Source organism: Macaca nemestrina, chromosome 1 (genome assembly GCF_043159975.1).
Source record: "Macaca nemestrina isolate mMacNem1 chromosome 1, mMacNem.hap1, whole genome shotgun sequence".
NCBI classification, from domain to species: domain Eukaryota; kingdom Metazoa; phylum Chordata; class Mammalia; order Primates; family Cercopithecidae; genus Macaca; species Macaca nemestrina.
In genome coordinates this window covers 111,620,650-111,909,007 of record NC_092125.1, presented here as the reverse complement: position 1 = coordinate 111,909,007, position 288,358 = coordinate 111,620,650, and the positions used below count along the sequence as shown (strand labels likewise).

General features: G+C 41.4%; 5 protein-coding genes, 4 long non-coding RNA genes, 1 other non-coding gene and 1 pseudogene across 22 annotated transcripts; 4 read left to right on the top strand and 7 right to left on the bottom strand.

Moving 5' to 3' along the window:
• Positions 1-8,349: 8,349 nt before the first annotated feature.
• Positions 8,350-43,613, bottom strand: LOC139356313 (myomegalin-like). The gene is made up of 9 exons (XM_071070052.1): positions 43,422-43,613; positions 36,734-36,911; positions 32,715-32,806; positions 29,290-29,406; positions 28,929-29,066; positions 27,484-27,596; positions 25,932-26,059; positions 15,288-15,376; positions 8,350-8,611 (listed from the first exon to the last, which is right to left on the bottom strand). Exons 1-9 carry the CDS (start codon positions 43,596-43,598, stop codon positions 8,375-8,377), a joined length of 1,269 nt encoding a protein of 422 aa, XP_070926153.1. The 5' UTR covers positions 43,599-43,613; the 3' UTR covers positions 8,350-8,374.
• A 3,013-nt stretch (positions 43,614-46,626) lies between these two features.
• On the top strand, positions 46,627-62,159 carry LOC139356376 (uncharacterized). Its single transcript, XR_011608146.1, has 3 exons — positions 46,627-46,819; positions 47,100-47,211; positions 61,966-62,159. It is a non-coding gene; the product is annotated as an uncharacterized lncRNA (long non-coding RNA).
• Positions 46,688-46,759, top strand: TRNAH-GUG (transfer RNA histidin (anticodon GUG)). Its single transcript has one exon. It is a non-coding gene; the product is annotated as a tRNA-His (tRNA).
• Positions 46,856-55,011, bottom strand: LOC139356371 (uncharacterized). Of its 2 annotated transcripts, XR_011608139.1 has the most exons (4): positions 51,418-55,011; positions 50,125-51,061; positions 49,063-49,797; positions 46,856-47,118 (listed from the first exon to the last, which is right to left on the bottom strand). It is a non-coding gene; the product is annotated as an uncharacterized lncRNA (long non-coding RNA). The 2 variants fall into 2 exon arrangements; XR_011608138.1 differs by having other exon boundaries at positions 49,063-51,061.
• LOC112426161 (lupus La protein pseudogene) lies at positions 55,476-57,120 on the bottom strand (annotated as a pseudogene).
• A 4,790-nt stretch (positions 62,160-66,949) lies between the features above and the next one.
• On the bottom strand, positions 66,950-81,046 carry LOC105479057 (NBPF family member NBPF15). Its single transcript, XM_071070001.1, is given in 15 exon segments — positions 66,950-67,193; positions 67,824-67,875; positions 68,596-68,768; positions 69,369-69,420; positions 70,127-70,299; positions 70,906-70,957; positions 72,001-72,135; positions 72,138-72,163; positions 72,952-73,000; positions 74,266-74,477; positions 75,650-75,722; positions 76,783-76,820; positions 76,822-76,980; positions 77,718-77,847; positions 80,733-81,046. Coding segments are annotated over 15 exon segments (1,746 nt in total). The 5' UTR covers positions 80,911-81,046.
• Positions 81,047-115,254: 34,208 nt separating this feature from the next.
• Positions 115,255-134,612, bottom strand: LOC105479021 (protein kinase AMP-activated non-catalytic subunit beta 2). Its single transcript, XM_011736772.3, has 8 exons — positions 134,425-134,612; positions 133,986-134,164; positions 129,112-129,278; positions 128,204-128,297; positions 127,858-127,978; positions 122,882-123,015; positions 122,165-122,233; positions 115,255-120,089 (listed from the first exon to the last, which is right to left on the bottom strand). Exons 2-8 carry the CDS (start codon positions 134,139-134,141, stop codon positions 120,012-120,014), a joined length of 819 nt encoding a protein of 272 aa, XP_011735074.1. The 5' UTR covers positions 134,142-134,164; positions 134,425-134,612; the 3' UTR covers positions 115,255-120,011.
• Positions 134,613-134,702: 90 nt separating this feature from the next.
• LOC139360270 (uncharacterized) lies at positions 134,703-165,221 on the top strand. Its single transcript, XR_011617559.1, has 2 exons — positions 134,703-135,556; positions 164,902-165,221. It is a non-coding gene; the product is annotated as an uncharacterized lncRNA (long non-coding RNA).
• Positions 146,493-207,770, bottom strand: LOC105479018 (flavin containing dimethylaniline monoxygenase 5). 6 transcript variants are annotated; one of them, XM_011736764.3, is made up of 9 exons: positions 207,638-207,770; positions 181,488-181,663; positions 171,610-171,798; positions 168,881-169,043; positions 167,977-168,119; positions 164,456-164,655; positions 160,005-160,357; positions 152,853-152,925; positions 147,858-149,685 (listed from the first exon to the last, which is right to left on the bottom strand). In XM_011736764.3, the coding sequence occupies exons 2-9, from the start codon at positions 181,620-181,622 to the stop codon at positions 149,340-149,342; spliced, it is 1,602 nt and encodes a 533-aa protein (XP_011735066.2). In that variant the 5' UTR covers positions 181,623-181,663; positions 207,638-207,770; the 3' UTR covers positions 147,858-149,339. The 6 variants fall into 6 exon arrangements, with proteins under 6 accessions (XP_024647833.2, XP_011735066.2, XP_011735065.2 ...); XM_011736763.3 differs by lacking the exon at positions 207,638-207,770 and adding an exon at positions 181,910-181,989; XM_011736761.2 differs by lacking the exon at positions 207,638-207,770 and adding an exon at positions 181,884-181,977.
• Positions 207,409-264,018, top strand: LOC105479020 (chromodomain helicase DNA binding protein 1 like). 7 transcript variants are annotated; one of them, XM_011736769.3, is made up of 23 exons: positions 207,409-207,427; positions 219,520-219,632; positions 221,763-221,869; positions 222,701-222,815; positions 223,424-223,455; positions 227,691-227,772; positions 232,019-232,181; positions 233,536-233,691; positions 235,047-235,139; positions 236,415-236,511; positions 238,567-238,640; positions 239,822-239,932; positions 243,249-243,363; positions 243,986-244,139; positions 248,226-248,391; positions 252,618-252,766; positions 253,601-253,764; positions 254,582-254,787; positions 255,929-256,027; positions 259,751-259,821; positions 261,880-261,994; positions 262,654-262,762; positions 263,688-264,018. In XM_011736769.3, exons 2-23 carry the CDS (start codon positions 219,609-219,611, stop codon positions 263,764-263,766), a joined length of 2,481 nt encoding a protein of 826 aa, XP_011735071.1. In that variant the 5' UTR covers positions 207,409-207,427; positions 219,520-219,608; the 3' UTR covers positions 263,767-264,018. The 7 variants fall into 7 exon arrangements, with proteins under 7 accessions (XP_011735071.1, XP_011735069.1, XP_011735072.1 ...); XM_011736767.3 differs by lacking the exon at positions 207,409-207,427 and adding an exon at positions 207,502-207,655; XM_011736770.3 differs by lacking the exons at positions 207,409-207,427; positions 219,520-219,632 and adding an exon at positions 207,503-207,655.
• LOC139360272 (uncharacterized) lies at positions 228,660-244,380 on the bottom strand. Its single transcript, XR_011617560.1, has 3 exons — positions 244,226-244,380; positions 230,050-230,206; positions 228,660-228,828 (listed from the first exon to the last, which is right to left on the bottom strand). It is a non-coding gene; the product is annotated as an uncharacterized lncRNA (long non-coding RNA).
• Positions 264,019-288,358: the final 24,340 nt, after the last annotated feature.

Sequence of the window (288,358 nt, the reverse complement as noted above, 5' to 3'; positions counted from 1 at the left end):
CATACACAAGCTTCAATAGCTGATTTGATCGAATGGAATAAAGGATATCAGTGATAGAAGATCAAATTAATGAAATAAAGCAAGAAGACGAGATTAGAGAAAAAAGAGTAAAATGAAATGAACAAAGCCTTCAAGAAATATGGGACTACATGAAAGGACCAAGTCTACGTCTGATTGGTGTACATGAAAATGATGGGGAGAATGAAACCAAGCTGGAAAACACTCTTCAGGATATTGTCCAGGAGAACCTCCCCAACCTAGCAAGGCAGGCCAACACTCAAATTTAGGAGATACAGAGAACACCACAAACATACTCATTGAGAAGAGCAACCCCAAGATACACAATTGTCAGTTTCACCAGGGTTGAAATGAAGGAAAAAATGTTAAGCGCAGCCAGAGAGAAAGGTCAGGTTACCCACAAAGGGAAGTCCATCAGACTAACAGCAGATTTCTTGGCAGAAACCCTATAAACCAGAAGAGAGTGGGGCCAATATTCAATATTCTTAAAGAAAAGAATTTTCAACCCAGAATTCCATATCCAGCCAAACGATGCTTCATAAGTGAAGAAGAAATAAAATCCTTTACAGACAAGCAAATGCTTAGAGATTTTGGCACCACCAGGCCTGCCTTATGAAGAAAGTACTAAAAATGGAAAGGAACAACCGGTACCAGCCACTGCAAAAATATGTCAAATTGTAACGACCATCTATGTTATTAAGAAACTGCATCAATTAATGGGTGAAATAACCAGCTAGTATCATAATGACAGGATCAAATTCACACATAACAATATTAACCTTAAATGTAAATGGGCTAAATGCCCCAATTAAAAGACACAGACTGGCAAATTGGATAAAGAGTCAAGACCCATTGGTGTGCTGTATTCAGGAGACCCATCTCACATGCAAAGACACGCAGAGGCTCAAAATAAAGGGATGGAGGAAGATCTACCAAGCAAATGGAAAGCAAAAAAAAAAAAGCGGGGGTTGCAATCCTAGTCTCTGATAAAACAGACTTTAAACCAACAAAGATCAAAAGAGACAAAGAAGGCCATTACATAATGGTAAAGGGATCAATTCAACAGGAAGAGCTAACTATCCTAAATATATATACACCCAATACAGGAGTACCCAGATTCATAAAGCAAGTCCTGAGAGACCTAAAAAGAGATGTAGACTCCCCCACAATAATAATGGGAGACTTTAACACCCCACTGTCAACATTAGACAGACCAACGGGACAGAATGTTAAAAAGGATATCCAGGAATTGAACTCGGCTCTGTACCAAGCAGACCTAACAGACATCTACAGAACTCTCCACCCCAAAGCACCAGAATATACATTCTTCTCAGCACCACATTGCACTTATTCCAAAATTGACCACATAGTTGGAAGTAAAGCACTCCTCAGAAAATATAGAAGAACAGACATCACAACAAACTGTCTCTTAGACCACAGTACAATCAAATTAGAACTCAGGATTAAGAAATTCACTCAAAACCGCACAACTACATGGAAACTGAACAACCTGCTCCTGAATTACTACTGGGTAAATAGCGAAATGAAGGCAGAAATAAAGATGTTCTTTGGAACCAATGAGAACAAAGACACAACATACCAGAATCTCTGGGACACATTTAGAGCAGTGTGTAGAGGGAAATTTATAGCACTAAATGCCCACAAGAGAAAGCAGGAAAGATCTAAAATAGCCACCCTAACATCACAATCAGAAGAACTAGAGAAGCAAGAACAAACAAATTCAAATGCTAGCAGAAGACAAGAAATAACTAAGATCCGAGCAGAACTGAAGGCGATAGAGACACAAAAAACCCTTCAAAAAATCAATGAATCCAGGAGCTGGTTTTTTGAAAAGATCAACAAAATAGACCACTAGCAAGACTCATAAAGAAGAAAACAGAGAAGAATCAAATAGACGCATAAAAAATGATAAAGGGGATATCTCCTCCAATCCCACAGAAATACTACCATCAGAGAATACTATAAACACCGCTATGCAAATAAACTAAAAAATCTAGAAGAAATGGATAAATTCCTGGATACACACACCCTCCCAAGACTAAATAAGGAACAATTCAAATCCCAGAATAGACCAAAAACAGGTTCTGAAGTTGAGGCAATAATTAATAGCCTACCAAGCAAAAAAATTCCAGGACCAGATAGATTCACAGCCGAATTCTACCAGAGGTACAAAGAGGAGCTGGTACCATTCCTTCTGAAACTATTCCAATTGACAGGAAAAGACGGAATCCTCCCTAACTCATTTTATGAGGCCAGCATCATCCTGACACCAAAGCCTGGCAGAGACAAAATGAAAAAAGATAAATTTAGGCCAATATCCCTAATGAACATAGATGTGAAAATCCTCAATAAAATACTGGCAAACTGAATCCAGCAGCACATCAAAAAGCTTACCCACCATGATGAAGTCAGCTTCATCCCTGGGATACAAGGCTGGTTCAACATAATCAAATCAATGAATGTAATCCATCACATAAACAGAACCAATGACAAAAACCACATGATTCTCTCAATAGATGCAGAAAACGCCTTTGACAAAATTCAACAGCCTTTCACGCTAAAAGCTGTCAATAAACTAGGTATTGATTGAACATATCTGAAAATAATAAGAGCTATTTATGACAAACTTACAGCCGATATCATACTGAATGGGCCAAAACTGGAAGCATTCCCTTTGAAAACTGGCACAAGACAGGGATGCCCTCTCTCACCACTCCTATTCAACATAGTATTGGAAGTTCTGGCTAGGGCAATCAGGCAGGAGAAAGAAATAAAGGGTATTCAATTAAGAAAAGAGGAAGTCAAATTGTCTCTGTTTGCAGATGATATGATTGTATATTTAGAAAACCCCATCGTCTCAGCTCAAAATCTCCTTAAGCTGATAAGCAACTTCAGCAAAATCTCAGGATACAAAATCCATGTGCAAAAATTACATGCGTTCCTATACACCAATAACAGATAAACAAAGAGCCAATCATGAGTGAACTCCCATTCACAATTACTAAAAGAGAATAAAATACCTAGGAATCCAACTTACAAGGGATGTGAAGGACCTCTTCAAGGAGAACTACAAACCACTGCTCAACAAAATAAAAGAGGACATAAACAAATATAAGAACATTCCATGCTCATGGATAAGAAAAATCAATATCATGAAAATGGCCATACTGCCCAAGGTAATTTATAGATTTAATGCTATCCCCGTCAAGCTACCAGTGACTTTTTTCACAGAATTGGAAAAAAACTACTTTAAAGTTCATATGGAACCAAAAGAGAGCCCACATTGCCAAGACAATCCTAAGCCAAAAGAACAAAGCTGGAGGCATCATGCTACCTGACTTCAAACTATACTACAAGGTTACAGTAACCAAAACAGCATGGTATTGGTACCAAAACAGAGATATAGACCAATGGAACAGAACAGAATCCTCAGAAATAACACCACACATCTGCAACCATCTGATATTTGACAAGCCTGACAAAAACAAGCAATGGGGAAAGGATTCCCTATTTAATAAATGGTGCTGGAAAACTAGCTAGCCATATGTAGAAAGCTGAAACTGGATCCATTCCTTACACCTCACACAAAAATTAACTCAAGATGGATTAAAGACTTAAATGTAAGAAGTAACACCATAAAAACCCTAGAAGAAAACCCAGGCAATGCCATTCAGGACATAGGCATGGGCAAAGACTTCATGACTGAAACACCAAAAGCAATGGCAACAAAAGCCAAAATTGACAAATGGGATCTAATAAACTCAAGAGCTTCTGCACAGCAAAAGAAACTATCATCAGCATGAACAAGGAACCTATGGAATGGAAGAAAATTTTTGCAATCTATCCATCTGACAAAGGGCTAATATCCAGAATCTACAAATAACTCAAACAAATTTACAAGAAAAAAACAAACAACCCCATCAAAAATTGGGCAAAAGATATAAATAGACACTTCTCAAAAGAAGACGTTTACTCATCCAAGAGACATATGAAAAAATGCTCATCATCACTGGTCATCAGAGAAATGCAAATCAAAACCATTCACATGGTAATTTATAGATTCAATGCTATCCCTATCAAGCTACCAGTGACTTTCTTCACAGAATTGGAAAAAACTATTTTAAAGTTCATATGGAACCAAAAAAGAGCCCGCATTGCCAAGACAATCCTAAGCAAAAAGAACAAAGCTGGAGGCATCATGCTACCTGACTTCACAGAAACGCAAATCAAAACCATATCAAAACAATGAGATACCATTCACGCCAGTTAGAATGACGATCACTAAAAAGTCAGGAAACAACAGATGCTGGAGAGGATGTGGAGAAATAGGAACGCTTTTACACCATTGGTAGGAGTATAAATTAGTTCAACCATTGTGGAAGCCAGCGTGGCAATTCCTCAAGGATCTAGAACTAGAAATACCATTTGACCCAGAAATCCCATTACTGGGTATATACCCAAAGGATTATAAATCATTCTGCTATAAAGACACACACACATCTATGTTTATTGCGGCACTATTCACAATAGCAAAGACTTGAAACCAACCCAAATGTCCATCAATAATAGACTAGATAAAGAAAATGTGGCACATATACACCAAGGACTACTATGCAGCCATAAAAAAGGATGAGTTCATGTCTTTTCAGGGTCATGGATGAAGCTGGAAACCATAATTCTCAGAAAAATATCACAAGGACAGAAAACCAAACTCTACACATTCTCACTCTTAAGTGGGAGTTGACACAGGGACACAGGGAGGGGAACATCACACACCAGGGCCTGTTGTGGGGTGGGGGGCTGGGGGAGGGATAGTGTTAAGAGAAATACCTAATGTAAATGACGAGTTGATGGGTGCAGCAAGCCAACATGGCACATGTATACATATGCAACAAACCTGCATGTTGTGCACATATACCGTAGAGCTTAAAGTATTTAAAAAAAAAAAAAGATTATTTCTTTGAATAAGCTTTCTACTCTTTGCACCTTCTCAATCCCCTCTTTAAGGCCAATGAATCTTTGAGTTTCCCTTTTGAGGCCCTCCTCTAGATCTCTTAAATATTCTGTGTTCCTTCTCATTCTTTTTTCTCCTCTGACTGTCTTTTCAAATAGCTTGTTTTCATGCTCACTAATTCTTTCTTCTGCTTGATCAGTTCTGCTGAGACCCACTAATGCATTTTCCAGCTCCAGGATCTGTTTGATTATTTTTTTATTACTTCAGTATCCTTGTTAAATTTCTGATATATTTCTGAATTGTTTCTCTGTGTTTTCTTGAAGTTCACTTAGCTTTCTCAAAAATAGCTATTCTAAATTCCGTGAGAGGTTACACACCTCCATCTCTCCAGGGTTGGTCACTGGGTGCCTTACTTGGTCCATTTGTTGAGGTCATATTGACTTCCATGTTATTGATACTGTCAATGTTTGTCAATATCCGGGCATTGAAGGATAAGGTATTTATTCCAGCCTTTGCAGTCAGGTCTTGTTTGTACCTGCCCTTCAGAGGACCTTCTGGGAATTCAAAGCGGGCTGATGAGTTCCCTAAGCCAGTGATCACTGCAGCCATGTTTGTACTACAGGGCACCCCAGGCCCAGGTACACTGCAATTCTTACAGATTCCTAGGTCCCCAGCCCTGTAGACTTGGGGGAGATCGTGGATTATTCTCTGCATTCCCAGGTAAAGCCCCTAGCTTACTTCCCTTTCTTTACCCCAAACAAAAGGAATCTGTCTTCAGGCTGCACTGCCTGGAGTGTGGAGAGGGGTGATACAGGCATTCCCATAGCTGCTGCAGCTGCTGTCGTCATACTGGCTCACACCTCAAGTCCAGGGTCTTCCAGATCTATGCAGCATCAGGGCTTGCCCAAGGACTGCTGTCACTACAGCCTGCCTGCCACTGAAATTTATTTGAAGCCTAAGAAATTTCCAGTGATAAAGCCGGCCAGAATTTTGGTGGGTTCTTCCTGAGGGGGCAGCTGATTCCCTTGTGGCCCAAGGTGGGTCTAACTGCTTCTTTTGTGGGCGCCAGCCTGGAATCAAGTGCTGTGGGGTTCTGTCCAGTGCCGTGTGTCACTATGGCAAGACTGGTACTAAGTTTCAATATGAAGTTCTACACTTTCCTCCTTGTCCCCAACCCATTAGATTCTCTCTCGGAGATGCATTTCCTGTGGCTGGGGCAGAGGTGTCATAGGCAATGCAAGACTGTCCTTCCTCCCTTCTTCAATCATCTTTCCTTGTTTTCATGTTAAAAGCAGGTGCTGTGATCTCTCACCTGGTTAGCCCTTGTGAAAGTGTTTTCTTGCATAGACAGTTGTTCAATTTGATGCTCCTTCGGGGAGACCATTTCTGGAGAATTCTATTCTATCATCTTACTCCACCTTCTACCTATTTATTTTTTAAATGTGTCTAGTAAATAATTGTGAAGTGATAGCTTTATTTTAATCTTGGGGATCAAAAGCATCTTTTCCCAAGGAATTCCTAAGATCTTTTCCCAAGGAATATTTTAAAAATTTTATATCAGTGTTAATGGAATGACATATTTTTGATTCAAGGTTCTTTTTTTTTTTTTTTTTTTTTTTTTTTTATTGAGACGGAGTCTTGCTCTGTCACCCAGGCTGGTGTGCAGTGGCCGGATCTCAGCTCACTGCAAGCTCCGCCTCCCGGGTTCACGCCATTCTCCTGCTTCAGCCTCCCGAGTAGCTGGGACTACAGGCGCCCGCCACCGCGCCCGGCTAGTTTTTTTTTTTGTATTTTTAGTAGAGACGGGGTTTCACCGTGTTAGCCAGGATGGTCTTGATCTCCTGACCTCGTGATCCGCCCGCCTCGGCCTGATTCAAGGTTCTTAAATGTAGTTTTAGTTTTGATTCTGCTGTATTTCTCAGGTCTGCAGCTAGTACTGCAGGGATTGAATGACTTCCCTGTTAGACCCGGAGCTAGCCATACCGTATATGCAATTTCATTTAAGCATTTAAGCATCTGCTAACTCCACTAGGTAAGTGTTATCATCCTTATTTTATATAAAAGGAAACTGAGGCTCAAAGAAGTTAAGTGAATAGACTTGTTACAGCCATGTTTGCTTCCACTCAACCCTAGTGTGAGTTTGTTGTTGTGGAAAGAATTTATCTGGAATGTCTTGGTGAAAATTAGGCCTCAGTGAGGACAGCTAGGTGTGCATGTGCTTCACAAGCAGGGTGTTCCAGGGCTCCTGAAAACTGGTTGCCTTTACCCCCTAGATTCAGCTGTGTCCCCTGCAGTCCAGGATGTTGGTATGAATACCCCAGCTCTGGTCCTCCCCAGCTCTGCTTCCTCTACTCCTGGCTCAGAAACGGCCATAATCTACAGAACAAATGGTAAATATGGCAACTAAAGGGCCCAGGGACTGATGATGGAAAGTGATTAATGCAAGCAACCTTTTATTGTCTCTAAACATGTTATCTGTATTTACAGAGTTTTCTCTGCGTGCCCCGAGGCCTTTAGCCCTACTCACTGCACCTTCTGTGGCTGCCTTTCTTGCCATTGTTCATCCTCCTGTAGTTTTCCTACAGCTGTTTTTGCTTCATTGCACCATAATCTCTCCATTCTTAAAAATGCTCTCTGTATCCAGCTTGAAACCCTCCGGCAGGGAGCGGTGGCTCACACCTGTAATCCCAGCACTTTGGGAGGCCAAGGCAGGGGGATCACGAGGTCAGGAGATTGAGACCATTCTGGCTAACATGGTGAAGCCCCGTCTCTAGTAAAAATACAAAAAAAAAAAAAAAAAAGAAAAATTAGCCTGGCGTAGCGATGGGCGCCTGTAGTCCCAGCTACTCAGGAGGCTGAGGCAAGAGAATGGTATGAACCCGAGAGGCGGAGCTTGCAGTGAGCCAAGATCTCGCCACTGCACTCCAGCCTGGGCGACAGAGCAAGACTCCATCTCAAAAACAAAAACAACAAAAAAAAATCCTCCTCCTTCATGGACTGTTCTGGTTCTCTATACAGCAGTGAAACATAGTAGATAGGAGGGATTACTTGTATGTTTCAGTCAATTAAAAAGAGCAATACTGGTCATGTAACAAGGAGGTTTCCACCATGACTGTCATATGTATGACTGGCAGATGCACAATAATAGTGGGCATTGTTATACTGAATTAAGACCAGGATTATTTGAATAACAGAAAGTGATTACCATTAGCCAATATTACTTACTTTTATCTAAAGAATTTGTAGAACTGTTAATGCATTTCTGCCTGGGATATGGACCAAATAGCCCCTTGTCACACGGATGCCTTGGCTGCAGCAAGGCGAGGCCCTCGGCTGTGGTGCTTCACGACCCACAAGGTCCCCTTCTCTGGGAAGAACGTCCTACCTGATGTGGGACACTGAGGAGAATCCTGCTTCCTCAATTTGAGCCTTTAGCTCCTTCAGTTCCTCCTCAGCTTTCCTCTTCTCTTCTAAGTGCTGGTGGATCTCAGCCCTCAGGTGGAGTATTTCTTCCTGAAGACACTTGTTACTGTCTCCTCCCATCGGGGAAGGAGGGGAAAAAGATGGGTTCTGGGTCTCCACAGTTGCCAGACTTTTCTCCAAAGCCACCTTGACAAGCTAAAAGAAAATCATGGTTTGAAGAAGTTAGGCCATTAAAGAGGACCCAAGAGAAACATGAGATTGCAAAGGCAGTTCTCAATGAGAACAAAAACAAACAAAAAAAGCAGATCTAAAATGAACTCCCTACCCAGAACCTCCTTAGTCAGGCATAAGGGCACTGGGGACTGGTTTGGGTGGGAAGGACACACCAAATGAGCAGGAGGAATTTCCCCATGGAGAAGAGGAGAATCCAGAGATGGTGAGGGAGAAAAGCACATAAGAAATTAAAACAAATGCAAACAAACAAGGTTGAAACAGGACTGGAGGGTGTGAATGCAGTGATTCTTCTCTTCCCGAGGAGACAGAGTCCTGCGAGTTTTCTCACAAGTCAGGAAGCTTCATCAGCTCTGCAACACTTGAGTGCTGGATGGCGGGAGATGACGGCTTAAGGTGTCAGGGCGCAAAGCCTAAGGCCCTGCCTGTAACTCTGACTCCCTCAAGGACAGCTGAGAGGGAGGACTCGGGGCACTGGGGAAACAGTCAGCAGACGTAGTCACAGAACTAGAATAAGGTGGAGCTACAGGGAAGACAACACCAACCATTTCATTGGCAGCAGAAGAATCACACTCTGCAGCTACTGGGAGGTACAGGTGGAGCCGCCCTGCCAAGCAGCCGACCTCACTTTTTGGTTATTATCCTTATGCCGATGCTGCCAGACAAACTCTCTCTACGAATCTCAGCATGTGGAAGAAACAGAGGGAGGAACAATTGCCCAGCACCTTTCTATTTCTCGAGGACACTCTTGAAGTTATTCATCAATGTTTTAATTAAAGCAGATCTTATGGCTTTTCCTCAAATGGGAATTTGTTAACTTTTAGACTTCGTTATTGTTCATTTTGGGCTTATCTTTGGTCTTTTCCCATGCTCTTAAAAGTGTAGAAATCAAAATCTGAGTATGATAAGTTACTTAGCATATGACTAATTCCTTTAATACAAGGAGTTCCTGCCTGTCTGTCCAATATTATCTAAATACGTCCCAATGTCACATTGACTTCTTTTTCTTCTCAGTGGCAGCATCTGGAGCTTTTACTTAACTTCGGGTCAATTTTGACCTCAATTTTCCACCCCTCCCCCACAGCTGTTGCTGGGTCATGTTGTTTTCTTTTATCTCTATACATATTGTGACTTGTAATTGTCACTTATAAATTTATTCTAGCTATACTGAATCATTCCCCAATTACCCAAGTCATCCAAATATTTGACGTGCATTTCCACAAATCATGTAGTGGCCCCATGATTGGGGCTAATTTGTAGAATTAATTATATGTTTTTTTTTTTTTTTTTTTTTTTTTTTGAGACAGAGTCTTGCTCTGTGCCCCAGGCTGGAGTGCAGTGGCGCGATCTCGGCTCACTGCAAGCTCCGCCCCCCCGGGTTCACGCCATTCTCCTGCCTCAGCCTCCCGAGTAGCTGGGACTACAGGCGCCGGCCACCTCGCCCGGCTAATTTTCTTGTATTTTTAGTAGAGACGGGGTTTCACCGTGTTAGCCAGGATGGTCTCGATCTCCTGACCTCGTGATCCGCCCGTCTCGGCCTCCCAAAGTGCTAGGATTACAGGCTTGAGCCACCGCGCCCGGCCTAATTATATGTTTTTTTTTTGTTTGTTTGAGACGGAGTCTTGCTCTGTTGCCCAGGCTGGAGTGCAGTGACGTGACCTCGGCTCACTGCAAGCTCCGCCTCCTGGGTTCACGCCATTCTCCTGCCTCAGCCTCCCGAGTAGCTGGGACTACAGGTGCCCGTCACCACGCCCGGCTAATTTTTTGTATTTTTAGTGGAGACGAGGTTTCACCACGTTAGCCAGGATGGTCTTGATCTCCTGACCTTGTGATCTGCCCGCCTCGGCCTCCCGAAGTGCTGGGATTACAGGCGTGAGCCACTGCGCCCGGCCAATTATATGCTTTATATTTCCATTCAGGTCACCAATACATTGAACAGAGCAGGGCTGAGAACAGCTTATATGGATCAACGATTGACAGAGCTGCCGGGGTTGGCACAAAGCCACTGACTTTTGCTATTCCCCATAACAAAGTATGTTCAAATCTAGGTCACAGGTTTGTGGCAGGGTTGATTCACAGTATGCATGTGCAATGGTGTTCAGTAGCATAGCAGTTGAGGTTGTGAAGACCTGTGCACCCAGGTCAAAGAAGAAACATCCTTAGACAAAGCCGCTCAATTCCCAGGCACCCAATCTTACTTGGGCTTTATGAGCCTGAGATTTGGCAGGCTCCCAGGAATGTCTGTCTCTAAGACTCTGCTGGCAGGCTTAATCATGCTGGTGGCCATCTCCATATGTGCCCCCCAGCATTTGTGACAAAATAAGGGAAGGGGGACCACATAAAACCACTTCTGAAAGCTTATGATCCCATCCCTCATTTAAACTATGTGATGTTGCCATTCTATATAAACTCTTTCCAAGTAACTTAACTAAAATGCACTTTGCCATTAGTCTTGAGTGCGGGCACAGCATTAGTCTTTTCTAGGCCTTAAGGGTTCCTTCTGCTTAAAAATAATGTCTAACTTTAATGAAGTTTACCGATTATTAAAGTGCCTTCTGGATATATGTTACCTTGTTCTATTGGTTTCAATATACCTATTTTCTTTAAAAAGAAAAAATTATGAACCATGAACGTTAACACCAGAAAAACCTTAAGGTACATCTGATCTAATTTCCCAGTTTAAAGTGAGAAAATCAAACATTTCCTAAGGATCTGATTTTTCCCCAGGCTAATTTGGGTTTTCATATTTCCATCTCAAAGTGGACTTTCTTTGGCTAACTTTAAGTTTTAAATGTAAATGCCTGAAAAGTAACTCACGATCTAGCCTTTTCATTAGTTTTGATCATGTATGAAAGCAAATATTTCTTTCTCCCAAATGAAACCCCAGGGCTTCCAGTATTTGTAATGATAGTGTGAATCCATTAGGTCTATTTTGAATTATATCTCTCTTATTGTTTTTTTTTTTTTTTTCACATTTCCTAATTCACTCGTGACATTGCTTCCATATAATTCAACTTTTTGTGCGCTGGGTTCCCATTTGCCCCACAAAGGCTTCTGTGCAAATCTGATATCCTGTTTGAATGACACTGTTTTGTTTTTACCTTATTGCTTCATATCTGTCACAATGTTAAGTCAGTGCTCAACATTAAGGCATTAAAAATGAGCTTTTCTCAAATGCTCAGCATCACTAATCATTAGGGAAATGCAAATTAAAACCATAATGAATATCATCTCACACCTGTTAGAGTGGCATTATCAGAAAGGTGAATGATATGTTAGAGATAATGCAGAGAAAAGGGAACACACACATCGTGAATAGGTATGTAAATTAGCACAGCTGGTGTGGAAAACAGTATAGAGTTTCCTCAAAAACCTAAAAATAGAATCTACCCTATGATCCAGTAATCCCATTTCTGGGTATATATCCAAAGGAACTGAAATGAATGTGTTAAAGGTATATCTGCACTCTCATGTTCATTACAGCATTATTCAAAATAGTCAAGATGTAGAACCAACCTAGGTCCATCAGTAGATAAATGGGTAAAGAAAATGTGGCAGATAATACACAATGGAATGCTATTTAACCTTAAAATGTTGGGGGACAGGTCCTGTCATTTGTGACAACAAGAATGAATCTGAAGGTTATTATGCTTAGTGAAATAAGCCAGGCACACAGAGACACATACCACATAAGCTCACCTATATGTGGGATCTAATAAAGTTGAACTCATAGAAGCCGAGAGTAGAATGGTGGTTACTAGAGGCTGGTGGAGTGGGGAGGGAGAGTAGGGGAAATTGTTGATCAAAGGTATTGACAAAAAGAATAAGTCTTAAGATATATTACATAGCAGGGTGACTATAGCCAATAATAATGTATATTTCAAAATAAGAGTAAATTTCCAATGTCTCACCATCAAAAATGATAGGTAGGCAAGTTGATGAATATGTAATTAGCTTGGTTTAATCATTCCATATTGTTTGTATGTATATATATGTGTGCGTGTATATATATAAAATAATCATATCGTACTCCACAAATGTATACAATTATGATTTGTCAATCAAAAATAACTAATTTTTTAAATAGCTTTTTTGAAGTTTATCACACTTTGACTACTAATGTCTGTTCTTTGTATTTGAATCTTGATTTTTTTTCTTTAAGAGGTGGGGGTCTCATTATGTTGCCCAGGCTGGCCCTGAACTCCTGGGCTCAAGAGATTCTCTTGCTTCAGCCTCCTGAGTAGCTGCAACTATAGATGCACACAACCTGGGCTTGAATCTTTATTCTTGATTAATTTTTTTCTCCATTACAAAAGTTCACATAAAAAATGCAATGGTTGATTACTCTAGTTTCTTTCACAGCAATTTCATAGGTATTTATTATAGATCTTACATCTGCGTGAGAATAGAATTTCGTGGGAGATAATCTAGGGAAAATTACTATCATGGCCAGACTTGAGGCTTCCTGAGGTGGCTGAGTCCAAAAAATAAGGAGCAAGCAACTTGCATTGGCCAAAAGGTGATTCTCACCTTGGAAGAAAGACAAGGTTGGATGTGTCTGTTAGGGAAAGTGTATGAATGCTTGGAGTAGGAAGGGAGCTTGGTGTCAAGCAAAAGTTTACCTTCCAAGGACATAACAAAGAGAAGCTCAAAATCTACCTTAAGGGACCACTTCCCTGGAAACAAGCAAACAAATTTTGAGAATCTGGACACAAAACAGTTACGGCAAAGTAAGCTTTATTTAATTGGTAGCAGGAGAGTCACAACCTCAAACTCCAGAAAGATGAAGTAAATTTGCAATGATTTCACACCCCAAGATTCCTCCTACCCAAAGCTGAAGATGTATTTTCAAGGAAAGGTGATAGAAAGAAAAATGGTGCTTACCCAAGAGATTCTTCCATCCAGCAGGTACATACTTTGTCTATCATGAGTCAAGCCCTGATCCAAAGGCTTGTTAACTCATAATTACACTAAGCATCTCTCCTATGCCAAGTAATGTGGCAAGTATTGTGAGGGAAATACAAATGCCCTAATGTAAAATGTTCATTCCAGGGTGGGCTGACCTTCTCAAAATGGGGTCTGGTCAGATTCTCCATTCTAGGCTACAGGAAAGAAGGCTGAAGAAGAAGCAACTTTACAACTCAGTTTGTCTGCAGTTGAGAATTAGAGCAAATGACTTGCAATACCAGGAGCACTTCAGACCATATCAATCAGAATCTGACTGTCTTCATATCTGTTTCTCCTGTTCATTTATTCTGAAATTAATCCTGTCCCACAGTCATTATAACCATCAGTGACCAGACAACCTCCCAATCTAGCTGTCTTAGAGTAGACATTTGTTCATTCCGCAGGTCCCTCTCTCTCACCCAAGATCCTCAATGAAATCAGAGAGTGAGGACAGAGGGATCTGTCTGGAGGGACAGAGATGTATATAATTAAAGACACAACCATCAGTAAGGAGGACTCAGGAGAAGCTGTTCAAGTAAAAGAAAAAGTGGAGCTCATGCAAGCACTCAAGGGAGCAGGGAAGGTTGGGTACAGCTATAGCAACAAGAAGGTTGATCCTATTACAAGAAGGTGATCCAACTACTATAAAGAAACTGTTGAGAACATGACATATCCCAGACAACTACTCATGTCCGCAAGTGCCAAATCCCAAAAGATTTGAGGACGCTCACTTGGGCTCTTCTTATTGGTTGATTCGATGTCTCCTCTTTCTCTTATGCAGAAGACATACAGGCAGACCCAGAAAGCCTCATTTCTTGTATAGTTTTCCTAAAAGCCCCAAGAAAGCTGTCACTGGAAAGTCCAGCTGCTTGCGTGGGACACCTACCAATGATTCACTTTCTCCTTAAGAATCATAGGCACAGTCCATCTAGGAGATGAGATTGCTAAATGGCACGGACAAAGTGGAGACATTATAGGAGTTCCAGTGAGTGCTTGTGGGATCACTATTGGTGACTTAATCTCTGAAGTCCAGATTATTCACTCTTGTAACATGCTAGTTACATCTGCACTGATGGTGGATGGAAACAATGTTTCAGCCTCAAGTTCTGAGGCTTGACAGGGGATTGCTGTTGAAGAACCATCTGCTGATCATTGAGTCACCATGACCTCAGTGGTTTGTCAGGTTGCATAAGGTTCTCTCTGTATAATGAGATTTCACTGAGAAAGATCCTTGCTTTGGAAGCATTCCAGTCTTCTTGGAGTTCCTTCCCAAGCAGGTCCTCCACCCCGCCACCTCCCCGAGCAGCCCTTTGATGACTCCCTGTCTTCTGTGGTGCTTTTCAGTTACAAAAAGCCCAAGGAGAATGTGTCCATTGTTTTGCAAGTAAAAATTCTTCTGAAGCTATAGCTACAGAGAATAAATAGAGGCAAAGGTGGGTAGGAAGGGGCAGGAAGCAGAAGAAAGAGATACAATACAAACCAAAGGGTGGATTGGAGAGGAAAATGGAGTGAAGACATGGGTTGGAAAGGCAGCCGGGAAGCTCAAGGAGAACAGGAAGATGACTGAGAAGTGGTTTATATAAAAAAAAAAATCTTCTCACTCTAAGTCCACAAGGGCTGCAGGAGACCATCAGACCTCAGAAGGGCTGTGTGCCATCCACCCTGGAAGCTCCAGACCCTGACACTGACTTACTTGCTGGTGACTATGGTGTGTGGCCTCCTCCTCAATACTGTCAGTGAACTCAGTGCTTGCATCTTCCGTGTCATCCCCTGCAGCTGCACCTGGAAATAAGTCCAGAAAAGAAAAGTGATTCCCTTCACAGATGGCTTCCAGACAGCAGGTTAAAGTGTACTCTTTTTGCCAGCTGCCTCTGATTTCTTCCTTTCTCCATATACATGGGGAAGAAATTCTCCCTAGCCAGCAGGGCTGGCAAGAAAAATAGAACTTTTTGTATCACAGACACTTTCTTACTCATACTCAAGTCTGAGCCTCACAACATAAGCTGACTTTGCCTGCACAGACCCATTTCTAAGGAGCCGACTGTCAGATACACTGGTTAACCCACTCAAATGTCAAAAAAGCCTGAATTATTCCCCATTGCCTGGCAACATAAAAACTTTCTCTTCCATAACATGAATCCAACATGACTAACCCTTTCCCACCACTGAGTGCCTGGAGATTAGAGCTGCCCTGATTCTCTCAGAGGTATCTATTGTTGGGATCATTTGTGCGTAGGGTGACAGTCTCTCCGAGGAACTTCCCTCTGGGGGTCCCGTGTCCTCGTAAGGTTCAGGTCTAGTCAAGATTCAAGACACCCAATGATTCAGTTGTTCCGTAATTTCTTCCTCTAACCTCCCTTCCTCCTCACCTCTCTCAAACTCTTATTCTATGCAGACACCCTTTGCCTGAAGGGTTTCTTGCACTGCTTTATCCACATGCGATTTAACCCATCCTTTCATTCTCCAAAGATGGACACAGCAACTCTAGGGCCCAAACATCTACACCTTGCTCTAAGGTACAAGTAGCTACAGTTTGCGGTATGGGCAAAGGTCTAAGGCAGCACTGACCAAGAGGACTTTCCGCAATGACAGCAGTGTTCCGTGCCAGTGTTGCCCAGTACAGTGGACACAGTCATATATGGCTATTGAGCATTTGAAATGTGGGTAGTAGAGCCCACATTTCAAATCACTGAATTTTAAATTTTATTTAAATTAACTTAAATTTAAATGACTACATGTGGCTAGTGGCTACCCTCCTGGACAGCACAAATCTAGGGTGTTTCTTCCTCCTTATATTGATTAAAATTAAGACTATTCCTACATTTTAAGACCAAGAGTTATGTTTTACATTACTGATTTTTCGGGAAGTGTAGAAATTTATTATGGTTAATTTATCAAAGAAAATCTACTGTGACACTCACTATGTCTTATAGAACCTCCCCAACTTAAAGAATCTTGAAATCTTGTTCTTATCCTAGCCTCAGCAACCAACCTCTTGTACACTGTCTCCACTTCTGACCACTGATTAACCTGGATCTCAAAGAGATTAGGTGGTGAATCCAAGGTTACACAACTAGCCCTCACAAGAGCTGTGTCAGTAAGTCAAGACTCTAGATTCTTAGATAGAAGGCACTCACTTTTTCTTCTGGTGACAAATCAGATCTTTATCTTTGCTTCTTCCTCCAAGACCAAAGAACCTTCCATTGAATTCAGACATCCAGGCATGAAAGGCTCTGCTTGAATCATGAGCATTCACTACCCAATGCAGGTAAGGTAAGCGGGGCAGTTCACATCTACATGTTTGCAATGGCCCAGGCTGATCTCATGGAAGTGCTAAGAGGTAGTAAGTTAGTAAGTATGCTGTGATAACAGCTTAGGTTTCCTCATCTACACCATGAACTTTGTGTTAACTTTGGATCAAAGAAGGGTCTTGTTCAGTGAAGCCCCTACCACCTCTACCACTCACCATCTTTAGAGGTCTGTGGCAGACAGTGTACAAGAGGAATTTCCAATACTTACTCATTCAAACCAACCCAGAAACCATCTCACTCAGGATGCTAGCTGAGTTGAGGGGTATGGACACATTCCCTAATCTTTTGCTGCTTTAAAAACTTACTGAACCCAGGATACTAATTTATCTAGGACACCCATATCATGTTATGCTTACTTTGGAAAATCTTTCCCTGTACAACAGTAGCAATCACAATCTTTTATGTTTTTCCAGCAAAGGAAATGAATTGTCTCACTCAGTGACAGAAAACAGACTGTTCACATTGTTTCTCTTTTGAACATGGGGCTGGAGAAGGATCCTGTAGTTGAAGAAAGCTCAGCTCTATGAGGTCAGGATCCTCATCCCCTACCATTGTTGCTGGGTTGTGTAGTCAAGCTGGGCCCACATCCCAGAACCATTCCTCCCAGGTTCCAGAAGCGAGAATTGAAAAGGGTGACTGTCACTGGTCTTGACGGTTTTTATCTGACACTTTCTGCCCTCCATTTATCTTGGCAGCCTTTCTGGTGCCACGTCTGCATTCTAGGATAATGCTCCATCTCATTTCACTTAACAGCAGGATGCTATGGTTCTGGCTTCATAAGGAATTAGATGGAGACAAACAAATGCTCGTCTCATCTCAACTCTCTACTACACAGGGGTTTTGTTTCTTCCCTTCTTTCTCTTCTTTAAGCTAGCTCGCAGTCTTCTTCCATTACGGCAACTTTAAGGGTTGCTCAGCCTTTTAACAATTTGAATTAAAATGCTGAAATTTTTCTCCCATGTTTGAGGGGTAAAGCTAAAAAATTTATAGAAAATATTGGAATAAAAGAGTAAGTTATCTCATACAAGGTCCGATGTATAAGTTTACATTAGACATCTTTTATCATTTTCCATTTTTTAAATTAATGATAGAACTTCTCTTTTGTGAGTGATACCCTTTTCTAAACATTTACAGCACAACGAAACATTGTCTTCAGAACTAACTTGGAATACTTTGAATTTCTAATTTAAAGGTACCTATGCTTTTGTATTGATGACTCTTCTGCTTATTTTTTGATAAAATATAAAATAGTCTGCCACCTTTAGATTCTCTGGAAGCTTAAGAATCTGTTCATTTAACTTGCTTCTTCGAGATTAAGTTTTACCTGTTAGACTGGCAATTTTATCAAAAACTTTTATTTGAGGCTTCAATAAAAGTTCTCAACTTGTGGTTCTTGGAAGTTTCTAGGCTTTGAACAATACAAAATGGAGGTGATACCAAGATGTCCCTTATTTAGATTTAGAAAATTATTTTCTATCAGCTATCTATTTCTACAAAGTATACAAAAATAAGCCTCTAAAACATAAGACCATAAAATCCTTGGGTGAAATGTAAGCATTATGCAAATATAAAGTATTCTTATCACTGAGGCAAAAATTCATACTATTGTAGAATTTTTAAAATTGAGTATGGCATAATAATTAAGAACACGAACTATGGAGATAGACCGTCTAGTTTTGAATTGTGCTTTTTTTCGTTAGTTATGTCACTTTAGGCAAGTCATAACCTTTCCATAACTAAGTTTCTTCATTTAATAATTAGGGTTAAGAGCATTATCCGCTCCAAACTGTTGTGAACTTTAAAGGGTTTGCTGATTTTGAGGGGCTTAGAACAGTGGTTGGTACACAGTGTGTACTCAATAAATATCATCCTTAAACAATATTATTATTATTGTTATTGTAAGTAAACTGAAGTGGTCCATGGGCTTATAAATTGAAGGCTGAGAAAGTTGAAGGCCATAGAACCCGAATATCATCAGCAGAAGGAAGTTTTATACTTGATGTTATTATCTGAAAGATCTTGATGGATTCCACCTGCACTTCTTCATTTTTGAATACTTGTTTCCCCAGCAGGAGGCTTGAAATGACACTCTTTGCTCTCTGCCTCACAGGACATTGAAAAAGTAAGGAGTTGTCAGTAAAGTAGGTTGAACTCTTTGGAACAGGCGCTTTACAAAAAGGATTAATTATCATTAAACGATAACTGTCTTAAAACTCCAACATGCATAAATAAGCCTTAGGGGAAACTTCATGACCTCTTTTTTTGTTTTGTTTTATTTTGCTTTAGAGATGAGGTCTCATTATGTTGCCCAGGCTGGTCTTGAACTGCGGAGCTCAAAGGATCCTCCCACCTCAGCCTCCAAGTAACTGTCACTACAGGTGCATGCCACCACACCTGGTTCATGACATGTTAATTCTTTAGTAACGAGTCCAAACTGAGTGGAGTCAAGACCATTTCCCCCAAATTCTACTCTGTTGTCATTATCTTCCTTTAAGCCATTAATATGGGATCAACAGAAAAAGAGTGATGTTTTTCCATATAGTTACTTAGAACATGGCAAGAGATCACATTTTATTAATTTTAAAAGGTGATCTGAAGAACTAAAACTTTAAGCATGAATAAGTTGGCAGTGCCAAGTGTTCTTTCCTTCAGTACTGGGCCCTTTTGTCCGATACTCTCAGCTCCATCTCACTTTCACTCCCAGGTACTCTGCCATGCGTTCATTACAAGAACGCTCACATTTTCATGTCATGAACCAACTATTGCTGACTTTAATATTATGGTGCTGTATGAGAGAATCAAGGAAAAGAGGCCTCCTATCAAACTACAATTGCACACTGCCCAAGGTAATAATTGCATACTGCCCAAGGTAATTTATAGATTTAATGCCATCCCCATCAAGCTACTAATGACTTTCTTCACAGAATTGGAAAAAACTACTTTAAAGTTCATATGGAACCAAAAAAGAGCCCACATTTCCAAGACAATCTTAAGCCAAAAGAACAAAGCTGGAGGCATCATGCTACCTGACTTCAAACTATACTACAAGGTTACAGTAACCAAAACAGCATGGCACTGGTACTAAAACAGAGATATAGACCAATGGAACAGAACAGAGTCCTCAGAAATAATACCACATCTATAACCATCTGATCTTTGACAAACCAAACCTGACAAAAACAAGAAATGGGGAAAGGATTGCCTATATAATGAATGGTGCTGGGAAAACTGGCTCACCATATGTAGAAAGCTGAAACTGGATCTCTTCCTTACACCTTATACAAAAATTAATTCAAGATGGATGAAAGACTTCGATGTTAGACCTAAAACCATAAAAACCCTAGAAGAAAACCTAGGCAATACCATTCAGGACATAGGCATGGGCAAAGACTTCATACCTAAAACACCAAAAGCAATGGCAACAAAAGCCAAAATTGACAAATGGGATCTAATTAAACTCAAGAGCTTCTGCACAGCAAAAGAAACTACCATCAGAGTGAACAGGCAACCTGCAGAATAGGAGAAAATTTTTGCAATCTACTCATCTGACAAAGGGCTAATATCCAGAATCTACAAAGAACTCAAACAAATTTACAAGAAAAAAAAAAACCCATCAAAAATTGGGTGAAGGATATGAACAGACACTTCTCAAAAGAAGACATTTATGCAGCCAACAGACACATGAAAAAATGCTCATCATCATTGGCCATCAGAGAAATGCAAATCAAAACCACAATGAGATACTATCTCACACCAGTTAGAATGGCAATCATTAAAAAGTCAGGAATCAACAGGTGCTGGAGAGGATGTAGAGAAATAGGAACACTTTTACACTGTTGGTGAGACTGTAAACTGGTTCAACCATTGTGGAAGGCAGTGGCGATTCCTCAGGAATCTAGAACTAGAAATACCACTTGACCCAGCCATCCCATTACTCGGTATATACCCAAAGGATTATAAATCATGCTGCTATAAAGACACATGCACACCTATGTTTATTGCGGCACTATTCACAATAGCAAAGACTTGGAACCAACCCAAATGTCCATCAATGATAGACTGGATTAAGAAAATGTGGCACATATACACCAAGGAATACTGCGTAGCCATAAAAAAGGATGAGTTCATGTCCTTTGTAGGGACATGGATGAAGCTGGAAAGCATCATTCTCAGCAAATTATCACAAGGACAAAAAACCAAACACCGCATGTTCTCACTCATAGGTAGGAGTTGAACAATGGAAACACTTGGACACAGGAAGGGGAACATCACACACTGGGGCCTATTGTGGAGTGGTGGGAGGGGGGAGGGATAGCATTAGGAGATACACCTAATGTAAATGATGAGTTAATGAGTGCAGCACACCAACATGGCACATGTATACATATGTAACAAACCTGCACGCTGTGCACATGTACCCTAGAACTTAAAGTATAATTAAAAAAAAGAAGCACTACGTATTCATGTTATATACTAAAATTAAACCTATATAAGGAAGCCAACTTGGTTTATGTACTTAAAACCCCTATTCTTCATATTATTTTAAATACAACATTTTCTGATGTTGCTGAACTTTCTATTTTACTCTTCCAGGTTTAGTAAGAGGAAAACAGTATGATAAAGATTTTTACTTCTGGAATTTGACTTTAAAAAACAAAAAGGGAGAGTAACACAAAAAGAATCAGTATGTCCCTTTATAAGTTTAATTATTTTTATTTGAAACCTGGTAGAATTAGTACTGTCAGGACCACAGTTTTGTGTTTCCTTCCATTTCCCATTCTTTGTTGGAGGCAAATTATGATGCTATTTTTTATTTAGAGAGTTCATCTTGGCCCAGGTGAGAACAGGGAGAAGTTGAAGACTTACCTTGTGTTAACACTTAGATTACTTAAAAGCAACAGGCTTGTTATTTGATCATAATAAAATGTTTTAACAAAGCTACTGGTACAGAGGGTGAGAAGGTGGCTTAAATCCACATTCTAAAACACATTATAACTGAAATCATTACCCTACAGAAATCACTCCAATATATTATCCTACTGACTCACTCCTTCTGTTTATTACTGTATTGCCATATTTGAGTTCCAAATTTCCAGCTATTCTTTCCATGGTGCAAATCTTTCCATACTACCAAAGAGAAAAGAAAATCTCACTGAGCTTTAACCCTGAGAGAACTGAGAGAAAATACTCTGTATTTTCTCAGGTATCTCACAGGATATACCTGGAAAAGAAAACTAATTTCATTTGTTCTATCTCTAGTACAAACTTCTACAAGGTAAAATGGAAAATGGACTGTAAGTGTGTGGGTTACTAATATTTCTTCCTAACTTCACAGGAAGTTTGTCACCTTTCTTTGCAGGATACTGACTGTAAAGTCAGTAATACTCCATGAAGCCATGAAGCCCTATTTGAAAAGGCCACTTGAGCTTTTCAGGGATGCCAAATGCCAAGATTTTGTAACTGTTTTATATAAAAAGACCCTGAAATGGGAAAACAAGTTTATCCTATCAATGGTAACTGGAGTTTTCTAATACTACCTCAAGAAAAGCAAAGGTATTATTGTTCTCTCTAAGGCTTACAGTCCAAAGGAAAGTGACTTTAGGTAGCTCAGTCAACCTTTATTTCTCAGTGAAAAGGACAATTTTCAGTATAATGTGATCTGCTCCTCCTTTCCACAATCAGAAGGCTTCAGATCCGACTGGAAGATCAACATAGAGAGAACTGAAATCAGTTTTCTTGGACAGTTTTTGAAGCTTTGAGCCAAACATCTCATGACCCAGACACTGAATTAGGGGATGAATGAGCATAAAAGTGATAGGGTTTTTATGTATATCTGCCACAGAGTTTACTTATGTATAAACTGTGTAAACAGAATATACTTAAGAACCCTCAAGGAAACTAATTCTTGTGGTTAGGAACTCATATCCTATACAGGTTAAGATTTTCTGGATCCTTAATAGATCTCTTGCTATATATAATGTAATAGAAACATCTTTTAAAAATATAAATAAGGAAAAATGTATTTCCTCTAAGAAGCAAAGGTACTAAAACTGTTACTGCTGTCCACAAGTGAATGAAGAGAAGAGGGTGTGGAGAAGGTTGGGTGACAGGTAAGAGTGCACTATCAAAGGAGAAGGCGGACCTACTAACATAGTCCAATAATATCTTTTCGAAAAAGTTATAACTTGGCTATCTAAAAAGAGAACAGCAGATGAATGTTGATTTATACTAGGTGCTAATAGTCATCAAATTTTCAATACTATAAACTTTCAATAGAAAAGAGTTTAGGGACAATATCTGTCTAAGGACATTTAGTTCGCTCATTAAGTAAGTCCTCTTGGAGGTTCTTTTCAACTCTATACTTCTAAAACCTACAGACTTCATCTACCCTGAACTCTTACAGCCATTACTCTGCATTATTTGCTATTATTCAAAAAGGAAATGTGAGAAAAACAAAATCTATCGTATGGATTTTTTTTCTCAATTTAAGTTCTATGCTTCCAATTAAACATGGCCTAAGGAAAAATTTACTTCATTATTTTTATTTGAAGATTATTTTTAGTCAAGCACAAGGTTCTATATTCTAAATTACTGCCATGTTGGAAAATGACTGTCAAAGGTAGAATAATCTCAAGCACAAGGTTCTATAAGCACACGATGCTTTATCTAAAATTACTGTCATGTTGGAAAATGACTGTCAAAGGTAGAATAATCTCAAGCACAAGGTTCTATAAGCACACGATGCTTTATCTAAAATTACTGTCATGTTGAAAAATGACTGTCAAAGGTAGAATAATCCAGTATGAGAAAGAGTCTGTGCTCCTGAAGAGAAAATGGAATATTATATCATGCTAAATATTATTAAGTGATATGTCCAACACCCAAAGTTGTTAGACCAGCAAGCTCTCTCCAGATAACATTGTTTGTAAGCCTCATTCCAGCTATCTAGACCAGAAAAAGTTAGTGCCATATTTTAGTCATATTTATGAGATTAAGATCAGACTTTTATCCTTCTATCAATCTACTCTTGCTGGAGGTTGAGAAGTAGGAGTGATTATTAACATAAACTGTAATCACTATGAGCCATGAGAAACAAAGAATCACCCAGAGCTGAATGTTAATAGCAGACTCAGAGGGCTTCCTTGTTCTATTAGTAAAATTAAGCAAAGACATTCCCTAAATGCCTTGTTGTAATGACACGACAAACTAGTCTTTGATGGGTTGGCATTTCTACAGCTCCATTACCTTCCTCTTCTGGAAAGTTACAAAAAATTTTGTGCAAGAAACGGTCTCTTAAAATTAGGAGACTACGAAAAGTGGATGGATCTGCCTACACTTCCTATCTCCTTCCTCCACTGACTCCTTTATCCTCAAAAGCCATTGAAACTGAAATGGCAGATCCATTAAGAGTAAGGCTTACGGCTATCAATCTTTTGCAAATTACTTAGTCAGAAGATTCCAGAGTGCTTCCCCAGTAGAACATTTTCTCCCTGTCCACTCTAGTTTTACTGACGCTCTGCCTGTTATAGACACAGCTAAAGTTACAGAAACAGATGAAATTTAGAATGTAATACAAGTCATGTCAACATGTGAAAGAAATAAAGTGTCATGTAAAAAATAATGGAAGGAAAAAAATCTTTGTGCCCCACTTAGTTTAGAAAGGGTATCCAGTCACATTTATTATGCTACAAAGCCTCAATCACTGTTCCCAAATTCCAAGTTTAAAGTAACTGAAACCTCAGTTTCTCAACTAGGAAACTTAAAACCAGAGGAAATAAAAACAAATTAATGATGTTGAACCCACAAAGCTGCAAAGCGATCTTGGTTACTTTTCACACTCATGATTGTTAAGATATTAGAAATACAATCTCCAGTGCCCCTCTCCTTATACCTGTCATGTTGCCACAAGAAAGCATTGAGACAATGATTAAAACTATAAACATACATCTGTAACATTTCTTTCTAAACTATTCAAGCACTTCAAAACCTGAAGTCTGTCACTTCTTTTTATATGGAGAAATGTATACATACTAAATAGTGAAAAATTTAGGACCCCATCTAGTGCCACAAATGGAAGATGCAATACCCTCCTTTGGCTATAATGAGTTATTTGGTGAAACACTGAATGCAAAAAGGGATACTACATTTGAAATTATCTTTGTAGACAGAGAATTCTGACACTGGAAGACCATTCTAGAAGTCATGTTCTGACTAAATAGCATGACTTTGGTTTAAAGAAACCTAAAGGAATCAATAAAGAACAAATTTTAAATAGAATTTAATTTGTACCTAATCTAATTTCACTCATGTACAACAGTCAACTCTGAGACAGTATTGGAGATAAAAGTTTACTATGATCACTTTCATAGTTTTTGCCTCTGTTCTTTAACTTGGCCTTCCCAATACTTGCAGTCTCCTATTACAAGACGACTCTCCTGGTTTTGATTACCTTCTGATAAGGATTATATCACTTTTACGAAGTCATTCTTATAGACTCTCAATCTCTTTCCCACTCTGTCATCTTAAAACTTGTATTTGTTTGATTTTAAAATGCTGTCACTCAAAGAGGAGTTGACTGAATGGCAAAAATAATACACATACCTGCATTTATGATATGATATGGAGCATATGAAATGGATTGTGAAAGTGGGGGAAGAATAAACTTTATTGGCCTACAGAAGGGACGAGGGAATGAGAAGGGGCTAGAGATAAGAATGAATAAAAGTGGAAAAACTAAAGCAGAATGATTTAAAATGTGCAAATACACTTTGCAACCTCCACCATTCAATTTGGGGATTGATATGTATGTACAGTGAGATCCATGTAGGCTAAAGTGAATTTCACTTTGTAGTTGATGCTACTTGTACCATTTCTATCATTAGTAAGTCACCGTTTAATTCTGCCAAAGTCAGATAAGGATCTTTCTGGTTCGTGCAAACAAGGTTTTCCATCCTGGGCTGCAGTCTGACCCGCCAGTGCTCAGTAGGCATGCTTGTGATGAATTCGCACACTTTCCAGTTCCCCACCTCCAATGGCGGCCAGGGTCTCCAGCCTGTTTAAGCGCTCCAAGCTTCTTCCAAGAACTTCTTCTAGCCGACTGCGTAACACCTGAGCCCCTTCCAGTTCCACCTGCAGAGTTCGGTCTCTCTCAGAGCTGATTAAACATGCCACATGGAAGGAAAATGGATTAGCCATCAACTGCAGTGAGTCCACATTTGCTTCCAAAGAACTATCAATGCCACTTTGAGCTACACGACTTTGTAAAGTAATTGTTCTCCAGGACACAATAAATGAATGTAGTCTGTGTGGCATTTGTGTTCACCGCTGATAGATTAGTAAAGACTGCTCCCTTTTTTAAAAACTTGCCCCTTATGCTAGATTCTGGGCCAATTTCACATAAAATTATAGCCCCTAAGACTTATCTCACACCCTTATAGCCCAAAAAAGAGAAATTTCATTATTTGACTAAAAGCTTTTGTTTCTGAAAAACTAAAACCCAGGGCAAACTAAATGTAAACTGGAGCAAGACTGAGCCAAGTAGAACCACTACTGAAGATACTTGTTTTCTCATTTGTTACCAAACTTGAGGTGGGATGGTGTGCTGAAAAGAAATCTGGTTCATAAACACTAAAGCTCCAGAGGTTCTTTAAAAAGTAACACAATCAACTGGTCCTATCAGACCTTTCCTCTGCCTTCATTTTCCTGGTAGAAAGAAAACATTTTTAAAGCCCAACAATAAATTATAGGAAACTGAATAGCAATAATAATAATAATAATAACATAATAATAATTGAAAAAGAGTAAAAGGGGCTAGTAGGGAAGGCAAAATGAGAAAAAAAAATGAAGAGAATACAAAATGATCCAGAGAGGTATCATATATGTGACCAAAAATCAAGAGGTAGAAGAAAATATATTCATCATGATAGTTATCGGTGGTCCCAGGATGATTTAGCCATCCCAATTAATATATTTTAATTGATGATATTAAATGAATATCAGTGCCCATTATAACCTTACTTTTTGTTTTTTTCGAGATGGAGTCTCACTCTCTCACCCAGGATGGAGTGCAGTGGTGCGATCTCTGCTCACTGCAACCTCTGCCTCCCGGGTTCAAGTCATTCTCCTGCCTCAGCCTCCCGAGTAGCTGGGACTACAGCATGCGCTACCTCACCCAGCTCATATTTGTATTTTTAGTAGAGACAGGGAATAGCCTTATGTTTATAATAGAACAGCCTTTAACAGGACATGGATCACAGAAAAGAAATGAACATACACTGAGTGCTTACTCTATGCAAGGCATTGTTTCAGACACCAAAGCTGTCTTCTTATTTAATCTCTGCAATAGCTGTGTGAAACAGACACTATTCCCAACTTAAGATTTTGACACTGAGGCTCAGAGCAATCCATAAAACAAATGACAAAGTGGGTAGCGCCAGTAATTGTCCCTGTTTTTTTCTCCCCTCTTCAGTATCATAAGCATCGGCACTTAATGAAGAATAAAAGGCATTAAAAGAATACAATAGTAAAAGAAATAAAGATTTCAATAAAGAATAAAAGGAAAAACAGCCAGTCTCTTACCTCTCTGGATGGGCATGGAACTTCACCAGACTGCTATACAGCTGTCTCTCTGCTTGTAAGGCCTCATTGAGCCGACTCCGTTCATCTACTAGTCCTTCTAGCATCAGCAGCAACTGGGGAAAGAAGAGAGAAGAAGCAACATGCAAATGGCACAGTGAGACATGAAGCCACAGTTAATCCTGAGAAACAAGAAAATGCATTAGCATGTACTAGGACTTAAAAAGCCCACTATCTTAGTATTTAAACTTTTGATACCATTTTATAGTTTTCAAATCAATGTCATATTACCTTTTTTTTTTTTTTATCTTTAAAACCCTGTAAGGTGGAATTCAAACATGGGAGCAAAAAGAAGAAAAAGGAGAGAAAAGCTAGAAGCACAGGAAAGCAGCTAAGAGAAAGGAGTAAGAGGGAAACAGGACAGGCAAGAGGGAAATGTATATAATAGGACTCACTAATATTCTTCATTCATTCAATAAATATTTACTGAGCACCTTCTACGGGACAGACTCTGTTCTAGGTCCTAGGGGAAAGCTTACTATCTAGTGGAGGAAAAAGGCATTCATTAATCATAGATGTGTGTCACTGTGCATGTAATAAGTGCTATAAAGATAATGAGCTATGATAATGTATAATCAACAGAGTTGTTTAAGGTAGAGTTAAAAGCCAGAATGGAGTGGGGTGAGTAGTTAGTGCGAGGGATGATAATGGAGACAGGGAGTACAGGCAAGTAAGTCTTTTGGAAAAGTTTGGCATTGAAGAATGGTTAAACGAGGCTGCAGCTACAAAGAAATTTGGGGAAAAGGCATGGATTTCTTTCTCTCTCTCTCTTTTTTTTAACTGGGAGAGACTTGAACATGGTTAAACGCAGATAAAAGAGAACGATTCAGTTGATAGGGAGGCGACTTATGTATGAGTGTGAGGGATAACTATTGGTATGTGTCCAAAAGAACTGCTGCTCTTTTCAGAACTACAAATGTCAGAAAGGGGCATCTATAGCTGCTACTGACCAAAGTAGGAAACTTTAGAGCGCAGTTTGCCTATGAAATACCATCAACTAACCCTCCACAAATAGCTGAGATTGACAGCTTTACCATGGTTTATTTCACAGTAGAAAAATAAAGTTTGAGCTGGGCGTGGTGGTGTGCACCTGCAGCTCCAGCTACTCAGGAGGCAGAGGTAGGAAGATTCCTTGAGGCCCAGAGTTTGAGGGTGCAGTGAGCAGTGATCATACCACTACACTCGAGCCTGGGTGACACAGTGAGACCCTGTCTCAATGTGGTGACTCATGCCTGTAAGTAATTCCAGCACTTTGAGGAGCTGAGGAGGACGGATCACTTGTGGTCAGGAGTTTAAGACCAGCCTGACCAACATGGTGAAACTCTGTCTCTACTGAAAAAAAAAAAAAAAAGTAAATAAATAAATAAGTTTACATTCCAATAACTTACCTGTTGTCTTCGGTTTCCTGAAATTTCTTGACCCTGGGATTCTACTGAAGCAACTTTTTCCCGAAGAAGTAAGACTTCCTGGGTCAGGCGTTCCATAGCTGGTATGTCTTCAGGATCAACCAGTTGCATCTGCAGGTCCTACAAGTCAAAAAATAAGTGTGGATGTGAAAACAGCAATAAGGGTTATTCAGCAGAGGAGCAGGGGAACAAACATTCTTAAAATAGTCTGCCTATACTTTCAAGTGGGATATTGATAATCACTGGCCAAGGGATCCAATGTGTGCAAATATTGTCTGAAGATGCCCTACAGCTATTCTGAGCTGTGAACATTTCCAATGGTCTTTGAAAAGTTTTGAAAGACCTTTATGAGATCTTCTTTAATCTGTATGTTCCTGGTCAGAGACTCCATATCAGCAGCCTGCACCTGCAGCTCTTCTTCTTGCACAGCCATCATGGACTGTAGAGCAGAAAGTTCCATCTGTGAAAAGAGGAAACAGTATCTGCCATGTTTACATTTTAACACCGAGGCAAATGCTTTTGCATATCATATCACTATCAGCCAGTAATGCAAAAGAAAACGAGAACATGAATAGGGCTCTACAGCCTCAAATCAATAATCCATGCAGTATGGTACCAAAGGATGTTTTATGGGAAGATGTCATAGTTGTTCTTAATGACGTCTTCCACTTTAGCTGGCACTATAAAACACATCAAATTTGTTTAACAAGCTTATTATGATACTGAAAAAGAATGGTCACCATTAGCAGAAGCAAGAAGAGATGAAGTTTTTATGTATTTCACCCAACAGATGAAAAAATGACAGCATAAGGATATCTCCATTTTGCAACCTTTAATGAATGAATGGATAAGGCATCAAACAGCAACAGCTGCTACCATCACGAGAGATCACCAAACATTACATGCCTCCTGATGGAAGAACATGCCACCACCTAGGAAGAAATATTGCCAAAAGCTGGCACTACATGCCCTAAACTTTCAGTGTTCTCACCAGAAAATGACAAATACTTGGTTATGACAAAGTTCATTAAAAATCATGATTTAATAGGCCAGGCACGGTGGCTCATGCCTGTAATCCCAGCACTTTGGGAGGCTGAGGTGGGCGGATCACAAGGTCAGGAGTTCGAGACCAGCCTGACCAACATGGTGAAACCCATGTCTACTAAAAATGCAAAAATTAGCCAGGCATGGTGGTGTGTGCCTGTAACCCCAACTACTCAGGAGGCTGAGGCAGGAGAATCACTTGAACCTGGGAGGCGGAGCTTGCAGTGAGCTGAGATTACACCACTGTACTCTAGCCTGGCAACAGAGCGAGACTCTGCATAAAAAAAAAAAAAAAAAATCATGATAACAACCATAGCTGCTAACACTATGCCCCGGGCTCTCTAATAAATGCTTTGTAGATATTTAATCCTTTTAACAAACCTAGTGATCTGGCTCCTGCCTACTTTTCCTACTTTAATATCTGCCATTTTACTCCTCACTCATGACTCCGTAGGCACACTAGACTTTTTCTCTTCTAGGAACACCAGACTTTCTCTTGACTCGGCCTTTACAACTACTACTCCCTTTGCCTGAAATATCTTTCCCAGGGCTGACTCCTGTTCATCCTCAGGTCCCAGCTTATGTGTCATCTGCTCAGAGAAGCCTTCTTTGGCCACCCTATTTAAGATGGTCTCCATCCATGTTGCTTTCTATCATTTCCCTCATATCACTTACTATACTCTATAATTATAATGTTTGTTTATTTATTGTCTGTATCTCTCCAGTAGAAATTAACTATATAGAGCCAGAGACCTTACAGATTTCATTCACTACCTCATCCCAAGCACTAGCCCAAGCTTAGAGAAGGTCCCCATATAGCTAATGAATGAATGAGTGAACCCTCACAACAATCCTATGAGATAATTACTCTTTGATGTATACACAAGGTGACTTCTTCTACTCTTCAATTTACAGACAAGGTGATTGAGTCTGAGAGAAATTAAGGAACTTGTTCAGAAATCACAGGGCTGGCTAGTAAGTGGTAAATCCAGAATGTGAACTCAGGGAAGCTGACTCAGAGCCACTAGGTAATAATGTCTTTCCTGTAGATACCACATATCCATACAGTCTTTATGGTAAGGACAAGTTATTTTAAAGAAACCCTTTAAAGGAATTTAGCAATAGTTAAATATCACCCACTCAAAATACCCATTCATAGGCATTTCAATTTCATGATCCTGAAAACAGGACAGAACCAAAAAGTAACATTACTTTGGATTTGATAAATGTGAGAAAAACAGGAAGAGGATGTGGAAACTAAAATATCTGACATGAATAATCAGAAAACAGCTAAGGTAGAACCACAAAAAGGGAGACTAGGGGATTTTAAAAACTGGTATTTCTTAAACGCCACACCTTCTCATATCCTGAAAACTAACTGAGTCATAAAACATGAGTCTATTTGTAAGCAGAAATATGGTAATGAAATCAAAAGATGAAATATGATAATTCCATCACAAATACAAACACAGGTTTTATATTAGAGATCTAGCTATGGCAAAAGGTAGAAAAAAACTAAGGAGCTATTTGGACTAGCTAGCTCAACTGAATTCAGGAAGCCATGACACTGACTGATCTTCTAAAAGAGATGCCAACACAGTAACAAACAAGCTTTCAGTTTCAGTCTGTAACTCTGTGCTGTGGTCCTAGCATTTCTTCAACATCATAGTTGAGTATGCAGCTAGCTGTGGAGGAAATGCAGGGGGATGGGAATCTCTAAGGCTGAAAGGCCTCTTCTAAAAAAATTGATGAGAACTCTATGCTAGAGAGAGTTGAAGCACAAGGTGGGAAAAATGTGCTCTAGGAAATGAATCTTCTTAGGAAGAAAGGGAAGTCACAAAAGGCTTGAGTTTGAATCATAACTCTGGCATTTATTAGTTACATGACTATTCTCCACTCCCATTTTAAAAGAGAAATCAGGGTTTCAGCTTCTTCGTCTATAATAATTGAGCCAACACCACTTACTTTGTGTTGAGCTGTGAGCATTAGTGCTAATTTAAGTACCTAGCATAGTATATAGCTCATGAATACTTGATAAACATTGATTATACTCAAATTTCTCGTTTCATGTTTCTAAAACTAATTTCATGGGTCTAATGTCATAACTCTAAGCAGCAATCACACACTTCCTTTTTTCACTAGTGCTTTACAATTATTATTATTATCTTGGGGGTAGAGTTTTACTCTTGTTGCCCAGGCTGGAGTGTGATGGCACAATCTCAGTTCACTGCAACCTCCACCTCCCGGGTTCAAGTGATTCTCCTGCCTGAGGCTCCCAAGTAGCTGGGATTACAGGCGCCCGCCACTACACCTGGCTAATTTTTGTATTTTTAGTAGAGACGAGGTTTCATCATATTGGCCAGGCTGGTCTTGAACTCCTGACCTCAAGTGATCAGCCTACCTAGGCCTCCCAAAGTGCTGGGATTACAGGCATGAGCCACTGCACCCGGCCTTTACAATTATTTTATTCCAGTTAGCAATTGGGAGAGAGGGTTACGTTTTTCCAACACTTAATAAGTTTTAATGGTCCCAATCTAAAAACAGGAGCATCTTTTTGAGATAATGTATATATAAAATAACTTATATTTTTCTCCAAAAAGAAAAAAGTCATGCCCGGCATTTGGACTCAGATATTATACTTGGAAAATTATATGCTTTTAAATATAAACTATTTTGAAAGAAAAAACAGGGATTTTGAAATTAAGACTTGACTAGAAAACTCACTTGACTTTCTCTTTCTTTTTTAGCCATGAGTTCAAGTTCTGCTTTGGCATTACTCAGTTCTTTTTCCAGCCCTGCAACTGTGTCCAAGTCTCCTGAAATAAAAATATAGCGCTAGTTTTGTTTTTAACATAATGTGATATCTGCTGCCTCCTTTGAGTAATTTACAGAGGACACATTCCAATAATAAGAAAAAAGAAAACATACACACAGGTTGTTCATTGTAGCGTTATTTATCATAGCAAAATACTGCAATCATCCTAGAGGCTATAAAGATTGAATAAACTATAGTATATTCACAGATGGCACTATATACTGCTGTAAAAAAAGAATAAAGATGATCTTTGTGAACTTACATGGAGTGATTTTGAGATTCTAAGAATATGTTAACTAAAACAAGCTATGTGCTTAAGAATATATCTAAAGTAAGTAGATTTCCTATTAGGAAAAAGGGGAAATGAGAATGTACATATATACATCACATATACACAGATGATTCATTTGCTTATTTTTGCAAAAAGATATACAGGAAGAATAACCCAGAAATGAAACTGATTACCTTCAGGAGACGAGCGGAAACAGGAGAGAAGGGATAGGGAAATATGGGACATTTGAGAATATCATTTTATATGCTGGAGTTTTGAAATGTGTAAATGTTTAATTTTTAATGTGTAAGTCAGCTTGACAATGAATGGGAGAGAAAACGTCTAAAACTGAATACTAATATAAATAAATAAATCTATACAGCAAATAGATAATAAAACCGCCCAGAAGACAGTAAAAAAAATTAATCCAAAAAATTTTTGAACTCACTACTCTAACTGAACACAGATCAGTGCAAAATATCCTAAGGATAAAAAGAATTACAAAAAAATCTTAAACATTACATAATACATTTATTGTTGATGGTGGGATTTATGTAGCAATTATGAAACTACTTTTGCATATTACAGTATTCTGCAAATGTGTAAACATTTTGAAACATTTGATACTCTAAGTAACCAGGGCTCTCAAGGAGATACAAATATGAACTGAGGGAAAAAAGAACCTATATTGTTAAATTGGAATTACAGAAAGTATCAAATCTTCATATGTATACAAATATACACATATATACTTAAAAATATTCACTGCTAGCTCTGGTCACTTAAAAGGGCCTAGAAGCAAAAGGCATTCATGTAGCAATGAACACATCTTGTGCCCAGATCACAGTTTCTGAATGCCATTACCCACCAAAAGGAACCAGGGAGCTCTTTAGGATAATGGCTGATTCTGGGACTGAGGCAAATAAAGCAAAAGGTAATCATAGAACATCTTACTGTGCCAGAAACTATGAAACTATGCTAAAAAAAAAAAAAAAATGATGGGGATATGGCAAAGAGTCAGAGAAACAGCTTGATGGGCCTCCCACTGACCAAATATGGGTTAATTTGAGCATTAAAGGAAATAATGACCAAAATCAATAATATAATGATTTTTAAAACTCCACATTGATAAAAACAAATGGGGTACAGAGATAGGGGAAAGATAGCTCTTCTTTATAAATAATACCCACAAATAAACAAGAAATTTTACAAACAGAAAATCATAATTTTTTTTTTGTTTTTTGAGACTAAGTCTTGCTCTGTTGTTCACGCTGGAGTGCAGTGGGGCAATCTCTCAGCTTTCCAGGTTCAAGCGACTCTCCTGCCTCAGCCTCCTGTGTAGCTAGGATTATAGGCATGCACCACCAAACCCAACTAATTTTTGTATTTTTAGTAGAGACAGGGTTTCACCATGTTGACCCGGCTGGTCTCAAACTCCTGCACTCAAGTGATCTGCCTGCCTCGGCCTCCCAAAGTGCTGGGATTAAAGGCATGAGCCACCGTGCCCAACCCTGAAAATCACTATTTTTAAACTACTAATGTAGTTTAAAACCAATGTAGGTGGTTCAGGCAAGGCTCAAATCATACTAAAACCACTGAGTGAATGATTGCTGGAAAACAGAACTGTCAACATCTCAAATTCAGCCAGCAGATCACTATATACTAAGGGGGAAATAAAGCTTTGACAACGGAGAGATTTGGCAGCTACAACCTTAACCAAATGACTAAATTTAATATCACCAAGGATGATGCAAACTGATCATCACGCACTGATGTGATGCACTAAAAAAGATGTTATCTGGGCCAGGCGCCGCGGCTCAGGCTTATAATCCCAGCACTATAGGAGACTGAGGTAGGTGGATCACTTGAGGCTAGGAGTTCCAGACAAGCCTGGCCAACATGGCAAAACTCTGTCTCTAAGAAAAAGTACAAAAAAAACTATCTAGGCGTAGTGGCGCAAGCATGTAGTCCCAGCTACTTGAGAGGCTGAGGCGTGAAGATTGCTTGAACCCGGGAGGCAGGCAGGCAGCCAGGCAGCCAGGCAGGATGGAAGGAAGGAAGAAGGAAGGAAGGAAGGAAGGACGGAAGGAAGGAAGGAAGGAAGGAAGGAAGGAAGGAAGGAAGGAAGGAAGGAAGGAAGGAAGGAAGGAAGGAAGGAAAGGAGGGAGGGAGGGAGGGAGGAAGGTTGGGAGGGAGGGAGGGAAAGATGTCATCCATATGGTATTCCTGCCAAAAATGTTTAATCTAACCATGAGGAAACAGTCACAGCTAAATTGAAGAATATTAGCTGGCCTGGATTCTTCAAAAATGCCAATCTCGGCCTCTGCCCCCGGGCAGGCTGGGCCTGCAGTGGTGGGGGGAGCCGGGCTGAGGGTGGGGGTGGGTGGCGGGCAGGCGGAGGGCGGGGAAGGGGCGCAGAGGAGGAGGAGGAGGAGAGACGAGGGCAGCCGAGGAGGCAAGGCAACGGGGACGAGATGGATGATGAACAAGCTTTACATCGGGAACCTGAGCCCAGCCGTCACCGCCGACGACCTCCGGCAGCTCTTTGGGGACAGCAAGCTGCCCCTGGCGGGACAGGTCCTGCTCAAGTCCGGCCACGCCTGTGTGGACTACCCCGACCAGAACTGGGCCATCTGCGCCATCGAGACCGTCTCGGGTAAAGTGGAATTGCATGGGAAAATCGTGGAAGTTGATTCAGTCTCTAAAAAGCTAAGGAGCAGGAAAATTCAGATTTGAAACATCCCTCCTCGCCTGCAGTGGGAGGTGTTGGATGGACTTTTGGCTCAATATGGAACAGTGGAGAGTGTGGAACAAGTCAACACAGACACAGAAACCGCTATTGTCAACGTCACATATGCAACAAGAGAAGAAGCAAAAATAGTGATGGAGAAGCTAAGTGGGCATCAGTGTGAGAACTACTCCTTCAAGATTTCCCACATCCCGGATGAAGAGGTGAGCTCCCCTTCACCCCCTCAGCGAGCCCAGTGTGGGGACCACTCTTCCCGGGGAGCAAGGCCAGCCCCTGGGGGCGGGGCGCTTCTCAGGCCAGACAGATTGATTTCCCACTGCGGATCCTGGTCCCCACCCAGTTTGTTGGTGCCATCATCGGAAAGGAGGGCTTGACCATAAAGAACATCACTAAGCAGACCCAGTCCCAGGTAGACATCCATAGAAAAGAGAACTCTGGAGCTGCAGAGAAGCCTGTCACCATCCATGTCACCCCAGGGGGGACTTCTGAAGCATGCCGCATGATTCCCGAAATCATGCAGAAAGAGGCAGATGAGACCAAACTAGCCGAAGAGATTCCTCTGAAAATCTTGGCCCGTAATAGCTTGGTTGGAAGACTGACTGGAAAAGAAGGCAGGAATTTGAAGAAAATTCAACATGAAACAGGGACCGAGATAGCAATCTCATCTTTGCAAGATTTGAGTATATACAATCCGGAAAGAACCACCACTGTGAAGGGCACAGTTGAGGCCTGTGCCAGTGCTGAGATAGAGATTATGAAGAAGCTGCGTGAGGCCTTTGAAAAGGATATGTTGGCTGTTAATACCCACTCCAGATACTTCTCCAGCCTGCACCCCCATCACCAGTTTGGCCCGTTCTCGCATCATCACTGTTATCCAGAAGAGGAGACTGTGAATCTCTTCATCCTACCCAAGCTGTGGGCGCCATCATCGGGAAGAAGGGGGCACACATCAAACAGCTGGTGAGATTCGCTGGAGCCTGCATCAAGATCGCCCCTGCAGAAGGCCCAGACGTCAGCGAAAGGATGGTCATCATCACTCGGCCACCGGAAGCCCAGCTCTAGGCCCAGGGACGGATCTTTGGGAAACTGAAAGAGGAAAACTACTTTAACCCCAAAGAAGAAGTGAAGCTGGAAGCCCATGTCAGAGTACCCTCTTCTAACAAGTTTCCAGGTGATAGTGATGCTGCAGGTTCATGGACTGCACTGGAGGAGCACTGCTAAAAACTCTTAAATCCTACCAGAAAAAGAGCGCCAAGGCAGATAGAGCACAGTATATGTCCTGTATGTTATTTATTAGGTTTTTTTTTTTTTTTTTTTTTTTTTTTTTTTGAGACGGAGTCTCGCTCTGTCGCCCAGGCTGGAGTGCAGTGGCCGGATCTCAGCTCACTGCAAGCTCCGCCTCCCGGGTTCGGGCCATTCTCCTGTCTCAGCCTCCTGAGTAGCTGGGACTACAGGCGCCCGCCACCTCGCCCGGCTAGTTTTTTGTATTTTTTAGTAGAGACGGGGTTTCACTGTGTTAGCCAGGATGGTATAGATCTCCTGACCTAGTGATCCGCCCGTCTCGGCCTCCCAAAGTGCTGGGATTACAGGCTTGAGCCACCGCGCCCGGCCTATTAGGTTTTTTTCCCACAGTTTTCACAGATATTTTTATTAAATGATAATACCTCTAAAATGGTTATATTCAAATCTCCAAAGAGCCCACATTTTACTTACTGAAAAAATGGAAGTGTTTTTCGTATTTCCCTTAGAAATTGTGACAAGAGGTCAGCTTCTCCCTTAAAACAGTAGTACTTTTCCTCAGAGACAGTTGGTGTTACGATTCATCATCTTACACCCTCAGTAATTTTAATATCAACTTAGTATTTCCAGATTTTCTGCTTAAATGCAGACTTTCTGTGCATTAATAGTTAAACATGTTCTAGATCTTTCCCTTATTGTGTCATCATCTGTCAGAAAACTGGGGTTTGAAATGAAACAAGGTAACTCCAGCTTGTTGGTTAGAGATGGGTGCTTGGGACATCAGGGAGTCTCTCCCTCCTAAGTATTGAGAGGGGGCCTGTGATTCTGAATTTCTTTCCATTAAGGTTTGCACCATCTTCTCCGCAGCAGCCTAGTAAGAGGAAATCACAAATAACATCAGAAAGATACCCTAGTAAAACAAAATTTTTGTTCTGGTATTATTTCTTCAAAGTCAACCATTTGTAAAAAAAAAACAAACAAACAACAACAGAAAACAGTGGGTCCTTAGGAAATAGTTCCCTTGCTTTCAGTTTACAGGGAAAAACATAGTTAAGTGAATGGAAAGAAAGTCTCATAGGCAGAATATTGGGAAAAAAACTGAATTTAAGACATCTGTAACAGATAAGAGAATCTGAAATAGGTTCTGCTAGAACTATCAGGCTAAGGTGTTAAGATTCTGGTTTGAATTAGTGTAACAAATGTCTTTATTCCTGGATCAGCTGCTTTTTAGGGCTTGATTGCTCTTCACTCAAACATTTGTGTGGTTTGCTCCCTTCAGGTCTTGGCCAAATGTCACCTTATCAGGTTGGTCTTCTCTGCATATCCTATCCAAACAGCAGTCTTGCTGGCCAAGGGGTACAAGCTTTCAGGTATAAGATGAATATGTTTTGGGGATCCAATGTATAGCATGGTGACTTTAGTTAATAATACTGTATTATTTACTTGAAATTTGCTAAGAGAGTAGATCTTAAGTGTCTTCACCATACATAAAACGTGTAGTGACGGATGCGTTAATTTGATTGTGGCAATCATTTCACAATGTATATGTATATCAACACATCATGTTGTACACCTTGAATATATACAATATTTGTCAATTATACCTCAATAAAGCTGGGAAATTTTTTTTTAAACCCAGCAATCTCTTCTCTATCTCCAACACTCCTTACTGTGCTTAATTTTTTTCAATGCACTTACCATTATCTAATCTCTCTCTCTCTCTCTCTGCTTCCCCTACATGGAATGTAACTTTCCTAAAGACAACTTGGTGCTGAATCTCAAGCACCCAGTACAGTGGCTGGCACATAATAGACACTCACTATATATTTACTGAATGAATCAATTACACACATAAACATTTTTATCAGACCACATGATTAGGAGAATCTCAACCTCAAAATCACCAAACTCAGCTTGTTTCATTTCAAATCCCAGTTTTCTAAGACAGATGATGACACAATAAGGGAAAGAGCTAGAACTTTTTTTTTTTTTTTTTTTGAGACGGAGTCTCCCTCTGTCGCCCAGGCTGCAGTGCAGTGGCGGGATCTCGGCTCACTGCAAGCTCCGCCCCCCAGGTTCACGCCATTCTCCTGCCTCAGCCTCCCGAGTAGCTGGGACTACAGGCGCCCACCACCGCGCCTGGCTAATTTTTTGTATTTTTAGTAGAGACGGGGTTTCACTGTGTTAGCCAGGATGATCTCGATCTCCTGACCTTGTGATCCACCCGCCTCAGCCTCCCAAAGTGCTGTTTTTTTTTTTTTTTTGAGACGGAGTCTCGCTCTGTCGCCCAGGCTGGGGTGCAGTGGCCGGATCTCAGCTCACTGCAAGCTCCGCCTCCCGGGTTTACGCCATTCTCCTGCCTCAGCCTCCTGAGTAGCTGTGACTACAGGCGCCCGCCACCTCGTCCGGCTAATTTTTTGTATTTTTAGTAGAGACGGGGTTTCACCGTGTTAGCCAGGATGGTCTGGATCTCCTGACCTCGTGATCCCCTCCCCCCGCGTCCCCCCCCCCCCCCCCCCCCCGTCTTGGCCTCCCAAAGTGCTGGGATTACAGGCTTGAGCCACCGCTCCGGGCAAGCTAGAACATTTTTAACTATTAATGCACAGAAAGTCTACATTTAAACAGAAAATCTGGAAATCATAAATTGATATTAAAATTACTGAGGGTATAAGATGATGAATCGTAACACCAACTGTCTCTGAGGAAAAGTACTACTGTTTTAAGGGAGAAGCTGACCTCTTGTCACAATTTCTAAGGGAAATATGAAAAAAAAAACTTCAATTTTTCAGTAAGTAAAATGTGGGCTCTTTGGAGATTTGAATATAACCATTTTAGAAGTATCAGTATGTTATTAAAGTACCTTAATAAAAATATCTGTGAAAACTGTGGGAAAAAAACGTAATAAATAACATACAAGACATATACTGTGCTCTATCTGCCTTGGCGCTCTTTTTCTGGTAGGATTTAAGAGTTTTTAGCAGTGCTCCTCCAGTGCAGTCCATGAACCTGCAGCATCACTATCACCTGGAAAATTGTTAGAAGTCTTCCTCTGTTGTCCAGGTTGGAGCGCAGTAGCAGGATCTTGGTTCACTGCAACCTCCACCTCCACCTACCAGGTTCAAGTGATTCTCATGCTTCAGCCTCCCAAGTAGCTGGGATTACAGGTGTGCACCACCACCCCCAGCTAATTTTTGTATTTTTTGTAGAGACGGTGTTCGGCGGTGTTAGCCAGGCTGGTCTCAAACTCCTGGTCTCAGGTGATCTGCCCGCCTTGGCCTCCCAAAATGCTGGGATTACAGGCATGAGCCACCACACCAGGCCCTCTTTTCAGCTGTTTTAAAACAGCATAATCACATATTTCCAAAATTGGTTTCTACTGATTACTGATTAGGTCACTTTCACCACTAAAATCTTCCAACCAGTGCAATATTTGTACATATTTTGTTTTCAAGCACACACATGAAGGCCTAACAGTGATACAAGGCTTGGGTTCAAAATTCACTAGAAATTCTCACATCATTTTTTTTATTACCACTTAATCCAAGTGAATGTCACTTAATTTTAATAATGGTAAACACAACTAGGTTGAGAGAAATCCCAATTCATATAATTTTCTAAAGGACAAGGCCAACCTGTCCCGAACATGGAAACTTTGTACCCATATCAGAGTTTTTCTTCATTAAAGTAAAGGATCTGCAACCAATTCAAATGATTGATCGAAACCAACTGAAGTTACTGATTGCATTGAATGTGTACCAAACCTCAGTCCATGGGTGCCTGAGTCCTAGTGTTCCTGTGACATCCCCTTGGGGTGATGGAACTCTACCTTTCAATGACGGGAAGTCTTGGGAAAGAGCACCTCTCCTCTCCTTGTCTAGTATAGACAGCTTTTGTGTCTAACTCTACTCAGCAGGTGACCTGTACCTGGGGCCAAGGGTAGGAAGTGTTCCTTCCTCCAACATCAGTAGCAGATGCCTTTTGTTTCATGTGAGAGAAGCGACCAGGTATTGTGTACAGAGTACAGCTCTGGTGGTGGCTGATCATGACTTATATGCCTACACCACTGAGGGAAGCTCAGGAAATTCTCTTTCCCTGCCACATGTTTCTTGTTAGTACTCAGGAAATGTGGGAGGAAAAGACTTGGTAAATGGGCAAAAACATGCTAGGTATCTGGGACTCGCGTAGATTCTAAGCTGTCACAATCGTTCACACTTGGCCTTTAAGAAATGATGAAAACTTCAGTGATTTTCTCCAACCAAGATTTATGGCTGCCATCTTTTTCTTCCATTATCTGGAAGGAAACTGGTTCATGTGTTTGTCCCTCTTTAGTGGGGTTTCTCATGCTTTGGACTTCAGTTGATCTAGTGGCCTTGCAACTTCAGCTCTCTGGTGGGATCAAAACAAATATGATTTTGCAGACCATACAGCTTTCTCTTGTCATTAGAGTGGAACAATTGTCTCTTACAGCTTTCTACGTCTTAAACAACTGTAGAATCTATTTTATAAATTCTTTATCTTCTCTATTTCTAGACTAATTTCTCTTCAGGATAGTACACAAATTCTGTTAGCTGATCACTTCTTTTGAGGCTATGAGATAGAAATAATGAGCACCTTGAAGATCCCTGCAAAGGAGCATATTCATTTGGTGCTCAAGGGAAACCTGGGCCCAGACCAGTACTGAAACTCACAACTGTCACCTACGGCTCCAGTTAAATTGCGTTTTTTGTTTTGTTTTGTTTTGTTTTTGAGACAGGGTCTCACTCTGTCACCCAGGCTGGAGTGCAATGGTGTGATCTAGGCTTACCGCAAGTTCCGCCTCCCAGGTTCATGCCAGCTCTAGTTAAATTTTTACAATGAGGCTCCTTCCTCTCAATCAGCCTACTAGTCTTAAAACAAGTTTGAAATAGGGACTGTCTTAAAATAGGCTTCCCAAGAGGCCAAGATTTGCTAGGACTCCAGTTTGTGGTCAAATGGGGACCAGCAGAGTACAGACAGCATTGTTGGTCCAGGAGAAGGCAACAATACAGGGAGATGCCATATTTTTTTTATCAATCTCCAAACAGTTAGCTCAGTGAATATTCAAATTGGTGATGAAGTACTTGTTTCTCCAAGCAGGTGACAGGCAAAATTGGAAAAGTTGCCTTGGTTGTATAAATAATTGTGTGCTCAGATTGAATTTGAGGGTACACAGGTGCAGCCTCCAGTGGAGAAGATTCTAAGAACAGAAGATTCTAAGAGGATGCAATTATGGAACTTGATATCTTCCCCACCTTTCTTTTCTTTTTTCCTATTTTCACTAGTCTTGTTATCCTAGCCCCATACGTCAATATACATACAACTAAGAGAGGCAATATCAATGCAAAAGACACAATATCTATACAATGAAATTATATGATGCCTATTGCTAAAGGTACTTTAACTTCACATCATGTAGCCCAATAAGGTGAATGCTGCCCACCTACCAAGGGTATTAGTCAGCTCAGGCTGACATAGAAAAATACCAAAGGTTGGGTGGCTTAACAATAGACATTTTCTCAAAGTTCTGGAGGCCAGAAGTTCTCCTTGAGTCTTTTGTGAGGTTGGATGTGCTAGCAGGGTTGGTTTCTGGGGAGGCCTCTCTTCCTGGTTTGCGGAAAGCCACTTTCTTGCTGTGTCCTCCCATAGTCTTTCCTCTGTGCCTGCCCGGAGAAAGAGAGACATTCTGTGGTGCCCTTCCTCTTCATATATGGGCACCATTCCTACCAGATTAGGGACCCACTGGTATGACCTCATTAACATTAATTACAATATTAAAAACCCTATCTCAAAATACAGTCAACTTGGGGGTTAAGCTTTCAACATGTGAATTCACAGGGAAACATTTCAGTCTATAACATCAAGCAATACGGATGATCCTCGGATTGTCTACCTCTTAAAACCTGTGACATTTGCCTGGTGATGCGGCCAGAAATAAGTTGTTACCAAGGCTGCTATTATTGCTAATTACATGATTAGGAAAGCACACCTGAGCTGGTTTGAATGACACATGGGAAAGAGTACAGATCAAACAGGTATGAAATAAAAACAGGGGAAAATGGTAGCAAACAAAACAGTGCTCTTTGAGTCATGAATCTAGGAAGGACTGAAATCATGCAATTTCAAGGAAATCCTCTTATCTTTATCAGGGGAAATGACTTGACAAGGTTCCCAAACTAGGGAGAAAAGTTTGGTGTGGATTAAGGTCCACACCTGACAGTTCAGGATAACGTGAGTTCTTGGCTAATCAGCTATATGGTGTGAAAGACAGATTAGCAGTCAAAGAAAACTCTAAGATTTCTGGACTGAGCATATGTAAAGATGGAGTTTCCATCAACTTACGTGAGAAAACTGCAGGTGCACCATGTTGCAGGAGGAAGAGGAGAGATCAGTACCAGGCCTCAAATCCTTGATTGAGAGAGGTTTCCATTCCCCCATCTCCATTTCTGCATCCCTTTGGGTCTTTTGTGAGGTTGGATGCAGAGGTGTTGGTGCTTGGCCACTTCTCCCCGTGGACATCTCTCCTCTCACCTCCTTTGACAGCCATGTCTATGGCCTTGTCCTGATGACATCTCCCAGCACGATGTCTATTGTGAGATGTGGCCAGCAGCCTGCAATGCAACAGGGCTTTCTCTTTGTTCCCAGGCAGATCAGCAGGTTGAGAAATAATAGACACACACAAGATAGTGAAAGCTAGGTCCAGGGGGGGTCACTGCCTTCTGGTCCCATGATGCTGCCAGTGCACTGGGTATACCAGCATTTATTATTAAGTTTAGTGAGGGCAGGGGTAGGTTAGTGAGGGATTTAGGATCATTTGATTATGAGGTGAGATGGTCACATGGGGATGAAGTAATTCTTTAACATAACATCTGTATGCAGAAGTACAGTATACAGAGAAAAGAATTGACACTATAGTGTGTGCATCAGTAATTTCTAACAGAGCCTTAAAACAGAAACACAGTCTTTCCATAACCTATGATTAGCAAGATATTAATCAGCAGTAACAGTTGCAGCAAAAGCTGGTTACAAACAATCCATAGAAACAGGCTGTGAAGCTAGACAACCGGTTAGACCAGAAATTCTCAGAAGGGAGTATTCCTTAAGCCTAAAGAGGCCTAGAAGAGCCGTGGCAAGATGAGGGAGTTTATAGCCCTATGTTTTCCATAGGGACAGGCACCCCCCATGCATCCGTTTATAGGTTCTCCACAGGGGTGGCATTCCATGGCCAGAGCTATGAACATCTGCTTTTCTGGGATAGGAATCTTGGTGATGTGAAACCCCGCTGACTGCTCATCCCTTCATAGGCTCTCTGTAGGGGAAAACACATCATGCACTGTTGGCTTATTCTGGCAGTCCAACCTGGCATTGTCTTTGTCTTTACACAATCCTGCATGCAACTTTGTATTTACAATAATCAGGAGCATTTCATCTTTTATTCCATAGCAATAGTTTCAGGGGATCTCCCTACAGATGTCGTTTTGCAAAAGTGATCTCAAAATCAACTCTGAGCTGAAGCCAGGGTGAGGTCACTCACTCCTTGATTTGTGTGGCCTTGGTGGGCCCCAGGAGCACTTCACTGCTTCTCAGAAGAGTACATCTTTTGCATGGAGCTCGTCATCTGAGGGAAGCAGGGAGGAAATGGCCTGTGGAGAGGGAAGGGAGGGCTGCACCAGGGAGCCTAGGTGGGCAGATCTAGGCTCTCAATGCAAAGAACATTTACCACCTGAGAGGTTTTACTCAGTTACTATTGTTAATTTAGGATCTCATCAACAAAAATGGTATAGAAATTTGTTTTCTCATTGGTTATATGTGCACCTACATAATACCATGGTTTTTGCCTCTTGGCTTAGAAGCCTACAATATTTAATATCTCTCTAGCCCTTTACAGAAAAATGTTTACTGAACTCTGCAGAGAACAATGCCGCATGCTTTATGGAAAGGGACACTTAGGAATCTCCTTTGCTAATTTTTTTGTGTTGGATGTTTTTCCTGGCAACAATAAATTTCCTTTCTTGGCTTGTAATAAGTAGTCTCTGGTTGGTTGTCACCTGCAATGGAACAATACATACAGAAACCTCAAAGTAGAAAAATCCTAGAAGAAAACCTAAGAAATACCATTCTTACTTTTTTCTTTCTTTCTTTCTTTTTTTTTTTGAGACGGAGTCTCGCTCTGTCACCCAGGCTGCAGTGAAGTCAGTGGCACTCTCGACTCACACTGCAAGCTCTGCCTCCTGAGTCCAGTTCATTCTCCTGCCTCAGCCTCCCGAGTAGCTGGGACTACAGGTACCCACCACCACGCCTGACTAATTTTTTGTATTTTTAGTTGAGACGGAATTTCACCGTGTTAGCCAGGATGGTCTCCATCTCCAGATCTTGTGATCCACCCACCTCGGCCTCCCAAAGTGCTGGGATTACAGGCGTGAGCTACCGTGCCCAGCTGTCTCTCTCTCTAGAGACCATCCTGGCCAACATGGTGAAACCCCATCTCTACTAAAAATACAAAAATTAGATGGGGGTAGTGGCGCGTGCCTGTAATTCCGGCTACTTGGGAGGCTGAGATAGGATTATTGCTTGAACCAGAGTCGGAGGCTGGGATCCCGCCACTGCACTCCAACCGCGACGGAGTGAGAGGGAGAAAGAGGGAGAGGGAGACAGAGAGGGAGAGGGAGAGGGGGAGGGAGGGAGAGAGAGAGAGAGAGAGAGATGCCAGAATCCTGGAGGACCTTGATTTAGGTCCTCATGTCGTAGGCGAGACACCGAAGAGAGGAGGGTAAAGCTGGTCTCACTCTGCGTTTCCATGAGATCATATGCTGGAGCATGTGCTGGATAGAAGAAACTTGCCAGCGGTTCAAGCATTTTTAAAGTGGAAGAAACCCTCCATAGGACAGGTTCGAACCACTCACCTCCGAACTTGGAAGCAAGTCGCTCCGGCCTCACTTTGCAGAGCACGCGCCCATCCAACGCTAGGCGGAGCCACTGCCTTTTGTAGAACAATTGTGCAGGCTCCAAAGCCTTAGAAAACCGGAGAGGTGCATCTTGCCGGCTACGATTGAAACCCATGCATTGAATGATTCCGAAGCGAGGAGGGCAGCGGAATGGCCTTCGCCCCATCCTGCCCCTCGCCGGCGTCACAGCCACCGTCCCGGGAAAAGCCCGGGTCCGCGACTTCCCAAAGGAAGCAGAACGCCCGTGGGCTCTAGTGATGGCTCTTCCCGTTCTTGGCTCCGCCTTTACCCGACTCTACGCCGCTTGGGCTCCACTAGCTCAACTCGGCTTTGGTCGGTGGGGCGGGAGAGAGAAAGGGTGAAAAGCAGAAACACGGAGAGGCGGGAGAGAAGCAGAGGAGGTGCGGATGAGGACAGAGAGACCACCCGAGAGAGGCCGGTGCAGGGAGGCACAGGCTGGAGTGGAGGAGATGAGAATTATTCTCGTCCCGTATTAGGATTGGGAGGAAGGGAGGGAAAAGCAGAGCGGGCATGAAAGGGAGAAAAACGTGAACCACGTGAACCCCCTGTGGCTGGCTCGGAACAAAGCCGCCTAATAATCGAAATGTATTGACGTCAAAACTGCTAGAGCAAGCACAGGCATTGCCGCTTGGCCTGTGGCTCGCCGTGATCGTATAGTGGTTAGTACTCTGCGTTGTGGCCGCAGCAACCTCGGTTCGAATCCGAGTCACGGCAAAGTTGTTCGTCCAGGCAGTCACTTGATCCCTTTTGCTCCCCGCAACCAAGCGCGTCAGGGTAAGGCCGAAATGTATTCTGCAACATTCTCTTCCAACAACTTTAGGGTGCCGTTTTAATTTCTAAATCTATGGCATATCAAATTCATCTCCTGACCACAGCAAGCTTAGCATCTACTAATGTCCGGATCCCCAGAAAACTTCTCTATAGTGTAAACACACTGGCAAGAGTTACTTCTCTGCTGTTCAACACCTAAGGGCCCTGTACCTCCCTCCATTTCTTCCCTACTCCTCTCTCACTGTGTCTCCTTCTCTGTCCTTCTCTCTCTCCTCGGGTACAGCTGAGAATCCCAGAGACACCTGAAACAGAAAAGTGGACAGGTGCAGTCTAATCTATGTCCAAGAACCCAGGTTCTGTGTTGAAAATCTATGTCAGCCCTTGCCTGACCTTGGGTAAGTATCTTAAATTTTATGTGCCTCAGCATTTTTCTATGGAAGGATGGGCCACTTCCCGAACTCTGCCTTACACTGCTGTCGTCAGACATGCCTGGATTTACTGACTATTCAATCAATAATGTAATCACTAGAATTATAAAAATCATTGTCATTGTTCTCTGCCTTATTTGTGAACAATCATTCTCCAGATTGTTTTCACTTTACCTTTGCTTCTTCTAGAACTTCATGTCGATGAAATCACAGTGCATCTACTCTGTTCTATGTGCTTCTTTCTCTCTGCATAATGTCTCTGGCTCTATCCATTGCTGAGTGCAGCACATGTTCATTCCTCTTTCATTGCTGAGTAGTATTCCATTGCAGGGAAATAGCACAGTTTGTTTGCCATTCCCGCCCCACCCCTACCCCTATAATGAGTGTTTGGGTATTGGCTATTCTGAATAAACCGGTATTGGCTATTCTGAATAAACCGGTATTGGCTGTTCTGAATAAACCTGCTTTGAACATTCTTCCCACAAGAGATATTGAGGGTGTCTGTTTTCATGTCTCTTGGGGGAAAACCTAGGTGCAGAATTGCGAATACCAAAGAGTGGGATATGTTCAAGTTCATAAAAACTGACAAAACTTGTCCCAAAGTAGTAGTGTCATTTTACATTTCCACCAATGAATGACATGTGAGAGTTGTGGTTGTTCTTCACCTTCTCCAAGATTGGGTATTTCCTCTCCTCATAAATTTAGCCATGCTACTGGGAGTTATAGTGGTGTCTCAATGTGGTTTTAATTTCCATTTTCCTGATAGCTAATAATATTGAGCACTCTTTTATGTGCTTTGTTGACCATGTGTGTACCTTTTATTCTAAAGTATCTGTTCAAGTCTTTTACCCATCTAGCACATTTGGTTTTTTTTTTTTTTTTTTTTTAATTTCCAGTTAGGAAGATCTCACTATACATTATAGTTACAGGGTTTGGGGGTCAGATAGGTTTTGTAACTATTTTCTCCTAATCTGAGGCTGGCTTGTTTCTTCATTTTCTATGTAGCGTCTTCTGATGAGAAGATATGGCTAATGTTCATGAAATCGAATTTATCAAGTCTTTCCTTTTTACATGTTTTTTTCTGTGCCCTGTTTAATAAATCTTGTCTACCAACAAGTCACAAAGTATCCTCGAAATGTTTTGTACCTTTAGCTTTTAAGTTTTGGTCTATAATGTGCCTCAAGTTACTTTTGAGTGTAGTGTGAGGAAGAAATAACCTTTTTGGTCTCCCTCTTCCCCCATATGAAAGCCCATTAATTGAAACTATTTCTTTTGCCTCATTGAACTGCTTTTATTGAAAACCTATGGCCAGTCATGGTGGCTCATGCCTGTAATCCCAGCACTGTGAGAGGCTGAGGCTGGTAAGTCACTTGAGCCCAGGAGTTGGAGACCAGTCTGGGCAACATGGCAAAACCTCATGTCTACTAAAAGGTGCCTGTAGTATGAGCTACCTGGGAGGCTGAGGCAGGAGGATCCCTTCAGCCTGCGAAGCAGAGTGAGACCTTGTCTCAGAAAACGAAACAAAATTAACAAACAAACAAACAACCTATGGACTATATAGCTGTGGGTCAATTTCAGGTCTCCCAAGTCAGTCTGTTGATGTACTTGTGTCTCCCAATGCCGCTTGCACACTGCCTTGTTTATAACAGCTTAGAGTGAGTCTGAAAGTCAGGTTGTGCAAGTCCTCTGGTTTTGTTCTTTTTCACACAGCACAATAACCTTTGAAATAGGTCATAATTCATGTAACCATCACATAGATCAAGATATGCTGTCACTTCAACCCTCTCATTTCAGTGTGGGACACATGTCCTCGCTCACCTATGCTGATTGCCCCCTTGGGGCCAAGGATCCTCTCTTCTACCCTCTGATGAGAATAAATCTCCAGTTGTCTGCAGGGAGGATGAACATGCAGAAAGTCCACAACACTCAGCACAAAGTCCAGATTTTAGTGGTGGGGTTGGTTGGAAGGAAACTCATGTTTCAGGCCTTTCAAAATCTTAGGGAAAGTTTTCTTTATTTCTAACTGTGAAATGTACAAAGCTTTGGGTCATTTGTAATTTCTTATTCTTCTAGAAAGATCACAGGAGGCCTAATGTTTGTGTCCCCCCAAAATGCCTTGGTTGAAACTCTAACCTTCCCCCACCCACCCCTGGAAAGTGTTAAAATTAGGAGGAGGGGCCTTTGGGAGGTAATTAGATCCAGAAGGTGGAGTCCTCCTGAGTGGGATTAGTGCCCCTATAAAAGGGACACTAGAGAGCTCTCTCTGCCTCTTTCAGCCACTTGCAGATGCAATGGGAAGATGGCATCTACAAGCAGGAAGAGGTTCCTTACCATAACCCTACCATGCTGGCACCTTGACCTTAGACTTCCAAACTCCAGAACTGTGACAAATGTCTGTTGTGGATGAGCTACCCAGTTTATGGTACATTGTTATAGAAGCTCCAACTAAGACAGAGAAGGAGTCCCATGGAGGGTGTCTAATTTTTGATGCTGGTCCTTGAGTTCTTCGAGTGGGATGTTGCAAATTAGAAACTGAGGGAGAGCTGACCTTTCCTGCATATGAAAGAAGAGAGTGGAGTGGCAGGGATACAGAATGGGGAAGAATAAGCTGGTACCAGAAAACTGATTTCAGGGTCTGGCACTTGAATGTCTGATTTTGGAGAAAGAGAAGACACTGGTGGGTGTATCCAGAGAAGAAGACCTTCAGTGGAAACAGCAGATGTTTAAAAGCCATTCGATTACATCTTTCACTTGTTTGTGTGTAGACCCTCTTTTCCTATCTTTGTAAGTGTGGCACAGGTGAACTGGATGCATTTGTCCAATGTGTTTTTGGAATGCACGTGTAAATAAAAATGACTGTGTTATACTTCAAATACTCACCCCGGAACCTCATAGACTCCCCTTAGGCTCCGCCAAATGTGCATTGAAAGTACAACAGGGCAGTCGTGGGGATTAATTTTCATTGTACATTTCTAGGAAGAGGGAGGAGGAGGAAGAGTGGGACAGTCTCAACAACGGTTGCTCTACTCTTACCGAATACATGCTTCTCAACAGATCTGCCCTTACTTCAAATAAGCGCAGTTGGAACAAGAAAAGGTGTTCAGTTGTACCCTTGGAATCCACGGAAAGCTTGGGTAGGGAAGCTCGAGTACCACCAACTGGAAAGAGGGGGATGCCTACTAGCTGATTCGGGCCCATTGTGGTAGGCTTTGTCCACTTTGGCAAACTGGAGACAGGGACTCATCTCACCTTCACCAGCCACTGGAGGACCCGGAGGACCTTCAGAGGAGGTTAGATCGACTTCATGGTGACTTTAGATCCTGAAACCTCACAGGATTTTTCTTCTCTTCCCTTCAATCTCTCTTGCACTAACCCAACGGGACAGGACTGGCCGCCTTTCTTTCTGGTCAGAAAGGGGTCCCTTGCGGACAGGACCGAAGTGAGCAGCTTGTTTCCGCTACGTGTCCCTTTGGGCCTGGGCTTCTTGGGAGCTTATGCTGACCGGAGACTTACCTCGGGGCGAGCGGGACCAGCAGGAGCCGGGAAGGGTGGGAAGGGTGTGCACCGGGATGGAGGGCGAGCGCCAGGGAGTCGGGAACCACAGTCACACTCTCCTATTCCCCTCGCACCGCGCACCTGCCCCCTAGGATGCCGAACGAAGTGGGCCCTAAGGCTTCTCTGCAGGCCCAACCGACAGGCCTGAAGTTCCAGGAGGGGCAAGAGGATCCTCCTTGAGCGAACCCAGCCTTCGACCTGGCTGGCCCTGGTCAACAGGCTCGGAAGAGGCCGCTTTGGAGGATAGAACGGAAGGAAAGACCTAAAGGTGGAAACTCAGAGATGTTAAAAGCCTCAAATCCTAAGGTCAACTGTGCTGGGGAGGGAGGGGCTCTCCAGCTGGATCGACCCCTGAGCCTTCATCTGGAAAGTCCTCTGCACAAGCTCAGAGCAGGACTAGGCGCACCAATACTCAACAAGGGGCAACTTCGCCCTCACACGCCTTCCCCATCCCCGCTGAGACACTAGGCCACGAATGGGGGAAGCGGGGAGGGAGAATGTTAACCCCTGGCATCCATCTAATTAGGGGAGGCAACGGATGCTGCTAAACACCTTACAGTCCACCGGAGGGCCCTCCCCCACCCCGAAATAGCATTCTGCGGAGGTGGAGAAACTCACGTGTAGATCGATGCCCACGCACTTGGCCGACGGGAAATCACGAATTGGTTACCAGTTCGATCTTGGCTCTGAGGAAAAATCTCAAGCGTCAGTTTGTACCACCAACTGGAAAGACGGGGATGCCTACTAGACTGGACGCCTACGGGAACCAGCCCGTCTCGGTTTCCGCATCCGTCTGAGTCCTTTATTATGTCGGGGATGCCAAGGTCTGAGTCCTTTATGATGCTCGGGGTGCCCCGGTCTCACCCCGGGAGCCTCCTCCCTCCTGCCTGCTCCTGGCTACCCAGTGCGAGGCTCTGGCCCCGGCGACCCGCTACTGTCTCTCCATGCGCTGCCGCTTCGCAAAGGCACATCTGTAGGTCAGTGGTCAGGTTCTGCCGGGACTCTGCAACTCGCTCCGGGACTCGTGGCTTTGGTGAGCCTTGCGGAATGCCGGGTGTGTCGCCTGCGTGCTCCTCTTTTGGAGAAAGGAGGGAGGAAACGGCCTTATGAGAGGACTCCAGGAGCGACCAGCGAGCCCAAGTCCCAAGTCTTCCCAGCGCACAGGGAAACTGTCACTTCAGTGGCGAGAAGGTTGAAAATGCCCCATCCTGTGCCTCCCAGGTGGTCTAGTGGCTAGAACAGCGCTTTCACCGGCGCAGTCCCCGGTTCATTTACCAGTCAGGAAATCGTTTTGCACTGACCGCCATCCCGCAGAAACCTTCCTTTACGCCGCTGTAAGCGGGCCTTCTCCAAGGGCCGGAGACAGAACAGTCTCCGCAGTGAGGTGCAAACCCCGGCGAAGGAGGGCAAGTCCTGGTGGGTCACCTCTCATGACACAGCGCTCTTATTTACCTCCGTGTCTGTCATCCGCACAAGCGGCTTTACAGAGCGACAGAGCGTCTCGCTCAGGTGTACACCGCCGTGCAGGGATGCCAGCCCTCCTGGAGCTGCACCCAAGAAGCCCACCGTCTTTGCCGCCTCCGCCATCCCGGAGGCGCCGATCGGGCTGAGCTGCGAATAACTAAGAGAGAGGCCAAGCCAAGTCGTGGCGTTTCTCCGTGCCACAAGTTGTCAGCTGACACGGAACGGTCAGCGGAGCGTCCTCACCTCCGTTCGCATGTAACGTGCTTCTTAGGCCTTCAGAAGAAGCGACTGGAGGAGATGCCTGCGAGGTTGGAAGTCGGGTGAGCGGCGGGTGAGGTCCTCCAGGACCGCCCGTTTGTAGACTGAGCGGTAGAGGGAGGCGATATTTGCTGAGCCAACAAAGACAGCAGGTGGAGTAGGCACAAATGGAAAACTGTGGCCGGTGCCCTAAGCAGAAGGCAGGCGTGAAAAATCAGCACTAGGACGTTAAAGCGATGGTACCACCGTCAAATCCCACAGTGTCTACACTCTACCAAGCACTTGCGCACGCTCCCCCTTTTCCATTCAGTACTCCCAAGAGGGGTTCGGAGGAATCCCGCGTCCACTGTAAGCTCAGGGGAGAGCGGGAGCCAGGGAGGTGAAGTGCACAGACTCGGCAGAGGCGGCGGGCAGAACCGCGGGGGTGAGAGGGCGCGGTGGCTGCGGGTCGGGAGCCGCTGCTGAAGGGAGGCCTGGGTTGTCTGGAGGGTGACTGTCGGTGGAATCTTTGGCGGAGAGTGGTTTGGAAGGATGGCAACTGGCGAGCAGAGGGGAAGGTGGTGACCCTGAGCGTTCGGACAGGGGAGAGGAGGCTGTACTGTTTCTCCTCTTCCCTTACCTGGCGGAGGACAGACAGTGGTCAGGAAGGGGGTTCTCCCTGGACGAGGCTAGTCCACCGCACTTCGGCTGCGCTGACCCCTGCGATTTCCCCACACGCGGGGCCCTCGTCTGCGGTGCTGTTCGCGCTACCCTGCGGCTGGGTGCGCGCACTCACTCTCCCGATAGGCCTTGGCTCACAGAAGACGCAGATATCGCCGCCACAGACCCTTCCCGCTCTTCTAGGGATTTTGAGTGCGCTTCCTTGGTTTTCTCACTGAAGTTCTCCAACAGACAGATGTGAGCTCTCGGTCTAAACACGCTGAATTTGGCTATTGGCAAAAAAAGCCCTGACCCAGAGCTTGGGTCTCCTCCCGGCCTGCACACGACTCTCCGACTCCCGCCTCCAAGCGTGGCTCTTGGCTCGCTGGTGGGCAGCGTCCACCAAGCGTGGAACCGCGGCAGCTGTAGCCCCCGCAGGCTGGCGGGCCGACACAAGCAGGAGAAAAGACACAAGGCGTCTGTGGTGGGAAAGCATGGGAGACGTCGCTTTCCCACCGGGCGAGAAGATCTCCCTACAGTCTTTGGAGACAAGATGGATAGAGGCACCCCTTCTAGGAACAAGGCGGCTGCTCCTGAGGCCTGGCTCCGCACGGAGGCTCCTGGGTCCCGCGCTCCCTCTTCCTACCCGTTGTAGCCAGAGCTGCTTCACACATCTCAGCTGGCTTCCTCTTCCGCCTCTGCCTCCTCTTCCTCCCCAGCCGTCCTTGGAACAGCAAGGCCCCCAGCCCGTGGGAAAGTCCTAGCCTCCTCTCCAGCACTTGGAGAGGGAGTTGGATGCACGTCTCTTAACACCAGGAGGACAGAGACCCTGAGGCGGGAGGGGACCCCTTCCCTTGCTGCTTCTCTTGGCACAGCCGGTCCAAGGGGCTGGCTCAGGGACCAGGACTCCTCGCTCCTCCTGGAGGGCCTGGGTCGCGTGGCCCAGGAGCTGGCCACATGGGCATCTCCCGCACTGCTCCTCAGGGAACGGGAGGCATTATCCTGCAGGGCCCACTCTTACCCATGAAAGACGCTCGGGAAATGCTCCCGCGGAAGCTGGAGCTGTATGCGCTTGACCACTTCGGGGTGAAGCTTCCGTCTGCCCATCCTTCCTTCGGAGGGTCTTGGGGGAGAGGAGAAATGCTCCAGGACGATGCCCTTTGCAGCGTCTTAGCCGAGACCAGAGGAAAGGAGGGTGCGTCTTCCTAGAAGAAGGTGGCCCGAGGCCTGCGGTGGCAGGGAGGCTCGCGGAGCAGGAGCGCCCTCTCTCCACCCGAGCTATCCGGTGGCTTCCTGCATCCCTCTTGCTCTCTCTCCTACTCCGGCTCTTCTATCCTGGTGTTCCTTGAATGCCTATCTTCCTTTTGTGCCACAGAACTTCTGACGCCCGCTACAAGTTACTCATTTCCTTGGTTGTTCTGAACTTTAAATAAGGTAAGGTATGTTACCTTATGCATTTTTCATTGTTAAAAATAGACAATACTGATGATTCAGATGATGTTACTGATGAAAATAATAAAGAAGACAATTATTGAGCATTTATGGCACTTTTACATACATGGGGTATTGAATATTTTATACTAAAGGAATTTGAGGAAATATTTATACTAAAGGAATTTGAGAAAACAACAGAAGCAGGAAGGTGACTGTCACCCTCCCCGTGCCCTTATTCCCTGAAGCCGATCATAACACTCTCATGTGAGAAGTGCCCTCTCTGTACCCACAGGAAAGGTGCATTCTGGAGTGTGAAGACCCAGGGACACAGAGAAGAGCCTGAACACAGAGGCCTGGCTACGTTTTCCCCAGTTTCTTACTGTTAGGTCATACTTTTTTTGGCTTATCATACTTCTCCATGACTATCCACTCTTCATAAAACATACTGTTAAAAAACAACAACAACTGAGATTTAGCTGTTTCCACGGGTCTTCATTTCCTTTGAAGGCACTCCTGTCATGTAAAACTTACATTAAATAAATACATATGCTCTTCTCTTGTTAGTCTGTCATATATATTATATTTATAAAAGTATATATACTTATATGTAATTTATATAGATAATATGTAAGTATATATATACTTTTATAAAATTGAGCTTAGACTCTATTTTACAAATATTCCATTTAATAGTGCATGAATTTAACTGAAGACACAGAGACAGAAACAGAAATCAAGGAATTCCTGAACTCTCAATCACCGATACACTTTTCTAAGGCTAAACATACACTAAATTAAGTAGAAGACTTTAAGATTTGGAGGTTTTTTATCTCTTTTCATATACTATATGTTTTATTAGTTTGTACTAACATATTCTCATATTACAAAGGCAATTTAGTGGAAGAATCTTCTGATATTTGAATCATCTGAAATAACACGAACAGAACTATACATTCAAAATAATTCTCATTTAGATAACAAAAAAAGACAAGTTAAACAACAAAAAAACTTTTCCTTTCTCACAGGTGGACATTGAAGTGAACCTAATTCGGTTTTCCTTTTAAAAGCCCCCATAAACAAAAGTAGTTTAAAGCCTATTTTAAATGAATAAAAGATTGGTTTACTAAACCACTGGTCTTCAGCACCGTTTTCTCTTTTCTGTTGTTTGGATATAGGTTCTTGTTTGTCTGTTTCTTCTCTTGCTCTTTTCACAGGTCCAGTTGCACCATTTTCATCATGTTCATCATTAGCAAAGTTCATTTTCTTGCCCTAAAACTGTACTTTTTCTTTACCAGACCCGGGATAGGCAGCTTTATTACCCTTTCCTTTTCCTTTAAATCTGCAACCTTTTGACTTCCATATGTTTAGGGATTCTTGTTGGTCTTCTGTTATTTTCTTCAGTGCTTCTTTTTCCACCTCTCCTTCTAGTACTTCCCAAGTCACTTCTTTATTCCATAATTGTAGGTTACCATTATTCGCATCTTTGGCTTTACCCAATGCTTCCTTGGCTTTTACTTTAAATAGAATTATTCCCTCTTTTGCTCCTCTGATGAAGTCTATCCATTTTATTTCACCATGATTTGAGATAAGGATGTGTAAATCTTCTCTACAGGTCTGATCATCTAAATCACCTGAAAACTTCAGCAAGCATCCAATCTTTTTTTCTAGAGATTTCTTTTCAACATCTTCTTCTAACTTTTGATTTGCTTCTTGCTCTCATTTAGCTCTTAATTTAGCTTCCACTTTATTTTGTTTTCTTACTTCATTTATTTATTTATTTAGGCAAAGTAATTATCCTTGAAAAGTATTAGCAGGCCTGTGTCTTTGTACTTCTGGCCAGGGGCCTCTACAAACTTCTTAGTAGATTCAATGCTATCAAACACAACAAAAATTGATCCCTTAAATGTTTTATGCAATGTTCTTCTCATCTGAGTATTTAGTACTTGACCTTTATCTTCTAACCATTCTTTTATGTCATCGAGAGTTGCATCAGTTTGGAAGCCTTTAATATAAACAGATCTGTTTCTTCACATCACTTTTGTACTCATCAGTCACTTCAGGTAGGGGTTTGCTTGGAGACCTTCTGATTTTAGTTTTATCTTCACTAATTTCCATGAGTTCTGCCTCAGATTTGCTCAGTGTTTCCACAATTACATTAAAGTCTGTTGTTAGACAGTTCAACCTGTTGAATTTTATCATTATCTCCAAAGATACCCAGCCTTCGTCCAGTTTCATCTGTTCTCTTAAAAGCTTGTCCCGTGGCAAATTGAAGTCTCCAAAATAATATTCAATTTGATGACAGATTTTGGCCTCCAGGGCAGCCATCTTTTCATTATCACCATTTTCAGCCGTTGTGGCTGTCTTTAAAGTTCCAGTCCCACAGAGCCGTGCCACAGGCTCACAAACAGCAACAGCAACGACTCCTGCAGTGGTTTTCTTATTACTTTTTACAATTAAGTTGATTAAGGTGTGAGTTGACTATGGTACAACGCATCCATTTCAAGTTTGATGACGTGTCTATTACTCTAAAAGGTCTTTTTATGCGCTTTGCAGTCAGTCCCACCCTCCCCCTGACCCCAGCAATCAATGATGTAGTTTCTGTCACTATATGATGTAGTTTCTGTCACTATATGTTAGTTTTACCTGTTCTAGAAATTCACCTTGATGGCGCCACACAGGATGCACTCTTTTCATCACTCAGCATGAGGTTTTTGAGATTATCCACACTATCTCATGTTTTGTAATGTGTCCCATTTTATTGCTGGATAGTTCCGGTAATTCGAGTAGATCGCAGCGCATTCTGCTGACAGGTGAGACTGCGGTTCTGACCTGCGGGCCTCTGTGAATATGCGCAAGGGCACCTGGGCTCAGAGCCATTCCCATCCACAAAGTAAGCGTGTTATGTCTACAACCGAAGACGGACACAGAGCCCCAAAGACCCTGCTTTCATCCCAAAGAACAGCACCCGACTGCGTAGAGTTTCTACCTGGCTCTATGAGGTGAGAACACATTCCCCGCCAGCACAGAAATCCCACAAACGCCTGTGGGTGCTGCAGTTAGAAGCAGAGGCTGTGTTAACGGTAACTCTAGAGGCTGTGGAAAAACACGAAGATTTTCACAGAGCGTGAGAACCCAGGAGACTGGAGACCATGGACCAATCTCTGCTAAAAGCAGCCCCACGTAGAAAGGAAAGAGTTCTGGGGCCCTCGCGCTAGTTAACTTGTGTTGAACAATCTCACTACGGCTGACCCTTAGAATTTCTCTGGCGGCAAGGACAGCAACGTGTTACTTTCTGTTTCATAGCCTCCTAACTACAAGGAAAACACTTGGGATACCATCCAGGATATAACGCGGTAGAAACTAACAATAACCACCGCGTGCAGTCTATCCTTCCGCACTGAAAACAAACAAACAAACAAACAAATATATGTAATCATAAGTATTCTTTCCAAGGGGCTCAGGAAAGAAAGAAAAACAAGAGTCTACATGGATGGAGTTAGCAAACAGAGAGTGGGGATTGTAACCATGGCCCGACTTATTTTCTCTAATTCCCTGAAGTTGATTCCACACCTGGTTATGCCTTAAGGCATTTAGCAATATTCTCAATATCTAGACCAACAAAATTCTCCCAAGACAGTAGCAGTGGGAACGGAGCAGAGTTCAGAGAGCAAAGAGCAGATGGGAATGGAAGGACCTGGCAGGGTGGCAGCCCATGAGACACAGAGGTAAGACCAGACAGAGGTGACAGCAGCTGCTGGAGAGAACAAATAGGGAAGAGAAAAGCAATGGGAGAATGAGCTGTCATCATAGACAGAAATAAGGAGCGAGTGCAGCTAACAGCCATAGATGTGATTACCTTCATAGCCTAAGCTTGCAGGCCAGGGAATCTGCATGCCAGTCTCCACTTGCTGAGCAGCAGTTTTCTTTTGATCATCTTTGGTTTTAGGACACTTGAGGCATAAATGTGGCCAATGACTTGATACCCATGTGTGTTGTCAGCTGAGTCTTCAAGAGCCTCACCTTCCAGCTGGGGAGGGTTCTTCATTCCAAGGGAAGGCTCTAAACCCAACTCTGAAAATGAAACCATACCTAACAGTGTTCACTGTTATCCATGATCTTATTGTGACTTTCTCTTCCACCCAAGAGGATCATCAGAGAAGGAAAGTGGCCTTGAATAAGAAAGTCCGAGGGGTAAAGGGAAGTCAAGGAAGACATTTTGGTATTTTCTGCATTGTTGGTTTTTCATGCATCACCCAGTAATGACAAGATTGCCAGGAGGAAAAGGTGATCCCAATTGACAAACATATTCAAGAAATTTAGGATTAATAAACACAAGTAGCTTCCAGGTAGACAAGGCAAAGGCAAGGAAGTCACACTGGATACAGGCTGTGTTTTGGGAGGGAGGAGATTCTAAAAATCAAGCAAAATCGACATTAAATGAACATATGAGAGAAAAGAATTGGAAAGACTAAACATGGGATATTGATGAAATGATCATACAGATATGTATACAGCATATATATACATTTTATTAAAAATACATGCCAAATATGCATAATGTACATGACAAATGACACAAATGCATATATTTATATATAAAAATCTATTGGAAGAAAGTATTACATAGGGATGTGGAGGATGTTGAATTAACATTATAATCACTAACACTATAATCTGGTCCATTGAAACTGGAAAAAAATTCAGAAATATAAGATAAGTGAGAGAGAGAAGACATGGTGAGAAACAAATGCCCTATTAGACAGCAGGGAGAAGTCACCAGGTAAAGGAGAACGAAACAAAAGGCATTCACTCTGTCCTCTTCCCTGGAGCCTGGTTAGTGCTCTGGACTCCTGGGGAAGCCAGCAGGTGAGAGTGTTGGAGCCAGCGGGGTGATTCCTGACTGGGAATCCATGGAGAAGCAAAAGAGAAATCAGTTTAAATACTCAAAGTTATCAGGGCACGTGTCAGGGACTACGCATCCCCCGACACTCAGTGAGCATCTTTCATGTGTCCTCTCCACGGACCCAGATGTTGCTCATTACCTCATGTGACCCTCCTTCCTCCTGAGGACTTGGGTCTCCTTATTCCTCAGCTGAGGGCATCGCCTGACAGATGAACAGCAGGCAGCCCCAGGGGATCCAGGAGGAGATGTTGAGTGGGATGGAGAGTAGGATGAACATGACCCAGGGTTTTAAGGAAATCTGAGCAGAAGTGGATCCCTGGGAGAAGGAAACTGAGGACATGGCCGTGGACGTGAGTGGAGATGACGAACTAAATGGACTTTCATAAAAGAGACAGATTTGTACACTTTCCAAGAGAAGGTTGCCATTTTATTCTTTTATTTCAAAACAAGGGGGGAAAAACAGAGCAAGAAACTGGGTATATCAGGAGACTGACTTGTGGGCTCAGGGTTTGCACTTTTGCTGAATGTGCCTAATAGGTTGCTACTGAAAGTGCTCGATAGGGGAAAATTGACTTTAAAAGGGATGCTGAAGGAGAGGAAGAAAACTGGCAAAAGAGACTTTCTAAGAAAACACAGGAAGGGGGTCCCTAGAAAGTAGAGATCCTAACAGTTACTCCTCCTCAGTTGAAACAACAAATGTCAAGTCATTTCCTAAGTGCTAACTTACCAGAAAGATAGCAGAATTAGATAACATCTATTCATAGATTTATTGAGCAATTTTAACTGAATTAGCCCTTTGGAAATTATCATAATTAATGTTATCAACAATGATTGAATGTAGATATTATTTTTCAAGTCTTTCAGATGACAGAACTGAGATGTAAATGCCAACACCACAAATGACTTGGCTGAGATGAATAATGAGTAAGGGTTAAACCCAGGACCTGAGAGCAGATTTGATCCTAAACCCCAGGCTCTTGCTCACTCACTGGGCTGCAACATTGTGGATTTCTACTTGACTCTGAGGGAGCATGAAGAGACCCCATTGCCTCCTCCCCTCACAGCACCATGATCACCAACACCCGGATTAGAGCTTCCTGGTCCCCTTTCCTTCCCTACCTTGGAAGGGCCATTGCTTCCCAGGATCAGCGTTGGCTGTGAAGCTGCAGGTGGCGGAGGAAACGCCCCACCTGGCTAAGCCATAGCCGCTGTCAAACCCTTGATCCAGTTGTAGTCGCAGACAATTGGGCACCAGGGTTCTTGGCTCCGGCTGTGCCTGTGAAACCTGCACTTCTGACAGGTGGTGGCTCAAGTCTCCACTCCAAGGCCCGTAAGGACAGGCTGCCTGGGTGGGAACTGAAAGGAGAAGGGGCGTCAGTAGGAACGCTCTCAGTTTTCCCTTTGTTAATCATGCCCAGAACACCCATCTCTGGCATTTCCGCCTCTGAGGTAAAAGCCATCCAGTGGCCCAGGCCACAAAGACAGACATCATGTAAATGGGTGATGTCACCTTCCTGTCTGTGCCTGGGGATGCTGAGATGGAAGGTACCCAGGCTGGATGTCACTGAAGTGAAAATCCCCCACTTCAGCCTAGAGGGCTTTGGATTGGCTAACAAGGCCAAGCCAATTATTCTGTTATTATTAATATCCATCCTGCAGCCTAGAAAGAATGTTCTAGAGAGCCTTCAGAGCATAGGAAATGCTGTTTTTCTCAACACACAGGAGTATAAGAACAGGGGAGGACTTAGAGCCTCCAGGCTTTGGGAAGGAACCGTAGAAAAGGGTTTTGGGACACTGTAGACCAGCAGTCTCCAAACTTTTTGCCCCAGAGACTGGTTTCATGGAAGACAATTTTTCCTTCTATCAGGGGTGGGGGACGTGAGAAGAGGGAAGGATCATTTCGGAATGAAACTGTTCCACCTCAGATCATCAGACATTAATTAAATTCTCATAAGGACAGCACAACCTAGATCTCTTTCATGCACAGTTAACAATAGGGTTTGTGCTTCTATGAGAATCTAATGCCACCGCTAATCTGACAGGAGGCGGGGCTCAGGCTGGAATGCTCGCTTGCCGGCTGCTTATATCCTGCTGTGCGGCCTGGTGCCTAACAGGCCCAGGACAGGTAGCTGACCACAGCCCCAGGGGCTTGGGGCCCCCTGGAATAGACCAAATACTACATGAGTTGAACATTTTAGGGTTCTAGAACATTTTGAATTTCCGTTGCCTATAATGGTTTTGCCACCTACCCACATATGTACATCTTGTTGCCATATAGTGGGTGTCCGCAGCCATAAGCAGTGTTGTAGAAGGACCAGTCCCCTCACGGACACTTAGGGGCCACAGGTATTAGGGATCAGCATGTGTGGTTCTGTAGGGAGATAACACCGAGCACAGTCCTCATCTTACCCGCTCCTCCAGTGGGGTCCGGGCAGCACCCCTCATAAAAATTATCGCTATTTCCACAGGAAGAGGAAATCACACTCTCAGAAAGTGGACTAAGGAAAGACTTCCGGTGGCCTCACGCCAGTCCAGGTCGGCCTCAGAAGAAGGACGGGGCCTGCAGGGCTTGATCCACGTTGCTGCAGGGCTCCTCTCTCTCCTCCCCTCTGCACATCCTCATTCTCATCAAGATTTCTCTAAGTTTTATTAAAAATGCCTTCCGTGTATCTGTTCTCTTTCATCTTCCTGAGAGCACAGACTCATCACTGATGCCTGGCTTCATACACACCCCCAACTGCTATCTCTGATTCTGCCATCTCCACACTAGCAATTATCTCTGCAATTTTATTGCCAAGAAGTCCTGTTCTTTCCACATTCCTACTCTGCTTCTGAAACCTCTCTCTTCGCTGCCCACTGCATGACTCTCCCCACTCACGCTGCCTTTGTGCTCCTTCTAACTTCTGCCCCATGTTCCTATCCAGCATCACCTCCCATCCCTCCCTCATACAGACTCTTCCCTGGAGTCAGGCTGGCCCCTCCCTGGCGCAGCCCTGCATGGAGTGCTTTCCAGCTTCTGGATCTTTGTCCCTGAGCCCTTCGCTCCACCTCATGTGGCCTCCTTAGTTGCTCAGGGCACAGTTTACTGATCATTAACCATCACTCAGGACACTCAATGTGACTTCATGGTAGTTCATATTGGGCAGACGGGGAAACATCTCAAAAGGACAAATCTGGTCGGGGAAGGCTGGTCAAACCCAGGCTTCCCATTCTTGTCCTCTGCATGTGTGATTTAGAATCAATGTCTAGGAATGTTTTTGATTCTAAACACTTAATTTTGTTAGGTCCTTTTATCGCTCTTTCTCAGAATACTAAGTCTTCTTAAGCTTATACTTTTAATATTCTTTGCATTTTCAGAAGAAAACAAAAAACATCTCAAACTTCTGAAACACTGTACATATTATTAGCTGAGCAGGTGGGGAAAAGTCCTAATAAGAGATCAAGTTATGATTTAGATTGTATTCTCGCTGATTCTACTGTGACTTTCCCTGAAGCGAGAGCATGGGTGGAGCACATCAATTCTGGCACCACGACTGGGATCACAGCTGTGCACAGTACAGACTCTTCACAGGTTATCATCGGAACCCACACACAGATGCCTCCTGGTGTAATTGAGACAGCGCATTCATGCATCTCAGCCTGTCTGCATGGATGAATGTGGCCTCTCCTGGCCTATGTTTCATGATGCCCTGGCAGAGCCGGCCCATATCACAGGTGTCTCACTTCTGAGACATGTGTCTGAGCATTTCCCTTCCTCATCCTGGCAGCCTGGTCCTGACTGGGGTGTTCCTGAGACAAAGCCCAGTAACTTTACAAGGGCTCCAACACTGCCATGTTGAGAGCAGAAACCCAAGTGATACGAGGTAGGAACAGACCAGCACCTTTCACCCTTTGAGAAATTTTCCAGTAAGCACCCCCTGGAGTTGTAGGTCCCCCTGGGGGGACTGGAGGAACCACTGGTTCTGCTCACAAAGTGCACCAAGGTGTTTATCACTGGGTTACATGTGTCAGGGAATATAGGAGTTCTTTGTACCAGACCAGCAAATTTTCTGTTTCAGCTTGAAATCATTTCCAACAAATTTGCTACAAAGGGAAAAATCTTGAGCACCCATCCTAGCCAGTCTCTGAGAGATCCCACTGCAGAGAAATGAGAGCAACCGCACCATGGAGTCAGGCAGACATGGGGCCCATGTTCTCACTGTGACTGGTCGGGGCATCCTGGGCAAGCAAAGGGACCTTGCTGAGCCTCAGCATCCTCAGCTCTAACATGGAGATGCCACTGCCCACTAGGAGTGCCCCTTGAGCACTGTATGGATTATAGCAAGGACAGAGCTTGCTTGGCCAAGGGCAAGGTGTACAACAGGTGGAAGGGTGATGTGTATTTTACTTCATTTTATGAATTGCTGTGATCCTACAAAAGCCTTTGCTTCTTTGAAACTGAAGGAGAAATGAAACACAGGAAAGAGGATGGTTCCAGCAGGAAAGGTGCTTACTGACCAAAATAGAATGGAAGACAAAAGTTTCAGTCACTACTCTCATTACAACATATTCAGATGGGGGACATCTCAGAGTTACTTGCTCTTCCTACAAGAGTTTTGATAGGTAAAACTACTAACAATCCACATGAAATTCCCAGAATAATGGTATAAAAACCAGAATGAGTGAGAAGAAAATTGTTTTTTTTTCCTTACACACCCTATGAAACTGCAACCTCAAGGGGCACTTGCTCACAGGAAGGGTTTGCTGGAGATCATGGGCATGAGAACCACTGCGCTTTGCTCATCAGTTAGGCCAGCACCTGATCAGGGACACTAGTTGTTGATGGTTTACATGAGAACATAGCACTGAGACGACACATGATTGAAACCACAAACCCACACATAAAAGAAACCACCGGGGCTCTACAGAGGATGCAAGCCATGGCCAGGCATGGAGGAAGGGACGCTAACTGCTTCAGTGGAGGGAAGCCACCTCAGAGGAGGTAGTAGAGAATCTGGCTTGAAACACAGGAATCATGAAACAGCCTCCAAAATAATGGGGGAAAACTGCCAGCACAGGTGGATGGCCAGAGAAGAGAGGAGGGCGCTGTGTGATGTGAAGCATGCTGCTCAACATAATGTCTGAAAAGAGAGATGCCCTATCTTAAGGAATGAAGTCTGTTACACAAAATTCTCCAGGTGAGCTGTTGCGGCCAAGAGTATGCAGTGATCCCTCATCATTCCCCTCTCTGAACTGTTTTGATACCTACAGCCTGTTCTTGTGAGAAGGAGTGAGTGACAGAGGAATCACCTGGCACAAGAGAAGGCGGTTCTACCCATTGAATGTCTGAGCTTAAAACTGGATCCAAGAACCAGATTCAAAACACTCTGAATTTACAGGGGCTGCCTGCAGTGATGATCCATCTCAGCTGCACAAGTTACAGGAAACAGAATATATAGAGGCTGCCTGGGAGAATAGTAGAGCTTTGTGACCTTTGGGCTGGAGTACTCACAGGCTACATCCAGAGCAGGCAGGCGAGCTGATCCTCCAATGAGCACACGTGCTGCTGTAAGGCTGCTGGCAGTCAGACAGGTCAGGGGGAAGTGAAGGAATCAAGTAAACTTCATCCAGGGAGTCCTGCGGGACGCCTTGCTCCTCCACCTCTGGCAGCTCCGGGCTCAGCCTGGTGGATGAAGAACACAGAAGATAAACACCGGAGGGAACAGAAACCACAGTGCCCAACTGGTTCTACAGAGAGTCTGACAGGAGATGCCAGAGGAAGCAAAAAACAGTCCCCTCAGGCAGAGAATGATCCTTCTCTGTCTCCAGCAGGAGAGAGAGCAGCAGGTGCTCAGTGTCCTGGGTAGACAGTGAGCTGGAAAGGAAGGAGACGGAACGATTCCTGTACCAAAGAGTTATGACATGGCACATGCAACAGGCCCCTGTGTCTTCGTAGACTGACAGAGTTACTGGGACCTCAACATCTCTTGTTCTCAAAATTTTGGCATGATATGAATTATTTGTATTCACATTCTTGCTCTCAGATATTTGCAAATATAATGGCAAAGAGGCAGACATCAGATGAGCATCTCAAGTTCACTTTAAGCCAAAAAGGCAGAAAGGGAAACTGCAGAAAATGTGATCGATCAGTTCAACAAAGTCAACTGAATAAAGATTAGTACAATTTTGAAGGAATTAACAAGAGAAACAAATACAAATACAGGTGTAAAATGAAAAGAGGCAACTTTATTAATATTGTACCAATAATATTAATATTAACTAATAATCCTGTTTAATAATTATTCCACACTGATAATCTTAACATGACTAATATGGCAATTTCATGGTTGGCTGAATGAATGGATGGGTATGTTCCGTTTTCCCTGTATCTGGCATCTCCAGGTATCAACAATAAATTAAATGTCTGCAATTGCTCAAAGTTACCTGGGGCATGGTGGGTCTTGGTCTTCTTCTTCTTCTTGATTTTTTTCAATGTCTGCAACAAAGTGGACAGGGACAGACACATTAAGTCTATTCCTCTATTCATGCAACAATCCACCGTCAACCCTAAAGCAGGAACATCTGTCTCCTCAGGATGGGAAGAGAACTCTGTGAGAGACATACTCCAGGAGGCCTGAGGGCCAGACGTGATACAGATTCCTTGGTTTTCATCTCTGAACCTAAGGGTGAAATGTCCCCTGTTCTGGTAGATCATTATCCCAGTATCATCTCTCCTGAGTTTGTGCCAACAGTTACGCAATATTTTCCCTAGCAATTCAAAGCAAACACCCAAAATAATTTCTGGAAAAAAAAAAAAACTGCAGTATTCAGCCCTGTCTCATCAAATACCTAGCTTATTCACAAAGGTGAGGATTTTAGACACTGAAATTACAATGAGCGAGAAAATCAACAAACCCTTGAGTCAAAAATAAGTCTTTGGTTCTATAAAAAAACATTGGTTATTCATGGCATCAAAAAGTGACAAGGCTCAGTCCTGCTTCCAAAACCAAAACAAAAGGTAACAGACATATCAGTTAAAAAAGCAGACATTGAAGATACAAAGAATGGGGTTAGGTTAATTAAAACCAGGGTAACACCTTTGCATGAGCTGTACACAAAGATGACACTGCCCTTGGGCAGGTGTAGAAGCTCAGAGACTTGCCTACAAAATGAAATCCCTGAGGAACTTTGTAGCTACCCAGAGATATGTGGGTATATCTTTCAAATTAGAATGTCTGACAGACCACTCCCGGCATGTGCTGCATAGTTATGTGAATGTGTCACACCTAACTTGGGTCCAATGTCTCCAGACTGAGCACAGGTTGCCACTGCATGGTCTGAGAATAGGAATAGGGCCATGCCCACTGATCCATCCTATGTCTGGGCTTCCAAATGGAACTAGAGTTTCATTCAAACCTACATGTGCCTATAGGTCCTGCCTGTGGCAACATCTCTCAGTTCAGTAAGGGCTGCTCAGTGCAGGAATATGACCCCTATCCGGAAGACCAGGTGGAGCCTTATCACCTTCACAGTAAGGAACCTACTGATCACGTAAAGAGCCAAGCCAACATGCTGTTCCTCCAATGAGTAAAAGGCACTTTTGTAGGGCTGGCATGAGTCAGGCAGTTCAAGATAACTGGAAGGAGTCGAATAACATCTATCCAGTGAGTACTACAAGACTTCAGGCTCTTCCCCTTCCAGCAGCTCCCTGCTGAGCCTGGAGAAGTAGGAAAAACTAAAGAGTCAGCCAGGGAAAATCAGACACCATAGAGCCCCAGGTAGATTTCATGAGTAGCATAAGGAAGTGGTTATAAAAAGAAAAGGATAGATCCATTAATGAGGTAACAAATTATTGGCTATATGTTGGGAGAGAACAGGGCCAAATGGAAAAGGATGAAAGAGAAAGACAGACAGTGAGAGAGGCAGAGAGAGAGAGAGAGAGAGAGAGAGAGAGAGAAAGAGAGCTCAGTGAATTGTCCAGGTGACACACTGATGAAGGAGTAACAGGACACTTTGAGTTAGTGCTCTAAGGACACACAGCATGCAGTGATCATGAAAAGAATGCACTCAATAATTTTCCATAAAATGTGCTCAAGTTTCCATGCAGTCACCATGAGAATACAGCTTTTGAAGTATGGTCAACCTACGGTAAGTTAGTAAATGATAAGGGGAGGAAGAAATGGAAACCTAAATATCTACTGCCATGAAAATCAACAGCAATGGTTAGGAATAATTCAGGCTTGGTTGAAAAGATGTAATCGATATTGTCAGCCTGCTCTGTTTTCCCTGAACCAGGAGTCTCCAGGTGTCAACACAGAATTAGCTGTTCACAATTGCTCAAAGTTACCTGGGGCATGGTGGGCTTTCGTCTTCTTCCTCTTCTTGGTCCTTTTTAATTCCTGCAATACATTTAGACAGGGACAAACAAAATAAGCCAATTCACCTACACCCATAACACTATATTGTCTAATCCCCACACAGGGACCTCAGGCTCCTCAGCATGAGAAGAGGACACTGTGAGAGACATACTTCAGGAGGCCTGAAAGCCGGTCATGATAGAGGTTCTTTGGTTTGCATCGCTGAACCAAGGGTGAAATGTCTGCTATTTCTATTCTGCTAGATTATTATCCCAGAATCATTTATCCCAAGTTTGTGGAAACAGTTATGCCTTACTTTTCCCATCAATTCAAAGCAAATGTCCCAGATTATTTCTAGAAGGAAAACTGCAGTATTCAGCCCTGTCTCATCAAATACCCAGCTTGTTAATGGTTGCAAGAATTTTAGATGCTGAAATTAGAATGAAGGAGGAAACCTACAAACCCTTGAGTCCAAATCACAGTTCTGTGAATTTTTTTACATCTGCCTGGGTCCAATGTGCTAAGAGTGGGCTCGGGTTGCCACAGACATGGCTGGAGACTAGGAGTAGAGCCATGCTCACTGGCCCATCCTATGTCTGGGCTTCCAACTGGAACTACAGTTTCCTTATAACCTACATACACCTATAGGTCCTCCCTGTGGCAGTGACATCTCTCAGCTCAGTAAGGGCCACTTGGAGCAGGAATATGACCCCTTCCGGAAGACCAGGTAGAGACCTATTACCTTCATAGTAAGGTACTCACTGTCCCCGCCAAGAACCAAGCCAACATGCTGTTTTTCCAATGAGTAAAAGGCACTTCTGTAGGGCTGGCATGAATCAGACAGTTCAAGATAACTGGTAGGAGTTGAATAACATCTATCCACTGAGTCATGCAAGACTTTAGGCTCTTGCACTTCCAACAGCTCCTTGCTGAGCCTGGAGAAGTAGGAAAAACTAAAAGGTAAGCCAGGGAAAATCAGAAACCACAGAGCCCCAACTAGATTTCATGGGGGCATAAGGAAGTGGTTAAAAAAGAAAAAGGATAGATCCATTAATGAGGTAACAAATTATTGCCTTTATGTTGGAATAGGCCATGGCTGGGTAGGAAAGGATGAAAGAGAAAGAGAGAGAGAGAGACTGAGAGAGAGAGAGAAAACGAGCTCAGTGAATTGACCAGTTGACACATGATGAGGGAGTAACAGGACACTCTGAGTTAGTGCCTGCATGACACACAGCGAACAGTGATCATGAAAAGAGTGGGCTCAACAATTTTGCATAAAATGTGCTCAAGTTTCCATTCAGTCACCATGAGAATACAGCTTTTGAGGTTCGGTCAACCTACTGTAAGTTAGTAAATGATAAGGGGAGGAAGACATGGAAACCAAAAGGTCTACTGCAATGAAAACCAACAGCAATGTCAGTAGGAGGAATTCAGGCTTGGTTGAAAAGATGAAATTGAACACACTCTGGTTTCCCTGGACCTGGCATCTCCAGGTGTCAACACAGAATTAAGCGTCCATAATTGCTCAAAGTTACCTGGGGCATGGTAGGTTTTGGTCTTCTTCCTTTTCTTGGTACTTTTCAATTTCTGCAATAAGTTCAGACACGGACAGACACATTAAGCCAATTCCCCTACACATGTAACAATCCACTGTCTATCCTCACACAGGGACCTCAGTCTTCTCACCATGAGAATAAGGCACTGTGAGAGCTATACTTCAGGAGGACTGAAGGCTGGTCATAATGGAGATTCCTTGGTTTTTGTCCCAGAAACTACAGGTAAAATGTCCCTATTCTGGTAGATTGCTATCCCAATATCATTTGTCCCAAGTTTGTACAAATGGTTACGCAGTATTTTTCCAATCAATTTAAAACAAATGCCCCCAAATGATTTCTAGGAGAAAAACTGTTTCATCAAAAACTCAGCTTTTTCATGATTGAAAAGATTTTAAACACTGAAATTAGAGTAAAGGAGGAAATCTACAAAATCTACAAAATTGAGTCAAAATCATAGTTGTGTGAATTTGTCACATCTGCCTGGGTCCAGTGTCTTGAGAGTAGGATCAGAGTGCCACAGGCATGGCCTGCGACTACGAAGACAGCCATGCTCACTGACCCATCCCATATTTGGGCTTCCAGGTGGAACTAGAGTTTCATTCAAACCTACATGTGCCTATAGGTCCTCCCTGTGGCAATGACATCTCTCAGCTCAGTAAGGGCCACTTGCAGCAGGAATATGACCCATATCCAGAAGACTCGGTGGATCCTTATCACCTTCATTGTAGGGTCCTCACTGTCCACCTCAAAAGCCAAGCCAACAAGCTGTTCCTCCAATGAGTAAAAGGCACTTCTGTAGGGCTGGTAGGAGTTCAGCAGTTCAAGATAACTGGAAGGAGTTGAATAACATCTATCCAGTGAGTACTGCAAGACTTCAGGCTCTTCCCCTTCCAGCAGCTCCCTGCTAAGCCTGGAGAAGTAGGAAAAACTGAAGAGTAAGCCAGGGAAAATCAGACACCGCAGAGCCCCAGGTAGATTTCATGAATAGCATAAGGAAGTGGTTACAAAAGAAAAAACATAGATCCATTAATGAGGTAACAAATTATTGCCTTTATGTAGGAATAGACCATGGCTGGGTAGTAAATGATGAAAGAGAAATACAGAGAGAGAGAGAAAGAGAGACAGACAGAGCTTAGTGAATTGTCCAGGTGACACACTGATGAGGGAGTTAAAGGACACTCTGAGTTAGTGCCCTCAGGACACACAGTGAACAGTGATCATGTAAACAGTGGGCTCAATAATTTTCCATAAAATGTGCTCAAGTTTCCCTGCAGTCACCATGAGAATACAGCTTTTGAGGTATGGTCAACATTCACTAGGTTAGTAAATGATAAGGGTAGGAAGAAACGGAAACCTAAACATTTACTGCAATGAAAAGCAACAGCAATATTAGTAGGAGTAATTCAGGCTTGGTTGACAAGGTGAAATCGTTATTTTCAGCATATTCTGTTTTCCCTGGACTTGGCGTCTCCAGGTGTCAACACCAAATTAACTGTCCACAATTTCTCAGACTCACCTGGGACATGTTGCCTCTCAATCCTCCTTTTTCACTTGATCACACTGATGTCCTGCAAATAAATTCAGATGGGGCCTCTTACATTAAGCAGTTCCTCCTTGCACACAGAAACAATCCTCTGTCCAATCCTAACACAGGGACATCAGTCTTCTCAGTGTGAGAACAGGAGACTTTGAGAGAAATATACCAGGAGGCCTGAGGTCAAGTCTTGAAAGAACTAACTTGGTTCCTTTCATGAGCCTTGGGCAAAATTCCCCTGTTTTGGAACGTTATCTTCCCAATGTGCTCTGTCCTAGGAGTGTGTACACAAATGAGCAATTTTTCCCCCCAATAGATTGTAGGCAAATAGTTCTAACACCTCGTAGGAGAGATACTTCAATATTAAGGTTTCTCTCATCAAATACCCAGGATTTGATACTTTACGAGATTGTGGACACTGAGATTTGATGAAGGGGTGCAATGTACCAGCTCTTGAGTCAAAATTAGTCTTGGTTCTACACAGAAGCATCAGCTATTATGGCTTTTGTGAGTGAAAAGTCGGCTGTTTATGTAGAAAACATACCAGCAAGAAGATGGACAGATGAGCTAAAACAAGCCAACTTAGAAGACACAGAAAATGGGGATGAATTCAGTGAAACCTGGGTCACATCTTCCACTAAGAGGTAGACAAGGGTGACACTGGCCTTGGGCAGGTAGAGAACCGCAAAGACATGCTTGGGGAACGAAACTCATAAGGAACTTTGTAGCTGGCAAGAGACATTTAATTCAGATGAGCTGATCTGACAGACAACTCCTGGGCATGTGCTGCAGAGCTTGGTGTGAGTTTGTCACACCTGCCTTGAGTTCAATGTCCTGACAGTTGGTCAAGGGTGCCATGGGCATGGCCTGAGACTAGGAAGAGAGCAAAGCCCACTGACCCACCCCATGCCTGTGCTTCAGACTCAACTCCAGAGTGATTGAAATCTACACTGATATATAGGTTCAGCCCACAGTGATGGCAACTCTCAGCCCAACCAGGGGCACAAGGCCCAAAGATTATGGGGTCCACCTGGGACACGAACTGGAGCTTTATCACCTTCACAATGGAGTACTCACTGCCTATGTCAAGAGCCAAGCCAACTTGCTGTTCCTCTAATGAGTGAAAGGTGTTCTTGTAAGACTGGTACGAGGCAGACATGTCAGGAGGAATTGAGAGAGTCAAATAACCTTCATCCCAGGACTCCTGGGGGCTTCCTCCTCTTCAGACTCCTGCAGATTCCTGATGAGCCAGGCAGGACAGAGATGACAGAAGATTAAACCAACAAAGATTAGACAACAAAGCCTTTCAGCTGATCCAATGGGAAACAGAATCGAGTGATCACAAAAAGCAAAGGCATTTTTCCTTCAAGAGAAAAAAAGCTATCCTTCTAAATGCAGGGTGGAAAGTGACTGTCTTGGGGAGAGATCGAAAATGTGCTGGTCATGCTCAGTGCATTTGCCACAGATGAGCCACTGCAGAGCACCCAGACTCTCCCTGTAAACTACCATCATGACTTGGCAGCACAGAGAACTGACACAGGACTTTAACTACTTTACATAAATTATGTTGAATTTTACATGCATCATTCAAGTGAACAGAGCTCTTGAGGCAGTGCAGACATACAGCCTGTGTATTAAGGGCCTCCTTTTTCCAATATTTTGATATATGTTTATTTTCTGAATTTCTTCTCTTGCATAGATACTAGCAAACATACTAACAACAAATGGGCAGAAAGCATATATGCATCTCTCCCTGGATTTAAACACGTGGGAGAGAACAGGCAACACCAGGAAATCCCTGTTTGGTTAGTTCACCTGGCTCATCTGATTGCAGGTTCCTGTCTTGAGAGGACTACAAAATTAAAACCAATACAAGTGCCATGAATAGCCCCCAACAGTGTTAATAAGGACAATTTGTAGCTGGGTGAATGGAAGAAATAGTTCTATTCATCACTTCCTTGTTTTCTCTGGATCTGCAGTCTCCAAGTGTCACTATTGAAGTAACAGCCCACAATTCCACAGTGTTACCTGGGAGACACTGGCCCTTCTTCCTCTTCCTTATGATCACTTTGATTTTCTGTAAATAAATTCAGAGAAGCAGGTCGCATTAAGCAAATCACACTTCACATATGACCAAATCAGTGTCCAGTCATAGCACAAGGAAATAAATATTCTCAGTGCAAGAATATGGAATCTGACAGGAATGTTCTAGGGTGCCCTAGATTAAGTCTGGTGTGAAGTAGATGAGCCTCCTTTCCAGACCCCCAGGCCAAAATCTCCCTCTATGGGTAGACCATAATGCCATATTCCCTGCCTGAGTCTATGCAAGTTAAACAAATTTTTTTCCCAAAAAAATCTCCAAAAATTGGTCAAGCTACTTTCTGAGAGTGTTGCTGCAATACTGACTTATCTCACCAGATAACATGGTCATTGAATGTTTAAAGGCATCTATATATGAGACTGGACTGATGGATGAATTCTAACAACTCTGTCTTAAAAAATAATCTGCGATTTGGAAGGCCAAGGTGGATGGATCACTTGAGGCCAGGAGTTCGAGACCAGCCTGGCCAACATGGTGAAACCTTGTCTCTACTAAAAATATAAAAATTAGCCAGGCATGGTAGTGTATACCTCTGGTCCCAGCTACTCAGGAGGCTGAGGCAGGAAAATTGCTTGAACCCAGGAGGCAGAGGTTGCAGTGAGCCAAGACTGTGCCACTGCACTCCCCAGCCTGGGTGACAGAGTGAGACTCTGTTTCAAAAAAAAAAAAAAAAAATCTGTGATGCTACAAAGAAACATTGGCCATTGATGGGGTGGAGAACTCAGGGCCCAGCCTATGGAGACATATCAGCAAGGTAAAGAATAAATGTTTCCATCCTGGTTTCAAGGTGACTGTGCAGCTAAGCAAGCTGACTTAAAGGAGATCAAGACTGAAGCTGAGAACAGTAAAACTGGGGGAACAATATCTCCAAATAAAAGGCAAGGCTGCCAGTTTCCTTAAAAAGGCATAAAAACTCCATGGACTTTGTTCAGGGACAGATGACATAATGACAGATGATGAGAGATATTGGATCCAAGCTAGAAGGCTTGATAGATACCTCCTGTATACCTCCTGGACAAAGGTGACTATGAGTTTGTCCCAATTGCCTGGGGTCCATGACACTGGGGACAGGGAGAGAGGGCTGAGGAGGAGAGGAAAACTCCCTAAACCACCTGATATCTGTGTTTAGTACCCCATCCTAATTTCTGATTCAAACCAATTTGTTTGTATAGAGCTCTTTTTCAGAGTTGATCTTCCTCAGCCTAGACAGAGGTATGAGGGGGAGAGAATATAGAGTCTACCTGGGAGAATGTGTAGAGCATCCTCCCATTCATTATGAGAGGATTCACTGTCTATAACCAGTGCAGAGTCAACTTTGTCTTCCTCAAATGTAGTTTTGGTGTTCCTGTGTGGCTGGTTGGAGTCAGAAGGGCCGTGGCTATTTGAACAAGTGACGGCACATTCCTCCAGTGAGTCCTCAGGGACTTCCTTTTCTTCAGCCTTCAGCACCTCCCTGATGAGCCAGTGGGGAGAGAGATGACAAAAGATTAAACACAGAGAGATTGGACCCTCAATTGGACCCAGGGAGTCCTAGCCAGTTTTGACAGAGGTATAAGAGAATTGTCCCAAAAAGCAAACGGGTGGCTTCCTGTAAGAGGGAACAGGCACTCCTCCTTTCTCTGCAAGAGATTGTGGATGCCATGGGAGCCAAAGAGGAAGGGAACAGCTGGTGTTCATTGCACTGGGAAGATAGGAGCTGAGGAGGACGGAGGCTCAGCTATCTCTGTGTGTGCAGACATGACACACACAGAGAAACATACGTGGAGAACCATAACAGCTGCTACACTGTGTGCCAAAGCTGGGTTGCATTTAAATACTGTGACCAAGGGAATACAGGCTCTTGAGCCACTGTAGGCTTCAGAAATGGTGTGCCTTCTGGGTCTTCTTAAAAAAATAATATGTGAAATGTACAATTTTTTTCTAGGTACTTCTCTTGATGTTTACAGTTTCTAGAAACTTCCTAAATAATTCCTCTGCTTTTTACCTCTTTACTATTTTTTTGAGACACATTCTCGCTCTGTCACCCAGGCTGGTGTGCAGTGGCATGATCTCGGCTCACTGCAACCTCTGCCTCCTGGATTCAAGCGGTTCTCCTGCCTCAGCCTCCCAGGTAGCTGGGACTACAGGTGCCCCCCACCACACCTGACTAATTTTTGTATTTTTAGTAGAGATGAGATTTTGCTATGTTGGCCAGGCTGGTCTCAAACTGCTGACCTCAGGTGATCCACCCACCTTGGCCTCCCAAAGTGCTGGGATTACAGGTGTGAGCCACCGTGCCTGGCCCACCTCTTTGCTATTTATCTTTCTTAACAAGAACCTGGAGACAATCATGTAGAAAGCAGCTTTGCATCTCCTCCTGGTTTTCATTACAGGAGAGAACAGTTCTCCTCTGTGAGTGCAGGAAGTCCCTAGGGCTGGTGACTTCATCCAGGGTCATGCTTACAAGGCCCATGAAGACAATGGACCAGGCCTATTTCCTTGTTGGGTGAGCACATGAAATCAGTGCACTCTGCAGCTTTCTTTATCCTGCATCTGGAATCTGTGACTACCTTCAACTCCTTCATATTCTAAGACCTTTTCCATGGTTTATCCACCCACTACCCGCTCCTGATTGTTCAGTGTAACCTGGGGACAGGTGATGCTTGTACTTTATGAATCTCCTCATCTTTATCATTTTCACTATCACCTTCATCATTCTCTGCAAACAAATACAGAAGTTTCCATTTAGATATTCCTCACTTCACACACTGCAAGCACAGTGAGCCCTATGTGCACAGAGACATGAACATCTATGCATGGGTCAGTGTTGGACTGAAAGCTCTCATGTTTTATCTTTAATAAAATGCCCTGGCATGGTTTCCTGATCCATCAGGCAATGCATTTCTGATCTGGAGGGCCACCATCAAGATATGGCCAAATATTGAAAAGACCTTTTGGTCCCCATATCACTGGAGGCTTGTCCAGCATCTTTCTGGACTTTGGCAGCTGTCTCCCCCATCCCGCCACAGATCTGATTCCCAGGCACGGGCTTGGTGTCCTGTCACAGCTCTCATATTTAGAATCTATTTCTTTCTCTTAGGGGAGGACAAACAACCTTATCCCACCTTTCTTCATGCATTGGGAGACTTCACAAGCCCTCCAAGTTGGCTTCTGCTGTGTTATTCAGGGACATTCTCTCCATGGGGAGTGCTCCAGTCTGAAGCCCTTCCTACCACCAAATGCCCCCACATCAAGTGCCTTCTCCAACACCACACGGCGAGGGGCTTCATCTCATTTTGAAAGGTAATCATAAGTGTTCCCATATTTGAATGCTGTATCTACCATTGAAGAGACAATTTGACCTCTTTTCAGGTTTAGACAAAAAAATCCAGAAAGGATAAATCAATCACTCACCCATGGTTACTAAGGACATTGCTGAAGATACAGCCTGGGAACCTTCATTCTTAGTCCTGGACTCTTTTTACTCTAACAACTTGCCTTCTGTCATAGCCTCCTTCCTGTCCTTTAAAACTGAATGGATATGGCCTCTTGCTCCAAAGACATGACTGTCAAGGAGGAGGAGACATTTGCAATACTGTGACCTCTAACCCCATGGACTTCTTACCTCTGTTTCTATCCAGGAAGTCCTGGTCATGTCATGGCCATATATGTTTAGTGGAAAGAAACACCACCAATATAACTGTCATTGTGAAGGTAGGGAGGTGTAGAGTCTCTCATAAGCCTGGGCTTTGTGTCATCAGGGCCTGTGGTCACCTTACCTGGGCTGAGCTTGTGGACAAGGTGCTCTGCCAGCCTGCTCTCAGAGGTCCTGCCCCTGGGAGTTGTCAGAATCATCAGGAGTGAGGAGGACCTTGAGATGCTGATTCAGTGAGAGGAAGGCATGTCTCCCTTCCTGTAACATGTCCTGTAACTGGGCCAGCTCTCAGGTCTGAGAGTGAACAGAGACTTTATATTGCCTAAGGTGGAATAGTAGAGAAAATTTAATAGTGGAAAGGGATGAGTGATCCGTTCTAATATTGCAACAAAGGAGCCCTCCATGCAGAAAGTCAGTACATGTTAAGGGAAATGCCTGTGGCAAAGGAAAGAAAAATATATTTTTTAAATTAAAAACAGGTCTTCCCCTCTGCAATAGAGAGAGAGAGCTCCAGGAAGATTTTTCAGCATTCCATTCATCTTTTTCTTCTGTAACCAAATGAGTTCCAAAAGGATTTTCCTTCGATTTCTCATTTTGGTTGTGGACATTTTCATGTTAAAATACACATAGTGCATTATTCAGTGACTAGACACAAAGCCGTGCACAGAAATGTGGCCAGGTACAACTGGAAAGATGAGAAAAGAAAAGAATGACAGGGTCGAGAAGGCAATATTGATTGAACAAATGAGAAGCCCAAGTCAGTCAGGAGGTGATTCTGACTAAGAGTAAATGCGGTGGTGATCGCACAGCATTTTGAGTATACTAACTGCTGCTGGGTAGTTCCTTTGGTTACTTTTGTGTTATGCAAATTTCACCTCAACAATTACTTGTTTGAAAAAGAGAAAACGAGGCAACCCATAACTTACTATTATTTTCTCTGTTTTATAAATATTTGTGTGACATGTGCCTGCCGTGGCAATTCCTGCCCTTCCCCTGGCCCAGCTTAGCTTTTATTTCTCCCCGCTGAGCTGCTATACAGAGATTCACACACCTGCCCACCTGCCTGCCCCCACGGGGCCCCCTCAGCTGAGCTCCTCCGCTTGCCTGAGCTCCTCTGCCAGCTTCTCCTCCTTGAACTTTAGTTCATCCCTCAGCATAGATTTTATCAGGTCTTTGCACTCTTCATATTCTAAGACAGACACGCCTGCCTCAGTGGAAGGCTGGACATGCTGCTGTGGTCACTGCCTACAGGGCAGGAGCCAGGTCCATGCCAAGGACAAAACTGTCCCTAGTTCCAGGCTGTAGTTAGGGATGTCCACATCTTTACTCTTCAGCCTCCCGACTTTCTGGCATCTGATACTCCCCACTTAGATACAGGAAAAAAGAAGCTCGGGGCACATCAAGCAACTCAACAAGATGAGTCACCTGGAAGGAGGCAGGGTCAGAATTCACGGCCCCTGAGGTCTGACTCTGAATCATGGGATACTTTCCCAAGGCTTGCAGCCTCTCCTGCACTGGGGAATGAAGTGGTGATTTTCTGTACAGCTAGGAAGGCTTCTAGGGCTGTGAGACTGCGAAAGGAAAATATCCTGGGCCCCCAAAATCACTAAGGAAAACTCAAGCTGGGAACTGCTTAAGGCAAACCTGCCTCCCATTCTATTCAGTCACTCCTCTGCTCACTGAGATAGATACATATCTGATTTGCCCCCTTTGGAAAGGCTAATCACATACTCAAAATAATGTAACCATTTGTGTGTCACCTATCTGTGACCGGGAAGCTCCCTTCCCTGGTAGCTCCCTCTCCACTTTGAGTTTTCCTGCCTTTGCTTCAAGTTTTCCTGTCTTTCCAGACAGAACCAATTTACCTCTTACATATATTGATTGATGTCTCACGTCTCCCAATGTATGAAACTAAGCTATGCCCCGACCACCTTGGGCACATGTCGTCAGGTCTTCCTGAGGCTGTTCTGGCGCATCCTCAACCTCGGCAAAATAAACCTTCCAAATTAACTGAGACCTGTCTCAGATTTGTTGGGTTCACATTTTGGTAACCACTACTGGGGGATTCTGAGTGGAGATGCCCCTGACCTTTGACAAATGTGTCAGTGCTTGGTACCAGCATGAACTAACTTTATGGCTCAAGCCAATAGGACAATTTGCTGAGGTCTGAGAGCACCCCCTCCAGAGAATCCTCGATATACCCAAATTTGGTCGAGATCTTAAATTTATTTTACTGTACAACTCTTCTTTTTCTGGAGTTTCGCTTGCTGTCAACAGGAAGGCAAGTTTTCCTGCTTCCATGACAATGGAATGCAGGTAACTGCTTTATGAAGTTCGAGCTTGCTTCTTCCAACAGGGAAGTTGAGTTGTTTTTCCTGCTTCTAGGATGGTGGAGAGCAGTCTACAGCCTGAGACCAATCACTATCACTAGGTAAGAAATTGGTTTGGGATTGTATCTTGCAATTTCCTTTTAAACGACTAAAATAAGCATTTAACCAGCTGGTGTTAATTTCTGCTTACACTTAGAGTGCTCAGAAATCATATAATTTGGGTCTTCCTGCCTTTGCTTCAAGTTGTCCCGCCTTTCCAGACTGAACAAATGTACTTCTTACATACATTAATTGACGTCTCGTGACAACGTTGGGCACCGTCAGGTCTTCCTGAGGCTGTGTCCCGGGTGCATCCTCAACCTTGGCAAAATAAACTTTCTAAATTAACTGAGACCTGTCTCAGATTTTCTGTGTTCACAGGACTGATTTTTTTTTTTTAAACTGGGAATTTTAAGCACCAACATGTTCAAGATTTAAAAAATCATATCTGGATATAATTGCATAAAATATGAGACATAAGACCATAAGGCCATGAAGGAAGCATGCCCAAATACTAATCAAATTTCTGTTAAGTTAGAAACAGTAGAATGAAGAACTAATAGTGTTTACTCTGTGCCAGCAACTGTTCCAGGAGGTTTGCAAGCAATAGGTTGTGTAATTCATTGCAGCAATTTACCTAGGTAGGTATTATTATAACACCCATGAACAGATGAGGAAACTGAGGCACAGAGAAGACGAGCAACTTGGATGGAGCCCAGGAAACTGGCCCAAGGTTCCTGCTTTACACACTGCTACCTCCACAAAGTCTTGGGGGCTCTCTTTTTTCCTCTTTAGAAATAAGAGCCTGGGCCAGGTGCCGTGGCTCACGCCTGTAATCCAAGCACTTTGGGAGGCCGAGGCAGGTGGATCACCTGAGGTCAGAAGTTCGAGAGCAGCTTGACCAACATGGAGAAACCCCATCTCTACTAAAAATTCAAAAATTAACTGCGTATGATAGCGCATGCCTGTAATTTCAGCTGCTTTGGAGGCTGAGGCAGGAGAATTGCTTGAACCCAGGAGGCGGAGGTTGTGGTGAGTCGAGATTGGGCCATTGCAGTCCAGCCTGGGCAACAAAAACAAAACTCCATCTCAAAAAAAGAAAAAGAGAGAAATAACAGCCTGTGGCCCAGAAAGCAGGACTTTCCTCTCACCAGGGTACTCCCTGCTCTTGATGCTGTCACTTATGGATACCACAATTTCTATTAGGTGCAGACTCCTCTTTAAGCTACTTGGAGTTGGTACTGTGTGCTATCACCACGTTTCCACCAGGGTTCTCAGCATGGAACTTTGCCTATCAGGCCTCAACAGCCTGAATTGAATGGAAATTCATTAGTGCCAGATATGTAAAGCCACAGATTAGATGCTATTTGTCTGCAGGATCTTATATGGTACAGAAAGAATTCTCATAAACACAATTTAGCCTCTTGCTGAGAAAAACAGGTGGTTCTGTTCCTATGTCAGACACCAATAACTGGTATTTTAACTCTAGTTCCACCCCATGCCAAATTACAAACATGGAAAAGCTGCTGAATACTTTGTGCCTCTGTTTTCCATCTTTAAGAAAATGATGTTAAAATACCCTCTTCTTTTTTTCTAGAAGCATGGAAAGGATAAAATTAATTTTGATTAAGAGAGCATTTCACCTCTCAGGGAGAAGATGGGTAATCATTCATCATTTTTGATACAGTGAACCTATAGAACTTAGTGTACTTCTTCAGCTGGTTGCCCAGGGAGTAGCCAGTAGTTTGAGGTATAAGAAATTTCTCTTTGAGGTCTCAGAACTGCTGTTTGCTCTCTGCCAGCTGTAAGCGCAATTCTTGGTTGATTTCTAGGATGTTCATCTCTGCCCTTTCACTCGACAAGAGGCTGGCAGATACAGTCATGCTGACATTTGTGCCAGAAGAGATAGAGCCAGGGACTAGGGAGAAGAAACTCAAACACAAAATGGGTTGAAAACTGGTGAAATCAAATAGGTTTGATCAGGACTGAGGGATGACAATAACTGGAATTGTTATCTTACCGCTGAGAAAACCTTGATCACTCCCCACAGCAGTTTAGAGTCCTTAACCACAAAAACAGGGCCTGAGATGCCAGACATTTGAGCCAAGGCACTGCCTATAGCTCAGACTCTGACAAGAGTGAGGCAGATAGTGGCCAGTGTGCCAGGTAATGGCCTGCAGCTGCAATAACAGAATTAGAAGGAGGGAATGTCATGGAATCTTAGGAGCCCTGCATTACAGTTGCCCAGGCTTTGCTGAAACACAAGGCCCCTTGGTCTTACCTGAGGGTCACCATTGAGGGGGACCATTTGTTCAGCAGTCATTCTCAGTATTTGTGTACTTTTGTGACAACGCCACAGACCCATCTCTTTCCCAATACATCTAAGCATATTCCTCATTGTTCGTTTCTTGTGTGTACCAGTCAGAAACAGTTTCCCAATGGGTTATATTTTCTTAATAGTAGTCATGAAGTCACCACACCTTCTCTTTCAATTAAAACAGATCTGAAGGCTTTTCCACAAGTGAAAGATATCAAACTGTTAGACTGCCGTGATATTCTCACGGTCTTCTGCAGTTTTTTTCTGTATCCACTAAAAAGTGAATGAATAATTCATTTTTAAAAAATGTTTTCTTTCCTGTCTCAGTATTCTTTTTGCTGCATCTCATCGTCAGGTTGATTTCTATTCTCTTACTGGATTGGAATTTTGGCTTTCCATTGCACTTAAGACAAGTTTGACATCATTATCTTCAAAGTTTTTCTTCCATGCGTGGGTTGATTTGTTTTCTAATGTCAGTGAACACTACATTTTATACTTGTCACTTATCGATGTCATTCTAGTCCCACAAGAGCTCTTGTCAAGGTATCAAGTAATCCAAATTATTTATATATGTATCTCCTGAAAACATGTGTGACCATCTATCTTGGGAAGTTTTGTAAACCTGATGCTATTTTGTTGTTTTCATTCAGTTTTCCCGTGTAATGAACAGAACAGGGTTGTGAGCAGTTCTTATGGAACATCGTTTGACATATATATATTTTCTGAGTTTGTCTAACACCATTGAAGTGTGGTTGCATTCCACTAACAGAACATGGCAAGATCAAAGGGGCAAGACATGGTCAGGGTTGGTTGGTGGTCCTCAGTGTTTCTGTGCAGTAGAAGGTGAGTTTGAGGTGAGAGGAACGAGTAGGAGAGAGTGATCCCCTGAACCACCTACTCACTTTCTCAGCTTTTATCCCCACCTAGGTTTTGTGAGCCTGGGACTGGGGAGATAGTCCCATAGCCCAGGTCTCTTTAGTTTGGCTGCTGGACTTGAGTGATTTGAGGGTGCAATGAGTGTGACCCTGGGCTACTCAGCATTCATTTGGAAGCGAAGCACAGAGGACTGGCTCAATCTCATTTGAAAGCATACCTCTCAGCAGTCCCCACCATCCTGCAACTATGCTGTGTAAGGACATTGCTTTGAAATGTCTCAATGTAAATAAATTTATTTTCTGGTGTCTATGAGACCTGACATTATATGGCAGGAAAAAAAATTTGTAAAATTTCTTTATTTTAAAAATGGTGAAGGTCGGGTGCGATGGCTTACGCCTGTAATTCCAGCACTTTGGGAGGCCAAGGCAGGTGGATCACCTGAGGTCAGGAGTTCAAGACCAGCCTGACCAACACGGAGAAACCCCATATCTACTAAAAAAAAAAAATATATATATATATATATATATATATATATATATATATATATATACAAAATTAGCCAGGCATGGTGGTACATGCCTGTAATCCCAGCTACTCGGGAGGATGAGGCAGGAGAATTGCTTGAATCCAGGAGGAGGTGGTTGCAGTGAGCTGAGATTGCACCACTGCACTTCAGCCTGGCAACAAGATGTGTTCTTACTTCCCTGAAGTTAGCAGTGATGTCTTAGGACAGGAAGGAATGCTTTCCATTTTTAGAAGGTCTTTTCTTCGTGTCTCAATGCCTGTGGACAACTGTCCTGAACGTGAAAGAAATTGCTAAATTTCTGATCTCGTGTTAAAAAAAAAAATTGTGAAACTGCAGGTCACAAAGTTACATGACTTACTTGAGGTCACACAGGGATGAGTTCTGAGCACTGCCAATAAAAGCAATCACAATAATTATTCAATAATTATTCATAGAATTCTTATAATTCAGCAATATTTATATAATTATTCAGTAATTATTCATTGACCAATTCGTACCAGACATTTTGCTTAAAACTGTGCACATATATGGGCATTGTATTTTCATCATAATCCTTAAGGTAATGCTGTTATTCGTAAAAAACAGATAAGAGACCTGAAGAAGAGGGAAAACAAATTATTTATTTGACCATATTTCCATTTTTTTTGTTGTTTCTGTGATTCTGAAAGAATGAACAGAATGAGTCAAGGGAAGAACATTCATTCCTGTGTCATTTTCCAGGACAGAGGTGTGACCTCCTAGAGTATTGGGACCAAAATTCAGAAGTGTCTGAAGCGTGAGACTTGGGTCTTCCCTTGACTGTGTTTAATTTACTCTTCTGTTGAACACCTATGAGTCTTACTAAGATTTTTGCCTTTTTATAACCACAACATATGTTTTATGAAGAGGATTTTACTATTGGTTCTATTTAGAAAGAATACATATAAGCTATTGTTTAAGTTTTATGCACTTCATATTTTTCTGATTTCTGTTTTGAGATTAAATTCTCATGTAAAAAGAAAAATAACTGTTATTACTTTTAAAGAACAAATTACTTATTGGTTTGAGTTTTTGAAGATGAAGCACAAACTCCTGATTTTATCTTTGTTTACCCCCATCGGCGCCACCCATTGTCTCTCAGAATGACCCGGCCTTGCTCCTGCACTTACCCGTGCAGTGTTGAACCATCTCCATGCAATGTCCAATTCACTCAGTGATTTGGGCTCCTCTCAAGGCTCCCTGAAATGGGTACAGGTCTCAGGATGTCGGACACATTTTAGGTGCAAAAGCAACCCATGCTGTAGAGTGGACAGCTGTGTTCTTACTTCCCTGAAGTTAGCAGTGATGTCTTAGGACAGGAAGGAATGCTTTCCATTTTTAGAAATGCCTCTGGACAACTCTCCTGAACATGAAAGAAACTGCTAAATTTCTGATCTCAGGTTAGATAGCTAGAATAGATTTATAAGACCTCCTTACTTTCCCATGTCTGCTGAAGTGTGATTTCTTAGCAGTATGATTCCTTTTCTTATAAGCTGAGCAGCTTAGGAAAGATGTGCCATGTTGCTGTGCAAAAAGAGGTAAACTTAATTTCTACTCAAAGCATGCTTGAATTTGAAACTAGGGCTTCCACTCTTCCAAAGTTGGACTGTCACTGCCTCAGGCATGTGTCCCGAAGGGCTTCTGTCTCTGCTTTACTCAGGATAAAGTTTAAATAGAGCCCAGCAAGCCAGGTGTCCTTTACTTCTAGGTTCCCCCAACAGTTTCTCCTCTGCTTTAGGGACTGCATTGAAAATATTCTTGTTCTGCTGTTGTGTTTTTGGCTTTGGAATGATGTGATGCAGCTCAATGGGTCCTACCCCCAAGTTGACCAGAGTAAGAAACACCTGGGAAAGTCAGTGCAAATACAAGTTCATTGTCCTTCTGGCACGAATTTTGATTCTGTGGGCTCAGGTGGAGCCTGGAATGTGTTTAACATGACTCAGATGTGCAGTCAGTTTGGGGACCCACTGATACCATCGACCTTACAGTTTATGGGATGATTCTTTCTGTTTTGCTGATGAAAAGACCAAGGCACAGAGAGTCTGTAACTTGCCCAAGTTGCCCTTGCTGTAAGCCCTGGAGTCAGATCTGAAGTAGGGCACCCTCTTCCCCATCCCCTTCCCACATTTTCCAATTCAGTTGTGTCAGTTCTTTCCAAGTAGATGTTTCTCTTCCCTTATTTCTACAAACAACAACAACAACAACAACAACAACATCTTTTTGAATTTAATTTGTTTCATCTGATACATTTCATCACAGCATGCTGTCAGCATCATATTCTGGTCACTTACTATGAATGCAAGATGCTTTTTTTTGAGATAGGCTCTCGTTCTGTCCCCCAGACTGGAGTGCAGTGCTGATGATAGCCAACTGCAACCTCAAACTCCTAGGATCAAGTGATCATCTTGCCTCAGCTTTCCAAGGAGCTGGAACTGTAGGCACACATCACCATTCCTGGCTAATTTTTAAAAAATTTTTTATAGAGATGAAATCTTGCTATGTTGCTCAGGGTGATCTAGAACTCCTGGCCTCAAGCAATCCTCTCACCTAGGCCTCCAAAAGGGATGGGATTACAAGAGTAAGCCACTGAGCCTGGCCCTGAGATGATTTTTTTTTTTCCATGAAAATACAGAGCATGGAGATGTGGAAAGACACCTCGCTTTATTATTGTTGTTATTATTTCTAAAGTATAATTCATAAATCAGAAAATTCACCATTTTTAAGCATACCATTCAATGTCTTTTACTATATTCCAAAGGTTTTGCAACCATCACCACCATCTAATTTTAGAATATTTTCATAATGCCAAAAAGCATGCCTGTACTTCCTGCCAGTCACTCTCAAATTCTCCCCTTTTTGCAGTCCCTGACAACCACTAATCTACTTTATCTCCCTATGGATATACTTGTTATGGACATTTCCTGTATATGGAATAATACAACATGGCCTTTAGTACATGCATCTTTTACTTAGCACAATATTCTTAAGGTTCATTCTTGTTATAGCTTACATCAGTACTTCAATCCTTTTTATGGCTAAATAATATTCCGTTATATAGTTATACCACATTTTGTTTATCCATCAACTAATGGTCAGTTGGGATGTTTCCACTTTTTAACTATTATGAATAATGCTGCTATAAATGTTTTTGTAAATGTTTTTGAGTGAACATGTTTGTAATTTTTTTGGTTGTATAACTATGAGTGCAATTGCTGCATCGTAAGTCACTTTATGTTTAACTATTTGAGGAACTGACAGACTGTTTTCCAACCTCAGTGGCTATACCATTTTACATTTCCACTAGTAATGTATGAGAATTCCATTTTCTCCATAACTTTTCAAACATATGTTGTCTTTTTTTTTTAAGTAACACTAGTGGGTGTGAAGTGGTATCCCATTTAGGTTTAAATTTATATTTTCCTAATGATGAAAAAATTGAACATATTTGCAGGAGCTTGTTGGCCCTTCATATGTACCCTTTAGAGAAATGTCTATTCAATTCTTTTTTCTCATTGTTAAATTTGGTTGTCTTTTATTGCTGTTTTATGAATTATTTATACACTCTACATACTAGACCCTTGTCAGATAAACGACTTGCAAATAGTTCCCCATTATGTGAATCATCTTTTCACTTCAATGTCAGAGTCCTTTGAAGCACGAAATTTTTAAATTTTAATTAAGTCCATTTATCTATCTATTTTCAGGTTGCTTGTCCCTATTTAAGAAATGTCTGATCCAGAGTCACAAAGATTTATACCTATGTTTTCTTCCAGACATCACTTTTGGAATGAGAACTTTCCTGGGTTTTAGTGGAGGATGGATATTGTTTATTTATGCCTCCTGTTCATTAAAATATTTTCCCTGATCGGTATTCATAAGTCCACCACCCCTCCATGGAGCATCCCACGGCCTGTAACAGAGCTCTGGGGACTGGTATCCTTCCACTAATTTTGATGCTGGTGAGAGCCCTGGTCATATATTTCAGCCTGAACTTAACCCAACCCAGTTGCATCTATAGCTCAGGGCCATTAGAGTTGAAGTCAAGAGCCACTCTGAGAATGCTTGGCAGCCTGTGCTGCTCTGAGACTGGAGTGGGCTTTCTCAGTTCATTCGGGACAGAAGAGACCACAGGGGTTGGATCCAGTCAAGACTTTCATCTCTGGTGTTAGAAAGTAGTCCTGCTTCAGGGTTTGGGGAAGGTTATTTAATGCAAACTAGATCCTCTCTAAATATTTATACTGCATGTGTGACTTCTTTCTAGAAACAATGGAAGAATATTTATGTTAGAACATTTTGTCTATTCTTTGTCAATTGTTGTTTGTCTACAATTTTAAAGAAGATAAAGGAAAGCTCAGTGTAACTATATTCTTAGCACTTAATTAGGGTTCATGTCCACTGCAATGTGATCATATTTAATTCTATAAACTATCTTATTACGTAGATATTATCTGGTTCCTGGTGAGAAAACAAACTCAGACAGATTAGAAAATTTCTCTAGGTCACAAATCTAGTAAGAGGAGGAATAGGAATTAGAAGCCAGTTCCTTTTGGCTTTCAAAGCTGACCTTGTACCATTAGATCAAACTGAATGACAGTACTTTTACAGGAATTGGCCTCAGAGTTTGTGGTTCTACATTGATTTTCCCAAGGAAACAGTGTGTCATTTTTTTTTCCTTCTTTTTTTTTTGAGACGGAGTCTCGCTCTGTTGCCCAGGCTGGAGTGCAGTGGCATGATCTCGGCTCACTGCAAGCTCCGTCTCCTGGGTTCACGCCATTCTCCTGCCTCAGCCTCTGAATAGCTGGGACTACAGGCGCCGGCTACCACACCTGGCTAATTTTTTGTATTTTTAGTAGAGACGGGGTTGTCATTTTAATATTATTTCAAACTTTCAAATTTCAAACCTTTTTAAAAATTATACATTTTTTGTTTGTTCTGTTCCATTGCTTTTGGTTTCTTCTCAATGGATCCCTATTATTTATATGCTGAATATTTGTTACCTATCTTTTGTCACTTTTCACTTTTTCTTGAGTGTCTGTCAAGACACTTTATATTAACAGTTCTTCACTGAGGTGTAATTTGCATAGAGTAAAATTTAAAAAACATAAGGGTACAGCTTAATGAATTTTAATGTAATTATGCATTGTATAATAACACCCAGATCAAGATAGGGAACATTTTCCCCTATGTCAAAAAGTTCTGATGTGCTTTTGCCAGTCAATACTCATCCCCCAAATGAAGAATACAATCTGAATGTTGTCACTGTCTTAGTCCCTTTGTGTTATCAGAAAGGAATACCAGAGACTGGGTAATTTATAAAGAAAAGAGGTGCATTTCATTCATAGTTCCGCAGGCTGCACAACAAGCATGACACTAACATCTGCTCTTAATGAGGGGTAAGACTGCTTCCACTCATGGCGGAAGGTGAAAAGGAACCAGTGTGTGCAGAGATCATATGGTGAGAGAGGAAGCAAAAGAGACCGAGTAAAGGTGAGAGGCACTTTTTAATAACCGGCTCCTACAGGAACTAAGAGAGTAAGAATTCACTCACTACCTTCTCCCAGGGTGGGGATTAATCTATTCATGAGGGGATCCACTCACACGACCCAAACACCTCCCATTAAGCCCCACCTCCAACACTGGGGATCAAATTTTAACATGAGATTTGGAAGGGACCAATATCTAAACTATAGTAGCCACCATGGATGAATTTTTTTTTATTATTGTGCTTTATAAAAATGGAATCATTTAGTATGTTCGCCTTTTTTGACTTCTCTTACTCAGGTGGTTATATATGCTACTAATTTGTTTGTTTGTGTTTTTCTCTCATTTTATATTGTTTTGGCCAAGTAATATCCTATTTATTGTAGGATTATCACACAATTTGATATCATTTTTCTTTTTTCTTTTTTCTGAGACAGGGCCTTGCCCTGTCACCCAGACTGGAGTGCAATGGTGTGATCTCGGCTCACTACAACCTTCACCCCCCAGATTCAAGTGATTCTCCTGCCTCAGCCTCCCAGGTAGCTGGGATTACAGGCATGCACCTCCACACCCAGGTAATTTTCATATTTTTACTAGAGACGGGGTTTCACCATGTTGGCCAGGCTGGTCTCAAACTCCTGACCTCATGATCAACCCATCTGGGCCTCCCAAAGTGCTGGGTTTACAGGCATGAGCAACTGCGCCCGGCTTGCTATCGTTTTTCTAATGGTAGGCAGGTTTACTTGCTGACTATTATGCATAAGTAACTATGAATATTCTCATACAATTCTTTCTGTGAAGATACATACACATTTCTCCTGGGTATATGTAGCTAGGGATGGAATTGCTTGGTGAAAGGGTAAAAACTGACACAAAGTTTTGGGAAGTAGTTGTATTTTTTTACATTTCTATGGAAAATATAAGCCATTTCATGTTGCTCTACATTCTAACCCACTTAATATTTTCAGTCTTTTAAATTTTGGCCATTCTACCAGGTGTGTAGTGACATCCTATTTTGGTTTTCACATGCCTATTGGTCATTTAGATATATTTTTATGTAAAGGATCTTTTCAAATTTTTCTGCTCATTGATATACTGGGTTGTTTGTCATTTTCTTTGTGATCTATAGTTTTTTATATATTTTGAATGAGTCCATTTCAAATGAATGAGTCCATATGTGTGTGTGTGTGTGTGTGTGTGTATGTGTGTATGTAGCAAATAATTATTCCTGGTTTACAGATAGCTTTTAACTTGTTAAACAATAACCTGTAATAAGCAGAAGCTTTTTAAAAATAAAGAACAATTTAATTTATTTTTCATTGTGATGAGTGCTACAGTATCTGGTATAAGAAATATTTTCCTATGTCAAGTTCACAAAAATATTTTCTATTTTTCTTTTACAAGATTTCTAATTCTAACTTTCACATCTTAAATTTAATGTATTGTGGAAAGTGGTTGTTAATATTAAATTTTTTTTTTTTTTGAGACGGAGTCTCACTCTATCGCCCAGGCTGGAGAGCAGTGGCGCAATCTTGGCTTACTGCAAACTCCGCCTCCCAGGTTCATGCCATTCTCCTGCCTCAGCCTCCTGAGTAGCTGGGACTACAGGCGCCCGCCACCAAGCCCGGCTAATATTAAAATTTTAAAGCAACAACTATTATTTTACTGAAGAACTTTTTTATTGAAAAGTCTTTCTTTCCTCAATTAAGGGCATTAGCATACTTGTTTTTTAAAAATTTAAATAACTGTACATATGTGGGCATATTGTTTGAAACTGTATTTTTTACTTTGATATATTTATGTATACTTACACCAGTAGTATAATTTTAAATCATTGTAGCTTTAAAATGAGTTTTAAAATTTAGCAGAATAAATCCTCCAATTTATTGATTCTTTAAGACTGGCTTGCCTGTTATAGATTCTTTGATTTTTAAATACATTTGGAAATTAGCTTTTAAATTTCTCTAAAAACTGCTGCTAAAGTTATTAATCAGAATTATGTTGAGGTAATAGCCTAACAAAATGGAGTCTTCCAATCCATGAACATTATATATATATGTATTTAATTTCTGTCACCAATATCCTTTAGAGGCTTTGTATCTGCTTCAGTGTATGTATTCTTAAGGATGTAATGATTTTGGATACTAATTTCTATTCTGTTTTATTGAATTTCATTTTCTAGCTGCTAACTGCTAGTATGGAAAAAATAAGATTATGAAATCCACTTTATAAATGTATAATTTAGGTACAACAGGCTGCACCACTTTAAAACGTGTAATTCAATGCATGTTTACAAATGTATAGACTAATGGAACTACTGCCACAATCAAGATTTAGGAATTTCCCTATATTTTCCTGTGCCCCAAAGTTTCTTGTACCTCTTTGCAGTTCATCCGTCTTTCAACCCTCAGCCCCAAAGAGCCACTGTCACTTTAGGTCAGTTTGCAGTTTTGACCATTTTCTTTTTTTTTTTTTTTTTTTTTTTTTGAGACGGAGTCTCGCTCTGTCGCCCAGGCTGGAGTGCAGTGGCGCGATCTCGGCTCACTGCAAGCTCCGCCTCCCGGGTTCACGCCATTCTCCTGCCTCAGCCTCCCGAGTAGCTGGGACTACAGGCGCCCACAACCGCGCCCGGCTAATTTTTTTTTGTATTTTTAGTAGAGACGGGGTTTCACCGTGGTCTCGATCTCCTGACCTTGTGATCCGCCCGCCTCGGCCTCCCAAAGTGCTAGGATTACAGGCGTGAGCCACCGCGCCCGGCAGTTTTGACCATTTTCTATAAGTGAAATTATACCTGTGTTCTTTTGTGTCTGCCTTCTTTCATGCGTCATCTTAATTTTAAAATTTATCCAAATGAGTATCTGCATCAATAAATAATTCCTTATAATTGCTGCGTAGTATTCTTTTGTGTGGCTTTACCATGTTTGTTTATACATTCACTTGTTATTGGACATTTGTGTCATGCCATGTTTGAGCTATTATGAATAAAGTATAATGAGCATCCACATACAGAATATAGTGCAAACATAGTGTGTAAATTCCTAGGAATGGAATGACTGTCCAACTGATTTGTATATGTTTAACCTTATAAGAAACTGTTAGCCAGATTTTCAAAGGAGTTGTACTACTTTTTATTCCCACAGGTATAAGACTTTTAAGTGCTTTATATCCTGACCAACATGTGGTATTTTAAATGTTTTGAATTTTAGCCACTCTCATGGATACATAATGGTATCTCATCCTTCTACTGATTGATCTTTCTGGTGACTAAAGAGTTGAGCATCTTTTCATGTGCTAATCAACGATTCATGTATCTTCTTTTCTGAAGTGTTTATTCACGTCTTTGGAGAAACTGTTTTATAGTGCTGTTTATCTTATCAAACTCCATTATATATATATACTCCAAAAATCCTTTGTTGGAGATAAATATGATATCTCCTATATTGGCTTCTTTTTATGTTCTATTAATGCTCCCTATTTTGGACATAAAGATAAATAATCTTCAAAAAGGTGATTTTACATGTACATATATAAATTCATGCCTAAGAATCATTTATCAGGCATATACGTAAGGATCTATTTCTGGATTCTCTCTTCTCTTCCATTGATGTATGTTCTATTTTTTTCAACAATACACATGATATTGATTTCCATAGCTGTATAGTAATTCTAGAAATATGTAGTGAATTCATTCACCATTGTGTTTTTATAATATTACTCTTTTATTATTCTTGATCATTGACATTTCCATATAAATGGTAAAGTCAACTTGTAAATTTCTACCAAAATGCCTGTTGGAATTTTTACTAGAATTACATTGGATCTAGAGATCAGTTTGGGAAAAACTGACTTTTAAACTATAACAAGTCTTTTGATTCTTGACAAGTTTTATCTCCCCACTAATTTAGTTCTTTTATAATTTCTCAAAGCAGTGGTTGGTAGTTTTTAGAGTACCAGCCTCATATAAATTTTGTTGAATTTATTTCTAAGCACATCATGTATTTAGAAGTTACTTTAAATGAAATTGTATTTTTATTTCATTTTCCAAATGCTCATTGCTAATATACAGAAACACAACATACTATATTTATATTGAACTTATATTCAGCAATACATTGCCAAAATAACAGTTTTTGTAGATTTTTGTAGATTTCTAGGATTGTTTACGTACACAATCATTATCTGTGAATAAAGACAGCTTCAATTCTTTCATTTCAGTCTTTTCAATGCTTTTATTTATTTAATTTTATTTTTTTTAACTTCATTGCATTGGTTAAGATGTCTAGTATAATGCTGGATTAAAAGAGTAATGGAAGATATTCTACCTTTTTTTCTCTGATTTTATACAAAAGCATTTGACCATATGCCATTCAATATAATGTCACCTGTAGGTTTTTCAAATTTGCCCTTAGTGGGGTTGGAAGTGTTGCCTTCTGTTCTTATTATGCTGAGAGTTTTGAGGGGTTTGTATTTTTTCATCTTGAAAAAAGTTTCCAATTTTACCAAATACTTTTTCTGTGTATGTCAAGGCAATCATATGATTTTTCTCTTTTGTCCTGATAATATAGAGTATTATATTGGTTTTTTTTTAAAGCATAAAAAGATTTATTGAATCAAGCTATGACAGTTTTTAAAAAATATTTTAAACTGTTTTAACAACTATATTGAGATATAACTTACATGCAAGAAACTACACATAATTAAAGTGTTTCATTTTAAACGTTTGAACATAATATACATCTGCAATCACGATAGTGGATATAGGTCGGGCACAGTGGCTTACACCTGTAATCCTGGCACTTTGGGAGGCCAAGGTAGGCAGATTGCTTGAGCTCTGGATTTTGAGATCAGCCTGGGAAACATGGTGAAACCCCATCTCAAAAAAAAAAAAAAAAAAAAATACAAAAACTAGTCAGCCATGGTAGCATGTGCTTGTAGTCTCAGCTACTTGGGAGGCTGAGTTGGGAGGATGGCTTGAGCCCAGGAGACAGAAGTTGCAGTGAGCCAAGATTGTGCCACTGCCCTCCAGTTTGGGTGACAGAACCAGACACTGTCTCAAAACAAACAAACAAACAAAACAAAACAAAAAACCTATAGAGGATAGATCTACCACTTCCAAAGTTTCCTTGTGTCCCTAGTAATTCCTTCTTCACTTTTCTCCCCCCACCGCAGGCAACCACTGGTTGTCTTTCTGTCATAATAGATTAATTTAAATGTTCTAAAGTTTTCTATAAATAGAATCATATAGTATATACATTATTTTGGCTTGATTTTTTCATTCAGAATAATTATTTTGAGATGTAGACACGTTGTCAGGTGTATCAATAGATCACTCTGCTATACTGCTGAGTAATATCCCATGTGATGGATGAATCACAATTTATTTTATTCATTCACCTGTTCATGGATTTGGATGGCTTCTAGTGTTAAGACTAAAGTTTCTATCAACAAATTTGCATGGACATATCCTTTCTTTTCATTTAGATGTAATAGCAGTATCATATGGTAGGTACAGGTTTACTATTTTAAGAAGCTGCCAAATTGTTTTATAACGTGCTTGTAAAATTTCACATTCTCATCAGCAGTGTATGAAGTTTTAATTCCCGTACATCTTTGCCAGTATATGGAATGGTGGATTTTTTGACTTTAGTCATTTTACTTGGTATGCAGTGGTTTAAATTTGCATTTACCTAATGACTAACGATGTTGAATACCTTGTCATATTGTTATGTGCCTTCCATATTTTTTTTTTGCCCAAGTATCTTTACACATCTTTTACTCATTTGAAAATTTGATTTTTTGTCTCCTTATTAATAACCTTTGGGAGTTCCCTTAGTGTTGTAGACAGGAGCTTTTTATGAGATATGTAATTTCCAAATATCTTTTCCTAAGTGTGGCTTGCTTTTTCATTCTCTTACAAATGTCTTTTTTTTTTTTTTAATTGAGACAGAGTCTCACTCTGTTGCTCAGGCTGGAGTGCACGGGCATGATCTTGGCTCACTGCAACCTCTGCCTCCCGCGTTCAAGTGATTCTCCTGTCCTAGCCTCCCGAGTAGCTGGGATTACAGGCACCTGCCACCACGCCTGGCTAATCATTTTTGTATTTTTAGTAGAGACAGTTGTTTCACCATGTTTGACAGGCTGAGCTCAAACACCTGACCTCATGTGATCCACCTGCCTCGGCCTCCCAAAGTGCTGGGATTACAGGTGTGGGCCACCGTGTCCAGTCACAAATGTCTTTTGAAGAGCATTTTTCTAAAAGTGTTCTTTTACCAGTTCTTAGGGGGAATTCGTTCAGCTTTTGCCCATTCAGTATGATGTTGGCTGTGGGTTTTTCATAGATGGCTCTTACTATGTTGAGGTATGTTTCTTTGGTGTTCAGTTTGTCGAGAGTTTTCACATGAAGGAATGTTGAATTTTATCAAAAGCCTTTTCTTTATCTATTGAGATAATCATGTTGTTTTTGATTTCAGTTCCATTTATGTGATGAATCAAATAACATATGTTGAACCAACCTTGCATCCCAGGAATGAAGGATACATGATCATGGTGGATTTGCTTTTGGATATGCTGCTGGATTGGATTTGCTAGTATTTTGTTGAGGATTTTTGTGTTCATGTTCATCAGGCATATTGGCCGGAAATTTGTGTGTGTATGTTGTGTGTCTTGGCCAGTTTGGTATCAGAATGATGCTGGCCTCATAAAATGAGTTAGGGTGGGTCCTTCCTCCTTGATTTTTAAAATAATTTCAGTAGGATTGTTATCAGCTCTTCTCTATATGTCTGGTAGAATTCAGCTATGAATCTGTCTGGTCCAGGCCTTTTTCTGGTTGGTAGGTTTTTTATTACTAATTCAATTTCAGAACTCCTTATGGTCTATTCCTGGGTTTTATTTTATTTTTTTCTGATTTAATCTTGGGGTTGTATGTTTCCATGAATATACTCAATTATTGTAGGTTTTCTTACTGCTTTCATTGAGTTTTGTATGTAGTTTCACATCTCAGTTTTATTCAGTTCAGCTCTGATTTTGGTTTTCTTTTCTTCTGCTAACTTTGGGGCTGGTTTGCTTTTTTTTTTTTTTTTTTTCCCCTAATTCCCCTTGGTGTAATGTTACGTTGTTAATGTTCTTTTTTTTTTCTCTATTCTTTTCAGCACAGAGTTGTTGATCCATAGATTGTTAATTTGAGATCCTTCTAACTTCTCCAAAAATGCCCACTCTCACCACTGCTATTCAACATGGTACTGAAGTCCCAGCCAGAGCAATCAGGCAAAAGAAAAAGAAAAGGCATTGAAATACAAATGGAGGAAGCCAAACTATCTCTTTTTTCTGATGATATAATTCTACATCTAGAAAATCCCATAGTCTGTCCAAAGGCTCCTGGAACTGACAACTTCAGTAAAGTTTCAGGATATAAAATCAATGTACAAAATTCAGTAGTATTTCTATACACCAATAACATCCAAGCTGAGGGCCAAAACAAGAATGCAGTCCCATTCACAATAGCCATGAAAAGAATAATATTTCTAAGAATACAGCTAACCAGGGAGGTGAAAAATCTCTACAACAAGAATTACAAAACATTGCTGAAAGAAATCAGAGACAAGACAAATAGAAAAACATTGCATGCTCCCAAGCAAATTAATGCAGGAACAGAAAACCAAATACCACATATTCTCACTTATAAGTGGACATGGCAGTGCAGATATCTCCACTAGGTGTTGATCTCATTTCCTTGAGATATATAACCAGAAGAGGGATTGCTGGGTTATATTTTTAACTTCTTGGGAAACCTCCATACTGTTTTCCATAAGGACTGCACCAGTTTACATTTCCACCACCAGTATGCAAGTGTTTCCTTTTCTACCCACCCTTGCCAACACTTCTCCCTTGTCTTTCATGCAATCACCAACTTAACAAGTGTGAGGTAAAATATCATCATGGATTTTACCTGCACTTCCCTAATGATTAGTGATATTGAGCAATTTTCATTTACATGTTGGCCATTTGTACACCCTCTTCGGAGAAATATCTATTCAGTTCCTTTGTACAATTTTTAGTCAAGTTATTTGTGATTGAATTCTATATGTTCTTTATATTTTGGATATAAACCCTTTAACAGATATATGGTCTGCAAATATTTTCTCCAAATGAGTAGGCTGCCTTTTCATGTTGTTGATTTTTTATTTTTATTTTTTTGCTGTGCAGAAGCTATTTGGTTTGATGTAGTCCCATTTGTTTATTTGTTTATTTTTGCTTTTGATGTCCTATCAAAAAAATTATTGCCAAGATCAATGTCAAGGAGCTTTCCCCTATGTTTTCTTCTAGAAATTTTATGATTTCACATTTTACACACAAGTCTTTAATCTATTTTGAGTTGATTTTTGTGTATTTTGTTTATGTGTCCAATTTCCTTCTTTTGCATGTGGATATCCAGTTTTCCAAACACCATTTGTTTAAGACTATCTTTTCCCCATTTTGTGTTCTTGGGGGCATGGTCGAAAAGTAGTAGACTGTATGTACCTGGATTTATTTCTGGGCTATCTATTCTGTTTCTGGTCTATGTGTCTGTTTTAATGCCAGTCCCATACAGTTTTTATTACTAAAGCTTTGTAATATAATTTGAAACTAGGTAGTATGAAAGCTTCAGCTCTGCTTTTCTTTCTTAGGACTGCTGCGTCTGTTTTGGGCTTTTGATGATTACATACAAATTTAGAAGTTTTTCTATTTCTGTGAAAAATGCTATTGGAATTTTGATAGGGATTGCTTTGAGTTTGTAGACCACATTAGGTCAGTACAGACGTTTTAACAATATTTATTCTTCCATACTGTATCTTTCCATTTATTCATATCTTCAATTTCTTTCAACAATGTTTTATAGTTTTCAGAAGTCTTTTGCCTCCTTGGTTAAACTTATTGCTGATTTTATTCTTTTTGATATTATCATAATTGTATTTTTAGATGTTTTATTGAATAGATCATTATCGATGTATGGAAATCCAACTGCTTTTTATTAGTTAATTTTATATCCTACGACTTTACTGAATTCATTTATTAGTTCTAACAGGGTTTTTTGTGGAGTCTTTAGAAGTAGCTACATGTAGGATCATATTATCTGCAAATAGGAATAATTTCATTTCTTTTTTTCTGGTGTGAATGCCTTTTAATTTCTTTTTCTTTCCTGGTTGCTCTTGTTAGTACTTCCAGTACCATGTTGAATAGAAATGGTGAGAGTGGGCATCCTTGACTTGGACTGGATCTTAGAGGAAAAGCTTTCAGTTTATCTTGATTGATTATCATGTTAGCTGTGGGCTTCTCATAAGTGGCCTTTATAATGTTGAAGAAATTTTTATCTATGCCTTATTTGTTGAGAGTTTTTATCATTAAAGGATGCTGAGCTTTGTCAACTACTTTCTCTGTATCTACTGAGGTGATCACGTGGTTTTCATCTTTCATTCTGTATCACATTGATTTGCATATATTAAACCAAACTTCAACCACAGGGATAAATCCCACTGGGTTAAGACATATATTCTTTTTGATGTGTGGTTGAATTTGGGTTGCTAGTATTTTATTGAGGATTTTTAAATCTGTGTTCATCAGTGATATTGGCCTGTAGTTTTCTTTTCCTTTGGTGTCTTTGGCTTTGGTATCAGGATGATACTGGCCTCATAAAGTGATTTTGGAAGTATCCTCTCTATTTCTATCTTTGAGAAGAGTTTAAGAAGAACTGGCAATAATTATTTTTTGAATGTTCGGTAGATTTCATCTGTGAAGCCCTTATGTCCTGAGTCCTGGTCCTGGCTTTTCTTTTTTGGCAGGTTTATGGCTATTGCTTCAATCTTTTTATTTGTTATTGGTCTGTTCAGGCTTTCTACTATTTCTTGATGGAATATGGGTAGGTTGTATGTTTCTATGAATTTATCCATTTTTTCTAGGTTATCCAATTTGTTGGTATATAGTTCTTCATAATAGTTCTTTATGATTCTTTTTATTTCTGAGGCATTTGTTGAAATGCTTCCATTTTCATTTTTGATGCTATTTATTTAACTCTTCCCTCTTTTTTTTAGTCTAGTTAAAAGTTTGTCAATTTTGTTTATTTTTTTGAAAAATTAACTCAGTTTTGTCGATTTTTCTATAGTTTTTCTATTCTTTAATTGATTTGCTTCTGCTTTGAATTTTATTATTTTCTTCCTTTTGCTAATTTCATTTTGATCTTTTCTTAGTTCCTTGAAGTGTAATGTTAGGTTATTTATTTGAGATCTTCTTTTTTAATGTAGGCATTTATTTTTTATTATGATTTTATTTTATTTTATTTTTTGAGTCAGGGTGTCACTCTGTTGTGCAGGCTGGAGTGCAGTGGCATAATCTTGGCTCACTGCAACCTCCCCAACCAACTCCTATCATCTCTCCATTCTCCTTCCCAGTCTCTGGTACACACTAATTTTTATATATGGAATGACACATGGATCTGATTTTTTACTTATTTTTATGTGCAAGTGGATATGTCATATTCATTTGTTTAAAAAAATCCTTGACCATTTGTTGAAAGATTATACATTTTTTAATATATATTTTTCTTTTTCATGTTGATCAAAAATCTGTTCTCCAGATATGTACTGGTTTATTTTTGGACTGTATATTTTGTTCCTATTTTATCAATCTATTTTATTGATCATATCCCAATGCCATTCTGTTTTGATTACTGTAATAGTTTTTCAAATTAGGTAGAGCTAGTCCTCCAAGTTTGTTCACTGTACAGGCATTTTGGTTAGGCTAGTTCATATTAATTTTATTTTATTTTATTTTATTTTATTTTATTTTATTTTTTTTTTTTTTGAGACAGAGTCTCGCTCTGTCGCCCAGGCTGGAGTGCAGTGGCCGGGTCGCAGCTCACTGCAAGCTCCGCCTCCCGGGTTCACGCCATTCTCCTGCCTCAGCCTCCGGAGTAGCTGGGACTACAGGCGCCCGCCACCTCGCCCGGCTAGTTTTTTTTTTTGTATTTTTAGTAGAGACGGGGTTTCACCATGTTAGCCAGGATGGTCTCGATCTCCTGACCTTGTGATCCGCCCGTCTCGGCCTCCCAAAGTGCTGGGATTACAGGCTTGAGCCACCGCGCCCGGCCTCATATTAATTTTAGAATCAGCTGATCGATTTCTACCAGAGATGCTTGCTGAGATTTCAAGTGGAATTGCATTGAGTTTATAGTTCAAATTGGGGAAAATTAACATCTTAATAATATTTAGTCTCCTGACCCATGAACAAATAATGTCTCTCTAGTTTTTAGGTATTCATTGTGCTCTCTGTGCAACATTTTGTAATTTTCAATCAGATTTATCCCTATGTATTTTATACGTTTGATACTATTGTAAGTGGTATTGCTTTCTACATTTCAATTGTGCATTGGAATTACACAAAATAGAATTGATTTTTGTATATTGATCTTGTATACTGCTAGAAACAAATGTTTTTCAGATTCAAGTTACATTTGGCAGTGACAATATTTTTGGGGTCTTGTGTATTTACCAGGTGAAAAGAATCTTTTTTATTTCACTTGGAGCTTTATCATCAGCCCAAGGAAGAGGAATGTCCCAACCCATATGACGTTCTGAGACTGGGCAGAGTTTGTACCTTGTGGACCAATGCATGTGAAATGTTCTGCATGTTTACCAATAAGTTTTCCTTAAAAGTACTTATGCAGTTGATGGGGCTTCTCATGTGCATGTCTGTCTGCAGTGTTACATTTGTAAAATTTAGAAGCCAATGTTATCCCTTATTTTCAAATTTCGTGTTCAATAATCTATCCCAGCATTACGTAGTGTCAGAGACTTTGGGATGGTCTTCAGTGATATATCCATCAAGTTATCATGAGTAGGTACCTGATCCTGACTAGTTTTATTTCTGATGTGATCTATTATAAAATGAGACCAGATCTTTAAAATAACGAATAATAATGGACTTGAGAGGGTTTCTTTGTGGAATACTCAGCCTTAGGAGCCAGTAGATCCTACTCCACATGTGAAGTAGGATCTACTCCCTTCAGTATGTGAGCATCAAGACCCTGATTCTGCAGTGGAATCTGCAGCAGTCCTCTGCTGTATCAGCCTCATTCCCTCAAGGGAGGGTGAATGGCCTTCGGTTTGTTATGTCACAATTGACAAGTGTAGCGTATTTGAGTACCTCTTCAGTTATTGACCTAGATTTATGTCCAATCATGTCAAGCTTGCTCACCTGGGTGAATCACAAGGTCACATTCCCAGTCGGTCTTTTGACTGTGTCACAAAAAAACAAAAGTATTCATTTGTCATTATGTCTCTCTCCTGAAGGTCAACTTTGATAGGCTAAAACATGGCCCACCAACAGCTTTAAAGGTGGTTTTTTAAATGTTTGTCTATGGTTTACTAAAGTCCTATCACTCAAATGAATTTATCTTTTACTCCAGTTTTTCATTTCTCCATGTTCTGTCTCTATGACAGAACCCAAAAGTCAGTATAAACATAAATTTATTCCCACTGATTTATAACCAATCAACAGAATGTATATTACATAGGATTCTGTACATTGGGTTGCCAGCCTTCTTCCTTCTTTTACCTGTTTCCTATTGGATGGTAAGAGAATATGGACGAGGTTTGATGGCTCAAGTTTGTAATTCCAGCACTTTGGGAGGCTGAGGTGGGAGGGTCACTGGAGACCAGGAGTTCAAGATCAGCCTGGGCAATATAGTAAGACCTCGTCTTCTTTTTAAAAAAATAAATGTTGTAATGTTATTTGTCACTTTTATTAACATCCCTGGACTATAGTTCTACCATTTATTTTTTTTAAAGCATACCTTATTAATATAAGATGTGCTTAAATCTGTATATTTGTGAGCATCATTAATATTATTAATAGTTAAAATCTATAGTAGTGAATTATTTGGTTGGGTCAGAGACTAAAGTCTGAAAATTAGAAATTCACTATTTCTTTCAGGTGCGTGTGTGTGCTGTTTTGCTAATCCCTCACCTCTCTCAGAAAAGCCACTGTGGGCCCAAGCCAATAAGTAGACAGTCTGAAAGAATGCATGAAGATCGGCCAGGTGTGGTGGCTCACTCCTGTAATGCCAGCACTTCGGGAGGCCGAGGTGGGTGGATCACCTGAGGTCAGGAGTTCGAGACCAGCCTGGCCAACGTGGCGAAACCCCGTCTCTACTAAAAATACAAAAAATGAGCTGGGCATGGTGTTGCACGACTGTAATCCCAGCTACTCGGGAGGCTGAGGCAGGAGAATCCCTTGAATCTGGGAGGTGGAGGTTGCAGTGAGCCGAGATCACGCCACTGCACTCCAGCCTAGGCAACAGAGCGAGACTCCATCTCAAAAAAAAAAAAAAAAAAAAAAGAATGAAGATCCTAAAATAAATATGTAGTGTCCATTGAGTGGAAAATTTTGCAAAAGTTGTTTTTCTACAATTGTGCAATGTTTCTCTGAGCCAGCTCATCTGTTGCTTCAAAGGCCCCCCATTTTTTTTTTCATCATCTTATGGCCATTGTCATTAACTCCATTTTGCTCCTGCCTATGTCATCTACATGCAATCTGTTTCACTGCATGGCCCTAGAGGCAGAGCCATTTTTCCAACTTTAAGTGCATTAAAAGACTCGTGTCTCTGAAAGAAAATGGAAGTCAGTGGTTCTCTTTGTTTTTTGGTATTTAAAGTCATCATTAGGGTCAAGTGGGAAATATGTTTTCTCCAGAAGTTATTAGGGGCTGTTCAATGAAATAACTTTTCACTTCCTACACTACAACTGATCCCATCGGTGATGGTTAATACTGAGTGTCAACCTGATTGGACTGAAGGAATAGAAGTATTGATCCTGGGTGTGTCTGTGTGGGTGTTGCCAAAAGAGATTAACATTTGAGTCAGTGGGCTGGGAAAGGCAGGCCCACCCTTAATCTGGTGGGCACAATCTAATCAGCTTTCAGTGAACATAAAGCAGGCAGAAAAACATGAAAAGGAGAGAGATGGGCCTAGCCTCCATCTTTCTCCCATGCTGGATGCTTCCTGCCCTTGAACATTGAACTCCAAGTTCTTCAGTTTTGGGACTCGGACTGGCTCTCCTTGCTCCTCAGCTTGCAGACAGCCTATTGTGGGATCTTGTGATTGTGTAAGTTAATACTTAATAAACTCCTTTATATATATAATAAACTCCTGTACACACACACACACACACATATATATAAAAAAATATACATATATCCTATTAGTTCTGTCCCTCTAAGAGAACCCTGACTAATACAGATTTTGCGACCAGGGGTGGTTCTAGAGGAAGAGAATATTAAGGATGGAGTTTTTCATTGGTTTTGGGGTTTCTGGAGTTGGTTGCTTAATATTATTAGACTCAAAAATGCTAAGGACTCTACTTTAATAGTATGGAAAACACTGGTAGTCCTCAGTGGAAACAGTTTAGAGAGATATGCAAAATAGATGCATTTGACACTCCTGATTCACTGCTCAGGAGAGGCAAGGAGTTTAGGAACTCTATACATAATATCTTTGACCATATGTGAAGAACTAAGGAAAATAATGAAGCTGGTTAGTTGCTCATAAGTTCAGTAGACAAAGTGATGAAAGAAAATGATGAACTCAGGGATCGTGTCTCCCAGCCTCAGAAACAGACACTGCACCTCAAATCTGCTAACATTGCCCTGAGTGAGAGTCTTATATCCTGTAGACAAAAAGCTGAAATCGTGGAAAAACAGACACAAACTCGCATGTGATGCGATTGACTGACCTGCAATGAAAGATGAGTGCACAGCCTCGCCAGGTGTCTACCGTGAAAGCGAGGGCATTGATGGGAAAAGAATGGGACCCTGTAACTTGAAATAGGGACGTGTTACTGCCAGGGAGCACAATGCAAAGAGGAGAAAAATGTGGCCAGAATCCTCTGCCCCACACCCCAGAGCTCAAGAAACAACTATTGGATTAGCAGGAATAAAAAATGCTTGAAGAAGTGTTAGAGACTTACCTTTAACAGTTCTTTTTAGGACCTGGAGAGGTTAAGGAAAAAGGAGCATTTCATCTAGAGAAATAGTAATAATTATATTCTTCTGCACGTTCAGTTTACAAAGGGTTTTACATGTTATCTCATGAATATTTATTGAGTAATTAATTTTCCAGACACCATGCTAAGCACTGGAGATACAGAGGTCAGTGAATAAGATCTCCTTTAAGACCTCAAACTTGTAGAAAATAAGCACTCAAAAATATACTTTTATCAGAATGTGGGAATTGTTCTAACCTCTGAATATTATAGTAAGGTAGGGACAGGGCACATAGGATAAGACATTTTTTCTTAATCAGAAGGTGGAACATTGAGAATTCTCAAGGGCAATCCCATTCTCATCCCATTCTCATCCACAGAAGGATGTCTCAGCGAAGAAAGGATGGCGTAAGGCAGGGTCTTCTCTAAGGAAGAGTCTTTGCCACAACCCTAGAGAGTGCAGAGAATCTCCCAGAGGATTACTGGGATAAGAATACAGGGAGCTAAATGGAATTCAAATTGGAAAGAAAGAAGTAAAATTACTTCTGTTCATAGGTGACATAATCTTAAATGTAGAAAAACACTAAAGATTTCACAAAAAAACTATTAGAACTAATAAATGACTTTAGCAAAGTAGCAGGACACAAAATAGCATACAAAAATAATTTGTGTTACTATATCCTAACAATTATCAAGCAAAGGAGGAAATTAAGAAAATAGTTTTATTTACAACAGCATCAAAAAATATACATAGGAATTAGCCAAGGAAGTGAAAGACTTGTACAATGAAAACTGCAAAACATTGCAGAAAAATATTAAAGAGCTCATGAAATATGAGTTCCCATATTCATGGATTGGAAGACTTAATATTGCTAAGATGTCAATACTACCCAAAGTGATATAGAGATTCAATGCAACCTCTATCAAAATTCCACCTTTTTTTTTTTTTTGCAAAAACAGAAAAATCCATCCTATATTCATATGGAATCTTAAGGGGCCCTGAATAGACAAAACGATATTGAAAAAGAACAAGCTGGGTGTGGTGGCTCATGTCTGTAATCCCAGCACTTTGGGAGGCTGAGGCAGGAGGATTGCTTGAGGTCAAGAGTTCAAGACCAGCCTGAGCAACATAGCAAAAATTTGTCTCGACAAAAAATTTTTAAAAAGAACAAAGTTGGAGGACTCATATTTCCTGGCTTCAAAATGTAATACAAAGCTCAAGTAGGCCGGGCGCGGTGGCTCAAGCCTGTAATCCCAGCACTTTGGGAGGCCGAGACGGGCGGATCACGAGGTCAGCAGATCGAGACCATCCTGGCGAACACGGTGAAACCCCGTCTCTACTAAAAAAATACAAAAAACTAGCCGGGCGAGGTGGCGGGCGCCTGTAGTCCCAGCTACACAGGAGGCTGAGGCAGGAGAATGGCGTAAACCCGGGAGGCGGAGCTTGCAGTGAGCTGAGATCCGGCCACTGCGCTCCAGCCCCGGCGACAGAGCGAGACTCCGTCTCAAAAAAAAAAAAGCTCAAGTAATCAAAACAGTGGGGTACTAACACAAAGACATATAGACCAATGGAATAGAATAAAAAGCCCAGAAATAACTCCTGTATATGTGGTCAAATGATTTCTAACAAGGGTGCCAAGACCATTCAATGGGGAAAATACAGTCTTTTCAACAAATGTTTCTGGGGAAGCTGGATATCTACATGCAAAAGAATGAAGGTGGACCCTTGTTAGGCTGCCCCTTTCCTGGTCCATATGGGCTAAAGAGAGCCGACGACTCACTGTGTCATTTTTTGGATCCTGAAGTTTCTAGTCAGTATGCCCTTTTCATCTTTCAGAGTCTCCTTATGTTAATTGTATAGAAAATGTCCAGAGTTTTAGTTCTACTTACTGGGAGGAATAGGGAAAAGCATGCCTATTCCATCTTCCCAGAAACAAAAGTCACTCTGCCAGTCTTTTTGTTTTTGTTAGAAACAAGGTCCCACTGTCACCCAGGCTGCAGTGCACTGCATCATAGCTCACTGCAACCTCCAACTCCTGAGCTTAAGCAACAGCAACCCCTTGCCCCAGCCTCCTGAGTAGCTAGAAACACAGGTGTGTACCACCACAGCTGGCTAATTTTTTTTTAGAGACGGGGTCTTGCTATATTGCCCAGACTGGTCTCAAAGTCTTGGCCTCAAGCAATCTCCCTCCCTCAACATCCCAAAGTGCTGGGATTATAGGCATGAGCCATCATGGCTGGCCTCAGATTTTTAATGTAAGTTCTTATTTCACCTTCATTTTTTGAAACATATTTTCATTGGGTAAATAATTCTAGGTTGCAGGTTTTTTTTTTTTTTTTTTTTCCTTTCAGTACTTAAAGATGTTGCTCCACTGTGTTCTAGCTTATAATTGTTTTGATGATAAATCTGCTATCACCCTTATCTTTCTTCCTTTGTACATAACTAGCTGTTTCTCCTCTGGCTGCTTTTACAATTTTCTAACAGGTTTTGAGAGATTTTATTATGATTTGCCTTCATTTAGTTGCTTTATTTTCTTATTTCTTGTGCTTGGGGTTAATTGAGCTACTTAGATCTGTGGCTTTATAGGTTCCATCAAATTTGGGGAAATTTGGGTTGCTATTTCTACTAATATGTGTTCTATTCCTCTCCTACCTCTTTTGGGTATTCCAATTGTCTTGGTCCATTTCTGCTTCTATAACAAAATACCACAGACTATGCAATTTTGAAATAATAGAAATTTGTTTTGTGCAGTTCTGGAAGCTAGGAAACCCTAGATCAAGGCACTGGCCCTGGCGTCTGGTGAGAGTGGCTCTTCACTTTCAAGATGGTGGCTTCTTGCTGTGTTCTCACATGGTAGAAGGCAGAGGGCAAAAAGGGCCAAAACTGTGTGAAGGCTCTTTTATAAATGCTGTAATCCCATTCACATGGGAGGACCCCTCAAAACCTAATCTCTTCCCAAAAGGTCCCAATTAATACCACCACAATGGAGATTAAGTTTCACCATGGGCCGGGCGCGGTGGCTCACGCCTGTAATCCCAGCACTTTGGGAGGCCGAGGCGGGCGGATCACAAGGTCAGGAGATCGAGACCACGGTGAAACCCCGTCTCTACTAAAAATACAAAAAATTAGCCGGGCGCGGTGGCGGGCGCCTGTAGTCCCAGCTACTCAGGAGGCTGAGGCAGGAGAATGGCGTAAACCCAGGAGGCGGAGCTTGCAGTGAGCCGAGATCGCGCCACTGCACTCCAGCCTGGGCGACAGAGCGAGACTCCGTCTCAAAAAAAAAAAAAAAAAAAAAAAAAAGTTTCACCATGAATTTTGGAGGGGACACATATAGTACCAAATATTATGCCACCTGAAGTTTTTCTGCAATTCACCGATGTGTTGTTCATTTTTAAGCCTTTTTTCAGTTTTGTGTAGTTTCCATTCTCACATCTTTCAAATATAATCTTTCTTTGCAATGTCTGATCTAATGTTCATCTTATCCAGTTTATTTTTCTTCTCATGATTTGTAGTGTTTTTTTTTTTTTTTTTTTTTTTGAGACGGAGTCTTGCTCTGTTGCCCAGGCTGGAGTGCAGTGGCCAGATCTCAGCTCACTGCAAGCTCCGCCTCCTGGGTTTAGCCATTCTCCTGCCTCAGCCTCCCGAGTAGCTGGGACTGCAGGCGCCCCCCACCTCGCCTGGCTAGTTTTTTGTATTTTTTAATAGAAACGGGGTTTCACTGTGTTAGCCAGGATGGTCTCGATCTCCTGACCTCGTGATCCGCCCGTCTCGGCCTCCCAAAGTGCTGGGATTACAGGTTTGAGCCACCGCGCCCAGCCATGATTTGCAGTTTTAATCTATAAAGTTCAATTTGGGTCTTTCAGACATGTGACAAAACATACATACATATTTATATATATATAAACATGTTTGCTTTTCTCTCCAGCTTTTGAACATATAAACTTATTATTGTTTCAACTGTCTGCTATTTCTATGTATTAGTTCTGAGTCAATTTCAATTGATATATCTTTTTTCTCAAAACAGTTTGATATTTTCTATTTTATTGAATGCCTCAGTTTTTTTCTGAGGTCAGATATGGTAAATTTTTTCTTTTTTGGTGCTGAACATTTTTGTTTTCCTATATATATTCTCGAGTTTTGTTCTAGGATGCAGATAAGTTACTTGGAAACAACTTGATCCTATGGCTCTTGCATTTAAGATATTAGATCAGACCATAGCCGTGTTGTATTCATTTTCTGTCACTGCTGTTGACAAATTTCGACAAATTAGTCACTTAAAACAACACAAATTTATTATCTTGCACTTCTGTATTTCCATGTCCAAATGGGTCAAAAAGACTGCTGAACTAAAATAAAGCCATTGTGTTTCTTCCTGGAGGCTCTGAGAGAGAATACATTTCCTTGCTCCTAAGGTTACCACATTCCTGAGTTTATAATTCTTTTTTCATCTTCAAAAGCCAGCAACAGCAAGTCAAGTTCTTTTGATGTCCTATCTGACTTCTCTCTTGCACTTATTAGATTGGGCCTAACTAAATAATCCAGGGTAATATTTCCATCTCAAGGTCAGCTGATTAGCAAACTTGATTCCATCTGCAATCTTAGTTTCCCTTCAGCATGTAACCTAACATAATTATAGATTCTGAGAATTACTATGTAGCCATCTTTGGAGGACCATGGTTCTGCCTACCAGAAGCATTCAGTCTTGGGCTAATTGTTCTCCACTACCTATGCAAAACTCCTCTGAGTTCTGTACTTATGTTCTCAGTTCAGGCAGTTCACCAGGCTAGAAACTAAGTTTTCCAGTTGTAATCCAGAAATACTCCCAGAGTAGTAAGCTGGGCAACTAAAGGGCTCACCTCATTTGTTTCCTGTATCTTATGGATCCAGTGCTTGGTAGTTAATGTCATTTGACCCCATCAAATACCCTGTGTCTGGGCAAAGGTCAGTCCTCACTCCATGTGTAGAGTCAACAAATGGGCCCAGGGGATAAAATGGCTAGTAATCTCACTTCACCTTGGATAGTTCCACTTTTTCTCCTGAACTTTAGTTCATCTAGTGCTGGTTAGTATTACAATGTTCAGCTCCATCTAAAAGTAAAATGCCATGCCTTGGCTCAAAATCCTTTCTGAGCTCAGACTGGCTCTTAATCTGGTAGATTTCTGGACTGTCATATTCCTTTACGTCATTCTTAGATATTCTAACTCTAGATTGATCACTCTACCAGATGACCAACAGAACACAGCTCTGCTAATTGGGAAACAAAAAGAATCACCATCTTCAGGTTGGCATAAATGTTTCCAAACATCTGTAATATTCTCAGTCTATCCTCTAACCCCCAGAAATACTTTCCAAGATCCTGTTGAGTCCAACACCTATTCTACTACCCAATCCCTATACCTAACTGTAATTGTGATCCACAACTATTGTAATCAATAATAGAGGTCCCCCCGCAAAAACTAAGTTAGGGTTATGGGTTATAGTCTCGAATATCAGCTGGTCTGAAGTCAGAGTCCATCCCTCAACCCCATCCAGGTATACAAGTCTGTAGTAATCTCCATGACTCTTTCAGGTGTTCAATATCCTTACCTAATGTTCTCATCATAAGTTGTCACTAGCAAGAGGACTTTGGAAGATGTAGTAAATGGAAATTAGTTCAGGAGTTGTGGAGAAGTCTGTGAAACCCTACTTTGTGTTTAAAACATCACCGGCAACTGGAAGAAAGAGTATCAATGATTGAAGATCAAATGAATGAAATGAAGCGAGAAGTGTAGAGAAAAAAGAGGAAAAAGAAATGAACAAAGTCTCCAAGAAATATGGGATTATGTAAAAAGACCAAATCTATGTCTGATTGGTGTGCCTGAAAGTCAGGGGGAAAATGGAACCAACGTGGAAAACACTCTGCAGGATATCATCCAGGAGAACTTCCCCAACCTAGTAAGGCAGGCTAACATTCAAATTCAGGAAATACAGAGAACGCCACAAAGATACCCCTTGATACTCCAAGACACATAATTGTCAGATTCACCAAAGTTGAAATGAAGGAAAAAATGTTAAGGGCAGCCAGAGAGAAAGGTCGGGTTACCCACAAAGGGAAGGCCATCAGACTAACAGCAGATCTCTCGGCAGAAACTCTACAAGCCAGAAGAGAGTGGGGGCCAATATTCAACATTCTTAAAGAAAAGAATTTTCAACCCAGAATTTTATATCCAGCCAAACTAAGTTTCATAAGTGAAGGAGAAATAAAATCCTTTACAGACAAGCAAATGCTTAGAGATTTTGTCACCACTAGGCCTGCCCTACAAGAGATCCTGAAGGAAGCACTAAACATGGAAAGTAACAACTGGTACCAGCCATTGCAAAAACATGCCAAAATGTAAAGACCATTGAGGCTAGGAAGAAACTGCATCAACTAACAAGCAAAATAACCAGTTAATATCATAATGACAGGATCAAGTTCACACATAACAATATTAACCTTAAATGTAAATGGACTAAATGGTCCAATTAAAAGACACAGACTGGCAAATTGGATAGTCAAGACCCATCAGTTTGCTGTATTCAGGAGACCTATCTCACATGCAGAGACACACATAGGCTCAAAATAAAGGGATGGAGGAAGATCTACCAAGCAAATAGAGAACAAAAAAAAGCAGGGGTTGCAATACTAGTCTCTGATAAAACAGACTTTAAACCAACAAAGATCAAAAGAGACAAAGAAGGCCATTACATAATGGTAAAGGGATAAATTCATCAGGAAGATGTAACTATCCTAAATATATATGCACCCAATACAGGAGCACCCAGATTCATAAAGCAAGTCCTTAGAGACTTACAAAGAGACTTAGACTCCCATACAATAATAACGGGAGACTTTAACACCCCACTGTCAACATTAGACAGATCAACAAGACAGAAAGTTAACAAGGATATCCAGGAATTGAACTCAACTCTGCACCAAGCGGACCTAATAGACATCTACAGAACTCTCCACTCCAAATCAACAGAATATACATTCTTCTCAGCACCACATCGCACTTAGTCCAAAACTGACCACATAGTTGGAAGTAAAGCACTCTTCAGCAAATGTAAAAGAATAGAAATTATAACAAACTGTCTCTCAGACCACAGTGCAATCAAATTAGAACTCAGGATTAAGAAACTCAATCAAAACCACTCAACTACATGGAAACTGAGCAACCTGCTCCTGAATGACTACTGGGTACATAACGAAATGAAGGCAGAAATAAAGATGTTCTTTGAAACCAATGAGAACAAAGATACAACATACCAGAATCTCTGGGACACATTTAAAGCAGTGTGTAGAGGGAAATTTATAGCACTAAATACCCACAAGAGAAAGCGGGAAAGATCTAAAATTGACACCCTAACATCACAATTAAAAGAACTAGAGAAGCAAGAGCAAATACATACAAAAGCTAGCAGAAGGCAAGAAATAACTAAGATCAGAGCAGAACTGAAGGAGATAGAGATACAAAAAACCCTCCAAAAAATCAATGAATCCAGGAGCCGGTTTTGTGAAAAGATCAACAAAATTGATAGACCACTAGCAAGACTAATAAAGAAAAGAGAGAAGAATCAAATAGATGCAATAAGAAATGATAAAGGGGAAATCACCACCGACCCCACAGAAATACAAACGACCATCAGAGAATACTATAAACACCTCTACACAAATAAACTAGAAAACCTAGAAGAAATGAATAATTTCCTGGACACTTACACTCTCCCAAGACTAAACCAGGAAGAAGTTGACTCCCTTAATAGACCAATAGCAGGCTCTGAAATTGAGGCAATAATTAATAGCCTACCAACCAAAAAAAGTCCAGGACCGTCGAATTCTACCAGAGGTACAAGGAGGAGTTGGTACCATTCCTTCTGAAACTACTCCAATCAATAGAAAAAGAGGGAATCCTCCCTAACTCATTTTACGAGGCCAACATCATCCTGATACCAAAGCCTCACAGAGATACAACAAAAAAAGAGAATTTTAGACCAATATCCCTGATGAACATCAATGCAAAAATCCTCAATAAAATACTGGCAAACTGAATCCAGCAGCACATCAAAAAGCTTATCCACCATGATCAAGTGGGCTTCATCCCTGGGATGCAAGGTTGGTTCAACATATGCAAATCAATAAACATAATTCAGCATATAAACAGAACCAAAGACAAAAACCACATGATTACCTCAATAGATGCAGAAAAGGCCTTTGACAAAATTCAACAGCCCTTCATGCTAAAAACTCTCAATAAATTCGGTATTGATGGAATGTATCTCAAAATAATAAGAGCTATTTATGACAAACCCACAGCCAATATCATACTGAATGGGCAAAAACTGGAAGCATTCCCTTTGAAAACTGGCACAAGACAGGGATGCCCTCTCTCACCACTCCTATTCAACATAGTGTTGGAAGTTCTGGCTAGGGCAATCAGGCAAGAGAAAGAAATCAAGGGTATTCAGTTAGGAAAAGAAGAAGTCAAATTGTCCCTGTTTGCAGATGACATGATTGTATATTTAGAAAACTCCATTGTTTCAGCCCAAAATCTCCTTAAGCTGATAAGCAACTTCAGCAAAGTCTCAGGATACAAAATCAATGTGCAAAAATCACAAGCATTCTTATACACCAGTAACAGACAAACAGAGAGCCAAATCATGAATGAACTCCCATTCATAATAGCTTCAAAGAGAATAAAATACCTAGGAATCCAACTTACAAGGGATGTAAAGGACCTCTTCAAGGAGAACTACAAACCACTGCTCAGTGAAATAAAAGAGGACACAAACAAATGGAAGAACATACCATGCTCATGGATAGGAAGAATCAATATTGTGAAAATGGCCATACTGCCCAAAGTAATTTATAGATTCAATGCCATCCCCATCAAGCTACCAATGACTTTCTTCACAGAATTGGAAAAAAGTGCTTTAAAGTTCATATGGAACCAAAAAAGAGCCTGCATTGCCAAGATAATCCTAAGTCAAAAGAACAAAGCTGGAGGCATCATGCTACCTGACTTCAAACTATACTACAAGGCTACAGTAACCAAAACAGCATGGTACTGGTACCAAAACAGAGATATAGACCAATGGAACAGAATAGAGCCCTCAGAAATAACACCACACATCTACAGCCATCTGATCTTTGACAAACCTGAGAGAAACAAGAAATGGGGAAAGGATTCCCTATTTAATAAATGGTGCTGGGAAAATTGGCTAGCCATAGTAGAAAGCTGAAACTGGATCCTTTCCTTACTCCTTATACGGAAATTAATTCCAGATGGATTAGAGACTTAAATGTTAGACCTAATACCATAAAAACTCTTGAAGAAAACCTAGGTAATACCATTCAGGACATAGGCATGGGCAAGGACTTCATGTCTAAAACACCAAAAGCAACAGCAAAAAAAGCCAAAATAGACAAATGGGATCTAATTAAACTCGAGAGCTTCTGCACAGCAAAAGAGACTACCATCAGAGTGAACAGGCAACCTACAGAATGGGAGAACATTTTTGCAATCTACTCATCTGACAAACGGCTAATATCCAGAACCTACAAAGAACTCAAACAAATTTACAAGAAAAAAACAAACAACCCCATCAAAAACAAACAACCCCATCAAAAAGTGGGCAAAGGATATGAACAGATATTTCTCAAAAGAAGACATTCATACAGTCAACAGACACATGAAAAAATGCTCATCATCACTGGCCATCAGAGAAATGCAAATCAAAACCACAATGAGATACCATCTCACACCAGTTAGAATGGCAATCATTAAAAAGTCAGGAAACAACAGATGCTGGAGAGGATGTGGAGAAATAGGAACACTTTTACACTGTTGGTGGGATTGTAAACTAGTTCAACCATTATGGAAAACAGTATGGCGATTCCTCAAGGATCTAGAACTAGAAATACCATATGACCCAGTCATCCCATTACTGGGTATATACCCAAAGGGTTATAAATCATGCTGCTATAAAGACACATGCACACATATGTTTATTGCAGCACTATTCACGATAGCAAAGACTTGGAATCAACCCAAGTGTCTATCAGTGACAGACTGGATTAAGAAAATGTGGCACATATACACCATGGAATACTATGCAGCCATAAAAAAAGATGAGTTCGTGTCCTTTGTAGGGACATGAATGCAGCTGGAAACCATCATTCTCAGCAAACTATCGCAGGAAAAGAAAACCAAGCACCGCATGTTCTCACTCATAGGTGGGAATTGAACAATGAGATCACTTGGACACGGGAAGGGGAACATCACACACTGGGGCCTATTGTGGGGAGGGGGGAGGGAGGAGGGATGGCATTAGGAGTTATACCTGATGTAAATGACGAGTTGATGGGTGCTGATGAGTTGATTGGTGCAGCACATCAACATGCCACATGTATACATATGTAACAAACCTGCACGTTGTGCACATATACCCTAGAACTTAAAGTATAATTAAAAAAAAAAAAGGAAAAGAAAAAAAATTAAGCTCTCTGCCCCTTCAACATTCTGGTATATTATAAATACATTTGAAAATAAAATAAAATGAAATAAAATATCACCCGGCATACAGACCTTAAACCTTCTAACTTCTGACAAAGAACTTTGCCTTTCTACTTAGGAATTCAATAAAAAGGGAGAACTCTCAAGCCTCCTCCGGAACACAGCTAAGTGCTGAGGAATGCTAACTTCCAGGAGAGCATAGAGCGGTTCATCTTCAGTCAATGTACATGCCCTGGAGCCAAGAAATGGGTTAGGGAAAGGGGCATGGTACTCCAGACCTGCATATGTGATTCTGGATGAACAGTGACCACAGAGGACAAAGGAGTAGGGAGAGGAAGAGACTCATGATGTACCCAAATCACCTGTGTCACGGTTAATTGTCAACACAGTTCCCGAAGGAGGTCTTTGGAAGGGATACTACAAGACTCCAAGCCAAGTGAGCCAGAAATAAATGCTTTAGAAAGCACGTCAGTGCAAGTTTGGACCCTGGTGAAATTCTGGTGCCGTTTTGTTTTCAGTGACTGGGGTACATGTTTCGGCGACCATTCTTCCTGAGGCTGAGTTCATACCATATCCCACGTTTTACCGCTAGCCTGGAGGCAATCTCTGGACCTGCTCTTGAGGTTTGAGGGGAACTGTTCTAGTTGATTTCTACTGTCACAGGTCTTCCTTTCATGTCCTTCTGTCTTGCATTTCCACTCCCCCTCAGCAACTCCCCTATTGTTCTCACGCTCCACATTGTCAGTCTCTTTTCTCCCTTAGTTCAACCAGTTGACTCTTTAGAGCTCCAAAAATACAACAGTTTGGTTGTTTTAGGAAAAGAAAGTCTGGAGGGCAGCTATGTAGAAACCTTGTGAAATGATGGAACAGAAAACAGAAATTATAATCATGTCCCTGAACAAGGCTATCTGAGGTGAATGATCTGTCAGAATAAAGTATATAATGTTTTCATATATAATGAAGCATATAATCTGACAGAGAAAGAGAAGTAGGAAGGGTCCAGGATAGCAATCCTTAATCCTAGATGTCTATTAGCATTATCTAGGGGAACTTAAAAATACAGATACCTGGACCCCATACCAGAGATTTCCATTTAACTAGGGTGGAAATGGATTGACCATCAATGTTTATAGAGTCTCCATAGGTGTTATGAATGTGCAGGCAGGGATGAGAATCATTGGTCTGATCAGAGCTCAGCTAATCCAGTACAGGATGATAGCTAAATGTACAGCCAGCAGAGAAAATGCTGAAAAACAAATCACGAAGTCTGCGTTCCTGTAGTTAATGTTGGCATAGCCTGAAACAAAAAGGAGAAAAAGTGATAGGTAGAAGGACTTCGTGTCCCCTACTCCATGACTCCTCTCTTTCAAATGTGTTGTCTTGCAGTTTACATTCTTTAGGCCCTTGGACACCAAGGCAAACAGACCTTGATAATATAATCAGTCATCAATCAATAACTCAAATATTATTGCTGTATAATACTTTTATTAAAGTTTTATGGAAAAAACCCACATTTCTGTATGTGTCATATCATATAATTTCCAGGTGTGTCAGAGTCCAGTGACAAATTACGTTTGAAGAACAGCTTTAAAATCCACTCTTGTCTGCGACTCCTTTATGAAATATTGAAAAGCAGCTCTGTACCTCAGCATTAAAGATTACAAAAAGCACCATTAAAAAGAGGACTCACATATTGAATTCCCTTCAAATTAGTCTTATCTCTCCTTTCGGACAGATACAGAGCTGCACTCATTTGAAACGCTGCTGTGTAATACCAACCAACATGCTCCAATTTACCAAAATTCAAACAAGTCTCATATATGAAACCTGTGTAGCGATTAGGACTAACCCACCACAGTGAGCTTTGGCTGTCCTAAAACCACAAGCTGGGTTAGGTAAGTGTTTTGTAGAGGGGAACAGAAAAGAAGTAAGATCATCAATACCTAATATATTACTTAATGTAGGTATCCCTTGACGATTTAACCTGACACCTACAAAATCCATAGTGTTTAGTATTTCACACCAATCTCACTGCAAAAGTGCTGTGCTACATACAATTCAAGTTAACTCCAACTAATATTGGAACTAATAAAAAAGTAATTTATAACAAAGCTTATTCACTTCAAAGCACAATTGAGAAAAGCAAATCCAGACAAAGCCCAAACTAGAATCCTAGAGGGATTCCATTGCTAAGAATTGCCATGTGTTATGTAATTTCTGTAATGTAGTTACTGCAAGTAATAAACTTGAGTTTTTTCTCTTTTTTCCCTTCTTTCATAGAATTTAAAAAAGATTTGGCTTTTTACTCTAAAAGTTTGGGTTCATTGCAGAAATCACAGTCCTTCCATATCCAATTGTGACTGGCACTTAAGGAGAGACAAATGCTAAGATCCAAAGAGTTTTGAAAGACCCTAATTGGTACCCCTCCCAGGTCCCGCATTCCATGGGTAACTGGAGTCAGCAACCCCTGGTAGAAGACAGCAAGAACTGGGCTTTAAGGGTGAATCAGAATTATGCAGGAATACACTGTACATCTGCTAGTAAGCCCACGCCCCAAATCACTAGAACGTGAGAATGTAGAAATCTCTGAGAACAGAATGTATTTCAAACACACACAAACATAGACTATTGCATATCATTTTTAGTTGAGGTCAAAATGATTAAAGCCCTATTTCCCCAATTAAAAGCAGGGAGTTCTATTACTATGTCTTCTTCATTTATATCACAGATTAATATAAACCCAGTCTAGAGGTATCACTTCTTTCCAAACTTAACTTCATTTCAGCAGCATACATGGAATATTAATTCTTTTCAAAGTTTTTATTCCAGACCCATTAGATCTACAAGAGACTAGAAAGAATTGGAGAAAAGTAAGTGGGCCTGGGTTTGTAGGATCCTCACAAACTTCTCCTGGATTCTTCTTTTACAAAGTTTCTCCACCATACAAGCCTACGTTTAAAAAGCCAACATTATTGAGGTTAGGTATGCCCTTCAGGGGTGTTGCCTAGAATGGTTAAATCCCATTCCATTTCAAGCTTAAAGGAGGCTAACAATCATGGTGTGGAATTTTTCCATACCAGCAGCATGGCTAACGTATGTGTTTTACGTAATGTCTGACACTCTGGGAAAGTCTGCCTGACAAATGAGCTTAAAGCAGAGTGGAAAGGAAAGAGGAGAGAATTGGAACACGATGCAAAGGGAAGATGGTTATACACTGCTAATTCTGTACAGTGAGATCCAAGGACACCACCATGTGGTGTCTGATTTAATTTCTTTTTAAAAGAGGACATTTTCAGTTCTAAGTTACTCAAGACTTTATTCTCCTATTATTACTCCTCAGCTCAGTCACTCTTCTCTTCCCCACAATTCCAAAACTATGTTGCAGTTCTTTAAGGGTCAGCCCTCATGAAGAGCTATTTTCTTACTTTGCCTACTTTGACTCTGTAAAATTCCAACAGGCAAAATAAAGGCTAAAAAAATTTTTTGCCTTTACTCGTTTTCAAAATCTGTCAAACTCTCCTCAGCATAAAATTAATTATCCCTTTAACTAATCAACACACAAGGACAAATGAGTAGTACTTTGGGTTACTTCCTTCTCTTCCTCCCTCTCTTCCAAATAGACTGAGATAAGTCTTCTCAAAACCATGGGATGTATTAGCGGTATAGAAAAGGGACAGCACCCAGTGCTGAATGAGTCAGCAACCAGTGCCTCCTACCCATTCCCTTCTATACCAGCTGGTGGGCTCCCATTTCACATCTGGCTGAGAGTTACCTCAGAACTTGGGAAACTGACACTCTCTGCACATTTCCAGATAGAAAGATCTGAAGGTCACTAGCATCAAAATCTACTGTCGGGAGGCCGAGCTGGGTGGATCATAAGGTCAAGAGATCGAGACCATCCTGGCTAACATGGTGAAACCCCGTCTCTACTAAAAATACAAAAAATTAGCTGGGCGTGGTGGCAGGCACCTGTAGTCCCAGCTACTCGGGAGGCTGAGGCAGGAGAATGGCGTGAACCCAGGAGGTGGAGCTTGCAGTGAGCCGAGATCGCGCCACTGCACTCAAGCCTGGGTGACAGAGCGAGACTCCGTCTCAAAAAAATATATAAAAAAACCTACTGTCACTGGGGGCAGACCCATTTCACAAAAGCCTCAGGCCTGAGAGAAATTGAAGAGATCTCTTTTCCTGCCCCACTCTACTGTGTGGAGTAAAAATTGTCATACACGAACACATAGATATTACGTTTCAATACTGTTGACAAGAAATATGAATATAACAAACTTCATGTAACAACCAAGATTTTGAATCCTCCTAAGTGGCCCACTTATTTAATGGGTATTGGATAAAAACAAAATTCTAGTACAACTGAAGACTGTAAATCCTGAGAGTTGGTTATAATAGGATCTGGCCTGGATTTTTAAATGGCACACCATTCAAAAAGTGGTTGGGAACATAAAAGGTTCTCCACAAAAGCCTTTTGCTGCAGAAGGTGGCCTTGGATGGTTAAAGTAGTATTTCTTAGCAATTAACCACCAAAGCATTTAGTTATTTGCACCCCAGCAGAACAACAATCCCATACTTTACTCCATCACACCTGGAATCCAAGAGGTCTACAAGTCCGAAGACAACTGCGTTGTCAGCTTTGCATGGAAAAGACAGGAGGTAGCTAAACTGACCTGTAGGTGCCCTTTCCGTGTGGCTAGGCTCATCTGAGCAGTCAGGGAGTCTCTCATTCATCAATAGTTTAGCCTCCTTTAGTACTATTTGACTTATCTGTGAAATGGAAGAGCCCCAGCTACTTGGGAAAAAGTGTTTTATCTCTGAACCCCAAAAGTGGATTGAATACTTTTCAGCTCACAAATGGAATTCAGTGACCCCAATTAATCATCAAACCCTTTAAAAAGAAGAGGCAGGAGATCAAAATGATTTTGTTAACACTTGGTGCAAAGAACGATACTTTTCATGGTTGGGAATACTAGGAATACTTTCTTGCTTCTTGGCCTAACAATCTTTAAAATGAGGGAACTCTTTAGGTGCATCAAATGAATTAAATGAACTTGAGCAGTTTATCTAGAGCAGTGTTTAGTGCAGTGATGTGTACAGGGTTGGCCATATTGATCTAAGAATGTGGAAGGCTAGACTAGAGAAGAAAATCTGAAGAAGCATTTATCAAAAGCCTGAAATTCTCCAACGCAGTCTCTTAAGACCAATGAAAAGGCATTTTTTTAATTAAAAAAAAAATGCAGGCACATAAAAATCTTTCAAGGATGAAAGACACGAAAGTACTCCCCGGTTCCACTCCTACCTTCAGAACTGTTTGCTGAGAGAGAAAAGACAGAAGCAGGGCCAGGCAAAGTGTGAAAACTTTCGGGAATTTGCCAATACAGCCTGAGCCGTGGCACCAAACTAAAACAAAAAAGTAGATGTTCTGCATTCTGCTTTTCTTATAATGAGGAGACATATTTCCTTTAGAAGTTAAAACAAACACGTCAAAGTGGCCTGCGCCTGTGCTGGGCTAAAAAGAGACCTTCTGACAGCCCTAGTGTCTGGGGTGGATCAGGTGCCACAAAACTTTTCAGTCACTTACCCAGTGAGTTTTGTGTTAGAGAGGGGTCAGGTATGGGATCTGAAGGAGGCTACTAAAGGAAGAATGTGAAATGAGAGGAAAAAGGGTTCTTGTGGGGCATCTGGTATCATACAAACAACACACATTGTGCCACATACTCTGGGAATATAGAGAACCCATGCAAGAAAAGCTGCCCTTGCAATTAGGCAGCTGTTAAGTAGGGCAGCAGTCTAGCACAAGCCCATTCCTTGGAGAGCCAAGGTAGCAGTGATAGAATCTCCGCCCAACAAGGATCCTAAGAGTTTGCTGTTCTTTCATTTTAGGAAAAAAGCTTCCTATATAGTTATTCCTGCAGCGCCCCCAAACAGGTCTTGGTGAAAACCCATAGGCAGAAATAATACTTCTAGCTGGGGCTAGGAGGCTTTCATTTACCTTCTTCTCATATGTATATATTTTTTTCTTAAAATAAATTCCGTGAACTCATAAAGCTCTCATCTGCAATCAAATGCAAAAGCAGAGCGTCCTACTCAGAGGCTCTGAAACACACATATCGGCCTCAAAGCAAATCAGCCTTCCAGTCTCAGGTAAGACTGGTTCAGTCCAGAAAGGCAAGGGAGATGCTTCTCTTGAATCCTTGGAGGCAAGAAGGGATTCCTTCAGATGGGCTTGTATAGCAGAGTAGTAACATACTTCTTCTTGTAGCGATGGGTTGCGCTAAGGACCATCACACTATCCTGCAAGGAAAAGAAACATACGCAGCTAATTCATTAGTTCAGACAGTAGGTAGCTCTTCCCAGCCATCAGTCCTTCAGTCACTCACTTTTAACAGAGATAGTTTGATGTAAGAGAAGGAGGTCAGATAAGTTTTAGTTCCAATTCTGACTCCTGTCATCATTCTACTTGTGGCCTTGGGTAATCTACTTAGTGTGTCCAAGTCTTTTTATCTCATCATTACAAAAGATAACACCTACCATTAAGGTGGCTCTGATGATTACATGAGAATATCTGACATAGTTTCTGACACATAAAAGCGCTGAAGAAATATTAGTCTCCTACCCTGCTCCCTTCCCTACTTTAAATTCTAATATTGGGCCTAAAACTAGCAAGGAAAAAAAAAAGAAAGAAATATTCTGGCATCCATTTCCAGAAGAAAGTCTTAAAGACAATGAGAAAAAAAGAAACAATCCTTCTGAAAAACTATCTCCAAGTCCCAAAGCAGGTCTAAGTTCCATTTAATGCCAGGGATGAATTCAAAAAGATCTCTCTGATTTAGAGGGAACCTAGGAATCCCTCTCCATCCTCGAACAAAATACATGCCAAAATCCTCTTCAGAAAGACACCCAATCCAATGGATCAATTCCAAACCACCTAAACAATCTGAGAGAATCAGGAATGGGTCTGAACCAAGCTGAGCCACAATAACCAACACCTTCACCTGAGTCAGAACCAGTAAGAAGAGAGCAAGAGGCACCATTTCCCAGGCTGTGCTGCAGACTACAGATGTACCACAGGAGGAGATGGCAAGCCTAGGTAAATTAAATGACACCCAACAAGCAGTTACAGGAGGCAAAATCCATCAGATCCCAAAGAACCTAAGCAAATCCCATTAAGAACAAGTGTATCCTTCTACTTTCCCCCATACTGTATTATCTACCATGAATGCTTCTCGCGTTAACACTCCAGAGTTGACACAAAGCCTAAATACGACAGAAGGCAGGTAAAAAATTCACTTTTACACTTCCACAGGTTTTGTGGAAATGAGGAATAGGTGAGAAAAACCTACTTGGAAAGACCTGGCATAATGATAATATAGGAAAGAATATGAAGTTAGTATAGGCGGATTGGACCTCAGCAGTCCTGTCTCTGGTACTTACTGGCAATTTGACCTTCTCTGAGCCTTAGTTTCTTTATCTATAAAACAGGGGTTAAAAATAATACTTACAAGGTTATTATAAAAATTAAATTCAATAATATATTTTTAAGTGTTATATTATACCACATAATTTGTTAGCTGTATCAGTGATTTCCCGAATCCAGCTATATAGCCAAGTAAAAGCAGCTTAAAAAAACTATAGGGCCCATCCTAGATGCACTTATTCAGAATCTCTAGGAATGGAGCTGCTGAATCTGTATTTTTACAATCTCCCCCAGGAGACTCTGATGATAATCAGCCTGGTTTGATAATCACAGAGCTATATAACTTTATTCCAATAGCCAAACCACAAAGACACAACAAGACAGAACAGAATGGCTATTTTCAACCCAGACTCTAAAGCAGCAGAAAAACCAAGGAGGACTCTGGAATTGAAGAGACGGGCAAATCTGGTCACATCTCTCCTTTAACTCGTGTATAGGAGAGATGCAAGCACCTGAGTATATATGAATGAGGCACCTGAAAGTAGCTCAATTCCACCTTCAAAAAAGTGAAAGCCTTAATATCACATTAAAGCATTCTTTGAACTGGAAGCTAAATTTGAACTGGAAGCTAAACCTGCTTTTTCTGCAGAATAAATCCTATGCTATGAATTGAAACTTAAGTAAATAGCTGGTGGAAAGATTCTAGCCACCCAAAAAATAACTGGGCAGCAAAAAAGTCCTATCAGAGGGCAATTCAGCCAGCCAGAACACAGAGACTGAGATTTTAAAACAAACAACCTATTAGTTAAAAAAAGAGAGTTCTTCTATAATTTGATCATTACTGCCAGTTTCAGCTTCAATGAAATAGCAGAGAAAGTAACCACTGAGAACATATGTTACCCTTGACCTCTCATTCCAGGGAGCTCTGTGAAGAGCCAGGGCCACCACTCACCTTAATGGACAATGCATAGAGATGGTTCAGCATAACATGGTTGGGCTCAGGGAGTAAGGCTGGGTCACACTAAGAGAGAGAGAAAAAAATTACTAAATGAAATTAAGGCACAGACAAACCAAACAGCTTACTCTTCCTCAGAGCTCTTTGAGAAATGTAAACTAGAATGCGCTCTCTCTTTTCAATAATGTACCCACTCCAGTATGTATCAATAATAAAATCCTATTACAGAAAATTAGAAAAATTATCAGTCCAGGGCAGAAATCTTACGCCTCAGCATCTACTAATCTTCCTTAAGAGAGTTAGAACAAAAATCTTGCCCACAACACACAAGGAAGAGTTGTGTTACAAGGTAAAAATAATCATAGTAGGAATCAAGTAGATTGAATACAGACATAAATTATATACAAAAAAACTTTTATAATTCTTTTGTACATCCCCAAATGATAACTACTACTTCATGCTGTGCTCAAACAGAAGTCCATAGCTCTGATCCTGATTTTATTACGATGAGGAGACAACTACGATTTTTTATATGAATGGCTGAAGCAGCTGTGACTCAGCACTGGAAAAAGGCAATCTGTAATGTTACTGATATGTGTATGACTGGTAATCTCAACACACCTCTGTAATCATCCTAACCTCCAGGATCACTGAACTTTGGTCCAAATGGTCCTAGACACTCCCAGATGCCCCAGTAATACTGAGGATACTCACAGAAATATTAGTGTCTTTGTTAAGAATAACTTGAAGTAGATGAGGAGGAAGGATGGGTGGGGATTTGAATCTTTCCTCAGATCGAAACACATACATTTCTTGACCATAAGGCCCTGGGGGTGAGCTGGAAAGGTCTGAAAGATATTTATACAAATATGAGAAAGAGTTGGAGAATTAGCAAGAATGCATGGAAAAAGTTATCAATACATGGCAGCTAACATTAAATATAGTAGAAGTCCTGGATCACAAACTTGTGACCTGTGGGATCTACAGCTGTAAGGTAACCAGAGAAAAAATCCGAGTCCCCTGGACATAAACCATGAAGCTCCTCAACATGGCAACATGATTTGGGAGACAAAGAGATAAAGACTCAAAGACCCAGGCTCAAGGAAGAGCTATTACATTTATCAGTTGTAGGACCTTGGAAGAATCCCTCCATAATGGTCAGTTTCTTCATAAAATAAAAATAATCTTTGCCCTATTTCATGATGTTTTTGAGGAAATCAAATTAGATAATGGATGTGAAGATGTCTTGTAACTTTCAAACAATGGGAAAAGATTAGATTTTTTTTTCCAGCCAAACAACAAGTTTATAAACCCCTAACACTACCCATACAATAATGATTACAACAATAAGGACAAAATGTATGTAACTGTCATTAGGGAAATGCAAATCAAAACCATAATAAGCTACCATTTCATACTCACTAGGACAGCTAAAATCAAACAGATAGACAGCAACAAGTGTCAACAAAGGAATGAAGATATTGGAACGCTCACACTATTCCCACTGCTAGAGGGAATGTAAAGTAGTCCCGCCACTTTGGAAAACAGTTTGGCAGTTCCTCAGATAGTTAAACATAAAGTTACTACATGACCCAGCAATTATACACTGGGTATATACCCAAAAGAAATGAAAACATACGTCTACACAAAAACTTGTATGTTCATAATAGCATTATTTATAATAGCCAAAAAGTGGAAACAATCAAGATGTCTATCAACTAATGAAAAGATAAACAAACAGTATGTCCATACAATGGGCTCTTATTCAGCCATAAAAAGGAGCAAAGTACTGATACATGGTTACAAGATGGATGAATCCTGAAAACATGATGCTAAGAAGCAAGTCACAAAAGACCACAATTTGTAGGATTCCACTGATATGAAATGTCCAGAAGAGGCAAATCCTTAAGACAGCAAGATTTGTGGTTGCCAGAGGCGGAGGGGAGGAGGGAATGGGATGTGACTGCTCATGGGTACAGGGTTTATTCTGCAGGTGATAAAAATACTCTGGAATTAGATAATTGTGATAATCACACAACTCTAAGTATACTAAAAATTACTGAGTTGTACAATTTAAGAGTTAATTTTATGATGTATAAATTACATCTCCAAAAAAAATGAAAAAAGTATGCAGACAAGAATAGAATGAAATATACTAAAATGAAGAGAAATATATTATGATAATATCTTTTATTTAAATGTTATTGTTTCTTTTTTGAGACAGGGTCTTGCCCTGTCACCTAGGCTGGAGTGCAATGGCTTGATCACGGCCCACTACAGCCTTGACCTCCTGGGCTCAAGCAATCCTCCTACCTCAGCCTTCAGAGTAGTTGGTACTAAAGGCACATGCCACCATGCCCAGCTAATTTTTTGATTTTTTTGTAGAGACAGAGTCTCACTATGTTGCCCAGGCTGGTCTCAAACTCCTGGGCTCAAGTGATCCTCCCACTTCAGCCTCCCAAAGTGCTAGGATTACAGGTGTGAGCCACCAAATTCATTGTAAGAACTAAGTTCCAGTGTTCTATTGCACAGTAGAGTGAATATAGGTTACAATAATGTAACAAAATAAAATAGCTAGAAGAAAGGATTTTGAATGTTATCACCACAAAGAAATGACAAATGGGCCGGGCGCAGTGGCTCAAGCCTGTAATCCCAGCACTTTGGGAGGCCGAGGCGGGTGGATCACGAGGTCAGGAGATCGAGACCATCCTGGCTAACATGGTGAAACCCCGTCTCTACTAAAAATACAAAAAACTAGCCGGGCGTGGTGGCGGGCGCCTGTAGTCTCAGCTACTTGGGAGGCTGAGGCGGGAGAATGGCGTGAACCCGGGAGGCGGAGCTTGCAGTGAGCTGAGATCACGCCACTGCACTCCAGCCTGGGAGACACAGCGAGACTCCGTCTCAAAAAAAAAAAAAAAAAAAAAAAAAAAAGAAATGACAAATGTTTGAGATGATGAATATGCTAATTGTCCTGACTTGATCATTACACATATGAAATGTATTGAAACATCACATTGTATCTCACAAATATGTACAATTGTTATGTGTCAATTAAAGACCAAAAAATACATATAAGGCAAAAGGAAAAAAAGTAAAATACTCTGATATTAAATACTATCTTTAAAACATATGGAACTTGAAACTTTACAAAGTATTATGCTTTGTTATTTCATTACATGATCCACAAAATACCCTTGGGAAATGCACAAAATAGTTCTTATTGCCTTTTCACCAGAAAAAAAAAAATACAAATTGGTTATTTGCCTAAAGTTACATACATGACTAGATAGTAAATGAGGGCAGACTAAAATCCATTATCTGTAGATTCCTAGTAAAAAATGGATTATAAGCGTTACCTCAATAGATTGGGAAATTAGGGGAAAGAGGGAAATATCAAAAGTATGTTAGTCTTCTCTCTATATAATTATGATTACATGTCTATTATTTATTGGTTACTTAGCCAGAATCATATAATACAAAAATTAGTTATAAGTATCCTCATAATCTAATTCAGCATTTTTTTTTTTTTTTTGAGACAGAGTCTCGCTCTGTCGCCCAGGCTGGAGTGCAGTGGCGCGATCTCGGCTCACTGCAAGCTCCGCCTCCTGGGTTTACGCCATTCTCCTGCCTCAGCCTCCTGAGTAGATGGGACTACAGGCGCCCGCCACCGCGCCCGGCTAATTTTTTGTATTTTTAGTAGAGACGGGGTTTCACCGTGGTCTCGATCTCCTGACCTTGTGATCCGCCCGCCTCGGCCTCCCAAAGTGCTGGGATTACAGGCGTGAGCCACCGCGCCCGGCCTAATTCAGCATTTTTAAACCCTTTTAAATTATTGTCCTACCAGTCAAAAATAATGTCCAGTTTAACCTTCTGAGTTTATATGATGAAAACAACATTTTCAAAATTTTCCTCAACAGATTACTACACTATTGATAAATCTTTTTTTTTTTTTTTTTTTTTGAGATGGAGTCTCGCTCTGTCTCCCGGGCTGGAGTGCAGGGGCGCGATCTCAGCTCACTGCAATCTCCGCCTCCTGGGTTCACACCATTCTCCTGCCTCAGCCTCCTGAGTAGCTGGGACTACAGGTGCCCGCACCACGCCTGGCTAATTTTTTGTATTTTTTTAAGCAGAGACGGGGTTTCACCGTGTTAGCCAGGATGGTCTTGATCTTCTGACCTCGTGATCCACCCGCCTCGGCCTCCCAAAGTGCTGGGATTACAGGCGTGAGCCACCGCGCCAGGCTTTTTTCTTTTTTTTTTGAGATGAAGTTTCACTCTGTCATCCAGGCTGGAGTATAGTGGCGCCTTCTCAGCTCACTGCAACCTCCCTCTTCCACGTTCAAGCGATTCTTCCACCTCAACCTCCTGAGTAGCTGGGACTAGAGGCGTGTATCACCACGCTTGGCTAATTTGTATTTTTAGTAGAGACAGGGTTTCACCATGGTAGCCATATTGGTCTGGAGCTCCTGACCTCAGGTGATCCACATGCCTAGGCCTCCCAAAGTGCTGGGATTACAGGCCTGAGCCACTGTGCCCAGGCAATAATTTCCTTTAGAAACAGCAAAGCCACCCTTCTCCCCTGAAATTCAAATATGTTCCACTTAAGGTATTGTGCCTCCTCAGCTGAGAATCACTGAAAGTGTAGGTCCCTGGTTTTACTGTGAAGAAACTCAGAATGAAAAAGGTTGAGACATTTGTTCATGATGGCAAAACTAGTTAGTAGCAGAGGTAGGCTTTGAACTCATTAGATAGAAGTGTGCTCACTGGGAATACAGTGCACAATTCTTTAGATAAGTCTTAGCTCTTATTGTAAAGTAACAAAATGGTAACTACAAGTGTGGTTAGCAAAACATTCTCTGATACTATAGCAATTGTAAGTAGAGATGAAGGCCTTGGATCAAGTAATATTATAGGAAATAAAAGTGTAAAGATCTTTTCCGCTACCAAAGACTTTTTTTTTTTTTTTTTAAACCAAAAACTTACAAAATTTCAATTACCTACAACAGAATTGTCGGGGGGTGGTGGGGGCAGTGGTTGTCTTGTTTTTGAGGCAGGATCTCACTCTATTACCCAGGCTGGAGTGCGGAGGTTCAAACATAGTTCACAGCAGCCTCAACCTCCTGGGCTTAAGTAATCCTCATGCCTCAGCCTCCCAAGTTGTTGGGCCCATAGACTTGTGCCATTACACTCGGCTAATTTTTAAAAATTTTTTGTAGAGATGAGTCTTGCCATATTGCCTAGGCTGTTGGTTTTCTTTTTCTTTTTTTTCCCCACACTTTTTGGGCCTCATAAAATCATGAAACTGCTAACTGAGCTCTCAAACTGGCAGGATTAAGATGGGGCATACCGAACAAACTACATACATGTATCTCCTCTGCTGGGTAATATCATCAAAGGTCAGTGGAAAACTTGAAATATTACTAGAAACAGCTTTTCAAACTATAGGCTGTAGCCCATTAGTGGTTATAATGTGTGTGTGTTTGTGTGTATGTTTGCTGCAAAGAAAACACTTAAATGTTTATAGGAGAATTATCTTTGTCTCTCTATTGCCTCCCCCCGCCCTCCACTTTCTCTCCCTTTCTCTCTCTCTCTCTCTCTCTATATATATATACACACACACAAACAACTTTTAGGAAGGAACATACATTACAAGAAAGACACAGCAAGAGAGAGTAAATACTACAAAATTACCTCTACAAGATGTCTCAGAACTTTCCATAGAATCTAGCTTTAAAGCATCGAACACCTCAAAGTCAGATTTCTTGACATGGATCAAATTGTTAATAGTGCCGAGCTGACTGGTAACCACAGGCTGAAACAGTGAATACAAAAAATTATTGAATCTTTCAAATCTCTCTCTCCCATCCAACCTTCCTTTTTTACTAAAATTTACACATGATTGTACTCAGCACCTCCACATTTTATCAAGAGAGAAATCCTCCAGTGTAGAGGGGCAGTTGCCCATCAGTCTTGACAGAAATGACAGCTAAAATGAGACTGCTAAGTCAATGGTTACCCTTGGAGATCAAGGCCTTACCTCTGATGGATCATGAACCCACTGTCCATCCACAAAGAACTTGTATTGGTGCTCTCCCTCAGGGAGGTCCAGGATGGCAACAAAGTCATTATGGCTACAGAAGAAAAAAGAAAGGCAGACAGGCCAAGTTTCTTTTAGAAGACTGAATGTAAAAAACAAATGGCAATCATAGTATCATATGAATAATTTCCCAGATTCCTAAGCCTTGTATCCCTGGTGTAAAAAACAACATATAAACCCATTCTCCTTTTCTGTATCATCTTGGACATGTATTTACCAGCTCCTCCCAACAACGTTAGTTCTTAACCAATATCTGGAAAAGAAAAATAAAAACATTAATCCCCTCAAATGGTTCACCTAGTATAACTATTTTGCTTCAGTAGAACAAGTTCCTCAGCAGTGCAAATGAGATAGGTAGGTTCAGGATACAGAAGTGCCTCAAGGTACTTTGTTTTGGTGAACCTTTTCTGGAAAATGAACTACCATACAAAGGCTCATTCTGACAACCAGTTAAATCATTCATTATTGCTTTGGAAGCAACGAATAACATGACTACCTAGAACTTCAAAATATGTTTTGCTTTAGTGCGGAAGTCAGAGCAACAAGACTCAGCCAGTTACGGAAGACTTCCCACAAGCAGAGACAGGACTTGTATGACACAGTCCTAAAGAATGTAGTCACAAAGCTATTATGAATCCCTCTGAGGCAATGAAATTCTAAGGGATAAAAGACCTCTGACTCACTATGAGGTTAAAAAAATCCCACAGATATACTAAGTGGCCACAGAGATATGTTCTAGAGAGAGTCCTTAGCAGGTGGAGAAAAGTAGTCCAGCTGGGTCTCTCTTCTGAGAAAAGAAATCAGGTCTCTATTCCTGGACCCTTAGATTCAACCAAGATACTTGTCACCTCTTAATCAGTGGAATCTTGGTGCTCCAATTGTTGAAGGACCCAGAGATGAAGACCTCCTTGCCTCCTTCAGACCAGCGGATAACAGTGGGCCGGGCCTGCTGTGTGGGCTTTACGGAGTCCTCCAAATCCTGCTGCCATGATACAAACTCTTTGTCCCCAGGGAGCTGTAAGAAGGAGTAGGTCATCCCTAGAATAAACTGTGACCCAAGAATTCTAAAAAGGTCACTCTCCTTCCTAGAGTAGAGAAGGGTGCTAGGCTTTCGCTAAGGATATAAACCCCAAAATTAGCAACTAAATCAGAGTTTGAACAAATTAGAGAAAAAGAACTCATCTAGGACCAAAAATGGTCAAATGGCCTATGCTCAAGCACTGCCTAAATCACAGCTTAACTTTTGAGTCTACCTATATCACTCACCCTTTCACAGCCTTAGATTCTCCCTTTAAAAAAAAAAAGAAAAAAAACTAACTCCCTACCACTAGTTTAACTCATAGGTAGGCAATTATGATATGCTTCTGAGTCTTTCTTATTTTTTATTTTTTTTATTTTTTATTTTTTGAGACAGAGTCTTGCTCTGTCACCCAGGCTGGAGTGCAGTGGCGTGATCTCAGCTCACTGCAAGCTCCACCTCCCGGGTTCACGCCATTCTCAGGCCTCAGCCTCCCGAGTAGCTGGGACTACAGGCGCCCGCCACCACGCCTGGCTAATTTTTTTGTATTTTTTAGTAGAGACGGGGTTTCACCGTGTTAGCCAGGATGGTCTCGATCTCCTGACCTCGTGACCAGCCCACCTTGGCCTCCCTAAGTGCTGAGATTACAGGTGTGAGCCACCGTGCCCAGCCTGTTACTGAGTCTTTTTTTTTTTTTTTTGAGACGGAGTCTCGCTGTGTCTCCCAGGCTGGAGTGCAGTGGCGTGATCTCGGCTCACTGCAAGCTCCGCCTCCCGGGTTCACGCCATTCTCCTGCCTCAGCCTCCCAAGTAGCTGGAACTACAGGCGCCCGCCACCTCGCCCGGCTAGTTTTTTGTATTTTTAGTAGAGACGGGGTTTCACCATGTTAGCCAGGATAGTCTCGATCTCCTGACCTCGTGATCCACCCGCCTCGGCCTCCCAAAGTGCTGGGATTACAGGCTTGAGCCACTGCGCCCGGCCGAGTCTTTTTTAAGAGAGAGAAAAAAAATGAAAACAAAGTATGGTTCTGTAAAAAATAATTAAGTCAGCCATATACTTTTATAGGCAAATATGAATAGTTCTCAATTACCAGTTGTAATGGAAGTTAGAGATATCAAAATTCTAGTTTATAAGTAATTCATAAACTCTATTTCAGCTAACAAGTTACAAAAAGAAGAAACATTAAAAATTCAAAAACCAGATCACTGATTTCTTAAAACTTGAGAAGTGGCTATGAAATCTTACTTACTCCCCTATCCCAGGTTTACACTAATTATTTCAGGAGTAGGAATAAAAATTCTAGAACCTCAAGGAGCAAGAGATCAAAAAAACAATTTCCTTTGTCAAAAGTAGCTCTCTTATTAAATGAGGTTTGTGGGATTGTAAAAACAGTAACTCCAGTTTCTTTTCATTACTATCCTTTGGACCAAGAGTTGGCAGCCAGCCAGTGAGCTAGATGCTTTTATCAAGTTTTATTTGAAAATAGCTCTGCCCGTTTGTTTATCTATTATTTTATTTACTGATTGACTGAGAAAGGACCTTGCTCTATCACCCAGGCTGGAATGCAGTGAGTGGTGTGATCATAGCTCACTGCAGCCTTGAACTCCTGGGCTCAAGCCATCTTCCCACCTCAGTTTCCAGAGAAGCTGAGACTAGAGGTATGAACCAAAATACCTGCCTTGCTTACCTATATTGTCTATAGTTGCTTACATGCTAGAGTGGCAGAACTGTGTAGCTATAGCAGAGACTGTATGGTCTACAAAGTCTAAACTGTTTACTATCTGGCCCTTTACAGAAAGATTGCTGACCCCTGTTTTAGACTGGTTTAAGTGACTTTGGTGAAGAAGACTGTATAGTATTAAGCCTAAGTATTACTAAATAGAATAATGTGGGGTTTTTCTTTTTCTTTTTTTTAAAGGACTAGCTTATTCATTTGGGCTTTCTTTTCAAAATGGTTGACATAGTTTCCCCTCCATACATTCTCTTGATATTCCTCAAAACTACAGTATAAGACATCAGCAGCAGGATAATCCAAAGTAAATAGAGAAAGAGAATTGAAAGGACTTTCACATAAGGAATTGACTTCAGAGAAAACTACATATTATCAGAACGATGCACCCTTGCCTAACTGGCTGCGTTAGAATCAAGAATTTGACATATGCCTAAGAATAACCCTCAGATTCTGATATGAGATCTGGGAATCTATTTTTAAAAAGCTTTCTAGATAATACTGGGATTACGTTAAAATAAAGAAAAAAAGCTTCCCAGATATACCGTGATTATGTTAAAATAAACAACCCTCATCTTTAGAGGTACATCCTAAAATGTTACAGATAAAATAATATTTGATATAACGTCTGGGAATCTGCTTCAAAATAACTAGTGGGGGAATAGTGGACTGGGGTATAGATGTTATATGTTCATTCAAGATCTGATCATTGTTCAAACTGGGTGGCACGTATGTAGATGTCATTATATTGTTTCCCCCTACTTTGACAATGTTTAAAATTTTCCAAAAAGTATGTAAAGAAATCTGAGGTGATTCTAATGTGCAAACAGGATTGAGAACCACTGAGCTAGTCCACTGAAAAAGGCAGGCATTCAAGCAAAGTAGGCCCCCCTACCACTGTTTCTATCAGTTACTTTTATGACAGGATTTTCAGTTTAGAATTTGAAAGCTACAAACTATTAATATGCCTAGCCTTGGAGGAAAGCCCTTCCACTTATGACATGACATTTCTGTAGTAGGAATGAATGCGGCTGACGAGCAGAAAGATTATTTACTCCAAGTTACTCAGCAAAACTACCAAGAAAAGAGGCAAAACAACAATTAGAACTACAGTTTGATGTTTAAGTAAAATGTTGAGGTTAGAAGTAAAGAGAGTAGATTGAGAACTATAAAATATTAGATTTAAATGAGACCTTAGGAATTATCTGAACTAATTTTCAGACAATCTGAAAATTATATGAATAATTTTCTTAATTCACAAATGCCAAGACTGATGTGAGAGATAAGAATAATACAAAATAGGCCCCAGTTCAGACAGAGCAACCTGGCTTTTAATCAGGACACCAATTACTGCAGTCACAGTTCAACAAATACACTGTATTTAAATCCTGAGTCATCAGCGTAGGAAAAGGGTAAAAATATAATGAGGCAGATCATCTTTCGAAAGCTTTGAATAAGTAAATTCAGATGGCTTGTAGATAGCCCAAATAAGAATGGAGAATAAACACCAATAAGTGCTCCTTTTAATCACTCTCACTTCTCTGTGATTATGGTTTTTTTTTTTTTTTTTTTTTTTTCTTTTGAGACAGTCTCACTCTGTGGCCCAGGCTGGAGTGCAGTGACTGGATCTCCACTCACTGCAGCCACCACCTCCCAGGTTCAAGCGATTCTCCTGCCTCAGCCTCCCGAGTAGCTGGGACTACAGGCATGCACCACCACGCCCAGCTAATTTTTTTGTATTTTTAGTAGAGACGGGGTTTCACCATGTTGGTCAGGCTGGTCTCGAACTCCTGACCTCAAATGATCCAACGGCCTCGGCCTCCCAAAGTGCTGGGATTACAGGCGTGATCCACCGCGCCCGGCTGTGACGATGTTATCAATTGAGATCCAAGGAAATAAATCATGGAATCCAAATTCCACGTGCTACCAATATGACAAATAATACTCTATTCACTCTCTAAAGCCCCAGTTCCCTGGGAAGTGACGAAATGATAGGAAACATCAAACACACCCCAATCTCCTCAAGCCCTCCATTTTTCTATCTCATCCAGTCAGTCTACCTGGAGAAACTACATGTATTTCATGCTGACAGCTCTAAAAGCGATTAGAAACATTAGAATGGTAATCGCTGCTATCAGCTCCATCTGTCCTTTCTTACAGAGTGAAAAAACAAGTTGGCTCTTCCTGAAAGTCCTTGGAATTGAGAGCAAGGTCTTCAAGGCAGCTATGGATTGTCGCTTTTTAGCCACGCAACATTTTGAAGTACTACTGGAGAGTACACAAGTCGTGGAATCATTGGCTCTTCCACCTGCGGAGCAGCAGCGGGGCGTGAAAGAGGCACAGCCTCAGCCACCACAACTATAAAGTATGGGACAAAAATTAAGCAGTCAACCAAATGATGTCCTTAATTGATCCCCAAGACTAGGGGAAAGTATTCAATAAGCAAGTAGTTGCTGCTTACAGCCGTGCCAAAAGGGAAGAAGATGACAAGTGCAGAGCTGCTAGAAGGGCAAAAATGATACTGATACATAGAAATTTTCAGAAAAAGAATTTCATGTAGCCACCTCAGGGCAAAGGTGAGAAACTACCACCTATGGTCAGCAACTCGTGCAACCTACCCTCTGAAGTTGTCCACCAGGGCTAACAAACTACAAATTCAGCAACGCTATAGAGGAGAGCCACTCGTGCATGTTAGGAAGAACCAAGGATCGGGGATGTCTATTGTCCCCATCCTAAAAATGTGGCCAACAGATTATTCAGAACACCAGGAAAACAAGAACTCCGCCTCTTTATCCTATTTTGAGGCGGCACTGCAAGAGGGATTACCATCCAACACCTCTGTCCCCGAAAAATCCTTTTAATTCAAAAAACCATAGCCCGGTTCGGCGCGGCAGAAAAGAACCAAGAAAGGGAAGAGGAGCCCGGAAATCAACCCGCCGCAGTACTGCCACCAACTGCGGGCGTGGGACGCTTACCTTGGAGTCGGGGAGGCTGAACACGCTGGGGTCGTCCGTACTGCCCACCATGATCTTGTGCTCCTTCCCCGGGGCATGACCGCCTGCGCCCTCGGAGCGTGCAGCCTTGGCACCGTGGCGCTCCCCGGACACCCGGTCGCTGGTGGTGTTTCCCATGGCTGCAGCTCGTCGGGGACCACCTACCGCGGAGAACCACACCGGGCTGGGAACACCTCAGTAGCCGCGTCAGGGGCGCCCCCCGGCCCCGCCCATACGCCTTGGGACAGGGCAAGGGATTTCCCCGCCCCAGGGAAGCCAAGCCCCGGAGCCTTCTCCCTCCTGGCCTGCGGGAATGCCTGCAAATACCCCGGTGCCCTCGCTGCCCCTAGTCAGGAAACCCGCTATCGGGACTCCCCCGCGTCCCCGCGCTCACTGCCAGGGGCGCCCCCACGCCAGTCACCTCGGGCGATGCGCTCCCTCCTCCAGGGACCACTGAAGTGATGACGGTTCTGCAGATCAGGCCACCAATAAAGTTATTGAAATTGAAGCCGCACCCCTCTCTGGCGATCAGCGATTCCTCCTAAAATGGCTACAAGGCCGGCGGCGCGGAGTCGGCCCCGTGCGCGTTCCCTGCGGCCTGCAGCCTCGGCGTCCCGGGCCCGCCGGCCTCTCTAGCCGCCGCCGCCTCGATGGTGGGCAGTCGCACGCAGCCTCCAGCGCCAGGAGGGGGCGCCAGGCAGGGCTTGTGCCGCCTGGGGAGACTGCACCCGGGATCATTGGAGCGCTGGGCCTCTGAGACTACCCGGCGGAAGGGACGTTCCCACAGGACACTCGGAGGCCGCCTCCCTGGGCTCCGGCGCTCGGTGCCGGGAGAAGCGACGCGGCTTTCTACCCCGCCTCAGGTGCGAAAAGCACGTTTTCTGGGCAGCATCTGTGTGTTAGGCGACGGGAGAGGGGGGTTCCTTACAGGGAATAAGAAAACTGAAACTGACTTCCAACTGCAGGCAGAAGGAAGCAATGGCCATTGCTGGAGGTTAAAACTGTTCTGGCCGGGCGCGGTGGCTCACGCCTGTAATCCCGGCACTTTGGGAGGCCTAGGCGAGCGGATCACGAGATCAGGAGATCAAGACCATCCTGGCCAACAAGTTGAAACCTGGTCTCTACTAAAAATACAAAAATTAGCTGGGCGTGGTGGCGCGCGCCGGAAGTCTCAGCTACTGGGGAGGATGAGGCAGGAGAATCGCTTGAACCCGGGAGGTGGAGGTTGCAGTGAGCCGAGATCGCGCCACTGCACTCCAGCCTGGCGACCGAGCGACACTCCGTCCCTCCGCCTCCCCGCCCCCCCCCCACAAGAAAAACCTGCTCAATAGGGAGCGACAAGGAAGGAGCTGTCAGCCCGACTGGGGTCGCAGGAAAAATTCAAGATGGCGTATTTAGGAGCTAGACCTTGACAAATTAGTAAAATGTTAGTCTTAGGAGAATAACGAAAAGGCTTTCCTAGTCTAAGAAACAGCATACGCAGTGAGAAACCTCAGAAGAAATAAAATTCAAGGAAGATGGCGACAACGAAAACATCAGAAGGAACCCTAAAGGTATAAAAAAGGCAAAGACAGTCGTAGGGTTGGGAGGGATCCAGGTTTTTTATGAAAATTAGTGGAATCCCTAAGGTACTTACCTTTGTATTAGAAGTATTTGCATGTCGCCTTCTCTACTAGAAACGTTTATCTGTGTTACACAGACCAGCAGCGTTGGCATCACCTGGGAGCCTGTTAGAAATGTAGAATCAGGCCCCATCCCCAGGGTTCAGAATCTGCATTTTAACAAGATCACATTAACGTGTGTGAGAAGCAATGCTTTGACAGCTGGCAGAGAGCAGATCCAGATTTGATACCTTTTCATATTCTGCATGTACCTTGTACAGAGCAGGCTTTTGCATTTGCGGAATGAAGGATACAGGAATACTGTTTACTGTAATCCATTTCTATCAAGATATGCCACTTAGGCTTAAACACGGCCAATGATGGAGAACCCCAAGTTACATAGGCCACCCTTTCTGAGTGAGCAGCTCTATTTGTTGAAAAGTTCATTTTTATATTATGAAGTTGACAGCCCACTTAAGTACAACAAATTCACTACTCCCCCATTCTTTGCTCTGCCCCTTATAAACTCATTCTTTGGCTCATAAACCGAAGACAGTTTACAGGAAGGAAAAAAAAAAAGGTACGATTTTACTGCAACTTCTTGCTCACCCCTCTGAAATCTTTACTGTCTGAGTACATCCTTTTTGGTTATCCCTACCTTTCTCCCTCCACCCCTCAATTCCTTACCATAGGACACTGAAGCAAGGCCCTTCAAGGTGTGATACATTAAACCTTGACTTGTGTAGTATTCAGTTTTCTGACCCCAAGGTGGTTTCACCATGCCAAATAATATGTCCTTGGTATGTATTTCCTTGCAGTAGTGAAATCAGCTTAGCAGAAACAAACTAAGTATGTTAGCCAATGGAAAACTGAAGGAGAGAAATAAACTGTTTTTACACAGCTAAATGGAAATGACTTTTGTATTATCTCCTTTGGAAGATTATCCATGACACTGTTCTGCCCTGCTCTGCTCTAACAACATTTGTAAGTTACTCAACAGTTAATAATAAAAGTCAATTTTGAATATTGCATGTTTTAGACACAGAACAAATGTAATATGACACTGTAGGAAGAATGAATTCTCCTTAGTCCCAAATTCCTTTTTTTTTCTTAGATTCAGGAATAAGTAGGTAAAGATACAAGATCTTCTTAACCAGTATCAGTATAATTGTTCCCTTTAGATTTATTGCTGTCACCCCAATGCTCTTCTTTCTTCTTCTTTTTTTTTTTTTTTTTTTTTTTTTTTTTGAGGCGGAGTCTCGCTCTGTTGCCCAGGCTGGAGTGCAGTGGCGCGATCTCGGCTCACTGCAAGCTCCGCCTCCCGGGTTCCCGCCATTCTCCTGCCTCAGCCTCCCGAGTAGTTGGGACTACAGGCGCCGCCACCACGCCCGGCTAATTTTTTTTTTTTTTTTGTATTTTTAGTGGAGACGGGGTTTCATTGTGTTAGCCAGGATGGTCTCAATCTCCTGACCTCGTGATCCGCCCGTCTCGGCCTCCCAAAGTGCTGGGATTACAGGCTTGAGCCACCGCGCCCGGCCTTTTTTTTTTTTTTTTTTTTTGAGACGGAGTCTCGCTCTGTCGCCCAGCCCAGGCTGGAGTGCAGTGGCGCGATCTCGGCTCACTGCAAGCTCCGCCTCCCGGGTTCACGCCATTCTCCTGCCTCAGCCTCCCGAGTAGCTGGGACTACAGGCGCCCACAACCGCGCCCGGCTAATTTTTTGTATTTTTAGTAGAGACGGGGTTTCACCGTGGTCTCGATCTCCTGACCTTGTGATCCGCCCGTCTCGGCCTCCCAAAGTGCTGGGATTACAGGCGTGAGCCACCGCGCCCGGCCCCAATGCTCTTCTTTCTAAAGGGAAGGAAAAGAAGGGGCTAATAGGAAAAGTAATTGGTGCGGGTTGTCCTGATGTTACTGTGTCTAGGACATCATTGCCACTGGTCTCCTCAGATCGACCATTCTGCCTAATAAACAGGAAAATAACATGGGCAACCTCACATGCAAGCGTTTACACACACTGCTAAAGAGATCTCGCTTCCTCTGAGAGGTGAGGATGTGAGAATGAGGGAAGAGTATATTGATTTTACAGAACTGGATGACAGGTTAAATTGGGCATCTGGAGGCTTATATTCCCATCTCCACTCACCAAGTTTCATCCTCCATTTATGACCAAGGATAGGTATAACATCTGATCTTGATGGTTACTGTTTCAAAAAACAATCTGGTCTTTTTTTTAAAGTTAAGCATTTACTTAATCATGTAGCATAGTAATTCCCACTCCTGGATATTTATCCAAGTGATATAAAAACAAGTTTACACAAAACCTGTAAGCACATATATGTCTTTATTCATATAATAGAAAAACACAAACCCTAAAATGGAAAAAAAAAAACATTAATGTCCTTCACCTGGTGATATGGTTTGGTTCTGTGTCCCCACCCAAATCTCATCTCAAATTGTAATCCCCATGTGTTGCAGGAGGGACCTATAACCTCCACATGTCAAGGGAGGGAAGTGATTGGAGCATGGGGGCGGTTTTCCCCATGCTGTTCTTGGAATAGTGCATGAATTCTCACCAGAGCTGATGGTTTTAAAAGTGTTTGGCAGTTCCTCCTTCATTCACACACACTCACTGACTCCCACCTGCTGCCACATAAGACGAGCTTGCTTCCCCTTCTACCATAACTAAGTTTCCGAAGGCCTCCGCAGCCATGCAGAACTATAAGTCAATTAAACCTCTTTTCTTTATAAATTACCTAGTCTCAGGTATGTCTTTATAGCAGTGTGAAAATAGGCTAATACATCTGGTGAATCAATAATTAAAATGTAGCATAGCTATAAATGGAATACTACTGAGTAATAAAAAGGTATAACTTGGCCGGGCGCGGTGGCTCAAGCCTGTAATCCCAGCACTTTGGGAGGCCGAGACGGGCGGATCACAAGGTCAGGAGATCGAGACCATCCTGGCTAACATGGTGAAACCCCGTCTCTACTAAAAAAAAATACAAAAAACTAGCTGGGCGAGGTGGCGGGCGCCTGTAGTCCCAGCTACTCTGGAGGCTGAGGCAGGAGAATGGCGTGAACCCGGGAGGCGGAGCTTGCAGTGAGCTGAGACCCGGCCACTGCACTCCAGCCTGGGCGACAGAGCGAGACTCCGTCTCAAAAAAAAATAATAAAAAAATAAAAAATAAAAAGGTATAACTCAATACATACAATAATATTGATGAATCTCAAATGCATTATGGAAAGTAAAAGAAGCCAGGCTCCACTTATATGACATTCTGGAAAAAGGAAGACTATATAGTCAGAAAACAGATCAGTGTTTGCCAGGACTTGGGGATGGGGGTGGGGAGTGATTGACTACAATATGGCATGAAGAAATTTTGAAGGGGAGTTATGGAACAGGTCTAGATCTTGATTATAGTGGAGTTATTTATACTCACCAAACTGTACAATAAAAAAGTAAGTTTTTATTGTATGAAAACTATGCCTAAATTTAAAAAACCATTACTAAAATCAGCGTTAGCAAAAGATACGAGTTTATACACAAGAGACTTCTCAACCATTGGGTAAACTAATTATTTTTAAAACAAATACCATTGATTTTAATCTTTTTATAGTTTTTATACAGGCAGAGAAATAGTAGTGATTCTGCTCACCTAAAGGAAGATAGACCCAATTCAAAGGTACAGAATTTTCCCCAAATAGTATCATACTTTTTCCTTTCAGATTCCAAAGGATTTGCATGTAAATTCTATCATGTGATCCTCAGAACCACCCTATGAGGGTTAGCAGAAGAGATATGATCAATGATACTCCATTTTATAAATGAGGTGCAGGTTAAATATTTAGCCAGTATTTCTTGAAGTGATAAGTATAGTCCATTTATTTCAACAAACCTTGATTGAGGGCCCCAATACTTGTTGAGCTTTTGCTGAGCCACCCCTGCTCTAGAGGCGCACACCCTCTTGAAATCTCTAAGGAAACTACTACAACTCTAGATAGATATGGTTTATAGTGATACTGTGACTAAATATTCACTGAAAATTTCCTCTAAAATTATAGACATACATTATTGGAATAATTAGTAACTCAATTAGCATCTTCATTAACTATGTATCTACTATGTATATATCATCACCATATGAGTATTAATTTGGTGCAAAGAGGCTGCCAACTCTAAAATTATTTGATGTAGGACAAGTACTTTTATCTTTCTAGCCATAAATTTTCTCATCTGTAAAATGAAAGGATTACGCATGTGATCATTAAATCCTGGGTTAGGGTAGGAGACATCAATATGAAATGTTTAGCTTAATATAGATACAGATCAGTAAATATTGAAATACTTAAAAATACATGTGGATTCATGTGTAATACATTACTATACACACATATATTTCCAAGTTCTGTCCTCCAAAGGCCTAGAAGCAATGACAAACAGAAGCAAGGAGCACACCCAGCATACAGTTCTTGGTTTCTAATACTGTTCTCCAACAAAAGGAACCAGAACCCTTGAGAGAAATGCCTAATTCTAGGACTGGGGCAGGGAATATACAAGATGAGTCTGAAACATCTTATAGTGTCAGAAAGTAAACAAGTGCTTTAAAAAGACACAAAAAACTGATGGTGTATCAAAGTGACATTGGAGCCAACTAAAAGAGTTCCCAATGGCTAAAGCTAGAATAATACAAAAAATAAGTAATTCAGCATTGGATTATAACCCAAATTATAAAATAAGATCCATGAGTTCATACTGATACAAGTAAATGATTGAAGAAACAAATAATTGGGAGATAATTCTCATATTGAAAAATTCCAAAAATTTATGTTCTCTACCCTTGAGAAGATGGAACATAATTCTCTACCCCATAAGCGTAAGTCGAGCTTAGTAAATTTTTTTCAAAGAGCACAGTATGGAAAGGAGGAAGAACACTACCTCAACCAGCTCATCAAGGCTGACATCTCTAGTAATGTCATTAGTGGCATGTAACCTTGATATGATATGATGAGAATAGCATTTGATCTTTGATCTCTGTTTCCTCCCTGAAACTCATTGCCCCAGCCTAATCATGAAGAAATATCAGACAATCTCAAATTAAGTACAAAATACTTAACCAGTACTCTTCAGAACTATCAAGGCCACCGAAAACAAGCAAAGTATAAGAAACTGTCACAGTCTAGAAGAGCCTGGTGATGACTAAATGTAATGTGGTATCCTGGATTGGAATCCCAGGACGGAAAAAGAACATTAGGTTAAACTAAATCCAACTTGAGTATGAAACTTCCTTTTTTTTTAAGTGCCTAAGTCCTGAATGACAACAAAAGACTGAGGAACTGACAAAGATTAGAGGACACTAAGGAGACTTAACAACTAAATGCAAAATGGGACCCTGAATCTGATCCTGGAACACAAAAACTAAATTAGTAGAAAAGTGGTAAAATAGGCATGCAGTCCATGATTTACTTAATAGTATAATATCAGTGTTCATTTTTTTATTTTGATAATTGTCATAATGTTGTATGAAATATTCTCTTTAGGGAGCCTGGTAAAGAATATATAAGAACTCTATTATTTTTGTAACTTTTGTGGAAGACTGAAATCATTTCTAAATAAAAAGTCTTAAAAATCACTAACGTAATAAAAATATTTTTTTATTAGTATAAAATAGGAATTATACCAGTGAGGAAGTCCGGTGTCATGTTCTATAGTCAGAAGATTCTTCAAATGAGAGAATGTGCATTTGAAAATAGACAGAAAAGACTCTGAAAAGAGCTTTTTTTTGTTTGGTTGGTTTTTGTTTTTTTGTTTTGTTTTGTTTGAGATGGAGTCTTGCTCTGTTGCTAGGCTGGAGTGCAGTGGCGTGAACTTGGCTCACTGCAACTTCCACCTCCCGGGTTCAAGCAGTTCTCCTGCCTCAGCCTCCCAAGTAGCTGGGACCACAGTTGCATGCCAAAACGCCCAGTCAATCTTTGTACTTTTTAGTAGAGATGGGGTTTCACCATTCTGGCCAGGATGGTCTCGATCTCTTGACCTCGTGATCCACCCGCCTTGGCCTCCCAAAGTGCTGGGACTACAGGCATGAGCCACCATGTCCGGCCTGAAAAGAGCCTTAAAATAAGTTTATTTAAAATTCTCAGAGAAAGGAAGATGCCAGTTTGAACACACCCCAGCTCCATGCCATTTCTACCCCTACCCACCCAATTTCCACAAGTCAGAAGCTATTGGTACTAGCAGATAATAGAGTACAATAAAGGCCTAAGGATCAGTGAGAGGCCTGACAGAACAGATACGGGTTCACCTCTCCTTTTGACGAAATCAGTGGTTCTGAAACTTTTACCATACATCAAAATTACCTAGAGGGTCAAATATACAGATTGCTGGTCTTTGTGCCCAGAGTTTCTGATTCTGTAAGTCTGGAGTGGGGCCTGAGGACTTTTATCAAGTGCAAGGCTGATTTTCTGCCTCAAGGACCACATTTTGAGAAATGCGGGCTAGGCAAGAGTCTAGAGACCAGTATTCAAGATCCCGAGTAAAAGGCATTGTGCAGAAAGGAGTTAGCTGACTCTTAGAACCATAATAATACTTCCCATACCTAAAAAATAAACAATTAAAAGCAACTAGGATGTGGGGGAACAAATCTCTCACACAGAATTCCAAATAATTTGTGTAGCTACTGCCCCCTCAGGGAATTAGAGCACAACTGCATGCTTGTGACTGTGTTATACCCAGACCGTTTGTTCCCCAAAGAAGACCACCAGAGTCCAGAGTCAAAGCCAAGCGGCAAGGATCTTTTACTGCAAGTTCGAACTTGGTCCCTCCATTCTACAGCATACAAGAGGGCCCCAAACAATGCGAGTGCTTGCTTTTTATAGCCCGATGTAAATAGGTTACATAAAGTTACAGAGGAACAAGGGAATTCTTTTGGTTATAGCATTACAATTGGTTTACATTTTAAGTTATACATTTAGTAGTTTTTCTATTGGTTCCCGTGCTTTCAGTAAAACCACAAACGGCTGTGTCCTTGTCGGGGATTTTCCAGGTGGTGTTTGTACTGGGCTCAGGAAGTTGAGAGATATATGGTGGGATGTGTTTGTACTGGGCTCAGGAAGTTGAGAGATACATGGTGGGATGTGTTTGTACTGGGCTCAGGAAGTTGAGAGATATATGGTGGGATGTGTTTGTACTGGGCCTGTTTGTGTTGAGCCCGGGGCTGAGGAATGTGCCTGATTTCTTTCAACTGCTTAGCTTGTAAGTTTGGCCCATCGGTGGGATCTGGGAAGTTGGATTTTGGGAGGTTTCTTACTACCTTAACTGATAAGAGTGGCTCACTTTTTCTAAACTGTTTGTACAAACAATGTGATTTATGCTGAACACTTGCTTTTCTTCTGGCAGCCTGGAATTCTGGTATGTGCTAAGCAAACAGTGCCTATGTGACTAGCCCCCACTGAAAGCCTCATCACAGAGTGAAGATATGTGAAAGTCTTTTGATTGTTTCCATTTTCCTAGAGGAAAAAAAGAAGTAAGATGATCAGCTGACTGTGAGGAAAGGAGACAACATATTTGAGGTTTGAGGAGATAGGAGATATGCAATAATCAACTAGAAGGGTGGGACAGAGAATTGTCTAGAAAAATGAAGTGTGATTGGCAGTAGCACTGAAGGCCTACCTATGTTCAGTGGTTATGAATTTAAGATAAGGCAAGTCACCATACTGGTATTTTTCTCTTGTCATGTTTAGCTGCTTTGATGCAGGCATGTAACCAAAGATGAAGTTTTTAGCTAAGCAAGTATGGAGGAGAGCAACAAAGGAATTGAGAGTGCATGGTAGGGTGTGATTATAATGTTGGACCGTGCATTTTAAATGAGGTGGGCTGGGAAATGAAGACAGCAGGTTGATGGGCAGCTCAGTGGAGTCAAAGAACTGCTGGAGTTGGAGTACCAGAGTGAATGAACTGAAAAGGCAGGAGTTTTAGAGAGCGGGATGCTTGAAATTGAGACTTTAGTGTTGTTGCAGTTATTCATGACAATGTCTTAGATATGTCCATGTGGGTATAGGTAGTTGAGATGAGGTAGATTATAAAATCACTAGAGTAAGAAGATCACATAACTAAAGGGCCAGATAGCAGAGAGTGTTAGAGATCTACCTCAACATTTATTCTCTCTTCCTCCTTAATAACAGAACCTTGATTTTTTTCCTGAGCATATTGCCTTTCTGTATAAAGACACGTTTTGTAGCCTCCCCAGTAGCTAGATATGTAACTAAGTTCTTCCAATAAGACTAAGTGAAAATGTTATGTGGAACTTTTGTAAAGTCTCCTTAAAAGAAAAGGGGCGTGCCCTTGTTACATTTCTCCTTCCTTCTGTGTAGAATGTCCATATAATGGCTATAGCTACAGTGGCCATCTTGGACCATGAAGTATAAGGTACATGCTGAAGATAGTGGAGCAGAAAGAGAAGCTGAAGAACTGTTATATCATCTCAGGACTATCTACTTCCAGACTTTTTTAATATAAAAGGAAAATAAACTTAAATCTTATTTAAGTTATTGTTATTTGGGGTTTTTCTGTTAAATGTAACTGAAGCTAATCCTACGACATTGGATTGGTGAAAGTATTACCTACCTCAGTGTTAAGGAGTAGTTTTATATTATGGAGAGGCAGAGCGCTTGGTGCTAAAATCTTTACTGAATGAAGGGGAGTCAACAATTCTGTAAATAACTTCAATCAGAAGTTATGGGTGCTTCAAAGGAGCTGGGGAATTTGGGAAAGCAAGGCAGAACAGTGAAGGGGTGGCCTGCCCCTCCACACCCGTGGGCGTTTCTCGTTAGGTGGAATGAGAGACTTGAGAAAAGAAATGAGACACAGAGACAAAGTATAGAGAAAGAAAAAGTGGGCCCAGGGGACCGGCACTCAGCATACAGAGGACCCACGCTGGCACCGGTCTCTGAGTTCCCTTTCTTTACCATCTTAAAGATAAGGGAGTGGCAGGACAATAGGATCATTGTAGGGAGAAAATCAGCAGTAAGACATATGGATAAAGATCTCTGTGACATGAATAAGTTCAAAGGAAAATGCTGTGCCTTGATATGCATATGCAGACATCTCCATAAACCTTTTAGAAGCATTGCTCCAGCAAGTCCCACCTTTTGCAGTAAGGCGGTTTTCTCCTATCTCAGTAAACAGAGCATACAATCGGGTCTCACACCGAGATGTTCCATTGCCCAGGGATGCGCAGGAGACAGATGCTTTTCTCTATCTTAACTGCCAACAACTGCCAAAAGGCCTTCTTTCCTGTTGTACTAGTCCTCCTCAGCACAGACCCTTCATGGGTGTCGGGCTGGGGGACGATCAGGTCCTTCTCTTCCCACGAGGCCCTATTTTAGACTATCACATGGGGAGAAACCTTTGACAATACCTAGCTTTCCTAGGCAGAGGTCCCTGCGACCTTTGGCCGTGTACATGTCTCTGGGTACTTGAGATTAAGAGAATGGTGATGACCTTTAACCAGCAAGCTGCCTTCAGGCACTTGTTTAACAAAGCACATCCTGCACAGCCCAAAATCCATTAAGCCTTGAGTCACCACAGCACATGTCTCTTGCAAGGACAAGGTTGGGGGTAGGGTCACAGATTAACAGCATCTCAAATACAGAACAAAATGGAGTCTCTTATGTCTACTTCTTTCTATATAGACACAGTAACAGGCTGATCTCTCTCTCTCTTTTCCCCACAGAACAGCAGTGAAATTAGGGCAGCATGAGGGTCAAGGATGACATATATATACCCTACCTTCTTTCTTGTACTAAGATCTTGGCTTTTTATGTCTTGTGTTTGATTGAGGAAATGAATTATAGACAAGGACATAACACTTTTGTTTTAAACCACAACTGAACATTAAAGATAACAAACTGATTTAGATCAATGACTCAGAATATGTTTTGGAAGAGCATGCTTGTCCTGCAGACATTTCAAAATGTTAATCACCCTTTAATCTCCTTCATCACTTTTTAAAATTATTCACTGTTTGATTTAATCCTTCAAAAGTCATCTACCTCCCATATTGAATGTATTCATTTAACTAATTAATTCTTAACTTACTGAGGTCTTACTATGTTCCAGCCACTACATCAGGCACTAGGAACACACAGATTAAGTACAAAATGTATTCCATCAAGTAGTTTACTAGTTCAAGGAGGAAACAGGTGAGAGAACCAACTATTGTTATATAGTATGATAAGGCTATTCATAAAATGTAATTGAGAAGGACACCACAGAGGAAGGTGACCTATTTCATACTGAGGGTCAGAAAGATATTCCCTGAAGAGATAACAGATGACCTGAATCTGGACAATGGTATAGGTGTTAGCCAGCTGGGCCAGTGAAGAATTTATCAAGAGGAAAGTACAGCACAAGAATGTGTATAAAAGCATGGAAAAACTTGGCGCTCTGAGAAATTCCATTAGGCAGTCTGGAGGTTGTTTAAATGCTGTATTATTCCTAACAAAAGTAACGGGCCCAGTATTAAGTAAAATAATCTTATTTATGAATGTACATGACATCAACATACCATAAATTTGCTAGTGGGGTCTGCTGGCTTAATGTGCGCAGCTTCAAGAAAGAACATATCTAAGTGATTTTAAGAAGTTGTATATTTTGACTTTATATCACCATTTTACATTCTCTATAATTATAGTCCATACTTACTCAGCAAAGGAAGCAAAACTGCTGCATTAAGTTATCTTATGCATTATTAAAACAACTTAATTTATGGAGAAATCATAGAAAAACATAGTAATTTGAATGACTGATACTAGCCAGTTTTCCTCCTCTGAGAAAGTTCTGCCAGACCATAGCTCTGGGTCAAATCCTGAGCCAAAAAATAATAATAATAACTCCACATTTCTTCTTTTTATTTTTTAATTTTATATGAGTTTTAGATTTAAGAAAAGTTGCAAAAATAGTACAGCATTCTCATATACCCCACATCCAATTTCCTTTATTGTTGACATTTTACATTCCTGTGGTACACTTGTCACAATTAATAAACCAATATTGATACATTATTAACCAAAATGCATACTTTATTAATATTCCCTTAATTTTTACTTAAAGTTCTTTTTCTGTTGCAGGAGCCCATCCAGGATACTACATTACATTTAGATGTCATGTCCCCTTAGGCCCCTTTATTCTGGGACAATTTCTCAGACTTTCTTTGTTGATGATCTTGATGGTTTTGAGGTAGTCAGGTATTTGTAGAATATTCTTCAACTTGGGTTTGTCTGATATTTTTCTCATGGTTAGTCTGGATTATGGTTTTTGGGAGGAATATCACAGAGAGGTAAAGTGGCCTTCTTATCACTTCATCTCAAAGGTACATACTATCAATGTGACTTATTACTGTTAGTGTTAATCTTGATCACCTAACTGAGATAGTGTTTATCAGATTTCTCCACTATAAAGTTATTTTCCCCCTTTTCATACGTAATTTTTGGAAGGAAGTCACTATTCAGCTCACACTGGAGAAGTAGGAAGTTCTGCTCCATATCCTTGAGGGCAGAGTTCATAAGTTATTTGGAATTCTTCTTCATGGGAGATTCATCTATTCTACCCCATTTATTAATTTATTCAATCATTTATTTATATCAGCATGAACTCATGGGCATTTTTCATATTTTATGTTATAATTCAATACTAGGTTATTTTATTGCTCAAATTATTCTAGCTTTGGCCATTGGGACCACTTTGAGATGGCTCTTGTGTCCTTTGACATATGCCATTGAGTTTGCTTTTTGAGCACTTCCTTATTTTCTGGCACTACAAGAATATATATATATATATATGTAATCGGCTTTAAAATAATTAGGAAAATGATAGAACATTTTAATGTAAGAGCAAGATATAGTAAATTGATGAATATTATTAGACATTATCAGTAACAAGAGCTTTGTATCTTAAGTTGTTTTTAGTTCAATTTCCTGTTCACATCTTACTTTTAGCTCGGTTGAGCTAAAAAATCATTGACCAATGATTTTTTTTATAACCTTACATATAATATGTACAATGAGAGAATCAATTAATTTAGAATTACATACTCCTAATTTTAAAAAGAAACCGGTGTACTTATTGCCGATAACTAGGAATTATATTATGAAAGGGCTGTTAATTCAACAAATTTATATGCTAAAAGAGAAACAAATTTATATGTTAAAAGAAATTAAAAGGAAGCAAGAGACATTCAATTTGCTTTTGATCTGCAGATTTAAAAATACTAGGTCCATTTTAATAGATGATAAATCTCCAGTATCACAAGGATTATGGAAAGCAAAAGACCTGAAAAGTAATACCAATTCTCAGTTCTAACTCTCAAAAGGCATTCCACAGGTAAATTCGGTGAAAGGGTAGGCAATTGTCTAAATGCTTAAACAAGAAGACGTTGTAGTTCTCACATTTCTGGTTCTCTTACATGTGTTTGTATTTGGAAAGACAATAATCTCTAATGTTGTTCTTTTCCATTGTTCAGATTTATCCTGTTGTTAAGTAATAAGCAGCAATCCAAATACAAACATATTGTACAAGAGCTATTTATGAACATCACCTGAGTTCAATGTGCCTGACAGCTGACACTTAGTGAATTTCTCCATGAAACAAGAACAGTGAAACTTCCACAGATGAGAAAACAGAATCATCAGTGGCACTGGGATGTAAACCTAAGTCCCTGCTTTGCATTTCATTTGCTCTGTTTTTCAGAACTACACTTTATGACATGAGAAAAACTGGTATAAGCAGAATGTTCGTACATTTAGTTAATATCAATTCTAATTTAATACATAAATGACTTGTTCAAATACTTATTACTTAGACTCCATGTAAGGGAGGAGAAAAGGGGAGAAAATTAGAGTGGGGGAAGATGAATCAAATCACATTTGTAGACCACACTACAACAGTTGGAAGCTACTTATCATATTTCCTAAGATAAAGTTGTGTTGGATCCTAATATGGGAACAAAGAGATTTAAGAAGGTAGGACAGCTAATTTAAAATCCCAAAATTCTCAACCAAGTTGATCTCATTGGCAGATGGTAGATTATCTGAATGACTGTGAGCCTAGAAAGTTGAAAGTAATTTCTTTATTGAGAAAATAAAGACATGGTCCCTAAGGAAAAGGGCTAAAAATGACCATGTATCAAGTACACTAGTGAACAGCAAGTGAAACAAAATGTCTTAAGCATCTATGTCTTATCTTAGAAACATACAACTATTGTAAGAACATTATTTCTCTTATCTCTCAGGAAACATTTAGTTATAATATGAAAAAAAAATTGAGCTTCTAATAGAAAATCAAATCCTATCAGAAGAAGAGTTACGTGGAGTAAGCGATTTTACACAGATGCTGACTTACTCTCCCTACCATAAAATTTGATAAACAACAAACATTTATGAAGCATCTACCACATGTCAAGAACTCTGCTAAAGACATACAAAGATGACTAAAAGGTACCTGAGCTCACAGTCTAGGGATTACCACAAGGAAGAGTGATGGATCACGAGTGGAAGGGAGATGAGTTACTACAAATGAAAAACAGGTTTCATTGTAGGAAAAAGGAAAGTGAATTAATGCTTTTGAAAGAGACATTAAAGTAGATTTCTGGGCAATATGAAACTGAGAGTCAATCTTGTCAGATTCTGAAGGCATCTGTAGATAAGCTGCCCAATGAAAAACAGGGCAGTGATAATAGGATAACTAGAAATAAGCTATAATTATAGCAAAGAAGGCAAGAGCTAGCATAAACCTGCCCATTGTCATTATTGAAGTCATAGAACTACTCCTTTCAACTACTCTTGTCATCAGAGGCTTCCTGATGCGATCATCTGTGGTGAGGATAGCTTTTCGGGCCCCATCCCACTTTCCAGGGCCCTGTAGACGATAGTGGATTGGGGTGCAGGGTCCCAGTAATAAGTGTAATGCCAGCTTGGGGTCAGTGAAGGCCAGAGACAGCAGATTGGGCCTGACCCCCACCAAATCAGCAAGCTCTTCCATGGTGTCTATGTAGTCTCCCTGAATGGTATGGCGTTGGCTCTCCACATACCTAAAGTAGAAAAGACAGAAACCGTGGCCTAGCAATAATTCAATCAGTCAGTCAATCAATTACAGCCTTCTGAGTGCCTGCTATTGGCTTAATATCGGACTAGGAGCTGTGGAATATAGAGAAGAAAGATAACACATTTGTCACTGTCCTTAAGGATCTTAGGATCTACAAAAGGAGATAAAAGAGATAAACATGAAGCAGAGATTTCTGAGTGGTTTCAGACTGCTAAATAGGAATGTGGAGAGGGGATAGTTAAAAGAGAGCTGTAATCGTTAGGTTCTTGAAGGATGTGAAAGATACAGATAAGATGAGGGACAGGTATAGCACATTCAGATACAAAGGACTCTGATGTTAGGAGAAAGAGAAAACCCATTACAAAAATTCTCAAGTATGGCATCCTCAATTATTTTATGAGGGAATGGTGACAGGGTCCACAGGGCAGGACTTCCCAGGGCCAATGTTAATTTGGAATCCTGAAAGGATGAGGGAGAGTGACTTACTCCACAAGAGGAAGTAGCCCTCCAAATGGAGACAAATGAAATGATTACACCAAGTACAGATTTAAAGACTTAAAACAACTTTTTAGGGGGAAAATGTGTTTGATTAACAGTGATATCTGTGTGGTGGAGTGGGATTTGGTGAGCTAATGAGTGACTTTCACTTTTTACTTTCTGTAATGAAAAGAAAGAACTGTAGGACAGAGAAGAAGAGAAAAGCCAAATCAAGCCAGTTGAGATTGAAGAATCCAGGGATAGGGACAGGAAAAAAATGATAGAAAATAAATTTGAGGTAGAACTGGTGAGATGGAATTTCAGAGGACCTGATAGAGGGTCAAGTAGGAATTAATTGAAATGGGACTAAGTTTAGGAGAGAAAGAGGTAAAACTGTAAAAAATTTGAGAGCTTTCCGTTATGAACCATATGTTGGCTTAAGGGTTTGTAGGCATACATTTATTTATCCTATAATAGTAGGTCAAGATCTATACTATTCATGAGGTTGGGCGTGGTGTTTCATGCCTGTAATCCTAGCAGTTTGGGAGGCTGAGGCAGGCAGATCACTTTGAGCTCAGGAGTTCGAGATCAGCCTGGGCAACATGGCGAAACCCCATCTCTACAGAAAACACAAAAATTAGCCGGGCATTGTTAGCGCGCCTGCAGTCCCAGCTACTTGGGAGGCTGAGGCAGGAGAATTGTTTGACCCCAGGAAGTGGAGGTTGCAGTGAGCCAAGATCACACCACTTCACTCCAGCCTAGGTAACAGAGTGAGACCCCATCTCAAAAAAAAAAAAAAAAAAAGCTAAAGTATTCATGAAGGTTTCACAAAAGAGGTTCACTATTTTCTACTTTAATTATGCAGATTAAATAAACTCATATAAAACAATGTATATACATAGCCTTTAATAAAGGTTATATTATATCCTTGGGTTACTGACTACTCAGGGTCAGAAGGTGGTTAGACAAAAATAAGTCAAAGGAAAGAGAGGAGGAAAGTTAAAATAAGATACTTTAGAGCCAGAAAAGAAAGCACTCCAAGAAGGAAGAAATGTTTAAAAGCACCAAACTCAGTAGTGAGAAGAAGGAAAATGAAGCTGGTCACAGGTGACCTTTAAGAGAGCAGTTTCCGACCGGTACGGTGGCTTCCGCCTGTAATGCCAGCACTTAGGGAGGCTGAGGCGGGTGGATCATGAGGTCAGGAGTTTGAGACCAGCCTGGTCAACATGGAGAAACCTGTCTCTACTAAAAATACAAAAATTAGCTGGGTTTGGTGGTGTGCACCTGTAGTCCCAGCTACTTAGGAGGCTGAGGCAGGAGAATCGCTTGAATCCAAGAGGCAGAGGTTGCAGTGAGCCAAGATCGTGCCACTGACTCCAGCCTGGGTAACAGAGTGAGGCTCCGTCTCAATAAATAAATAAATAAATAAATAAATAAATAAAAAAAAATAAAAAGGGCAGTTTAAGGAGTAAGGATGGAAGTTAACAATGCAGAAGGCTTAGGAGGGAGCAAAAGGTGAGAATTTAGAAAATTTAGTGCAGGCCGGGCGCGGTGGCTCAAGCCTGTAATCCCAGCACTTTGGGAGGCCGAGACGGGCGGATCACGAGGTCAGGAGATCGAGACCATCCTGGCTAACACAATGAAACCCCGTCTCTACTAAAAATACAAAAAAATTAGCCGGGCGTGGTGGCGGCACCTGTAGTCCTAGCTACTCGGGAGGCTGAGGCAGGAGAATGGTGGGAACCCGGGAGGCGGAGCTTGCAGTGAGCCGAGATCGCGCCACTGCACTCCAGCCTGGGCGACAGAGCGAGACTCCGCCTCAAAAAAAAAAAAAAAAAAAAAAAAAAAAAAAGAAAAGAAAAGAAAATTTAGTGCAGAAGTTTGGCAGTGAAAGGAAGGAGGAAAATAGGAGAGCGCCTGGAAGTGGTAATGGAATTAAATAAAAACTTTCTTCTCCTCCTACATGAAGGAAAGTCATGCTAGTATAATCAGTTGAAGATAACCACCTCTTTAGGCCTGGAACGATTGTCTGTCAGTTTTCCACAGAAATTTGGAGACTTACCATCAATTTTCACTTTGTCCAAATAAAAAACACCCAGCGATTGAGCTTAAGTTGTGAAATTCAGACTGCTAAATGACTGTGTTCACCAAAACACTAAGCAGCTGGCTGTTACCATGTTCCCAGCTCACATGGACTCTTCATACCATGAGCCACTGTGACTTGAGCATGCTGTCACATGAGCATAGCCAGCAAAGCGGCCACTGCAGACTTGTAAATCTACCTACAGATTTGTAATTCACCCATAGCTGCCTCTCATTCATCCACTGTCACTCTTCCTTCCTCTGGCAAGTCTACTAGCACGTCAAGTAATCCTCACAAAAATAATACACCTTCTGCCTTCTGATTTTATTTCCAAATGTGTTTTCCGATGTGACTTTTTTAAGGCATTAAACATGGGATTTTAGACACCTAAAACTTTTCTCTCCTTTCTTATCCATATTTAGACTACTAGTGCTATTTCTCCATTCTATTGTCACAGACTATTTTTCCTTTTTTCTTCATAATAGAATCTAAATCCTCAAGCTAACATGAGGAAGTTAAATATAGTACAATATTTCTCTTATTAAGAAATAAGTAGAAATGTAACCGTATATCTTCCTGGGAGATCTTCTTACCTTTTTTCAATTTTCTCTTGAGTTTTAGATATTTCTGCCATCATTTCACTCTGTGAGGGCAATGTCTTTAGCCCTAAAGATAAAAATTAAAATTTTAACTGTAAAATTACCTCAGTAGGAACACTAATCCTATAAACAATTACTATGCTATGGAGAATTCAAAGAAATACAGGATAGTTTCCTGTACTCAAGGAGGTTACAATTCCCTTGATCATTACTCTACCACCACCACAATATAATATTAACGTCTGTAGCTTACTCTACTTATTCTCCTTTGTCTTTGGAAGAGATTTCCCCTACTCTGACTTCCAACCAATACCTGCCTCCTCCCTGATGTAGTCTTTCAATTGGGAAATGAAATATGGACATGAGAAAATGACCTTAAAAGTATATGGAAAATCAGTTACAAAGTTAAAGGGCAGGGGAGTGGGGAAACACACCTGCACCTGTATTCTTAGTAACAAAGGGGCCTTATATCAACAGAAAGAGAAGGAGTAAAAATAATTTTTTTTTTTTTTTAGATGGACTCTTGCTGTGTCGTCCAGGCTGGAGTGCAGTGGTGTGATCTCACTGCAACCTCTGCCTCCCAGGTTCAAGCAATTCTTTTGCCTCAGCCTCCTGAGTAGCTGGGACTACAGGTGCATGCCACCAAACCCAGCTAATTTTTTTTTGTAATTTTAGTAGAGAGGAGGTTTTATCATATTGGTCAGGCTGGTCTCGAACTCCTGACCTCAGGTGATCCATCCGCCTCTGCCTCCCAAGGTGCTGGGATTACAGGCATGAGCCACCGCGCCCGGCCAAAATAAAAAATCACTTTTTAATGCCTAAAGTCCTGTGGAAGATAAGCCTCATCTTTAAACATGTTTCTTTGCTAAGAGTAGGGGTTAAGGCCAAGGGGAACTCGTAATACCTAATCTTGACTGATAAATTTAAGTATGAATGCATACACAGTTCCATTTGTAGGAATTATATACCAAGGACAGGGCTAGACAAAGGCTAAATAGTATTTAAATCAGTATGAATAATGCTAAGCTTAAACAATTAGTTGTATGCCCCTATAACTAGGGACTATGCCATGTAGAAGATTTTGGCCACATCCAGTCCTAAGGTGTCACTCCATAAAATTGTGGAATATAGAATTTCAGAATGGCAATATATTTTACCTGATACAAGTGTTCTTTCTAGAAGTACTCTAACCTTGTGGTTATCTCATTCCTCTTTAAACATCTCTGGTAAGGCCGGGCGCGGTGGCTCAAGCCTGTAATCCCAGCACTTTGGGAGGCTGAGGTGGGCAGATCACGAGGTCAGGAGATCGAGACCATCCTGGCTAACACGGTGAAATCCCGTCTCTACTAAAAAATACAAAAAACTAGCCGGGCGTGGTGGCGGGCGCCTGTAGTCCCAGCTACTCGGGAGGCTGAGGCAGGAGAATGGCGTAAACCCGGGAGGCGGAGCTTGCAGTGAGCTGAGATCCGGCCACTGCACTCCAGCCCGGGCGACAGAGCGAGACTCCGTCTCAAAAAAAAAAAAGAACATCTCTGGTGATGGGTATCTATAATAATTATATCTGAGGTGATTATACAATTATTTGACTGCTCTAGCTGCTGGAACATTATTATTTTTATTGACCCCAAGATCCGACTCTGCATTTGTACCATTGACCAAGCTCTGCCTTCTGGAGCCACAGAGTTTAATGTTAATACATGACAGCTCTCGAAATATTTGGAAATGATTGTAGTAACTCCTTTAAGTCTTCTAATTATCAAGCTAAAAATACATGTTTCCCATATAACGGGTTTCACATTCTCTGCCATCTTGCTTGCCCTTCACTAAGCATACTCTAATAACTATCCTGGTGTATCCCTCTTAAAATATGGAACTCAGAAGTTCATCACTCTCAAATAGCCTTCTGTGGTTTTCCATGTGTTTTTACATTTTAGCCATGGGAATTATTACTTATCTTCACAAATCAATTAGGAAACACTGAAATGCTTCATTGAAGATTAATCATAGGTCTCTTTGGATATTCAAGAAATGCCTTTTGAGAGTCAATTTCCAAATTACTTCTCCACAACCACAAGTTTTACTTCTATTAGCTAGAAACATGAAGGAGGAGGTGTATTTCTTGATTGTGGGAGACACCCAATTCATAAATGAGAGAAAAAAAACAACAAAAAACCCTGTATTTCTCTGTCTGTCTATAGATAGATAAAGATGTATATACATCTTAGTCTAGATCTCATGGGGTGAAAAAATTTTTACAAATTAAAAAATTTTAAAAAGATGTATACATCTTTTTACCTATATACCCTGTGGTACAGTTATGTCTTAATTCATAAATTTTGTTTTTGCAGTGTTTCCTTGTTTAGACATATTAGCTTTACCATATTTCTTATCTCCCTCCAGGTCTTTCCTCCCCATCTTAGATTCCCAATTCAAATGAATGGCCTCAACACCTGAACAGATTCTTTTCTGTCTCTCTTCTCCAATATGCTTTCTGTCACCAAATTCTTCAGATTTGCCTGTGAAATTTCGTTTAAGTCTGGCTTCTCCAATTCCTTTAGATTGTCATTGCCTTGGTTTAAAGCCCTCATGATGTCTTACTGAGACTTTTACCACAGGCTCTTACTGACCTATTTCCCATTTCACTCCTCTCTAACATATCTTCTAAACTGCACATCTGATTTGACTCCTCTTCCACTTAAAATCCTTCAGTGGTTCTCCACTGTGTACCTTAAATACGAACTTCTTGATATTGCCTGTGAATATGCCTAGTTTCATTTTCCTTCATTCCTATAACACTTTATTTACTAGCATTCTGAACTACTTGCAGTTCCCAGAACTCTATTTGTTCTGTCACTTTTATCTAACTTTGCACAAACAGTAGTGATTATATCCCCTCCATGGTCAATATTTCCCTGTTCTTTTAGTAAATTCCTATGTAGTTGTAGGGAGAATTGGGTACTTATTGCCCGTTACTCCCATGGCAGCTCTTCTGCATTGCTACTGGAGCACTTGTTTAGGGTATAGTTAAATATCTGCTGAATGAACAGATCATTAAGTGTCTGTTTACTTGTCTGTGTTTGATATGGTTTGGCTGTGTCCCCACCCAAATCTTATCTTGAATGGCGGGTCCCATAATCCCCATGTGTCATGGGAGGGACCTGGTGGGAGGTGATTTAATCATGGGGTGGTTACCCTCAGGCTGCTCATGCTGTTCTCATGATAGTGAGTAAGTTCTCACAAGATCTGATGGTTTTATAAGGGGCTTCCCCTTTCACTCAGCACTCATTCTCTCTCCTGCCACCCTGTGAAGAGGTGCTGTCTGCCATGATTGTAAGTTTCCTGAGGCCTCCCCAGCCATGCAGAACTGTGAGTGAATTAAACCTCTTTCCTGAGTAGTAGAATTAAACCTCTGAGTAGTAGAAACTACTCAGACTCAGGCAGTTCTTTATAGCAGCATGAGAATGGACTAACACAGTCTTCCTTGCTTGACTCTGCATTCTAGAAAGTTAGGGATTTTCTGTTTGGTCATATTTGCATCTCCAGCCCCTAGCAGAGGGCCTGGTACATACTAAGAGGTCAGTATATGTTATCTGAAGAATGTTGAAGAACAGTGAGGAACTGAAGTTCAGAGATCTTCCAAGGGTTCCAAGACAAGGTGGGAAGGAAGAGAGCCTGAATTATAGTTCTGTGGTAGCAGGCCTTCAGTCTGCTGTCAGCCTAAAGCAGGTTGTATCTGTGTACTCCTGACTTGCCCCTGCATATTTCAATGTATAGCTGATGTTACGAGACAAAAGAGATCTGGCTCCCATTCTGCAATTTCAGTCCAGTTCAGGCTTTTCAGGCTTTTAACATAACTGGAAATTGGCTAAGGTAGCCCAGAAGCTGAGATCCTCAGGTAAGAAATTTCTACATCAGAATTTAGAATTTCATTTACCTCAAGGCCAAACTGGCATTTATTAGAATAGATGGTTATTAGATACCTCTTATGTGCTAGGCACTGGTCTAGACTTGCAATACAAAGGCAAATAAACATGAGTCCTTTACTTAAAGAGCTATCACTATACTATGAAGGGAGGGAAGAAATATGCATAGGCTTTTCCTATACAAATAAAAAATAAAGGGAGGCATATCAAGGAGAAAGGACAGTGGAAGCAAAAGCACAGGGTACAAGGGTACCTGCTGTGTTTGCTGCTTAGTGGGTACGTCATCCAATGCATCTAGAGTATTATAGGAAGTATGGTAAAGACTAGTGAAAGATGGGCCTGAGGCCAGGCGTGGTGGCTCACGCCTGTAATCCCAGCACTTTGGGAGGCTGAGATGGGTGGATCATGAGGTCAGGAGATTGAGACCATCCTGGCTAACACGGTGAAACCCCATCTCTACTAAAAAAATACAAAAAAACTAGCTGGGTGTGGTGGCGGGCGCCTGTAGTCCCAGCTACTTGGGAGCTGAGGCAGGAGAATGGCGTGAACCCAGGAGGCGGAGCTTGCAGTGAGCCAAGATAGCGCCACTGCACTCCAGCCTGGGTGACAGAGCGAGACTTCGTCTCAAAAAAAAAAAAAAAAAAAAAAAAAAAAAAAAAAAAAAAAAGATGGGCCTGAAATTGGAGGTTGTATCCAATTTGTGGAGGATCTTGAATGCCAGGTTATGACATAATGCCTTCTTGTGATCCAGAGATTTGGTGTAACTTGATATAGTTTTCTAGGAAAGAAAGTTGCTGAGTGAAAATAAAACACTTGCAAGGGCTGCAAAAGAAGCAATGAAAAAAACTACGTTTCATTTCAGTCAAGGCAAGGAAGTAAATTCAGTGTTCTAGAAAAGAGTAGAACATTTTCTTTTTTTTTTTTTTTTTGAGACGGAGTCTCGCTCTGTCGCCCAGGCTGGAGTGCAGTGGCGCGATCTCGGCTCACTGCAAGCTCCGCCTCCTGGGTTTACGCCATTCTCCTGCCTCAGCCTCCCGAGTAGCTGGGACTACAGGCGCCCGCCACCGCGCCCGGCTAATTTTTTGTATTTTTAGTAGAGACGGGGTTTCACCGTGGTCTCGATCTCCTGACCTTGTGATCCGCCCGCCTCGGCCTCCCAAAGTGCTGGGATTACAGGCGTGAGCCACCGCGCCCGGCCGAACATTTTCTTGACAAGAGAACAATAATTCCAGAGAACAGAAGAAGAAGGAAAATGGGGCTTGGTAGGGGACAGACAAGGAAGGATGCAGGCTTTGTTGGGCAGACATGAAAAAATGGGAAAACCAAGCTAATCCAAAGGGTCTAAAATTGGCATAGTGAAGGGATAATTCAGGGAAGAGAAAGGCAAGAATGTGGGAGGCAGACAGATTGGTCATGGACAGAATAAAACACCCAGGGTTCCTGTTGGAAGTCTGGTAAAGTTATAGAATTCTGAAGATTTCTTCCTTCCAGGTGTTAGAAAAAAGCTAGAGGAATTAGCACTAGGCTTCTGCTACCATAGGAAGCTGGGCTTTTTGTACATTTTCCCTAAGATCCCCTAATCTCATAGCCATAATGTAGACTCTTGCAAATACTCATTTTCTCTATTTCCTCTCAATAATTCACTTGGTCTTAGAAAAGAGTCCCAGTTGCTTAAAGTATACTAAGATGCTGTGGCCTGTTTTAATGAACTGTTCTCCCCTTATATAATTGACCCAATTAAAAGATCACTTTAATATGACTAGAATTAGGCCAACCTAATGGGCTATTTGCGTTTGACTACTTGTATAGTGCTCTCAGGTAGTACATAATCTGCTGGATAGGACTGGAAGTAATAGAAATTTGGGGAAATTTAGAAAGGTTGTTGAATTATCAACTCTAATAACATTGGTTCTTTTTCTCTCTGCAACTGTGAAGATTTTCACTAGGGGAAACAGAAAAGGTGTAATTCCAACAGGAACTCTGAGTTTTAATTAAATGCTAGTAACAATAGCAAATTTTGTTATAACAACCATAGAATCAGTGAATTTCTTCTTTAGAAGGACCCTTAAACATCACCTTGTTTCTCTTTATCCTGAGGCTTGAATCTACTCCATACCTTCCCCCATCCCGCCCCGGCCCAGTGAGTGTTCAGTCATTTGGCATCCTTTTCCTATTCTGCTTAGAATTTCAGAGGCAGCCGGTTCCATCATGAAATGGCATTGGCTGATAGGAAAAAGGTTTTGGATTTTCTTCTTAATGGTAAGCTGATGTGTAACCCTCAAGATTTGACTCCTTGATTCTGGTTTGACCCTTTAAAGCTATACTGAGTAAATCTAATCCTGCTTTCATGGGCCTTCCCTTCAGATATTTGAAGGAAATTCTCATATCTCTCCTGAAGTTTATCTTCTCCAGGCTAAATCTCTCTCCAACTGTTTCACATGTACTTCAGATGGCATGTTTTCAAATCCCTTAAACCATTTATTTAACGCACTTATTTAACGCACTCCAGCTTCACTTTTAAAATGTATCATTAGGTGTGGTCTGGCCAGTTTAGAGAACAACAGTTGTAATGTTCTAGGACATTATAGTTTTTTAATGATGTTAGATTTAATTATTTATTTGGAAGCTATAGCATTCTACTGACTCATATGAAACCTATTCCCTATTATTTTTTTCATATATTCCTAGCCAAAACTGAAAGAGGGGATATAAAAGGAGAAAAGTGAGAATTTGCGAGATTGAATATCCTACATTATTGACTAGTCTCCAATCAGGTCTTAATTTTTTGCCGAAAGCAAGTCATACTATTTCTATATTTTATTTTATCTATAATGAAAGAAGATAAAACTATTTTACTTCATAAATATATGCCAGTTGCCTAAAATCTAGATGAGTAAATTCTAATTTGGAGTATACATTGGAATCACTGGGGAATATTTTTCTCAAAGATGTTATGACTGCCTCACCCCAGGCTAACTAAATAAGCATCAGCAAGGATGGTTTCAAAGCATGCATAGCTTGGAAAAATTTCCCAGGTATGATGTATGTCCATGGTTATAAATTGCTACTTTAGATACACTCAAAAATAAATTTTTCTGTACTAACTTTGTGCTAGGCACTGTTGTAATCATACATGCTATCTCTAGCTATTTAGAAACAACTATCTAAACAGAGGTAAACATATCACCAAGTAATTAAGTAGTCTATTTGCATGGTCACTTACCTTTAAATACCTGAGTGGCCCAGCGTCCTTGGAGCTCTGAAATGGGCATAATGGCTCCTAAGGGCTGAATCAAGCCTATGATTGCAAGAGTTGGCCTTTCCAGGTTAGGAGGGAAGACCCTTTTATACAAGGATATCTTGTTTTTGACCACTTTGACGGAATCTTCCAGAAATGGAAAGGCAAAGCTATAGCCTGTGGCAAAGATAACAGCATCAATGTCATCCTCCCTGGAGCCATCCTCAAATATGGCAGCTGTCTCTGTGAATTCCTTCACATTTCCTTTCACTTTCACCAAGCCAGAAATGATACGATTTGGCAGGTCATCATTTACGGTTGGATGCTGACTCAGAGCTCTGTGAGTGGTGACAAAGATCAAGTGCAGGAGAAATGAGAGAAAGAGAAATCAGTACCATATAAGTAAAATTTTGCTTTGGTGGAGGTAAACAGTACGCCAATAATCTTCCCCTTGGTCTATGCATGAAGTTTGGGAAAGGTCTAATTTACACTAGGTTGGCACAGATGAAGATCAGAGCTGAAGTTGGACCCTGGATGCACTGAAAGGGACAGTGTTGGAGGGGTGAAGGAAGAGTGTTGTTTGAGGAGTGGATATATGATTTCTCAAGTAACAGTAATATTCTGTGTGTGATATGATAAGGCCACAGGTCAATAGTTTGTATCCTCATATCAAGAAGTCTGACACAACTAAGCTGTCAACATTCTGTTCAGTCTCATTTCCAGTTTCAAAGGCTCAAGAGCTAGGTTTAGGCCACTGTGTTCCAAACTGTATAATAAATTACATGTATGTAGCAACTTACAGTTTGTAAGTGGCTTTTACATGCATTAACTTATTTGACTCTCACAAAACTCTATGAAGGAAGCAGAACAGGTGTCATTATCCCGGTTTTATAAATGAGGAAATTGAGGCCTAGAAAAGTTACGTGACTTGTCCAATGATACACAGCCTGGGATTTTAGAATTTATCTCAAAGTTGTTTTCAATGAATTATCTTGGTATACTTTGGGCCTGTTATTGTTTCCTAGGGACAGCGTAGGATATGGATACTGGAAACATTGGGCTGGTGCAAAAGTAATTGCTTTTTTTTGCCATTACTTTTAATAATAATAAGGCTGGTTCCTAGTATCATGGATCTTTCTAAAAAGCAGTCTTTTTTTTTTTTTTTTTTTTTTTTGAGATAGAGTCTCACTCTGTTGCCCAAGCTGGAGTGCGGTGGCACGATCTTGGCTCACTGCAACCTCCACTTCCCAGGTTCAAGTGATTCTCCCGCCTCAGCCTCCTGAGTAGCTTGGACTACAGGCACCTGCCACCATGCCTGGCTAATTTTTGTATTTTTAGTAGAGACGGGGTTTCACCATGTTGGCCAGGCTGGCCTCGAACTCCTCACCTCATGATCCTCCCACTTTGGCCTCCCAAAGTGCTGGGATTGCAGGCATGAGCCACAGCACCTGGCCTAAAAAGCAGTCTTAATGCCTGAATACTAAATTAACTCATCTTCAGACGGAGCTATCCTGGCCTCAGGAACTTTATATGTTTAAATTACCACTACTGGTTTATTGCATTTAGTTATGCTTTGACACTAGGTCGATTGTGTTCTGCATTCCAACCTAATTATTTCATCATTTTCTCCAAACCTACTCCTTTTCACCAGCAATACCACCATCCATCCATATAGTTGCCGAACCCACAAAACCATGAGTCTTATATCTGGTCACCAAGCCTTTTCCCTTTCTCCTCTTAACATCCCCAGAATAGTTTTATCTACTCTTTATCTCAACCAGATGATACAATTGTCTTTAGGACCTTCTGTCCCATCCCACTCCCACACCATTTTCAAAATGGTCTTTCTAAAATGTATGTATTATGATGTTACTCACTTGCCTAAATCTTTGAATGGCTTTGGACTGTCTTCATTCCATACTTTTTATGTAGTAGAGCAAAGGTTGTCATGCCTGATGAACCTAGCGATACATTCAGTCACTCTTCCATCTTTGCTATGTAGTCCAGCCATTCCAGACTACATGCAGGTCCTGGAGCATTATGTATTTTTTGCTGTTCCGAGACTTTGTTTTTATAATTAGAATGCTATTCCCTTGTTCTATTTGTTTGGCTATCTCCTATTATTCAACAAAGCCTCAATTTATTTTGCAACCACCAAAAACATGCATGCTAAAATAATTAGGTGAAAGGTTTTTAGGAAACACAGTCTCCAAATGTCACCACACTGATTAACTTCAAAGGGAAAAAATATCTTTATAGTGGAGAAACTCGGTGGTATCTATACCACCTTATCTAAGTGGTCAAATTTAGCATAATTACTGTGAGAGACGCTGACATCATGTAACTCTTGATATGACCCCCTAAGACCAGCATCCCCTATGTAATATATGTGTAAAAAACATTTCACCTGAATATGAAAAAGGAAGAAAACTATGCAAGTCTAAATTTAGAGACTCTCTACAAAACAATGCCTTGGGTTCTTAAAAAGAAAGCCCATGTCAAAGAGAGAATTATTTCAGATTAAGAGAGATTAAAGAGACATGACAACTAAATGTAATGGGGTGATTGATGACCTGACAGGACACTAGATTTAAAAAGATTTTTTAAAGCTATAAAAAATATTATTGGGGCAATTGGGGATATTGCCAATGTAGTAGATAATGTATTTTATCAACGTTAAATTTCCCAGGTGTGATAATTATATGATGGTTATGTAGGAGAATGCCCTTTTTCTTATTTGATACACACTGAAGTATTTAAACTGTCTTAATGACTGTAACGTACTCAAATGGTTTCAGAAAAAAAAAATGTACTTGTGTATGTATGCCCTATATTTGTGGATGTATCTACAGAGAGGGGGAAAGAGAGGAAGCAAATATAGCAAACTTAACAGGTAAATCCAGGTGAAGGGTATATGGGTGCTCATTGTACTTATCATTTTGCAGATGATAAGTACAATGTAGATCTGAACATTTTCAAAAATAAAAAGTTGGAGGGAAAATAAATTTGGAATCAGCCTCTAGAAATGTTTTCCCTCCCTGGTTCTGTGAGGACCCCATCCTTTGTACTTTCATAGCGCTCTATGTATTTCTTCATTATACTCTGTCCTCTTTCTTCTCATTAGAGTATTTAAGGTAAGATCTATTTCTTGAGTCTGCCATTTATTATTTCTGTTGCCCTCGGGAAAATTGCTTACTTTTTCTACATCTCAGTTTTTATATCTGTAAAATGTAGATAAAAAATTGTGGAGGCCAAAGCAACTCCATCTTAGAAGCTAATCTACCATATTAACTTCTGATCAACCCTGGTTCCAGGAATACCTCTGAGATTTCCAGTTAATCTGTTGTTTAATAGCATGTACTTACCGTAAATCCCACTCTTAGGGCAAACTCCTACCCATTCGCTCTGAAGTATGTGTGCCCCTCCCCTAATGTATATAATCCCTGGGTCGGGAGGTAATGGTATGGGGATCTACCATCTTGTCTCACCACTGCCTGAGACAGACATGGCTTCTGTTTGTAAGTCCCTATAAAATGTTTCTAAGAAACTGAATCTGTCAGCTTTTTCTTCAGTCTCTCAGCTTCCTCAGCCTTTGGAGTAGGTCTGCATTGACCTCCTCACTGTGAAACAAAAATAGTCCCAACTTATAGGGCTTTTGTAAGGATTAAGTGAGATACTGCATGTAACTCATTTAGCACCGTGCTTATCTTATAGAAAGTCCTCAGAAAGGTGAGTGTTATTTCTATTACTATTACTATTATGTCTTTTCTCTCTGTATTTCATGCCCATGTATGATGCCTGGCTCATAACAGGTGCTCAATGAGTAAATGATGTGCTGCCCTCAGCTCCCATTTTGTTGTTGGGCATCATGCAAAAAGAACTTATACCTGGGGGAATGAGAAAAGCATTACTGCCAAAGAGAATTCTAGACTAAAAACCCACAGAGCAATAGATCTTGGACATCTGTGGGTACAAGTTAGAAATCTTATTTCAGATTCTATGAGTCTATAGGCTTTCTTTTCTTTCTTTTTTTTTTTTTTTGAGACGGAGTCTCACTCTGTCACCCAGGCTGGAGTGCAGTGGCACAATCTCAGCTCACTGCAACCTCTGCCTCCAGGGCTCAGGCGATTCCCCCTGCCTCAGCCTCCTGAAGAGCTGGTACTACAGACAGGTGCCACCATGCCTGGCTAGTTTTGTATTTTTAGTAGAGATGGGATTTCACCATGTTGGCCAGGATGGTCTTGAACTCCTGACCTCAGGTGATCCACCCGCCTCTGCCTCCCAAAGTGCTGGGATTACAGGCGTGAGCCACCACACCCAGCCACTATGGGTTTTCTTAATGTGTGGGTAGAGGTAGCTCTACTATTAGCCAGTGTGAAGAGTCCTTATTCTTGTGCTTTGGCCATTATCCCTGTACTCCCATCCTGGGAACATACCTGTGTTTAGGCTTCAGGCCAAACATTTCATGGTCAAACCTTTGGTTTATCTTTGTTTCCAAATATTTGTTTGCTAATGATTGGCCACAGATCTTCCACATAAAATGTGTAAGTCGAGAAGAGAACAACACATCAAAAGGATATCCATAGTTCCCTACACGATTCAGGATCCAAGCCCCTCTCCTGGTGCTGAGGAAAACCTGGGGCATGGAAGAAATTGTTTGCTTTTGTCACTCAGATTCATAAACTTTCAAAAGCACCCCCATTTTCTTCAAGAATCAGTTCAAACTCATTAGTCTGGCTTTTTAACCCCTGCATAATCTTTGTGGGTTTTTGTGTTTGTTTCCTGCCATTTTCCTTCCCAAACACTAAACTTACAATTAAATTGGTGTATCTACTGTCCAAGAATACGTCTTGCTCTAATCCACCATTGTATTTCTGTTTAGTGCCATTATGCCTGCCTGAAATGCCTTCTCTCTTCTTAACTCTCCAAATCCTGTTCATTTTAAAGACCCGGATCAAGACTGCCTCCTCCATGAAGACACCAGTGACCATTCAGGCTGACAATTTTCTCCCCATCCTCTGAACTTCTCTAGCACTTATCACCTGTAGAACTCATTAAAAATCATGTACTGGTAAAATTGAAAGCAGCTGGAGACCATTTAATCTAAAACCCTCATTCTTTTGCCATTGACATTGTTTGCATTATTACAAAAACTCCTGCTATTTATCATTTTTGTTGATATTAAACTTTCTACACTCTTGATTTCTGTCTCTTCAAATGTGTTTTCTCAAGGGTAGGAGATAAAGCCTACACATCCACAGCAGATTATCATCACTTCCGTTTATTGGGATTTGTGACCTTTACATCATTGTGCTAGGTCCTTCATCTATATTACAACCACCTCTTGAGGAAAGTATTATTACACCCATGTTATAGATGAGGGGTATGGAAAGGATGAATAACTTGCCTGAGATCACAGAGCTAGTAAGTGGCAGAGCTGAATTTCCAACCCAGGTCTGACTAACTCCAAAGCCTGTGCTTAAGAAATGTTTGACTGATTATTTAATGGAGAAAAATAATATTGCTAGTAGAACAACAGGAAGCTAGTCAGTCTTTCTGTGTCCTCCGCTGGCTAAAGTCCATATTCAGAGCTGATAAAGATTTGATATTCAGTTACCTGGCAAAAGAATCACTTTTCCTACATTATGAAACTGTCTGGAGATGGCTTCCAGATGGTAAGTTATGTAAGTACATTGCTTCATAGTCTTTTTGTCTAAGATGACCTGTCTACAGAGGGATAATTGTTTACTTCACAAATCTTATCTTCCCTGTGGTGACTGTAAGCGCTGTGATAATTATGTACTTCCACAGTCACAGTTGAAAGGACATATATGGTCTTAGAAATTGAACAGTTTTGGCCGGGCGCGGTGGCTCACGCCTGTAATCCCAGCACTTTGGGAGGCCGAGACGGGCGGATCACGAGGTCAGGAGATCGAGACCATCCTGGCTAACATGGTGAAACCCCGTCTCTACTAAAAAATACAAAAAACTAGCCGGGCGAGGTGGCGGGCGCCTATAGTCCCAGCTACTCGGGAGGCTGAGGCAGGAGAATGGCGTGAACCCGGGAGGCGGAGCTTGCAGTGAGCTGAGATCCGGCCACCGCACTCCAGCCTGGGTGACAGAGCGAGACTCCGTCTCAAAAAAAAAAAAAAAAAAAAAAAAAAAAAGAAATTGAACAGTTTTGTGTGCCGGCTATATAATTTCTGATGAGTAACGAAAACACTTAGAGCCCTAATTAAAAGGTTTCATATTTATGAAATAGTAACAATAATACATAGATCACAAGGCTGTTGTGATAATTAAGAAGTGTTTTCGTAAAAGTTGTGGTATATAGTAAACACTTGATAAGTGCTTAACTGCTGTCATATTTCTTAATTCAGTTTTCCATTTATACCTTGTTTAAGCAAATACCATTTACAAATCAGATATATAAGGAAAATTGTTTAATCAATGTAATCTTATATGAAATTAATATTGAAAGAAAGGAATGTTTTCTCTTTACAAAAGCATCCACAAGAATTATATGAAAAACTTCCATGATATACTGAAACATATAGATCCATTTAAAATGTTTGATTTATAAACAAATCTTCATGAATACAATTTACAAGTAAAGCAAAAAGTTAGAACTCAGCAATTGAGTTTCTTCAGCTTGCATTAGTGGTGTGACAGTATTGCCTCTGCTATGCAGACATAGTTTTCCTTTGCATTTTCCCAGGCTTTCTCACAGACACAGCCACCTTATGCAGAAATGCTTTGTTATTTGGCAACCTGCAGTTCCCCAGGGCAGGTAAGGCCAAGATCCCTTAGAACTGCCCATTTGACAAGCCAATGATATTAAAGAAAGCTCTTGCCATGGGTCCCCACTCTTCCTTTTTTGCACATTCTTCTACCATAACACCCACACGTTTTAACCCTTGTTTATATAATTACTTTAATTATTTTTAATCCTTGTTTTTATATTGTTATTTCCTGATAAATGTCTGTTGAATTAATTCATGAAGTAACATATGAAATAATTTTTGTGGTTGTAGATGAGGATAGTAATGAGAAGAAGTGTTTTTCAAACAAAGTTGCTGAGTAAGAGTCATTTAACAGAATTGTAGCACTAAGCTTCTCATTAAAATAAAACAAGTTAAAACATCTTTGTAGAGAAGCATGGCTTAATTAAAGTTACTAAAGAACAACCAAGATGTTTACCTATTGCCAATAGAGTTTAATTCAATAAAGACATTAATAACAAAATACAATATTGGCATGTCTTTTTCCAGGAATTCATAGTGAAGACACTTGCTTCTCAGTTCAAAATCTGCTATACAAAAACCAAAACGAACAAAACAAAAAGCCAAGGAGATATAATTGCTTTAGAATGAATGTTATTCTGAGTTACCTAACTGTATGCAAAGGCAGGGGCAAGCTGCTTGCATGTGCTACGGTTTGGACGCTATACGGATACCTACATTGTCTTTGGGAAGATAAGATTGCTTCTTTTTGGGGAGTGTAAAGGAAAATTCACCCACTATCCTATGAGTGAAAAGTTTCTAATGATCACAGTGTGTTTTCCTTTATATAAGAACATAGCACTTCTGCTGGCCAACAGAAGATCCTCACTCTCAATACTGCTCTCTAACAACCTCCAGCAATTACTTGGTCTTTATCAAAGCCAGAGGCACACTCTAAGAAGATGCCTGATTAGGATAATGAGCCCAGACTTTAGCCGATCCAGTTCCTTGGTATGAGGCCAGCTGCATAATGGAACTCTAACTGGTAGCCTTAACTCCTCTATTAGCATCAATCACAATGTTGCCAACTGAGGTAATGAAACCAAGCCCTACATTTGCCACTGGCACTGATGGGCTATGTGCAGGTATCCCTACTCTCTGTTGGGCCCACCTGCAGCTTCCTTAGAGAAACTGAAGCTAGAGTTAAGCAAAGTAAATAATGGAGTGATTCAAACCTGCTTGGCTGTGTGGCTAATCTCTACAGCCAGATCCCCTCCAGAATTCCCAATGCCAATTATAATGACTCTCTTTCCAGTGAATCCCTCTGGGTTCTTATAGTCTCGACTGTGGAAGTACTGCCCTTTGAACTTCTCAATTCCTGCAAGAGAAGGGAAAATAATTATTGAGTAATGGTTTATATGATGGATATCATTTGTCAAGTCACTTGGTCTTTTTGCAGACTTAAGTTTAAGCATATATTCTCCAAGTGTTCTCTTTACTCAGCTACTTTCTTGCCTTTCTCAGTATTTTTGCCTTTTTTTTTTCCCCGTAACCTCAGAGTAGTACCTTGTGATTTCCTTGTCATAGGTACTTTGCTTAACTCAGGATGTGTTTGTATTTTGGATTTAGAGACTATAAATAAAAACTGCCTCAGAAAACCTCCATTCTCTTTTGTCCTTTCATCCCCTTAAATACCTACTCCCATTTCGCTTATAGCACATATATTCTTATATACTTTAGAGTATACAGAGTACTTTTTAAAAAAATGAAAATCCAGGCCAAAGACTGAAGTTCTTCAAGCTTTCATTCCTTCCTTAGAAACTCAATATTCCTGTTTATTGCTGAAAAATTCCTCATTTAGCCTAATGCTCCTCAAGAACTCCACATTCTTCCTTTTGATACTTAGAAAAACTAAAGTCATTGTAAAACTAAAGAGACCTCACATTTTGCTCTAATCTCCAAAATTACAAAAATGACAATAATACAAGTTACCTCAACATCTTTCTGGGGAACAAGAAGAATTAGGGTAAGTCTTACTTCATTCCAAAGTAGGAATTACTCAGACTACAATCCTCCCATTCCTCAGGGGTCAGGTCACAGGCATGGGTCAAAGGTCTTCCTTCCTGGTAAGGTGCTCACCAGGGAAGCTTTCCAGAGGTAGATGAGCATCGGTGTGATGGCCAGTGCAAACCATGACTCCATCAAAGACATTCATCTCCTTTTTCCCTTCAGACTCAGTGACCACTTCCCATTGGCCTGAAGTTGAAAAATCAGGCTGCTTCTTCACACTGCACACAGTGGTCTGAAAAGAAAAGTGATAACCACAGGGACATCCCTGACATGGCTCTCCTTGCACAGTGTCACACAAAGGGCTGGTATCACAGGTACTATCACATAATAGGACCCACGCGGGATATCTGATTTTCATATTCCACAAATAAGAACTGTTTTGTGTTGGGCTGTGGTCAGAATGAGAAAACTTCCCCAAGACAGAAAAAAATAACATAGTGTTGGCAGGCTAATGTACCCTCCTCTTCTAGAAAAGTGCAAGTCACTAGGTCTCTCGGTCCATGTCCTAAGGCACTGTAACATCTGATTAAAGCCTGGGCTTCTCCTGTGTTTTTATGATACTCCATGCACTAAATGCCTATTCTTCTCCTGATCCCTATATGTCCTGAGATCTTCTGATGTCTTCTTACCCCAGGTTCTCTTCTCCTGGCCACCTTTAAACAAGTGACTGCCTTTTCCTGGCAGGGTAGAAAAACACCTCAGTGGCTCTCACTTTATAGAAGTGAATCTCCCTTTAGCTCCCATAAATACCCATTTTACAAGGAACTATAAAGAAAGAGGCTGTGAAATAGGATAGTGTTACGACTTTTAACTTTATAAAAATAATAAATATGGGTTACCCTACTTAGGTTAAGGAAACAGTATGTGCTTCTAAGGGCCTATGACCATAATGTCTTCATGGACTATTAGAGACACCACCCCTGGCCAGGTGCGGTGGCTCACGCCTGTAATCCCAGCATTTTGGGAAGCTGAGCCAGGTGAATCACCTGAGGTCAGAAGTTCAAAACTCACCTGGCCAACATGACGAAACCCCGTCTCTACTACAAATACAAAAATTAGCCGGGTGTGGTGGCACGTGCCTGTACTCCCAGCTAGTTGGGAGGCTGAGGCAGGAGAATTGCTTGAACTTGGGAGGTGGAGGTTGCAGTGAGCCGAGATTGTATCACTGTACTCCAGCCTGAGCAACAGAGCAAGACTCTGTCTCAAAAAAAAAAAAAAAAGAAAGAGAGAGGGAGAGAGAGACCACCCCTGCATGCCCTGGCCATCCAGCACTATTTATAGTTCCTCTATCATGTTCTTTTTTACACAGGCTGGTGCCTCTGCCTAGATCACCCTTTTATTCCTTATTTGGTCGATTCCTACTCACCCTTCAAGACTCAGCTTTAAGAAAACTTTATCTCCTTTAAGAAAACTTCCTTGGAACCTGTCCTGTTGGGTTCAACATCTCTCCTCCAAACTGCAACGTATAGATCTCTAGCATTTGTCCCCACGTAACTCTTTATTTTTATTAATTATATTTATAATAAAATTTTTCTTCATTTGTTACCCCTTAAGTAGACTATGAAGTTACTGATTTTTCTTTTCTGTCTTTGCATATTCAATGCTTAGTATGATAACAAACTTGTTCAATAAGTATTGTTTAAACAAATGAAGAGAAGCATTAATGGAATGTAAATGACTTACTTTAGAAGTTCACTAGATGTTTTCATTTTCTTATTGTCGTTAAGCAGAAAAAGGTGGCCGGGCGCGGTGGCTCAAGCCTGTAATCCCAGCACTTTGGGAGGCCGAGGCGGGCGGATCACAAGGTCAGGAGATCGAGACCACAGTGAAACCCCGTCTCTACCAAAAATACAAAAAATTAGCCGGGCGCGGTGGCGGGCGCCTGTAGTCCCAGCTACTCGGGAGGCTGAGGCAGGAGAATGGCGGGAACCCGGGAGGCGGAGCTTGCAGTGAGCCGAGATCGCGCCACTGCACTCCAGCCTGGGCAACAGCGTGAGACTCCGTCTCAAAAAAAAAAAAAAAAAAAAAAAAAAAGCAGAAAAAGGCATGAGTTAGCAGGATAATCAGAAGGCAGAAGCTTTGGGCTTTTTGCCAGCTGTCAGAAATATCTGTTCTTTTATGGTCATGATCATAAATTATAGAAAAGTCCTAGAATACTTTAGAGCAGGAAGGAACCACGGAAGTGATCTAGTACAGTTATCTTGTTTTACGAACAAGAAAATTTTGAAAAATTGAAATTGAGGAAATTGCTTGTCTAACATCTAAGTTAGTTAGTCGTAGGGCAAGCACCAGAATTCAGGTTTTTGTTCTGCAATTCCATGTTCTTCCCTCTACACCAAAGTTAACTATCCAACAACTATACTTCACTGGGTTTTATGATGTTTATGTAAACAAATGTATTGGAAAGTACTTCAGAAAGTACAAAAGGGCAAAGCAGTAAAGGACTGTGGAACCAGAAAGTTTTAAAGTTCCCATACCTCTCAGTTCCCTTCTGTAATGGGGAAAGCAATTCCCTTCACCTGTTTATTGCAGTTATGTGCAAATAATGTGAAATGAAGGTGATGAAAACACTCTGCCAGGGGGCTTCCTGTATCTGCAGCCAAATATATGAAAGCGAGACCATCCCTTGAATATTTTTGAGGAGCAAGGAGGGCAAAGAATGGAGTTTTTCCCTGGGTAGGATAAATACATGTGCAAATCAAGCCAATCTTTAGAAGTAAACATTGGTAATTGAAATCACATTATTCATTTACTTAGCAAACAACATCAAACACAAAGATATCCACACAATTTTCTACCTTAAATCGAATATACTTTAGAAGGTCAAATTCTTTGGCATACATCTTGAAATACTCCAGGACCTGGGTGTTATGCATGAAGTTAGGATAATGATCTGGGATTGGATAGTCACTGAAGCACATCATCTCTTTAGAAGTATTGATGATCACTGATTTGTAAATACTGGCTCTTCCTTCTTCAGGATTTTCCTGCAATAAATAGAAAATATTCATAGCAACTTGAGAATCATCTTCATGTTTTATAAATAGTCAATAGACATCTGAAAAAGTTTTCTGAAGGAAGTGTCAGTCACACACACACACACACACACACACACACACCCCTACCTTTCAGTATTTGTGCCCTTATCTAGTCCCTTCCCTTTGAATCTCAGTTATCTTTATGACTTGCTTTTGACCAACAGCATACAGTTGAAATGACACTGAATGACTTCTAAGACCAAGTCATAAGTAGCCTTGCAGATTCTGCCTGGGTCTCAGAAAGCTCGCTCTGGTAGAAGCTAGCAGCCATATGAGAAATCCAACTACCATGAGACCACCATACCATGAGGAAGTCCAGCCTCACCACATGAAGAGAATGTCTGGGACAGAAAATATGTGGTCAGTCCCCAGAAATTCTACCTATTCTATTCTATCCCAGCTGAAGTTCTAAACATGTGAAGACAGTGTTACTAACACTGAGTAATAGTCTTTTAAATGAGTAACAGTGAGGCAAAATGGGAACATATACAGGAAAGAGTGTAACAGTTTCCATGTACTGGAAACAGTATAACATCTCCACTGTTTTCTGGAGAGCAGTGTCAAAATGTATATGAAACTCCTTGCAATTTACCTAGCCTTTTAAAAAAATATTCAGCATTGCTGAGGAAGCTTTATGTTAAAGGATGTTAATACCAGCATTATTCATAATATAAAAATGAAACAAGCTAAATGCCCAACAAAACAACTGAAATTTGAGAACCACTGGTCTAGATCCTTACTACCAAAGTGTGGCCTATAGACTAGCAGCAGGGGCTTCACTTGAGAGATGGTGTTAGAAATGCAGACTCTCAGGCCCCACCTCAGACCTACTGAATCAGAACCTGCATCTTAGCAAAATCTTCACGTGATTCAGATGTGTATGCAAACTGAGATGCACTGCATTAGATGACATTAATCCCCAATTCAGTGTTCTTTCCCCTACAACAAACATCTTTGCATCCTCAAAAACTTCCTATTGAGGCTGGGCGTGGTGGCTCATGCCTGTAATCCCAGCACTTTGGGAGGCTGAGGCGGGCGAATCACCTGAGGTCGGGAGTTCAAGACCAGCCTGACCAACATGGAGAAACCCCGTCTCTACTAAAAATACAAAATTAGCTGGGCGTGGTGGCACATGCCTGTAATCCCAGCTACTCAGGTGGCTGAAGCAGGAGAATTGCTTGAACCTGGGAGGCGGAGGTTGCTGCAAGCTGAGATTGTGCCATTGCACTCCAGCCCGGGCAACAAGAGCAAAACTCCATCTCAAGAAAAAATAAAAAAATAAAAAAAAAACCTTCCTGTTAACTACCTTATAGCATTGTTGTGGTGACCACATAAAGTAATGCAATGATGCAATCTACCCAAACTATTATTCTGTCACAGAGATTTCACAAATGAGGAGTTTTCAAATTTTTAGATTTTCAAAAATTGTTTTGACTATGGAAAATCACCTTAATCAATTTGCATATCCTCCTCCCTTTTTATTCTAGAAATGAACAGATATTGAAATATTGAGTATTATGAAACATTAAATAGCCACAAAGGAGAGTGTTTGTTGGCTTTGTCCTCCTTTAGGATTGATTTTCTCCCATTTTTATTGCATAATTATTCAGTCTAGGAATCCTAAATTGATCATTCTCATTTCTCTGACCCATAATCCAAAATCTCATTTCTTTAACTGCTAATAACATTGTCACAAGTCTCCTTTGAAGTCTCTTCTTCTAACCTATCCTACCTATTTCAGCCAAAGTGTTCTCTCTGAGGTGTGGCTGGACTATATCTCTGCCCTAATTAAAATTTTAGATGTTGCCCCATTTCCTGTAGAATAAAGTTCCTATTTCTCAGCTTAGGATTCAAAGACCTCCGTAATGTTTTGTAGTGTATTCCTTATCTCCCCAACTAGATTGTAAGCCCCTTGAATTGTACTCATGGTTTTTCCCCCAGCATCCACAATGATACATAGCACTCAATAAATGTTTAATGGATGCATATCAAATTGTATTGAGAAAGGGATATACAGAATAAGATGTAAGTTTCGCAAAATGCATAACAAAACTAATAATATACATCAACATTTATCTCAAAAAGAGTTCAGTAAGACACATGTATCTCCCAAAATTTTGTCCTAAGAAAAATTGCAAAATAATATAAAGTCAAATGCAGAAAGACATATTTTTGTATAACTTAAATAGCAATTAATTAGTAACAATGTTAAATGTTCCCAAAATAGATGAATGGTTTAGTAAGTTACAGTATCTCAACATGCAGAATTTTTTTAAGTTTTTCTTTGAGACAGAGTCTCGCTCTGTTGCCAGGCTGGAGTGCAGTAGCACCATCTCAGCTCCCTGCAACCTCTGCCTCCTCGGTTCAAGCAATTTTCCTGCCTCAGCCTTCCCAGTAGCCGGGACTACAGGCGTGCGCCACTACACCTGGCTATTTTTTTTATTTTTATTTTTAGTAGAGACGGGGTTTCACCAGGTTAGCCAGGCTGGTTTCTATCTCCTGACCTCGTGATCCACCTGTCTCAGCCTCCCAAAGTGCTGGGATTACAGGCGTGAGCCACAGCGCCCAGCCTCAACCTGCAGAATTTATCTTCCACATCACTCTATGGGTATCCTGATAAATACGAAGTAGATCCTGCCACTCCACTGCTTAATAGTTTCTCTTGATTCCATCTGGAAAACAAAATTCCTTATTTTGAAATTTAGCACATTTCACAATCTAGCCCGGTTTATCTTTTAATCTTCATCCAGTGTTGTCCTTATTTAATCTCAAATTTCTAAGTCATTAAATTGTTCCTGAAACACTCTAAGCTCTTGCGCAACTTTCAAACCTCTGTACATATTACTATTTCTTCACCTGAAAAATTTCCTGTCTTTCAAGAGTTATATCAAATGTCACTTCCTTCAAGAAGACTTTTCTAATTTCTCCAGGGAATTAGATTCCCCTATTCATCCTCCAAGCTCCCAAAACTCTCTGTTCATATTTCTATAAAGATAACTTAAACACACTATATTATCAAGCATTTGTTTCCATGACTGTGAGAAACCCGAGAGTAGCCATATCCTTCTTTAAATCTCTATTATCATGGACCTGGTGTGTACTGGACGTGCAATAAATGCTTTGAAATGAATTAGTTAATGAATTATGGAAAGTGAATTTGGGGACACCAAAAACTATGATTTTGAAGTCTGTGCAGGAACATTAAAAACGGCCTATGATATAACTTGAAGTAAAAAAGTAATTGTAAAATTAAATTTACATTCTATTCACCAAATATGTAATATTATATCTACCTGTGGGTATATAATTATAATTGTATAATCTCTCCCTGTTAGACATGTCTCTTTTGAGTATACTTTATTTATTTTAAATAGAAAAAAATGTGAAAATAGAGAAAACCAGTTGATTTATTAAGGCAGTAGGATTTCTTTCTTTTTCTTTTATTTTTGTTAAAATGTTGTTTGTACAACACCCATTCATGATAAAAACTCTCAGCAAACTAGAAATGGAGAGAAACTTCCTCAATTTGATAAAGAACATCTATAAAATACCTACAATTAACATCATACTTCACAGTGAGAAACTAGACACTTTTCCCCTAAGACTGGGAACAAGGTAAGGATGTCCTCTCTCACCACTCCTGTGGAACATTGTACTAGAAGTCTTAGCTAGTACAATAATACAAGAAAGAAAAGTAAAGGATATACTGATTGGGAAGGAATAAAGATAACTTTTTATTTGCAGATGACCTAACTGTCTACATAGAAAATCCCAAAGAATTAAAAAAAAAAAAGAAAAGAAAAAAAGAAAGAAAGAGAGAAAGAAAGAAAAAAAACTCCTAGAGCCAACAAGTGAGTACAGCGGGGTTGCAGGATACATGGTTAACATACAAAAGTTAGTTGCTTTGTTTTTGAGACAGAGTCTGGCTCTATTGCCTAGGCTGGAGTGCAGTGGCGAAATCTTGGCTCACCACAATCCCCGCCCCCTGGATGCAAGCAATTCTCCTGCCTCAGCCTCCTGAGTAGCTGGGACTACAGGCGCATGACACCATGCCCGGCTAATTTTTGCATTTTTAGTAGAGATGGGGTTTCACTATGTTGGCCAGGCTGGTCTCTATCTCCTGACCTCGTGATTCACCTGCCTTGGCATCCCAAAGTGCTGGGATTACAGGCATGAACCACTGTGCCTGGCCATTTGCTTTTTTATATACCAGAATGAACAACTGGAATTTGAAATTTTAAAAACTCCATCTATAATAATGCCCCCGAAATTACCTAGCAGGTGTAAATATAAAAAAAGTATAGGATTTATAAGCATGAATTATAAAACACAGATATAAAACACAGATGAAGAAAGTCTAAGATTTAAATAAATGGAGAGATATTCCGATTTGTAGACTGGAAGATTAAATATTGTTAAGATGTCAGTTCTTTCCAACTTGACCTACAGATACAATGCAATCCCAATCAACATCCCAGCAAGCTATTTTAGAATCCAAGTTAACACATGGATTCTAAAGTTCATATGGAAAGACTGAAGGCCTAGAATAGAAGACTTTGTCCTTAGTTGTAGGCTGTGTATAGTGGCTTTGTTCCAAAGAACACAGTATGGCAAGGGAAAAACAAGGAGCAACTTTACAGTGGCAAAAACTAATAAACACTGTTTCAAGCCAGGACATCAAGGTTAACATCAATAGTGATATTATCTAGGGTTTTTATATTTTGAGGTTTTACATTTAACTTTTTAATCCATGTTGAGTTGATTTTCACATATGGCAAAAGGAAGGGATCTAGTGTCAATCTTCTGCGTATGGCTAGCAGTTATCCCAGCCCCATACAATTTATCCTTGTAACAAACTTTCATATGTACCTCCTGAACCTAAGATAAAAGTTGGAAAACGAAAAATAGAAAAGTGAAACAAACTTACACTTCAACAAAGATATATTTTGGCATATATTGAATGCTAATTTCTTACTTACAATAACATAAAATGAGTTTTAAGTTTCAAAAAAAAAGAAAAAAAACAGTGGGTATAATGTTGATAGTATGTACCCTTGATGGGAGGTTAGGAGAATGGCACTTTACCTTTATAATATTCCTCCCCAAAATTCATAACTGCAGTTTAACCATGAGAAAAAAATCAGATAAATCCCAACTGAGGGATATTCTACAACATATCTGACCAGTAAGTAATCATCAAAACTATCAAGGGCATCAAAAACAAGGAAAGTCTAAGAAATTTCATAGCCAAAAAGAGCCTAAGGAGATATGACTATTAAATGTAATACGGTATCCTGGGTGGGATCCTGGAACAGAAAAAGGACACTAGGAAAAACTAAGTAAATCTGAATAAATTATGGAATTCAGTTAATAATAATGTATCAATATGGGTTCATTAATTATTTACAAATGTATCATACTAATATAAGATGTTAATAATGGGGTAACTGGACATGAGGTATACTATAATTCTCTGTGCTATCTTCCTAATAAATTTTGTAAGTCTAAAACTGTTCTAAAATTAAGTTTGTTTAAACACGTTTGTACACAAGTATATCTTTTTTAAATTAAGGTAAATTAATGAATGGCAGGGTCATTTTGGAATTAAGATGTTTGTAAGGAGAACAGGGGAGGCACGTTCCTAACTTCTGAATTTTATTTCATTGATTCATTCAAGAGAGATTTATAAAGTCCCTCTGTAATAAAATACTTTATGAGGTACTGATAAATGCAAGCCTGTACCTGTATTCCAAAAGTTCAAAGTTTACAAAGAGTAGAGCCATGCTTTCCACAGCAGGTCTGTTGGGATCAGTGAGTGAAATGAATGACAGATCTCACCTCTTTGAGGTACTCCTATACTTCAACTCTTTTTCTTTTTCTTTTTTTTTTTTTTTTTTGAGACGGAGTCTCGCTCTGTCGCCCAGGCTGGAGTGCAGTGGCCGGATCTCAGCTCACTGCAAGCTCCGCCTCCCGGGTTCCCGCCATTCTCCTGCCTCAGCCTCCGGAGTAGCTGGGACTACAGGCGCCCGCCACCGCGCCCGGCTAGTTTTTTGTATTTTTTAGTAGAGACGGGGTTTCACCGTGTTAGCCAGGATGGTCTCGATCTCCTGACCTCGTGATCCGCCCATCTCGGCCTCCCACAGTGCTGGGATTACAGGCTTGAGCCCCCGCGCCCGGCCTTCAACTCTTTTTCAAATCACTAACCACAACAAAGTGTTATCCTGTGTCAACAAAATCCTTCAAGTCCTTCGAACCACCCGACTGGACCTTACGTAAGTTTTATCACTGTGCCAATCCACTGCTTTACAAAAGAGTGAGCACAGAGCAGTATTGGGTTAGTGAGTAGAAGAAAAAGAAGCTTCTGCTCCTGGATTTTACAATTTTCTACCATTGATGAATAAATCTTCCCTCTACACATTCTATACACTGATTATATTTCCTACCTAGGCACAAGGCTCACACATTTATTTGATCAGGAAGTCTGTGTAAGAAAAGAGAGGCCAGGCATGGTGGCTCATGCCTGTAATCCCCACACTTTGGGAGGCTGAGGTGAGTAGATCACTTGAGGTCAGGAGTTCAAGAATAGCCTGGCCAACATGATGAAACCCCGTGTTTACTAAAAATACAAGAATTAGCAAGGCGTGGTAGTATGTGTATAATTCCAGCTACTTGAGAGGCTGAGGCATGAGAATCGCTTGAACCCAGGAGGCAGAGGTTGCAGTGAGCTGAGATGACGCCACTGTACTCCAGCCTGGGTAACAGATTGAGACTGTCTAAAAAGAAAAAAAAAAGAGAGAGAGAGCAGGGGATGGAAGTTGGGGTAATTGGAACTGATGGGATTGGAAGAAGTAATAAGGACAGAAGAAAGAAGAAAAATTTAAATGGGAGGAATGAGGACAGTTCGGGGCTACTGTTCCTGCCAGATTCTCAAAATCCCATGAAATAGAAACTCTCTTTGAACTGTTATTCTTAACCTGGTCTGCACATTGGAATCATCTGGGGAGCTTTAAAAAACGGAGACAGTAGAATACATGCTTGGCTCTAGAAATATAATGGTGAACCACAGGTGTGGTCTGTCGTAACAGAGGTCAGAGCATTATGATGAAACACAGCTTATTTATTTTCAAGGAAGCAGTTTATAAAGTGTTAAAATTTTGCCAAGTGGATAATCAGAAGAAAAACCTCCACATTAAGTCTTTAGCAGATAATAATTTTAAACCACATTGGAGATAAAAACCAGAAACTTGATAATCAGACAGGGTGATGGATGCCCTCCCAACCTCCTCCCATCCTTAATTGATTTCATGCCTTTTCAGTAACGGCCAAACCTGGCTAAGATGCTTAGTAAAGACACCACATGTGTGAGTCCCATCCTAGGCGTACTGAATAATAACCAACATGTAGCACTATGTTCCTGGTACTGTTGTAAGTGATTGGCATAATGATCCATTCATTTACTCCTGACAATAACTCTATTAAGTGGATACTATCATTATCCACTTCTTAAAGATGAAGAAACAGAGGTACAGAGAGGCTTAATGATGTGCCCAAGGTCACACTGCTAGTAGGTGACAGAAATAACGTTTGAGTTTAAGACTGCGTTCTTAACCTCCATACCATATTGTGGCCAGATTTTAAGAGCAGAATTTTCTGCTGTTTACTAAAAACAACGGGCTTTTTGCCCATGTCCAAGACTGATGATGATATAGGTATGCAGGTCAGCCAAGGGGATCCACTCCAGATCTGAATAAGGACCATAGTCACATAAAATTGGTCCCCAAAACAGAGTCAGGGTGCAAGAGGATTGTATTTCTGTTCAACTAAGAAATGCTATAAAGCCACTTTTATGTAGCTGGCCAACACTGTGTTAGTTTTTATGAAATATGAAATGTAAAACTTATCTAGGGCACCTCAATACTATTCACTGTTCAGAAAGCTAGCTTAAAAGCAAACCTGTTCTCCTCTAGCCACCCAAGATGCCAATAGGAAAGAAGGCTAAGGGAAAGAAGGCGGCCCCCACCCCTGCTATCGTGAAGAAGCAGGAAGCCAAAAATGTTGCAAATCCTCTGTTTGAGAAAAAGCCTAAGAATTTTGGCATTGGACAGGACATCCAGCCCCAAAGGGACCTCACTCTGTTTGTCAAATGGCCCCCCTGTATCAGTTTGTAGCAGCAAAGAGCTATCCTTCTATAAGCTGCTGAAAGCACTTCCTGCCATTAACCAGTTCACCCAGGTCTTGCACTGCCAAACAGCTACTGACTGCTTATGGGGGCTCACAAACACAGACCAGAGACAAAACGAGAGAAGAAGTAGAGACTACTGTCCTGGACTGTGAAGAAAGCTGCTGGCAAAGGGGATATCCCATCCAGACATCACCCCGTCTCTCCAGCAGGGGTTAACACAATCACCACCTTGGTGGAGAACAAGAAGACTCAGCTGGTGGTGATGGCACACGATGCGGATCCCATAGAGCTGGTTGTCTTCCTGCCTGCCCTGTGTCCCAAAATGGGGGTCCCTTACTGCATTATCAGGGGGAAGTTAAGATTGAGATGTCTAGTCCACGGGAAGACCTGCACGACGTTGCCTTCACACAGGTTCACTAGGAAGACAAAGGAGATGTGGCTAAGTTGGTGGCAGTTTTCAGAACCAATTACATGGACAGATATGATGAGATTCGCTGCCACTGGGGAGGCAATGTCCTGGGTCCTAAATCTGTCGCTTGAATCACCAAGCTGGAAAAGGGAAAGGTGAAAGAAGTTGCCACTAAACTGGGTTAAATGTACACTGCTGAATTTTCTGTAAATAAAAATAATAAAAATTATCCTTCAAAAAGTGAAAAAATAAAAATAAGGCCAGGCGCGGTGGCTGAAGCCTGTAATCCCAGCACTTTGGGAGGCCGAGGCGGGTGGATCACGAGGTCAGGAGATCGAGACTATCCTGGCTAACATGGTGAAACCCCGTCTCTACTAAAAATACAAAAAACTAGCCGGGCGTGGTGGCGGGCGCCTGTAGTCTCAGCTACTTGGGAGGCTGAGGCGGGAGAATGGCGTGAACCCGGGAGGCGGAGCTTGCAGTGAGCCGAGATCACGCCACTGCACTCCAGCCTGGGAGACACAGCGAGACTCCGTCTCAAAAAAAAAATAAAATAAAAAAATAAAATAAAATAAAATAAAAGCAAACTCAGCAAACCCAACGCATGTCAGTTTGGAGATCAATAAAGATGGCTGGTATTCTTTGGAATATAATAAGTTTAACTGTCTTTTTTATTTTATTTTTTTCTCGAGACGGAGTCTCGCTCGGTCACCCAGGCTGGAGTGCAATCTTGGCTCACTGCAAGCTCCGCCTCCCGGGTTCACCCCATTCTCTTGCCTCAGCCTCTCGAGTAGCTGGGACTACAGGCGCCCGCCACTACGCCCGGCTAATTTTTTTTTGTATTTTTAGTAGAGATGGGGTTTCACGTGTTAGCCAGGATGGTCTCGATCTCCTGACCTCGTGATCCGCCCGTCTCGGCCTCCCAAAGTGCTAGGATTACAGGCGTGAGCCACCGGGCCGGCCACCTGACACTGTTAAGATAAACTGTAGTATGCACCTAGTTGCAGGGAGGGTTTCAAGTATTAAGGGACTAGGAGATGTATGTACCTGGAACCTCCAGAGCCCTCCGATGTCATCAGTCCTTTCAAAGCAGACAGGTTCCAGGCCTTCTTCTACGCAGCACTTGATGGAAGAGAGCCCGCTCACTCCTCCCCCAATCACAGCAATTCTTTTCTTTGTCATGATCTCCAGAGATCTTCACCTGTGGGTCAATGTCGCCTATCCTAAAGAAAAGATGACAAAAGACAAAAAGCACACATCGGTCAACATTTTTCAAGGAAGACCTTGGCCATGGCATTCGAATAAATTGTGTACAAGAGCTGCCTTGAGGAGGACAGATTCGACGGTCCTCTTCACTAGAGGAAATCCCTCTGCTGGCACGCGGGAGCCCTGCGCCTGCGAAACCCAGAGCCGGGAGTGCTCTGCTGCGGTACCGGATCTCACCGCCTTTCCCGAAGCCCTCAACAGACCCTTCAGCTGCGATCAGGAGGCGACTCAACAGCCGGCTGTTGTCAAATCAGTATAAACCAATAGTATACAAACAGCGAGAGCCAACGGGGAGGGGCTGTAGCGCTCCACCTCCTTTCAGAGACTACTCCCCCGCCCACTCAGCGGCACCCATTCTCCCTCCCTTGATGGGAATGAAACGTGGGCTGAAGCTGCTTTGGGCGAAAAAGTTAATCCTACAACTTCTTTATATTTCAGCTGCTGTTGCCAGGACTCTCAACTACTTTCTCTGAAAACAGAGTGCCCCCTAGTCCCATCTGTGCTCGCCTCTGCATCCACTTTTAACTTCCTGGTTTTTGCCTTTAAATGACAAATACTTCCTAGTGAAAAGAAAACTGTCAACAACCCCAAAGCAAGTTCTGCTCCAAATGCTTCAGTGAACACCTACCCCTCAGGTGATCTGTTCAAACAGATGACCCTGCCCCCGCTTCCGCCCCCGCCTCGCCTATACTTCTCTCCTCCCCTCCTCACAATCTGGATCTAAGAATCTATACTTCTGGTAGAAATTTACTTTTAAAACCCCGTGCACTGAGCTGAGTGCTGGAACATAGTGAGGAATGCATTGTTTCCTACTCAGAGGCGCTTACAGTTTAGTGGAGGAGACCAAAACATAAGCAGATAATTTTAATGAAATAAAAGTATTTTTAATAGTGCTTTCCTACAGTTAGATGAGTAACCAAACATACAAAATATCCACTTCTAAAATGTAACTTTTCAAATATAAAGTCATGTAGAACCACCAATATAATAGAAACAAGATTGCAGGCACTGGCCTAGAACAAGGGCCCATCCCGCCAAGGGTTCTATTTGACAGATGTGAGGGGTTGTAAGAGGCATGGATTGTGACTCATGCCTTGGATCCTTGCTCACCTTCTACCACTCCCTGAGTCAGTTTTGCTCTTCTAATCTGCACCTGCTAATCTTGGACTTTTACATGAGGCAACTGATACTTTGTTTGTGCCACTGAATTTTTTGTTGTATTTATAGCAATTTAGCGGACTCTAATTAACATGAATATGTTTTGGAACTGTCAAACTTTTTTTTTTTTGAAACAAGGTCTCACTCTGGCACTTGGGCTGGAGTGCATGGTGAAATCATGGCTCACTGCAGCCTCTATCTCCTGGGTTCAAGCAATCCTCCCACCTCAGCCTCCTGAGTAGGGACTGCAGCTGTGTGCCACCACATCTGGTAATTTTTGTATTTTTTGTAGAAATGAGGTTTCACTATGTTGCTCAAGCTGGTCTTGAACTCCTGGGCTCAAGTGATCCACCTGCCTTGGCCTCCCAAAGTGCTAGGATAACAGGCATGACCAACAAGGCCAGCCTGTAAAATATTTTAAAGACTACTATCTTTCACAAAAGCGTTCAGCTATAAATGTGAATTTATACTAAAATAGTATCTTTTAAAAGTAAAATTCTGAAGACAGTGTTTCAACACAACCATTTTATATGCTGGACGTTAACTTAAAATGAATTATTTGTAAATTGGATAATTTTGAATGCACTAGAAGAAATGCCTAAAGGAAAACATGAATACTTTTATAAACTGAGTATTAATTTCTTCCTACTGAATCAGCTTTACAAATAATGCAAGAATTACTTTTAAAATCTAGTAAACAATGTAATTTTATTTTAATGTCCCCCTACTTCAATTGTGTCTTATAATCAATTGCTTTCGAATGTAGCAAATATGTTTTGTGTTGTTTTAAAAATTACTTACATAATGTTTTAAACCTTGACTCAAATTTTCTCTCTCAGCTAGCTGACAATTTGCAAGTGAGTCAATTTCTTCATTGACCAATAACTTGATACACCCAAATTAATATACAGACTCAACTCAATTACTCATGCTATTACAAAAGAGCAATATTATGAGTGAGAAATAACAATGACTAATTCCAAGATAACATATGAGGCTTTTGAAGGAGTGTATGGGTATGGATGCACATGCATGTGGAACTGGGTTTGCAGAATTTCTGCAAAGGCCCATCCCAGGAAGAGCTTTCAAACAATACAGTCTCACTTCTACTCAGATGCTATCCTATTTTCCAATTCTATTACATTTGCATTTTGCCTATATTCATTCAGCAAATAGTCTCTTTTGGAGGCCACTTTTTTTTTTTTTTTGAGATGGAGTCTCACTCTGTCGCCCAGGCTGGAGTGCAGTGGTGTGATCTTGGCTCATTGCAAGCTCCATGGAGGCCACTTTTAAATGGCATCTTTGTAAGATAGAATAGGCTTGAAGCTTCTTTGAGGGACAGCCGCCAAGGAAAGGTGCCTGACAAGCATTGGACTGTGACATGAGTGAGAAATATACTTTTGCTGAGTTAAAATGTGGAGAGCTATTTGTTCAGTAGTAAACCCTTAATAAGTCAATCCTGACTAGTGCAAGAGTCATTTCTAGCACAGCATCTGTTGGGAAACAGCTGAGTGTTGGGAAGAAAGCCGAGGCAGGGCTTGCATGTCTGACATAATGTCCTCTGCAATGTGTGTAGACTTGCTGGCTCCTTGCTTCTAGCCCTCCAAGCTCCTAGATTGATTGTATTCCCATTATCTCAAATAGCAGAATATGTTCCATATAAATGCTAAACCGTCACAGCTGTAGATCATGAGCCTGCCCTTTTGACCCCCACATTCTCACCACCTGTTTCTCTGTTGGATTACCAATAAATAGCGTGGGCTCCCAGAGCTCGCGGCCTTCGCAGCCTCCACAATCGCAATGGCCCTCTGGTCTCACTTTACTTCTCAAACTGTCTTTTCTCAGTCCTTTGACTCTGCCAGACTTCGTCGCCCCCACGACCGGGTGTTGGGTTTGATCTCCCCAACATCATCCATTCTATGCCTGCTATGTGCTAGGTACTTTGTTACTCAGAGAGGAGGAAGGGAAAGTGCATATCTGAAAAGGATGAGGAGATAAATCACAGACATCACGGTAGGCTGAAAACATGGTCCCCAAAGATACCCATGTCCTAAGCTGCAGAACCTATGGATGTTATAAGATAATACATGTAAAGTGCCCACACATGGCCTGGCACGTAGTTGGAGTTCAAGTATTAGTCGGCATTAATTGTAAAGAATTATTTTATTTTCTAACTTAAAAATGTTTTCACTAATTTATTTTGAATTGACTAATAACAATTGTCTATATTTATGGAATAATAGTGAAAAATTTAAAATGACTTCATAAATGTTCATCAAGATGGGGAAGGACTGGCCGGGCGCGGTGGCTCAAGCCTGTAATCCCAGCACTTTGGGAGGCCGAGACGGGCGGATCACGAGGTCGGGAGATCGAGACCATCCTGGCTGACACGGTGAAACCCCGTCTCTACTAAAAAATACAAAAAACTAGCCGGGCGAGGTGGCGGGCGCCTGTAGTCCCAGCTACTGGGGAGTCTGAGGCAGGAGAATGGCGTGAACCCGGGAGGCGGAGCTTGCAGTGAGCTGAGATCCGGCCACTGCACTCCAGCCTGGGCGGCAGAGCGAGACTCCGTCTCAAAAAAAAAAAAAAAAAAAAAAAAAGATGGGGAAGGACTATATTACATATTTAATGAGATGAATTTATACTGACATGAAAAAATTAGGAAAGATTTTAACCAGCATGGCCCTTATTTCATTTGTATAGCTTCCAGGGCAGAGGGTAGGAACAATCTGGGCAAGCACATTTAAAGCTTCAACTCATATGCTAGGGTAAATCACATTCACTCATATTCCACTGGCCAAGGCAAATCACAGGGGTTCTTCCTAGTAGGAAGCACTGCAACTCATATGACTAAGGGCATAAATGTATAACCACCTTATGGAGAGAAAGTGGATAGTTAGGAACAGTAATACAATCTATCAAAGCTGGTTAGAGGCTACCATGGAGTAGATATCCCACAGTGTGTGTGTGTGTGTGTGTGTATGTGTGTGTGTGTTTCTGTTTACCTTTATGATATGACCCATATCTGTGGGCCACACATATGGGGAAAACACTATGCCTGTAGACACCCCAAGCAAATGAGATTACCATGGAACCTCAATAATGAGGGATAACTTGCAATTTCTTAAGTCTCCACTGATGAGATGCGGATATTTGAGTGACCCCCAGGCTCATTCCCAAGTAAAGGTTTTTGATCCTTCATAATACCTTGGACTTTCAAATTTGTATTTAGTTTCTTGTGAAAAAAAGTTGCATTTAATTTTTACAACAGCATTATAGGATAGCTACTATTATCCTTATAATTTACTACGCATTATGGACCTTTCAGAAGCACTCTGATTGTTAAAACCCTCTAATTAGGAAGACTAATTATACATGCCATTTTTGAGCAGTTTGAGGGGATAGAGGTGGGGGAACTTCCTTGCATCGAAGTTATAACTATGCCTCAGGGATAGATACATGTGCAACAGAACCCAGAACAGGTATGCTCATTTTTCAAACCTAAAACCCAGGCTTTGTAGGATTAGGGCAAAAAAAATGGCTTTGGATTCTTGTCAATCAGAGGAGGAAGAAGGTCATAGAGAGTTCTTAGGGTCATAATTTTACATTGCCTAAAAATATTTTAGAGTAGGCTGAATCATGAGAAACATTTCGGCTTGACATGGTTATATTATGGAGACAACCTGTCCCCTACATGGAAATATTGTCCCGGGATTCTTGGGGTGTTGCCTTGTCAGACAGAAACCTCTGTGGCCATTGGGGCACAAGTTTTGCTCGAGCCTGTTGGGCTTGTTCGGTCCATTCAGCCTGGCAGGCTGTACTTGGCTTGTGCTACCAGCTTGGATCCCATGCCTGCCAAGGGCCAGCCAGATGCAGAGCAGAGAGGGGTATGTGAGCAAACGTGGGGTCCAGCTACTGTGCACAGCCAGGCATGCCAGCTGTGGTAAGGTGGGCAGCTCCAGGTGCCAGTATGGGCACTGACTCCCTGTGAGGCTGCAGCTGGACCAGATGTACCACAAGCAGCTTTCATGGCTGGCACTGGGGAATGCAGTGGTGCCTGGAAGCTTGGAGATGCCAGGAGCTACAGAACCCCAAAGAGGGTGTCACAGCCCTGGCTTGGTGAGCTCCTAGGTCTGGGCTTCCCAAAGGGCTGCAGCTCCTCTCTCCTTCTCTCTTCTGTCCTTCTTGTTGCCCACAAGGTGGCAAACAATGGGCATGTTTCATCCCTGTTTGTGTTACAACTCTTTTTGGGTCCTGAGTTCTTGTCCTGCGTCCAGGTAGAATGAGGTAAGTGGACAAGTGGAGGGTGAGCAAGGTGAAGAAGAACTTTATTGAGTGACAGATGTGGGGAAAAGAAAGAAAGATCAGCCTGTTACTGTGTCTATATAGAAAGAAGTAGACATAGGAGACTCCATTTTGTTCTGTATTTGAGATGCTGTTAATCTGTGACCCTACCCCCAACCTTGTCCTTGCAAGAGACATGTGCTGTAGTGACTCCAGGTTTAATGGATTTTGGGCTGTGCAGGATGTGTCTTTGTTAAACAAGTGCCTGAGGGCAGCTTGCTGGTTAAAAGTCATCACCATTCTCTTAATTTCAACTACCCAGGGACACGTACACGGCCAAAGGTCGCAGGGACCTCTGCCTAGGAAAGCTAGGTATTGTCCAAGGTTTCTCCCCATGTGATAGGCTGAAACAATGCTGCTAAAAGGTTTATGGAGATGTTTGCATATGCATCTCAAGGCACAGCATTTTCCTTTAAACTTACTCATGTCACAGAGGTTTTTGTTCATATGTCTTACTGCCGATTTCCTCCCTACAATGATCCTATTGTCCTGCCACTCCCTTATCTTTAAGATGGTAAAGATAATTATCAATAAATACTAAGGGAACTCAGAGACCGGGGCGGTGTGGGTCCTCTGTAACCTAAGTGCGGGACCCCTGGGCCCACTTTCTCTTTCTCTATACTTTGTCTCTATGTCTCATTTCTTTTCTCAAGTCTCTCGTTCCACCTAACGAGAAACACCCACAGGTGTGGAGGGGCAGGCCACCCCTTCATCTGGTGCCCAACGTGGAAGCTTTCTCTAAGGTGAAGGTACACTGGAGCATGGTCATTGAGTACAAGTCAACGAGAGACTCCCGAGTACGTCTACAGTCAGCCTTGCGGTAAGCTTGTGCGCTCGGAAGAACCTAGGTTAACAATGGGGCAAACTAAAAGTAAATATGCCTTTTATCGCAGCTTTATTAAAATTCTCTTAAAAAGAGGGGGAGTTAAAGTCTCTACCAAAAATCTAATTACGCTATTTCAAACAATAGAACAGTTTTGTCTATGGTTTCTGGAACAGGGAACTTTAGATCTAAAAGACTGGGAAAAAATTGGCAAAGAATTAAAACAAGCAAGTAGGGAAGGTAAAATCATTCCGCTCACAGTATGGAATGATTGGGTCATTATTAAAGTAGCTTTAGAACCATTTCAAACAGAAGAAGATAGCATTCCAATTTCTGATGTCCCTAAAAGCTGTGCAGTAGATTGTGAAAAAGAGGCAGGGATAGAATCCCGAAAAGGAAAAGAAAGTTCCCATTGTAAATGTGTAGCAGAGCCGGTAATGGCTCAGTCAATGCAAAATGTTGACGATAATCAATCACAGGAGGTAGTGTATCCTGAAACGTTAAAATTAGAAGAAAAAGGTCCAGAATTAGCAGAGCCATCAGAGTCTAAACCACGATGGCCAAGTCCTTTTACAGCAGCCCAGATGCCTGTAACTTTACAACCTCAAATGCAGGTTAAACAAATACAAACTCCAAAAGAAGATCAAATAGAAAAAGATAGAGTCTCTGTCATGGCAATGCCAATCCAAATACAGTGTCCACAATATCAGCCGGTAGAAGATAAGACCCAGCCGCCAGTAGCCTATCAATACTGGCCGCCAGCCGAACTGCAGTATCGGCAGCCCCCAGAAAATCCGTATGGACAGCCAGGAACATTTCCAGTGCCACAGGGCAGGGCGCCATATCCTCAGCCACCCACCATGAGACTTAATCCTACAGCACTGCCTAGTACACAGGGTAGCGCGTTACATAAAATTATTGATGAGGCAAGAAAACAAGGAGATATTGAGGCGTGGCAATTCCCAGTAATATTAGAAGCAAGACCACCTGGAGAAGGGGCCCGAGAGAGAGCTTCCCGTAGCTGAAGCCAGATATAAGTCTTTTTCTATAAAAATGCTAAAAGAAATGAAAGAGGGAGTAAAACAGTATGAACCCAACTCTCCTTACATGAGAACATTATTAGATTCCATTGCTCATGGACATAGACTCATTCCTTATGATTGGGAGTGTTTGGGTGAGGGAGAAGGGACAAGATGGAGGAAGGTGAACAAGATGGAGCAGTCCCTGTTGTTTCCGGGTTCTTCATCACACATTTTCCCGTACCCGGGAAAAATTCCCGTGCCTGGGAAAAGAACCAAATCAACTGAGCATGCGCAGAGTGACGTCAAGCCAGGGACACCGAAATTCAAGAAGCCACTCCTACACACACGCCCCAAACTCCTCCCCCTCCAGCTCCCAGGCATAAAAGTCCGCTGCCGGTAAGCGCCGGTGTGACTTCTTCGGCCCCCGCATTCGTGGACTGGGGAACCTCACCCGAGAGCGCCGGTGCGACTTCCCTGGCCCCCCACACCTGAGGACCAGAGAACTTCGCCCGAGAGTGTGTGCATATTTGCAATAAAAGACTGCCACTTTCTTATGTACTTTGGCCTCATGTTTAATTATTTACCTCTCCTAAATTAAATTAAATTAAACAAAACACAATTTTGATAAATTAAAGGAAATTATCCAACACCCAGATGAGAACCCGGCTTCCTTCCTAAATCGCCTAACAGAGGCACTAGCCCAATTTACTCGGCAGACCCCACCTCCCCAGCCGGAGCAGCTGTCCTAGCCTCCTATTTTATCTCCCAGTCAGCCTCAGATATTCGAAAAAAGCTAAAAAAGGTTGAAGATGGGCCTCAAACTCCCATACAGGACTTAGTAAAATTGGCCTTTAAAGTTTTTAACTCCAGAGAAGAAGCAGCTGAGGCCGCAGAGCTAGACAAGGAGAAAAGAAGGGCTGTGCTTCAGGCACAAGCTCTAGTGGCTGCCCTCCAACCAGCGTTGCCCACTCTGCCGGCAGGGAAGACACAGGGCAAGTCTCCCAAGGGGTCCTGCTATAAATGCAGAGAACCAGGACACTGGGCAAACCAGTGTCCCCAGGCCAAGCCGGCCACTCCATCTGGCCCATGCTTTAAGTGTGGCACAACCGGGCATTAGGCAAAACAGTGTCCAAATCCTTGCCTGCCTACCACGCCGTGCCCAACCTGCCAACAGGAAGGACACTGGAAGTCTGATTGCCCCGCCAGCAGGGCAGGCATTGTGCCTCAACGTGGTGCCTCTCCTCAAAGGCCGGAAGGTTCCTTCCAGCTCCTATACCTGGATGACGACTGACGGTGCCCACACTCGGAGACCCCAGTCACCCTTGCCGAGCCTAGGGTAACTCTACAAATAGCGGGTAAGCCAATTTCTTTTCTCATCAATACGGAGGCTACCTATTCTGTTTTGCCAACCTATGGAGGTCCTAGCCAGCCATCCACTATCTCAGTAGTTGGGGTAGACGGTAAACCGTCTAACCCTCGCCAGACCCCAATGTTAAATTACTGCCTGGACTATGCATATTTTGCCCACTCTTTCCTCATCATGCCCTCTTGTCCCACCCCCCTCTTGGGATGAGACATCTTAACCTAACTCAAAACAACTATTCCCCTCCCCTTTCTCCAGGTGACCAGGTTCTACTCAAGGATCAACACCCTCCTCAAATTTTCCCGCTTCCTCACCATTCTTCATCTTAACTTAACTGACTTTTCCCTCATAAACCCCATAGACACCCTCCTTCCCGACCCATCCCCCAACCAGTAGGTTTCCCAACTTTTTACTCTCATAGAAGACCTAGCTTGGCAAGGTGCCCTTTGTGATTTCCTAATTCCCATACTAATCCTCTGCCTTATGTTATGTCTTGCTCCCATTCTAATAAAATTTCTCCGAGCCAGGGTCCAAGAGATCACCCGAGTCACCTTCAACCAAATGCTCCTGCATCCCTACACCCAACTGCCAACCTCAGACCCTAATTACGCCCCTTAACAGCAGGAAGCAGCCAGACAGACCACGGTGCCCTAAGTTCTTATAATCAATAAGAGGTTGGACTGTTTGGGTGAGGGAGAAGGGACAAGATGGAGGAAGGTGAACAAGATGGAGCAGTCCCTGTTGTTTCTGGGTTCTTCATCACAGATTTTCCCACGCCCGGGAAAAACTCCTGCGCCCAGGAAAAGAACCAAATCAACTGAGCATGCGCAGAGTGATGTCAAGCCGGGGACACCGAAATTCAAGAAGCCACTGCTACACACACGCCCCAAACTCCTCCCCCTCCAGCTCCCAGGCATAAAAGTCCGTTGCCGGTAAGCGCCGGTGTGACTTCTTCGGCCCCCGCATTCATGGACTGGGGAACCTCACCCGAGAGCACTGGTGTGACTTCCCTGGCCCCCCACACCTGAGGACCAGAGAACTTCGCCCAAGAGTGTGTGCATATTTGCAATAAAAGACTGCCACTTTCTTATGTACTTTGGCCTCATGTTTAATTATTTAGCTCTCCTAAATTAAATTAAATTAAACAAAACAGGGAGATTCTGGCAAAATCATCACTCTCACCCTCTCAGTTTTTACAATTTAAGACTTGGTGGATTGATGGGGCATAAGTACAGGTCTGAAGAAATAGGACTGCCAATCCTCCTATTAACATAGATGCAGATCAACTATTAGGAATAGGTCAAAATTGGAGCACTGTTGACCAACAAGTAATAATGCCAAATGAGGCCATTGAGCAAATCAGGGCTATCTGCCTTAGGGTCTGGGAGAAAATCCAAGACCCTGGAACCGCCTGCCCCTCCTTTAATACAATAAGACAAGGCTCTAAAGAGCCCTACCCTGATTTTGTAGCAAGACTTCAAGATGCTGCTCAAAAGTCAATTACCGATGAAAATGCCCATAAGGTCATAGTGGAGTTGATGGCATATGAAAATGCCAATCCTGATTGTCAATCAGCCATTAAGCCATTAAAAGGAAGGGTTCCTGCAGGATCAGATGTAATCTCAGAGTACGTTAAAGCCTGCGATGGAATTGGAGGAGCTATGCATAAAGCTATGCTTATGGCTCAAGCAATCACAGGAGTTGCTTTAGGAGGACAAGTTAGAACATTTGGGGGAAGATGTTATAATTGTGGTCAAATTGGTCATCTAAAAAAGAATTGCCTAGTCTCAAATGAACAAAATGTAACAACTCAAGCTATTTCAACAACAGATAAAGAGCCACCTGGCCTATGTCCAAGATGTAAAAAGGGAAAACATTGGGGTAATCAATGTCGTTCTAAATTTGATAAAAATGGGCAACCACCGTCGGGAAACGAGAGGAGGGGCCAGCCTCAGGCCCTGAAACAAACTGGGGCATTCCAAATTCAGCCCTTTGTTCCTCAGGGTTTTCAGGAACAACAACCCCCACTGCCACAAGTGTCTCAGGGAATAAGCCAGTTATCACGATACAGCAATTATCCCCCGCCACAAACGGCAGTGCAGCAGTAGATTTATGCACCATACAAGCAGTCTCTCTGCTTCCAGGGGAGCCACCACAAAAAATCCCCACAGGGGTATATGGCCCATTGCCTGAGGGGACTGTAGGACCAATCTTAGGAAGATCAAGTTTAAATCTAAAGGGAGTTCAAATTCATACTGGTGTGGTTGATTCAGACTATAAAGGCGAAATTCAATTGGTTATTAGTTCCTCAATTCCTTGGAATTCCAGTCCAGGAGACAGGATTGCTCAATTATTACTCTTACCTTATATTAAAGTTGGAAACAGTGAGATAAAAAGAACAGGAGGGTTCGGAAGCACGGATCTGGCAGGAAAGGCTGCATATTGGGCAAGTCAGGTCTCTAAGAGCAGACCTGTGTGTAAGGCCATTATTCAAGGAAAACAGTTTGAAGGGTTGGTAGACACTGGAGCAGATATCTCTGTCATTGCTTTAAATCAGTGGCCAAAAAATTGGCCTAAACAAAAGGCTGTTACAACACTTGTCGGTGTAGGCACAGCTTCAGAAGTGTATGAAAGTACAATGATTTTACATTGTTTAGGACCAGATCATCAAGAAAGTACTGTTCAGCCAATGATTACTTCAATTCCTGTTAATCTATGGGGTCGAGATTTATTACAACAATGGGGTGCGGAAATCATTATGCCCGCTCCATTATACAGCCCCACAAGTCAAAAAATCATGATTAAGATGGGATATATACCAGGAAAGGGATTAGGAAAAAATGAAAATGGCATTAAAGTCCCAATTGAGACTGAGAAAAATCAAGAAAGAAAAGGAATAGAGTTCCTTTTTAAGGGCGGCCACTGTAGAGCCTCCTGAACCCATTCCTTTCCATTAACTTAGAAAACAGAAAAACCGGTATGGGTAAATCAGTGGCTGCTACCGAAGCAAAAACTGGAGGCTTTACATTTATTAGCAAAAGAACAATTAGAAAAGAGACACATTGAGCCTTCATTCTCACCCTGGAATTCTCCTGTATTTGTAATTCAAAAAAAATCAGGCAAATGGCGTATGTTAATGGACTTAAGAGCAGTAAATGCTGTAATTCAACCCATGGGGCCTCTTCAACCCGGATTGCCCTCTCCAGCCATGATCCCAAAAGACTGGCCTTTAATTATAATTGATCTTAAGGATTGCTTTTTTACCATTCCTCTGGCAGAGCAAGATGGTGAAAAATTTGCCTTTACTATACCAGCCATAAATAATAAAGAACCAGCCACCAGGTTTCAGTGGAAAGTATTACCTCAGGGAATGCTTAATAGTCCAACTATTTGTCAAACTTTTGTAGGTCAAGTCCTTCAACCAGTTAGTTAAACAAAAAGAAGGGGGAGATAGTAAGGAGTGTACCACTCTTCAGATGCAGCTCAATCTAGCACTCTATACTTTAAAATTTTTAAACATTTATAGAAATCAGAGTACTACTTCTGCAGAACAACATCTTACTGGTAAAAAGAACAGTCCACATGAAGGAAAACTGATTTGGTGGAAAGACAACAAAAATAAGACATGGGAAATAGGGAAGGTGATAACCTGGGGAAGAGGTTTTGCTTGTGTTTCACCAGGAGAAAATCAGCTTCCTGTTTGGATACCCACTAAACATTTGAAGTTCTACAATGAACCCATCGGAGATGCAAAGAAAAACGCCTCCACGGAGACGGAAACAACGCAATCGAGCACCATTGACTCGCATGATGAACCAAGTGATGATATCAGAAGAACAGATGAAGTCACCATGCACTAAGAAGGCGGAGCTGCCGACCTGGGCACAGTTAAAGAAGCTGACACCATTAGCTGGAAAAAGCCTAGCCTGCACAAAGGTGACACAAACCCCAGAAAAAATGCTGCTTACAGCTTTAATGATTGTATCAACGGTGGTAAGTCTCCCCATGCCTGCAGGAGCAGCTTCTAATTATACCTACTGGGCCTATGTGCCTTTCCTGCCCTTAATTCGGGCAGTTACATGGATGGAGAATCCTATTGAAGTATATGTTAATAATAGTGTGTGGGTACCTGGTCCCACAGATGATCGTTGCCCTGCCAAACCGGAGGAAGAAGGAATGATGATAAATATTTCCATTGGGTATCATTATCCTCCTATTTGCCTAGGGAGAGCACCAGGATGTTTAATGCCTGCTATTCAAAATTGGTTGGTAGAAGTACCTACTGTCAGTCCCACCAGTAGATTACTTATCACATGGTAAGAAGAGAAGATAATCTCACTTTAGACATTTCTAAATTAAAAGAACAAATTTTTGAAGCCTCTCAAAGTCACTTAAATATTGTGCCTGGAGCTGAGGCATTAGATCAAGTGGCAAAAATCTTTATGGATTACACCCCACGACTTGGATTAAGTCTATTGGGAACTCTACTGCAGTAAATTTTGGAATTATGTGTCTCTGTTTAATCGGCTTGTTTTTAGTGTGCCAGACCAGTCGAAGAATCCTGCGTCAGAATCGAGAAAACGAACAAGCCTTCAACACCATGGCACATTTATATGGAGGAAAAGGGAGGGAGAATGTTGCGGGAAGTCAGGGACTTTGAATGCAGGGACTGGCTGAAGCCACAGCAGAAAAACATAAAATGTGAAGATTTCATGGACATTTATTAGTTCTCCAAAATTAATACTTTTGTAATTTCTTATGTCTTGAAAGGAGCTGGGCACATTCCTCAGCCCCGGGCTCAAAACTCCCTGAGCCTAGCACAAACACATCCCATCCTCCCATCCCACCACCATATATCTCTCAAACTCCCTGAGCTCAGTACAAACACCACCTGGAAAGTCTCCGATAAGGAGACAGCCGTTCAAGGTTACTGAAAGCGCAGGAGCCAAAAGAATTTCTTTGTTCCCCTACAACTTTCGGGCTATAAAAAGCAAACGCTCGCATTGTTCGGGGCCCTCTTGTGTACTGTGTAAAGGAGGGACCAAGTTCGAACTTGTAGTAAAGATCCTTGCCGCTTGGCTTTGACTCTGGACTCTGGTGGTCTTCTTTGGGGAACAAACAGTCTGGGCATAACATCTGGGGGCCCGTCCGGGATTCCCCAAGCCCACCAGACCCCTGGTCAACGGATCTGCTAGGATCGATCTACTGATAGGTGAGCTGGCTCGTCTCCGTTTGTCTGTCTGTGTCTGTGTGTCTGTTCTGAATCTGAATCTCTGACTCGCGAGGTCTGAAACTGAGGCTGGCACAGTCCTGGCGGACGCGCTATAGGACAGCCAGTGGAGACCGGTGGGAGACGTCCCCTGGCTCTCTTCTGATTTAAATTGCGATCTGAGTTGCCGGAGCGGGTTCGCGATCCGGGCAACAGTCTGAATCTGACCCCGGTCCCCGGGTGCGCGCTCGCTGTCTGAATTGCCCCGGTCCCCGGGTGCGCGCCTGCTGTCTGAATTGCCCCGGTCCCCGGGTGCGCGCCTGCTGTCTGAATTGCCCCGGTCCCCGGGTGCGCGCCTGCTGTCTGAATTGCCCCGGTCCCCGGGTGCGCGCCTGCTGTCTGAATTGCCCCGGTCCCCGGGTGCGCGCCTGCTGTCTGAATTGCCCCGGTCCCCGGGTGCGCGCCTGCTGTCTGAATTGCCCCGGTCCCCGGGTGCGCGTTCGCTGTCTGAATTGCCCCGGTCCCCGGGCTCCCGGCTTCCGGCGCGCGCTCGCGGCCCCGGTCCCCGGGCTCCCGGCTTCCGGCGCGCGCTCGCGGCCCCGGTCCCCGGGCTCCCGGCTTCCGGCGCGCGCTCGCGGCCCCGGTCCCCGGGCTCCCGGCTTCCGGCGCGCGCTCGCGGCCCCGGTCCCCGGGCTCCCGGCTTCCAGCGCGGATTTCCTTTACAGGGATTCCAACCCACAACCTAATTCTAACCCACATTCCTTTACAAAAAGAGACACAGAAAGTGAGACTGGAAAGAAGAGAAAATAAGTGAGAGAGACCATAGAGATGGGAAAGGGAGAAAGTGAGAAGGGAAATCGGAAAGAGAAAGGGGAGAAAACGGCAGACGTGGAGAGTCAGAGAAAGAGACTGAGTATAAAGGAGAAAGGACACGGGATGACAGAGAGACAGAGAGAGAAAGCGCGCGTGAATGAGATAGAAACTTAAAGAAAAGACCCTGTAAGTGTGTCAATCAAAGATTTAGACAGAAACGGAAAAATTAGAGAGAGAGATAGAGAGACGGAGCAGGCGGAGGGGAGGCGGGCTCGCTGAAAGGGAAAGTAACTTTAAAAGGCTGGGGGGGCGGACGCGAGGGCGCACTTCGCGGACTAGGCCCCCCCCAGCCGCCTGACTCCACGGTGGCTTTACCCCTTCGGGAAATAAAACCCCCAGATGACACAGGAATCCCCAAGCTCCAGTACTGGCCATTCTCCACCAGTGATCTGTATAACTAAAAGGCTCAGAGTGCTCGGTTTTCAGACAACCCCAAAGATTTACTGGCTTTACTAGATAGTGTCATGTTCACCCACCAGCCCATTTGAGATGATTGTCAGCAGCTCCTCCGAATCTTGTTTACCACGGAAGAGCGAGAGGGAATACAGGTAAAAGCTGGAAAGCTGGTCCCGGGGGACGACAGTCAACCGACTGCTAACCCTGACCTCATAAACGCGACCTTTCCTCTGACCAGGCCGGCGTAGGACTACAACACGGCAGAAGGTAGGGGACGGCTACACCTTTATCGCCAGACTCTAATGGCAGGTCTCCGGGCAGCTGCTTGCAAGCCCACTAATTTGGCTAAAATATATTCTATTCGGCAAGAAAAGACAGAGAGCCCAGCCACCTACTTAAAAAAATTAATAAAAACTTTTAGACAGTACACCCCCATAGATCCAGAGGCTCCAGAAAGTCAGACAGCTGTTGTAATGTCTTTCATAAATCAGGCAGCCCCAGATATTAAAAAAACTCCAAAAACTAAAAGACTTGGAAGAAAAGCGGATTCAAAACCTCCTTCAGATAGCCCAGCAGGTTTATAATAACAGAGATACTCCAGAAAAAAGGCAATTTAAGGCCACTAAAAAAATGACCAAGGTCCTGGCAGCAGTAGTACAGAAAGAACATCTACAGCCAGAGTACACCCAACCTAGGCGGCCCCCCCCCAGGCATGATAATCTGAAAAAAAAAAAGACCAATGTGCCTACTGCAAGGAGGCTGGCCACTGGGTAAGAGACTGCCTCGCTACTGCCCAACCCGGACCTGGACGCCCCACTTCATGACTGCACCGAGATACTAGCTCAGGTACACGGAGTTCGAGAAGACCTGCAGGATCGCCCACTTCCTGACGCCGACCTCGTCTGGTTCACTGATGGGAGCAGCTTCATGCATCAGGGCCAGAGGTACGCTGGAGCGGCAGTGACTTCAGAGACTAAGGTAATCTGGGCGGAACCCCTGCCCCCGGGGACATCGGCCCAGAAGGCCGAATTAATAGCGTTCACCCAAGCTCTTACCTTAGGGGCGGGGAAAAAGCTGACGGTATATACAGACAGCCGATATGCTTTTGCAACAGCACATATACATGGGGCCATTTACAGGGAGAGGGGGTTACTGACGGCTGAAGAAAAAGAAATAAAAAACAAGCAAGAAATCCTAGCCCTGCTAACAGCCCTATGGAGGCCAGAAAAGTTAGCCATTGTGCATTGCCCAGGGCATCAGAAACTAACTACTCCAACTGCTCAAGGCAACTTTCTGGCGGACCAAACTGCAAGAAAGGTGGTGAAGGCTCCCAGCCAACTCCTTGCACTCCAGCTCCCTGACCCGGGCCCCCGGGACTTGCCATATTTCCCTGATTATTCAGAACAAGATCTCCAGTGGATTGACAAGCTTCCCCTGAAACAGATCCAGAATGGGTGGTGGACTGATACTAATGACCAAACCATCCTACCAGAAAAATTAGGACAACAAATGTTAGAACACATCCACCGAACCACCCACCTGGGTGCTCGGTGGATGATAGACCTGATCAGACGCTCTAAGCTCAAATTCAGACATACAGCCGAGATGGCCAGCAACATCGTGACAAGTTGCAAAGTCTGCCAGCTTAACAACGCCTACCCCCAATCCCAGGCTGCAACGAGAACAAGGCTCAGGGGAACCAGGCCTGGTATCTACTGGGAAGTAGATTTTACTGAGATAAAGCCAGGAAAATACGGGTATCGGTACTTACTTGTCTTTGTAGATACTTTTTCAGGGTGGACTGAAGCATTCCCCACCAAGAAAGAAACTGCTCAGGTTGTAGCAAAGAAAATCCTAGAAGATATCCTCCCCAGGTATGGCTTCCCCGTCCAGATAGGGTCAGATAATGGGCCGGCCTTCGTCGCTAAGGTAAGTCAGGATTTGGCTTCCATCCTTGGGGCAAATTGGAAACTACATTGCGCTTACAGGCCCCAGAGTTCAGGACAGGTAGAAAAAATGAATCGGACCTTAAAAGAGACCTTAACTAAATTGACTATGGAGACTGGTGCTAATTAGGTGGTCCTTCTCCCCTACGCTCTGTTCCGGGCCCGTAACACCCCTTACAGACTGGGCCTTACTCCTTATGAAATTATGCATGGCAGACCCCCACCCTTAGTTCCCGGCCTAAAAGATGATCTGCTCAAGTCCGAAACAGAAAATGTCTCTGAACTCTTGTTTTCCCTACAAGCCTTGCAGAAAATTCATCAAGAAATCTGGCCCAAGCTGAAGAAACTATATAAGACCGGTCCCCCGCCGAAACCCCATCCGTACCAGCCAGGAGACTGGGTCCTGGTCAAGCGACACCGACAAGAGACCCTAGAACCCAGGTGGAAAGGACCACTCCAGGTACTCCTAACCACACCCACCGCCCTAAAGGTAAAAGGCATCGCATTGTGGATCCACTACACCTACACCCACGTCAAGCCAGTGAACCCAACCTCTGATCTTCTGGGACCAATCACGGCGGCGGCTGAAGCACCGGACACGTGGACTGTGGACAGAGCTAGGAACAACCCCTTAAAACTCACCCTGCGCCGGCAGCATAGCTCACTGCAAACATGCAGTTAGGTAGTCTAACCCTAACGTTAGTCGCCCTAGTGGCCGCTGGAGAAATCACAAAACCAGCTCATAATCCCTTTGTCTGGAGATTCTGGCTTTATGAAAACCGAACCCACCCTGGGCAACCTCATAAGCCCGGAAAATTATTGGCCAGTGCTGATTGCCCTTCCTCAGGGTGCAACAGCCCAATTCTACTAAATTTTACTGGTTTTCAAATAGCCAAACCTATGACACCAATAATATGCTTTGAGTTTGATCAGACTAAATACAGTTGTAAACACTATTGGTGGCACCAAAATGCTGGCTGTCCTTATAACAATTGTAACATCCACAGACCCCGTTATTGGGGAGAGAGAAAACAGTTAGACCCTAAATGGCCCTTCTATCGTAGACGGGATAGAGACTTTCCATATACATGGATAGTTAGAGACCCCTGGAACTCCCGCTGGACCACACCTCAACATGGGGCTGTATACTACTCCCCCTCCTCCACATGGCCTAGCAGTCACCTCTATCTGTGGCGAGGCCTAGTGCAAGTACTGCCCCTGGTCCACGGGAATATCCAACGACAGGAAAACAGACTAACACAAGACTTACGTCCTTTCTCCTGGTTAAAGTTATTACAAGAAGGACTAGAACTTGCTAACCTTACAGGACTTCATAGCCTGTCTGGCTGCTTCCTGTGCGCCACTCTAGGGCGTCCACCGCTAACAGCTGTCCCTCTGCCATGGGGATCCTCTACCTTTGCCCAAGCTAACAACCTCCGAAACCTCTCGTATGCTCCTATCCTGAGCGTGCCCCTATACCTAAACCCCAGTCAGGAGAAGTTTCCCTACTGTTTCTCAGGAACCAATTCCAGCCTCTGCAGCATCACTGCAACGCCCCCTAATATCACCTTAAAGGCTCCATCAGGCATATTCTTCTGGTGTAATGGAACCTTATCTAAGAACCTACCTAGTCCTTCTGTTAATAACCTACTATGTCTCCCTGTCACATTAGTTCCCCGGTTGACTCTACTAACTGCTGGCGAGTTCCTAGGGTATACCGGTAACTGGACTAGTGCTGTTATTCACCCAGACCCTAGACCAAGACCTGCACGAGCCATATTTCTCCCCCTCATTGCAGGAATCTCCCTCACCGCATCCTTCATTGCGGCCGGACTGGCGGGGGGAGCCCTAGGTCACACCCTCATAGAAAGTAACAAGTTATACCAACAATTTGCCGTTGCTATGGAGGAGTCGGCTGAGTCCCTTGCCTCCCTTCAGCGGCAGCTTACGTCCCTAGCTCAGGTAACCTTGCAAAACCGGAGGGCCCTAGACCTACTCACTGCAGAAAAAGGTGGTACATGTATATTTCTAAAAGAAGACTGTTGTTTCTACATAAATGAATCAGGACTTGTAGAGGACCGGGTCCAACAGTTACGCAAGTTAAGCACTGAAGTAAAAACATGGCAGTTTGCTTCAGCTGCAGACCAATGGTGGAATTCCTCTATGTTTTCTCTGTTAGCCCCCTTCCTTGGACCCCTGCTAAGTCTACTATTTCTGCTTACCGTAGGACCTTGTGCTGTTAACAGAATTTTACAATTTGTTAGGGAGAGATTTGACACCGTACAACTCATGGTCCTCAGAGCCCAATACCAACCTGTAGACGCTGAAACAGAATCAGACTTATAAGACCCAAGATTGGCTCTAAAGGTACCTGAAAAGAAGGGGGGAATGAAAGGAGCTGGGCACATTCCTCAGCCCCGGGCTCAAAACTCCCTGAGCCTAGCACAAACACATCCCATCCTCCCATCCCACCACCATATATCTCTCAAACTCCCTGAGCTCAGTACAAACACCACCTGGAAAGTCTCCGATAAGGAGACAGCCGTTCAAGGTTACTGAAAGCGCAGGAGCCAAAAGAATTTCTTTGTTCCCCTACAACTTTCGGGCTATAAAAAGCAAACGCTCGCATTGTTCGGGGCCCTCTTGTGTACTGTGTAAAGGAGGGACCAAGTTCGAACTTGTAGTAAAGATCCTTGCCGCTTGGCTTTGACTCTGGACTCTGGTGGTCTTCTTTGGGGAACAAACAGTCTGGGCATAACAGTCTGTCTTTACTTTATTATTATTATTTTTTTTGAGACGGAGTCTCGCTGTGTCGCCCAGGTTGGAGTGCAGTGGCACGATCTCGGCTCACTGCAAGCTCCACCTCCCGGGTTCACGCCATTCTCCTGCCTCAGCCTCCGAGTAGCTGGGACTGCAGGCACTCGCCACCATGCCCGGCTAGTTTTTTGTATTTTTAGTAGAGACGGGGTTTCACCATGTTAGCCAAGATGGTCTCGATCTCCTGACCTCGTGATCCACCCGCCTCGGCCTCCCAAAGTGCTGGGATTACAGGCTTGAGCCACCGTGCCCGGCTGTCTTTACTTTAATCTCTTAATCCCATCATCTTCTTTGTAAACTGAGGAGGATATATGTCACCTCAGGACCCTGTGATGATTGCCTTAACTGCACAAATTGTTTGTGGAGCATGTGTGTTTGAACAATATGAAATCTGGGCATCTTGAAAAAAGAATAAGACAACAGCAATGTTCAGGGAACAAGGGAGGCAACCTTGAACTGGCTGCCAGTGAGCTGGACGGAACAGAGCCATATTTCTTCTCTTTTCTTATGCAAATAGGAGAAATATCGCTGAATTCTTTTTCTCAGCAAGGAACATCCCTAAGAGAATGCGCTCTGAGGGTAGGCCTATAAACGACCCCCTTGGAGGCGTGCCACCTTTTACGGTTGAAGCCGAAGGGATGAAATAAGCCCTGGCCTCCTGTAGCGCTCCCAGGCTTATTAGGATGAGGAAATTCCCACCTAATAAATTTTGGTCAGACAGGTTGTCTGCTCTCAAACCCTGTTTCCTGATGAGATGTTATCAATGACAATGTGTGCCCAAAATTTCATTTTTAATTTTAATTTTAACACCATCCTGTGATCTCTCCTGCCTCCACTTGCTTTGTGATATTCTATTACTTTGTGAAGTATGTAATCTCGGTGTCATGATGACAGTGGTGGTTTTGTTGAAAAGAAAAGGGGGAAATGTGGGGAAAAGAAAGAAAGATCAGCCTGTTACTGTGTCTATATAGAAAGAAGTAGACATAAGAGACTCCATTTTGTTCTGTATTTGAGATGCTGTTAATCTGTGACCCTACCCCCAACCTTGTCCTTGCAAGAGACATGTGCTGTGGTGACTCAAGGTTTAATGGATTTTGGGCTGTGCAGGATGTGTCTTTGTTAAACAAGTGCCTGAAGGCAGCTTGCTGGTTAAAAGTCATCACCGTTCTCTTAATTTCAACTACCCAGGGACACGTACACGGCCAAAGGTCGCAGGGACCTCTGCCTAGGAAAGCTAGGTATTGTCCAAGGTTTCTCCCCATGTGATACCTGAAACAATGCTGCTAAAAGGTTTATGGAGACGTTTGCATATGCATCTCAAGGCACAGCACTTTCCTTTAAACTTATTCATGTCACAGAGGTTTTTGTTCATATGTCTTACTGCCGATTTCCTCCCTACAATGATCCTATTGTCCTGCCACTCCCTTATCTTTAAGATGGTAAAGATAATTATCAATAAATACTAAGGGAACTCAGAGACCGGGCCGGCGTGGGTCCTCTGTAAGCTGAGCTCCAGTCCCCTGGGCCCACTTTCTCTTTCTCTATACTTTGTCTCTATGTCTCATTTCTTTTCTCAAGTCTCTCGTTCCACCTAATGAGAAACACCCACAGGTGTGGAGGGGCAGGCCACCCCTTCAACAGAACAGCTCAGAGGAGACCCACATTGGGTAGCTCCTCTTCACATGGAGGTTATCCCATTGAGTGTTCAGTTCTCAGCAAAGACGAGACCCTGGAGTGGATAGCTCCTCTCTGCAGCTGGTAGTCCCAGCGTCTACTCAGCTCTCACAGAGAGGAGACCCTGCAGTAAGCAGCTGCTTTCCTCAGCTGGTAGGTCATCATCATCTCCTCAGCTCTCAGCAGAGAGGAGACCCTGGGGTGGGTAGCTCCTCTCCGTGGCCGGTCATCCCATTGTCTCAAGTCTGACTGAGTCTGGGGCCTTTGCAGGCCTCAGAGGAGAGGAAGTGCACACCTACTGGTCCATAGGCACTCAGATAAAACACCACAAGTTCTCACTCTTGTCTTTGGGACCAGCATCCCAGCCTCCAGGCTTCAGGCCCCACCCAGCTTGAGGGTACGTCTTCACCAGTGACCTGCTCCCTTCCACCCAGGAGCCTGCCTCCTCCTGCCATTCATGGCACCCAGACTGTTCGTGCAAAGGGGCACCTGCAGGCAAGCACAGAGGCTGAGCTGCCCTCAGCACCCCCTCGGCCTCCCTCCCATGCTGGCACCCAAAGTCCAGAGGGGGCCAAAGCCACATGTCAGTGCTGCCTGGAGTGGGCGCACACCCAGCCAGGCTGCGACAGCACCCAGCCTCAGCTCCAACCTTGCTCTGGGAATGGAGCGGGTGCTGGGAGCAGGGAGAGGCCAGCAATGGGAGCAGACACCTCTTAGCCTGCAGGAACAGGAGGGGCCTTCCAGGGCCCCCAAGAGTGCAGAGATGACCAGGTCTGCAGCTGTGGCTTGAGCAGCTATAGCTGCACCCAGGAGGGTGGGGCTCCTGCCTGCTCCAGGCCCCCAAAAGCACAGGGAGGCCCAGTTGGTGGACATGACTTGGGCAGCTGCAGCTGTGCCTGAGAGGGTAGGGCTCCTGCGTGCTCTCAGTCCCAAAGAGCACAGGGATGACCAGGTCTGCAGCTGCAGCTGGGCAGCCACAGCTGCGCCTGGGGAGCAGGGAGCTCCTGCCCTGCCAACTCAGAAGGAGGCAGGGCTTCCACCTGCTCCTGGCTCCCCCTGGCTCCATGGAGCTGGCAGCCCTGGTGTGCCACCCCCATTGCAGCTGGCTTCATGAGAGCAGCTGCTCTAGACAGGCCATCACTGCCATCAATATGTCACAAAAGTTAAATTTCCAGAGTTGGCAAACTCAAAAGCTTTCAGGGACTAGACAGGTAGATTGCATAAATGTTGTGCTGCTGGCTGGAGAACATAAAGAATGAAATTCTATGTGACCAATGTGATGGCACGGCATGACAGTCAAAAGGCATCTGGTTAAAAAGGGAAACACCATCCTTTCAAACAAAAAGACTGTGGGCAAATTTTGATGCCTACAATTTCTAAACAATGTTCTCGAAGATTTACTTGATAATATTCCTGTTTTACAACCTTACCTTTGATAGTAAAAGGGAGTGGCAATTCTCTGAGGTGACTGGGCAAGAGTCCTATGAAACCAACTTACTTTTTTTCTATACTTCTATACTCTGGTATATTTTCCCTGGCTTTCTGGGTTCTAAATTTATTACATGTTATTTCATGACAAAGAGGTATACTGGCATTAAAAGTCAAAATACAGTTTTTCATTTCTTGCAAGAAAGAAAACCCAAGTGTTTTTCATCCCAGCACAAAAATTTTCCACCCATGGGCACACTGACGTAATTCTAATGTAAGCCCAAAGTTCCAAGTTCATTTACTCAAGAGGTCTGAATAAATGTTCACTTTGCTCACAGCTTTTATCCGATTTCCATATCTGACTCACTAGGTGCTTCCAACTGGTGCCCTGATGTTACCTAACAGAGCAAGGACATAACGAACAGCAAACATAACTTGTTTCTTAATCTGTGCTTAATCCATGTTTGTTTTGGTAATGTTTGCACATGCTAAGTTAGCATTCATCTCATGGAGTTGCTGTTGCCAAAGGACATATCCTTTCTGTGGAGGAATAAAACAAAGAATTAACAAAAACAGCATGATTGTATAACCTGAACAATGAATGAAAAATGAGTTGAGACTAAATTTTATTCTGGCAGTTAATGATGACTCATTAGAAAACACTGGACCAACTTCCTAAACTTTCTGTGCCTTGATTTGCCCATCTGTGAAATGCACTCTCTGTACCTCAAAGTTATAACAATCATATGCCCTAGACTTTAAAATTGTCCCACAGGTACCTCATTCAAACATTCAACAATATTTATTGAGTGCATACTATGTGCCCAACACTGTTGGTACAAATCCAACACACGCCACCAGTTGCTTGGGCCACATCCCTGAAACCAACCATTGCTTTTCCATTTCTACCAGACGCTCAATCAGTGAATCCTATAGGCTCTATCTTTTCAATATCTAGTATCAGACCACTACTCACCACCCCACTATCACCATGCTGGCCCCAAAACTATCAACTTGTTGCCCAGAGTACTGCAATAGTTTCCAAACTGCCTCCTTGCTTCCATGCTGATCATCTACAGATCTCTTCATGCAGTATTCAGAGCTAAACCTTTCTACGTGTCACCTCACTGGCAGACCTGGAGTCTCTCAGTTACCTTTCTTAGCTGTATTTTAGGTACCAGACTCAGTATACCAACAGTCTACTTAGCTTATAACTAGGACTGTATCATCTGGTATTCTGTTACAACAAACGTACTTTAAGTTAAAAATAATAAACAGGCTTGTATTTAAGTGGCAAGTGATTGATATGGCTGCTTTAGCAGATAAGTCTACTGGTAGAATCTAGAGGGGAGGAAATAAGTCAAACATGGAGACCAAGATGCAAAAACCACTCATGAGCAGCCACATAGGACAGAGGTCCCTCTGGAGAAGCCACCAAAGGATATAAATCTGTCTTCAGGTTTGTTTTGAGAAAACACCCAAGCAGGAAAGCTGCTGTACAAAATTACTATTGCCCCATTATGTGACTCTGTTTTACTTTTCTCTTAGCATTAATCCTACCTGATTTTTATTCATTGCTCTTCTCCTCCTTTTAAAATATAAGCTCCAGGAGATTAGTGGCCTCTATCTTCAGTACCATAAAGAGTGCTTGGCACATAGTACATGATTCAGTATTTATGAATGACTCAAGACACAAAAATAGCTTCATAAAACAGTGCTTTGCTTGAGTTTTTATGAATAAACCAAACTGAAGTCATCCCTTTTGTAGCTCAGAACGAATTTCTCCCTTTTATTTTAGGGGAAGATGAGAATAATGGAGGGTGCAACTTTAACATGAGTTTACTGAAGAAGGAAGCACCAAGATTAACCTAAATGAGAATACTATTCTAATGACATTAGCCAGAGAATAATATCATTCCTGTACCAGTACTGCCAATTACCATTACAAGTCACAATATCTTCATTTACAATGTGAGGACAATTATAACACCTAATTATTGGTTATTGTGAGGGTTAAATAAGAAAACATACTTAATGCCCTTAGGACACCACCTAGAACTTTATCAATAGATGCAGCTATTTTGTTATTATCATATTTATATTAGTGATGTAGTACATGATAAATCCACTCAAAGCTGATGTTGAGTCACTGAACACATTGCCCCAATCTGCTCGCCATAATGCACTCGAGATACCCACTGCAACAATGACGTCTTTGGTGATTTTAATTTACTACTATTCAGAGGTTCCCAGTTTTGGCCTACAGGTCACAGGCAGTAAGAAATGGATTTCAGGGACTAAACCAACTTATCACAACGTAAACTGATCAAGGACAGTTTGATCTTGTCATGAATCACTGGAGGGCATGGAACAAGTCCTTCTCACTTCTACAACCCCCAGGGCCCAGCGGAGTATCTGACACATGATAGTCGATATTGATTAAATAATAAATGAATGAAGAGCATATGCCACCTCCTTGACAGGCAGTTCAGGCAACCAGACGCCCTGCGCGTGATCAGACGCCTAGCGCTTCAGAAGCATAACTAGTGAGAACTGGGCGGCCCTTCCACTCCGCACTGCAAAAACTGCCTAAGCCAGAGGGTAACTGCACCAGCTCCGCTCCGGAAATCGTGGCAGGACGCGCCCTCTGGCGGCGCCTCGCTCGCAGGTGGGCCCCAGCGCGCCGCCGCTCGCCCCCGCGCGTTGGGAGGTTGGGAGGGAACTGCACGCAGGGGCGCGCGGGGCGGGGCCTCTACTGGCTTGATGGAGCGCGCGGGCGCTGCCAGCCGCGGGGGCCAAGCGCCTGGCTTCTTACTGCGGCTTCATACTGAGGGCCGAGCCGAGGCTGCGCGGGCGCGGGTGCAGGAGCAGGACTTACGGCAATGGGGGCTGACAGGTGAGCGGGCTCCGGGCGGACTTCGCCCAGGCGGGCCAACCTGTTGGGACTGCCTCTTGCGGGCCGGAGGCGCAGCGGGTGGGCCGCCCGGTGGGCTGTTTACCCGCCGGCGCCAGGGCCTTCCTTCGCTCCTGCCGTGGGCGGAGAGAAACCGCGCCCGGGCCTGCTGGCCACGTCCCCCGCCTGCGCGGCGCGCGGGGCGGCGGACGCGGGATGAATGAGGTCGCAGTCCCGGGAGCCAGGCCCGGCCCCCGGCCTGTGGAGGGGAAACATGGTGAGATCAGCGCCACCTGCAGGCCTCCGATGAAGAGTTGGACGGCCTGGTGCACCAAGGATGTAGGCTTCCCGTTGCTGTTACAGTGGGTTTGGGTCCTGGCCTGGGGAGTTTATTGGTTGTTTCTGTAAAACGATCAACTAATCTCCCAGCTTCAGCTTCTCCGTTTACTGTGTGCGCGCAGTTATTGGAGAATTCGCCACTGATTAATTCTCCCGATCGAGTTACGTGCGGTAGTGAGCGGACAGACTCAAGCAAAGCACTGTTTTATGAAGCTATTTTTGTGTCTTGAGTCATTCATAAATACTGACTGAACCACGCACTATATGCCAACTTAGCTTGTCCGCTCACTACCGCACGTAACTCGATTTATTGACACTAGCCCTTGCGGAGAGTCTGCAAAGCGCGAACCTTGCAGGCCCCGCAGCCCTGCAGCTGCACTGCTGACGGTACTTACTGCAGCCCCAGACCCCGCCCTCTTCCCGGGTCTGCGCTGACTCGCCGCTGAACCCCCAGCCTCGTTTTCCTTATTTACAAGTGGGGAATGTAGTGTGTGCTTTGTATTAACAGAATCGTGCATCAGTAATAAGAATACAGTCGTTTATTCATTACTGATTAAATGCTACTGGGAGCGTATTCTTAGGCATTGGCTACAGAGATGAGCTAAACAAATATGGACCCTTCCTACCTAGAGTTTTAGACTAGTGAGAGTGCATTTAAAAGTATAAACAATAACTTAAGTGTTTATACCATGAAAGAGTGAGGTTTGTCATTCTAGGAATGAAACAAAAGGTGCAGTTCTGTGTTCAGCTTAGAAGAGAGAAGGATGAAGTTGAATGGAGAGGATGCAGATGGGAAAGAGAAAGACCTCTCCTTGATTCCCTGAGTCTGTAAGAATTTGTGGCTGTAAGGAGTATGTATGCAGTTTAAGTACGAGCTTGTCGACTGGTCTTTTTATGTTTGACTTTATCTTAAGTTGATGTTTGTGGTGTTTGCCTATTTCCTTTCAAGTGTTGGGAATGGTCCTTTAAGAACTTGTGTGAGAGAGGGCTCAGAAAAGTGTGCCAGTTGATACTTAGCTGGGGATAATATGCCGGGAGAAACGTACATATGGGCAAGTGTTTTAGTGAAAATGAGGAGACAAGAGGTTGCAAGTTTGAGTGGATGGAATGGAGTGAGTAAATTCAGAATTAAGTAGGCAAATGTGGCAGCTTGGATAAATTGGTAGTGGAGAGAAGGAAAACAAAAAAGCAGGGTCAAAGGAATAGGTACTGAATATTATAACTTGAAATTTCTATTTCTATTTACCAGAATAAACTAGTATTATGAGAAACTATTCTTCATGAGTTGGTTAAAAAAATTCTTACTGCTTTTTTTTTCTTTTGGTTACAGAAGTAGTACATATTTTCAGTAAAACATTCAGGGAAATAGTCTATGCATAAAGAAATAGGCCGGGCGCGGTGGCTCAAGCCTGTAATCCCAGCACTTTGGGAGGCCGAGACGGGCGAATCACGAGGTCAGGAGATCGAGACCATCCTGGCTAACACGGTGAAACCCCGTCTCTACTAAAAAATACAAAAACTAGCCGGGCGAGGTGGCGGGCGCCTGTAGTTCCAGCTACTCGGGAGGCTGAGGCAGGAGAATGGCGTAAACCCGGGAGGCGGAGCTTGCAGTGAGCTGAGATCCGGCCACTGTACTCCAGCCTGGACGACAGAGCCAGACTCCGTCTCAAAAAAAAAAAAAAAAAAAAAAAAAAATAAATAAATAAATATTAATCTCCATAATCTCCTTACTGTTAACATGTTCTCTATCCTGTATAATTTCCTTTACTTTCTGGTGGAGGGGGAAGGTGCAAAAATGGAGTTTGATGTACATGCTTTTGGGAAATCATAACTTTTTTTGTTTATCATTCAGTCTTCTTCAACGTCATTTTTAATGGTTACAGTGTTTCAGTATATGGAGGTACCATAGTTTAGACAGTCCCTCTTCTTGGTATTTATTTAAGTTCTTTTTTTTTTTTGCTATTGTAAGTAACACTAATAAATATCCTTGTAACCAAGTATTTATTATAGCTATGGACGTTTAATTCCTGAAAAGTACTATTTCTAGAATAAAGAATATGCAAAATTTTTGCTTATTTCTCCATACTCTCAGTAACACTAGTATTTTCTAATTTCAGAAGTTAACATGTTATTGTATTGTTTAATTTAATGTTTATTTGGTTACCAATATTGATGGACATTTGGATATTCATCTTTGGATCATGAAATTACCTTAGGACCTTTTTGTTTCTGGAATATGCAGACCTATTACTTCTTGCTCTTTTGCTTGCTGTTTCACTACTTGTCATCTCCCTGACAGAAGGGCAAAAGAATCTACGTCTGGAGGTTAAAAAACTAAAGACTACCTTTCCCAAACCCCACCGTAGTTTGGTTGTAAATGTGACTTGGCTTTAGCCAGGCACATGACTGTGGGAGATTTGGAAGGGGAAAGTGAGGGAAAGGACTCAGAGGGGTTTGGGTTTTCTGCTTCCCTCTTGGCTACTACCTCATGGGTGTCTGGGTGGGTACAGAGCATTCATTTTGTTACCACGGTTGATAGGTTCCTGGAGCTGACGGTATGGTGGCCTCCTGGTTGGTTCCTGGCTTCCAGGTCATGGAGGTAGATACTTCCTTGGTGTGCCTGTTCTGTGGTGCTTGATTTAGCAGTTGCACCCAGAAGATCAGCCTGGATGTTACTCCTCCAGCCCTTTCGACAATTTTGTGGTTATCTAATTCCCTGTATTACATCCTTTTCTGCCTAACCTACCAAGGGTAATTTCTGTTTTTTTGCTGTTGACTCCTAAGTGTTAAGTATTGTTATCTTTGTGGATGTAATTCCACATTATTTTTGAAAATTCAACTTTTTTTTTTTTTGAGACAGGGTCTCACTCTGTCGCCCAGGCTGGAGTGCCGTGGCCCACTGCAGCCTTGACCTGCTGGGCTTAAGTGATCCTCCCACCTCAGCCTTCTGAGTAGCTGGGACTACAGGCATGAGTCACCAGTTGTAAGAAATAATACAGAAAGATCCCATGTAACCTTTACCCAGTTTCCCCTCATGGTCACATCTTGCAGTGTGGTACACTATCACATTGTGTATGCTTGCACCGATGGTACGCTATCACAACAGGATATTGACATTGGGACAGTCAAATCCAGAACATTTTCCATCTCCACAAGGATCCCTCAACTTGCACTTTGATAGCTATACTCACCTCCCTTCTACCTCACCACTTACTTAACCCCTGGCAGCCGCTAATCTGTTCTCCATTTCTATAATTTTGTCATTTTGAAAATGATATGTGAGTAAAATCATACAACATGTAGCCTTGGGGGACTGGCTTTTTTCACTCAGCATAATTCTCTGGAGATTGAGCCAGGTCGTTGCATGTATCAATAGTTTCTTTTTATTGCTGAGTAGTACTCCACAGCACAGTATACCACAGTTTGTTTTACCACTCACCCACTGAAGGATATCTGAGTTGTTTATAGTTTGTGACTATTGCCAAAAAAGAAAAGAAAGATACTGTAAACATTTGTGGATAGATTTTGTATGAAAATAAATCTTCATTTCTCTGTAATAAATGCCTAGGAGTTCTGTGAGTGGGTCATATGGTAGTTGCATGTTTAGGTTTTAAAGAAATTGCCAGACTTTTTCCAAAGTAGCTGTACTATTTTACATTCCCACCAGCAATGTATGAGTGATTGAGTTTAGATTCTCTGCATCCTTGCCAGCATTTGATATTGCCACTTTTTTATATTGACTATTCTAATGTATGTGTAATGGTATCTCATTGTGGCTTAGATATGAATTTCCCTATTGGCTAATGAAATATGTAACCTCTTTGATAAAATGTCTTCTTCTGTCTTTTGCCCATTTTAAAATAGGATCCTTTGTTGTTGTTTTTTTTTCCACTGTTGAGTTTTGACACACTCTAGTCTTTATATACTCTAGATACTGGTATTTTCTCAGATATATGTCTTACAAAATATCAGGGGAAACCCCGCCCCTGATATTCAACGTGGGTTCTTTTCTATTTCCCTAAGCATTGTCTGGTCTGAGAAATAAAGGGAAAGAGTACAAAAGGAGAAAATTTAAAGCTGGGTGACCAGGAGACATCACATGTCAGCAGGTTGCGTGATGCTCCCTGAGCCGTAAAACCAGCAAGTTTTTATTAGCAATTTTCAAAAGGGGAGGGAGTGTACGAATAGGGTGTGGGTCACAGAAATCACGTGCTTCACAAGGTAATATCACAAAGCAAATGGAGGCAGGGCGAGATCATAGGACCACAGGATGGGGTGAAATTAAAATTACTAATGAAGTTTTGGGCATGCATTGCCATTGATAACATCTTATTAGGTGACAGGGTTTGAGAGCAGACAACCTGTCTGACCAAAATTTATTAGGCGGGAATTTCCTTGTCCTAATAAGCCTGGGAGCGCTACAGGAGACCGGGGCTTATTTCATCCCTTTGCCCTCGACCGTAAAAGGCAGCCACCCCTAAAGCAGCCATTTCTGAGGCCTACCCTCAGGGGCCATTCTCTTTCTCAGGGATGTTGCTTGCTGAGAAAAAGAATTCAGCGATATTTCTCCTATTTGGTTTTGAAGGAAGAGAAATATGACTCTGTTCCGCCCAGCTCACCGGCAGTCAGAGTTTAAGGTTATCTCTCTTGTTCCCTGAACATTGCTGTTATCCTGTTCTTTTTTCAAGGTGCCCAGATTTCATATTGTTCAAACACACATGCTCTACAATTTGTGCAATTAACGCAGTCATCACAGGGTCCTGAGGCGACATATATCCTTCTCAGCTTATGAAGATGACGGGATTAAGAGATTAAAGATAGGCATAGGAAATCACAAGGGTATCGACTGGGGAAGTGATAAGTGTCCATGAAATCTTCACAATTTATGTTCAGAGATTGCAGTAAAGACAGGCGTAAGAAATTATAAAAGTATTAATTTGGGGAACTAATAAATGTCCATGAAATCTTCACAATTTATGTTCTTCTGCCGTGGCTTCAGCCGGTCCCTCCATTTGGGGTCCCTGAGTCCCAACAAAAGTTTTAAATTTTGGCTAAAATTTATCAATTTATCAATTTTTTTTCTCTTACGGATAGTTTTCTTGTGGTTTGGTGTCAAATATAAGAACTCATTGCCTACTCCTAGATCCTAGGGAGTTCTTCCCTAAAAGCTTTACAGTTTCTTATTTAAGTTCATGATCTACTTTGAGTTAATTTTTATTGCACAAATTTTGATATGTTGTATTTCCATTTTTATTTAGTTCAGTGTATTTATTTCCCTGGAGACTTCCTCTTTTGATGGACTGTTTAGAAAGAAGTGTGTTGTCTAGGTTCCAAGTGTTGAGAGATTTGCCTCTAATGTTTCTGTCCATGAATTCTAATTTTATTACATTGTGGTCAGAGAACATACACTCTACAATTTCAGTTCTTTTAAATGTGTTAAGGTTTTCTGGCTCTCCTTCAGTTTGGATATGGATTACTTGTTCCCACCAAATATCATGTTGAAATTTGATCTCCAATGTTGGAGGTGGGGCCTAGTGAAAGGTGTTTAAGTCATGGGGGCAAATCCTCCCTGAATAGATTAATGCTGTCCCTGAGCGGGGAGCAGAGAGAGTGAGCAACTTCTTACTTTTTAGCTTCCAGAAAGCTGGTTGTTAAAAAGAGCCTGGCATTCCCCACCCCTTTCTTCCTCTCTCACCATGTGATCTCTGTACATGCCAGCCCCACTTCCCCTTCTGCCATTAGTAGAAACAGTCTGAAGCCCTCACCTGAAGCAGATGTTGGTGCCATGCTTCTTGTACAGTCTGTAGAGACATGAGCCAAATAAATCTCTTTTATTTATAAATTATCCAACCTTGAGTATTCCATAGCAACACTAAATGGACTAAGACAGGCCCTGAATATGTTGTATGGTCCATGGCACTTGAAAAGAATGTGTATTCTCCTGTGTTTGGGTATCAGCAGAGCTTCATTCCTTTCTGGAGGCTCTAGGGGAGAATATATTTCGCAGCATCCAGAGGCTGCCCACATTACTTGACTCCTGGCCCCTTTCCTCCAACTTCAAAGCCAGCAACATTTCATCTCTTTGATCCTTCTCTAGCCAGCTTCCTCTCTAACCACAGCTGTTAAAGATTCTCCGAATGATGCATGTGATTAGATTGTATGTCCATTGCATTATCCAGGCCCACCTGGATAATTCAGAATACTCTTCCCATCTCAGGCCCCTTAGCCTTAATTATATGTTCAGAATGCCTTTTGCCATGTAAGGTAACATGCTCACTGATGCCAGGGTCAGGGCTTGGACATCTTTGTGAGGGCCACTATTTTGTCTACCACTTCATCCTTTTACTTTTCACTTATTTGATTATTTTTGGGTTGAATTTCTTGTAGACAATTTATAATTGGGTTATGTTTAAAATCCACTCTGGAAGTCTTTGTCTTTTTTTTGTTGTTTTTTTTTTTTGAGATGGAGTTTTGCTCTTGTTGCCCAGGCTGTACTACAATGGCGTGATCTCGGCTCACCGTAACCTCCTGCCTCCCAGGTTCAAGTGATTCTCTTGCCTCAGCTTCCTAAGTAGCTGGGATTACAGGCATGCGCCAGCACACCTGGCTAATTTTGTATTTTTAGTATAGAGACAGGGTTTCTTCATGTTGGCCAGGCTGGTCTTGAACTCCCTACCTCAGGTGATCCTCTCGCGTCAGCCTCCCAAAGTGCTGGGATGACAGGTGTGAGCCACTGTGCCCAGCCAAGTCTTTGTCTTTTAATTGGTATACTTATACCATTTATGTTTCATGTAATTATTACTGTGAGCTTAACTCTGCCATCTTATTTTTATTGTTTTTAATTTATCTGTTTTTGTTTTCTTTTTCTTGCCTTCTTGTGAATTATTTGAACATTTTTTAGAATTTTAGTTTTATTTCCAGTGTTTTTTAGTTTATCTCTTTGTATAGCTTTTTAGTGGTCGTTACAGGTATTGTATATAAATGTATGTGTGTGTGTATAAAATCACAGACTACTAATCCTGTCATTTTACCTATTTGAGTAAAGTACGGAAACATAACTTCCCTTTATATAAACATTACTTCCCTAAATATTTATCTTCCCTTTATATTTTTAGCTTTACCTTCTGTTTATAATTGTCTTAAATATTTCCTTTATATACCTTTAGAACCACATCAGACACTGTTATAATCTTTGCTTCAGCTGTCAAACATAATTTTAAAAACTCAAGAAAAGGAAAACCTGTTGTATTTACACATATTTTTGAATGCTGCATTCTCACATTCTTCTTGATGTTCCAAGGTTCCATCTTTTATCATTTCCTTTTTTTTCCAAGGGCCTCCTTTAGCCATTCTTTGAGGGTAGGTTTGTTGATGATAAATTCTTTGTTTTCCTTCATCTGAGAATTTCCTCTTCATTCCTGAATACTATTTTTCTTGATTACAGGAGTCTGGATTGGCGGTTCTTTTCTTTCAGTATTTGAAACATGTTGTGCCATTTCTTTCTGGCCTTTAAGATTTCTGACAAGAAATCTGCTTGCATTTGAATAGTTTTTCCTCTTTAAGTAAGGTAGTGTTTGGTTTTTTGTTTTGGCTGCATCTGTTTTCTTTGTCTTTTGTTTGCAGCATTTTAATAATTACATACCTTGGTGTGTATTTCTTTGGATTTTTTTTTTTTTTTTTTTGAGACAGAGACTCTCCTTGTCACCATGCTGGAGTGCAGTGGCGCTATCTTGGCTCACTGCAACCTCTGCCTCCTGGGTTCAAGCGATTTTCCTGCCTCAGCCTCCTGAGTAGCTGGGATTACAGGCACCCACCACACCCAGCTAATTTTTGTATTTTTAGTAGAGACGGGGTTTCACCATGTTGGCCAGGCTGGTCTCAATCTCTTGACCTCATGATCTGCTTGCCTCGGCCTCCCGAAGTGCTGGCATTACAGGGGTGAGTCACCACGCCTGGCAGGATTTTGTTATGTTTGCAGTTTACTCAGTTTCTTGAAACTGTAAGTCTTTAGCCAGATTCAGGAAGTTTTCAGCTGTTATTTATTTAAGTACTTTTTCAGCCCTATCCTCCTTCACCTTTTTTTATTGGACACCATTGAACAAATGTAAGATCTTTTGTGGTAGTCCTGAAGGTCCTGAGGTTCATTTGTTTTCAGTCTGCTTTCTCTCTCTTCTGATTGTAATCTCTGTCTAACTTCTGTTCTGTAGAGTTCACTGATTCTTTCCTCACTTCCTTCCATTCTGCTGTTGATGCCATCAACAGCATCAGTAGCCTTTTATTTTGGTTAGCGTATTTTTCAGTTTTAAAACTTCCACTTGGTCTTTCTTTATATCTTTTATTTCTTTGCCGAGATTTCTGTTTCTTACCCGAGGTTTTCTGTTTTTTCAATTGCTCAAGTGCATCCATAACTACTTGTTGAAGCATTTTATCATTACTGCTTTAAGGTCTTTGTCAGATAATTCTACCGTCTGTGTCATCTGGGTGTTGGCACCTATTGATTATCTTTTTTCGTTCAGTTTAAAATCTTCCCAGTTCTTGATATAATGAATGATTTTTATAATAATTAGAGCCAGGCGTGTTTTTTTTTTTTTTTTTTTTTTTTTAAAATCATGTTCAAACCTCCTGTTTGACTGTCTTTGTCTGATGCTGCTCTGGCAGGGGAAGAGGGTCTGCTGCCTTGTTATTGCCAGGTGGGGATAGAAGTCCAGGCTCCCCCTTCAGCCTCTGTCCACATCTGGGGATTGGGAAGGGGCTCCTCCTTCCTGCTGGGCGAGGGTGGGAGTTGTGGCTCCCTCCCGAGTCTCTACTGATCCTGCAGGTGAAGGCCAAGGGGTAGGGCCTTGTTACTGGTTGGTGGGGATAAAAATCCCAGCTCCCTACTTGGCCTTCTCTTATACCATCCTGGCTGGGGTGCTGGGGCACTCGTTATAGCTATAGGTGAGAAGTCTATGCTTTCCACTTGGCCTTTGCTGGTGGGGACCACAGGTTTATTCCTGTGCTGTTTACTAGAATAGAGCAGTTATTATCTAAAAGTTTCCTGTCTTGCTAGGCTGCCATTTTCTAGCAGGAGCAGGCTTGTGAGGGATGGGGGTGGGATGGTTTGGCTGTGTCCCCAACTAAATCTCACCTTGAATTGTAATAATCTCCACGTGTCAAAAGTGGTGCCAGGTGGAGATATTTGAATCATGGGGTCAGTTCCCCCATATTATTCTCGTGGTAGTGAAGAAATCTCACAAGATCTGATGGTTTTATAAATGGGAGCTCCCTGCACAAGCTCTCTTGTCTGCTGCCATGTAAGATGTGGCTTTGCCCCTCATTTGCCTTCCACCGTGATTGTGAGGCCTCTCCATCCAGTGGAACTGTAAGTCAATTAAACCTCTTTCCTTTATAAATTACCCAATCTCAGGTTTTTTTTTTTTTTTTTTTTTTGAGACGGAGTCTCGCGCTGTCGCCCAGGCTGGAGTGCAGTGGCCGGATCTCAGCTCACTGCAAGCTCCGCCTCCCGGGTTTGCGCCATTCTCCTGCCTCAGCCTCCCGAGTAGCTGGGACTACAGGCGCCCGCCACCTCGCCCGGCTAGTTTTTTGTATTTTTTAGTAGAGACGGGGTTTCACTGTGTTAGCCAGGATGATCTCCTGACCTCGTGATCCACCCGTCTCGGCCTCCCAAAGTGCTGGGATTACAGGCTTGAGCCACCGCGTCCGGCCAATCTCAGGTATTATTAGCAGCATGAGAAGAGACTAATATGTGGGAGGTTGTTCTGATTTTGGTTTTGGTCTACATCAGTTGGTGTTTCCGGTTTGATGATTTCTTGACCTGTCAGACTGGGATATATAAAGCAAAAATAAATTCCAGGGAACTTACTACCCTGTCCTTCCTCAGGTCTCAAGGTCCCTAGCGAGTCTGCTTCTTCACTGCAGCTTTCAGAGTTTTTTTTTTTTTGAGATGGAGTCTTGCTCTGTTGCCCAGGCTGAGTGCAGTGGCGCAATCTCGGCTCACTGCAAGCTCCGCCTCCTGGATTCACGCCATTCTCCTGCCTCAGCCTCCCGAATAGCTAGGACTATAGGCGCCCACCACCACGCCGGCTAATTTTTTTGTATTTTTAGTAGAGACGGGGTTTCACCGTGTTAGCCAGGATGGTCTTGATCTCCTGACCTCGTGATCTGCCTGCCTCGGCCTCCCAAAGTGCTGGGATTACAGGCGTGAGCCACCGCGCCCGGCAGCTTTCAGAGTTTTGTGCTTGCTTTCTGTAGCATGTCTAGGGTTTTTATTTGTAGTTAGCAAGAGGAATAAGGGAAAATAAGTATACTCCCATCAGAAATAGAAATCTGTGAATTTTCTAATTTATAAAACGGGGATAATACCTACTCCATAGAACCATTATAAGCATTAAATGAGATACTGTAATTTATTTATTATTATTATTTTTTGAGACAGAGTCTCACTCTGTTGCCGAGGCTGTAGTGCAGTGGCGCGATCTCAGCTCACTACAACCTCTGCCTCCTGGATTCAAGCAATTCCCCCTGCCCCAGCCTCCCAAGTAGCTAGGATCACAGGCGTGCACCACCATGCCCAGCTAATTTTTGTATTATTTAGTAGAGACAGGGTTTCATCATGTTGGCTAGGCTGGTCTTAATCTCCTGACCTCAGGTGATCTGCCTGCCTCAGCCTCCCAAAATGCTGGGATCACAGGCATGAGCCTCCGCACCTGGCCTGAGATACTGTAATTTATGTAAAGTGTTTACTGCTCCTTTGGTATTTGTAAGTGCCTAAGAAAAAATAACTTATTTTTAAAATTTTGTACAATTAATATATATTGTGAAGATTTTTTAAAGGTATAAGTTCAACCAGAAAGTTATGTTTTTGCTAATAGTTCTTATATAAAGTATGTTTAGGGTTTTTCACCTTCCCAAGATATGGCTATTCTTTGAAATCGGATTTTTTTCACCAAGGGAAAGAGAAAAGAGAGTCAGTAAGCTCCATATTAATTTCACACGTTTTCTGCCATCCCTGTACACAGTTAAGCACCCTTTGTGAAACATCATTTCCATTTTTAAAAACAGCGCTTCTGTGTTGAAGCGTTATTCAATGTAGTCCTAAGTTTTTTCCTTTAGCATTGATGACATATTTAAATGGGTGCAATTAAGCAAGCAGACACATGTACAATCCATGTGTTGTTGCTCTTTGTTCAGTTGTGTCAGTAATGCCTCATTTCCCAGAATGGACACTGGTGTGAGTCTCAGGCAGTATAGAGGCCAGATCCCAAGTTGACTTTCTCATCTATCAAGTGAATCAGGTAACAATGACGGGCTACTTTGGGGCTTTGAATAAAGGTGAATAAGTCTGCTCAAAAAGTAGTTTGGAAGTCAGCAGATTTTTAGATATCCATAACTCCTCAGCAAAAGATACGGCCAGTGAGGTTTAGAGTTACGTGAATTTAGGCTGTGTTCCTCATTCAAACTCTTAGAACATTGCCTGTGCATGTGCTGAAATGTCTGCTCTTCAGATTTGCTTTATTTTTTGTTTCTAGGGATTCACCTACGCTCTTATCAACTGGAGGGAGTAAACTGGCTCGCCCAGCGCTTCCATTGTCAGAATGGCTGTATCCTGGGAGATGAGATGGGCCTGGGGAAGACATGCCAGGTGTGTTACGATGAGACGAGTACTGCACACCGCCACTGCGGTACCTCCTTATAACTCATTCTGGAGCTGAGAGCTCTGGAGCTAAAACAAAGCTCAGTTTCACAGATGTCCCTGGGATCCAGGCTAACTGGCTCTTGCACCGGGAAAGGGCCTTCCCTGTGGTCTTCTCTGCCTCAGTCATTGCAGTTGCCCTGTTGACTTTATTCAGGGCCAGCAAATGCTACTTGTCCTTTCCTCAGATGTTCACATAGCTCTGCTTTAAGCTCTCTAAAAAGATACCACCTCCAAATTTGTTTTGCTCAAATTTTGTTTAGACTTTTTGCATCTATGTTCATGAAAGACATTGGTCTGTAATTTTCTTGTAGTGTCATTATCTAATTTTAGTATTGGGGTAAAACTGGCCTTGTAGAATGAGTTGAGAAGTATGCCCTTCTCTTCCATTTTCTGGAAGAGTTTATGTAGAATTGCTGTAATTTCTTCCTTAAATTCTTGCTAGAATTCACTAGTGACTCCACACTTGTTTTGTAGACATACCTGGATTATAGAATAAAAGATAAACTTTCTCGAAATTGCATCCTCAGGAAAAGCTAGACTGAATGGTTTTAATTCATTAAGTCACTTATTAAAGAATGGTTCCAGGCACAGTTTGGGCTGAGAAAACATAGATAATTTAAAAAGAAAATTATTTCTGTTATAAAAACTAACTACCACCCTGTAATGTAAGCACTCTAACCATAACCATGAATTGCAATGAATGTTTTGCATGATTGAACTTTTGTTTTTGAGACAAGGTCTTGCTCTGTCACCCAGGCTGGAATTCAGTGGCATGATCTTGGCTTACTGCAACCTTTGCCTCCCAGGCTCAAGGAATCCTTGGTCTCCTGAGTAGCTGGGACTACAGGCGCAGGCCACCATGCACAGCTTATTTTTAATTTTTTTTTTTGTAGAGATGAGGTCTCACTGTGTTGCCCAGGCTGGCCTTGAACTTACGGGCTCAAGTGATCCTCCTGCCTCAGCCTCCCAAAGTGCTGGGATTACAGGTGTGAGCCACTGCACCCAGCCCGTGGTTGAAATTATAGTGCATATATAGTTTGTATTTTGTTAATCTAGCAGTGTCACTATAATGTTTTGCTTTGTTATATTCTTCACAATCATTATCAACATTGCATAATATTCCATCAAGAGAATTTATAATTTACTTAAATGTTCTACAGATGAGAAACGATGATTCCTCCTCTTTTTGTGCTGTTTAATCTTGATGGAACATCCTTGTACTTGTAGCTTTCTCAGGATTTTGAATTATATCCTTAGGACAGATTTTTCTCAGAAATAGCTCAGCATTTGAAGATGGAGTCTGTTGACACATTTTTGTTTTAAAATAGGTTATTTTCTCTGTATATTACAGCAACATTCAAGTCATAAGGTGTACTAGAATCTTCTGAAGTATGCTCATTTGCCTTTACCAGTATTTCCATTTTATGCCCTTCCTTAAGCTTAGGAGGATCATGTATTATCTGTTTTCCCTGTTAGAATCTGTCCTCCAGGAGGGCTGGGGGTTTTGTCTGTTTTGTTCACTGTTGTATCACTGGCGTATAGAACAGTGCCTAACAAATAGAAGACACCCTGTAAATACATATGGAAGAAAGGAAAACAGTAGGGGAAGGTGGGAGGAAGTGAGAGAGGAAGGAAAGCATCCTCCCTCGGGAAAGCCTGGCAGGCAGCAGAGGGCCACCATGCGATTGGTGGTTTTTACAGTCATATCTTGGCACTTCTTGCTTAATATTTTCAGTTATTGCAGATCTTGGTCATCAGTTGGATTTTCATTGATTTTTATTGTCTTTCCTGACTTTTTCTTTACAGTAGAGGTTCAATTACCTAAACATTGAGCCTCATTGCTTGTTAACTACTGAAGTAATTGAGTTCCATAAATTTCCGTGGCAAGTATATTGAGGCTTACATGATTTCGCTCTACGAATGGATTACTCTTCTAATGTGCAGAAGATTGTATGATATTTCTTTGTAAAACAAGTCTTACACAAGAGTGTGTGTTCCCTACAGGGTTGTGGGTACTTCATGGTTGTTTCTCATGGAGAAATGTGATCAAAACTGCCTTCTTTTTCTGTGTTCCAGACTATTGCTCTCTTAATTTATTTGGCAGGAAGATTAAATGATGAAGGACCATTTCTGATTCTTTGTCCCTTGTCTGTTTTGAGCAACTGGAAAGAAGAAATGCAAAGGTACAGAGTAGATGTAGCTGAAATTTTATTGTTTGTCTTCATTAAGATTTTTTTTTCTGGATGATGTATAAAATATGATAAAACAACCTATTGTTGGAATTAGTAAGTTTATTCCAGAAAACTTTGAACTTACGCAGTGTAGGTAGACACTGAGGATATAATAGGGGAAGAGTAATTGGCAATTTAAAGGTCAGTAATCGTTTATAGTAAGTATTGAACTTAGAAGCCATTTTTTGTTTTGCTTTTGTTTGTTTTTTTCTTTTGAGATGGAGTTTCACTCTTGTTGCCCAGGCTGGTGCGCAATGGCACGATCTTGGCTTACTGCCACCTCCATCTCCTACGTTCACATGATTCTCCTGCCTCAGCCTCCCAAGTAGCTGGGATTACAGGCATGCACCACCACACCCAGCTAATTTTGTATTTTTAGTAGAGACGGGGTTTCTCCATGTTGGTCAGGCTGGTCTCGAACTCCCGACCTCATGTGATCCGCCTGCCTCAGCTTCCCAAAGTGTTGGGATGACAGGTGTGAGCCACCGTGCCCGGCCTATTTTTCATAGTGACGTAGCAAGTAACTAATGTGGAAGAGATCGTTTTATTTTTAGAGTCAGCACAAGACCTTTTTAGATCTGATCCCTTTACCTGTTCACATAGGAACTTGCTCTGAGGTTCAACCATTACTTTAGATATGATTCAGAGCCCTAAGACTCTGGTTGTAGGACCTCATGAGGTCGGCACATTGCAATCCTCCCATGAAATGTGATTTTCCAGATATGTACATGCTGTCATATGGACCTAGTGTTTATGTTCATCTACTTCTTTTCTTGGATTCAGATTTGCTCCAAGTCTTTCCTGTGTAACATACGCAGGCGACAAGGAGGAAAGAGCCTGCCTTCAGCAAGACCTGAAACAGGAGTCACATTTTCATGTGCTACTGACTACCTACGAGGTATTCATTTGTTTCTCTATAGCAAGAACTCCTAACCTATGACCTTAGAATTTGTAGAGTCTGCTGAAATTATATTTAAGTTTTGTTGAGAGCACACAGTTTTCTGGGCAGGGAGTCTGCCTTCATCAGAGTCTCAAAAGAGGGCTGTGACCAAAAGAAGTGAAGGATCATTGCCCTTCAAATTAGTTCAATCTTTTCCTTTCTTGGTGGATCAAGGGGGAAGGCTTCTCAAGGAGGCGGCAATTGAGCTGCCTCTTGGTTGATGAACAGAAGGCAGGCAGGCAGGCAGGGGAAAGGGTTTTGTGGACTGAGGAATCATGTCTGTTACTGGAGGATAGGAATGGAAGACAGCTTCGGCTGCCTTATTTTAAATCCTCGTTCTTCAGTCCAAGACAGTGTGTGCCGCTGACCTTCCACTTAATCAGGCTTTTTTTCTCTTTGTTTTTAAGACGGCGCTACTTAGAACTTATTTTCAGGACATTTTTTGCTTAATGAACAAATGAGACTTAGATAAATCCTGTAGTTTAAGAGAGTTCACAGAAAACTAGCTTATCAATATCAGAATTTATCAATTCCAGCCTTTATAATGTGTCTTCCTAATTTTTCAGATTTGCTTGAAAGATGCATCATTTCTAAAATCGTGAGTAGGTTGTACTGTTTAAGAACCTGCGTTGAATGTATCGTGAATGTCATGTCTTTCCTTCACGTTTTAGTACTTTGCCTCTCCTGGCATGTCTGGTATGTCTTAGTTCTCTTTATGGGTAGGCAGCATGACGGGAGTCCCCATGTTACAGTCCTCTACTCATTAGCTGTGTGTCCTTGGGTTAGTTATTTAATCTCCATGAACTTCAGCTTCTTCATCTGTAAAATGGGGATAATTGTTTCTTACCTCAAATAGCTGTTATGAAAATTAAATGAGATTAAATATACTTTGTATGGTTAATAGATATTAGGCTCTTTACATGAAACTTGCATAGACCCCTTTCAGTACTACCATTTGAAGATCTTACTGTAATATAGGAGACTCATTTGAGCTGTTTGCTGGAAATAACCTAAAGTAGCAATCAGTGCTATGGAATTAACTTTTTAGAAAGGGAGTTTTAAGTGTACCTCTAATTAGTTAACTTTTAGACCTCGTGTTGGCCCATGAAATTGGAAACTCAGATTTAACTCTCAATACCACCTGATAATGGGAATGATAGGGTCATGTCAAGATAACAGTTAAAATGCAAATTAAACAAGGGCTAGAGTTTAGATGAGAAAGATATGTTGACAGGGTTTCATTCTGTGTAACCTCTGTAGTTATGACATGGTTAGGTGGATATTCTGTATTTTAATATTCAAAAATTTTTGTTTTAAAAGTATTTTATCAATATTTTAAATGTTATTTCTCATCCAGGTTCCTGTGAGTTGGATTTCTATTTTCGTGTTATTGTGAAATACTAGGGGCTAGGTCATAGATTCACGACTTCTATCCAGTATTTCATTTAAGTGAGCATATTATCTTACTTTTTTTTTTTTTTTTTTTTTTTTTTGTTGAGACGGAGTCTCGCTTTGTCACCCAGGCTGGAGTGCAGTGGCTGGATCTCAGCTCACTGCAAGCTCCGCCTCCCGGGTTTGCGCCATTCTCCTGCCTCAGCCTCCCGAGTAGCTGGGACTACAGGCGCCCGCCACCTCGCCCGGCTAGTTTTTTGTATTTTTTTTTTTTTTTTTTTGAGAGGGAGTCGCTCTGTCGCCCAGGCTGGAGCGCTGTGGCCGGATCTCAGCTCACTGCAAGCTCCGCCTCCCGGGTTCACGCCATTCTCCTGCCTCAGCCTCCCGAGTAGCTGGGACTACAGGCGCCCGCCACCTCACCCGGCTATTTTTTTGTATTTTTTAGTAGAGACGGGGTTTCACTGTGTTAGCCAGGATGGTCTCGATCTCCTGACCTCGTGATCCGCCCGTCTCGGCCTCCCAAAGTGCTGGGATTACAGGCTTGAGCCACCGCGCCCGGCCTGTATTTTTTTTTAGTAGAGACGGGGTTTCACCGTGTTAGCCAGGATGGTCTCGATCTCCTAACCTCGTGATCCGCCCGTCTCGGCCTCCCAAAGTGCTGGGATTACAGGCTTGAGCCACCGCGCCCGGCCATTATCTTACTTTTCTTAAGAAGATATACATTCCCTCTCTTTTTGTTATTAATATTCAACTTAATATTTGTTGAAAGTCACTCACTGGAAAGACATTGTTCTGAGAGTTATTGGCACTCTCGGGAAAGTAAATCATAGAGCTACCCTAAGAAGACATAAACTCCAGTGGAGGGATAAGAAGTGTACAGATATCCATAATACATAGCAATATATGGGAAGTCTCAAAAGACAGTAAAATTGGGACATAAATGTTGTTGGGTACTTTACATAAATTATCCTATTTAATCTTCATGAAAACCCTACGAGGCAGCTATTATCATCCATTTTACAGGTGAGGAAAGGAAGAGATTTGGTAACCCATCCAAGGTTACGTTGCTGATGATAAATAGCAAAGCAGACATTTAAACCCAGCATTTGGTGCTGTGGAGCCTCTTTTTAAGAGAACTTCTCAAAATAGCTAGTTGTACTGGAGTTCTACATTATTCAGCAGAAATAGAATCTTTCTATTTCAGATCATTTGTTTTCAGTGCATTTTCAGGTAGATTTAAGAACCTAAGTAACAGAGGGATATTTATAATGCTGTCTTGTAGTATGAATCCCAACAACATAGATATATTCTTTCAATATATTTGGAAGGTTATATTGCTTATTACCATATTGTACATTCTGAGAATAGCAGAGAAGTGTAATATCATCTCTGCCCTAAAAAGATTTATTATGAAGAGTTAAGGCTGTGCATGTTACAAATATGAAAAATTTGAAATGTTTTGGACAATAGACTTGTGAAACTCTTTGGATCAAGAGGATTAGAATTTACCTCATCAGACTTTCCATTCAGTGCTGGAATTCCCCCCATCTTTTCCTCTTCAGGGAGCATCCTTTAGAGTATCCTTTGATGAGGGATTTGACCCACTTCCTTTCATGAGCCAAAATCCACCTCTCTATAGCCTGTTTCACTGAACAAGCATTTTTTGGACACCTAAATGTCTAGTTCTTCACTAGGGAATAGAACCTAATCTGTTTTGAAAGCTAATTCAAACAGAGCCAGGCACCATCCTAGAGAAACTTCTGTACCTTATCTCATGACCACTGTGCAACTTCATCTGGGCCGTTATTTCTTACCATCCTTAAATGCATCCTCTGCTCATGCCACCCAGCCTTCTCCTTCGACTTCCTGCACTCTCTTTGGACCTTCCATCCTCCCTCTACTCACTCCTCTCAGTAGGTGAATGGTAGTGTAGTAGGCACCTCTGTTCCTCCGCCTGTCCTCTGGAGTTTCTCTGTAGCCTCAGGAAGAGGGCCTCCTCCTTTTAAGGTGAACCTCTGCTCAAGATCTTTCTCTAATTTTGGGGGAATTTTTCTTTCCATACCTACTGTTTTTCTAATATTCTGTTTTACCCGTATATACATTTAGTTTTTTAAATATGAAAATAAAGTAGGGGGATTCCAGAATGTTTATAAAATAAAAAGTAAGCATCCTATAATTTCCACTTTATTATCTTTTGCATGACTTTTACATTTATAAAAGAGAATATATGATATTTGTATCTTTTTATTATTCTATAGGCCTTCTAAATTGCAACATAATCATATTTATTATTTAAAATGCCGTGTAATATTTTACCATCTATTATTGGACATTTAGGTTATTTTTCCATTTTTTGCTGTTTTAAATAATACAATTTGAAAAATTCCCACATAAATCTTCTTCTGTATTTTGAATTTTTTAAAATAGCTTCCCAGTAGTGTTTGTCAAAGTATTTGCTTTTATGACTGAAACTTCTTGAGAAATTGCTGATGTGACCCACTATGCTATAAGATGTGCTCTGGCAGCAGCCACTAATGACTTCCATGTCAACAAATTCAGTGGATGTATCTTCCTGGACATCTCTGTGAGATTTGACTCTGTTCACCACTTCCCCATTTTAAAGTCACATTTCTTAAGTTCCTGCAGCACCACTGTCTCTTGATTTTTTTCTTCTGTGTTTGAACGTCAGCTCTGTCTTTATGACCTCCACCAAGTCACCTAACCTTTCTGAACTTTAGTGTCTTTGTTAGTAAAATGAGCACAATTGTCTGCCTGCTATATTCTTTTGGACTAAATAACACATAAAGCCCTGAGGTCAGTGTCTGGCACAAAGTAATAGATCATAAATGTTTCCTTTTCCTTTTTTTTTTTTTTTTTTTTTTTGAGACGGAGTCTTGCTCTGTGCCCCAGGCTGGAGTGCAGTGGCGCGATCTCGGCTCACTGCAAGCTCCGCCCCCCCGGGTTCACGCTATTCTCCTGCCTCAGCCTCCCGAGTAGCTGGGACTACAGGCGCCTGCCACCTCGCCCGGCTAATTTTCTTGTATTTTTAGTAGAGACGGGGTTTCACCGTGTTAGCCAGGATGGTCTCGATCTCCTGACCTCGTGATCCGCCCGTCTCGGCCTCCCAAAGTGCTAGGATTACAGGCTTGAGCCACCGCGCCCGGCCAATGTTTCCTTTTCCTTTCTGTCTCTGGCTTCTTCCTTTCTTCATAGGTCTTTCCCATTTTGTTAAAAAAAATCCCTTAGTTTTACTACCTTATCCAGATACTGTATTATGCACATGGTAGCCTCTCAGATAGGAAGGTAATTTGGTAGCACTTGTAACAGAAGGGGCTTACTGTTAGTCTTTTTAATAACAGGCACAGTTTTGTAGTAAGACTTTTGATTGTGAAATATGTGTTTAAATTACACAAAACTGAAAGCTTGGGTTTTCTCTCACAGATTCCCTTGGAGTGTTCTTGTTGTGGATGAAGCTCACAGGTTGAAAAACCAAAGCTCCCTGCTGCATAAGACCTTGTCAGAGGTAAACTTACAGTGTAGCCTTAGTTTTTATATAACCCCTTCTTTTAAAATAGACATTATATTTTAGAGTAATTTTAGATTCACAACAAAATTGAACAGAAACTACAGATGTTTCCCATGCATATGTCCCCACACATGTACAGCTCTCCCCTGTCCCCACACATGTACTGCTTCCCCCGTTATCAACGTACCCCACCAGAGTGGCACAGTTGTTGCAACTGATGAACCTACATTGATACATCACTATCACCCAAAGTCCATAGTTTACATTCGGGTTCACTCTTGGTGGTGTGCATTCTGTAGGTTTGGACAAATGTACAATACCATGATATCTACTGTTATAGTATCATACAGAGTAGTTTCACTGCCCTAAAAATTCTCTGTGCTCCACATATTCATCTTTTCTTCATACTCCCTTAAAAAAATACTAGTTTAGGCCTATATAGAGTCAATTAAATTGAAACCTTTTTTCGAGTTTGATTTCCGCAGAGCTAAATAAACATTTTATGGAAGACAGAAGTAGTACTGAATATGGCCTAACTTCTTCTTTCTTTTATATAGGAGATAGGTTTACTAATATCTGGTGAATAAGAACCCTACCCCAATAAAATGCATTTTATTTCAGAAATGTTTCAACTCTGTTTTGATCATCTTCAAAGGGACAATTTCTTTTAAAAAATCTTATGATTCTTCTCTACGCAATAGTAGATATATCAAGACATGTACCCCTCCCCCCAATTTACCTGTTGAAAAAATTTGATAGTTCACCTGGGGTCATAAAGAGACCAATTACATGCTATTGAATATTACCTCCAGTTTCTTTTCTTTGTCTTACTTTTGAGCATAATACACTTGCTTTCATTCCTTTCTCTGGATCTCTTGCATCATTCTGGCAAAGTAGATGAGAAATATCATTGTAGCCTAGATTGGTCCTTTTTTTCTGAGGAGTCAGTGCAATGTGAAATACCCTTCTTCTTACTGACTTGGTAAAGGTTTGTTCATTGATGAGACCTTATATGTTAATTTCTGTGATGATAATTGAAGTTTGTTCCTTGTCCTATAATAAACCAATTGATAAATTTAAAGGTCATTTGGAGGAAAGTCTTAGATACGAATTCTATATTTACTGGCCTAAAAGTTGCAGTTTTTAGAGTCTTAATGTAGATATGATCACTGTGTATTATTAGCCCAGTCTCAAAGGTTACTGTCCCCTGGTGGGGCCCCCTCTATCCCTGGTGTCCTTTGCCTTCTTTGTAGGGACTTTTAACAGTATCTCCTTCTGAGAGCTTGTCTTGGTCTGTTTTTCACAGAGTGGGTAATTCACATGAGCAGAAATTTACTTCTCACCGTTCTAGAGGCTGGGAAGTCCAAAATCAAGGTGCCAACATTTGGCAAGAACCTTCTTAACTGCATCCTCACGTGACAGAAGGTGAACGGGCAAGAGGGAGCAGAAGAGCAGGCTATCCAAATGCTGCATGACACTTTTTTTTTTTTTTAAATAAAGGCCTGAATCTTATTCACGAGGGAAAAGCTCTCATGAACTAACCACCTCTTAAAGGCACTACCTCTTAATACTATCACATTGGCAACACCTGAATTTTGGAGGAAACACATTCAATCCATAGCAGTTGTCATATCCTGGCATCTAACCTTATAAAAGATGACTTCATAAACTACTGTGCCAGTTTACTAATTTACAATGGGAGGAGGGAAGCACGCATAGTAAAAGAACCTGGACATTGAGCGGGGAAGCTAAGCTCTGTTGCTGGCCCCAGAGCCTTTTCTTGTTATTCATAAGGAAACTAAGGCTCAAAGGGATTAAGTGAAGAAATGATTCTGGGTCATCTAAGCATTCCTTTTTAGATGAGGCTTGGGTTGCAGATAACTAGTTGGTTGGAAAGAAAATACATTTATTTATTGGACTGAGAGATGGGGAGGGGGATACTGCTGTTGGTTGTTTTTTTTTTCCCCCTAATATTGTTTTCAGTTTATAAAAGTTGGAAGCAACCTAAATGTGAAATATAGGGAATTGGTTGTACAATGTATGCCACATTCACACAGTGCATTTGCAAAAGGTAAGGCTACCAAGAACAATTATGTAGAAGAATATTTAATAACATGGAAAATGTTTGCAAAGTATTTTATACACACAGAAAAAAGCTTACAAAATACTATTTACAAATAGAGATAGTCTCTTAATCTTTACCCCAGTTATAATTTGATCCCAAAATGGACCTAACTGAATCAAAATGTTAATTTGTGTCATAGGTTAAGTTACCTGTAGTGACTAGCAGCCTTGGTTTCCTTTGTGACCTCAGAGCCTTCATTTACTTCAACTCTTTACTTGGTGAACACATATTGTAAGAATGTGAATTGATTTTTGGAAACATTTCTTTTGACGAGTTCCCATACTTGAAATACTACAAAAACATCACCTAACAAGCAGAACAAGCATGAATGGGTAGACATTGATTAGACATTTAAAAAGAAACAAACAAAAAAGGAATATGGCAAAAAAAAAAATTGTTTACGTATGTTTTCATTGATTGTGTTATTCATTTATCATTTTTTATATTATAAAAGCAGTATCTTCTATGACCCCCTCCAAATCAAAATATAGAAAGACAAGAAGAAAAGGAAAATATTCCAGTAATCCTACTCCTACATTAACACTTTAATGGTGTATATGCTGCCATAATCTTTGCTGTGTGTATACACCCAAAAAGTAGTGTATATACGCATATAATATTTAAGAAGTCAAAATGTATATTATTTTAAATATCAAAATACAGTACACTTGTGTATGTACGTGTGTGTGTATATATGTGTATATATGTGTGTATATATATACATTTACATACTACGTTTTGACATTTAAAACAGACTGGGTGTTATGGCTCACACCTGTAATCCCAGCACTTTGGGAGGCCGAGGCAGGAAGATCACTTGAGCCCAGGAGTTCAAGAGCAGTCTGGGCAACATAGTGAGACCTTGTCTCTACAAAAAAATTAAGAAATTAGCTGAGTGTGGTGGTAAGTGCCTGTTAGCTCCAGCTACTGCAGAGACTGAAGTGGGAGGATCACTTGAACTGGGAGGAGGAGGTTACAGTTAGCCAAGATCATGCCACTGTACTCCAGCCTGGGTGATAGAGCAAGACCCTGTCTCAACAAAAGAAAAAAAATGATATACATACTCAAGATGTCAAGATGTGGCTTCCCCCTTTTGATGTATTATTTAATTCTACTGGTGTAAGTTCTTGTGAATGTCAGCTTAGAGAATATCTTTTGCTTGATCGAATATCTTTTCTTCTTTTTCCTAACCTACTTCATCTGTCTCTTATTCTTTTTTTTTTTTTTTTTTTTTGAGACGGAGTCTCACGCTGTTGCCCAGGCTGGAGTGCAGTGGCACGATCTCGGCTCACTGCAAGCTCCGCCTCCCGGGTTCCCGCCATTCTCCTGCCTCAGCCTCCTGAGTAGGTGGGACTACAGGCGCCCGCCACCGCGCCCAGCTAATTTTTTTGTATTTTTAGTAGAGACGGGGTTTCACTGTGGTCTCGATCTCCTGACCTTGTGATCCGCCCGCCTCGGCCTCCCAAAGTGCTGGGATTACAGGCTTGAGCCACCGCGCCCGGCCCTGTCTCTTATTCTTGATGTTCTTCTCTGTTGTTCAAAATTTAAGAAAATTTTTTCTCCATTTGAGATTCTCTGTCGTCCTATGTCCAGAAACATCCAGAAATCTTGACATCTTGCATCTGACACACCATTAAATTTTATAAAAGGACAGCCTCCTATTATAAATCTTACTTCTTGCTTTCAGTGGCGGGGCCTGATGCTGTAGTGTTGGGTTTTCAAACTGCATGAGCATGTGCATTGTGTCTCAGATAGCTCAGTAGACTCCCCCACACAGGTAGTAACACATAGTTTGAATCCCCACATAAATTGAATAATAACAGCCATATTAAATCCTCATGCAGTACTTCAGAATTCACAAAGTGTTATTACCTCCTCATATAACAGTATTTTCTTCACAGGATTATTATCCCCTTCTTATAGTTGAAACTGAAGAGGTATTATTTCCTGCATCAAACAGCTAGTATGCAGCTTGAACCTGAGCCATCTGATTTCATGTCCCCTTGGTCATTCCATTAAATCATGCCTCTCTCTGTGTGGGTAAAGGTTGTGATGGGGTAACTCAGCCTTGCATTCCAGTGTTACGGAATTTTTATTTTATTTATTTGTGTATTTGAGTTCTCAGTGGTTTTCAGTCTCCTGTTGACCGGAACTCCCATCCAGAACAGCCTCCAAGAGCTCTACTCCCTCCTCAGTTTTGTGGAGCCTGATCTCTTTTCCAAGGAAGAGGTGGGAGATTTTGTTCAACGCTACCAGGATATTGAGAAAGAGTCTGAGTCAGGCAAGTTCCTTTCCAACAAATCATCCCCAAGAAGTCTTGGCACAGAAACCATCCTCATGCATAATGGTTATAGGTAGAAAAGAAGGAGAATTGATGACCAGAGGACACCTTCCAGGGAGACAGAGAGCTGCAGATATTAGGGAGACGTTAGATCACACATGTTGTTCCCAGTTGTCTGCTATTCATGACTCTCTTAATTGTTTGCTATGTGATTTTGCAGTAGAGCTTCTTTAGTTCATTTTTGGAAGAAATAGAAAGTGCCTGCTGATTTGTAGACTTTTTTTCCCCAACTTGTAATCTATAAAGACTTTGTTAACTTTATATGTCACTTCCTGAGGGAAAAGAGTATGTGGGTGCTGTAGTCCCAAACTACTGTTCAGCATTCTACAGCACTGGTATTTCTTTTAATGCTGCACCAAAACCAGAATTGTGGGATGGGAACCCTTCCTCATTCATACAGCCAAGAGTTGTAGTCTTCTGTTCTTGTATCTTTGCCCCTCTGTGTTGGAGGATTATCTATATATCCCTGTGATACTATCCTGGGATGATTTTTGAAAACAGATGGGAGGTATCTCAACTAGTGAGTTTGTATGTACTAGGTAAGTGTGAATTTGAGGGGGCTTCTCACAGCAAAAATCCCCAGACCACAGACTGAAGATTACCTGGTGAACCTGCTCTGATTACTCCCATGTTTTGGGTTACTTGATAAAATATAAGACTTCTAGTCAAATGCATGGCATACTTGTATTACATGGGACACACTTGTGTTAAAAAGTTGTTCATTATTTATTTGAAATTCAGATTTAACTGGGCACCTGTATTTCCATTTGCATATCTGGCAATCCTAAAGGTAGTGTAATTCTAATTTAGAATAATTTTTGAAATTCAAGACACCTGGGGAAAGAATAAGGGATTTTTAAGTCAACCAAATTTGAATGCTGGCCACATTCACATCCAGCTGTGTGACTTTGGATACGCTGCCTAATTTCTGAGCCTCACTTAGCTATAAAAATGGGGACAGTATTCCTCACCTGAAATTTCTAAGCTGTTTTGCTGATCAATGAGATTAAATGCAAAAATACTCTGGAAACAAAAGAGCTTTGTGCAAACGAGATAAGTAAGAATCAAGTTATTTTGAGTGTTCCTAGATCTTGGGCTAAGAACCAGTCCTGATTCCAGAAAAAAGAAGATCCTAATGAAGGAAGAAATACTATAAAAAATGACCATACTGGCCTAGAATGCAGAATAATTGTGAAATGAGAAACAAAAATAAATTCCTTTAAGTTCTCTAGTAGTTCATTGCCTTGGTTCTACTTTTGTCCGACACTTCTTGTATTTTTTTTTTCTTATATAGCAAGTGAACTGCACAAACTCTTGCAGCCGTTTCTGCTGAGGCGAGTGAAAGCTGACGTAGCTACAGAGCTTCCCAAGAAGACAGAAGTAGTGATATACCATGGCATGTCAGCATTGCAGAAGAAATATTACAAGGCCATTTTGATGAAAGACCTAGGTAATCAGAGGGCACTTGTCAATTTAGAAACTAAATGAGGATGTGATTTCATGTAGTAAAATATTTTATAATCACACTCATTTGTATGATCCCAAGAATATGGGATGGAATTTTGTATTCTGAATAATTATGGTCAGCTACAGTGGGACGGTGGCGGAGCATCTTAAATGTTAACTCAGCCTCGGTTGTTGCAGTTGTGAAATTTCCTTTTCTCCCCTCACTCAGTTTTTCTTAGTGCCTGTAATTAAGCAAACATTCCAGGTGTCCCAGTCATGCCTTTCATCCTCCTACCCTGTGAGATAGGGTAGTCTGCCTTCATTTTCAGTTTTGCTTTCCAAGGTTTCAGTTCTGCACTGAACTGCAGTCTGAAAATATTAAATGGAAGATTCCAAAAATAATTCATAAATTTTAAATCAAACTCTGTTGCTAGTAGCATGAGGAAATCTCATTCTGTTCCACCCAGGACACGAATCCTCCTTTTGTTCTGCGGATCCGTGCTGTCAGCGTTAGTAGCCTGCTCTGTCATCAGTCTGATAGTCATGGTATCACAGTGCTTTTGTTCAGGTGACCTTTATTTTACTTACAAATGGCCCCAAAGCACAAGAGTAGTGATGCCTGCATTTTGGATATGCTAAAGAAGCCATAAAGTGCTTCCTTTAAGCAAAAACTGTTAAAGTTCTCAATAAAAAAACGAAAAACAATTATATGCTGAGATTGCTAAGAACAACTCTTCTGTTTGTAACCTTGTGAATAGTGGTATATTGTTATAATTGTATTTGATTATGAGTCATTGTTAATCTTTTACTGTGCCAAATTAAACTTTTTCATAGGTATGTATGTATGGGGAAAAAACACAGAATACATACAGAGTTTGGTACTATCCGTGGTTTCTAATATCCACTGACGGCTTTGGAACATATTCCCCATGGATGAGGGGGAACTGCTGTATTTAAGAGAGTGCAAAACTTTTTTGTTGAATCAAACTCACTGGGAGGAATTGGCAGTGGCAAAGGAGAGATAGAAATGAAATAATTTCTCAATTTGCATTTTTTTGTCCCTTGACACCACAACAACAGTTAAAGAACGTTTAGAATTTGCTAAAGAGTAACAGAGTACTCCTGAGTTCAATTTATAGCGGAGGGTCTTTCTTAAAACAAAATGGTTAAGAAAAGTTTATGTGAACATGCTGTTAATTCTCCATACAATTCAGTGAAATTTGGGAGGTTAGTATAGGTTCAAGGGATATAATTGAAATGATTAAGGTTATTTATAAAAACTCAGGGTTTTGGTTTTTTTGTTGTTGTTGTTCAGTAGGCCATCCGTCTCTTTTCTCTCTCTCTCTTTTTAAATTTCAGATGCATTTGAAAATGAGACGGCAAAGAAAGTTAAACTACAGAACATCTTGTCCCAGCTTCGAAAGTGTGTGGATCACCCATATTTGTTTGATGGTGAGGCACTGCCTTTTCCTCCCACATTATTCTTTGGTAATGTTTCTGTGGCCAAATCATACCAAAATTCTTCAAAATAATTGGATATACTTTCTTTGTCTACTTTGTTTATTCTCAATTTCTCTGTATTGGTGTTAACTCGTATATTGTTCATGTTCAGATATCTTCAGTTGTCCCAGTAATATCCCTTCTGGGTATGTTTTTCTTTTTTTGGTTAAATCCATGATCCAGTCCTAGACCCTGCAGACCCTGCATTGCATTTGCCATGTCTCTTTTTTCTTCTATGGTCTGGAAACATTCTTCAGTGTTTTTTCCCCCCTTTTTTTTTCTTTCATGACATGAAGAGTCAAGACCAGTGGTTTTGTGGAATGCGTGATAATCTAGGTTTTTAAAAATCATTTCTTCATGATTAGATTTCCCATTGTCTTGAACTGACTCAGTCAGCCTTTCCTCACCACTATTCCAGGTTCACTAATGATCTCCCTGTTGCCCAACCAATGGTTATTTGTCAGTTCACATTTCAGTTACCCTCTCAGAAGCCTTTGGCACAGTTGATCATTTCTTTCTTGAAGCACTTTCCTCCCTCAGCTTCTGGGATATACTTTATCTTTTCCATCTGCTCCTTCTCAGTCTCCTTTGTTGCTTCCACTTCATCATACAGACCTCTGTACATTTTCCCCTGAGCACTGCTTTAGTTGCATCCTAGAAATTTTGATGTGTGGTGTTTTTGTTTTTCTTCAGACTGGGGCTTTTTTGATTCCCTGATTGGTAGCCCTTGGAGCAGGCACTCCTGTGGCCGCTGAGACTCTAGATAGGATCAGTACAGAGGGCTTGCTGCAGTCATTTTAAGGGAATCTCTGCCAAGTAGTGCTACGAACTGTTTAAAGATTGTACAAAATCTCAAGTAGGTGCATATGAGAACTTTTTTAAGAGGAGGGGGTGTTGGAACACATAGGTTTTGAAAGAAGCCCTCCAGATTATTCTGACTGCCATTTTGACTTATACAGTGAGTCTCAAGATTTCAGTTTTGGGTCTCCTTGACCTTTAGCATCTTCTTATGCCTCAGTTTCCTGAAGAGTGGTTTTATTCCTTAGATAGATGTTTATTAGGCTTGTTGGATGTGCCAGGCTCTGTAATTGGTGTTAAACAGGACTGAGATCATCATGCAAACAACTACTTACATGAGGAGCTTTTGGCTTTTCTTCCTGTAGCCTAGCTATTGGCTTCTGCCCTTACTGAGGGCACATTACTGGGAGTGGGTTCTTTCTTTTCTAGGTGTGGAGCCGGAGCCTTTTGAAGTTGGAGACCACCTGATTGAGGCCAGTGGGAAGCTTCACCTGCTGGATAAGCTACTAGCATTCCTGTATTCTGGGTATGTTCACATTTGCTGCTCTGAGCTAACGACTGTTAAGACCTGACTATTGAGGAACTCACTGAGTTGTTCAGGCCAATTCCAGTTTTCTTTTTTTTCCTTAACGCTGAATCAGGTTCTGCCTTCTCTGTGGCTACACTCCCACCCCATTCTATACCACCCCACCTTACCCCTTCCACAATCATTCTTTCCTTTCCTGAATTCCTACAGCACTTTGATCCTAATCCAGCACTTGGCAATGTGCTGCCTTAATCTGCTGTCTGGTTAATTGGCGTATGTTTACCGTATCACTCCAACTATATATTGTTTGGCTGCACAAGGACAGAGACAACACTGAGCATTTCTTTTATAGTTGCCTGCTAGTAACTTGCATTGAATTGACACATAATGAAGGCTCAGTAAACATTCATTTCTGTTAACCTGTGGGGTTTGATTTAAACTCAAGAGGAACTTGGAGGACTTTCTCAGAGACATGGGTTGCACATTAGAAGACCAGGTTTAGAGCCAGGTGCTGTGGCTCATACCTGTAATCCCAGCACTTTGGGAGGCCTAGGTGGGTGGATCATGAGGTCAAGAGATCGAGACCATCTCGGCCAACATGGTGAAACCCCATCTCTACTAAAAATATAAAAACTAGCTGAGCATGGTGGCTTGTGCCTGTAGTCCCAGCTACTTGGGAGGCTGAGGCAGGAGAATCGCTTAAACCCGGGAGGCCGAGGTTATAGTGAGCCAAGATCACGCCACTGCACTCCAGCCTGGTGACAGAGTGAGACACCATCTCAAAAAAAAAAAAAAAAAAAAAAAAGACCAGGTTTAGTTAGTGTTCAGCAGCCATGTCTTCAGCTTATGCCTAATCCTCCTAGTCACCAGAGTTCTGTCTTTCTAGAGCAGTCTAGGAAAAGCCCAAATTCCCATGGGTTTCAGAATTATCCCTTTGGGATGACTGTCTTAGGTATGGGCTGAACTAATTATAAAACTTTGGATTTGGCAAAATTGCTCAACTTTAGGAATGTGCAAGTTAAATAATTTAATGTCTTACTGTATTTAATTGGTTCTCATATATCTGCCATAAGTATGTTAGAGTTGGAGAAGGACCTATAAATGCCTTCTGGCCAGTTTTTTATTTCACAGACCCAAAAAGGTTATATGACTTGCCCAAGGTCACACAGCCAACAAATGGCAGAAATGAGATTAGAATTGAGGTTTTCAGGTTCAGTGCTTTCTCTACCTGTTTGGGACTTGAATCTTGAAAGAGTTTCCCATGATTGTTCCTCTTACACTTGTTGCAAGCTCAGATTAAATAAGTTTTTATAATGAGAATGTTGTTTTGACAGTGCTGTGCTTCTTTGTTTATGCACATTTAAAATAACAGCAAGTAACAAGGGACTCTAAGCCTGACTTTGTTCTTGACTTACTCCATCATTTTGCCTCCTCCTTTCTTCTCTCCTCTCACTATATAAAAATTTTCTCAGGTATTACGGAAGATGAGACGTCACTTACCCCTTGCTTCTCTAAAGTAATGCTTCTCAGACTTTTCAACCCATATAGCTGTAGATGAGAGGATAGTAACTTTACACCCCCGACAGGGAAGGGTTGTAGATGACTAACCACAGCTTTCTACAGAGTCTCCAGTTTTTCTTTCTTTTTTTTTTTTTTTTTGTGCATTTGAATTTTGCATTTTACTCTTCACATATCTGTATTTATTTTGCTACTAAAGTGAAAGCTTATATTTCTTTCCACTGAGCAAAGTGACATTCCAGAAAGAGGCACCTTGTTTATTCTAGGGCTTATATCCCCTGTTGCATTGACATGTCCCCTGGGAATAATCTCCACTCTAGTTTGAGGATGACTGCTCCTGGGATACAGCTACCTGTGGAGGTGTACTCTCATAGAAAACATTTGGAGTTTCTGAGGCAGTCTATAAGTCATATGCCATTTATATTTCTACTTTGGTATTTATTTATAAACTTGTATTCTTTGGTAAATTTTGCCTGAAGGAAATTGACCTTAAATACCACTAGACTTGGCAGTGTTTCCTTTTCTTTTTCTTGCCAGGGGCCATCGGGTTTTACTTTTCTCCCAAATGACCCAGATGTTGGATATTCTCCAAGACTATATGGATTACAGAGGTGACACCTTTTGGCCACTACATTACCTAAGGCTCTGTTAGACTTAACAGTCCAGATAGGTTCATGAAGAAGAATATGGGATATGAGAATGTTACAAAGGAAAGCAGGGTGAGAACATTACTCAGAACCAAAAAATCAAAAGTAAGGCGAGAGGAGAGTGATGTGTGAAGGCAAGGATGGACAGCAGAGAAGAGGCACGTGGGCAGAAGTAAACACCCACTTTCCCGTCAGTCGCGTGGTTTAAAATTATGGACTGTAGAGCAAATGTTGTGGAAATGTTGTGTTTTTGAAAATGTATGATAAAGTTTCGGTGACTAGAGCTTTTAGTGTCTTGTAACATTCACCTCAACAGTTGGGCACTTATTCATGATCAGTGAAAAGGCGAATATTGAAATTATAGAGATACCAGATAAGCCAGGGGAAAAGTAAGAGCAACTTTTTCTATATAGACAATAAAGAATGTTGGTTATTACCTGGGAAGTCTGTGTAATATGTAATAAGATTTGTGTGAGATGATGAGAAAAGCCTCTAATATGAGTTGATCTTGAGCCCAGTGTTGAATAAGTATCAGCTCCAGACCTTACAATTTAGAAAAGTAGTTCAGACTGGGTGTCTTGAGTTCCGCAGTATACCTGGTCCAGCGGACACTTGCAGAAATGATGCTGGCACATGCCACTGGCTATTGAGGGGCCCCCAGATGCACAGACAGCCTGAGCTTGTAGCTCCCCTTCCACACATGGATGCACAGAGACAGGTGGTGAACTCTTAAAGCGTCTTTGAAAGGCAGATTGCTGGGCGGTTAGAAGGGCTCACTCACCTGCCTCCAAGCACTTGTCTTCTGTTTGCATAAGAATTGTGTCTCAGCAAAATTGTAACTACCATAAGGATAGATGCTCAGGGTTGCTTGAGAATAGTCAAAACTGAGTATTAATTCCGTAAATGCCAACGACTTCAACTGCATGTACTTAAAAAATCCAGAGGAGTATGTTATGGTGAGTTCTTTTGTAAAATGATAATTGTCCCTGTTAGTTTAAATTTTTCCCATGGGATTTGCTTAAAGTAGGGTCGTGCCTGTATATGCAAAGGGACAAAATTGGCCTTTGGTTTTGGGCTTAATTTTTTATTCCCCAAAGACTACTTGAAAAGGGTTAAGATTTCTGTTTTTCTTTCTCTCTGTAAAGGCTACAGCTATGAGCGTGTGGATGGTTCTGTGAGAGGAGAAGAGAGACACTTGGCCATTAAGAACTTTGGACAGCAGCCCATTTTCGTTTTTCTCCTGAGTACTAGGGCAGGTAGGCTGCAAAGGCATTGATGGAAACAGACAAATGAGGGATAATAGAGTACTATTATATCCCAACTGTTAGTATACTTTTTTCCTTAATTCTGTGAAAGGTGAGGTTATTATTGAATGTAAAACAAGGTACTGGACTTCAAGCATGGTGCTGTTTTCTATCCAGCCTGTCCAAACTGTCATCTCATCAAAGAAGCAAGGCTGAAACCTGGGGTTATTGGAAAGTAATTTTAATCTGCTTTGACCATTGACCTGGGAATGTCCTGAAAGGTTTCTGTAATTTTGTGGAATGTTTCATTTACATTCAGTGGAAGTAGCTCTTCTTCCCAGCCGTGAATTTGTCTGCTAGTTGTCCTTCCTCTGGACTATTCCTCTGGAATAGTGTTGAAAAGCTTAACAAAAATCTAGTTGTTTAAAAATGTGATTATGTTGAAACTACCAACTTTTTAGAATTATTTATGACATTGTCCATATGTGACTTAAATCATGAATATTATGACATATGTAATGCTTTACTAGTTACAGAGTGCTTTCATAATATGTTACATAATTTGAAATCAGTTCTTGGAGATGAAATGATTCTGTAAGTCATTGTGGTGTCTGAGAAAAAAAAAAGAGGCCAGCACGGTGGCCCACGCCTGTAATCCCAGCACTTTGGGAGGCCGAGGTGGGTGGATCACTGGAAGTCGGGAGTTTGAGACCAGCCTGGCCAACATGGTGAAACCCCGTCTCTACTAAAAAAAATACAAAACTTAGCTGGATGTGGTGGTGTGTGCCTGTAATCCTAACCACTAGGGAGGCTGAGGCAAGAGAATCACTGGAATTCAGGAGGCGGAGGTTGCAGTGAGCTAAGATTGCACCACTGCACTCCAGCGTGGGTGACAGAATGAGACTCTATCTTAAAAATAAAATAAGAAATTATTCTCATGTCCTGGAGCAAGCTGACCTTAGTTTTGAACTCATAGGATCCTAGTTTCATTATCTTAGTTTTGTAGACATAAATCTGGATGGAGTACATGCAGGAACATGAAAGGGGTATGTGTCTACTATTAAAGACAGATTGGGCCGGGCGCGGTGGCTCAAGCCTGTAATCCCAGCACTTTGGGAGGCCGAGGCGGGCGGATCACGAGGTCAGGAGATCGAGACTATCCTGGCTAACATGGTGAAACCCCGTCTCTACTAAAAATACAAAAAACTAGCCGGGCGTGGTGGCGGGCGCCTGTAGTCTCAGCTACTTGGGAGGCTGAGGCAGGAGAATGGCGTGAACCCGGGAGGCGGAGCTTGCAGTGAGCCGAGATCACGCCACTGCACTCCAGCCTGGGAGACACAGCAAGACTCCGTCTCAAAAAAAAAAAAAAAAGACAGATTGATATTTTTCTAAAAAGAGAGTTCAGTCTTATTTAGAAAGCTTTATAAATGCCTAGTACTATAAGGGTATGTGAAAGAAGTGTTAGATACAATTTTTGATTATAAGGAGATTATTTCACCTGTGTTTATCTCACTAATAAAATTAATAACATATTCATTTGGCCTCAGTCTTCCAAGGTCATAGACTGCACGCAGAATCTCAGCCATTTTCTCATGTGATCAGTTGCCTCGGGGTTAGTCTCAGGAGAAACTGAAAGAATCAGGCAGTGCATCATCACTGTCAGGAAGACAGTTTTATTTATGCTTTAATGATGTCATCATCAGAGAGCAGCATTATGTCTGAAATGTCTAAAATTAGGAAAAAAGACATCTCTGCTTTTCAGTTAATCTCCTCGGAGGACTCAGAGTAGATCTTCTGGGGGCTGAAGCTGTCCTGGATATTAGCCTTTTCCAAACACTGACTGTTGTGTTTGCTATCACAGTTTTGCTGTAGTTTTGCGGTATTTTCATGTATTTAACAGGTTTCCTTCCAACTTTGAAGTATTTCTGCGATTGAATCATATTGCCACCAGATGGCAGTGATAGCTCATGAATATGCTCCTATTCATGGATGTGGGTGTAGCTTATTTATAAAAATCTCACCCCTCAGTGAAGAAGAGCTGCACTTAGACAACATGAATTCAAGAAGATAATTTTATGGAACACAGTTTAAAATGAAATAAGCGCTTGAAAAGTATTACAGTATAGTGGATAAAAGCATGGGCTCTGGACCCAGACTGCAAGGGAATGAATCCTGGCTCTTTCACCTTCTAGCCTTGCAACTTCAGAGAAGTCCCTTACCCTCCCTTTCAACATCTATAAAGTGGGGATAATCGTAGCAACTACTCAGCTTCCCGACAGAGTTGTTGTGAGGGTTAAAGGAGTTAATATAGAGAGAGTGCTTAGAATAATGCCTGGCAAGTAGTAAGCACAGCATAAGTGACATTATCATTATTATTAGGTATAATTTAGCATCTCTCAGTAATCGGTCATGATTACCTCCTTGTTCCAACTTCAACTTGATACGAAGACTTCAATTAGAATATTCCTCCCTGATTTGTCTGGAGATCCAGCTTATGGTCAGTAGTCCTTCTCAAAAGTTAGTCCTTAATTCAGGTTCATGGAACAAGCCCTTTCAGACTTGCTTGTTTCAGCAACAAGCTCTAATGACCCTGGCAAGAGGGAGTCTGTTTTGTACTTGTTTTCACATTAATCAAAGAGAAGGCTGCAATGTACCTTCATGGTCCTCTTAATGAATTCCTGTAACTCAGTTTACCTCCTCAGCTCTCTTCCTGCAGCACTGAAGACAGACCAGCGAGTTGTTCTGTGGAGGGTTCTTGTCTTGCCGCTGGTTTTGTTACTTTCTCGTTGATTCATGTGGAAACAAGTACAAAAAAGACTCTCTGCTCAGGAGGAGAATATCATCCCCTCTTCTCATTAACTTTTTGTCAGAGATCTTTCTTCCTAGTTGTAACTTGCAAGAGACATTTGGCGCTCTTCTCTTGACAGTGCACACTGCAGACCTCTCATATTTAGATCTGTTTTCTGAAAGAGCACGCGTCCTTTTCCTCAGACTACTCTAATCAAAACCCAATCAAGGTTTTTAAGCAGAAGAGAAAAAGTGGCTCCATGGCACTGACTTAAGTATCCACTTTTGCCACTTGCCCCTGCTCTGCTCATTCTGTTTCATTCAGTCATAAAAATTTTCCCTTCAGGCAGTAAGAGGTCAGGTAGCACTTCTCACTGCTAGAACAAGGCTCTGGAGTTGGGGGTGTGGGTCCATTTGAAGGACGAAGCCAAGTGTTTTGACTGATTTCAGTTTATCAGTCTGACCCACTCTAGCCTTGTGCTTATTTTCTAGCTCCTCTTCTGTGTGCTGCTGACTATGTTCCTTTTTGCATTGTTTGCAGGTGGAGTTGGCATGAACTTAACAGCGGCAGATACTGTGATTTTTGTTGACAGTGACTTTAATCCTCAGAATGACTTGCAAGCAGCTGCCAGGGCTCATCGAATTGGCCAAAACAAGTAAGTGATTTTTTTCTGCTTCCTTGGCTTGCCCAGCAGCAGTTCCGGGTTGTGAGAAAGGTGAAGAATATAGTCCTGGCGACAGTCCCACACTGGAAGCCGAGAGACCACCAGGTTTTAGCCCGTCTGTGCTACTGACTCCTAGGGTAGTATTGGGTGGGTCACATTATCAGTCCAGACTGACTTTATTGGAAAGAGCAAAATCAAACCGTGAAAGGATTAGAAGGAAACTTTAGAAGTCATTTAATTCATCCTTCTTGAGTCAGGTCTAACTCAGTTAAAAAATGGGGTTATGGGGCTATGGAGCAAAGCTAAAAAATAAAAAATAAATGTTGCCCTTTGAGGATAATTTGATCTTCCAGAGATTTTGCTTGGCCACAGATAAGGAATCTCAGTCATGGTTACCCCATCATTCTTTCCTTGACTCTCTTGAAATGGTTCAGAGAGAATTTTGGGCAAGTTCCTCTAAAAAGTGCTCAGGTCCAGATGAACCAGTCTCCCTTTCATTGTACCCTGAATATGGTATTTGGTTTTGTTTGCTTTTAGATGTATTTACCTTGCATACTTTTGCCCAGCTTTGCAGACCTTTATAGCACAATACCCTCGTTTGACTTATGTCCAGGTCTGTTAAAGTTATTCGACTGATTGGCCGAGACACTGTGGAAGAAATAGTGTCTAGGAAAGCAGCCTCCAAACTGCAGCTCACCAACATGATCATAGAAGGAGGCCATTTTACTCTGGGAGCCCAGAAACCGTCTGCCGATGCTGACCTCCAGGTATGATATGATATATTGTTCTTCACTTTGGAATATGCCAGTACCCTTTGTAGAGAAGCATGTGAATGAAAAGAACCAGCACTCACCAGCCACTCTCCCCCAGCTACACATTTGTTCTTGGCCTCCCTCACACCTGCCACAGTGCTGGTTGTGTGCAGGGTCTGTAGGAACTAAGAATTCAGATCCAAGCCTCATCACTTCTTGGCTGTTTGGGTTTGAGCAGCTTTCTTAACCTCTTAGATCTACTCTTTTTGCATTTCTAAAAATAAAGACACCACGGGTTACATCAGAGGGCTATTAAGAGAATTAGTTAAAATAAAGAACTCAGCGTAGTCAATAACAATTAATTCTGTACTTCCTTCTTAATCCCAGACCCTTTGATCAGTGACTTACATTACTTCATACTCACAAGAGGGCGAATGAGATCAGGAATTCAAAATTGTGCCATAGAAAAAAATGGGTGAAAGAACTAGAGGTAATTTGCTTAAAGAAGGGAATACTGGATGGGAGACAGACACTGGATTGGAAAATTTTAGAGCTCTCTTTTGGAAGAGGACTTAGAGTTATTCTGTAGCAGCCCTTGGGTTAAAATTAGAACTCATAATATTTCCTGGATCCTTTTTTTTTGCCCTAAGGGTGAGGGGCTGGATGCAAAGAGACCAATTCCCAGGATACTAGAAAGATGCAGGTATGAAGGGAGTAATAAATGTCTGTCAAGGGCAGCATCAGTGGGAGAGTCTGGTGTGAGAAACATTGCAAAAGAAGGAAGGACAGGAGCTGGCTACTGTTTAGAGGTGGGTCTCAACAGTAGGGAGATAGAAAACTCAAAGATGTCTGTGAGGTTTTAAGCCCCTATGATGAGGAGAGTAGAAAGGAAAATAGGAGGTAGGGCAGAGTTTTAGGAAGATAAAGATAATTTAGGCTTTAGTCAGAGTGTGCAGTAACAATACAATATAAACATAAACCATTGTTAGAGGCAGACTCAGACAAAAGGAAAGAATTTTTTTTTTTTTTTTTTTTTTTGAGACGGAGTCTCGCTCTGTCGCCCAGGCTGGAGTGCAGTGGCCGGGTCTCAGCTCACTGCAAGCTCCGCCTCCCGGGTTCACGCCATTCTCCTGCCTCAGCCTCCGGAGTAGCTGGGACTACAGGCGCCCGCCACCTCGCCCGGCTAGTTTTTTGTATTTTTAGTAGAGACGGGGTTTCACCATGTTAGCCAGGATGGTCTCGATCTCCTGACCTTGTGATCCGCCCATCTCGGCCTCCCAAAGTGCTGGGATTACAGGCTTGAGCCACCGCGCCCGGCCAAAAGGAAAGAATTTTATTTGCAAAAGTTTGCAAGATAGAGTAGGCTTGGAAAGGACTAGTCTATCAAAAAATAGAAGTGTTTAAGAGAGAAAAAATTACACAATATTAGAAGCAGTTACTAAGTTTGTAATTAGTCTGAACATGGGTTTTAAAACAGCAGTTTTCTCACATGGTTACCATATCTGCAAAGGCCAATGCATATCTCTACATATCAGTGTTGCAAAAGTCAGGGATCCTGTTGTTTTTGTTAGGGAGTCAGCAATTACAGGAAAGGCTCAAGGTTTTATTAATTTTGGGACTAGAACTAGAAAGAGTAACCCTGGGTTTTATTTATTTGTTTGTTCTTTATCTTAGGGGGTAAGTGTGGCTTTTTTCTTTTTCTGACTTTCCTTTTGTTGCTGACTCTATGTCACATGCATGCTTAATTAACCATAATGGTGATAGGGCAGGCTGTACGTTTTGTTTTCACATTGTCTAAGAGACAATTGCAAATGTGAGATGAAAGCTTGAGAGAGAGGTAGAGGTACGCTGTAGATACCCTTAAATGCAGTTTTCCACAGAACAGTTCTTCATAGAACCTTGAGAGAGAAGGGCACTGCTGGGCATGGTGAAGGGATAACTGACAGAGCCTCAGAAGGCCCACATTCTCTTGTTAGAGGAGGAAGGATGTCTTAGGTTGTTTGCACTCTCCCAGTGGAGGGAGCTCCAGAGGTCCAGTGCGGGGTATCTTGTGATGTGGACACATCACTGTGAAAGGTGTAGACATACTTCCACCCCATGGGGCCACATACTAGTGGGAACATGGACTGTTGGCTGAGAGGGACTCTATTGGACTTACTGCCCAGCTCATGGGTATCGGAAAGTTACTTTCTGACTCTAATGTCTGATTTATCTCTTCCCCAAGCAGATGCTATGAGTTATTTGTGGTTGCCAGAAGCAAAGGTGATAACCCGATGCCCTTGTCTAGAAGGAAAGCAGGGGATTTTTTTTTTTTTTTTTTTTGTAGTGGAGTCTTGCTCTGTCTCCAGGCTGGAGTGCAGTGGCACGATCTCAGCTCACTGCAACCTCCGCCTCCCAGGTTCAAGCAGTTCTGCCTCAGCCTCCTGAGTAGCTGGGACTACAGGCATGCACCACCACACCTAGCTAATTTTTGCATTTTTAGTAGAGACGGGGTTTCACCATGTTGGCCAGAATGGTCTTGATCTCCTGACCTTGTGATCCATCCGCCTTGGCCTCCCAAAGTGCTGGGATTACAGGCATGAGCCACTGCGCCTGGTGGATTTTTTTTTTTTAAAAATACCAGAAAACCAAAAGTAAAAGATGTGGTTCTGATTTGGTAAATCTAAGCAGCAGGTATGGAGTTCTGAAGGCCTGAAAGAAGGAAACAGGTTTTTTATCCTGCAGGGAGGACACAGTAGAAACAGGCAGGCAGATGCAGGTATAGTGAACACTTACTGGATGCTGTGTGCTGAGTGTTGTCTGAAGTGCTCTTTTCCAGTTGTTTCAGTAAATAATAATAGCAGGATGAGATAGACACTATCTTTATCCCCATCTTAAGTAATTTGCCCAAGGTTATTCAGATTTAGGATTCCTATCCAAGCACTCTGTAACCTCCCAGCACATGACCTTAATTACTGTAATATACAGCTTCTCATAAAAACACATGTAATTTCCTTAATGACTAAGACACATTGCAAGTGAGCAATAACAAGGGAGAGCCAGGAGGTGAGCATAAGTACAAGGGGGTTGAAGGAAGAGTCCCAGTATGGACTAATTCTTATCATAAATAGTTGATTTCCTACTATTCTTGGTACCAGCTGCCAAAGCCAGTCATCCTGGTTATGTATATGGAGGGTAAATATAAATATATCTAGGTACATTCATACTTAAGTGAGCTGTGTATTGTTTTTTCAAGCAATTACAGAATACCTTAAGATTTCCAAGTTACTCACAAAATAGACGATCTAGAGATAATTAACCCAGTCTAAAAGGGCAAGATGAGAACAAGGGCCCAAGGTTGGAATCCACCTTGGGTCAGGATCTCAGCGTTAGTACTTAGGGAGGTGCAAAGTTGGAAGTAGCAAGTGAAAGCCAGGAAAATGATCTGTGCTTTCTGTGTGGTTCCTACAGCCATAGGCAATAGGCTGACAGTACTCTAGAGAGGGACGAGAGAAGAGAAACAGGATAGTGCAATGCCAGAGGAACATCCAGAAAAATTCAAACAGAGAAAAGGCCTTCGGGTCTGGTGGTTAGAAGTTGTTACTGGTCTTTGCCAAGGTGTTTTCCATAGACCACTGCGTTAGGAAAACGAATTGCCAAAGAAAAGGAGTCAGTTCGTGGTAGAGGTAAAGTTCCCAGTGTAACCTTCCCTTTCTAAGGAGTCTGGCAGTGGAGAGGTCGGAAAGTAGCTAACAGGGTCTCTGACCTCAGGTGGCTGCTGGGAATGCTTATGAAAAAGAGTCAGGGAGAGGTGCTGTAGAAAATGCAGGAAATTACTGTTATTCTTCAAAAAAATTGGAGGCTTATATATATTTTTTTGTTTTTATGCAGAATTGTCAAAGTCAGTACCTCCGATAATCATTTATCACCTCTCTGCTTACCCATCCTCCCAACTATGAAATGTCCCTGGCTGTTACCATCTATGATGGGGACAGCAGAAAGGCTGCCTGTTCATTAGAGAAGGACTGTGCCTGGTGTCGTTAATCCACTTAGCCAATCACTGATATCCTAATGTTTCTTTTCATGAGAACTTACTGGACTTTTTTGTTTCCTCTATTCAAGTTGAGTGAGATACTCAAATTCGGTTTGGATAAACTGCTTGCCTCTGAGGGGAATACCATGGATGAAATAGACCTGGAGTCCATCCTGGGAGAAACAAAAGATGGCCAGTGGGTCTCTGATGCCTTGCCTGCAGCAGAAGGAGGGATAAGAGAGCAAGAGGAAGGAAGTAAGTCGGAGATTAGAGCAGAGCAAATGGCACAACCACCCCAAGCTAGAGCTCATGTCCCCATGGAAAGTTTTGGATGCTGCTCTCTGGGACATCTTTTTTCTACCCTACCCTATTGTCATCTTGGGCACACTGTTTAAGACTTGCTTGATACAAGAACTGTATCCAGACTAACTGTAAATATGTGTGGCTCTTCCCTTGTAGCTGAACTGTGAACCAAAATCATAGTATTAATGTTTGTGATAGTATCAATCTTAAGGCTTTGAATTTGTCACTTTCCTCCCTTGGTTGCAAGCATCTTCTTTGTTTATTAGTGAAGCCTCTACCATCCTTGGTATGATGCTCTGCACATAGTCATTCCTCTTCTAAACAAGAGAATTACTTGTTTGTTACATTGCAGCTAACATTGAGCATTTACTTTGTGTTCATCAACAGTGTGGACTTTGTCACGTGCTTTCTCCATTTAATTTCCACAATACGCCATGAGATGTAGGAGATGGTTGCCTTTCTCTTAAATTTTCTTTTCTCGATTTCTCAGCATTTGTCATTTTCTTCTTTTCTATTCTGAGTATTTAAATTTCTGACTTGAAGTAATTTTTCACATGGTAACTTTGTAAAGGCATTCCCTGGCATCTTGTAGTTATTTTGAAATGACTTATTTTTCTGGACCAGCTGCAGCAGAGATTCAATATGGACTGGGGTGAGAGGTTTGGGAGTCTTACTAGGCTTCTTAATTCACCGGTGCTTTCTTTCAATAATAGAGAGTAGTGCTGTTTCTTTACTAGATGGTAGCTCCTTTTCATGTTGGGTAGCGGTAGTGGCATGATTTCTGATTTTGCAGTTCTCTTTTGTTTCTATAGGACTGTGAATTTCCATCACTTGCTTTCTCTTTCTTTTTGCCACAAACTTGTCAAAGGATGTCTCCCCACTTCTAAGTTGTCTCTCTCTTCCTGCCAGAAGCAATGCCTCCCCAAATTCCTGGCTGCATGTGTTTTTATACCTTCCCTTCCGTTCAGTTCCTTAGTAGCCACTTCTCTGATCCACCAGGTCTCAGACCTATCCTCATTATCTTGCCACTTGGATTGTGACCCTCTTTTGCGGGTAAATTTTATCTCTGACCTTTCCGGAACCCCCCTGCCCTCTCCTCTGCATAGTCTCTGCCTGACTGTCTACTTTAGTGTGGGCTTTGGAGCTGGCTCAGCTGGTTTTGGGGATTCATTTCTCTTACTTCCATAAGTTGAAGTGTGTAGTATTTTCTGACTCCTAGTGTAGTAGGCATGGATTGGGGCGGCTTTGTTCTCCTTGTTGATCTGTATAGTTTTTGTAGGATAGGTGGAAAAGTTGGAATTTGGGCAGCTGGCATTGTTTTACAGGAAACTGCTTTTTGACTTTTTTTATGTTTTACTTTAAAATTCTTTATAAAAATATCTTGTTCGTATTCTTCAAGAACTCTTTCTTGTTCTCTGCTTATTGTTTTAATTGTACTCTGTTCTCATTTCAAAGACATACTGTCTTCTCTGGGGACATTTATTATGGCTTTTTAATATGTATTCCAGGGAGGATATTTATTATATCTTTTTAAAAAGTATTTCTCTTCCCACTGCATTGACTTTTACTTCTCCTTCTTTTTTTTAAAAAAAAAACCACATATATATATATTTGCTTATTTATTCATTGAAATTTGCAGATAAAATTGTGTTTATCATGTACAACATGATTTCTTGAAGCACACGTACATTGTGGAATAGTTAAATCTAGTTAATGAACATACATCACTTCATATGGTTATATGTTTGTGGTGAGAACACTTAACATCCACCCTCCTAGTATTTCTCAGGAATACAGTATGTCATCATTAGCTATAGTCACCATGGTACCTCTTTTTCTAAAAAAGAAAACTTGTTTGGGGGGTCTCTTGTTCTCATTGATAGTTTCCCCAACTGTCTGGTATTCCCTGGCTGTCTGATCACATGTGCTGATGAAGTGCCACAAAGCTGATGGCAGCTCTGGCATGGGCAGGGGCATGGGCCTTGGGGCTTATTCCTGGTTGGCGAGTCAGCTTTTACGTGGAGGGCACCTTCCCTGATCCATATTTGACATCTTTTCACTGGGCAGCCCATTTTCTCCTGAGACTAATCCTCTAGTATTTTCCCTGGGAGAGGTGAGAATGGAGTTCATCTGGTTGCTCAAACTGAAAAGGCAGGGTGAGTCAAGGGCTCATAGCACTCCTGCTCCTTGGGGTGTACATCTTCTCTCAGCTCCCCCCTTTGCAGTACTCTGTACTTATAAGTCCTAAGCTCTTCGGAGATTGAGAGGGTCTCTAGACTCCTAATGAGCCCTTGGCTAGGCACCTGTGTTTTGTTTCCATGGCTCTTCTTAATCTGTCATTATCCCTCCAGCTACTTTGCATTTTCCAAAAGGTTATTGAACTTTTTCATCCACCATTGCCTCATATATCTTTTTTAAAATTCCTTTAACTGTCACTTGGTGGTTTCAAGTGAGAGAAGAAATAGATGCATGTGATCATATTTTTAAGTCATAATTGATTATATTAAATAGCAACACTTACACTCAGTTCTGTACTGATCCAGATAATTTCAGCTTATTTTCCTAACGTTTACTAGAACAAAATAAAGTCACACTCTTTTCCAGAAAGATAATTATATTTCTCAGTCAATCCAACTGCCTAAAATAATTTTACTTTTTTTAGACAGTCCAACTGCCAGGAAAAATCCCCAGTTGTATTAAACTTTGGATTTTTCTCTTTGATGAATGGGTATGGGTCTGCTCTGTGGTAAATGATTATCCTGGTAGGACAGAGATGCGTGTCTAGGCTTGTGATGGCAGAGTGAAGATAGGGAGCATGATTACTAAGAATGTAAGTGGATAGGAAAGACTGGTAATTAACGTGGCCCCAGTCAGAATTAAATAAAAAACAGGGTTGCTTTATCTTGAATGCCAGGGTTTTTTTTTTTTAAAAAGCATGTTTGGAAGTTGAGACTCACATGCAGTATGAAGCTACATATGTTGATCATATTTGACACTTCTCAGCTCTATTTTTTTCTACTTGTTGATAGAGTGCCTCATTGAAAGCCCCCTGCTGATTTAATTAGCAAATGCCAATTAGAATTACAGCTGGTTAGATCTGGGTACAAGTGTGAAGCAATTGATCTCTTGAGAATGAAAATGTTTTGCTTTCATACTCTCTAGGGAAAACATACTTATAGCGGATTTCACAAATGTTGTGAAAATACATTATTTGGTAACATGTGCTACTAAAGATGCTTCCCTATTGAATCATTATCTTACCTATCTGTGGTTGCTAGTCTTGGCTGATCCTAACTTTTCTTAATCACTTGATTCATGATGTTGGCAGATCACTCCACCTCATTGAGCCTTTGTGTTCTCATCTGTAAAATGGTCCTATTAATGCCTGCTTTACTCTTTTACACAGTTGGAACAATCAGACACGATAATAGTTGTGAAAGTGATCTGACAGCATGAAGTACTATTCAAGATGACACTATTGTCTTCACTGCTATTGTTATTACCACAATTATTATTTGCTAGCCTGTTATCTCTCCACCCTTCTACAGACACAATTATATACTGAAAAGAGCACACTGGCCTTAGAATCAGAAGATCCCGCCTTTTCTAGTGAGAATTGCAGAGTCCCTTAATTTCTGCCTGAGCAGAAAGTTTTCCCTTTCAAAAGTAGGATTAGTTATAGCAGGATTGTGGTGAGGATCAGGATGAAGATGCTTGCCAAGATCTGTAAAGAATATTGTAAATCCAAGGGATTATTCTTGTGATTCTTCATTCTCTCATAGATTTGCCAAGTTGAATATTAAAAGTGTGTTTGGAATAAAAAAGTATAGATTTTATTAGATGATCTTAATGTCAGTGAGATTTGTGCTGAGGAATAGTTGGGAATGAATGAACGAGCAATGAACGGAGGAATCCAGCAGAGATTCACAAACCATCTAGGGATGAACGAAAGGGCTTTAAGCCATGCTTTCCCCTTGGAAAAATAAACACATGGGATCCCCATGTAGAACCCACATTCTTCAGTGTCAGTGGGATGGGAAATGAAATAACCTTCATCCAGACTTAGCCCATTTAGAATATAGGCTGTTCTCTTGTCCACTCTAGTTACTGTTTTGAATAGCATTAATCTATTTTTCCTTGGTATCTAACATTTCTCTCTTTGTGTTTTATGTTGTTAGAAAATCATATGTACTTATTTGAAGGTAAAGATTATTCTAAAGAGCCCAGTAAGGAAGACAGAAAATCATTTGAACAACTGGTAAACCTTCAGAAAACCCTTTTGGAGAAAACTAGTCAAGAGGGCCGATCACTCCGAAATAAAGGCAGTGTAAGAACTGTTAATTTATTTAAAAGTTGTTCTTCCAAACTCTCATTCTAAAAAAACAAAACAAACCAAAAAATGATGCTGGCGTTATTTTGTTCTCTTAGGATGATTTGTCAAGAAATAAGTATGTGTTTGTTGAAATGTTAATATAATAACTATACCCCAGTATAAAAACTATGTAAGAAAGTCAGCATAAAAAACATTACGAAGGAGAGAATATATTGTACGATTTAATGCAGGGGAAAGCGGCATTGTCCATCTAAGTCACCCCTAAAGGCATCCCTATATTATACCAAAATACCATATCCTGCTGTTGGTAATGATGACCCTATGGCAATAAGAGGATGGCAATCATAAATGATACATGTAGTGTTCACAGTGTTTGGCAGTTCATATGTGTTCATTAAATGCTAGCTATCACTAAGATAATCATGATGTTGAAATATAGTCTTAAAAAAGCTATATAATACATTGCAGAAAGATTTCCATTAAAAATGGGTGAAGTGGCATCCTGCAGGGTATGCTTTTAGTCAAGGAAAAAAGTTACTTTTCTGAAGTACCTTATTCCTAATGAAATGAATCAAAATGACTGTTTCAACCATGCCAATGCTGTGGCTGAGTTTACAGCATGGTATCCTGACCACTGTGCCTGAGAAGTGTGTAGTATGAACAGTGCCTCCAAGTGCTTTGGCTCCAGTTCCCACCATGCAGGGTGGGTGGAGATGCAGTGTTCTGTGGAATATTAAGCATGTTGCTAATGTACAGTGTGCATTAGAGATAATGAAACTTAGGGAGGAATCTTCTTGACCCTGGTGATGGATCTTGTTCCTCCTCTAGGTTCTCATCCCAGGCCTTGTGGAGGGATCCACCAAAAGGAAGCAGGTCCTGAGTCCAGAAGAGCTGGAGGACAGACAGAAGAAAAGACAAGAAGCTGCTGCCAAGAGAAGGAGACTGGTAGAGGAGAAGAAGAGGCAAAAGGAAGAGGCTGAACATAAGAAAAAGTATGTCTGCATTAACCAAGCTGGGGACCACAGTTGAAGGAGTCACTATTGTATAGTGAGACCATAGCTGAACATCACTTTAAAAATACAGAAAATTTCTTTTAAGCTGGTTCCTATTGGTAACAGAATACTTTTAAAAAACATTTCCTCTATGTAAGTGAAAAGTCTCAGTGCGTAAGGCAGGGAAGATGCATTCCATTGAAACCAGAAATTTTTTTTTTTGAGATGGGTTCTTGCTCTGTCACCCAGCCTGGAGTACGGTGGTATGGTCACAGCTCACTGCAGCCTCAATCTCCCATGCTCAGTGATCTCCCCACTATAACCTCCCTAGTAGCTGGGAACACAGGTGTGTGCCACCATGCCTGGCTAATTTTTTTTTTATTATTTGTAGAGACAGAGTTTCACTGTGTTGCCCAGGCTGGTCTCAAGATCCTGGGCCCAAGCTATCTTTCTGCCTTGGCCTCCAAAGTGCTGGGATTACAGGCATGAGCTACCTCTGCCTGGCCAAAACCAGAAAATTTTAAGATTTTATTGTAGCTGTCTGACAACGGCTAGTTTACTTGAACAATCTCTTTTAGTCATGTTCTTAAAAACAGGAACATTCAGTGAGTGCTCATTATTGAACTGTAGTCAGGAAGCAGTTAGCCTAATCAGTAAGACTTGTTTATTTACAAATAAGTAGAAAACTTCAATCCGAGTGAGTTTCTAATTGCATTTCTACTTGGCAGATATTGTTTGTGAACAGCAGTATAAAATGTGCTCCAAGGGAAATTGTGATTGTCTGGGTTAATTTCCTTTTCTTTCTGGCCTACTAAAGGATGGCCTGGTGGGAATCCAACCATTATCAGTCCTTCTGCCTGCCCTCTGAGGAGAGCGAGCCAGAGGACCTTGAGAATGGGGAAGATGAGAGCTCTGCTGAGCTGGATTACCAAGACCCAGATGCTACCTCCCTCAAGTACGTTAGTGGTGATGTGACCCACCCTCAGGCTGGGGCCGAGGATGCTCTCATCGTGCACTGCGTAGGTACGAGAAGTGGTATGGGCTGAGGATGGGGCCTCAATCCTTATGGTGCCAAGAGCTGGGGAGGATGGGGCAGAACCCTGACCCAGGGGTGGTGGTCCCAGTGTAGTATTGCGCGGTCAAAAGAGTGTGAATTTTAAAGTCAGGAGACATTCCAGAATCATTTCACTCTTGGTGCTCTCATTTACCTGGTTTAGTTACCCAGTCTCTCAACTTCCACTTCCTTATCCATAGAATGGGACCATATCTGCCTTATCCTCTGCACACGGTTTTTAAGAGGCTGAAGTGAAGCAGCATTGACAAGACAAACAAATCCTTTGAGAAAAAGCAAACCTTCAAGCTCGTTCCCTTGCTTGACCTTTGTACTTTTTACTTCATCTGCCTAAAACCGTTTCTTCCCAAATAACCACATCAAATGTTGTTCAAATGTCTGTTTCTCAGAGCGGTCTTCTGTGATTACCTCATATAAAACAGGCCCCATCCTCCCTCTGTTATTCTCTGTCCCTTCTCCCATATTTTCCTTTATCACACCTGTCCCACCTGACATATTACCTACATATTTGTTTATTTGACTGTTGCATTGCATTAAAAATACACTTCATGGAAGCAGGGGTTTTTTCTTGTTTGCTGCTGTGACTCTGGTGCCTAGAACAATGCCTTACATGTAATACATGCTACCCAACGTTTGTAGTGTGAATGAATGCCTATAAATGCTAAGATACTAAGCAGCTTTGTTAGTACCAGCTTGAATAAGCCATTTAACCTTTCCTGTGTGCTGTTTTATAACCTTGCCTGTGTGCTGTTGCATAACCATTGCTTCTACTCTCTCTGTAATGTTCCGTCTACTCTGTGTCCTTCCGCAGTCATCTCCCAGGAATCACAGATGCACCACAGAGATTTTGCTCATTGAGAACACTAATTTTTGAGATGCTTTCCTATTATGATGGCCCCAGCTATATCTTCCAGAAAACACAAACATATTTGGAAAGTCCAACCTGTGATATTCCTAGGAGAGATAAGATATTTTGTTTCTTCCCTTTGAAAAATCATTCTTCCACAAGTCCCTTTTGTGTGCCTTTGTTTTTCTAAATTGGGGACTGGACTTTACCTCCCATAGATGAAAATCTTCTCTTTCTTCAATCAGATGACTCTGGCCACTGGGGCAGAGGTGGTTTATTTACAGCTCTGGAAAAACGATCTGCTGAGCCAAGAAAAATATATGAGCTGGCGGGGAAAATGAAAGGTAAGAAGCAAAGCAGAGGGAAAGGTTACGGGTGGAATAAGAGAGGAGAGGACACCTAAGACTGTATCGTGAGGGTTACATAGCACTGGATAAGGAATCAGAATAACTGATTGGGAACTGAATTCTGTCATAAATTAGCTACTTGTTCTGTGACTTCAAGACTTTCCCTTACCTTTTCTGTACCTGTTTCCTCATCTGTGATTTGTGAATAATACTTGTTCTACTTACTTCATGGAACTGTAGTGAGCATAATGAATGTGTGTATTCTGAAAAATGTCAATCCCTGCATACATGTTAAAGTGTTGGAATGGGCTGGACACAGTGGCCCATGCCTGTAATCCCAGACTTTGGGAGGCTGAGGCAGGAGGATTGCTTGAGGCCAGGAGTTTGAGACCAGCTTGGGCAACATAGTGAGATCCTGTCTCTACCAAAAATTAAAAAATTGGCTGGATGTGGTGGTGCACACCTGTAGTCGCAGCTACTCGGGAGTCCAAGGTGGGAGGATCACTTGAGCCTAAGAGGTTGAAGTTGCAGTGAGCGGTGATTGCACCACTGTACTACAGCCTGAGTGAGAGTGAGACCCTGTCTCATTAAAAAAAAAGTATTGGAATAAAGATGAAGGAATATGTCATGGAAACATCAAAGATCTATGGGAAGCTGGGTGTGGTGGCTCACACCTGTAATCTCAGCCCTTTGGAAGGCTGAGACGAGGCAAGGAATTCAAAACCAGCCTCTCCAACATGGCAAAACCCTGTCTCTACCAAAAAAATACAGAATTAGCCAGGCGTGGTGGCACATGCCTGTAATCCCGGCTACTCAGGAGTAGGCTGAGGCAGAAGAATCACTTGAACCTGGGAGGTGGAGGTTGCAATGAGCTGAGATATGCCACGGCACTCCGGCCTGGGTGACTGAGCAAGACTGTCTCAAGAAAAAGACCTGTGGGAGAGAAATCAGACATACCATTAAAATACTGACAAGAGCTTTGGTTTGGTGCTGAGGGGAATGAAGAGGTTTTACGAAGTCAGCACAACCTGAGGTATAACGCTCCCTGGAGACAGAAATAAAGCTGTTTGGTGCCAGGGGAACTTAGAAGCCTGAACAATGTTGTCCCTTGGCATGGAGAAGGGAAAAAGGCACCTCCTTTTACACCCAGAAATAACAAAGTGGCAAGAGGAATAAAATTATTGTTGTGGTTATTTTCTGGAGATTGAAGGACCTCGTATGATAGAGAAGGGCCCTCCAGATTCCTTAGAGATTGTTTTTTCCTAATTCTTGCCAGTTCTCTATGGTGGAAAGGGATATAAGAACTTAGTATGACTACTTTTTCTAGTAAAACAAGTTACTGAAAGAAGGGTTAATGTGTGTTGAAATAGTCAATCCAGATCTAGATGCTAATTGGGCAGCTGGCAAAGCAAAACCCAGGAAAGGTCAGACCTGGAGGTGCAGATTGAGGAGTCCCTGTTTAGAGTCTGTGTTTGAAACCATGTGGGAGAGAGGATGGAGAAATGAGAGGCGTAGAACAGACCTGGAAAACACCTCCACTTAGGACTTGAGACAAGAAGATGGAATTTCTGACAGAAGGAATTGTCAGAAAATTAGGGAACTTGTGCAGTATTTTGAGGTACAAGGGAGGAAAGTATGTCAAGAAGGCAAAGAAATTCATGGTGTCAGACACTGAAGTGAGGATGAATTGGGAAAAGGCCATGGATTTGACCCAAGGTTGCTCACCTTGGAGCACTTTGAGTGGGGAGCTCGGACTTAAGGCCTGAGTGCTCAGTAAGGAAATGGAGATGGGAGTGTGCAGTTTTCTCTGGAGAAGGATTGAAGCAGGGTGCAGCAAAGTAGATGAAACTGTAGACTAGAATTCCCAGGGAAGGCTTCATGGAGGTCCTGGGCCTGGAAAGGTGGGTCGAATTTGAGTAGGTGGAGTGAAATGGCAAGAGGGTTCCCAACTGCTCATTACCACACCTAGTATTCCTCGTGTGTGGATATTGAAGGACCCCGGCAGTTACCCCGTTCCTTTGTGTGGAGGATGGCGTACAGGCCAGGCAGGCCAGAGTGGAGGGTTGAGGCGGAAGAATAGAGGAGAGTTTTGTTTTCACCGGAGGCTTGGGCCTGAAGACCTTATATGATTTGTCCAGGGAGATGCCATTCTGAGCAGAACCTTATCTAATGGAATGGGTAATGGCTGGTCGTTTTTGGGGGATTTGATCAAAAGGATGGCGTAGCACCACCAGTATTTTAGAATGACTGAACAACACGTTCAAACTGCTATCAACCTAACCAATAGACAGTGTCTGTAAAATAAAATGAACAAAGGTTTTTTGTTGTTTTGTTTTGTTTTTGTTTTTGAGATGGAGTCTCACTGTCTGGAGTGCAGTGGCACGATCTTGGCTCACTGCAATTTCCACCTCCCAGGCTCAGGCGATCCTCCTGCTTCAGCCTCCCAAGTAGCTTGTCCCACAGGCGCACACCACCACACCTGGCCACTCTTCTGAATTTTTGGTAGAGACAGGGTTTTGCCATGTTGCCCAGGCTGGCCTTGAACTCCAGAGCTCAAGTGATCCACCTCTCTCAGCCTCTCCAAGTGCTAGGATTACGCACATAAGCCACTGCACCCAGCCTGAGGTTTTTAAGGAGAAATGAGGAAGATTACATACTTTTTTTGAATCAGTTATCCTTGGCTACAAGGATTAGTAACAAGGGTGGCACCAGGCCGTGGTTGGGCAGGAAGTTGATGAGCAGATGTCTTTGCAGAAGTATATTTTTATGTAAGGTTGCCAAAGCCCTTGTTCAAGGTTGTGGTTTTTGTAAAATCTGTTGTGATAGTTCTTGTATTCAGACATTCGTGCATTACAACCTTCCCTTCATGGCCTTCCCTGGCTGTATTTGTCAGAGTTTTGTTTTATTTTTTGAGATAGGGTCTTACCCTGTCACCCAAGCTGGAGTGCATTGGCGTGATCATAGCTCATTGCAGCCTTGAACTCCTTTGCTCAAGAGATCCTCCCGCCTCAGCCTCTTAAGTAGCTAAGACTACAGGTTCACAACACCAAACCTAACTAATTTTTTCTTATTTTTTGTAGAGACTGGGTCTTGCCTTGTTGTCCAGGTTAGTCTGGAACCCCTGGCTTCCAGCACTCCTCCCACCTCAGCCTCCCAGAGCACTGGGATTGTAGTCGTGAGTCACTGTGCCCAGCCATATTTGTTAGAGTTTTTAACACAAGTATCTCTATTTTGATTCTAACTGCTTTCACATCAGCTTATGTAAAGCCATAGAATTAAATTAGAGCATTTTTCTTCACTATCAGTTTTATTTGATTTGGATAGAGTAGGAAAATATACAAACAGATACAGATAAAGTAGAATGTAATAATTTGAATGATTTAAGACAAGCACAAAACTACCAAAGGAGTTTCAAGCTCATAATGCTCCCTCCCCAAAGTCCCCAGCTACCTCTGGGTTTTGTATTCACTTTCTGATGTCTGTAGGGGTACTTTGTTGTTAACGTTTGAGGAGCATTAAATTAGGAGATCATAAAAATTCAGGAGTGAAGCAGGTGAGTATCCAGCTAAGAGGTTTACTGAGGCCAGGAAAGTGAGAAAGGGCTATGTAGGAAGGTGGGTCCTGAAACTCAACTGAATTTGAAGAAGGCGAGATACAAGGAGGATTCATTCCTTAGTGAACTTGGTGTTCTTTATGTTTCTCCTTTCTGTTTTACCTCAGACTTGAGTTTGGGAGGTGTCCTTTTATTTCCTGTTGATGATAAAGAATCAAGAAACAAAGGGCAAGATTTGGTAAGTAAAACTCATCTCTTTTCAGAACTAAAAGTGGACTCACATCAACTTCTCTTGAAGTGTCCCCTGCCCCCATTGGCCTCTCTACTAGTGTATTAGTTTATTAGGGCTGCCATAACAAAAAGCCACAGACTAGGTAGCTTAAACAGCAGAAATGTATTTCCTCACAATTCTGGAGGCTGAAAGTCCAAGATCAAGGTTTCGGCAGGTTTGGTTTCTCCCAAGGATTCTCTCCTTGGGTTGCAGATGGCGGTTGTCTTGCTGTGCATGCACAGCCCTGGTGTCTGTGTGTCCAGATTTCCTTTCTTATAAGGATAGCACTCACAGTGGATCAGGCCCCACCCTAAACCCTTGTTTTAACTTCACTGCCCCTTTAAAGACCCCGTCTCTAAATACAGTCAACATGAGGTACCACAGGTTAGGGCTTCAACGTATGAATTTGGTGGGGACACAGTTCAGCCCATAACAAGCAGATTGGGCTGTAGCCTTCACTGCACTTTCCGTGTCCCCAGGCTTCCATCCATCCGTCCCCGGAGCACTGTCCAGACAGTAGACCCCAACTAAGTACAGGGTTTCTATTTGTGTTTTTATCTTCAGTACTCTACATAGTACTAGCTCGTAAGAAATGCTCCATAAACATTTACTGCGTGAGTAAGAAGGCATGACTCAGAACTCTGAGGGTTTCATTTCTTATTATGTGAAAATTTCTGTGAAAGATTGTGTTTTCTAGTCAGCCATAATAAAGCAGGGGAGAGGAACTAATACATGTATCCTGTGCCCACCTCAGAATGCTTTTGCATCTTAGGCATCTTGGGATGCCTATAGTGAGTTTGATTTACCCCACCTAACTGGCTTTCTCCAAGGCCTGAATTCACATTCAAATTTTAAGCCAGAATTAAGAAGAGATTTCAAAACCAGGCCAAAAGAGAGACTCATCCTCTTGAAGTTGCTGTCTGTGTGACTGTGTTAGGCTGTTTTTGCATTGTGATAAAAGAATTCCCTGAGACTGGGTAATTTATAAAGAAAAGAGATTCATTTGCTCATGGTTCTGATGCTGTACAGGAAGCGTGGTACTGACATCTGCTCCTGGTGGAGGCTTCAGGAAGCTCACAGTCATGGTTGAAGGCAAAGGGGGAGCTAGTGTATCACACACGGCAAGAGCAGGATCAAGAGAGAGTGGGAGAAGGTGCCACACTGCTTTACATAACTAGATCTCATGTGAACTACCAGAGTGGGAACTCATCACCAAGGGTATGGCACTAAGCCATCCATGAGGGATCCACCCTATGATCCAATACCTCCCACTTGGCCCCACCTCCCTGGGAATTACATCCCAACATGAGATTTGGAGGGGGACACACATCCAAACTACACAGTGAACTAACAGCAAAGTGGTTCCTGTAGAGTCATTCCTTCAGTAACTTCTAAAATGCTAAAAAAGGAGAAAAGTAAAGTGTCTGTGCATGAGAAACTCAGAATCCAGTGATTCAGGAAAACTGTTTACAGTGAGTAGAGTGCCATGTCTATGATATGACTGTGATGATGTTATCCCGGAAGCTCCCTTGACACTCTCCAGCTCTGCCCACTTAGGTTAGGATGGTTGAGAGATACTTGGCATTTTGTCCTCATGGGAATTGTTCAAACAGAGATGGAATGACTGCTTGTCCTGGGGGTTGTGGAGCTGACTCAGGCATCAAAGGGCTGGGATGCAGGAGCCTCTAAGATCTTTTCCATGCCTACAATTCGGAAAAATTCTTTTTTTTTTTTTTTACCCTTGAGAACTTTTGGAAAGTATATGTTTTGGACTCATTCTCTGGTTTTAACATACTTTAAAAAGAAGAAGAAAAGCCTGTATAAAGTGACCACCAAGTGAGAATTATGATGGCATGTGAAGTCACACACACAGTTAGGACATTGCTGTTCAGACACAGCATCTGAAAGAGACGGAGCCAAGGCCCAGTGACCCATCAAGGGCTGTGCCGCCTCCAGGGGCGGTCACTTGGTTGATGGTGTGGCTGTCTCATGTCGGGTTGGTCATCTGATGGAGGTTTTTTCCAGTTGGCCTTGATTGTGGCTCAGCATCGTGATCGCTCCAATGTCCTGTCTGGCATTAAGATGGCAGCACTAGAAGAGGGCCTGAAGAAGATATTTTTAGCAGCAAAGAAGAAGAAAGGTAAGCTCTTCCTCCTGTGCTCAAGAGTAGATGAATTTGTTTCTAGGCATGTGATATGACTTTTGATAGGACTTTTCAAGACCCCACTTAATATGCATGGTAAAGGCAAACCACAGAAGTGATCACCCCACCATCTTGTAGTCAGATAGCCGTCCTTTCCAAAACACTTTTAATGTTGGTTATCTCTGTAGGCCGTCTCCATTCCCTGGGTATTTTTATCATGATTTTACAGATGAGGAGGCAGAGGACTAGACATGAAGCAACTTGGTCATATGTAGTTGGTAAATGCTGTTTATTTAATCACAGTTCCCAGTAACAGACAGTTCTTCAACAAAAATTGAGTTTAGTTTTGTTTCCAAACCTAGTGTGTCTCAGAGCTTATTGAATTGATTGGCTTGTTAGAGAATCTTTGCTTATTTTAATTTTGCCTCCACCAATCATAATCTGTTTCCATTGTATGTATTTCTAGAACATGTGGGTCCTTGTGTTCAACAGAATAATTTAATTTTTCTTATTACAATTCTTCCCGCAGAATATTTTTGACATTGTAATTACATGCTTTGAGTGAGATAGTCAATAATTATTTTCTCCCATGTATATTTTATACCCATCAATCAATTTTTGATGAGTGAAGACATCTGTTCTTCTCTTCATAATAGCAAGTGTTCATCTTCCACGTATTGGACATGCCACGAAAGGTTTTAACTGGTATGGTACTGAGCGACTTATTCGGAAACATCTGGCTGCAAGAGGCATCCCGACTTACATGTATCCTTTTGTGATCTTAATTGTGTGTTCTCCCAAACCAAGAGGGAAAATGTGTTCATTTTCTGGTGTCACTACTTAATCCAAGGCCAAGTTTCTTCTTGCCACAGTCTTTACTCTCCCCCTCTTCAGTGAGACAAAGTAAGAAGCGCTTTCTAACTTGTGTATATCAAATATGTATACCCAACAAGATCAACACATCCAAGCATTGCTGGATGCTAGCAGATAAATTAAAAGATACATGAAGGGGAGAATTAATTGAGCAATTGTTAATTTGGTAACATATTGAGTCACATGACTTCTCTAGAGATCCTTCAGGTCTGTGGAACAAGGCGTAATTCTAAGAACTTCACACTGTTCATTTTAATGAACAGTTAAGCAAACAAATAAGTGAATACAATAGTATTCCTGAACTTTTTTGATGTATTATTAAAAGGCAGTATGACATTTATTTTAACCATGAAGTCATGATCTACTTTAGTTAGACTAGTGTTTTCTTCTAGTAACCTCTTTGCTATATAAGTTAGCATATTTTGAACTATTTTACTGAGTCCCAAAATTACTAGAGAAAGCAGAATTGACCCCCAAATGCTATAATCACACAGAAACTCCATCTTTTTACTTAGATATTTGACTGAAATTCACTCAGTGATGGTCTTCAAGATACTTAAATCACTATAAAAACTTAGTAGAGAAGCCAGCTTTTATGTGCTTGCACAATTCGAGCAGTATGTAAAGAGTTTTAGTACCCCGAAAACAATAGTAGCAATAAGTACTAACAATATTGAAAGTATTTATGATATCGTGAAAGAGAATTAAAGCATACTACTTCTAGAACAGTTATTTCAGTGATTACTAGAGAACTAGTCGTTTTGGTAAAGTTAGTTTTAAAGTGATGACAGGTATCTTCCTTGACCATCCTTATCAGATATTATTTTCCTAGAAGCAAGTCTAGTGTCCTTCATTCACAGTCCTCATCTTCCTCCTCAAGACAGCTGGTGCCTTAACAATTGGCCCAGCCTCAGATCCTGTCTTTAGCAACCAGCTAATATTTACCCAGAGCTACTGCAATAGAATATTTCAAAATGGAGTCAGGATCTGGTGGGCCTCAAAAATTGTCTCTTTTCTGAGTTTCAGTGTGGTTCTCCTGGATGTTTTGTTCTATTTTGGCACCTATAATATAGAGAAACACAACTTTTTTGGGAAAGCCCTTTGACCCCAGCTTGCTAGTTGCATAATAATAAATTATCTATTCCTAATGGTTTTATTGCTTTCTTTCCCCCTATATTTAGTTTTCTTCTCCTCTACCAGAATGATTACTTTATAGAGGGAAAGGCCGTATGGATTAAGGAGACATGAAAGGTCACAGAACAGAGTGGCTCTGGGAGCCGGAAGCACCTTCAGCCAGTTCATGCCTTCAAAAAGAAAGGACCCAGGAAGAGAGACTGAGAAGTGAGATTCTTTATCCAGACAAATAGTGTACCTCTTTCTCCTTTTTGCACTGCACAACATCAAGATCTGGAAAAAATACATTGATCTAGAGCTTGTCAAATGTCACTTCAGAAAAACCATAGGATCTTTTTTCTCCTAGCCACCAAATCCAATTCAGCTTCAAGGAATAAGGGAATTGTGAAAAGGGTGCAATCCCATCACAGCATGACTGATGATACTGGGGAGGGTAGGAGACCCAAGAACCAACAGAGAAGGAGTCATGGAGGGAAGACTATTAAGTCGTGGCTTTTCACACTTGGGTGTGTCTCAGTCTTGGCTGAGTATCCTCACCCAGCATCATTTCTGCTGACTTGAGGCCATCAACACCTAGAGTGCTATGGAGACCTGATGAGAAGTTTCAGTCCTGGGCTTTGATGTGGGGAACCCTGGCTTTTGGACTCAGAGCCAGGACCATGGTCTTCTAAGGAAGGTGGTACCTGCATTTTCCTATTCTGACTCTCTTCTCACATATTCACCCTTAGGTAATATAGCATCATGCTGAAGACCTGTTTCATCGAAAATTCAGCATTCCTTAAATTTTTTTCTCCCAAAACTTGCATCGATTTTAACTGCCTCCTATCCACTACTCTTTCCACCATCCTTAACATGTAGATTATTATAACAACTTTAAGATTTTATCTTAAGATTTGTATCTTTACAAAGATACAAATCTTTAAGATTTTTATCTTTTTTTTTTTTTTGAGACGGAGTCTCGCTCTGTCGCCCAGGCTGGAGTGCAGTGGCCGCATCTCAGCTCACTGCAACCTCCGCCTCCCGGGTCTACGCCATTCTCCTGCCTCAGCCTCCCGAGTAGCTGGGACTACAGGCGCCCGCCACCTCACCCGGCTAGTTTTTTGTATTTTTTAGTAGAGACGGGGTTTCACCGTATTAGCCAGGCTGGTCTCGATCTCCTGACCTTGTGATCCGCCCGTCTCGGCCTCCCAAAGTGCTGGGATTACAGGCTTGAGCCACCGCGCCCGGCCAAGATTTTTATCTTAAGTCTTGCCTACAACTGGAAGCAAGATTAGAACTCCCCCTATTGTGTCTACCATGCTCCAGTCATGTGGGATTTTTCTCTGGATGTAGTCCCTGACCCATGAACCTTGGTCTTTTGGTAAGCTGGGCATAAACAATATGGAGGAAGATCAGAAAACCCAAGTAGCACATTGTCCCTTCAGTATGGGGTCACTTCTCAGTGGCAGTGCCCTGATTTGCTTGCCCACCTCTCTTAACTCTTCAGAGTCAAAAACACTGTCCTACTACATATTCAGAAATCTGCCCTATTTTTTATAATCCATTCTTTCTATCAAGGAGGTATCATTCTCTGGGAACGTAGAATGAGAGCAGCTATCTATTCTATTTACCCCAAGGGCTTGTTCTCTTTCTTCCACACCATATCTTGATGCCATCTCACTGTCCCCTCTGAGGATGGAGCCAGGAGGATGATACCAGATTTTATTCACCATTGAGCTTTTGTAGACTAAACATCAGCTTTTGTGCATCCTAACCATGAGTATAAAAATCCCACTTATTGAGACAGTGAGGACCTTAAGTCTGCTGAAATTCTTCTATAAGTATAGGCTCGTATTTTCTTGACTTTTAATACATTTGTCTTATAACAAGCCTACAACTTCATTTTTTGCCCCATAAAAACTGTATTAATTAACCCTTTAAAAATACAGCTTGGATCAGCCATTTTTGAGCCCTAAACTATTTCTACGTCTGTGTTTTCTGTTTTCCCATTGACTAACTGAAGCAGTTGTCCCTCAGTATCCATGGCGGATTGGTTCCAGGACCTCCCATGGATACCAAGATCTGGGGATGCTCAAATCCTAAATACAAAATGGCATAGTATTTGCATATAACCTCACATCCCCCTGTATACTTTAAATCATCTCTAGATTACTTATAATACCTAATAAGATGCAAATGCTATGTAAATAGTTGTCATACTATATTGTTTAGGAAATAATGACAAGGAAAACAGTCTGTAAATGGTCAACACAGATGTAATTTTTAAAAAATATTTTTCATCCACAGTTGGTTTAATCCATAGATGTAGATGCCACGGATACAGAGGGCTGACTGTGTAAACTCACTCTAGCATTACTTACTTTTCACCACAGTCTGCCTTCTTGTTTCCAAAAGACATCTGCAGTTTCTCACTTGGGCTCATGCTGGTGTGTCTCTTTATGCTGACGCCTCTTCCTCGACTGCCTTACTCCTCTAAATTATTTTCCCAGCATCCATCATCCCCTATCAAATTTAGTCTTTAATAACCCAGAAAAAGGCATTTTCTACATTCCCACTAAATTGTAATCTCGCAGGGCTACCAATGATAGCTGGGTTTATAGCACTTACATAGCTCCCTATGTTCTCATCAGTGTATTTACTTAACCCTCGCCTAGACAGTGAGGTCTTTGAGAAAAAAGGACTGATTCAAGCTATATTTTTAAAGGGTTAATTAACTTAATAGGAAATAGTTTTTTGGGGGCAAAAAAAATGAAGTTGTAGGCTTGTTACAAGGTAAAGAAAAATGTATTAAAAGTCAAGAAAATATGAGCCTATACTTAGAAAAATTTCAAACCAGTAAGCTGACACTCAAATCTTTGTTGAGTTGAAATTTTATGGAAATAACTAGCTATCAATTTGGGGACTATAATAAACTAATTAATCTTAATTATAGTTTAAATCTTAAAATGAGAATATGGAAAAAAACGTTATTTTCATGGTGTCAGACTAGCAGTTGCCCCCTTAATTTTTTTGAGATGGAGTCTCACTCTGTCACCAGGCTGGAGTGCAGTGGTGCGATCTCGGCTCACTGCAACCTCTGCCTCCCAGGTTCGAGCAATTGTCCTGCCTCAGCCTTCCAAGTAGCTGGGACTACAGGCGCATGCCATCATCCCCAGCTAATTTCTGTATTTTTAGTATAGACAGGGTTTTACCATGTTGGTCAGGATAGTCTCTATATCTTGACCTCGTGATCCACCCGCCTTGGCCTCCCAAACTGCTGGGATTACAGGCATGAGCCACCACGCCTGCCTTTTTTTTTGAGATAGAGTCTCACTCTGTTTCCCAGGCTGGAATGAAATAAAGAGGAATGAATTTCTTGAGACAAATGAAAATGAACACACACTAAAACCCATGGAATACAGCAAAAGCAGTTCTTAGTGGGACGTTTATAGCAGTAAGTGCCTAATCACAAAAGAAGGAAGATCTCCAGCAATGTATTATAACTCAAGGAACTAGAAAAAAGAACAAACTAAAAAAAAATTAGTAGAAGAAAGGAAATAATAAAGATCAGAGCAGAAATAAATGGAATAGAGACTTAAAAAATTACAAAAGATTGGCTGGGTGCGGTGGCTCATGCCTGTAATCCCAGCACTTTGGGAGGCCAAGGCAGGTGGATCACGAGGTCAGGAGATTGAGACCATCCTGACTAACACAGTGAAACCCTGTCTCTACTAAAAATACAAAAAATTAGCCAGGCGTGGTGGCAGGTGCCTGTAGTCCCAGCTACTTGGGAGGCTGAGGCAGGAGAATGGCTTGAACCCAGGAGGTGGAGCTTGCAGTGAGCCAAGATTGCCTGGGTGACAGAGCAAGACTCCATCTCAAAAAAATAAAATAAAATTACAAAAGATCAACAAGATGAAGAGTTGGTTTTTGAAAAGATAAATCTTTAGCTGGACTAAGACAAAAGACTCCAAATCAGAGATGAAGGAGACGTTGCAACTGATTCTACAGAAATATAAGGCATCAGGCTGGGCGTGGTGGCTCATGCCTATAGTCCCAACCCTTTGGGAGGCTGAGGCAGGCAGATCCGCTTGAGGTCAGGAGTTCAAGAATAGCCTGGCCAACATGCTGAAACCCCATCTCTACTAAAAATAGAGGTCGGCGCCTGTAATCCCAGCTACTTGGGAGGCTGAGGCAGAAGAATTGCTTGAACCTGGGAGGCAGAGGTTGCAGTGAGCCGAGATTGCACCACTGTACTCCAACCTGGGCAACAGAGCAAAACTCAATCTCAAAAAAAAAAAAAAAAAAAAGATCATAAGAAACTATTATGAATAATTATATGCCAATGAAGAAATAGGCAAATTCTTGGACACATCCAATCTACCAAAACTGAATTATAAAGAAACAAAAAATCTGAATAGAGGCGAGGTGTAGTGGTTCACACCTGTAATCTGAGCATTTTTGAGGTGGGTGGATCACTTGAGCCTAGAAGTGAGAGACTGGCCTGGACAACAGAGTAAGACCCTGTTTCTACTAAAAATAAAATGAAAAATTAGTTGGGTGTGGTGGTTCGCACCTGTGGTGCCAGCTACTCAGGAGGCTGAGGGAGGACTGCTTGAGCCCAGGAGTTTGAGGCTGCAGTGAGCTATGATCACACCAGAACACTCCAGCCTGGGCAACAGAGCAAGACACTGTCTCAAAAAAAAAAAAAAAAAAAAAAAAAAAAAAAAAAATCTGAACAGACCAATAAAGAACAAGGAGATTAAACCAGTAATAATAAGCCTCCCAGGAAAGAAAAGCCCAGGAACAGATGGCTTCACTCCTGAATTCTAACAAACATTTATAAAGAATTAGTACCAAAAAATTAAGAAAATGGAATACTTCCAAACTTATCCTACAGGGTCAGCATTATCCCAATACCAAAAGTCAAACATACCAAAACCAAACAAGGATATAACAAAAAAAAAGAGAACTACAGGCCAGTATCCCTGATGAACATAGACGTAAAAATCTTCAACAACAACAAAATTCAGCAAACCAAATTCAACAACCCATGAAAAAGGTCATCTATCATGATCAAGTGCAATTCATCCCAGGAATTTGAGGGTGGTTCCATTCACACAAATCAATAAATGATACACAGTGTTAACAGAATGACAAAAACCTTATAATCATTTCAATAGATGTAGAAAAGGCATTTGACAAAATTCAAAATTCCTTTATGATAAAAACTCTAAACAAATTATGTGTAGAAGGATTGTACCTCAAAACAATAAAGACCATATATGACAAACCCATAGCTAACATCATACCGAATGGGGAAAAGTTGAAACCCTTTATGCTAAGATCTGGAACAAGACAAGCATGCTCATGTTGGCCACTTCTATTCAACATGGTACTAAAAGTGCTAGCAAGAGAAAGAAAAGTAATTGAAATTGGAAAGGAAGAAGTTAAATTGTCCCTGTTTGCAGAGACATGATCTTATATAAGAAACCCTAAACTCTCCATCAAAAAAACTGTTAGAACTAATACATTCAGTAAAGGTGAGGGATATAAAAATCAATAGAATTTCTATGCAGTAACAGCGAACTATCTAAAAAATTAAGAAAACAATCCATTTGCAGTAGCTACCAAAAAACAAAATAGGAAGAAATTTAACCAAGGAGGTGAAAGATTTCTACACTAAAGACTGTAAAACATTCATAAATTAAAGAAAATACAATAAAGATAGTCTTTGTTTACAGATTGGAAAAATTAATATTGTTATAAAATGTCTATACTACCCAAAGCAATCTATATATAGATTGAATACAATCCCTATCAAAGTGAAATAGAAAAAAATGCTAAATTTGTATTGAACCACAGAAGATCCTGAATAGCCAAAGCAGTCTTGAGCATAAAGAACAAAGCTGGAAATACCACATTCTCTGACTTCAAAATGTACTACAAAGCTGTAGTAACTCAAACAGCATGGTACTGGCATAAGAACAGACACAGATCAATGAAACAGAATAGAGAGACGAACAATAAATTCACGCATTTACGGTAAAGATTCTTTACAAAGGCACCAAGAATACACAATGAGGAAAGGACATGTCTTCAATAAATGATGCTGGAAAAACTGGATACCACATGCAGAAGAATGAAATTAAATTCTTCTCTCTCATCTTTTATAAGAAAAAAAAATCAATTCAAAATGGATTAAAGACCTGAAACTGTGAAACTCCTAAAAGAAAATGTAGGGGGAGAGCTTCATGACATTGGTCCAGGCAATGATATGACCTAAATAGCATAAGTAACAAAAGCAAAAATAGATAAATGGAATTACATCACACTGCAAACCTTCTGCACAGCAAGCAATCAACAGAGTGAAGACATACCCTACAAAATGGGAGAAAATGTTTGTGAAGTATGTATCTGATAAGGGATTAATATCCAAAATACATAAGGAACTGAAATAATGCAATAGAAAGAAACAAATAACTGGATATTTTAGATGGGCCAAAGATCTCAGTAGACATTTCTCAAAGAAGACATACAAATGACCAACAGGTATATGAAATAAATGCCCAACATCACTAATCATAAGGGAAATACATATCAAAACTACAATGAAATATCACCTCCTGTTAGAATTGCTGTTATCAAAAAAAAGATAAGTGTTGGCAAGGATATGAAGTAAAGGGAACCCTTACACACCATTAAGTAGGAATATAAATTAGTACAGCCATTATGGAAAACAGTATGGAAGTGCCTCAGAAAATTAAAAACAAAACTACCATATGACAACATATGATTGAGCAATCCCACTACTGGGTCTGTATCCAAAGAAAATGAAATCAGTATGCTGAAGATATCTGTTCTCCCTTGTTCACTGCAACATTATGCACAATAGCTAAGATATGGAAGCTAAGTGTTCATCAGTGGCTAAATAGATAAAGAAAATATATGTATACACAATGGAATACTTACTATTCAGCCTGTAATTTGTGACAACACAGATGAACATGGAGGATGTATGTTTAGCAAAATAAACCAGACACAGAAAAATACCATGTGATTTCCCTTATATATGGAATCTTAAGAAGTTGATCTCCAAAGTAGAGACAGAATGGTGGTTACCAGAGGCTTGGGTGGTTGGTGGGCTTGGGGAGTTGGGGAGATGTTGGCAATGAGTACGTATTTACAATTAGGAGAAATAAGTTCAAGACATCTAAGGTACAGCATTATCTTGCTAATGTACAGTAAGATGACATTAATGATATATTGAAAAATGTTTAGAATGGATGTTGTGTTGTCATCAAAAATATATGAGATAATGCATTTGTTAATTAGCTAGATTTAACCATTCTGCAATGTATATATACTTAAGAACATCATGTTGTACATGATAAATACAATTTTATATGTCAAGTTAAATTAGAAAAGGAAAATAAAAAAATGCATACATAGGAGGATAGACATGACAACATCTGGATAATAGCATTATACAGGACAGAAAGATTAAAATGGAGATGAAAAATTATTAGAATAAATATTGGAGACAAATTTCTCATTAAAAAAAGATAAACTGCTTCAAATTGACAGTGTTCAGAGAGTACTAAGTAGAAGAGATGAGAACCCATACCTAGACATATAATGACATCTCCAAAAGTCTCAGCGGTTTTGCCACAAAGGACTCATTTTAAAAACATTTTTGGAGGAACTATTTAAATAAGAGAAATAGAACCAGCAGATGCTGGCCTGGACCACTTTACTACCTTGCTAACATGTCTCACTCCATCACCGCACTTTAGGAACTTAGTGTAGCTCAGAATCTTTTTACTATTCATACACATTTGAATAAATTATTGGCTAAATATAAAATTTGTTTCAAAGTTATTTTCCAGCAATCCTGAGCAAAAAGAACAAAACTGTGGTACCAAAACAGAGATATAGACCAATAGAACAGAACAGAACAGAACCCTCAGAAATAATACCACACATCTACAGCCATCTGATCTTTGACAAGCCTGAGAAAAACAAGAAATGGGGAAAGGATTCCCTATTTAATAAATGGTGCTGGGAAAATTGGCTAGCCATAAGTAGAAAGCTGAAACTGGATCCTTTCCTTACTCCTTATACAAAAATTAATTCAAGATGGATTAGAGACTTAAATGTTAGACCTAAAACCATAAAAACCCTAGAAGAAAACCTAGGTAATACCATTCAGGACATAGGCATGGGCAAGGACTTCATGTCTAAAACACCAAAAGCAATGGCAACAAAAGCCAAAATTGACAAATGGGATCTAATTAAACTCAAGAGCTTCTGCACAGCAAAAGAAACTACCATCAGAATTTACAGGCAACCTACAGAATGGGAGAAAAGTTTTGCAATCTACTCATCTGACAAAGGGCTAATATCCGGAACCTACAAAGAACTCAAACAAATTTACAAGAAAAAAACAACCCCATCAAAAAGTAGGCAAGGGATATGAACAGACATTTCTCAAAAGAAGACATTTATACAGCCAACAGACACGTGAAAAAATGCTCATCATCACTGCTCATCAGAGAAATGCAAATCAAAACCACAATGAGATACCATCTCACACCAGTTAGAATGGCAATCATTAAAAAGTCAGGAAACAACAGGTGCTGGAGAGGATGTGGAGAAATAGGAACACTTTTACACTGTTGGTGGGATTGTAAACTAGTTCAACCATTGTGGAAGACAGTGTGGCGATTCCTCAAGGATCTAGAACTAGAAATACCATATGACCCAGCCATCCCATTACTGGGGATATACCCAAAGGATTATAAATCATGCTGCTATAAAGACACATGCACACATATGTTATTGCAGCACTATTCACAATAGCAAAGACTTGGAGTCAACCCAAATGTCCATCAGTGACAGACTGGATTAAGAAAATGTGGCACATATACACCATGGAATACTATGCAGCCATAAAAAAGGATGAGTTTGTGTCCTTTGTAGGGACATGGATGCAGCTGGAAACCATCATTCTCAGCAAACTATCCCAAGAACAGAAAACCAAACACCGTGTGTTCTCACTCATAGGTGGGAATTGAACTTGGACATGGGAAGGGGAACATCACACACCGGGGCCTATTGTGGGGAGGAGGGAGGGGGGAGGGATGGCATTGGGAGTTATACCTGATGTAAAGGACGAGTTGATGGGTGCTGACAAGTTGATGGGTGTAGCACACCAACATGGCACATGTAGATATGTAACAAACCTGCACATTGTGCACATGTACTCTAGAACTTAAAGTATAATTTAAAAAAAGAACAAAACGAGACATCACATAACCTGACTTCAAAATATATTACAAAGCTATAGTAACCAAAACAGCATGGTATTAGTATAAAAATAAACACATAGACCAGTGGAGCAGAATAGAGGATCCAGACATAAAGCCACGCATTTGCAGCCAGCTGATCTTCAACAAAGCCAACAAGACCTTACACTGGGGAAGAAACACTATCTTCAACAAATAGTGCTGGGAAAATTGGATAGCCACCTGTAGAAGAATGAAACTGGACCCCTTACCTCTCACCATACATAAAGTAAATTCAAAATGCATTAAAGACTGTAAAATAAGACCCAAAACTATAAAAATACTAGAAGCAATTTTAGGGAAAACTCTCTTGGATATTGTTCTAGGCAAAGAATGTATGACTTAAGACCTCAAAAGCACAGGCAACAAAACCAAAAACAAAAATGGGACTTGATTAAACTAAAAAGCTTCTTTATAGCAAAACAAATAACGGAGTGAAGAGACAACCTATTAAATGGGAGAAAATATTTGCAAACTATTCATTTGACAAGTGACTAATATCCAGAATACACAAGGACCTTGAACAACTCAACAGTTAACAAAAGAATAAAAAAGTGGGCAAAGGACATAATAGACAACTCTCAAAAGAAGACATACAAATGGCCAAGAGGTAAAAAAAAAAAAAAAAAAAGCTTAACATCACTAATCATCAGGTAAATGCAAATCAAAACCACAATGAGATAATATCTTACCCTATGCAGAATGTCTACCATTAAAAAGACAAAAAAAAAAAAAAAAAAAAAAAAAAAAAAAAAAAGATACTGGCAAGAATGCAGAGAAAAGGGAACTCTTATTCACTATGGGTGGGAATGTAAACTAGTACAACCACTGTGGAAAACAGTATGGAGATTTCTCAAAAAACTCAAATAGAATTACCATTTAATCTAGCAGTCCCACTACTAGGTATCTACTAAAAGGAAAATAAAGCAATATATCAAAGGAAAACCTGCATTCACATGTTTATTACAGCAGTTTTCACAATAAGGCTTGTGCCCCTCTGGGATGAAGCTTTGAGAGGAAGGAACAGGCAGCAATCTTTGCTGTTCTGCAGGCTCTGCTGGTGATACCCAGGCAAACAGGGTCTGGAATGGGCCTCCAGCAAACTCCAGCAGACCTGCAGAAGAGGGGCCTGACTGTTAGAAGGAAAACTATGAAACAGAAAGCAATAATATCAACAAAAAAGATGCCCATGCAAAAACCCCATCCAAAGATCCTCAGCATCAAACATCAAAGGTAGATAAATCCATGAAGATAAGGAAAAACCAGTGCAGAAATGCTGAAAATTCCAAAAACCAGATGCCTCTTCTCTTTGAAAGGATCACAACTCCTCACCAGCAAGGGAACAAAACTGGATAGAGAATGAGTTTGATAAATTGAGAGAAGTAGGCTTCAGAAGGTGGGTAATAACAAACTCCTCTGAGCTAAAGGAGCATGTTCTAATCCAATGCAAGGAAGCTAAGAAACCTTGATAAAAGGTTACAGGAAATACTAACTAGAATAACTAGTTTAGAGAAGAATGTAAATGACCCAATGGAACTGAAAAACACAGCATGAGAGTTTTGTGAAGCATACACAAGTATCAATAGCTGAATTGATCAAGCGGAAGAAAGGATATCAGAGATTGAAGATCAACCTAGTTAAATAAAGTGTGAAAACAAGATTAGAGAAAAAAAAATGAAAAGGAATGAACAAAGCCTCCAAGACATATGAGACTATGTGAAAAGACCAAATCTACAATTGATTGGTGTACCTGAAAGTGACAGGGAGAATGGAACCAAGTTGGAAAACACTTCAGGATGTTATTATCCAGGAGAACTTCCCCAAACTAGAGAGACAGGCCAACATTCAAATTCAGGAAATACAAAGAACACCACAAAGATACTCCTCGAGAAGAGCAACCCCAAGACACAGAATTGTGAGATTCACCAAGGTTGAAATGAAGAAAAAATGTTAAGGGCAGCCAGAGAGAAGGGTCAGGTTACCCACAAAGGGAAGCCCATCAACTAACAGCGGATCTCTCTGTGGAGACCCTACAAGCCAGAAGAGAGTGGGGGCCAATATTCAACATTCTTAAAGAAAATAACCTTCAATGCAGAATTTCTTATCCAGCCAAACTAAACTTCATAAGTGAAGGAGAAATAAAATCCTTTCCAGACAAGCAAATGCAGAGGGATTTTGTCACCACCAGGCCTGCCTTATAAGAGCTCCTGAAGAAAGCACTAAATATGGAAAGGAAAAATCAGTACCAGCCACTGCAAAAACATGCCAAAATATAAAGACCAATGACACTATGAAGAAACTGCATCAACTAATGTGCAAAATAACCAGTTAACCTCATGACAACAGGATCAGATTCACACATAACAATATTAACCTTAAATGTAAATGGGCTAAATGCCCCAATTGAAAGACACAGACTGGCAAATTGGATAAAGAATCAAGACCCATCAGTGTGCCATATTCAGGAGACCCATCTCATGTGCAAAGACGCATAGGCTCAAAATAAAGGGATGAGGGAATATTTGCCAGTCAAATAGAAAGCAAAAGAAGCAGGGATTGCAATCCTAGTCTCTGATAAAACAGACTTTAAACCAACAAAGATCAAAAAAGACAAAGAAGGGCATTACATAATGGTAAAGAGATCAATGCAACAAGAAGAGCTAACTATCTTAAATATATACAATACAGGAGCACCCAGATTCATAAAGCAAGTTCTTAGAGATCTACAGAGACATAGACTCCTACACAATAATAATGGGAGATTTTAACACCCCACTGTCAATATTAGACAGATCAGCAAGACAGAAAATTAACAAGGATATCTGGGACTTGAACTCAGCTCTGGACCAAGTGGACCTAATAGATATCTACAGAACTGTCCACCCCAAATCAACAGAATATACATTCTTCTCAGCACCACATCATACTTATTCTAAAATTGACCACATAATTGGAAGTAAAATACTCCTCAGCAAATGCAAAAGAATGGAAATCATAACAGTCTCTGAGACCACAGTGCAATCAAATTAGAACTCAGGATTAAGAAACTCACTCAAAACTGCACAACTACATGAAAACTGAACAACCTGTTCCTGAGTGACTACTGGGTAAATGATGATATTAAGGCAGAAATAAATAAGTTCTTTGAAACCAATGAGAACAAAGACACAACATAACAGAATCTCTGGGACACAGCTAAAGCAGTGTTTAGAGGAAAATTTACAGCACTAAATGCCCACAGGAGAAAGTGGGAAAGTTCTAAAATAGACACCCTAACGTCACAATGAAAAGAACTACAGAAGCAAGAGCAAACACATTCAAAAGCTAGCAGAAGACAAGAAATAACTAAGATCAAAGCAGAACTGAAGGAGATAGAGACATGAAAAACCCTTCAAAAAAATCAGTGAATCCAGGAGCTGGTTTTTTGGAAAGATTAACAAAATAGACCACTAGCCAGACTAATAAAGAAGGAAAGAGAGAAGAATCAAATAGACACAATAAAAAATGATAAAGGGGAGATCACCACTGATCCCACAGAAATACAAACTACCATCAGAGAAAACTATAAACACCTCTATGCAAATAAACAAGAAAATCTAGAAGAAATGGATAAATTCCTGGATGTATATACCCTCCCAAGACTAAACCAGGAAGAAGTCAAATCCCCGAACAGACCAATAACAATTTCTGAAATTGAGGCAGTAATTAATAGCCTACCAACCAAAAAAGGCCCAGGTCCAGATGGATTCACAGCCGAATTCTACCAGAGGTACAAAGAGGAGCTGATACCATTCCTTCTGTAACTATTCCAAACAATAGAAAAAGAGGGACTTCTCCCTGTCATTTTATGAGGCCAGCATCATGCTGATATCAAAACCTGGCAGAGACACAACAACAAAAGAAAATTTCAGGCCAATATCCCTGATGAACATCAATGCGAATATCCTCAATAAAATACTGGCAAACCGAATCCAGCAGCACATTAAAAAGCTTATCCACTATGATCAAGTCAGCTTCATCCCTAGGATGGAAGGCTAGTTCAACATACACAAATCAGTCATTGTAATCCATCACATAAACAGAACCAATGACAAAAACCACATGATTATCTCAGTAGAAGAAAAGGCCTTTGATAAAATTCAACACCCCTTCATGCTAAAAACACTCAATAAACTAGGTATTGATGGAACATATCTCAAAATAATAAGATCTATTTATGAGAAACCCACAGCCAATAAATATACTGAATAGGCAAAAGCTGGAAGCATTCCCTTTGAAAACCAGCACAAGACAAGGATGTCCTCTCTCACCACTCCTATTCAACATAGTATTGGAAGTTCTGGCCAGGGCAATTAGGCAAGAGAAAAAAATAAAGGGTATTCAAATCAGAAGGGAGGAAGTCTAATTGTCTTTGTTTGCAGTTGACATGATTGTATATTTAGAAAACCCCATTGTTGGCTGGATGCAGTGGCTCACGCCTGTAATCCCCAGCACTTTGAGAGGCTGAGGTGGGTGGATCACAAGGTCAAGAGATTAAGAACATCCTGGCCAACATGGTGAAACCCTATCTCTACTAAAAATACAAAAATTAGCTGGCTGTGGTAGTGTGTGCCTGTAGTCCCAGCTACTAGGGAGGCTGAGGCAGGAGAATCGCTTGAACCCAGGAGGTGGAGGTTGCAGTGGGCCGAGATTGTGCCACTGCACTCCAGCCTGATGACAGAGCGAGACTCCATCTCAAAGGAAAAAAAAAAAAAAAAAAAAGAAAAAGAAAACCCCATTGTCACAGCCCCAGAACTCCTTAAGCTGATAAACCATTTCGGCAAAGTCTCAGGATACAAAATCAATGTGCAAAAATCACAAGCATTTCTATACACCAATAATAGACAAACAGAGAGCCAAATCATGAGGGAATGTCCATTCACATTTGCTACAAAAAGAATTAAATATGCAGCAGTACAACTTACAAGATATGCGAAGGACCTCTTCAAGGAGAACTACAAACCACTGCTCAAGGCAGTAAGAGAGAACACAAACAAATGGAAAAACATTCCATCCTCATGGATAGGAAGAATCAATATCATGAAAATGGCCATACTGCTCAAAGTAATTTATAGATTCAATGCTATCCTGTATCCTGTATAGCCAAGACAACCCTAAGCAAAAACAACAAAGCTGGAGGCATCATGCTACCTGACTTCAAACTATACTACAAGACTATAGTAACCAAAACGGCATAGTACTGGTATCAAAACAGATATATACCAATATATAGTTCCAAAACAGATATATACCAATAGAACAGAAGAGAGGCCTCAGAAATAACACCACACATCTACAACCATTTGATCTTTGACAAACCTGACAAAAACAAGCAATGGGGAAAGGCTTCCCTATTTAATAAATGGTGTTGGGAAAATTGGCTAGCCATATCCTGAAAACCGAAACTGGACCCCTTCATTACACCTTATATGAAAATTAACTCACAATGGATTAAAGACTTAAATGTAAGACCTAAAGCCATAAAAACCCTAAAAGAAAACTTAGGCAATACCATTCAGAACATAGGCATGGGCAAAGACTTCATGACTAAAACACCAAAAGCAATGGCAACAAAAGCCAGAATTCACAAATGGGATCTATTTAAAGAGCTTCTGAACAGCAAAATAAACTATCATCAGAATGAACAGACAACCTACAGAATGGGAGAAAATTTTTGCAATCTATCCATCTGACAAAGGGCTAATATCCAGAATCTACAAAGAACTTAAATAAATTTACAAGAAAAAAAACCCATCAAAAAGTGGGTGAAGGATATGAACAGACACTTCTCAAAAGAGGACATTTATGTGGCCAAAAAACATGAAAAAAAGCTCATCATCACTGGTCATTAGAGAAATGCAAATCAAAACCACAATGAGATACCACTCATGCCAGTTAGAATGGCAATAATTAAAAAGTCAGGAAACAACAGATGCTGGAGAGGATGTGGAGAAATAGGAACGCTTTTACACTGCTGGTGGGAGCATAAGGAGAGGATGTGGAGAAATAGGAATGCTTTTACACTGTTGGTGGTAGTGTAAATTAGTTCAACCAGTGTTGAAGACGGTGTGGTGATTCCTCAAGGATCTAGAACCAAAAATACCATTTGATCCAGCAACCCCATTACTGGGTATATACCCCAATTATTATAAATCATTCTATAAAGACTCATGCACATGTATGCTTATTGCAGCACTGTTCACAATAGCAAAGACTTGGAGCCAACCCAAATGCCCATCAATGATAGACTGGATTTAAAAAATGTGGCACACATACACCATGGAATACTGTGCATCCAAAATAAAATGGATGAGTTCATGTCCTTTGCAGGGACATGGATGAAGCTGGAAACCATCATTCTCAGCAAACTAACACAGGAACAGAAAATCAAACACCGCATGTTCTCACTCCCATAAGTGGGAGTTGAACAGTAAGAACACATGGACACATGGAGGGGAACATCATACACCAGGGCCTGTCGGGGGTTACTGGGCCAGGGGAGCGATAGCATTACGAGAAATATCTAATGTAGATGACGGGTTGACGGGTGCAGCAAATCACTATGGCATGTGTATACCTATGTAACAAACCTGCACATTCTGCACATGTATCCTAGAACTTAAAATGTATTAAAAAAAAAAAAAGTCTTTTAGAATTAGCTACAGCTAATGGATAAAGAAGAACTTGGAGAAATTGAGCAATACAATAAAATTTGGTTTAAGAGATAATATATAGAACTTAACATATCTTAAAAAAGAATATACAAGTTTTTTATATACCATGAGACATTTATAAAAATTGATTATGTAATTGACTCCAGGGGGAGCCATAAACTTTTTTTTTTTTTGTAAGTATCCTTTTTATTTTTCTCTACCCTCTTATTACCAACCAAAATTACAATGGATGACCCAAACAATTGCACCAGCTTTAACCTATGACTTCTATTATTCCCTGGCACATCCATGTGTACATTTACAGTTTAAGAAACAATTCAATAAATGAATCTCTTTTGATGGAAAAAAATATATACTGGGTTGTGATACTAAATTACTGAGAGCTGACACTTATCTTGCCCTTTCCTTAGAAACATATCCACCGCTAGGAGAAAGATGCCCTGAGAGGCAGGGAGGTAATTGCTGGCTATTTTGGATGAGCTCAGCAAATTTCAAAATAGGAATATCACTACCATACATCTTGTAAGAAGAGGAAACTGAAATTTATACCCAATGTCTGGTCTTCTTTTGAAATGAAAGCAAATGATAACAGAGTCTCAGATAAAGGGAGTATGACACAATCAACATTTTTTTTTGCATTTAAATTTTCAAAGATTTAATGATGTGGCATAATATTCACATTATATTACTAAGCAAAATAAAAGGAAGTAATGAAATAGTATACAGAAAAATATCATTTTCATGGAAAATATTACATAGTCACACTTATACATGGATTTTACATGTCCTGTTATCAAAATCTATGTGTATGAAATTTCTTTTAATGCTCAAATAAACTGTATTTAACTTAATTACCATATTTTAATTTATATGAAATGGCATTTCCACCAGCATGATTTTTGTTTCTTGGCACTGCCACCACTTCTTACTTTCAGATGGTCCCTTAGGATGACTTATTCCAGCTTGCCATCCACCATGTTCACTACATTAACCCTGTGGTCTCTGCCATGATGCTTTTGCTAGTCACCTTCTGTGACTGATGCCTACCCCTCAGAGGCTGCCTGAAGGACTCTCTGAGAAGACACTGCTAATAGTGTCCCTCATTAAACCCCAACTCCATGACAAGTATTCTCGTCTGAACTCTCTTAAATCTGCCATGCTCAGGAGAGAGGGCAGTGCTGGATTGCATGTAGTGCTTACTGGATCAGACCTTTCCACACCACCCTGCCACAAATTGTCACTTGGGTTTCTAAGCAACACTTGTCATTTCCATTGCCTACCAAATTCATAAAAGCAAAACTTTCAACTATTCCTTTTCAATCTTGACTATAGTGTCAACAAAGCAAAAACAAACAAAAAATTCAAAAAACTAAAAAATATACAAAAATGCATTGTCTAGTTAAACATGGAACTGTTTAGGTACAGAGCTGTGCATTTATATTCTGTTTAGACATTTGGTTATTTTTGTCTCCTAATAGTCACCCAAGAAAAAATAATTTTTGAAATTAAAATATTATTCCAAGTCTTAGAATGTAATCTAACAAGTATCAATATCAGTTTTCTTTTTTTTAATTTTTTTATTATCATAATACTTTAAGTTCTAGGGTACATGTGCATAACGTGCAGGTTTGTTACGTATGTATACTTGTGCCATGTTGGTGTGCTGCACCCATCAACTCGTCAGCACCCATCAACTCGTCCTTTACATCAGGTATAACTACCAATGCAATGCCTCCCCCCTTCTCCTTCCCCCCTCCCCATAATAGGCCCCGGTGTGTGATGTTCCCCTTCCCAAGTCCAAGTGATCTCATTGTTCAGTTCCCATCTATGAGTGAGAACATGCGGTGTTTGGTTTTCTGTTCTTGGGATAGTTTGGTGAGAATGATGGTTTCCAGCTGCATCCATGTCCCTACAAAGGACACGAACTCATCCTTTTTTATGGCTGCATAGTATTCCATGGTGTATATGTGCCACATTTTCTTAATCCAGTCTGTCACTGATGGACATTTGGGTTGATTCCAAGTCTTTGCTATTGTGAATAGTCTGCAATGAACATATGTGTGCATGTGTCTTTATAGCAGCATGATTTATAATCCTTTGGGTATATCCCCAGTAATGGGATGGCTGGGTCATATGGTACTTCTAGTTCTAGATCCTTGAGGAATTGCCATACTGTTTTCCATAATGGTTGAACTAGTTTACAATCCCACCAACAGTGTAAAAGTATTCCTGTTTCTCCACATCCTCTCCAGCACCTGTTGTTTCCTGACTTTTTAATGATTGCCATTCTAACTGGTGTGAGATGGTATCTCATTGTGGTTTTGATTTGCATTTCTCTGATGAGCAGTGATGATGAGCATTTTTTCATGTGTCTGTTGGCTGTATGCATGTCTTCTTTTGAGAAATATCTGTTCATATCCCTTGCCCACTTTTTGATGGGGTTTTTTTCCTGTAAATTTGTTTGAGTTCTTTGTAGGTTCTGGGTATTAGCCCTTTGTCAGATGAGTAGATTGCAAAAATTTTCTCCCATTCTGTAGGTTGCCTGTAAACTCTGATGGTAGTTTCTTTTGCTGTGCAGAAGCTCTTGAGTTTAATTAGATCCCATTTGTCAATTTTGGCTTTTGTTGCCGTTGCTTTTGGTGTTTTAGACATGAAGTCCTTGCCCATGCCTATGTCCTGAATGGTATTACCTAGGTTTTCTTCTAGGGTTTTTATGGTTTTAGGTCTAACATTTAAGTCTCTAATCCATCTTGAATTAATTTTCGTATAAGGAGTAAGGAAAGGATCCAGTTTCAGCTTTCTACTTATGGCTAGCCAATTTTCCCAGCACCATTTATTAAATAGGAAATCCTTTCCCCATTTCTTGTTTTTCTCAGGTTTGTCAAAGATCAGATGGCTGTAGATGTATGGTATTATTTCTGAGGACTCTGTTCTGTTCCATTGGTCTATATCTCTGTTTTGGTACCGGTACCATGCTGTTTTGGTTACTGTAGCCTTGTAGTATAGTTTGAGGTCAGGTAGCATGATGCCTCCAGCTTTGTTCTTTTGACTTAGGATTGTCTTGGCAATGTGGGCTCTTTTTTGGTTCCATATGAACTTTAAAGCAGTTTTTTCCAATTCTGTGAAGAAAGTCATTGGTAGCTTGATGGAGATGGCATTGAATCTATAAATTACCTTGGGCAGTATGGCCATTTTCACAATATTGATTCTTCCTATCCATGAGCATGGTATGTTCTTCCATTTGTTTGTGTCCTCTTTTATTTCACTGAGCAGTGATTTGTAGTTCTCCTTGAAGAGGTCCTTTACATCCCTTGTAAGTTGGATTCCTAGGTATTTTATTCTCTTTGAAGCAATTGTGAATGGGAGTTCATTCCTGATTTGGCTCTCTGTTTGTCTGTTACTGGTGTATAAGAATGCTTGTGATTTTTGCACATTGATTTTGTATCCTGAGTCTTTGCTGAAGTTGCTTATCAGCTTAAGGAGATTTTGGGCTGAGACAATGGGGTTTTCTAAATATACAATCATGTCATCTGCAAAGAGGGACAATTTGACTTCTTCTTTTCCTAACTGAATACCCTTTATTTCTTTCTCTTGCCTGATTGCCCTAGCCAGAACTTTCAACACTATGTTGAATAGGAGTGGTGAGAGAGGGCATCCCTGTCTTGTGCCAGTTTTCAAAGGGAATGCTTCCAGTTTTTGCCGATTCTGTATGATATTGGCTGTGGGTTTGTCATAAATACCTCTTATGATTTTGAGATACGTCCCACCAAGACCTAATTTATTGAGAGTTTTTAGCATGAAGGGCTGTTGAATTTTGTCAAAGGCCTTTTCTGCATCTATTGAGATAATCATGTGGTTTTTGTCTTTGGTTCTGTTTATATGCTGGATTACGTTTATTGATTTGCGTATGTTGAACCAACCTTGCATCCCAGGGACGAAGCCCACTTGATCATGGTGGATAAGCTTTTTTGATGTGCTGCTGGATTCAGTTTGCCAGTATTTTGTTGAGGATTTTTGCATCGATGTTCATCAGGGATATTGGTCTAAAATTCTCTTTTTTTTGTTGTGTCTCTGCCAGGCTTTGGTATCAGGATGATGTTGGCCTCATAAAATGAGTTAGGGAGGATTCCTTCTTTTTCTATTGATTGGAATAGTTTCAGAAGGAATGGTACCAGCTCCTCCTTGTACCTCTGGTAGAATTCAGCTGTGTATCCATCTGGTCCTGGACTTTTTTTGTTTGGTAGGCTATTTATTATTGCCTCAATTTCAGAGCCTGCTATTGGTCTATTCAGGGATTCAACTTCTTCCTGGTTTAGTCTTGGAAGAGTGTAAGTGTCCAGGAAATTATCCATTTCTTCTAGATTTTCTAGTTTATTTGCATAGAGGTGTTTACGGTATTCTCTGATGGTAGTTTGTATTTCTCTGGGTCGGTGGTGATAACCCCTTTATCATTTTTTATTGCGTCTATTTGATCTTCTCTCTTTTCTTCTTTGTTAGTCTTGCTAGTGGTCTATCAATTTTGTTGAACTTTTCGAAAAACCAACTCCTGGATTGATTGATTTTTTGGAGGGTTTTTTGTGTCTCTATCTCCTTCAGTTCTGCTCTGATCTTAGTTATTTCTTGCCTTCTGCTAGCTTTTGAATATGTTTGCTCTTGCTTCTCTAGTTCTTTTAATTGTGATGTTAGAGTGTCAATCTTAGATCTTTCCAGCTTTCTCTTGTGGGCATTTAGTGCTATAAATTTCCCTCTACACACTGCTTTAAATGTGTCCCAGAGATTCTGGTATGTTGTATCTTTGTTCTCATTGGTTTCAAAGAACATCTTTATTTCTGCCTTCATATCGTTATGTACCCAGTAGTCATTCAGGAGCAGGTTGTTCAGTTTCCATGTAGTTGAGTGGTTTTGATTGAGTTTCTTAATCCTGAGTTCTAGTTTAATTGCACTGTGGTCTGAGAGACAGTTGTTATAATTTCTGTTCTTGTACATTTGCTGAGGAGTGCTTTACTTCCAATTATGTGGTCAATTTTGGAATAAGTGTGATGTGGTGCTGAGAAGAATGTATATTCTGTTGATTTTGGGGTGGAAAGTTCTGTAGATGTCTATTAGGTCTGCTTGGTGCAGAGATGAGTTCAATTCCTGGATATCCTTCTTAACTTTCTGTCTCATTGATCTGTCTAATATTGACAGTGGGGTGTTGAAGTTTCCCATTATTATTGTATGGGAGTTTAAGTCTCTTTGTAAGTCTCTAAGGACTTGCTTTATGAATCTGGGTGCTCCTGTATTGGGTGCATATATATTTAGGATAGTTAGGTCTTCCTGTTGAATTGGTCCCTTTACCATTATGTAATGGCCGCCTTTGTCTCTTTTGATCTTTTACGGTTTAAAGTCTGTTTTATCAGAGACTAGGATTGCAACCCCTGCTTTTTTTTGTTTTCCATTTGCTTGGTAGATCTTCCTCCATCCTTTTATTTTGAGCCTATGTGTGTCTCTGCATGTGAGATGGGTCTCCTGAATACAGCAAACTGATGGGTCTTGACTCTTTATCCAGTTTGCCAGTCTGTGTCTTTTAATTGGAGCATTTAGTCCATTTACATTTAAAGTTAATATTGTTATGTGTGAACTTGATCCTGTCATTATGATATTAACTGGTTATTTTGCTCGTTAGTTGATGCAGTTTCTTCCTAGCATCGATGGTCTTTACATTTGGCATTTTTTTGCAATGGCTGTTACCGGTTGTTCCTTTCCATGTTTAGTGCTTCCTTCAGGGTCTCTTGTAAGGCAGGCCTGGTGGTGACAAAATCTCTAAGCATTTGCTTGTCTGTAAAGGATTTTATTTCTCCTTCACTTATGAAACTTAGTTTGGCTGGATATGAAATTCTGGGTTGACAATCCTTTTCTTTAAGAATGTTGAATATTGGCCCCCACTCTCTTCTGGCTTGGAGGGCTTCTGCCAAGAGATCTGCTGTTAGTCTGATGGGCTTCCCTTTGTGGTTAACCCGACCTTTCTCTCTGGCTGCCCTTAACAGTTTTTCCTTCATTTCAACTTTGGTGAATCTGACAATTATGTGTCTTGGAGTTACTCTTCTTGAGGAGTATCTTTGTGGCATTCTCTGTACTTCCTGAATTTGAATGTTGGCCTGCCTCACTATATTGGGGAAGTTCTCCTGGATGATATCCTGCAGAGTGTTTTCCAACTTGGTTCCATTTTGCCCCTCACTTTCAGGCACTCCAATCAGACATAGATTTGGTCTTTTCACATAATCCCATATTTCTTGAATCTTTGTTCATTTCTTTTTCCTCTTTTTTCTTTAGACTTCTCTTCTCACTTCATTTCATTCATTTGATCCTCAATCACTGATACTCTTTCTTCCAGTTGATCGAGTTGGTTACTGAAGCTTGTGCATTTGTCACGTATTTCTCATGTCATGGTTTTTATCTCTGTCAGTTCGTTTATGGCCTTCTCTGCATTGATTATTCTAGTTACCCATTCTTCCTTTCTTTTTTCAAGATTTTTAGTTTCTTTGCACTGGGTATGTAATTCCTCCTTTAGTTCTGAGAAGTTTGATGGACTGAAGCCTTCTTCTCTCAACTCGTCAAAGTCATTCTCCATCCAGTTTTGATCCGTTGCTGGCAATGAGCTGTGTTCCTCAGTTGAAAATGCAGAAATCACCCATCTTCTGTGTTGCTGGCACTGGGAGCTGGAGACTGGAGCTGTTCATATTCAGCCATCTTGCTCCACCCATTGCCATAAACTTTAAAAAACAGAGAGAGAGCGAGCAAAAAGGAGCACAAAGGGAGGAGAGAGTAGAAAGGGCTAATATATAAACAGTCGCTATGCTTCATTTGCAGTGAAGGATGCATATTAAAGTAACAATGTACACTTCTCACCTTTAAACTGACAAAATTTAGAGTGACAAAAATCTTTTGACAGTGATAGGCTACTTTCATACATTTTTGGTAGAAATATAAGCTATTACAGCCTTTTTAAAAAGCCATCTGACAGTATTTATTAAAATTTAAACTACACGTACCCTTCCACCACATGTTCCCAATTCTGGAAATCTATCACATAGATATAAAAGCAGAAGTATGTAAATGATATGCTTAGACAGATGTATGCACAGCTGATTTTCATTACCAAATACCAGACTGACCATACCATTTGTTACAGATGGTAAACATTTGTCCTATTTGAACCAGCAAAACTTCTGGTTGGTTGAGTTCCACGTCATACTGCTTACTGGTATTTTTAATATCGCTCCAGTATGTAATAGATATATATGTCTATGTACGTATGAGTGTATGGTTTGTAGTGGCAAAATAAATAAATAAATAAATAAAACTTTAGACAAGTTAAATGTTCATTAACAGAGGATAAATGGTTAAATAAATGATACATCCATATTACATAAACCATTTTGTAGCCATTTAGAAGTTTGATTGTAATGGATAAAAACAAGATAAACAAAGTTGTAGCAGAAAGTGCTAGTTGCCAGCATGGTATCTATTCTTCCCCAGTATGAAACAAGACCCTGATGTTTGTTAGTGTGTGTGTGTAATGTATCCAGTTAAACAATGACACATTCCAGCTATGTTTGCTGCTAACAGTGGCCATGTCACTAAGTTATAACTATTGATGGGTAGGTGAAAATTGTTGGGTGGGCTTTATGAGAAATAGCTTGCAGATTGTAAAGCGTCTTCTGCTTCTGGACATGAGGAAGTAATTGAGTCCAGAATTATGCTTCCACTATAGACTATTAGAAAACTGGACCAATAAAACAAACAACAAGGAGAAAAAGAACAACGCTTTTAAGCATTGGAAAATGGAAAGCTCAGAACTATAACACCTGAAAGAAGTGAAATAAACAAAGTGAGCCTTAGGCACGAAAGCTTTATTCTCACAGACAATTTTTGGACTGTGGCACCGGCAGGGAACCCAAACAAATCATGACAAACTGTTGAGTTAAGTAAAGGAGAGACCACAGTTCAAGGGGGCTTGGATTTTGGCATAGAGTAACCAAGAGGAGGGAGAAAGAGAGGAAGACTTTCAGATATATCTATGGTTGTCTCTATGAATCAATAACAATAGAAATCTGTGAATGGTAGGGTAAACCTCCGTGAGGCTGGGCAAGAACAGCTTCTTGGAAAAAAAAAAAAAAACAGCTGCTAGGAAGGAGACAAAAATATTCCTAGATATCACACTGAGCTAGAGATTATTATAGTTTCCAGCAGCCAGACTGGAAAGATAAACAGACCACACTGAGTATACAGAGCATTTAGTAGAGAACCCAGGAAGGCCATGCCTTGGAAGTGGG

Coding starts and splice junctions, on each gene's coding strand:
- LOC139356313 (XM_071070052.1), bottom strand. CDS start 43,598: ATGTCCACGGGGAGAAGTGGCCAAGCACCAACACCTCTGCATCCAACC. Junction 29,067..29,289: donor TTAAAGAAGATCTCATAAAG/GTCTTTCAAAAC, acceptor TTTGACTTGTAG/GACCTGCAGATGCAACTGGT. Junction 15,377..25,931: donor GACCCTGGCCGCCATTGGAG/GTGGGGAACTGG, acceptor ACTTATTTCCAG/GTGCAGCTGCAGGGGATGAC.
- LOC105479021 (XM_011736772.3), bottom strand. CDS start 134,141: ATGGGAAACACCACCAGCGACCGGGTGTCCGGGGAGCGCCACGGTGCC. Junction 122,234..122,881: donor ACAAAGACACTAATATTTCT/GTGAGTATCCTC, acceptor TCTCTCTCTTAG/TGTGACCCAGCCTTACTCCC. Junction 120,090..122,164: donor TCTATGCATTGTCCATTAAG/GTGAGTGGTGGC, acceptor TTTTCCTTGCAG/GATAGTGTGATGGTCCTTAG.
- LOC105479018 (XM_011736764.3), bottom strand. CDS start 181,622: ATGACAAAGAAAAGAATTGCTGTGATTGGGGGAGGAGTGAGCGGGCTC. Junction 168,120..168,880: donor ACCTCTGGAAAGCTTCCCTG/GTGAGCACCTTA, acceptor CTTCTCTTGCAG/GAATTGAGAAGTTCAAAGGG. Junction 152,926..160,004: donor GGCCACTCAGGTATTTAAAG/GTAAGTGACCAT, acceptor TTTTATCTTTAG/GGCTAAAGACATTGCCCTCA.
- LOC105479020 (XM_011736767.3), top strand. CDS start 207,523: ATGGAGCGCGCGGGCGCTGCCAGCCGCGGGGGCCAAGCGCCTGGCTTC. Junction 233,692..235,046: donor CATTTTGATGAAAGACCTAG/GTAATCAGAGGG, acceptor TTTAAATTTCAG/ATGCATTTGAAAATGAGACG. Junction 244,140..248,225: donor CTGCCGATGCTGACCTCCAG/GTATGATATGAT, acceptor CCTCTATTCAAG/TTGAGTGAGATACTCAAATT.